We start from the raw sequence: 237722 nt of genomic DNA, 5'->3' as shown, positions 1-237722 counted from the left end.
GCACCTAGTTGGTCCCCACAGCACAAGCCTCTGGCAGGATCCAGGTGCCTCCAGCTCCCTGGAGAGTTTGTCCAGCTGGGGAGGGATCTGCCTGATTCAGTTCTGGAAAACTTAACTCGAGAGACCCAAACTCCAGGAGCCTGGGGACGTCCCTGAGATGGGGGAGGAGAACGACCCTCTTTGCCCCCCAGTCTATACACCTTAGTAGGTGGGGTGGAAGCAGCAGGACCAGCTGTGGTACCATCAGGAAGGGACAGGAAGGGACCCTCACCCTGTGGGGCAAGGCTGTTGGCTCAGGGACTCCCAGGGAGTGGAGTGGCTGGGCCGCCACACCTCACTCGTGTTTCTCGAACATAACCTCTGGGCCAGCCCATGCTGTGTGCACCCACTCATCCACTCCGCACCCCACCCCAAGCCGTGTGGGGTTGTTATTCCTGCCTGGGGGGAAACCAAGCTCCAGAGAGGTGACATGGCTTGCCCAGGCCACCCGGGGAAGCAGGACTTGAACCTGGTCTGTCATGTTGTTGTGGTCCTGAGACTTCAGGACCTTAGGATTTCATGACTTGGAAGAATAAACATAGTTAAAATGTCCAGATTACTTAAAGCCGTCTACAGGGGCAATGCAATTCCTGTCAGAGCCCCAAAGACCTTCTTCACGGAAATAGAACAAAGAATCCTAAAATTTATGTGGAAGGACAAAAGACCCTGAATAGCGAATGCAATCCTGAGAAAAAAGAACAAAGCTGGAGGCATCACAATCCAGGACTTCAAAATGGATGACAAAGCCATAGTGATCAAAACAGCATGGTACTGGCACAAAAACAGGCACAGGGATCAATGGAACAGAACTGAAAACCCAGAAATGAAACTGCCCATCTACAGACAGCTAATCTTCGACGAAGGAGCCAAGAGCATACAATGGAGAAAAGATAGTCTCTTCAATAAACGGTGTTGGGAAATCTGGGCAGCCACGTGCAAAAGAGTGAAAGTAGACCATTATCTTAACACCAGATGCGAAAATTAACTCAAACGGATTAAAAACTTGAATGTAAGACCTGAAACCATAAAACTCCTGGAAGAAAATATACACTGTTTGACATTGGTCTTAGCAGGGTCTTTCCAAACGCGGTACCTACTCAGGCAAGGGGAACAAAAGAAAAAAAAGGGTTACCAGCGGAAGGGGGTCTGGGCTGGGTAAAAAGAGTAAAGGGCACATACACATGGTGGAGGATAACAATTAGACTGTCGGTGGGGAGCAAGATGGGGTCTACACAGAAATTGACAAATAATAATGTACACCTGAAATTTCACGATGTTCTACACCATTATGACCTTAATAAATAATTTTAAAAAACCAAGATTTCATGACTTGAAGTTTGTCGGTTATCTATTGCCGAGAAGCAAACAGCCCCCGATGAGGCTCTTCAAAGCCCCCCAGAGTGGGTCTGCTCACGATCCTGAAGTTTGGGTCGGGCTGGCCAGGGACTGCTCAGCTCCGCTGCCGGCGCGGTCGGTGGAGGGGGCTCTACCGGCCTCCCCTGTGTGTCTGGTGCTCCAGCGGGGGTGGCTTGACAGTGGGGGCAGGCTGGGCCTCTCTCCTCCCTCCGTGGGCTCCAGGCCTTCTCCCTCTGGTGGCCTCTCTCTAGCAGGAGAATCCGATTTCCTTACACAGCCGTGGGCTCTCGAGCTGGAGGAAATGGGTGCTGAAGGCCTCTTAAGGCCCACGCCTGGCCTCTCCCAGTCGCTTCCACCTCATCCTGCGGGTCAAAGCAGGTCACACGCAGGCAGCCCAGCTTCCAGGGGAGGGCAGATCGCCGGCCCTTGGAGCGGTCCGTTGCCTGCTGACAGACTCCTGTGTGACCAGGGGTGGGAGGGTCGATGGTGGTCCCTGAGAATGGGGGACCCAGGCACTTCCAGGGCCCGCTGCTGTGGGAGTAGAAGGACGGGCTGGCCCTTGCCAGGCCGCGGGACGAAAGGCCTCAGAGCCCGCTCTCTTCAGGCCTCGGGTCTTTCCCTCCCTAGGCCCCAGCGGCCCTGCTCCCGCCCCCAGGGGTGTGTTTGCCGAGCCTGCGTGGGGAATGAGGCCAGGCCTGCTCATCCTGTTGGTGACAACTATGGGCCCTGCCTCGGTCTTGCTGGGGGTGCCACGCTGGCAGACAGCAATGCTGTGGCCGCTGCCCTCCACCCGCCCTGCCCTGAGCCTCCCTAATGACAAGAAGCTTCCTCGCAGCAGCTCCACCCCAGCTGGCCCCAACCTCGCAGGATCTGAGGAAATGTCTCCCCAGACAATGATGTTCACGGTCGGCGGGGACGAGACCAGCCGGATCCCTCCCCCGCCTTCACCCCCAAGACCTCAGGAACGTCCACGGGCCGCCCAGCACGGGCTCTGGAGTTCCATCCCGGCTCTGCCGCTTCTCAGCTGTAGGATCTTGGGAAAGGGACTTAACCTCTCTGTGCCTCAGTTTCCTCATCGAAAAATGGGAAGAAGAGAGGCGCGAAGGTGATGACTCTGCACAGGGCCTGCTCTGGTGCTTTACCTCTAGCAGTTCATTTGTTCCTCCCAACAACCCGATGGAGGAGGGTTGTGTTATGTCTCACTTTACAGATCAGGAGAGGAAGGCACAGAGAGGTCACCAACTTGCCTGAGGTCACACAGTTAGTCGGTGAATTGGGATTCGGGCCCAGGCAGCTGAGTCTGCCCTGTGAGCGGCTCTGCCCACTGCACTGGCTGGTGTGTGGATCCGTGGAAACGGCTGGAAGGTGGCGCCCGGGGTCAGCGGGGTGTGTTGGCCGCCATCATTACTGTTGTTGCCATCATAATCCCGGAGCCCTTGTTCCGTCCTCACCCCCCCCCCCCGTGCCTGCCGTCATCACCTAATTCCTTCTTTTCTCTGTTACAGTAAAACACACACAACACAAAATTCACCACGCGCAGTTCTGTGGCACTGGGCACATGCACGTCGTCGGGCCAGCACCACCACCGTCGTCTCCAGAACTTTCCTCATCTTCCCCAACTGAAACTGTACCCCCTAACAGCCCCCTGTCCCCTCCCCCGCCCCAAGCACTGCCGTCCTACTTTCCGGCTCTCTGAATTCCGCTCCTCTGGGTGCCTCACGCAAGTGGAACCGTCCAGTACTTGGGCGTTTGTGACTGGCTTGTCTCACTTGGTATGTCCTCAAGGTTCATCTCTGTTGTACCATGTGTCCTAGTTTCCTTCCTTTTTCAGGCTGAATAATATTCCACTGTGTGTATAGACCACATTTTGCTTCTCCCTCATTCGTGGATGGACACTGGGTTGCTTCCACCTTTGGCTGCTGTGCGTAACACTGCTGCGAACATGGGTACAAATCTCTGTTCAAGCCTCTGCTTTCCCTTCTTTGGGGTATAAATCCAGAAGTGGGATTGCTGGATAGACGGTCGTTCTGCTTAATTTTTGGGGGAAACGCTCTACTGTTTTCCGCGCTGGCTGTACCATTCCACATCCCACCAGCAGGGCCCAGGGGTCCCGACTCCAGCCCCAGGGAATGCTGGGTGCCGGCGGGGGGGCCGGGTCAGGAGCTGGCCGAGGTGGTCCAACAGCTCCGGAGTGAGGGGCATGTGGGGTGGGGCAGCGGTGCGGGCAATCCTGGCAGGCGCCAGAGAGCCTGGCCCACCAGCGTCCCCACCCATGGACACTGTGTCCTGGACTCTGTCCCCTGGCTCTGACTTTTCCCAACTCTGCTCTAGCCCTGCCACCAGGCCAGGCTGCCCCAGGGCAGGCAGAGTGAGAGGAACCAGTGCGGGGGACACTGGCTGGCTTAAGGGCATGGGAGGGACCCCAGTGGAGGAGGGTCCCTGCTCTGCCATCCCCTCATCCTGCCACCCTCTTCCCCAGCCTCAGTTACCTCCTCCCCTGCCAGGGGTGACACCCCTTGTGGGAACAAGTCCTGAAAATTGACCTTGTGACCCGGGAGAGGCCATGCTCCTTTGAGGAATTCTCAAGGCCAAGCCCGTCACTGTGCAGGCGACTCTTAGTGAGTCAAGGGGTGTGGGCCGTTCTAGAACCCTGCCCCCCAGCTCCCTCTCTGGCCCTCTCCACACCCTGCCCGAGCTGCCAGCCTCCTCCCAGGAGGTGTGGGGCCAGCAGGCCCCAAAAGTCTAGGCTCTCCCAGGCTGAAGGTGGGTGCTCTGCCCTCCAAGAAAAGGTGCCAGAAGCAGGACATCTCTTCTGCACAGGCCGCAGTGCTGCCGGGGCCTCCTCGAGTCCCAGGCCCCAACCTCTGAGCCTCGGTCCTGGCCGGCCCCAGGAGTCAAACGTTCTGAAGGTGGCAGTGCAGAGCCCGGGCAGGTGGTCTGGGTGTCAGGGCCTCAGGGCCACACGGTGCCATGGGCTGAAAGCAGTGGCTACAGGGTCTTATCCTAGCAGCTTCCTACAGCCCTGGGCCGGCCCGGCCTCTGTCTGAGCCATTTCCTCACTGGTGTAAGGGTGGCAGGCTGGAACTCAATGGCCTTCAAAGACCCTCCCAGCTAGCAGACTCCACGACCCTAAACCCCCAGTAGGGGAGAAGTCACTAAGGGTGACTCTGAGTGGCAGTAGACACAATTCTTATTCTCATTTTGCAAATGAGGAAACTGAGGCACAGAGAGGTTAAATGGCCCAAATCCTGAACAATAGCAGAATTCAAACCCTGCCTTCTTCATCTGTCTTCTTACCCACCATCTTGTACCATGAACTTGTTTTAAACCAGAACTTTTTTGAGCACCCAAGCCTTTCCAAGGCCAGATGCCCGGACTTTATGTAGCAGCTCGCAGGAAGCACACGGCAGCGGCCAGAGACCTCACCGCAAAGCCGGCTGGTTGGGGTGTGTCTGTGCTGGTCAGGCCGTGTCTGGAGGAGGGCAGGGGCATGGGACAGTGGCTGGGATGGAAAGGCCTGGAAACCCTGTCATAGGAGGAGCCGCTGAAGAAACTGGGAGGAGAAGCAGTGGAGGGACACTCAACACGTTTCTGAAGGACCATGGTGCTGATGAAGAAACGGATGTGCTCTGACAGGTTTCAGGCAGTGAGATCTAGGATTTCTTTCCTTCTTTTTTTTTTTGAGGAAGGTTAGCCCTGACCTAACATCTGCCGCCAATCCTCCTCTTTTTGCTGAGGAAGACTGGCCCTGAGCTAACATCCGTGCCCATCTTCCTCACTTTATATGCGGGACGCCTACCATAGCATGGCTTATCAAGCAGTGCCGTGTCTGCACCAGGGATCTGAACCAGGGAACCCGGGGCCGCTGAAGCGGAATGTGTGCACTTAACGGTTGTGCCACTGGGCCAGCCCCAGATCTAGGATTTCTAACAGCCAGAGCTGTCCCACAATAAAAAGAGTTGCCGTGGGAGAGAGTGAGTGCCGCGTCAAAAGAGGCATGTAAGCAGAGCTGCATGGACCGGAGGGCTGGAGGAGATGACTGTGAGGCCCTGCCCAGTTTGCAGGTGTGAGATTCAGTGGAGCCCCACTTGGGCAATCCCGACAGCCTCAGCGTGGGTTAAAGGTCAACGGCTGAGCCTTCTGCTGCCAGCTCAGCCCCCAGGCGGAGAGCTGGTCCTGTGGCCTTTCTCTGTGGCTGACCCCATATTTCGTGGGTGAATTTCTCTCCTCTGCCAGTTCCACCCATCAGCCTGGCTCCAGCTGGACCCCACTGATGGGCCCATGGGCTGAAGCTGCTGGAGGATGGGCAGGCCATGAGCCAACATCTCTGGGCTTGTGCCCTCAGCTCCATCGATGGCATTTCGAGGCACCTTTGCCAAAGCAGCTGCTGGCAGTATGGACAAGAGCAGGGGGCTGGAGCCAGGAGATGGGACTCTGGGTGGCCATGCCCAGCCACGCCCTCCCTGTGGTGGCCCTGTGGAATGTTGTCATCTGAGTTTGTGGGGAGTGCCCAACAGGGCTTTGTGGAGGCAAGAGGTGTGTCCTGTGTGTGTGCGTATGGGGTGTATCTGTATGTTTGTGGGTGCAAGGCTTGCTGTGCATGTGTGAGTGTGCGCGCGTGTGTGAGACACTAGGGTTGTAGTCCCCCAGTGAGTGAGTGTGCGGCAGATGGGGGCGCCCTGCATGTGCCAGGTGTGCATGCAGCACCCGGATGTAGGGTGCCTATTATTTCTAGCAAGTGACCACGGTGTGACTCAGCCGTGGCCCTCCGGGCTCCAGCCCCAGCCTCACTCCAGCAGGCTACCCTCCTGGGCTGGCCGTGGGCTGCCGCTGGTGCCTCTTCCTCAGCCTCCACCTGGTGACTCGGTCCACCTCTTGGCATCTGTGGCATCCTTGGAGCTTATGGCGGTCCTCAGGCTGAATGACTCCCTCCGGGTCCCCCACATGCTTTCTGGCTGTGACTGGTCCTTTCCTCCCGCATTCTCAGCTTTTTCCCTCTCGTGCTCTTTCTTCAATCTGCCTCAACCTTCAAGGCCTGCCTGAGATGCTGCCTCCACTTTCCCAGCCCCCCAGGTGGACGGTGCAGCTGCCTCCCTGTGTCTTCTGTCTCGTCCCCTGCCCCCACTGTCCTGAGGTCTCCTGGAGGCAAGGACAAATCTAATTCACCTCTCTCTTCACTGCTGCCTGGAGCCCAGGGCCTGGCACACAGTAGGTGCTCAATCAATGAATAGATACGACCTGGCCTCACCACGTGCTCGCCCTCCTCACTCTCTGTGGGGTCAGCCTCGGGGGGTCAGAGGTCTGGGAGGGGACCTGGCCCCTGGTGGCTGGAGCACTGGCCCTGGAGTCCAAGTTCTGGCTCTGCCTCTCAGCCATCCAGGGGGCTCGGTCAGTCTCTTCTTGCTGTGCCTCAGTTTCCCCAGCTGGGGGTCGGGCATGGGAGGCTTGTAGGGGCTGCGTGGGGAAGGCAGAGGTGGAGAGGAAGAGCAGGCTCCTGAGTTCCTGGGAGCGGTTGCCAGGGCCCAGCTAAGTGTGCAGTTCACGGTGCGAAAGGCAGTTTGCATCCTGGTCACGTCCATTTACAACCACACAGCAGCCCTGGCCCTTGTGGGAGGGCTTTTCCCATCCAGAGGCCTTCCCCTGCCCGAAGCCTGGCGCTTCTCTCTCTAGGGTCCCACCAGCCCTCACTGCCCCCTACAGAAGACACTTACGGATAAGCGGTATCCCCCAGGCACACACACAGAGGCCAACACACGGGGTTTCCTTCCTATGCAACAGCATGTACTGGGCAGCCACTATGTGCCCAGCTGGGCCAGGTGCTGGGGGCCTGGCAGTGCGAGCAGACGCGGAGGCCTGCCCTGGCAGCCTTATGTTTGGTCAGGAAACAGGCAAAAGAACAAGAGACACGGGAAACTACCTCCCCTGCTAGAAGGTGACAAGTACCACGGGGAAAGAGGAGGCAAAGGGATCTGGGGGGCTATGCCTAAATGGGTGCTGGGGGGCCTGCTTTTGTGCTGAGCCTGGGAGGAGGAGGAGCCGTGTGGGTCCCCCTGGGGGAAGAGGGCTCCAGACAGAGGCAACAGCCAGCGTGAAGGGGGCAGATGAGCATGGCCATGGAGCGTGGAGGGAGGGGGCCAGCCCAGGAGGGACCCTGTGGCTCCAGAAAGCCTCTGGCCTCACTCTGGGGGAAATGGGAGCCATAGCAAGATTTGAGCAGAGGAGGGAGGTGATCTGACTTGTGTTTTCCAGAATCACACCGACTGCTCTATGGGGCAGGAGTGGAAGCAGGAACACTAGTGGGGACGCTACGTCTGGTCCTGAACCCTTTGAGAATCCAATAACGGCATGGACCCCCTTGCAGAGAAATGCACACGTGTACACGCGCACATCCACACACAGAGGGGCAATCGCACACGTTAGCACACATATGCACATACATATATCACACCCCCGTTTACACACGTGTGTGCTCACTAATGCATGCTCACAAACACACACACCATGCTGTAGGGAATTCTAGGAGACTCCTGGACCCCCAACCCCCCCAGGTAATGGACCCCTGTCTATTCCATCCTACCTACTCGAGTGTAGACACCGAGGCTTGCAGAGAGAAAGGGACTTGTCCAAGGTCACCCAGGCAGAGAGGGCCTGACCCCAGGACTCGGCCCAGACAGCCGGCCTGGAGCAGCAGGAACCCCCTGCCTGCCGGGCCTCTGTCTCCCAGCACTGGGCCAGGCGCCCGGGAAACCCCTCTCATCCTTGTCCCCAAAGAGCCCACGGGGAAGCCAGCAGGGAGGCCAGGCTACCAGACAGGAAGTGCTCCGTGTCCTCAGGGGACCATGAAGGCGAATTCAGAAGGAGGAAGTCAGAGGAGACTCCGGGAGAGACACTATCTGAGCTGTTCCCTGGAGGCGGGGACTCCGGAGGGAGTCCTTGGAGGACAGAGGCCAGGAGCAGCAAAGGCCTTGAGGTGGGAGCTCTCCAAAGGGGGCGTGAGCAAGGCCTCCGGGGACCAGAAGTCAGGGTGGCCTTCTGGGGGAGGGGACGCCTGGGTTGGGTCTTGAAGGACGAGTAGGAGATTTTCCAGAAAGTCTCTCTGGGTAGGTCTACCTTGGGTACTACTCTACCCACGTGCAGAGATGAGAAAAGTTAGAGAAACTGCAGGCCTTTCAGAGGGCTGCCTGCCGCGTGCTTTCGGAGGGGCTCAGTGTTGAATGGATGTGAATGAATGAATGGACAGATGAATGAATGAGTCCATGTGGGGAGGGTGGGAGAGGATGCCTCGTCCAGCAGGCAAGGAGGAAGGAAGGGGACTGAACATTTGCAGAACGTGTCTGCTCCGGCCCCCAGGCTGCCAGGCGGCCCCCTCACATCCATGCTATAGATGCAGAAGCCACGGCTTTGAGCCAGCTCCCTCTGCCCACGCCCAGCCATGCTCCCTGCCCCCCGGGAGCCTTGGCAGGGCTGGTACTTGGCCTTCTGCCTAGGTCAGGGGACTCCTCACCTGGAGACCCTGGGCCCAGCGTGAGATGACCCAGGGAGGGTGGAATGTGGCTCCCACAGGCCAGGCAGCAGCTGCCGAAAGGGATAACAGACCCAGCAATTGTTCCCGGAGCCCAATCGGCCCAGGTGAAAGGAGGCGGCAGAGCTGTAAGGTGACACCATGTTGGGCTGGCTAATCTTGTATCTGGGCTTCTTTCAGCTCCAGGCTCCCCCAGCCTCCTCTCAGGCAGCAGGGCCCCAGAGGAGGGGCTGGAGAGGGAAGACCGCCTGCCAAGCCCTACCCTCCCCCACATCAGGGCTGATGGCGTGGAGATAGGACACGAAGTGAGCAGAGGATGCAGAGATGCAGACGCCACTGATATCCATGGGACGGCAGGGCAGAGAGTAGACCCATTTGACAGATGAGGAAAGCGAGGTTCAGGGCACTGAAATGACAGGGACACGCAGACGAGCTGGACTAGGATCCACACTAGATGAGACGGGTCATGCGAGTCTTCAGCTTCTCCACCTGCTGGGGACCTACCGTGTGCCAGACCTCCACAAATGTGGGAGGGGAAGAGATTGGGAGGGCAGCCTGTGGGCGGAAGGAGCTGGGGACGGTTTCCCCTTCCGGCCAGCTCTCTCAGACATGGGCTCCTGGGCTTGGGGGCCTGAGCTGGGAGGGTGGAGAGGTGGGGCCTGGTGTGCCCACCTCTGCCAGGGGCCAATTGTGTGTGACTGAGCGAGTCACTTGCCATCTCCATCGGGCTGGGAGGGCAGGTACCTGCCACACACAGCCCCCAGCCCACTGCAGGAGCGCATCGGGCAGACAGAGGCCGCTTTGGTATGGCCCAACCAAGGCTGACACCCCTGAGGCCTCGCAAGAAGCTTGGGAGGACAAAGATCTGAGCAGGGGAGCATGAGTGAGCAGGCCCCCCAGAGCCCTCCTGACCCAGCCAGCTCTGGGCACGGCGGGTGAGCTCACTCCTGTCCCTCCACATAATTGCCCCAGGGGCACCTGCCTCCAGGTCCCTCTGCCTGCATGGGCCGCAGGTGGGTGGGGTGCCTAGTGACATGCAGGTCCAGCCTCCTACAGTGGAGCCTTTGGGACACAGCTTTCCCGGAGTGGCCATCTTCCGACAGGTCCAAGTCAGCAACCACTGGTTTTTAACGCCAGGTAATATGCACACAGACGGCACTAATTCATTCATCTGTTTTCCCGGCAGACATTTATTGAGTGTCTCCTGTGTGCCCAGCCCTGTACCCAGTGCTCAGGAGACAGTGGCCCTGCAATCATGGCGCCAGCTAAGTCAGAGTGGATGGCAGGCCCCGAGGAGGGCACCTTATGGGCAGTGACCCATTTCACCCTGCAGCAGCCTTTGGAGGGATGGACGCTTCCTTATTCCCATTTCACAGACGAGAAAACAGAAAGTTAAGCTGCTTGCACAGAAACCCAGACTGAAGCCAGACCTCTCTGGTTCCTGCCCCCAGGCACCAGCGCACTGCGGCACCCTCCCCACAAGCCCTTACCTCTCACTAGCCCGTCCCTCCCGTGCGCGGGGCCTAGGGGCTCCAGGACAGGAGCAAGGCCACTTTGTACCTTATTAACAAAACCAAACGGAGTCAAGCCATAGGGGTGATGAACTGGTGTTTAGGTCAGAGCAAAATGGCTTCACATGAAAGGAGCTGCATCAAAAAAAATGCCGTGAGGGTAAAATCCTTACTTTTAGAGGAAAACTGGGAGGCCGGGGCTGAAGTCCACCTTCCACTGGACATCCTTGAGTGATTTTCAAATTTGCACTGTCTAGGGCTATTATCTATTCCCCCAAGTCAACTAAAAAGTTCAAAGGACAAAAAGGCCTATTTGTGGCTCAGGCCTTGATCGGGACCTGGTAGGCTCGTGGTCTCGGGGGGAGCCAGAGCTGGTCAGGGGTACAGAGCGCACACCAAGTGACAGGGGGCTATGGCCTGCCCACTATGTGCACGCTGGCGGGGAGAGTGGAGAGGAAGAAAGCCCAGGTCTGAGTCCCGGCTGCAGGGCTTCCCAGGCCTGTGTCCCTGGGCCCCTTTGCTGGGAGCAGTGAAAACTGAAGGGCGTGATATTCTGTGCCCAGCCTGGTGCGCGGGGGCCGGGCGATGCCCAGAACAAGGCCACTGGGGAAGCCGGACCTGAAACAGTGCATCTCTCCGGGGCCGAGGGATGCCCGCGCTGCTGCAGGAGGCGGGGCGAGGAAGAGCCGACTCTCCTGGGGCAGTCAGGGGCAAGGAAAGCGTCTCTGAGGTGGCCCTTTCCAGATGGCAGGAGTCCCCAGGCGGAGGCACAGGGAGAGGCACGGAGAGGTGGAGGTGACCCTGCGTGGCCGGATTCAAGGAGAATGACAGAAAACCTGGAGCCGGTGCGTCCCGGGGATGGAACGGGGGTGCAGGGACGTGCTTCACATTCTATGAAATTCACATTGTAGTGTCTGTAAATAAAGCTTTATTGTACAGTCATGCTCACTCCTTCACATAGCGTCTATGGTTGATTTCATGCTACCATGGCGGAGTTGAGCAGCTGAGACAGAGCCTAAAATATTGACTCTCTGGCCCTCACAGAAAATCGTTTGCCCTCCCTTGGTTTAGAGGGAACTTAGGAGAGCAGTGGAGGGGTGAGGCTGGAGAAGGGGACAGGCCAGGTCACCAGGACCTCCTTCTACCTGATGCGGGATCGGTGAGCCAAGGAGTCGAAAGAAAGATTTCTTAGACTCTCAAGATCTGGCAGTAGTGCTCTTTTATTTAGAGAATAGTGTGGAATAGCATGGGGACAGGACCCATGGGCAGGCAGAGCTTCTGCTGCTGCCCCCGCTGGCATGGGGACAGGACCCATGGGCAGGCAGAGCTCCTGCTGCTGCCCCCGCTGGCATGGGGACAGGACCCATGGGCAGGCAGAGCTGGTGTGTGGGGACAAGACCCACGGGCAGTCAGAGCTCCTGCTGCTGCCGCATGGGGACAGGACCCGTGGGCAGTCAGAGCTGGTGCGTGGGGACAGGACCCACGGGCAGTCAGAGCTCCTGCTGCTGCCGCATGGGGACAGGACCCATGGGCAGTCAGAGCTGGTGCGTGGGGACAGGACCCACGGGCAGTCAGAGCTCCTGCTGCTGCCGCATGGGGACAGGACCCATGGGCAGTCAGAGCTGGTGCGTGGGGACAGGACCCACGGGCAGTCAGAGCTCCTGCTGCTGCCCCGAGTTGAGGGTTAGGGCTAATTTTATAAGGCAAGAGTACGTGACTTATTTTTACTGGAGAAAAGAAAAGATGATGTAAAAAGTCATTAAATGATTTCAGTGCAGATGGGGTCTGGTTATTGTGCGGTCATATAACTTTAGATACGAATCTGGCCATATAGATCGGCATGCAGGTGAGGATGTCCTGGGCTTCTCTCCCTGGGGCGGTCCTAATTCATACCATAAAAAAAGTCCACTGGGTCGTATAGTTTGGCATGTAGGCCAGGTCACCTTGGGCTTCTCTAGCTGGGGCAGCCTTAATCCACATCATAACCCCCCCCGAACGCATTTGGCCCCGAAATCTTTTGGGGATAAGGACAACGGTCAGTCTTCTGTAACTACTTCCGGCTGTACAAGGTTGTAGAGCTGTCCCTAAATGGGGCCATAGGTATAGGTAGGAAGTTCAGTGGACCGGAAGGCTGCACCCGTGGAGTCCAAGCCTGACAAGGTGTACAGATCCTCTGGAGACGAGAGAATCATTTGACGAGAGGTGGTCCAGGAGGTGAAATTTTGTTGACATGCGGAAGACAAACAATGAAACAGACAACAAATTATAATAAGAAATACAAGCAGTATGACTAACCCAATGAATAAGGTTTTGATAGCAGTCCAGAAACCTGGTCCTGACCAGGAGTTCAACCAGTCATTTAGAGATAAGGGAGGGTCAGACATGGACTTAATTTGGTGGCTCATATCAGACAGGAAGCCGGAGATATTTTGATGGTAGTCAGGAATATAGACACAACATTCAGTTTTTATAATGGCACAGGTGCCCCCCTGTGCTGCTGTCAAGACATCCAGGGCCATTCGGTTTTGGAGGACTGCCTTACGCATTTGGGATACTTCTAAATTGAGCAGCGAAAGGCTATGTTGTGTATCATTTAATGCCTTCATAGTAAATTTGTTTAGGACTTCCATGGGCCAGATGACACTTTCGATTCCTAACTGGGGAAGGAAAATTGAGGCAACATGGTCATACCAGTGGAAGACAGAGCGGGTCCAGCGCTGTTGCAGGTTGGGTAGGTTAGCAGGAGGAGATATAGTAAATGCAGTTCTACCTTGCATCCAGACAAAGCCTAGGGTGCATCGTCCAATCCATCCAGGTGGCAGCCAAGGCCATAAGTTGGAGCCACATAGCCACTGAGTGCCATTAGGGGCTAACCAACGTGTGCTTGGTCGTCTATCCCAGTCAGTCCCAAACCAATCAGTATTTTTTTAAGCTTATGATATGAGAACACATATGACGGGGAATCTGTCCCATAGGTCGGGTGCTATTAGGCCACGTATCACAGGTGTGATTGGTTTGTTCCCAACATTTAGTGGCCTTTTGACTGAGTTGACCACTAGTAGGAGTGAGCCAAATATATTCGTCCCAAATTTGATATAGTCCATCCTGTGTGTATCGATAAGCTGGGGACTTTACCTTTGGAACTTGTTGTTCATGATCCACTTGTGACAAGGCAAATCTAGTTAGTATTTGGGCAGTAGTGTTGAAGGAAAAGGTTTGCTTGTGGCCAGGGAGCTCCCAGGTATCAGAGATGGATGGCCACAAGGAAACATTATGATTCGTAACAGATGAATCTTGCAGAAGAGAAGAGCTAGAATCTAATATCCATGAATGTGTACTATACCTTCTACTGAAACATAATTTTTTTCTCTAAAATCACCCTCATTTTTATAAAAGATAGCCAAATTAAGATTAACTGGTCTGCCAATTATTTACATAAGTGCAGCAAGAATACCAATTGATTATACAGGATTTTTAAATCTGCTTTGCTGGAATTTTTATGAGGAATCTCAGATTGAACTGTAAAGGCCTCTCGAGGCCAGAAAAGCCAAGCCAAGGACTTGCCATCAGATTTTGCCTGCAGTACCTACAGGTTTGGGTGGACTCCTCTCTTCTCGAGGTCCCCCAAAATATTCTGAGGTTCCTTGCACCCGCCAGATAAGCAAGCTTCCTTACTTACCGGGTAAGATTGCCAGAATCTCTGTAAACAAGGTACCAGGCCCATATTTCCAAGTGGCTTCAGTTCCAGAAAGTCCAATCTTTGTTCTTGAAAAGCTGTGTTGTCATATCTGAGCCTGTATATTTCTCTCAAATATGACATTCCAGTCAAAGCCTTGGTAAGATAACCGATGTGTCCTGTTATAAGGAGACCAAATTCTTATTGAACTTATGCAAATAACTATATTGCCACGAAATAACCGTACTCACAAAGAGTTTCCAAATTCTGGAGGGATCAGGTTGGGAGAAAAAGACAAATGTTTCAGTTTTGCTCATAAAGATGTATTTCACTAAATTGCTGTAAGTCATAGTTAGCATAAGAGAAAAGATTTCCTTAAATCTGAGAAAACAAAACAAAACATTAAAACTCAACAATATTTCAAACAGAAGTCATAAAAAATTATAATCATCCTCACCAGTTCACACAGTCCTGTATAATCAGTTCTTGAGCTTAATCTTCTGTTAGCAGATCTATGAGCTTAGTTTCTGTTAGAATTCTGTAATTTCTTACCCAATTCAGTTTTACACTCTGAAAGTTTATCAGAAACCTATAGTTTAGAACCTTTGTCATAATCCTTTCCAGGAATTTCTCTGAAGATGAAACATTTGCAAAAGCAAAAAGCATCACAGTAAAACAACAACTATCTGCAAATGGACAAAGGACTCAAAAGGGCAATTGACAAAGAAACTTGGCTATTTCTGTGACATATAACACTTTAAGATAATAACTGGAATTATGACTGATAACCAGAACAGATTAGAATTTTAGGAATGCTATATAATGTTAAGACATGTATATTAATAATGTTCACCCACGTAATACCACATAAGAAAGTTTATCATCGCTTATTTGACAATGCTTCCCATGTAATTTAATAAACCAAATAAACCTAATTAATTTAGTATTTTTCCTCTTTATAGGAAGAGAGCAAATTTCTTTGAGAAGTCTCAGGGGCCCTCTGAAAATCCTCAGAGAAATTCTTCTTCCATCTACCAGGTCAAAAGAAAGCCTTCATTCAGGATTTGAATATTTTTTGAGGGAGAAGCTTGTCAAAAATATCAAAAGTTTTTAAAATACTTGTTCAAATAGGAAACAACGCTCACTGTTAAACAATGCTCAGGCATCCATTCAAAGTGACAACAGAGACAGTCAAGAGCAAACAACATCGTCAAAAAATTTTAGAAGAGACCTCTTTCTTTCTGAATATAGGAAATTATTTTAACAAAACATAGATTTTCTGTCTTTTAGGTAGAGTTAGAGCAGGCCAAAAGTTCAAGAAAATTATGCTTTGAGAGAAAACCAAATTTTAATTTCTGTACCAGCTTATTTTTAACATTAAAACTCATTCACTTAATTGGATTTACTCTAATCTTAGTCTACTTGACCAGGCATAAAACTCCTTTCAGAATTTCTCCTTCACAAACCTTCTACAACTTTCTTTTTGCCTTCAGAATTTGTCCCAAAGTCTGTCTTTTTTCCTTTCTAGTACTTTAGGACAAACTTATCTTTCTTAACCCATCAAACAAAAATACTTCCATTCTTTATACCCTCTTTACTGAAAACATACATTTTAACTTTCCTTAGATACAGAGCTGTTTTCCTTATTAATTTCCAGTAGCTTTAATTATATAGGTTAATAAGAACTTTTAACCCTTAACAGACCATAGTAAACACTAAAAAGGTAAGCAATTATGAATTGTTTTTTATACCAGCATTCTAAACACTTCATAATTTCTAGAAACACGCTGCTTTACAATAACAGACCCAAAGACTTTTAGCCTCTCTGCAATAAGAAGCCAAAAGTAGATAACTTAGATAAGTTTAGCTGTAATGCTTGTGTGCTATCCAATCCCAAAATGACCCAGATGCTCAGATTTTTATCATAAAACTTAACTTGGCAAAACTCAAGATTGTTATCAAAACAATTTGGAAGCTGTTTTTTTTTTTTTTTCAAGTATACAGACCATAAAACAGTTATTGTACCCACAAAAACTTCATGAGACATTAGACAAAACTGGTCATCATTTAAAGCTATTATTTTGCTGACGAATTTAACAGACAATGTGAACTTATTTGACTAGTAAACCCAGGCTGCATGCCTGCATCATAGGCAAATACTGACAACTCTGACAAGAAGACTATTTTCAATCAAACCAACAAACTTAAACAAGCTTTCATTTACCAAAGGTTAATTCACATCAAGTTAACTTGAAAGACATTGGATTAATTTCTACTACATTTAGAATTTATGTAAGCGCTTACTTGAAGCCAATTAAGCAGAGCTCTTAATTTTGGTAACACCATCCGGAGGTAAAATATCACACATATAACGTACACATAGACCCACGTACACAGAGACTGCACAGCTATTGTTACAGCTATTGTTTTTTACCAATATTTGTGGAGAAGATACTCAAGATGCTAGATTTTTTGCAAGGGCACGCTTATGGCTGTTTTGCCTCTCCCCTCCTCTTTTTTTTTCCTTCAGTCTTAGGAATTAGTGATGGGCTAGATAGTAGTTCATGGAGAGGGGAGATGATAATCCTTTTCGTGATAAAGGAACTAGGTGGAATCTGAACTGCCTCTAGAGCTGTATTTCCAGTCTTGCAAGGATTTTCTAAGGACAGTTGCTCTTGATTTCCCAGAAACTGGATTGTAACTCAGATTACATTCCAGGTTGATCTACCTGTCCAACTGCATCACAAAGGCACAGAGAAACCCCTCAAATTTTCTCCCAGATGGAGTTAGAACGCATCCACAGGGTGGGTCTCTGGGGATGCTTAGGAGCCTTCCCCGTGGCGGTAAAGCCAGTGTCTGACTGACAGCAGCTGGAGAAAGCGTGCAGAGGCTGATTGCGGGTGTGCAGAGGCTGATTGCGGGTGTTGACATAGTTATAAGATTTATTCAAGTCCCACTCAGCCTGGGCACTTTGTCTCTGAGCCAGCAAAGTTGAGGTAGGGAAGCAGGAGGCAAAGGCCTGGAACTGGCTGGAGGCTGGGGCTCCCAGAGACAGGTTTGAGAGTTAAATCCCTGGCAAAAGGCTTATTTTTCCAATTTTACAGAAGGCCAAGGTTCTGCTCAGGTCTAGCCTGAACTTAACCTCGACTTGGTGACAACAGAAGAGATGATGAGCAAAACAGACAAAGAAAGGAAAAGAAGAGATCAGACCTCACCCTCATGGCCTCTTCCAGAGGGTTATCAAGATAAGAGTCACACAACAGTTCCCGTGCTGGGGCACACTACGCTAGCACGACAGTTCACAGAATAAATCACAGGTCTCCTACCCTCATAACCGACTCAGTAGGCGACTAAAATACTCAATGAGTCAACTGTCAAGAGAGGGCACCCCCACTTAGGGTTGCTGGGGTGATCAGGCCCAGAAACCCAAAGTTGGGGCTCCCAGGGGTGGAGCCTTTTACTCTTTAAAGATTTCTTTGTTTCCCAGTCACAAAGCTCAAAAGGAGATGAAAATCGCCATTGTAACTCCAAGAGAGACAAAAGAAACGGGTCCATTACCATGAAAAATCCCCCCTGAACCTAGGGCAGCGTCCTACCCGTTGTTCCTACTGTGGGGTTCCTATAGCAAGGGGTGATGGGGGCGTCCCCCGGCATTGCATCCCTTGTATACCTTCCCTGTTATGCCTGGCAGTAACAGGTGCCTGGTGCCTATTCTGCCTGACAGCATAGGCCTGGTGAATGGTCCCCAAGAGAAAAGGAGAAAGAAAAGGAGCCATTACCTTGAAAATCCCCCCATTGGGGTTCCTGTAGCAAGGGATGATGGGGGCATCCCTTGAACATCTTCCCTATTCTGCCTGACAGTAATAGGTGCCTGGCGTATGGTCCCCGAGAGAAAAGGAGAAAGAAAAGGAGCCATTACCTTGAAAATCCCCCCATTGGGGTTCCTGTAGCAAGGGATGATGGGGGCATCCCTTGAACATCTTCCCTATTCTGCCTGGCAGGAATAGGTGCCTGGCGTATGGTCCCCAGGAGAGAAAAGGACAAAGACAGTGAGAAAGAGAAAGACAGTGAGGAATTTTCCGCCAGTCTGGGGGACATTCTACCCAATTGCATCCTGGAGCCATTCTCCCAAGAAGGGGTTCCCATACTCCACCAAAGGTTAGAGTTTGGTACTTCCCTTGAACTGGAGTCCCGAGTGGGACTTTCCTCGCAGTTCAGAGCGTGGTCAGGTGCCAGAGGGAGGGATTCCAATCCAGCCTTAGGAAAAGAAACCTTCCACGGGAGTCTTGGAGATTGGCGGCCGTCCTAATGACTTAAGTGGCCGACCCGCGCCCACGTAAAATTTGTCTATTAGAGATAGAATCAGGAAGGAATGGAATAATTCATTCTCCATCACCCTGAGGCTTAAGGTACTGATTCTCTTCAAGCTGAATGCCACAATTTGCCCCATAGAGTAGCCATGGGCAGCAAACGTGGATTCATACAGCCATCCAAGAAAGTTCCCGATGGAGCAGTGAATCTAGATCCATCCTTGAAAAAGAGCAGGAAGGAATGGATTAATTCATTCTCCATCACCCTGAGGCTTAAGGTACTGAATCTCTTCAAGCTGAATGCCACAATTTGCCCCATAGAGTAGCCATGGGCAGCAAACGTGGATTCATACAGCTGTCCGAGAAAGTTCCCGATGGAGCAGTGAATCTAGATCCATCCTTGAAAAAGAGCAAGGCACAAGGAAGAAAAGGGCACTTACCAGAACTCGAGCTCACAAGCCGATGAAGCAATCCCCGTACGGAAGATCCCCTGAAGCAAGTTCCCCGTACGGGCCACCAGAAATGATGCGGGGTCGGTGAGCCAAGGAGTCGAAAGAAAGATTTCTTAGACTCTCAAGATCTGGCAGTAGTGCTCTTTTATTTAGAGAATAGTGTGGAATAGCATGGGGACAGGACCCATGGGCAGGCAGAGCTTCTGCTGCTGCCCCCGCTGGCATGGGGACAGGACCCATGGGCAGGCAGAGCTCCTGCTGCTGCCCCCGCTGGCATGGGGACAGGACCCATGGGCAGGCAGAGCTGGTGTGTGGGGACAAGACCCACGGGCAGTCAGAGCTCCTGCTGCTGCCGCATGGGGACAGGACCCGTGGGCAGTCAGAGCTGGTGCGTGGGGACAGGACCCACGGGCAGTCAGAGCTCCTGCTGCTGCCGCATGGGGACAGGACCCATGGGCAGTCAGAGCTGGTGCGTGGGGACAGGACCCACGGGCAGTCAGAGCTCCTGCTGCTGCCCCGAGTTGAGTAGGGCTAATTTTATAAGGCAAGAGTACGTGACTTATTTTTACTGGAGAAAAGAAAAGATGATGTAAAAAGTCATTAAATGATTTCAGTGCAGATGGGGTCTGGTTATTGTGCGGTCATATAACTTTAGATACGAATCTGGCCATATAGATCGGCATGTAGGTGAGGATGCCCCGGGCTTCTCTCCCTGGGGCAGTCCTAATTCATACCATAAAAAAAGTCCACTGGGTCGTATAGTTTGGCATGTAGGCCAGGTCACCTTGGGCTTCTCTAGCTGGGGCAGCCTTAATTCACATCACTACCCTGCCCAGGCACTGAGATTAAGCTGAGGGCAAGTGGGAGCCACTGAGGGTTCAGGGAGGAAATCAACCCACTCAGAGGAATGTTGGAGAAGGGTCGCTCTGGCTGCTTGGCAAGGATGGATGAAGGTGGGCAGGGGGCACCTGGAGCAGGAAGAGCAGCGCGAGGCGGCTCCAAAGGCCCAGGGGACTGCCCTCGAGGCCATTTGCTGGGACCTGGCCATGCGGCGGGTCGCCTGCCCTCTCCCGCGCACCTTTGCGGCGGGCCCAGAATGGCGCTGACTGCATACCCAGGGGGCGCTGCACACGGAACAGAAGTGACGGCTCCACGGAGGCCCAGGAGCGGAAGGAATCGCGGAAGGAAACGCGGAAGGGCGGGAAGCGCGCCGAGGCCGCCTCGGAGCCCCCGGAACAGCATGAGGAGCCAGGACTGGAAGCGGTGGCCGCTCCGACAACCGTTGGCGCCCAAATGGCGGGAGAGGAGGCTCAAGAGGTGGGCAGAACCGGGGGCTTCGAGTGCCGCCAAGGGGCTGGGGGAGCGGAGGTTTACGGCCGAGTCACCGGGCCAGGCCTGCGAGAGCGACCGCGCAGAGGCCTTGGGGGCACGCGTGGACCGAGGGGGTCGGAGGGGTCCGGCCGGGCGAAGGCCTGGGAGGCCCAGGCCCATATAGCCCGGCCCCCGCACAGACGCTCAGACCCGTGTAGACACGGTCACGGGCCCGGCGCTGTGCACGCATCGCCATGGAAGACCAGGCCTCTGCACACGGTCACAGATGCGTTCACATAGTCACAGCCGCCCGGAGCCAGGCACGCACACAATATGAGACCCAGAGTCCTCTCTGCACACGGTCACAGATGCGTGCACACAATCACGGGCCAGGAACCCGCAGGCACAGCCGCCGGGATCCACGCACACACCATAACACAGATGTGCACGCCCCTGCACACACAGGAACAGACCCGGGTACCCACTGTAGGTCACAGAGACCCACGCACACTGCACAACACGGACGCACACATCCACGCACACACACAGGCGGACACGCAGACCCATGCACACGCCAGACACACACACTCTCTGACCCGCCCCGCCTCCATCGCACACACACCACCGCACAGGACGCACTGGGCCGTGGGCCGGCGCACGCACGGGCACAGGCAGGGGCGCGCACACACACTCACACACATTTGATCGCACACGCGGGAGGCGCGGAGCGGCGGCGGCCCGAGCCTGCGGTTCGAGGCGCCCCCGGCCCGGCGCGGCGAGCGGAGCCCGGCGGGCGGCGGAGGGGAGGGGGCGCCGGTGGGGGCGGGGCGGGGCGGGGGCCGGAGCCGCCCGAGCCGCCGGGAGCGGGCACCTCTGCGCGCCGCGCTCGGGCCTCGCCTCCGCACCCTGCGCGCCGCCCGGGGCCCTCCCCCGCGCCCGTCCGCTCGCCGGGCCCCCGCCGCGGCCCGGGGTGCAGCCAGGCGGCCGCGCCGGGCCCGCGGGACGGGTGGAGGTGGGGGCGGGGGGCGGGGATCGGGGCCGGGCCGGGGCCGCGCCGCCTGCGATGCCGGGCGCCCGCCGCAGCAGCCGCCGCCGGAGCCCGGGATGGGGCGAGAGGCTGCGGCGGACGCCAGCATCTCCCCGCCGGGGGCCCCGGGGGCCGCGGAGTCGCCGCCGCCGCTGCTGCCGCCGCTGCTGAGACCCAGCGGGCGATGGGTGAGTTGACCCTGGCGTCCCGGGGCCCGCGCCGCAGCCCCTCCATCCCCGCACTCCCAGCCCTCTGCCTCCATCGCCGCGCCGCCTCCTCGGCGCTCGCGGCGCCCCCGGTCACGGCTCCCACAGCCCCCTCCCTGAGCGTGACCTTTGGGGCGGGGGCGGGAGCACCAGGCTGGGGGGCTGGGGGGCCGAGATGGGGCGCGGGATGCAGGGGAGGCTGCTGCGCTCTGGCGCCCCCTCCCCCAACCCGGCTGCTCAGCGGAGCTTCCCTGGCCCCGGAGGGCAAAGCCTCGTCCCTTCGACCCCCTCCCCCGGCCTGGGCGGGGGGCGTCCCGGCGCGGGGCTCGAGCTGTGCTTTGTGCGCTGCGCCCCCCACAAAGCTCGGCGCGGCGCGGGGCTGGGGGTGGGAGGCCTCAGCGCCCGCCTTCCCCACCCCCGACCCCGGGCTGCGGCGGCGGCGGCGAGGCCCAGGCGCGGTCGGGTGCTGGGCCGGTGCGGGCGCCGGACTGTGGCCGCCTGTGGGGACCAGGCAGAAGGAAGCTGGGGAGAGAACCCCCAACCCTTTGGGGGGGCTCCCGCTCTTGCCACTGCACTGCCCAGGGCGGGGGAGGGAACCTGGCTGGGGGAGGGCGCTATAAATATCTGCAAATAGTGAGTTCTGGAACCCGGGGTGGGGAGGGGAGCGGGCCTGGGGGTATGGGGGGGGGGGGCGGTGCCTGAGCTGGGGTGCCACGGGAAGCAGAGATGGGTCTCAGCCAGCCCTGGTGGCCTGAGGTCGGGTGACTCTCCTGGCTCTGGAAGACGCTCCAGAAGGGGCGTGGGCAGGAACACTACCCCAGCGAGCTCCCTCCGTGGTCCCCCAGAACTGGCGCTCCCCCAGCCCCAAAGCACTCCTCTGCACTCCTGGGACACTAGTCCAGATCTGCCTCGATGGGGGCGTTGTGGGCACTGGTGTGTCACCTCCGGGGCAGTTACTAAAGATCCAGGCATGGGGCCAAGTGTGGAGATGGAGGGAAGAGCAAGACGAGCCCCCTCACACACCTGGAGGAGCTGGCAGTTCTCTGGGGATGTTAATGCTTCGGAGTGCTAAGGAGATAGGCACAGGGCCTACGAAAGTTTGGAAGAGGGCCTGCCAGCACAAGGGGGAGAGAGACCTTGCTAGAAGATCCGATAAGAAGCTGGAAGAGTTTTCTGGGTAGAGAAAGTGGGAAGGGCATTTTGGGCGGAGGGAATGGCATGAGCATATGCTCAGAGACGTGTGCCTGGGATGTGTTGAGAGATGGAGTGGGGCATGGTCAAGCGCTGCAAGTGACCTGAACACGAGAAGCTGGGTGAAGGGAAGGGAGCCGAGGCTGAAGGGACGGGGGCCCAGGTGGGGGCGAGGTGGCGGACCACACCAGGGAGAGGCACTGGTTCCTGAGGACAGGGCTGGGAGTGATGGTCTGGCCCAGCTGCCTCCGCTTCTGAGGGTCGGCTCGGTGCCCCTGATGTGGTCAGGGCTGCTTGACCCACTTTGGTGACCCCTTTTGCTGTGGTGGCTGGACCCCCTCAGGCAAGTCAGCTTTCTACGCCTCAGTTTCCATATCTGTCAAATGGGGAGAATTCTCCGCAGTCTTGATGAGGACTGCACAAGGTGATGCATGCGGGGTGCCCAGCACCTGAGGGGGCCTCGGAGACATCGATGTCGGTGGGCGAGCCAGGCCCATTCATCCTGTGGCGGTGAGGATCATGTGAGGGCTGGATGTCACTGGGAGGGGCCCAAGGGCTGTGGGCGGTGCGTGTCCCCGCCACCTCCTGGGAGGAGGAAAGAGACTCAGTGAGGAGTGGCTGGGGCTGGGTGGTCTACACATATGGCCTCCTCTTGTCCCCGTGGGCACCCGCCACCTTCTGGCCCCCAGCATGGCATTTGGGGGACCCTGCTCTGCTCCCCAAGGCCAAAGCCTCTTTATTCCCCATCCTGCATGGCGCACTCCCGGCCAGCTCTAGTCCCACATGGGGACTAAGGCTCCCTTCCTGAAGTGTCCTCAGACATTGAGGCCAACACACACAGCGTCCTCCTGTGAGGGGCCCTGTGCTGGGCAGCCAGGCGGCGAGGACACAGGCCTCGCCCTCAAGAGAGTAGAATCTCGTTGGGCAGTGGCTACCACTGGGCCCCCGTGGTCTGCCTAGTCCCATGCTGGCTGCTCGGGGGCAGGGCGAGAGAATAATTATGCTGAGAGGCGGTCAAGGGTAGAAGTTAAGAAGCAAGGATTCCGGATTCAGTGGCCCAGGTTCAAATCCCGACCCTGCTACTTTTTACTGTGTGACTGCAGACGACCGACTCTGCCTCTCTGTGCCTCAGTTTTCTCGTCTTTACAATGGGGGTGGTGTGCAGTATTGCTGTTTGAACAGCTTGGTTCTGTTTCCGGTGGGCATTCGCTGCCCTCCTTCCAGAAAGAGTCTTCCTGTTCACCTGCCTCCTCAGAGACCACACAGCTCGCCTCAGTGGGGGTGTCGTCCACATCCCTGTTGTCTGTGCTTCCCTGTGGGCAAGGGCCTGCCTTTCCGTCTCCGTTGCTTGGGCAGGGGCAGTGGTGTGCTGGCAGCGGGCTCTCGGGTGAGCAGCGTCGGCCGAGCTCTGTGTGTAAATCTCCCCACAGGGCCGGTTTCTTAACAGTCTCGCAGAGGGGGCTGGTCCACGCTGGCTTCAGCCCCCAGGCATTCGGCAGGTGCTCCGTAAGTGATGGTTGAACAAGGAGGAAAGGCCCTGGGGACTGCCGGTCACATAGACTTGGGGAGCTGCCAGGTGCTCTGTGGCTGAGGGGGGCTCGCAGGGGGGTGCGTTGGACAGGCTGAGGGTGGGGCCAGAGACCACCAGGCTTAAGTACCCACAGGGGCTGGAGGGCTGGTATCCTCCTTTCCCAGGGCCCTCCACACCTGCGACCCTGCCTCACTCCAGGGCAGTGGTCTGGCCTTGGGGTTCTGCACAGAATGGCCCAGGTGGACGCCAGACTTTAGCCTAACAGAGCTCTGAGATGTGGCCCAAACAGGTCCCAAACCCCAAATTCTATTCCTTTGCTTATGCTGTTCCCTCTACCTGAATGTCTGTTCCTCCTCCCTCTGTCCCCTGAAACTCTGTCACCCATCGAAAGCCTCCTCATGTGTGTCCTGCTCCATGATCCCAGCCCTCTATCCCAATTCACGCAGACCCTTTCCCCCTTCTGCTGTCACCCCAGGCTTACAGCCCCTCACAGGTGCATGCTGCCTGCCCACAAAAGTATTACTAGCCGACATTTATTGTGTCTGTAAGTAACCCACAACAGAGGTGCCATGTGAATCCCCTTTGCAGATGGGGAAGTTGAGGCACAGTGTCTCGTTAGCGCCGAGCCATCCTTTACATCTTAGCTGGAGCAGGGAAGCCCCAGTGAGTCCTGGCCGCCTTGCCATGGGCCCGCAGAGCAGCACAGCTGTTTCTTTAGCGTGTTTGTTGTCACACGTCCCTGCCAGACTGCGAGCTCCACAACCACGGGAGCGCAAGTGAACGAACAAATGGATGACAGAGTGAGTGGTTCTCAGCCCAGGGGGTTCCTCCCCCTCCTCCATCCCTGGTGGATGAGATTACCCTCCGGAGGGCAGCCTCGATCCGGCAGGATGTCACAGGGACCCTGCTTGTCCCCATCTCCCAGAAGGGGAAAGCGAGGCTTCAGCAGCTGGAAGCCGGCCTGGTGAAGGGTGGTGGTCCGTCCTCCCGTGGCCTAGAACGGGGCCAGCAGTGGGCCCAAGGCCTTGCCCGTGATCCGGGAAGTTAGCAGGGTCCCAGATACGTTTCCATGTACTGCCTGAGTGGAAATTCCCCCGTTGGCTCACTTATTTCCATCTTTTCTATAAAAATAAAATTGGAACAATAGAAATCATTCACACACCTAATTACTCCCTTGTTTGAGAAAATTTCTGGCTTATTTGGCTCAAGACTTTGGTTCCCACTGGAGTGGGAATCCCTGGGGAGGGGGCAGGGTGAGGGCCGGGACAGGAGGTCAGGGCCTGTGCTGACACGGGGCCCTCCTGACGTCGTGGCCTCCGGCTGCCCTCTCCAGGCAGGCTGGGAACTTCCCAGAAGGAGCAGCCCAGACAGGGGTCCATCTGAGTGCGGGGGACGGCCAGAGGCGGTCTCCCGGGTTCTGGTTGACAGAAACCTGGGGTGGATGACTTTCTGGGTTGTTCCTCCCACCTCAGCCTCCCCGACCTCCACCTCTAGCGCCTGTCATAATAATTTGCAGCTCTTTAACCAGCACTTACTATGTGCTGGGAGCTCGGCCAAGCACTTGGTCTGTGTTGTCTCAGTACCGCCACCTGACCTCCCTCCAGGTAGGTACCAGTGTCCCCATTTGGCAGTTTGAGGGTGCCTGGGCCCCGGGGCTCAGGGCTGGGTTGTGTCCAGCCTGTAGGACCCCAGAACCTGACAGGCTGCCTGTCTGGGCCCCCTTGGCCACCCAGAGGGGACCGACTGTTCTCTGAGACTTGGACACCCGAGACAGCAGCCTCACCCTTGTCCGACGCCCAGGCCACCGTCCTGGTGCTCACCCTTCCTTCCTGCAGCCCTGGGCCCCGCCTCTGCAAGCCCCGCACAGCCTCACCTGGCGGCTGGGGGACAGTACATGTTTCCGGGCCCGCCCCACCCTGCTGAGTCAGAATCCCCCACCCGGGGAGGGAGGGCTGGAAACCCTGTTTTAAAAATGCTGCCCAGCCCGTGGAGTCTGGGCTGCCTTATGAGACTGCTGCCCCCGGGCCCCGGATCCCTGGCCCCCAGCCCCACCTGTGTCCTTGGCCTCTGCTCCCTGCTCGCCAGCTTTGCCACACCATGCTGCCCCCACTGGCACCCCACTGTTTTTATCCTGTACCCGCTGCTGCTGCTGCCGCCTCAGAGGACAGGTCCTGGCTGGCCATGGACAGATCCCTCATGGCTGCCCTCCTCTTGTTGCCGGGGGCCTGGCACACAGTCTGGGTGAATGATGGTGGCTGGAGAAGGGGGACAGGGATTGCTACCGGTGACAGGAGGGGCTGGGTTCCCTGGCTGGGCACATGGGCACACGCTGCGGGCTGGCCCCGTGCCTGACATGGAGAAGGCATTTGGAAAGTATTCCTTAAATATTTGTTGAATGGTGATTGTGAGAGTGGAGGGTGAAGGCCACTTCCAGAAACATCGCAGACTGCTGGTGTGGGTGAAAGATTGAGAAGGCGCCTTTCCGACCGTCGCCCAGGCTGTTGGACTCGTTTATGGCATGAATGGGAGCGAGATGCTGCTGTTTTCTCGCGTGCTTTCATTTCAGCATCCCGGGTGCTCCGGGCAGTGGTGCCAAAGTCATCCTCTTTCACTGTATGGAAACTGAGTGGCGGGCAGGGGAGGTGACTCTCTGAGGTCACACAGCCCGGAGGTGGTTCCGTGGTACAGAGCCTGCCCTGTGGGTGGCATCTGCAGTTTACAAAGGCTTCCACACACATGGTTTCATTTGGTTCTCACAGTGATGGGGATTTGGCTCGACTTTCTCACCTGTGCCGGCATCCTGGGGTCCGAGAACCTGCCACCCCGTGCTCTGCGTCTGTGAGGGGCGGGCGGTGGAGGAGGGCCCTCTGCCCGGGCTGATGGGAGAGAGGAAAGAGGCGGTGGGGGGAGGTGCGCTGGCGCACAGGGGGTGTCTGGAGCCTGCTTGGTCAGGGCGGCAGAGCCGGGCGTGACTGCGGCTCCGGGGCCAGGCGGGCACACGGTTTGGCCCTGTCTAGTCCTGGGAAGAGCCCAGGACGGTCTTGGTTCTTTGGGCGAAGCCGCACAGAGCGTGGGTGACTGGTCCAAGGTCACGCTCGGCACGCCCAAGGTGAGGAGCTGTGAGCGAGGCTCCGCCATGCCCGGATGGTCGAGGGAGCCCGGCGGTGGGTTTCGGCTGTGCAGAACAACCGCTGTCAGAGTCCCTGAACTGTTGGGGGACCCAGGCAAACCTCCTCCCGGGGGTGTCCAGGGATCGGGTCTCCTCAGGCTGGTCTGGGGCCTGACATGTCACTGCTGTCAGAGATGTTTGGGGCCACAGGTGAGCAAGTGTGGTGGCCCTGCCCTTGCCCCTGAGGGGAATGTGACAGAAACCGTGGTCCCTGCCTCCAGGCACTGGCCCCGTGAGGAGGGGACAATGCTCCAGCACCCCCACCCAGACTAGGAATCCAGTTGCTGGCTTCCCCGCAGGCCTTTGCAGGTGCTGTCCCTCTGTCCGGAATGCCCTTCCCCGCCCTTCCTGCCTCATCCTTTGAGATGCCTCCAGGAGGCCATGGCTGACCCCTATCCCGAGGGCAAGGCTGATCCTCATCCCAGTAGATCTCTGTCTCTCCGCCCCGGGGGCAGTGGGAGCCTTGCAGGCAGGGCAGGTCTGTCCAGGCCCTGATTAGAAGGCAGGGCCTGAAGGCCTGGTGAGGCGTGCCACAGGAGTGAACAGATGGCTAGATTAGGCTAGGTTAGGAGGACTCCGGTGGAGGTCACTGGGGCGGTGGTGGCACTTGCTCTGCCGTCCCTCATGTCTAGATGGCAAAGAGAGGGGATTATGGGAAAGACCAAGGGACCTCCTGGTGTGGCTCTGGGAAGCAACTGTAAGGTGCAGCCCAGCCCAGGTGACTGTCCCCCAGCCCAGAGAGGGGCCAGGCTGGGAGCCTTGACACCATGTGGCCAGCTGAACCTGCCCATTTCACAGAGAGAACATTGAGGCCTGGAGCACTTGGGATTGACCCAGAGCACCACGGAGAGCGGCCGAGGGTCCCCTTTGTGGTGTGCAGGAGGAGAGCCCAGGGCTGTGGGGCCACACCGCCCCACTCCTGTCCTGAGCTGGAGCATTTCTCTCTGGGATGCGGTCAGGTCTGGGGTGGCTGGGAAGGAGCCGAGGAGCGCAGTCCTCAGGGCTCAGGTCTACGCTTTGGAACATAGGTGTTGCCCAAAAGCTGGCGGAAAATTCGTGTCATTGGCCCATTCCAGCAAAAATGTGCGCAGGAAAATGTCTGTGAGAACTTAGGCTAAAGAGTTCAACCCTGGGGGGCCGGCCTGGTGGCACAGTAGTTAAGTTCATGCACCCTGTGTCAGCAGCCCGGGGTTTGCCGGTTTGGATCCTGGATGCGGACCTACGCACTGCTTGGCAAGCCATGCTGTGGCAGGCGTCCCACATATGAAGTAGAGCAAGATCGGCACAGATGTTAGCTTAGGGCTAGTCTTCCTCAGCAAAAAAAAAAAAAAAAAAAAAGAGGAGGATTGGCGGCAGATGTTAGCTCAGAGCTAATCTTCCAAAAAAAAAAAGTTCACTCCGGGTGGGGGGTGGCAGGATGGTGGAGGGTATGGGGGATGTTGTCCTGTTTCTTTTGCTGTGATTTCCAGATTTTCTAGAATGTGTGAGAAATCTTTATAACCAGAAAAATTAAGTTATATTCTAAAGGAGAGAGGTCGAAGGTGCCCTGAGAACAGCTAGCTCTCCATTTGTTCAATTCTGGGGGCCCCGCTGGGGGTGGCTTCCAGAGGGACCGGCTGTGGGGTCTCCCCCGTGGGAGTTGCCGAGTACCGAGCACATCCCCCAGAGCAGGGGCACTTGTGGCAGACAGCTTGTTTCTCTCATTCTCGGAAACTGGGTCAGTGAACATCCAGGCCTTGAGAATTCCATGCAAACCTCTGACCGCTTTTCTCTGGCACCTGCCCGGCCTTCGCTCCTCTTCCCCCACGCACCGCATGTTCCAGCCTCAGGGCCCTTGCTGTTCTCTGTACACGGCCCTTGCCTTCCCACCTCCGGCCTTTGCTGAGCCGAGCTCTCCACCTGGAAAGTTAACCCGGTCCACCCCGGGTGCTGCCATCTGCCTGGGAAGCCATTTCCGCCCCTCCTAACGAGAGGTGGCCCCAGGGCTGTTGGCTTCGCCTCCATCCCCGGTGCCCAGTGGATGGGCATCACTGTCCACCGCCTTCCTCATTGGTTCCCACCCCGAAGCCCTTTCTGGCGGTCTCCTGACAACGCGGGTCAAGTTCTGCCTCGTGGCCATGGTATTTGTAAGCACAGCTCAGCCCTGATCTTGGGTGGGGCCCATTCTGTGTCTCTCCACAGCCCCTGACTCTGTACCTGGTACAGAGCACTCATTCATTCATTCATTTGTTCAGCAGTTATTCACCAAGAGCCTACTGTGTGCCAGGGGCCGTGCTAGATGCCAGGGGCACAGAGCTGCTGACGTCAGGGTGTGACCGTGTCTGTGTTTTCCTGTGTACATGTTGTGCGCACCACTTGCGTGTGCACACAGCATGAACTTCTCCGCCATATATGAATGTGTGTCCCTCAGTCTGTGCCCGAGTGTAGTCTGGCCGATACCTCAGGTATGCCTGGGTAATTCATTCAGCAAGCATGTACAGAGCGCCCACCAACGTGCCAGGCCTTGACCCTGAAGATAAGTGACCCAAGGTTTCTGACCCGGGGAAGTGCTGGTCTCGTGGAGCCATTGCAGTGCAGACTGGTGAGGGCAGGGCCAGCAGGGGTGGGGTGGTCAGAGCAGCATCCAGGAGAGACGCAGGGACGGGGTGCCCTGCGGCCCTGGAGCCCGGCCTGGGAACGCCGGCCAGCCCTCCCTGCTGGCTTCGCTGCTCTGAAGCACCCGAAGGCTGATGCAGCTGGAGCTGGAGTGGCTGCTGCGAGCCCCGCGCTGGGGGCCGGGAGGAGTCCAGTGCCTGAGGGGAGGCGCGGTGGCCGGAGAACATAGCACTCGGAGCCCGTGGGCAGGCGGGAGAACCGGGGCTGCAGACCCTCTGTGAGAGGAGAACTTGGGACCACATGCCAGAACCCCGCACCTCGAAAGTAGAACCCCTCCTTTAGATCAGAGAAGCTGGAATGTGAGACTCAGAGGAAGGGCACAGAGCAGCAGACCTAGAAGTTGGGCCTTCTGGAATGTGCGACATTGATGTCCGCCAAGCTGGAAGGTCAAGTCTGTGCCCCCATGGTCAGTGGGGAAACTGAGGCCCAGGGGTGGGGAGGTCTTGAGGCTTGGTGAGCAGCAGTGGGCGTGCACGTGGTCCCTGCTGAGCCAGGCCCTCCCCACAGCCTGCTGGGGCCGGTCGTGTCCCTTCTCCGAGCCTGGGTTTCCTCATCTGAAGTGGGTTGTGAGCGTAGGTGAGATGGAGCACCTCACTTGGGAAGGGGGCGCTGATCTTGGTGCAGCCTCCTCGCCTCCCCAGGTCCCTCCGAGGACCCTGTGGGTGGGTGTTAGCAGCCTGCCCTTTTGTGCCTCTGCACACAGGCCTGCAGAGGGTAGGGCTCTGGCCTGGGGTCCCAGGGCTGTGGGTGGCCAGAGTTCAAGCCCAGTCCTTCACTCAGCAGCGTCTTGTGGAGCACCTGCTGCATGCCAGGCGTGGTGCTGGGCACTGAGCACACAGCGACGAGCTGCGGGGGAGGACCCTGGTCCTTTTCTCCTGCCCGTATCTCCTCCCAGCCAGCGGCCCCATGTTGCTCAGAGTCCTCACTTCCTGTGTCTCTGTCCCCACCACTGCCATCCCAGTGGAAAGGAGCTTTAGAGTTCCTGTAGACAGGTACCTCGCTGGGGTATGCGGAGCCTGGGTGGTACAGCAGGCAGGACTAGGCAAGCCCAGGCAAGCCTGAGAGCCTGGTAGCCTTGCCTGAAGGGTGCAGGTGTGTGCATTTGGGGGAAGGCCCTTTATTCATTCAACAAACAGTTAACACCTCCTTTGTGTCAGCCTCTGTGCTGGGGCCGGGGACCCAGAGGAGTAGGGCAGCAGAGCGCTGTGCGGATGAGGGCACTGGGAGCAGGCCAGGGTGGAGGCAGCTGGGTCTTTCCACAGCCTGGGGTCAGGGAAGCTGGAGGAAGACGTGCCTTTCAGCTGAGGCCTCTGGGGACGGGCCTGGGCCTGGCGAGTAAGATGACACGGAAACTTCCAGGCTCCTGGAGGATTTGGACTTTATCCTGAGGGCAGTGGTTCCATGCTGGGAGGGGCAGCGTCAGATGTGGCTTTTGCTTGGCTCCTTGGGACCAGGCTGGGAGCCCCTCGGGGAGGCCTCTGCTGGTGTCCAGGTGAGCGCCAATGGTGGAGCAGCGGGCACGGGACAGGCACAGCGAGAGGGGTGGGACGAGAAGTATCCGGGCACAGATGGGTGTGGTCACAGGTGCGCGTGCTCCGCGAGAGGGAGCATTTAGGGTGGCTTCAGCTTCCTGGTCATATCCCTGACGGGGCCCAGAAGGAGGAGCGTTGGGAGTGCCCAGGGTTGTCCGAGCGTCCCTGGGTGCCAGGCTCAGGTCACAGGTATCCACTCAGGTTGTCGCTACAACTGTTTGAGCAGGTTCTCTGCACCATGTTTTGCAGCGGGGGGTCCCAGGCTGGGTGGGCACCACTCCCTGCAGCCTGGCCCGATCCCGCTGGATCCGCTCCTCTCCCTCCCTTACCCCAGCTGGCACTCCAGCCGCTCAGGTGCACAGGGGTACCCCCACCTGCCGCCCTTTCAGAGGGGGAGATGCCGTAGGATCGCCTCCACTCCTACTGCCGAGGTGCATGAGGACTGACTACCCCTGCCCTGTGCCTAGATGCACCCCTTCACCCTGTGCACAGGTGTGCCCCCCACCTTGTGTGTGGGTGTGCCCCCCACACATGGGCACCTCGCCCCCCAGGTGCAATGCATGGAACCAAGCCTCTCCAGCCATAGCTTGCTGCTGTTGCCCGCCGAGCCCTGTGCTAGAGAAGGCCCCAAGAGGACGGGGAGGGGTGGGGCGCCCTCCCCGCCCTTCCCCCCACCCTCAGGCCTTCTGGGCTGGAGATGTAGCTGAGGCTCGGCACTGAAGTGGCCCTTTGTACATTGTCCCTGGAGGATGGACGAGCCTGGCAGGAGGGGCTGGCACGGCTGGGGCTGCCTGGGCAGCACGGCGCTGCTCTCAGCAGGGCTGTGGCAGCGGGCAGCTTTCTCTGAGCCACCGCCGGAGCAGGGAGAACATCCTGCTAGGTGTGGCTGTGCACTGGCCAGCCCTGCTGCCCCCGCCTGCCAAGCCAGATGATCCTTGTCACTCAGAGTCCGTCATCACTTCTCCTAAGTGTTCCGTCACCATGTCACAGCTGTTTATGGAGCGCCTGCTCCCAGCCTGGCTTTGTCCTGGGGGGTGGGGAGCAGCTGTGACCCGTGACCAAGGCCCACGGCACCCCTGCTCTCCTACTGTTGACATTCCGAGCGAGCAGAGTGTGGGTGGGGGAGACAGACCACTAACACACAAACAAGCAGACAGACAACTTCCGCCGCGAGGAGGGCTATGGAGCAGAAGACCTGGGAGGGGTTGGCCGTGTCAGCTGGCTGGTCAGGAAGGCCCCTCTGAGCAGGCAGTGGCGTGTGGAGGTCTGAGGGAAGGGCATACCCGGCAGAGGGAACAGCCAGTGCGAGGGCCCTGAGACAGGCAAGCCTGGGGTGTGGGACAGATGGAAAGGCTGGGACTGTGGGTGGAGCCAAGTGGACGAGGGAGGTGAGGTCAGCGAAGACGCAGGGACCCGCTTGGCAGTCCGTGTGGGCGGGGAGGAGTTTGGGTCTCATCCTGGGTGTGACAGGGCCAGAGGGTCCTGTAGGGAGTTGAGCAGGGGGATGGGGCCTGATGGGACTTTACAGTGACAGAATTTGTGAGGCCCAGTGCCCAGTGAAAACTCAGGGGCCATGGTTCAAAAATGTAAAATTTCAAGACAGATTTTTTTTTTTTTTGAGGAAGATTAGCCCTGAGCTAACATCTGCCACCAATCCTCCTCTTTTTGCTGAGGAAGACTGGCTCTGAGCTAACATCCATGCCCATCTTCCTCTACTTTATATGTGGGATGCCCACCACAGCATGGTGTGCCAAGCGGTGCCATGTCTGCACCCGGGATCCGAACTGGCGAACCCCTGGCCACCGAAGCAGAACGTGCGAACTTAACCGCTGTACCACTGGGCCGGCCCCAAGACAGAATTTTTTAAAAAAGAGACGGGAAGGGAGGCCAGTGGGGATGAAGAGTGGGGTCGGGTCCTGGGAGGGTTTTGGAGGAAGGCACCCCAGCAGTCATGTGGCCAGGCTGTGGGGCACGTGCACCTCAGCGCGGAGCTCTGAGGGGCTGGGATGGTCCCATGTGGCAGATGTGGACTCTGAGGCCCAGGATCACACGGTGGGTCGAGGAGGGGCAGGACAGGATTTGAATCCGGCTCCCTTTGAGTCAAGATTCCACGGAGCTGCCGCCCCACCGCAGCGCTGGTCGCCCTCCTTCCCGAGACGGAGCTGGGGGCATCAGGCACAGAAGTGAGCTTCCTCTCGTAGAGGCAGAGGGCACTCAGCCTCGGCCTCACTGGCCTTGCCTTTCCTCACAAGGAGCCCAGGAGGTGTGGGTGTTCTCATTGCCCTTCCGCAGATGTGGAAACTGAGGCAGGGCAGAGCTGATCTGGGCCCTGGCCCCCTGGACTTGTCTGCTCTCACTGCCTTCTCTTCTCCGAAGGGAGCAGGGCAAGTGATTTGGGTCTGGGAGGGCCACTGGGTGGGGGCGGGCAGGAAGCTGCAAGCCCAGGGCACAGGGGTCTCTGGGGGATTTATTCCCCGTGGGCCTTGGTGGGTTCCGTAGGGACATGAGCGAGAAGCCTGCCTGGGGCTGGCTCGGTCAACACGTGTCCAGGGACTGGCAGCGCGTTCCTGTCTGTGAATGGGAAGAAGCTGAGTTCTCCTCCTTCCTCTCATCGGAACTCTGTTAATAATTAATAATCTATCCAATTAGTCATTACAGGCTTCGCCGCCCTCCCGCTGCCTTGCCCCACCCTGGCTGGACCCTGGCCTCTCCTCTCTTCTTCCTTCTCCCTCCTGGCACCTGCACCTGCCCTGCCCCTCCCCGCCTGCCTCTCCCTGCAGAGGACGGCCTTGTGCCCTGGGAAGTCCTGCCACCGGGCATCCTCTCAACTGTCCTCTCACTCGCACCTTTGGCAGCCCTACCAGGTGGGGGTTACCCCGTCTGACAGATGGGGACACTGAGGCACACAGTGCGGTGGGACCTGCCCCGGGGTGTGCCGCTCATGTGCTCACTGGATGTTTGCTGCAGTGATGTTCAGGGCGTGTCTGAGCAGGACTGGCGCTCGCAGCCCACAGGGCAAGCAGACAGGCTGACAGGACATCTCTCTCCAGCTGCTGGGGGCTCCTAAGCAGGCTGGGGTGAGGGCCGCCCCCAGGGGAGGGAAGGGCCAAGGTGGGGTGTGAAGGAGGGGGAAGGATTCCCTGGGGTGGGACAGCACGTTTACAGGCCCTTAGGGGGCCGGCCGGGTCGCGTAGTAAGTTCGTGAGCTCAGCTTTGGTGGCCCCGGGTTTGCAGGCTCGGGTGCTGGGGGGCAGACCCAGCACCGCTCATTAACCGCGCTGTGGTAACATCCCATATGCAAAATAGAGGAAGATGAGCACAGACATTAGCTCAGGGCCAATCTTCCTCACAAAAAAAATAAAAGATAAAGGCCCCTAATGCATTCTGTCCGTCCCTCGTCACCCATTGTCGTCACCCCCCCCCTGCCCGCAGCGTGAAAGCTCCGGCTCCCACCCCCGTCCTCTCCCGGGGTCTTCACCTCCTAGGAGGAGCCTGGAGAGGCTCTGTGTCCGCACAGGGAATGGACGCCTTGCCAATGGTGGCCTTGGGCATGGAGCCAGGCAGTAGAATAGCTGTTTGAGGGTCTCCTCTGGGTCCCCCAGCTTCTCATCCATGGCCGGCTACTCAGAGTCCAGCCCCTGTTCCCACTCCCAGAGAGACCTTCACCTCACCTGCTCCCCCCTCCAGGGCTGCTGAGCGCTGGGCAGACTTATGGGTGGATGGCACTGGTTCTCTGAGTTCAGGCCTGGGCTCCCCGGCCCCCGCCCCCCTTTGAGACCCTGGGTCCCACTGACAGAGAGAGTGTACATAGGGCCCTTCCTTGTGTACCGTGCTCCTCCGTTTCCCGTCCCTGTCCCACTGCACATGTCCAGCAGCCCCTTGGGGGTCAGGGCAGAGTTCACAGTGACCTTCTGTCCAGAGAGGGAGCAGGGCGAGGCCCCAGGGGAAGCTGGGCACGTGGTTTACGGAGCATGGGCACTGACGGCCCCTGGCCTGTGAGATGGAAGTCGTAGGTGCTCCCACCTCCAGGCACCTGGCACCGAGGGTGGCTCCAGCAGGATGGGGCCACCCTACCGCTGCCTGGTTACCCATCTGTACCTTGCGCAAACGAGGAGACTGAGGCCAGAAAGACAGGTGACCCAACTGGGAAGAGGTGGAGCCGGGAAGGCAGCCCAGGTGAAGGGCAGAGCTGGCACCAGGCCAGGCCCAGGTCGGCTTCCCACATAGCCACCTAACTGCCACCTGGCTTGGCCAGGGGGCGGGGACAGCCTTCGGGGGGAAACAGCTGCCTTCAAGCCATAAAGGCCAGGCACGTCAGGGAGCACGTCGCAGGAGCTGGGCGGGACACTGTGGCTCACCTGTGGCCAGCCAGCTTGGGGCCCAAGGCAGGTACTGGGGCAGGTGAGGGGACGGTGGGCCTGGAGGGGCCCAGGCGGAGACGGAGGCCCCCACACTGCTGCCACTTCCAGGGCGAGCGGGGCTGGTCACTCGGGCCCCTGCACCTGTTCCCTCGTCTGTACTAGCGATGGGGGCCGTGTGAGGATAGAATTAGAGAAGGAGGCTAGAGCACGTCGAGCCCCCTCCGGGCGGGCGACCTGGGACAGGCCTCAGACGCGCCCCCTGTGTGGTCACAGGCCAACGAGGGGCAGCTGTGGGCGCAGGGGCTTGGGCGTCCCCAGGCCACCTGGCCAGAGTCAGGCAAACAGAAACCCCTAGGGTGGTGAATGCAGGCCGTGTGGGACCTCCCCTCCCTCGGCTCTGATTCCAGGCCTGCAGGCCTGGGGGGCAAATAATGGGAGGAGGGGGTGGACATGGAGGAGGAGGAGGGGGTGGCTGAGGACGGCAGTGCACAGGGGCAGGGGTGCAGCCCTGGGCAAGAGCCAGGTTCCCTGAGGGCCTTTGGGCCCCCGGAGCCTCCAGAGGCTTCCCGACATTTCAGAGCACCAGACCCCTTTCCGGCTCCTAGCGATCCGACATGGGGCCCTGTCCCGGGTGATCTGTGCCTGTGGGAGTCAGATGTGGGCGTGGCAAGGGGCTGGGCCCCCTGGGCTTTGTGAAACAGGGTTGTAAATCGCTGCAGCCCTTCCTTGCAGACACCACCGTGGGGGGCTCACCTGGTACAGGTGGAGGGGCCTCGGGGGTTGGGTGGAGGGGAGCAGGTACGGGTGCAGCTCTGCTGGGCACTGGCGCTCGGTCCCCTGCCAGAGCCTAGGAGGTCCATGACTCCTGCTGGGGGCCAGGGCCAAGGTGACAGGGGCCCTTGCCCTGGGCAAGGCTGAAGGCAGCAGCCTAGACTTTTCCCCCGAAATCCCGAGTGAGGCCCCCACAGGTGGGACGTGAGTGCTGCTGCCAGCTGAGCCTCAGGCAGCCCCTCAGCCCATCCCCTCACCGTGCAGTTGCTAAGAGGAGAGGTGGAGTGAGGCCAGTGCACAGCCTGGCCCCTGGGCACTCGGTCAGTGCCCGCTGCCTGAAGAAGGCGACGATGGAGGCGCCATCTCCTGGGAGGAATGTCCTGGGCCCCTTGCTCCCCAGACCTGCCCAGCCCTGCCCAGCTAGAGGATTTAGCTGCATCAGGCTTGTGACCTAAGAGCGTGGTGAGCGAGATGGGGTGCCCAGGCTTCTGCCTCAGCACCCCTGAGGCACAGGGAGCGGCCTCACCACCTCCGAGAGGCCCCTTGTGCCCTTGGCCTGGGATGCTGGCCCCGTCCTGCACCGCGGCTCCTTCTCGACCTTGGGTCTCAGCTGCAATGTCCTCAGGAGGCCCTTCCTGACACCTGGCATCCTCTGTTGGCCAGTTTTCTCATTTGTCCTCGTGCCCTGCTGGACTGGGCTCTGTGAGGATCTCGTCTACCCATTTGCTCCCAGCTGCCCCCAGCTCCAAGGCCTGTGCCCATCTCCCCTCGCCACTCACCCCAGGGCAGGGCAGAAGCACCAGCCACCCGACCACAGGCCTCCTGTCCCCCCAGGACCCTCTCATGGCCCCCAGTGCCTTCTCTCCACCCTGGCCCAGCCCCACGGCCCCATGGTGGGTAGTCACACCTCTCAACTCTGCGCTGGGCGTCCACGACTTGTGTCCTGGAAGGGGACAGGCCATACCTCGGTGCCTGAAGTGCCCCCATAGAGCTCCTCCCCCTGGGTCGTCCCAGATGTTTGCTGAATGTGTGGGCTCTGGGCTCTGGGAGCTCAGGGCCACCCTGACCTGGAGAATCCTAGTGTGGGGGATGGACAAGGCAGGGGACAAGGCCAGTCACCGTGAGTTTTGCTGTGACAGGGCAGAAGCTGGGGTTGGGGAAGATGTGACCCCTGGCTTGGTGGCCCCCAGTCAGGCTTGGGTGGGGGGATTAGAAGAAATGTCGAAGGCCCAGAGGCCAGCAGCCGCCTGCTCCTCCCACCTGCTGCCCCTGCTGCCCTTGCACCCCACTGGGCCATCTTCACATCCCCTCTCTGGGCCACTAAGGGGACTCAGGCAAGAGCCCCACTCCTGCCATGGCTGTCCCCTCAGGACCAGTCTGCGCCTCTCCATTCCAGGCTGTGTGTGCGAGGCAGTCAGAGCCCTCAGGGCCCTTCTGAACAGACATTCTGCCACTGCCCTGGGTGGAGTACCCATTGTCCTGTCATCTGCCCTTCGAGGATCACTCGATTCCTTCCCTGCGTGGCCGGGCCTGGGGGTGGAGACTTGAGATGGAGGAGACCCATCCCAGTGCCCCAGGCACCTCTGACCTGGGAGTCAGAGCCCTGGGTTCTGCCTGCTGTGTGACCGTGGCCAAGTCGCTGCCCTTTTCTGGGCCTCAGTGCTCTCTTCCGTGGAGTGAGGGCTGGATTCACACAGGGCTTTCAGACTTTCTTAGTATGGAAGTTTTTTTGCAAACAAAATCTTACAAGGAACTCCAATGTGTAAAGTTGAAAAGCTGAGAGAGCATCTTAGCATCTTCTTGACTGTTTTTTAGGGGGAATGGTCCTGGGCTTTGTCTGTTTCTTCTCCTCCCGACTCCGCCTTGTCCTCTGGTCCCAGGGGCGCCAGGGGGTTCCAAGGAACCTGGTTTGGGAACACCTTTGCCTTGGCCTCATGGTGCCCTTTTTGTGGGACGTTTGTGCGTCTCTGCGTTTAACCTCCTCCCCAAAGGCAGCCCCCAGGAGTCCCCGCTCCCCCCTCAGATGCCTCCGCCTCCCTCCTCCTGTGCCAGACGTTTACCACACGTTATTTCACACCACCCACCTGGTGCTCACTGCCAGGCGCTCTTCCGGGCCCTTACGTACATGACCCCCACAGCCCTGTGACGTGGTCCCACCGCATCCCCACTTACTGATGAGGAACCTGAGGCCCAGGGAAGCGGAGACCCCTGGCGGTTTGGCTGCAGGCTCTGAATACTGCCCCAGGCTGCTGCTGTGCAGAGGGAGGCCAGCCCGACGGCTCCAGGCTTGCCTCTCCTCTGGGGCCTGGTCCCTGGCATCTCCCGGCCTGGCTGCTGACCACCTGCCCCTGCTTCTCCTCCACCGCTCAGCTTGGCCCCCTCCTCGCCCAGGTCCCGCCCTCAGCCTCCCCTCCCATGGGACTGCCCGCGACCACGCTCCAGCCTGCCCTCTTGCCGGCCTCCTGCAGCAAACCGCGTGGGACACGGGCTGCCTCTCTCTCCCAGCACTGCCGCTGGGCCCCCATGATGAGTGGCCCCGGTCAGCTCGGCCCTCTGCCTCCTTCCGCATCCAGCCCTACCACTCCCGCAGTAGAAGTTGGCTCTCTGCCTCCTTTCTCCCTTGTCCGGTCTATACCTGCGCCGTCCAGGTCCTTAGCCACCAGCACATGTGGCTATTAAACCTAAAATTAAAATGAAATTAAGTTACAAATTAGTTCCTCAGTCTCCCCAGTCAATCTCGAGTGCTCAAGAGCCACGTATGCGGGCTGGTGGTTCGGACCGTGCAGGCCTAGAGGGCTCCACCGGCACAGAGCGTGCTGTTGGATGGCTCTGGAAGCTAACAGTTGGGTCACCCCCAGGCACAGGCTACTGGGGTCTCCACTCAGCGCCTTCAGTGGCCGGAGGCTCAGGCCAGCCTCCCCTGTGCCCTGCCCCACCCTCTTTAAGTGGAGGCCGAGTGGGTCTCAGGCCCTGGAGATCAGTAGGTTGCACAGGTGAGCAGAGGAATGTTCTCCAAGTTGCTTCACTCTCTGAGCCTCAGTTTCCTCATCTATAAAATGGGGATAATAATTTCCACCTCCGAGGGTGGTTCTGAGGGTCAAGTCTGCATAAACCCCCAGCCGACAGCTGGCACATGTTTACGCATGTGACAACAGTCATGTGAACGTGAATAAGGCAAGGTGGGGCAGGTCTCCGGAGGCTGGGGTCACAACGGCCCTGAGTGCTGGACAGTGGGAACCACTGCAGGCTATGAGCTCAGCCACCCCATTAGCTGGTACCCGAGGGTGACTCATCTGTTTAGCCTGCAGTGATGTCCAATAGAACATTCTGGGATGGTGGAAATGTTCTATGTCTTCACTGCCCATGGGCCTCTGGGGACCGGAAGCTGACATTCTGGGTGGGCCAATGACCAGTGCGGAAAGGGGAAGAGGCCCCAGGAAGCTGAGGGTGGGTCCCAATCTTGGGAACCAACTTTCCCAGACACGTGCCAGCTGCTCTGTGGGGAAGTTCTCAGGCGGCTGGCAGGGGCCTGGGATCAGGTGGAGTGAGGGGGCCAGGTTTGGAGGAAGGGGAGAGGGCCAGGCCACAGGGGCTGGTTGTGGAGTGGGGAGGGACAGGGTTCTCCATGGAAAGGGCTTCTGGGCATGGGTCTTGGCCTGAGCCTTTAGCCAGGTCCCCACCCCAGAGCTGAGCCAGCAGAGAGAGTGGGGGGCAGACCCTCATGCCCAGGGAAGGTGGGTATTCCGGTGGCGTTGGTGCCCCATCTGGCTGGTCCAAGAACTGGCTCCACTGGAGCCCTGCCTCTCCCCTCTGGGCCTTGGTGTCCTTATCTGGGGATGAGAGCAGTAGCCACTGTCCCACCTGCTCCCTCATGAACGGGGTCTGCCAGGACTCTGGTCACCTGGGACAGATGGGGTCCTTGGCCAGGGCTGGCCCCTCAAGCCGACTCCTTCCCTCTGGGGAGTGCTAGGGGAGCAGAATTCCTGGGGCCTGGGGGTCATGGGACACAAGACCCTCTTTGGCTGGGCTGTTCATGGAGCAGGACCCCCAAATCTGAAGCCCCTCTGGGCCCCCGGTCCACCTCTCAGCAGGTGCAGGGCGCCCGGGGAGTCTCGGTTTCCATCTGTTTCACTCCCACAAGGCCTGTGTGGCTGAGCAAGTAGCTTAACCTCTTGCAGCCTCCATTTTCTCACCTACAAAACGGAGACACACATACCTGCCTCCAGGCTTCCCCGTGAATCAACCCCTAATGTCTGCTCAGCCCTCGCAGAGACCGTGCCTGGCCCACAGCGTCTTGGTAAATGTTCACCCACAGCCTAGATGATGCGTTGGCTGTAGAGTGAGGCGTGCGTGTAGGCTTGACCCTTGTGGAGCCCTGCCTGATGGATACAAACGGAAGGAACGAATAAAATGAGGAGAGGTGAAGAAATAAACACAGTATGAGTTGTTCCCCGCATCTTGCCGGAACTCTGGAATCGGTCATGTTCTGTAGCCACCTCCTCTGCCCGTCTCTCCACGTGGGATTGTGGAACCTTACATTGGAAGGACCCTTATTTAGTGCCAGAGTCAGCGGGAGGTGGTTGCTGACTTCTAATCCTTGAGATGCTGACTTGCTCTGCTTAACCCAAAGGAAGGATGCGGAAACTCAGGGAGGCTGATTAGGGCCAACAGAAGGAAGAATTCCTAGCAGCCCAAAGGGCTTGGAATCGGTGCCACTAAGAAGTGGACAAGCAGAGCCAGATGGGCACTTGGCAGGGGCACTGGTCTGGGGTGAAGTCACCCTCCAGGGGGCTCCAGATTCTTTGGGTTCTGGCCTCGGGTCCTGAAATCTCAATGAGTCACAGAAATGCCCTGTAGGGTGGTGGGTGCCAGTGGTAAGCAGCCCCCCGTTGGCCCAGGCCTTTAACGAAGCCGGTCAGGAGCAAAGCCTGGCATGTTCAGTGGGGTCATCTGTGTTTGGTCGTCTGGAAGGAAACCCAGTGGGAGGAAGGAAACAGGCGTTTTCAGATCATCTACCACGTGCCAGGCTCCAGGCAGGATTCTTTGACACCACAGCTCGTCCAGGTCTCCCACAGAACTGCAAGGGAGAGGATGACATCTTCCTCCCACATCTGAGAAGACTGAGGCCCAGAGAGGCCAAGTAACTTGCCTGAGGGCACACAGCTAGTAAGTCACAGGACTGGGATTCACACCAAATCCTCCCAACTTCCAGTGACAATGGAGGCCAGTACTACTGAGCATCTGCTGTGTGCTTGGGCACGGCCACTAGTCCCTTCCATGGAGTAACTCGTTTGAGTCTCACAACAGCCTCATGAGATAGAGACTGTTATCCCTCCATTTTACAGAGAGGGGAACTGAGGCACGGAGAGGTAGAGTCTCTTGCCAAGGTCAGAAGCAGTGTTCAGATCCAACATCATAACCACTGGCCTGCCCTGGGTCTCAGGAGCTTCATGCAAACTCCATGCAGAGTTTGCTGCACAGATGCATCTCCTGCCTTCCTGAGGGAGGCGGGCAGAGCCCTGGGGTTGGGTGGGGCAGGCCTGGACTGGGGTGGAGCACAGGGAGGAGGGCTTCGGCTCACGGTCAAGATGCCCTTTCAAGCAGATGCGCTAACTCCTCGAGAGGTGGTAGGGTCCATCCCCAGAGGTGCTCCGGACGAGGGGTTGAGGATGGGTGGATTCCTGCCCAGGAGTGGAGACTGAGGGTGGGCTCCAAGGTGTCCCCCCGTGGATGTCTCAAAAGTGCCCTAGGCACCTACTTTGTGTCGGACACAGACCACAGCTGGCCCCTTCTCCCAGTTAGAGGAGTTGCGTGTCCCATGGCTGTCCCAGAGCTGAGACGTCAGGAATCAGGAGTCATGAGGCAGGTGGGGAAGGGAGGCCAGAGGGTGTCAGATGAGGGAAGTGGCAGTTAGGATATGAGTCACTGAACCACAGAGGAGGCTGGCAAGGGCCAGGGTGAGGCCGGCTGTGGGCACCCCCAGGCCAAGCTAGGACCCTGGTCAGCGCAGGGGAGCTCAGGACCACGGAGAGCTCCACGGGAGGCTCCTGTCAGGCTGGTGACAGCTGTCAGGGTGTGTCTGCACCCAGGAGGCTGCTGCCCGCCTGGCCCACCCCGAGGTCACAGCCTGCCATCTCCAGGAAGCACCTGTCTTCTCTCTGGCCAGGAGCCCCCACTGGACTCAGCCTGAGCCCGCCCCTGAGCTCGTGGCTGGGCCATGGGGTTTGGGCTCATCTGCTTCCTTCTCTCACCCCATCAGCCTTCCAAGGAGAGCCTAAGGAAAAAGGGCAAGAGCAGGAGCAGAGAGAAGTGGGAAGAGGGAGGGAAGGAGGAAAATCTGCCCAGCCGGGACCTTCTGGGGCATGGCCACGGCTGCAAGTCAGCACAGGGAGGAGGCTCTGGGTGGGCTTGTGCTGCCACCATCCTGGGTCAGGGGCAGCCTCAGCCTCCTGCAGCCATGATTATCTGGCTCCCAGGAAGCACTCAGCCCATCCGCTACTGACTTCATGCAGGAGACCCCGGCCCCGGGGGCTGGTGGCAATTCACGGAGCATGGGGGGCGGGGGTCCTTCTAGAGAGGCTTCCTGAGGGCCTTGCCATTCTTCCCTCCTCCCCTGGAGCCCCAGGAAGCGGGGTGCTGTTTCCCAGCCCACGCCCCGGGAGGCTCAGGGTCTGCCCGGGCTCACTTGCTGAGCCCCTACTCTGCTCCTTGCTGCTCTGAGACAGGACAGCACCCACCGGGGCCCAGGCCCTGCCAGGGGCTCCCCTCCGAGCCTTTGCTCATGCTGTGCCCCCGCCTGAAGGCTCTCTCTCCTCTCTGCCAGGCTGGGGAAGAGTAATAGCCATAAGAAGAGCGAAAGCTTATTGGGCGCTGACTATGTGCTGGAAACTTTAGGTGGGTTATTATTGGATCCTCAGTTTGTAGATGAGAAAAAAGAGGAAGGTGGTTAATCTGCCGAAGGCCGTGCAGGCAGGAAACAGCAGAGCCAGGATTTGAACTGGGCAGTCTGGTGCTGCAGTCATGCACATGGAAGCGATGGTGAGCATGGTCAGCAGGCCCAGGGCTGTGCAGGGCACTCTTGTTGAGCACCTGCTGTGTACAGCTCCCTGCCCCTGGGGGCTCGTGGTCCAGCTAGGGAGACAGATGTTGGGGGAGAAGAGCCCAGCATGGCGAGCCTTGGGAAAGGGACAGGGCTGTGGGTTGGCCTCTCTGATTGTGTGTCCCTTTTGAACTGGGCAGGACAGGAATGGTTATGTCCATTTTCTAGATGGAGGAGTTGAGGCTTGGAGAGGCCAAGTGAGCATGAGGCTCAGGTTCACAGTGGCCATATGAACCCAGATGACGGTTCAGTGCTCCCTGTGGGGAGTCAGGAAGAGGGTTGGGAGGGCGCAGTCCAGGTTCAGGCCTGGGGCAGAAGGAGGCCAGCTCTGGCGCAAAGCAGGCACCCAAGACATACTCCGTGAATTTTATTGACCTGAGTGAAGGCCTTCGTGTGGCCTCTGAGCTGCCGGAGAATCAGCCTCAGCAGGAGAGAGACGGGACGGGTCTGTCCTCAGAGGGCAACGGCCCAGCCCCTGGGAGACCCCCAGTCCTTCCTCAGCTAAGCTTGCTTCTCTAGGCAGGTCCTGACCACCATGCCCCGCCCCGGGTCCCGAGTTGCTGGAGGAGCTCTAGCTGATGTTTCCTGGGAAGCATGGGGTGGGGGTGGGCAGTGGTGGACTGGACAGTGCCCACCCCCAGCTCCCACTCCCAGAGCCTGGGGGGACCTCACATCTGAAGCATTGCTCGCCTTGCCCCCATCCATTCTGTGAAGCTTCTAGATGGAGCATACTGTGGAAGGGACCTGACATTCTGATCCAGAGACCAAGGTTACAGCCAGGCTCTGCTGTTAGCCAGCTGTGTGACCGTGGCCACGCCCTTCACTCAGCCTCAGTGTCTGCTGGGCTCTGCCATTCACTCCCTCCATTCACGAAGGCTGTTGGGTGGGGAGGGGTGGCCTCCGCCCTAGTCAGGGGCTACTCCATCCTTCTGGGTCCTGGAGCCACCGTATTGGACTCCTCGCTCACACTTTGAACTTAAGGCCACCCCAGTCTCCCCTGGACATCACAGCAGCCTCCTCTCGCTCTCCCTGCCCCGCCCTTAAGGCGACAGTCTGTTCAACAGAGCAGCCCGAGTCAGCCTGTTCAGACCAAAGTCAGGTCATGTCCTTGCTCCGCTCAGCGTCCCCCATGGGAGCCACGGTCCCCGCTGTGGCCCCAGGCTCTGCGTGGTCTGGGCCCGCCATCTCCCTCCCGTCTACCCTCCTCCTGACTCCGGCTGTTCCTTCTGCCTGGAACCTTCATCCCCTGCACCCTCCCTTTCTTCAAGTCCCGCTCTTCCCTGTGCGGCCTGCCCTGACCACCCTGCTGGTTACTGAGCCACCCCTCCTGTCCTTTGCATGGCTTCATTTTTCTCCAGAGCATGACTCTGTCTAATGCATGATGTTACCTGACTCACTTATTCTCCGTTTGTTCCGTCTCCTTGCCCTGCTCAGCCCCGTGTGTGCTCCACGAGGGCGGGGGTTCTTGTCCACCTTGTCCCCTGTGCTCCCAGGCCTGGCGCAGTGCCGGCCACATGGCGGGCTCTCAACAGGTGGCTGCTGTGTGAACGGATGACGGGCTGTGGGAGCAGCCTGCGGGGTGTTGTGTGGTCCAAGGCGATCGTGGCTGTTCCACCCCCTGGATGTCTTCACTGGTCACTGGGGACTCTTTGTGGGGCCCCTGTCACCCCGCTTGGGTTGAGCTTGGCAGATGGAAGGGGCCCAACAGCTTTACCATGGGATGAATTTCCACTATTGACCCCACAGAATTGAGCCTGATCCTTGCTAATTGTGTGACACTGAGCATGTTCCATCAGCTCCCTGGCCTCAGTCTCTTCTCCTGTAAAATGGGGCGACAGTGGTACCTGCTTTGTGTTGGAAGAACCCAGTGAGGTTGCTTGTGCAGTGTGCTCAGGACAGTGGCTGGCTTAGAAGCTTCATGGTTACACCTGAGGGTCTCTCAATGAAATATAACGGAGGGAGAAATGCTGCCAGCTGGGCCTAATGTGGTTTCGCAGCTTTAGCCCACAGCCGGCCCACTAGGCAGGGACACGGTCTCAGCTGTAAGGAGGGAGAGAAGCTCTGGCTCAGAAACAGAACAGCTCAAGTCCTGACTCGGCCACCTTCTTACTGTCCTTTGGGGAAAGTCTTGTCACCTTGCTGAGTCTCAATTTCCCCATCTGTAAAAACAGAGCAGTTACATGACCTCCCAGGGTGATTGAGACCCTGGATGCGAATGCTTATTTATTTATTCAGTTTCCTATTTATATGCCTCTCAGTCAAAAGGGTGTATTTGAAGCACTAGTTAAAACACATGAAGATAAGAGAAAAAGGAATTAGGCCAGAAGAATAAGAGTTAAAAAAAAAAAATACAGGCAGCCATGAGCAATGGTGTCCCAGAAAATGTGGTCTGAGAGGTACTGACTTGCTCTGGGCTGACCACCGTGCATTTTTGAGCTTCCTAGCAGCCTGAGTGACAAGGGAAACATGCTCAGTTCCATGATTCTCAGCAGCAAGCCAGGCTGGGGCCTCATCAAGGGGCCTCTGCCTAAAGGCCCCTGTGAGTCAAAGGGAGATTCCAGGCTTTGGTGAGTCTGTGCTCCCAAGGGCACAGCCCGCCAATTGTTACCAGATCCTGAAAGCCAGCCTGGCTGGAGAGCCGTGGGGCAGCTGGGTCAAGGTGACCACGGCAGAGCCACAGGGACCCCATTGCACCAGGCAGGGCGTTCGCTTGCCTCCCTGAGCTGCTCTTACCTGCTAAGGCCTGTGTTCGTTGCTGCCAGAGGATTTGGTCTGAGACGCAGCCGGGCCCTGCCCTGCCCAGCTCATGGGTCAGTCGTCCAACGAGGGCTGGGATTGGGGTGTGCCCCACAGAAGCAGAAGTGGGAGGAAAACAGTCTGCCAGAAGGATCGGGGCTGCCTTGCCAGGTCCTGAAGCCCCTTGTGTGGGTCCCTCTCGAGGCTTCTGCCGTGCTGATCTCAGTCGGCAGTGCTGCCTTCTGCCTGGTCCTAGCCATGGCAAGAACGCCTGTCCACCTGCCTGGATCAGGCCCCACCCCTCGGCCTGTCCACACCCTGCCGGCTGGGTCTCCCTGCCTCGCTTTGTCAGAGCAGGGCTGGAGTCCACTGTGGAGAGAGGAGCCCAGGAGACCCACTTCAGAATGTTGCTGAGGAGCAGCCCTGCCTCCCGCCTTCCCAAAAGCCAGTGGGGACCAGCCCCAGCCCTGCCCTGGGACGGTTGTCATTTAGCAGAGGTCAGGCCCCCACCCCCGATTGTCCTGCCTGCAGTCAGCTGTGCCAGCCACCGCGGGCAGGCTCCAGGAGGGCCAGGTACTTCACCTGGAGGAGGGGAACATCTTGGACCGAGAGCAGTCCCACCCTGGCCAGCGGGATTGGTGACTGACTGTTCCTCGCTCGTGTGCTCAGGACTCCTCACAAAGGTGAGGCTGGGGAGGGCGTGTAGCACAGAAGTCGAGCCGCCTGGAGTCGTGGCCCTGCTTTGTGACTGCCTGCCTGCCCCGCCTGGGTCGAGCACACATTGAGCTGCTGGCTCCAGCCAGAAGTGCTCCCTGGCTGCACAGATTCATCAGATAAACAGCGCGTCAGAATAAAGGGTGGAGATTTAGTTAATAGTCACACGTCCGTTTCAGTTTCCCAGTTGTGACAAATGTGCTGTGGTCGTGTAAGATGTCAAACTAGGGGAGACTGGGTGAGGGGTGGAAGGGGACCCTCTGCTCTATCTTGGTACCTTTTCTGATAAGCTACAAATACTCTAAAATAGTCTACTTAAATTGTGAAAACCGTGTCCCCAGTCCACAGCCATAAACTATCTGATAAGTTAAACCACGCAAGTGAGGGGAGCATGGTTCCATTCCTGACTCACTCAGGAGCAGACAGCGATTCATTCGACACAACCCTGGAATTGTATGTGACCTCTGAAAGGAAGTGGCACATTTATTTCTACTGATGTGAAAATCTCTACCATTGATGGAGGAAAAACTGATTGCACCTAGTGTCCGATAGATAATATTTGTGAAAGCTATTAAACCAAGAACATAAGAGTTGCATATAAACCAGTGATACATCTCAAACGGATCAAATTGTTTCTGCCTGGCCGTCAGTCCAGCACAGGGCGGGGGGAAGGAAGGGGAACTTTTACTTGGTTTTATTCTTCAAATATGTTAGAATTAAGTGTCATCCCTTGAAGCCTGTGAATTTTTTCAGTGAAAAGGTATGAAAAAGATTTGTCAATATGTCTGGAAGGAAGGAAGGACGGACAGACAAGGACAGCACCTGGGCAGGGCAGGGCAGGGGCCCGGTGTCCACAGCCGGCTCCCCGCCTCTCGGGGGCCTGTGAGCCCTCTGGGGCAGCTTCTGCACTGCAGGGTCGAGCTTTTCCCAGGATGCACTTTGTTCCTGGAGCAAAGCCTAGCAATGCAGCTGGTCCGCTCAGGGAGGGCGGGCCAGGTGGGGGAGCAGGCTGCAGAGGGGGATGTGCGGTGGCCTGGTGGTCTCGGGGGAAGGGCTGTGGGAGCAGGGGGGTCCTGAGCCAGGAGGAGAGTTTCCAGGGGTGCTCGGTACAGCAGGCTTGACCGCTGAGGGCTGGAGGTGACTTGATGCAGTGGCATCGGGCGCTGGCCAGGACATTCAAACAGGGTGCCAGCAAAGGCATCCTCAGGCCCCTTCCTAGGAGAAGAGCCCCCGGCTCCGCCCGCCAGGTCTGCAGACCCCTGACCCGTCCACTGTCTCCCTCTTCCCTGCAGGATGAAGATGAGACGCTATAAGCTGTTCCTCATGTTCTGTATGGCCGGCCTGTGCCTCATCTCCTTCCTGCACTTCTTTAAGACCCTGTCCTATGTCACCTTCCCCCGAGAACTGGCCTCCCTCAGCCCGAACCTCGTGTCCAGCTTCTTCTGGAACAATGCCCCCGTCACGCCCCAGGCCAGCCCGGAGCCGGGTAGCCCGGACCTGCTGCGGACCCCACTCTATTCCCACTCGCCCCTGCTCCAGCCGCTGCCGCCAAGCAAGGCCACGGAGGAGCTCCACCGCATGTACTTCGTGCTGCCCGAGGACACCACCGAGTATTTCGTCCGCACCAAAGCCGGGGGCGTCTGCTTCAAACCAGGTACCAAGATGCTGGAGAAGCCCCCCCTGGGGCGGCCAGAGGAGAAGGCGGAGGGGGGCGACGGGGGCTCCTCGGCCCGGGGCCCGGCCCGGCACCTGCTGAGCGCCCGGGAGCGCGCGGGCGGCCGCGGGGGCGCGCGGCGCAAGTGGGTGGAGTGCGTGTGCCTGCCGGGCTGGCACGGGCCGAGCTGCGGCGTGCCCACCGTGGTGCAGCACTCCAACCTGCCCACCAAGGAGCGCCTGGTGCCCCGGGAGGTGCCGCGGCGCGTCATCAACGCCATCAACATCAACCACGAGTTCGACCTGCTGGACGTGCGCTTCCACGAGCTGGGCGACGTGGTGGACGCCTTCGTGGTGTGCGAGTCCAACTTCACGGCCTACGGGGAGCCGCGGCCGCTCAAGTTCCGGGAGATGCTGACCAACGGCACCTTCGAGTACATCCGGCACAAGGTGCTGTACGTCTTCCTGGACCACTTCCCGCTGGGCGGGCGGCAGGACGGCTGGATCGCCGACGACTACCTGCGCACCTTCCTGACGCAGGACGGCGTGTCCCGGCTGCGCAACCTGCGGCCCGACGACGTCTTCATCATCGACGACGCCGACGAGATCCCCGCGCGCGACGGCGTGCTCTTCCTCAAGCTCTACGACGGCTGGACCGAGCCCTTCGCCTTCCACATGCGCAAGTCGCTGTACGGCTTCTTCTGGAAGCAGCCGGGCACCCTGGAGGTGGTGTCGGGCTGCACGGTGGACATGCTGCAGACGGTGTACGGGCTGGACGGCATCCGCCTGCGCCGCCGCCAGTACTACACCATGCCCAACTTCCGGCAGTACGAGAACCGCACCGGCCACATCCTGGTGCAGTGGTCGCTCGGCAGCCCCCTGCACTTCGCCGGCTGGCACTGCTCCTGGTGCTTCACGCCCGAGGGCATCTACTTCAAGCTCGTGTCCGCCCAGAACGGCGACTTCCCCCGCTGGGGAGACTATGAGGACAAGCGGGACCTCAACTACATCCGGGGTCTGATCCGCACCGGGGGCTGGTTTGACGGCACGCAGCAGGAGTACCCCCCCGCCGACCCCAGCGAGCACATGTACGCCCCTAAGTACCTGCTCAAGAACTACGACCAGTTCCGCTACCTGCTGGACAACCCCTACCAGAAGCCCAAGAGCGCGGAGGAGGCTGGGCAGCGCAACAAGGGTCCCGAGGGAAGGCCATCTGCTAGGGGCAAATTGGACACGGTCGAAGGCTAAGGCTGCATGATCTTACACGGCCAGCGGCACGGCGAGGGTGGCGGTGGGCGGCGGCCCCTCCTGTCGTCTTCCTGCCTCCCTCTGTCATCTGGCTGGTTCTTGGGAGGACCAGGAGTGGATGGGTGGGGGCGTCCTCCCTGGTAAGGCCTTATGATTCAGGATCAGGCCTGTGAGCTCACAAAACATCCTTCCTGTCAGGAGAGGGGAGTGTGGTCCTTCGGCCAGCGAGAGTGCTGTGGCTGGAGGTGCCAGCGAGAGTGCATGATGGTTACAGGGTAGCAGGGGAGGGCGGGCGGGGGGAGGGAGCCTGCAGGAGCTCCCCAGGGCAGCCGGGTCAGAGCTGCCGCCCCCACCCGGGAGAAGCCCACCTGTTTGACCTCCTGGGGCTTCAGAACTGCACTGGGCAAGGGGGACTCCAGGAAGTCCTGGGCCTCTGTAGATAGAGGCGTTTGGGTCCAGGAGGAAGAGGGGACCTCAAGGTGGTGGTGGGTGTGTGTGTGGAGAACGGCACTGAGCTGGGAGGAAGCGCTGATGGAGGCTCTGCGGGGTCCTCAGGAGTGTTGGGCCGGAGGGAGCTGAGACCCCCCCCCATTGCCCCACAGGACACCACTGCCCCCATGGCACCTCCCCGGCCCCTCCTGAGCTGACGGGTGTGGGGCTTGGGGAAGCCCAGGAGTCTTCCTTTGGGTTCCAAACCTGGCCTTGACGTTCCTTCTCCCTTTCTCTGTTGCTGTCTTGTGGGCTGCCCACTCAGTCCTTGCCAGGCCTGGAGTCCAGGTCTCGGGGTGGGCTGGGAGCCAGCAGGTCGGACCTAAGGTCAGGGGTGAGGAGTCGGGGGAGACTCTCCACCATCTCAGGGGGAGTCACCCTCGTGCCCTTCCTTGGGGCTGGCGGGGAACCAGAAAGGGGTCACGAGGCTGGCCTAAGAGGGATGTTAAAGCCAGTTATATGTCATCTCATTGCCCTTAGTGTGCCTCCTGGAGGCGGGGGGTGTATTCGTTGAGTAGATTCTAAGCTGCTGTAATTAAGAGACCCCGGAACACAGTGGTTTAAGCAAGATGAGCTTGTTTCCAAGAACTGTCCAGAGGGAGAGGTCCAGGGCTGGTGGGACACACTGCTTCCCTTCATACACACCATCCAATTTGGGATGGAGGGGTTGCTCCAGCTCCCACCATCACATGTGCATCCAAGCCCGGGGAGGCAGAGAAAGGCAAGGGAAGTGCACACCGTTTCCTGTTAAGAGATGGCACAGTCACTTCTGATCGCATCTCACTGGCCAGGACTTAGTCACGTGGCCACAGTAGCTGCAAGGGAAGCTGGGAAAGGTAGTCTTCAGCTGGGCGGCCGTGTACCCAGCCTCAGCCTGGGAGTTCTCTCGTTAAAGGAGGAGGAGAGGAGGGGTGGGGGGTGAGGAGCGTCCCTGGCACAGGGGGAGGGGCGAGAGGGTCGGAATGACTGTTGAAGTCAAAGGATCCTGCTCTTGTGTTCAGAGCTCTCAGAACAACCTGCGCCTGACCCTGCTGCCAGCCCAGGGCTGGGTGCAGGGAGAGCCTGCAGCTGTGGGAAGAGGAGGTGCCCCCCTCCTTGAGGTCCCCTCGGATGTCTGCCCAGAGGTGCCCAGATACAGAGCCTGCCTGTGGAACCGTATGTGTCTGTGCGCGTGTGTGTGTATTTATGGGCATGGGTGCATGCTTGGTGTGTCCTTGTGATGTTTCTGTGTTGGGGTGTCCCTGTACATATAGGCTTGTGTGTGGATTTGGGAGCAGGGCCCAGGCTACCCTTCCTCAGGACCTAGAGCCTGTGGCCACACCTCCTGCAGCTCCCCAAAATGACTGAGGCAGAAAGCCCTTAGGGAGCCTGGAAAGCAAGGCTGATGGGGGGGTCTGTCTGTCTGTCTGTCTGTCTTTCAGTCCAAGGAATGCTGAGAGCTCACTACCTCCCCAGCCCCTCCTGGCCCCAACCACATTCTTTCCACCTTGTCCCCCCAGCTTCCAGCTGGGACTTTCCCTGGGTGTCTTATTGGGGGTTTCCTGAGGAGAGGAGGGTGTCTTCTGTGCCACGGCTCTGTCTGGGGAAGTGCCAGGGGCTGGCATGGTCTGGGGAGCTGGCACCGGAGCAGCCTCTGGTGGGTAGGCATGAAGCAGACTGAGGGGGCTCTACTGCCCCCCCCCTCCTGGGAACCCCTCCCTTGGAGTTACAGCAGCCCCCCTCTCTGGTCCCTCTTGGGGCTGAGAAGTGGCTCAAGAGGTCAGGGTGTCCCTGTGGCTGTGGGTCAGCCCAGGCCAAGGCCTGCTGTTCCCAGCCACGGCTGCTGGCCCTCTGGATGGGCAGTCTTTGGGGACTGAATCGTGCCTGAGCCCCAGCTGGGGCCTCCCTCCTTGACGGCTTCCTCGCCCCCTGCCCCTGGCAACCCCAGCTGTGGTGGGAATGCCCCCTCCCACCTCGGCCTCCGTTTCACCAGCTTAGGGGCCGGGGAAGGAGAGGGGAGGAGCCCAGACCTGCCAGGCCCCGCCTACCCTCCAACCCAGGGCCATGGTGTGGAGAAGACAGCTGTCAGAGGGTGGGGGGCCAGGCATGGGGTTGGGGAGTTTCAAAATGATCACATCATACACTGGGAATTTTGGGGGGTGGGGGAGCCGTGGGCCACTCCCCCAGTATGGAGGGGAGCCAAACAATGTGAACGTCAGCATACCGCTGGCCCTATCGCCATATCCAGATTTCTTTCCTGGGAACCACTGGCCCTGTGACCTCTAGACTCAAGGACCCCCCCCACAGGTCACATTGGTTCCTGGGGCAGGCGTTGGGAGAGCTTTAGGGGCAAAGGTGACAGTTGGGGTGGGGAGATAGGACTTGCCCAAGCAGAATGCAGGGCCCTGGGAAATGTATAATTTAAAGACACGAATAATAATAATAGTATTATTTTTTTTGTAAGGGAAAATCAATATGTACATTCTGAAATCATTTTCTCTGTAAATGGTTGGATTTCATTTCACCCTTAAAGGGATGCCTAAAGGAGAAGATAATATTAATAATAAAAACAGCTACAAAGTCTGGAGGGTGTGCGTGTGGCTGGTTTGGGGGTGCTCCGGGCAGGCAGGGATGCCAAGGCGTGGCTCTGGTCTTGCTAAGACACCTCGCTGCCAACTGTTGGATCAGCGGGGCTTGAGCCTTCCCTAGGACTGGACAGCCAGTGGGAAGGGGGTGTGCAGAGCGCCTGCATCGAGGGAGGCAGTTACCCTGCACACCAAGGGAGCATCCTTCCCTCCCAGGGGGACGGGGGCGCCGGACCGAGGTCCACAGAAGGAAGAAGAGAGCCTGGAGCCAGCGGCACCCACCCTCCCGAGGTGGGCGGGGACCCCTTTGGGGATCTAGGTGAACGCTTTGGTGCCTCTGCAGAGAGGAGAGGGATTCTCCCACAATTGTGCTCTCGGAGCATCGAGACATTGTCAGGGGTCCCAAGGTCACACAGCCGCTTGGTGGCAGGACAAGCCAGACCTGGATTCCCAGCGTGGGTCCTGTTGCCACCCTCTGGGGAGGTGCGGATGGCCTCCAGGATCAGTCATCTCTCTCCCGTGGAGCTGACCTTGCACTTGTGCTGTGATGGTTCCTGGGGCCGTGGGATGTGGGGGCTTCCTGGAGGCTCCCTCTGGGCCCTGTGGATACTGGCATTGTCCTCGGGAGGGGGCCCTCTGGGTATTTTCTAAGCAGAGTCTCCAAGACGGTGGGAGTGGACACACTTTGAACTCTGCCTTGGTCCCCTGTGGGGTGGCTGTGCGGCCTCCATGTTAGAAGGGGAGACCGAGGCTGGAGTTGGGGAGGAGTGGCACAGCGTTGGTGGCCAGAGCACGGCCACTGTCTCCTCAGCACCCGAAAGGTTCTAAGCACTTTACCTGCGTAGCTGTGGCCTGGCCTCGGCCACACTCCCAGAGCCCAGGGAGGCGCCCCTGCGGGTGCAGGACTGAGTGGAGGAGATGCAGGTGCCCCGCTCAGCCACAAGAGGGCGATGGGGAGCCACCGGCCGTTTGTGATCCGGCTCACAACCTTCCAGTCACGGCCAAGTGAATCATCACCAGCCTGAACATTTACAGACATTATTAAAGTGCTTATTTTGTGCCAAACTCTAAGCAAAAAGATTTCCCTCCCCGCCGTTCCTGTTTTACAGATTGGGCACATTAAATAATTAGGCCGTGAATGGCCGAGTCAGGGTTTGCCTAATACCGGAAGCTGAGCTCGTAGCCGCCAACCTGCACGCCCTCTGTCAGCATCCACAGGGAGGAGGAGGAAGATGGAGGGAGAGGCAAGGAAGGGGGAGGAGGAGGGGCTGGTGGTGATGCCTGGGCTAACGGCCAAACACCATCCAAGCTCCTAGCCCAACCAGGTGCGGGGGCGGGGGGGCGGTCAGTGGACCCTGAGAGAGGACGTCCCTATGCTCAGGAGGACCACGGTAAGTGGGGGAGGTGAGGGCTGGTGCCAAGTCATCAGAGCCCGGGGATGGGCATTGTGCTCTGGGAGCAACAGGCACAGCTGTCACCCTCAGCTCGATGTTCAGGGAGGTGTGAGAGGCTCACAGAGTCAGAGGATAACGGAAATGTGTGGCAAGCTGAAAAGCCCATGAGGATGGGAGAGACACGGGCAGTACTGATGACCGTGGTCAACTCAATCATTAAAGCGCCGGAGGGTCACTTCCCAGGTTAGGGCTTGAGCTGTGGGCAGTCAAAACCCCCAAATCCTGAAGGACCGTCATCCCGGAGCCCACCAGGAGTCCACACCCATGCACCCCAAATCATGGGACATCCACAAACCTCTGCGTAAAGGTCAAAGGAATGACAGGTCTTGCCCAGGGCAGCCATCTGGCCAGCATCCTTGGCCCCTCACCTGCCATTCTAGTAAATTCCCTGAGACTCAGTTATACCAGGAAACTAACTCCTTTAAATTAAAGTATTGTTTTATTTTTAGTTTACTCTAGATTATTTATTGCTGCAACCAAACCACCCTGAAATTTAGTAGACTAAACAACAGTTTACTTGCGCACAGTTCTAGAATTGGGGCTAGGCTCGGCTGAACGGTTCTTCTGCCCAGCAGTGGGTGGGCAGCTGGCACAGGGATGCGCCCACCTTCTCAGACCTGACCTGGGTTGTTGCTGACAAAGGAAGGGATAATGCACAAAAGAATGAGCCACAAAAGAATGACTGGATTGCACACCAGATAAGAGGGAGTGACATCGCCACAGAATGGTGGGACCCCCCCCCCCCACCTCACGGACCCACAGAGACGAGTGGACTGTGTGGGAAGCTGTGAGAAGCACCCCACGTGACCTGTGAGGTCTGCTGCCGAAAAAGCATTGCCTGAATGTAAAACCCCAAGGGAACATCTTACAAACCGAGATTGAGGGACAATCTGCAAAAAAACTGCCCTCTCTTAGGCTCCCCTAATTTCCTGCAACCCAGTTCTGCAGATTTGCGGGAAAAGCCTGACCTTGCGTCAGGATCAGACCACCTGTCCAGCACCCATCCCAGACTGCTGAAAGTCCTAGAGACAAAACATCCACAGGGACACAAGTCATCGCCACCACAGCCTGGATGTGTGGCCTGTTGTCACCATCATCTCAGTGGGCCACCATGTGTGTGAGCTCAGCCGAGACCAGAAGAACTTCCCAGCTGAGTGCAGCCGAAGCGCCCACCCAGTCTCACGAGCTTGACTGCTTTAGCCCCTGAGCTATGGGGCGGTTTGTTACACGGCCTGACTGTGGCCCTAGATAACTGATACAGTTTGCTTTTACTTAACGACGGGAAAGCCAACCCAAATTAGTGAAGAAGAGAAGAAATTTACTGGCTTGCTAACTATCAAGTTCAGGGGTAATATTGGTTTCAGGTCCAGCTTGAGGCAGAGGTTGTGGTCACACTGTTGTCCAGCTCTCTCTGGCTTGTTCAGCTCCGCTTCCCAACTTGTGTTGTCCCTATTCTCAGATAGGCTTAACCCTCATGCTTGCAAGGTGGCTGCAGCAGCTCCAGGCCTCACATCAACTCATCTTATGTACTCAGCACAGAAGAAATAGAGCTCCTCTCCCTAAAAGTCCTGGGCTTGGATCTCACCAATTTGGATGAGGTCATGTGATCATCCTTGAACCAATCAGTGAGATTAGAAGGAGGATGGGCAAAATACACTGATCAGCTCCATCAACCGGAGCCCATTCTATATTGGCTAAAAAGGAGGGAAGATGCCCAAAAGAAATTGGGCCACAGATGTCACTATTGGCACAAGCTCAGCTGCCTCCATCAGGCCTCTCTCCTGGACCCTCATCTGTGAAACGAGCGTCTCCACAGCACAGACCTCTGGAGTGGTTGTGAGGATGGTCAGAACTTGGGACAGAGCCCGGAGCACTGTGGGAGCGTCCTAAATGTGAGTTATCGTCATCCTGACATGTCCTCACCCTCCGTTTCCTCACGCGGTGCATTTGACGCTTGGCTCCTGCGTCCCTTCCCGGCACTCCTTCCCCTCACCTCGCGCCTCTTCCTCCTCCCTCGCTGACACTCCTTCCACGCTGCCTTCCTGGGCTCCTTTCACCCCGTGCACCCCTTCAGTGAGGGGGCTCCCCAGGGCTTCGTCCTGCTCTGCCTGCACTCTCACCACGGTGGGGCTGCCTCAGTCTCTCCAGCGAGTCCTCTCTCCTAAGGATCCAGTTGCCTGTGGGATGAGCCCCCGAGGTGCCAAGGTCACCTGAGACACCAAGGACCACATGGAACTGCGCTCCCCTCAGGGCTGTTCTCCCTGTTCTGCACTCTCCATCCCACTGATGACACCTCACCTGCCCTGTCCCAAACACTGGAAATCTAGGAGTCATGCTCGAATTCTCCCCAATAGTAACTACCATTTATTGAGCGCCTGCTGTGTGCCAGGGACTGTCTTATGATACAACCACCCAGGGTCCAAGTCCCAGATTCCCACTTGCTCATCATGTGACCCATCAGAGCGCTGGTTGTCGTGGCTATTAAATGGCGCATGTAAAGCAGCTAGCGCAGAGCTGCGTACACAGCAGGCACTCACTAAGTGCTAGCTGCAGTGGGCATTTGCTGTTGCCCTTCCCAGCATCTCTTCCTCCCAGAATTTCTTAATCTTGCATTTTGGTGGGATCGACACACACGCACATGCACACATGTGCACACGCACACACCCAACTCCCCAGGTCACCCCAAACAGCTAAGCTAGTCAGTATGTCACTGCCTGGTCAGGGTGATTGCTTCAGGGATGGACAAGTGGCCCAATTCAGGCTAGTGATAAAGAAGAAATTGCTGGAAACTCTTAGAAAAGAAGTTCTTCTCTTTTCTTCAAGAATGATGAAAAAGAATCCCTCACCACCAGAATAAAAACAGGGGTGTGGGGGGTGGTGTGTGGAGCACACAGCTTATGACATTGGCTGCTGGATGGAGCCTCACCTGAAGCCCACACTGTTAGGATTCCTCAATGACATGAGCCCATAAATTCTCTTTTGTTAAACCCACTTCGAGCTGGATTTTCTGCTACTTAGAACCAAAAGCATTCTAACTCATCTGATGAAAACTTTCCTCTGCGAGTCTGGACATACTATCCTCTCAGCCCAGAACCTTCCACTGCCCTTTTGCACCTAACTTGCTTACTCTCCCAGGCCCTACTCGGGTGTCAGGTCCTCTACACCCTGCCCTTGCCTCCCCACACCCGGGTTATGTCCGAACCACTCCAGCCTCACCCTTTCCCCAGGGTCTTAGAATTGTCCGCTTTTGGGTTCCTCTCTCATAAACATTTCTGGGTACAGCTCAGTAGCTCTTTGGGGGAATGACTGACTGAGCAGATGAACCTCACTATTAAGTGGGGGCACTGGGATTTGAACCCAGGAACAACTCCAGTGCCATCCAGTACCCCTGATTCCCTGACACCCTGCTCCTTGAACGCCCCACTCTGCCAGCCCGAGGGCTGGGGTTCCATCGCATACATCTGCCTGCCCACCTGAGGGCGGGGGTAATACAATGGCCAAGCTTCCTCCTCCGAGGGCCTTGCCCACTCGATTGGCTGCCCTCTGCAATCGGCCCAGCTGGGCCCAGACTCGCCACTTCTGTCGAATTTCATGCCGGATCAGCCTCCGTGACTTAATCAGAACCTCCGGCCTGTCCCGCCGGGCCAAAGACCCAGCACGCCTCATCCAGGCCCCGTGAGGGCACTCTGCCGTCTAGAGGGTCACGCGGGACCAGGCCAGGCCCTCATCTACATGACTGTCCATCGAGTCATCGAAAATAATCGTCTCCATTCCCCGATCTGCTCTGCCAGTCGGCCCGTGGTCCTTCCAGGAATGGGACTTCTAGACTTTTCACCATTTGGGTCTACAACACGGGCCGAGGCCTGGGGCACAGGTTGGGGGCGGGAGGAAGAAGATACACATTCTGGAGGTTTGTAGGAGGCAGAGGATGTGCTGATTCAGCCATTCTGGGTCATGTGACCTCTTCCTGGGGCAGAAGGCTCTGAAGCGGGGCACTCAATTCTCTAAGGCTTTTAAAGAGCCCCCTTGATCTTTAGCATTTAAGGCAATCTGACTAGGATGCTCCCGAGGCTGCCTTGCTTTTGCAAATCTCGTTCAGCTCTCAGGAAGCCCCACTGCTAATGCAGCGAGGCAGGCGACCCCGCTCCAGGACGATTAGTCCTTCTGGTCCGACACCCACTGGTCCCATGCACCACATCCGTGCCGCTGCTCGCCCTTCAACTCAATCCCGCACGCAATCCCTGACTGTCCACGGCGTGTCGGGCCCTGAGGAAGATGCAGAGATGGACGAGACACATTTTCCGTCCTCTAGCAGCTCAAAATTGATTGGGAGCAGGCCAGGTTTCTCGACCCTAGCACTACTGACATTCTGGGCCGGACATTTCCTTGTTGGGGGCTGTCCTGTGCCATGTAGGGTGTCAGCAGCGTCCCTGGCTTCTACAGTTAGATGCCAGTAGAACCCACTCCCCTGAGAGTGACCACCAAAGGTGTCTCCAGACACAGTTACATGTCCCCCTGGGGTGCAAAATCACCCAGGTTAACGACTATGGAGTAGGAGAATGCAACTATTGAGCATCTACTGTATACGTGCCAGCCACTTTGCATACATTAGCTCACGTAATCTGAATGGTATCTGGGGGGTTCCTGCGAGATCGGAGGTGGGGAGCCTGGGATTCAGGGACCTTGAGGGTATAAATTGCTTGAGGCACACAGCTCCCTGACGGGTTGCAGGGGCAGGGTGGCCGCCGCCTTCCCACGGTGCTGTGCTGCCTCCTAGCGGGCGAGCGGGGCATGTCCGTCACCGGCGGCCCGGCTTCCCTGGCTCCTTTCCTTCCTCTCTCTTTTCACTGGACGCCACATGGGATTTGAGGACACTTACGCAAATGCGTGCCACAAAACGGAACAGCAAACATCAAAATTAGAGTCATGGAAAATTTTAAAGATAAAGAAAACCAAGCCTGGGAAATAACGATGAAGGCGGGGCCAGGGCAATGTCGAGTGTTGGGGGCGTGCGGAGGAAGGCAGTACGTCCTCCTCTCCCCTTTTACTGATGAGGAGCAGAAGGTTCCGGAACTTGCACAGGAGGTGGCAGAGCTTTGAGGATGAACAGTAATGGAGACCCCTCCGGAGCACCTGTCTTGTCTCCATGGCGGGGCTGGGCACGGCGTCCTCACCTGTGTGTCCCGGGCCCCCTGCCCCACCGCGGCCTCACTAAACCCTCGCTGAATTGCCCTGGGCATCAGTGGGCGGCCCTGCAGGGCAACATTGTCAGCACCCTTAGCAGTTACTGAGCACACTCCAGGGGCAGGTCCCGGGTTGGCCTCGTTGATCCGACAGGAGGGGCTCCGGCCTGCCTCCTGCGGTGTAGCCGCTCCTCCTCCGGCCATCTGATGAGAGAAGGTCATGAGAACGGCTTTCCCATTGCGAGCCGGATCCGGAGAGGGTGCCTCCCGTTCTCCGGGCTGCGCCAGGCCTGCGGGATTGCCAAGACAACCCGGAAGGAAAGGCTGCTCTGCCAGCACGGGGGCATCGGTGGGTCAAGTTCTCAGACTCAAAGGACCAAGAACAAGCATCACAACTCACCATCTACACCACCCTCAGGTCTTCCCCAGCTCTGTCCATCCTCTGGAACACAGCTTGTCTTAATTCTGGTGTTGCGTACACCCCAGACCCTGACCTGGAAATGCGGAACTCATCCCTCGCTCTTTCTTCTCCCTCTGCCAGTCTCCCCCAACCAATCCATTCTCCAGGCAGGGCCACTGCCAGCCCAGGCAGGCTACCATGCCAATTGGGAAGGGCATCACTCCCTCAAGATATGTTATTTCCATCTATGGGAAAATTGTCGTAATGTGCTGATATCATTAGAACGAGACAATCCACTGCTTTCTGCCAAAGAAATGTCTTAAGAAACACACAACTCCACAAGGTCTATGACGTGAAAGGTGTCCCTTGGATGTGGTGTCCTTGTGCAGTGTGTAACATGAACAACCACACTCAGCAGCCCTGCCTCTATGTAGATCTGATCCTGTCACCACCCCCTCCCAACTTAAAATAGTCTATGGCTCCCCGTCACCTACAGGCCCAAGTCCAGGTTCCCGATGTAGCTCCAGGGAGTCTTGTCCCATCCCCTTGGACTGGAGTAGACACTTGTCTCAAAGGCAGCTGATCCCCCTGCAGGCTGGGCAGCACTGCCCAGGACACGGCCTGGTCTGAAGAGGTGAGCTGGGCCGTCGGAGGAAGCTGGTTGGAAAGGGGGTGAACGGAGCAGGCGCAGAGAAAAGCCCCGAAAGATCAGCCTCCCGGGCCTGGTTCCCGCGGATCCTGAGGACAAAGCCCACCTGCGCTGGCCTGAGGGCGCCTGGCCGTGCACTCAAAGAGGCCCTCTCAGAGCTGTGACCTGGGGGGGCCACACTGACCCAGGAGTCAGCCAATCTGACGCACTCACTACACTCTGAAAACCTGAAGATGGGGTCCTCAAATACACAGAGGAATTCACACGGCAAAGGGGGCATCTTACGGCGTGGGCGGGAGAAGGACCGTTTCATAAATATCGGACAGCCATTTAGAAAAAAGACCAATCACAGTCCCTCCCTCACTCCTTACACCAAAGTGAATGCCTGTTGAATACACCAAAGATATAAAATTTTTACATTAATTATTATTTTTTTTTTTTTTGAGGAAGATTAGCCCTGAGCTAACTGCTGCCAATCCTCCTCTTTTTGCTGAGGAAGACTGGCCCTGAGCTAACATCCATGCTCATCTTCCTCTACTTTGTATGTGGGACGCCTGCCACAGCATGGCTTGATAAGCAGTACGTAGGTCCACACCTGGGATCTGAACCGGCGAACCCTGGGCAGTCAAAGTGGAACATGCAAACTTAACCCCTGTGCCACTGAGCCAGCCCTTAAATTTTTGGAAGGTACAATCTAGCCAGTCTTTTCTCTCTCTGGGTGGCTGTACAGTTGAGTGAGTGTGTGTGTGTGGGTTGGGGTCTGCCTTGGGGGTTGAGCTGGAAGCTGGATACACTCTAGGGTCTCCGACAGTGGGACAGCTGCCGTTCCTTTCGCCCCCACCCTAAGCCCGGCCACCCTAAGCCCACCACACCCACCTCCTCCTGGAAGGCTTCCTCATTGACTGGAATATTCTCAGCTCTCGGCTCTTCATCTCCAGCTGCTTCGCCACCCTCTGCTCTCTTCTGGGACTGCCAGCCAGTGGGTGTGGGGTCCTCCAGGGCCCAGGACCCCCCAGGCGTCCAGCCCCAGGGCACCAAGGGCTCCTGCTTCAGTTGCTTCCTGGGCTGTGGAGGCATTTACCGTGGACTCGAGCGCAGCTATGCTCGCTCTCTTTCTATATTTTGGCTTCTCTTTCTATATGTCAAGGTTCAGTGCTTTGTGACTGGAGCTGGGAACATATGTCAACTTTCTCTCTGGCTCCATTTCCTCCCCATGTAGGATGAGAAACACTCACCAGGCCTTGGCAGACTCAGCAGACGACAGGAGCCCAACAGGTAATGTAAGTGAGTGGACACTCATGGATGAGACAATAGGGAGTGGTGGGGATTGGGGTGAGCTGGGGAGCTCGGACTCTGTCCAAAGGTGGTGGCTGCTCCTCTGTCCATGGGGAGCCCAGTGCTGCCAGATCTTCTAAATATTGAAGCAAACCTGGGAAGCTGTCCTTTAGAATTGTCTGGGTCTTACAAAGCTCTTTGTGGAGCAAGGAGAACACTTCCTGGTCCAGTCTAACCTGTGGGCCTCCAGTTTGCCCTCGAGCAGGTGGAAGCTATAATCAGCCTGCGTGGTGCTGCCTCGTCTGTAAAATGGACACACTGATACCAGCCTGCACAGGACTGTAGTGGGGATCAACAGCGACAAAGGACGTGAAGGGAGACCAGCGAATGTTCACTGAGCCACTGCCCTGGCCCGGGTACCTACTCAGTCTTCCCACCCTTCTCCTAAGTCAGCTGGGAAGTGGAGGAGCTGGGATCTGGGGTCGAGGCCCTGCATCTGCCAGCCCCCAGCCCCCCAACTCCTGCTGCCTGGCAAAGGGAGGGTGTTCGGTGAATGAGCTCGCGCGCCCTTCGCCCTTTCCACACCACCTGGCACGATGTGGGCGGCAAACATTTCACAGGTGATGGGACCCTCACTCCTGCCCAGGGATATCAGGTTTCACCCTGGGGAGCACAGGATCCACACATCTGATGGCAGCAAACCCCATTAGGCAGGGCGGCTCTCTCTGGGAGCGATTTCCTGGCTCCTGGCCGCTCACAACCCCGGAGCTTCGCTGATCCGGTTACAGCGGCCGTCCTCCACCAGCCCTGGTACTAGGAGTGTTACACCTTCACTCCAGTGGGGAGGTGGGGCAGGAGGGGCTGGGCTGGGCTGGACAGAGCATTCTGCCTCGTCATCCCGGAGCAATTTCCCTTCAACTAGGGTGACAAGCATTTATGGAGGGCTCCAATTTCATAAGGCACCCTGCTGGGTAAAGTAGAGGGGATAAGACTAGTAAGACCCCCGCCTCAAGGTCCGCGCCCTCTCTGCCTTCTGTGCCGCCGCCCTGCCCCGCCCCGCAGGTAAAGGGGCACCTGCCTGCTTCCTCCTTCCCCTCCTCTCAGTAGTGACATCTCTCCATTGAGGGCTCCCTTCCTCTGGCCTTTTCACTTCTCTCCCTCTACTGGGTCCTTCCCTCCACCTTCGAGGGAGAACAAGTGCGAGCCAACCCCTAACCCAGCCCAATCCCGTCTCCCTCCCAACTGTCCTCTCCTCTTGCCCTTTCCCTTCCCAGCAAAACCACTGGGTCCCTTTCCATCTCCTCTTTACTCTTCAGCCCCTGGCCACTGTCCCACCTCCCTGAACCAGTCAGCCAGAGACCAGCTCCTAATTGGGGAAGGAAGGCATTTGGCCTTTGTGACCACGCTCTCCTCTCCCCAAGCCTCCGAGACACCCCTGTCTTCTGACCAGTCCTCTCCAGTGTCCTTTGCTTCCTTGGCCTTAGATGTCAGTGTCCCCAGGGCCCCCTCCTTGTCCTCTTCCTCCACCCTCGTTCGAGTGACTTCATCTCTCCCATGGATGGTTCAGAGCTCCAGACCTGAGTTCAGATCCCAGTCCTGCTTCTTGTGGCTCTTCCAGACCCCAGCTCCTTGGGTGTAACTGGCACGGTGAGGGTCCTTGTCCTCTCCAGTCCGTGAGGAGTACTGGGGATGATGCGTGCAGGTGCTGGCACGCGGGAAGAGCTCAGTCAGCGCTCACTCCTCCTGTCCCCTGATGACCCTCTTGGATACTGTGGTGGCCTGGGGACTGATCTCCTGCGGGTCTCAGCCCACCAGTTTAGTCCCCAGAAAGTGGCCAGGCTGCTCTTTCCAAGGTGCTAGTCTGATCAGGGCACGGACTGCCCACTGCTGCTGGCTCAGGGCCAAATTCCCCGCTGCGGCCCGCTGGGCCTGCCTTCCTCTCCAGTCTTGTCTGGGGTGTCTCTTTCCTGAATTCTCTGGCTCTGGTCCTTTGAGCTCTCCAGTGGGCCACGGCCCCCTCCTCTGCCTGGACCACTCCTGCTCCTGTTCCATCACCTGCTGAACTCCCTAAGGCCTCGGCCATATTTCTAATTCTCCTGGCGGAAATCCACTTGACCTGCTTCTCTCTCCCTCCCTCTTAGTTCCCATGAGTCAGTTTCAGGGTCTGATTGCTTAGGTACTTTAATTAATCCCCATTTGTGAGTATAGAAACTATGGCCCAGAGAGGCTGAGAACCTTGTTGAAGGTTGCCCAGCCATCAGGAGGCAGAGCTGAAATTCAAACCCACGACTGACTCCAGACTACTGGTGCTGGTGCAGCAGCCCAAAGTACACATTGCAGGCCATCACTTCCTCCCTGGGCACCCGCAGGATGCTCACCTGTCCAGCCTCGTGTCTCACCCCCTCGCCTCCCGACCCGTGCTCCGGCTGGGTGGTGCCCACCCCCTGCTTCTGCATTGGGTCACAGGCTCTTCTGGTCCCCACAGCACCTGCGAAGGCTTCTCTCCTTGCACCTGTCTGTGTCCTTGTCTGTCTCCTCCCTCGACCCTGGCCTTTCTAGGACGTGTCTTATTTCTGCATTCCCGCCTCTAGTCCTGGCACATACTAGATGCTCACTAAATGGTGAGCAAGTAACTAACTTGGCTAATACATTAGGAACAACAGTGCTGGTTCTCATGGGCCATTCAGCAAAAATGTTTTGTTCATTTTTGCCCCAGCATCCTGCCTTAGCCCTCTGGGGCCCAGACCCTTGACCACTGAGTTTTCCAGGGCTAGGAGACCACAGCCTGAGACTCCCCTGAGCTCCTGCCGTGGAACTGGTGTCCTGGGCTTCCAAAGTCTGTTTGTGAGCTAACATTCCCATGTACCCACCCATGCACGAGAGAGAACGACATCTCATAATAATACAAGTCACGGCTTACTGTGTGCTCGCCGTATGGCAGGCTCCCTGACAACGCCAGTAGCCCCTTACATGCCCCCTCCCATTTGACCCTCAACAGCCCAGTGAGGTAGTTCTTTCCTCTCCTTCTTCGGTTCACAGATGAGGAAACCAAGGCATGCAAGGCTTAAGTCACTTCCCAAGTGCTTCCCACCCGCCTACATGCCCCTTTCAAATAAGACTGGACGTGACCGGCCTGACTCAGAGGAAATTGTCCATCTCTCCCAGGCCTTCCATGTTTCTGGAAAGTGTTCATTCATTCATTCATTCCACAATTAAATGCCTAGCTATGTGTGAGTCACTGTTCTGGGGAACAAGCGCTTCCCTCTCGCTCTCCAGCCATGGTCCCAGAAGAGGCGTTGCCATCATTCAGAGGTGAGACCAGCAATTATTCAAAACTGCAGTATCAATCAGAGAGATCCCAGAGGGCCCCTTGTCCCGTCAAGCCAGGCAGAGTCCTGAGAGTTGGGTCAGTGCCCCTTGCCAGGGGTCTCCAGCCCACAAAGTCACCATGGATACATGGGGGCCAGATGACTGCCTCACACCCCTCCCACCCCAGCCATTGCCTTGGAAGCTGCGGGAGCGAGGAGGAGCCCTGTGAGTCTGGAAGTACAGAGAAGACCCTGAAGAGCCAGAGATCTGGGGAGCCGATCTGAAGGACAGACCCCCGAGGGCCCTCCCTTCCTTCCTCCCAAAAATAACATCCTAGGGAACAGCAGGGTCAGCAGGGATAGGAAAGGTCACCTCGTCTTCCAGCTGGAAATGTCACCAATTAGATTTATTTGGGTCACAAAATTACTCTTTAAAGAGCAAAGTAGGACAGCCTGGAAGAGAGGAAAGAACACACATTCCAGAGGAAGACACGTGGGCGAGTTTCTCCGCTGTCTGGCTCAGTGTCTTGGAGAAATTAGCCAATGTCTCTTGGTCTTGGTTTTCTCATCTGCAAAATCGGGATCATGAAGCCTATCACACAGGGGCATTGGGATTAGACATAACATGATGTTTGCAAAGTACTCAGTCCAATGTTGGGCACACAATAGGTGCTTAATAAAGGCAGCTCTAGGTGCTGGTGCTGCCTCAGTATGAGTGTGAGAGGGAGAGAGCTGACGAACTTCCTCCTTGTTTCCCTGGCGCCAAGCCAGGCCCGGCGAATGGTCCTAAGATCCCAGACTCCACACCTAGTGCTGCTCTTGAGTCTTTAGCCTCCTTCCTCCAGGCCCCCAGCTGGGGCCCCCCCCCTTTCAGAGGCCCACTGGCTCCCCAGTGCTGCTGGGGCTCCTCCCTATGCCAAGGGGAAGTCTTCCCTTAACTGAGCGGAGACCTTAGGGCCCTGGAAAGCTGCCTTCTTTTAGCAGCTTGGAAAACCTGGAACACGCGCCTAACCAGGCTGGAGCAGGGAGGCAGCAGGACAATTGCTGGGGCCGAGGCCCGAAGCCAAAGCTGTGGCTGACCCTCCCTCTCACCCCCACATCAGCTAATCCTGTGGCCATCCTCCCAACACTTCCAGGATCTGACTCCCCGGCCCCGCTCACTGCCGCCTCCTGGGTCTGAGCCCTCATCTCTCTCCCCCCTGGGGTTTTGCAACGGCCTCTTGACTAGTCGCCCTGCTTTAGCCCTTGTTCCCTTCAGTTATGCTCAAGCCAGACTGGTCCTGTGAAAATGGAAGTCATTTCACAAAGATGGCGCCAAAAGCGGCGAAGGAAGCCGCTGCCTCTCCCAAAGCTGAAGCCAAAGCAAAGACTTTGAAGGCCAAGAAGGTGGCGCTGAAAGGCGTCCACGGCCACACACAAAAAAGATCTACACGTCACCCACCTTCCCGAGGACCAAGACACTGTGGCTCTGAAGGCGGCCCAATCCTCCTTGGAAGAGCGCCCCCAGGAGAAGCAAGCTTGACCACTCTGCCATCATTCAAGTTCCCCGTCCACCAAGTCCGCCACGAAGGAGACAGAGGACAGCAACACACTCGCGTTCATTGTGGATGTCAAGGCCATCCACACCAGACCAGACAGGCTGGGAAGACGCTCTAGGACGTCTCGTGGCCAAGGCCAACACCCTGATGGGGTCTGATGAGAGAAGGAGGCATCTGTTTGACTGGCTTCTAACTATGATGCTTTGGATGCTGCCAACAAAATTGGATTCACCATAAAGAAAGAAACAAACAAATGGAAGTCAGGTCCCATCACTTCTTTGCTCCAAACCCTCCAGGGGCTCCTGTGCCACACAAGGTCTCCCGTCCCCTTCCCCCGATAAGGACCTCGTCTCCTGCCTCGTCCCCAGCTCCTGCTCACCGGCCTCTTCCCTGCTGCTCCTGGAACACTCCCAGCCGAAGGGCCACCGGAGGACCAACGCCTGGAACGCTCTTCCCACAGGTTCCATGCCACATCCCTTATCAGACACCACTCCACGTAAAAAAGTAACCCCCTTCACTCCATCCTGTCACCCAGCATCTTCCTCCCAGCTCTTATCACCTCCTCTATCAGCCCCACTAGAAGACAGGACTTGGTCTCTCTGTTCTTGCAATGCCTGTGGTGTGCTTGGCACATTCAAGACCCTCGGCCAGGATTTGTTGCATGAATGAGTGAATGAATGAATGGATGGACAACTACTTCGTAAGGGCCGGCCTCTCCTGCTAGACACCTTCTAATCCTCGCAAGAGCCCCAGGCTGAGGGAGGTTAGGATCCTGCCAGAGAGCAGCTGTCCTTCTGTGGTGGAGCAGAACTGCGAGCCAGCTGGGCCTGACTCCAAAGCCTGTGGGCTCGCTTCCGGAGGGACTAACCTTCCTGGCTTCCCTCTGAGCTGGGCGCGTGGGAGGCACCGGGGGAGGGGGCTTGGGTCAAACACGGCTCTTGCCCTCAAATCTGGTGAGACAGAGACGCAAATGGATACATTTAAAAACGGGCCTGGCAAAAAGGCACCAATAAATACGTTTTGTTGTCGAACCGGTTAAGAGCCCTTACGGTGTGTGCAGACGTTTCTGTGGGGCCCGAAGAAGGCATCCAAGTTTGTTGGGCCAGGGGCGAGGAACGGGCTGGAAAAGATTTGCGGAGGGGACGTTTGGTTACCCGGTCCACCGACCCCATAAGACATTAGCCACAACCCTGCTCAGAACTAGCCTAACTGTCGTCTATGGCTCACAGTAAACCAGGAAGAGAGGAAGGAGGAGATGGCTGAGATAAAGTTAAACCCAGTTGAAGGCAACCTGCAGGCTGACGACCTGACGAGACCGCAGCTCGTTGCACGCTCTTTGTAATAGGTTTCCTTAGCCCGGGACACGCCCACAGCCAGGCAGTTCACCACACCCCGCAAGGAGAGAGGCGGCGCCCTCGTCCCCGAAAAGCCCGCCCAGCTCCCTGAGCAAGCGTGAATATTCCTCCCCTTCATTACCCTGAACCCATAGCAGCTGCTTAATCAGAACTGAGGAGCGCATTCGTGGACTTGGCTCCCGCTTCTCCCTTCTTGGCCATTGAATAAAGCTCGCGCCGGTGAACACCCAGCTTCGGTTTCCTTCCAAATCCTCGATACCGAACGGGAAAGAGCCCTTGGCGGAAGGGACGAATTGTGTGTACGGGGCCCCCGGGGGCCCCTCCTCGGAGCTCCTCGGAGTGTGGGTCGGAGCCCCAGGGCAGCGAGGTGAAGTTGCTAACAATTTCAAGTGGACCCTGAAGGGTAGGAGTTTGCTGGGAGCCAAGGCGCCCGGCAGCGGGCTCAGCACGGAGGCATGAAAAGAAGTCGATCTGAGAAAATGGACTTGGAAGAGCTCTGAAAGCCATGGCAGGGAATATTATTAGTGTTAGAACCCCCCAGGGAGGGCCCCGCCCAGCCCGAGATCAGCAGACGGTGCGGGGATGCGGCTCCATCCCTGACACGCCGCGCGCTGGCAGCAGGCTGGCGCCGACCCGACGCAGCGGCCTCGTAGGAGGGCGGCGCCGCGCCCAGCCCGCTCCGGCCCCCTGCCCGCTCCGGCCCCCTGCCCGCTCCGACCCGCTGCCCCCTCCAACCCGCTGCCGGCTCCGGCCCCCAGCCCCCTCGCCCTCCGCACCGCCGCTCGCCGGTGGGCGGGGCCCGAATGGCCTCAGCCGGCCCGGTCCTCAGTGACGTCACCACGAAGGCGGGGCTCAGGTTGGTGGGGCGGGGCCCGCACGAGGGGCGGGGCCCAACGAGGCTCCTGGCTCCGCCCCGAGAGGGGCCGCGGCGGGGAAGACCGGAAGTCCTCCCGCCTCCTCCCGCCTTCGTGCTCCTTTCCGCCCCGCCCCTCGGCCCCGTGGGCAGGTCGTGTCCCGGAAGTGAAGGGGCCATGTTGCTGGGTGACCCCGGGAGAGGTACCGGGCGAGAGGCGAATCTCGAGGAGTGGTAGCGCGCGCGGCCCGCGGGTGAGTGAGGGGAGGAGCGGGGCCGGGGGCCCGCCGAGCCTCCTGTCAGGGCCGCGTCCCTTGCCCCCGATCCGACCCGGGCCCCAGCCTCCGGAGGCCTCCCGGGTCCCGAGCCGGCCTGCCCCAGCCCCGGGGTCACCGCCCGCCCGCCCCCGGCTCGGCCTAGCCCCCCGGTTGGGGAGGAGGTGGGGACCGGCCGGGCTCAGCCGCCCGCTCGCCGGGCGACCTTGTCGTAACAGCCGTCGCGCGGCGGTGGCCTTTCTCCTCCGAAAGCACTTGTCCTGTTGGTGTTCTGGGCTCTTGTCTCCCGCCGCGGGAGGCCCTTGGGCCGAGGGGGGCCCTCCTGCGGTTGAGGAGAAGGGGACAGGGACAGCGGCTCAGGCTGGCGCAGGAAGTTGGCAGGGCCGGAGGCCATGGCTCGCTGACTTTGCCCCCAGAGTCCCGCTCTGTCTCCCGGTCACGTACTTCCCGCATTCGGTCTCTGCTCTTTATTTCTGAAACAGGGGGGTCACTCCCTCCACTTGGGGGCGTCGTGAGGATTCCCTCTTCATTCTGCTTATTTCTTGAGCCCGTGGTGTGCCGGGCGCTGGGCTGGGAAAGTTTGTAGGGCGCCCAGGAGTGCTGTACACGCGGGAAGGCCCCAGCGAACGGTGACTGTCCTCACAGGCCGCAGCCCCGTGACAGCTGTGTGCTGTGGGCCGGTGCTGCCCTCTGGGAGCTTCGGTTTCCTCCACTTAAAATGGGGATAACGACGACACTGGGATTGTTGATAGAATGAGATAGAATGAGATGAGTTGTTCCGTGGCCGCGCCCGGAACGTGCATGGTGGGGTGCACACAGTAGGTGTTCTGATGTTTCTCTTCTGAGCCCCGACCACCTCCTAGGTTCCTTAATTTAAATGTGAAAATGGGTGACACAGCACTTTCCAAGTGATAACCCTCTGTACTTGAGGGAGGGTTTATTGTTACTGAAGGAAGCTGGTGGCAGTTTATGTATAACTAAGTCCAACATTTATTAAGCACTTGCAAACCAAGCTGGGTGCTACTGGTAATGGCTGCGCTTGGTAGAGTGTTTAGTTTGTGCCTAGCGCTGATCTAGACCTGTTTGCATGTATTAACTCATTTAGTCCTCGTACCAACCATATGGGCAGAATACAGTTTTAATCCTCATTTTACTGATGAGGAACTGAGGGAAGCACAGAGAGGTTAAGAAACTTGCCCGAGGAAATCAGCTCATCAGTGGTGGTGCCAGGATTCAGGTATGGCTGAAAGTCCATCTCTTGTGGTGAAGTTCTCTTACAGGTGCTTTACATGTGTCCTCTCGCCCAGTCCTCGAAATAACCCTGTGTGGTGGGTCCTGCTGACATAGTATCGTCATCTCCATTTTACACAGGAGGAAGCTGATGCTCAGAGGGGTGAAGCAGTTTGCCCAGGATCTGGCAAGTTAATTGGCAGAGCCAGGATTCAAGCCCTAGCCCTTCAGCATCTCCTGTACTTGTGCAGGAGAGGGAAGCAAGGGGCTGGGGTCTATCCTAGCCCTGCCACCAAGTCAGAGTGTGACCTTGGGGGTCCCTGAGACCTAGATTAAGAACCTGAACTTTAGAGAGTCTCTCTAGGCCCTTCTCACATTTAATTCTGATTCTAGGCTTCTCTTTTTTCCCCTTCTGTTTATAGCGTGACGCCCAGCCCCTGCCAGTCCCCCATGGCCCCATGGAGCCGCGAGGCGGTGCTGAGCCTCTACCGGGCTCTGCTGCGCCAGGGCCGAGAGCTTCGCTACACTGACCGAGACTTCTACCTGGCGTCCATCCGCCGTGAGTTCAGGAAAAATCAGAAGCTAGAGGATCCTGAGGCCCGGGAGAGGCAGCTGGAAAAAGGCCTGGTCTTCCTCCACAGCAAACTCGGGGGGATTATTTAGGACCTCTCCTTTCCCCTCCCTTCCTGATTCCGAGGGAAAGAGGACAAAGGTGCCTTCCGTAGACACTCCTGCTCTCTCCCCACCCCTCACAGATGCAGTGAGAAGCCTCAGGTAGGTCCACCCTTTTCCCATAGGTTTCATTTTTTCTGCTGCAGGGGACCAGGGGAGGGAGACCCTTTCCTTTTAGTGACCAAAGTCCTTTAGTCACTGGAAATCGATGGGGGGAATGCAGGCGTATTAAGAGAGTATGTTCCCTTATTGAAAAAAATAGGCCCTGAGTTTCAAATCCCACCAGAACAGAATTCTTATCACCATTTTATTTCATAGAACGTTTTACGTATGAAAATGTTAGAAAAGACGTTAGTTAAACCTATTAGCGCTCAATTCCAAGCTGGCTCATTCAGTGGATTCAGTTATCTTGTGGGTCAGATCACATTCCCCAAAACATAACTGCATTCTGTTACCTCAGTCTATAGAGTGTGTCCAGGCTTCAGAGGATGGCCCCCGGGTTCAACTCCTGGCCCTGCTATTAGTAGTGGTGGGATTTGGGGCAAATCACTAACCCTTTCCAGGCCTCTATTTCCTCATTTGTAAAATGGAGATGATAACATCTGCCTCTTCAGGTTCTTATGAGAATTAAATGAGCTCTTGGAATGGTACTTGGCAAGTGGCATATTAGCTCTATTTACTCCTGATACCAGCATTATCAAGAAGTCCCCCTGTAGCCTAGTGACTATATTTAATTCCGCAGCTTTCCCTGAGGGCCTTCTATGGCCCCGGCATTCTGGTAGGCTCTGCGATAGAGGTGAATGACATGGGCCATCACGGGACTCGGTCTGATGCAGAGATCCCTGGGCAGCAATTCCAGTGTGAGCAGCTCGGCACTAGAGGGTCGTGTAAAGAGCTTGGAGACAGGGCTGAGGACATAGCTCTGCCTTGGGTAGGGTGGTGGCAGGGATCGCAGGTGGCTGTAGAAAAGAGGACATTTGAGGTCTGCCTCAAATGAGAAATAGAAGCTTGCTGGGCAGATGGGTAAGAATAAGCAAATGTGGAGGTGGAAACTGCATTTTGTAGTCTGGAAACTTGAGTCTGGCATGGCTAGAATGTCGCACCTGTAAGGCAGGTGGCCGCAGTTGAGGCTGGGCCGGGTCTGGAAGGACATTAAGTCCTCTGTTGAGGAGATTGTGATATTGCACAGTAGGGGACTGTCACAGCTTTGTAAGCAGGGGCATGATGTGGACCGGAGATCGTGGCATGAAGAATAAAGTAGTGAGAGATCCTAGCGGTAGCGAATCTGGCCACAGGAGATGGAAGGACTGACGCGGTGCGGTGGCCACACGTAAATACAGCGTGTGCAACAGTGACTTGGTGACCAGTTGGCTGAGGCAGGAGGACGAGAAAGCAGAATGGAAGATAACTGTGAGGTGCAAGCCCTGCCAGCTGGGTGGGGGGTGCTGAGGGAGTGAAGGCAGGAGGAGGAGCCTTATGTAATGGCTTTTGGTTCTCACAGCCCTTGGGTTGATTGGTAGCCCCCGTTGGGCAGTGCAGGACCAGGGCTGGGCGGATGTTCTGGGAGCCTACCTGCACAGGGAAGGGTAGCCGGGCTGGGAGTGAAGTAGCGAGTCACTGAGCCTCTGTGTCCTAATCTATTTGACTGTGGGTTAGGTTACAGGTTGCCACCACGGCCTCCTCAAAAAAAAAGTTATAAACCACTGTTACTGCAATAAAAAAAAAAGCCATAGGGTTAATAGCTCATTCCTGCAACAAATAGGTGTTGTGTAATTGTGTATCAAACACTGCTGGCCCTGAGGACACAGCAGTGAATGAGCCCAAACGCCCCCAAGAAGCGTATGGTCCAGTGGTTAATAGAGAGCAGATGTGAACAAGGTGGGGTCGCAGGCTAATTGGGACCCCTTTAAACTGCTCCCCAGCAGCATGGGCTCTAGGTTCAAATCTTGGCTGCACAACTTACATGGTGACCTTGGGCCACTTACTTAACCTCTGCCTCAGTTTCTTTATCTGTAAATTAGAAATAATAGTATGACTGACCTCATGGGATTCTTATTGTGGGGATCAAGGGAATTAATATATGTAAGATGCCCAGCACATGGTACATGCTCACTGTCTGTCAGCTAGCCTCATGTGTACTCAAGCCAGAATGTTTAAGTCATACTACTTTTTCAAGTGAAATATGTTGGAATTTTCCTAGCTTTGTGCTGTCATCCTAGGAAGCTACAGGGCCTCCATTGCTCACCATCCACACTATATTGGGGTGATGAGTATTTCTACCTCCATTTCTGTATCTAGGGAGACAAGTGAAATACCTTGACTGAAATGTTGGCAGAGCTCAGATTCTCCATCCCCAGCCCCGCCTACCCGGTCATTATTCCTTCTTCTTTAAAAAATATAGATATATATTAACCATATTTAACTGTATAGTTCAGGGGCATCAAGAATATTCACATTGTTGTGTAACAGATCTCCAGAACTTTTTCATCTTGCAAAATGGAAACTGTGTACCCAGGGCTCCTTGATCGCACTGAGGAGCCCAATGGCTCTCTCCTTGCCAGGTGGAGCTCCTGTCGCCTAGTAGGCTCTAAGCTAGTGCAGCGGAACCTGAGTGGAGGATGGACAGTGGATAAGCAGTTTCAACTGGAACAAGTTAGGTTTTAGAAGAAGTACTTGCATCTTCTTGTTGGAGCTTGTGGATGCTCTCTCCTCTTCCAGGTCACCAGGTCTTTGACATCACCTGGTCCTATGCGCGGGAGCATACTGCACTATAGTAGGAAAGCCTGTTCACAAGTCTGCTCAACTGAATAGTTTGGGTCTCCAGCCCAGGACAGCATCACTGTGAGTGTTAGAGGCCATTCTTAGCTCCATCTCAGAAGGTGAAATGTAACTCAGGACAGTCTGGGTTGCTGGCTGCCTTCTGGAAGTTGACCTTTTGTCCTGTGGGTGGAATCTTAAAAGACTTAATGATAGCCCACATTTGTGGAGTCCTTTTACAGTTTACAAAGTGTTCTCTTCCAGTGTTTGAGTAGCCGTCTTTTCCTCCCTACAACCCTCCGAGTTAGGCCACGCAGGCATCATTCTCCCCTTTGCATAGCTGAGAGCTTGAGTCACCCAGCTAATAAGCCAGGGCTCAAAGGCAAGTACTCAGTGTCAGCATTGCCGACTCTAAAGCCCCGGCTCCTTTCTGCTCTGCCACGTCACCACCTCACTCTTAGCAGGCGTCAGGTGCACCAAGGACTAAATGGCCCAGGGAGCCTCCCTCTGGCTTCTGCTCAGAGAGAGGAGGTGCCCTTCTGGTCCTGCCACAGCACATCCCAGGATCATGGAGAGGGTGCCTGCATCAGTGGTTCTCCTACTGTAAATCCATCAGGAAAGGTTCTTTTGTTTTGTTTTAAAAAACTAAAACAGTGGTCCTTGTCATGTGTGGGGAACCATGTAACATTCTACTGTGTCCTGGTTGGATTAGTCTGCTCAGCTGAGTTGGATGTGTCCCATCCCTGTCTCAGTGGCCACTGAAGGGAGGGTGCCTCGCGGGCTTGCCTGACCCCACCTGTAAATACTGAGTTTAGCTCTTCCCGCTGGCCTTGCTTGCTCTGTGCGTTTGAAGTGGGAGTATATTTCAGTAGCCAAGTAGTCTCATTACGTCCCTAAACCTGAAGCTTCTAGTGACTGTAAAAGGTGAAAGAAAGAAAAGTCCCAAGGTTGTGACTCTAGTTAGGGAAAAAATATTTTTGGACTTGACGGTGACTCTTAGTTAACTCAATGCTGGAACAAGTAGAGTCTGAAATCTTTCTTTCTTTCTCGGTGGGGGCATGAGACGCGAAACTAGCAACACCCAGGTGTAATGGTATGAGAAAGAATGTTCCTTTGCACTGGAAGATGCGCCCAGAGATCCTGTCCCTGTCTCTCCTCCCACTCTGGGTCTTTTGGGACCCGAATGGTATACAGCTGTTTCTCCCTGTGTCTTCCTGGCGTGCAGGAGCGGGGAGGTGGAGGAGAGCAGCAGTGCTAGGAGCGCTGTGCAGGCGAGCGCTTTGCCACCTTCTATCTGGGTCAAGCCCAGGGTTCTAATTCCTTGGGAAACGGGCTTATTTGGGGACTAGGAGAACTTCAGTCAGGATGACTCCATTGTTGCCAGAGAGCAAGTGTGCCTGCCTTGCTGGAGCACTGTATGGGGGGCCAGCCTCTTCTGCATTGTGCCCCTGAGCTCCTTCCAGGTGACCGCATTTTTATTTCACTTTCCAAGTGCATTTGAGCACATGGATTTTTTTTGTTTTCCATTGAACAGCCACGTCTACAGCCGCTGTTGTGTTTATTCTCAGTCTCACAGTGCCAGCCTCACCTGAGCTTCTTGTCGTCCTCCTGCACACTTTCCCCAAGAAACAAAGAATTTGTTTTGTGGGAGTGTCCCCAGAGAGTTAGTTTTGTCTCTGGACCTTTCTCACATACGGACTCGTAGCTGTGGCTCCGTGTGCACAGTGTTTGGTCTCTGTTATTTTGTGGTTGGTTGGTTGGTTGGTTGTTTTGCAGAAAGGAGACAGAATAGGCACAGGTGGATTTGGGCAAGGGTAGACATGATAGAGTAGAGAGAGCATCATACTGGGAGTGGGAGCCCCGAGTTCTGGAGATGGCTCTGCCATTCCCTCTCTGGGGCCTCTGGCAAGTCACCTCATGTGTGAAGTGATGCGATGGGATTAGATGAGCCTCCTTTAATCCACTCTGTTACACAGACTTTCTCAGAGCTAACCTTCCACGAAATGATACCTGAAGGATCAAAACAGGATCTGCATTATAATACTGGGAAGGGGTAGGAAGAGGGGTTATATTGCAGGAAGGACTGACAACCAGCTTAATGCTTTCTGTAGTCTTAATAGTTTGGTGGAGAGGTTTCCCCACAGTTAGCTTGATCAGTTCCTCCCTCTTGCATCCAGATACATCATGGGACAGAATACCTCCCTCTGGACTCGAGGCCATGCAGTGCTACAGGCAGGAGGATTTGGGTTGCTAGAACTCAGAGTACCCCAAACTTGTTGGGGACTGGCCTGTTTGGGGAGGCAGGAGGGATGGATCTTGAGGTCCCAGGTGGTGATGGCCGTGTTCTGCCTTCATCCTCAGGTGAGCAATGGCAGGCTCTGGTGAGCGCAAAGGCAAGAAAGACGACAATGGCATCGGCACGGCCATTGATTTTGTGCTCTCCAACGCCCGGCTGGTGCTGGGGGTGGGTGGCGCGGCCATGCTGGGCATCGCTACACTGGCGGTTAAGCGGGTAAGTGCCTGCAGCCAGGGCCAGGGATGGGCAAGGTGGTGACACTGCCTCTGCAAAGGGGGGCTGACCTGGAAGAAGACTTTGATGCTGCTAATGGGTGTGAAACTTGGTAATGTGGTATTAGTAGACGAGGCCTTAAGAGAATTCAGTAAGTCCACTTCTAGGACCCTGCCCTAAAGAAGTCATTGGAGATAGAAATAAAGACGTTTATCCCAGCGAGGAAAAAATTGCAAATAACCAAAATATCCTTCCTTGCCTACCTTACTTAAAATAGCAGTGCCCTCATCACACATACACTTCCTCGTTCCCTTTCCTACTGTGTTTTTCCTGACATTTCTCTCTGTCTGCAAACTTTCTGTTTAACTTGTTTGTGATGTATTGCCTGTATCCTCCTACTAGTCAGACAACTCCAGCAGGGCAGGGATTGGGTCTCTTTGGTTTACTGCCTTATTCTCGGCACCTAGGACATTGCCTAGCACATAGGAGCCACTCAATAAGTATTTGTTAAAGAAATGAATCAGTGTTCAACATTGTGGTACATTCATAAGGTACAATGTTGTATGGTCAGAAAGCGTACCATAATGTTGACACTGATTTATTTTTAGTATTGTGGGGAAATGATAAAAATGATGCGAAAAAAATCAGGTTTCAAAAGTATGTAGAGAGTAGGATCCTAATTATATAAATATATATTTCCAGAAAGAAATACACCAAAATATTAACAGTTATCTCTGGGTTGTGACATTATGGATACATTGTTTCTTATTTGTATCGTTTAGTATTTCCTGAGATTTTCTGCATGGAGCAAAGTATTCCATAATATAGAATAAAACAAAGTTATTAAAAAATAGTAGTTGAACTCACTAGGGCAAAGCTGCTGGGAAGAGGGAAGCAGAGGAAGGCAGGTGCATGTGCTGGGGCCTCTCTGCCATTTCAGATGTACGACAGGGCGATCAGTGCCCCTACCAGCCCCACCCGCCTGAGCCATTCAGGGAAAAGGAGCTGGGAAGAGCCAAACTGGATGGGCTCCCCCCGGTTGCTGAACAAGGACATGAAGACAGGCCTGAGCCGGTCCCTGCAGACCCTTCCCACAGACTCCTCGGCCTTTGACACAGGTGAGAAGGCTGTTACCCCTTCTGGGACTTAGCTCTGGGCTCTCAGTACTTCTCCTGCATTCAGCAAACATTTCTTGTGCACATTTGTGCCGGGGACTGTGCTAGCATTTGCCTTTTGTGCCAGGCCCTCTTTCTGGTGCTGAGGCAGCCGTGGACTGAGCAAGCATGGGAAGAGCTCACGTGCCTCTCTCTCTTGCCTTGGCAGATACATTCTGCCCACCCCGGCCCAAGCCATTGGCCAGGAGGGGCCAGGTAGACTTGAAGAAGTCACGGCTCCGCATGTCCCTGCAGGAGAAACTTCTTACTTACTACCGGAACCGGGCAGCCATCCCTGCTGGCGAGCAGGCTCGGGCCAAGCAAGCTGCTGTGGACATATGTGCTGAGCTCCGGAGCTTCCTGCGGGCCAAGTTGCCTGACATGCCACTTCGGGACATGTACCTGAGTGGCAGCCTCTATGATGACCTGCAGGTAACAGGGTGGTTCTCATGAAGGGGAAGGTCGGGTACTGACCAAGATGCTTCTTGGTAGTGCTTTTGGTGCGAAGCTCAGTGTCCCAGGCTTGCCGGAAAGATAAGTCTTCCTGCTTCTGGATTCTGCATTGTGGGAGCCTCTGCAGATCGCTGCCTTGAGCCTTCTGTAACCCTCTCGCGTTTTCCAGTCATACTCACAACTTCTGGGAAGCTGGAAGAGGCTTCCTTCCTTTATTCTTGTCCCTGTCTCTCCTTGCTAGTTTTCTCTCTTGAGTCTTCAAGGCATGAGGGATGTCACGTGTTCTTCTGCGTCCAGAGACGATGTGGCATATGGATTGAGCACAGACTCTGGTGTCCGACAGACCTGGGTTTAAATCCTCACATTTTCTGAACTGATAGGGTGACATGAAAGACGTCTTAGTTGCCTTTATTTTGTGGGGAGTACAAGGTGGTGGGACCTGTGTTTGGGGAAACTTGTCTGTTGAGCAAATTAAATCCCTTAAAACCTTTTTAATTCTGCTCTGACAGGTGGTGACAGCCGACCACATCCAACTCATTGTGCCCCTCGTGCTGGAGCAGAACCTGTGGTCGTGTGTCCCTGGCGAGGACACCATCATGAACGTTCCTGGCTTCTTCCTGGTTCGTCGTGAGAACCCAGAGTACTTTCCTCGTGGTAGCAGTTACTGGGACCGTTGTGTAGTAGGGGGCTACCTCTCCCCAAAGACAGTAGCAGACACGTTTGAGAAGGTAGTGGCTGGCTCCATCAATTGGCCGGCCATAGGGTCCCTCCTGGACTATGTGATCCGACCAGCACCACTCCCAGAGGCCCTGACTCTGGAAGTGCAGTATGAGCGTGACAAGCGTCTCGTCATTGACTTCCTGCCATCAGTGACCCTTGGTGACACTGTCTTGGTGGCCAGACCACACCGGCTAGCCCAGTATGACAACTTGTGGCGGCTGAGCCTGCGTCCTGCCGAGACCGCACGCTTGCGGGCTTTGGACCAGGCCGACTCGGGCTGCCGGTCTCTGTGCCTCAAGATCCTCAAGGCCATCTGCAAGTCCATTCCGGCTCTGGGCCACCTCACTGCCAGCCAGCTCACCAATGTCATCCTCCACTTGGCCCAGGAGGAGGCTGACTGGTCTCCAGATATGCTGGCCGACCGATTTCTGCAGGCCTTGAGGGGACTCATCAGCTACTTAGAGGCCGGAGTCCTGCCCAGCGCCCTGAACCCCAAGGTGAACTTATTTGCAGAGCTCACCCCTGAAGAAATAGACGAACTGGGATACACTCTCTATTGCTCATTGTCCGAGCCGGAGGTGCTGCTGCAGACGTAGGGCAGGTGAAGGCCAAAGTGGGTGTCGGGTGGGCAGGCCCTGGATTCTCCGTTAGAAACACTTGGCTACATAGTTGGTGCCTCACAGGGTCCCTGGGTGCCTCCTGTCTCGCTGGTCATTGCCCTGGTCACTTCATGCTGATTAGAATGACATCTCTTGCCTCCTATTTTCTCACCCATCCCTTTCTCTTTTTGTTACCAAACACTGTGCTGCCCCCTCCTCCCCTCCCGCTTGCTCCAGGCTTAATTTTTCTGGTATGAATTGAGAAGGTGGAGCACTGGCCTGAGCTCTTGAGACCACTTGGCGTTTTGCATTTTGGCCTGGGTTTTCTGCTCCTGTCTGCCCGGCCCTGCCCTTTGACCTGTTTTTTTTTTTCAGTGTCTTCTGTCTTTTCCTCTTGTTCGCGCCTTCTGATTTGCTCTTTTCCCCAGAGCACATCTGCCTATTTGAGATGTTGCCTTTTAGTTGAATGTCACTGAAGTTATGATTGCATGTTTCCAAGCTGAACTCTGCAGAGAGTGCTCAGACAGTATTTAGGGTTTCTGGGGGTAAAGCTGGGCGAAGAGCTGGCCTTTGACCCAGGTTCCTGGAAAAGCAGCCCATTCTCCCCACCTCCTGACCAAGTCGTACCCATAAGTACTGAGAAGGTCTCTCATGGGAACACTTATTGACCACATAGGAGTGAGGGCTCAAGACAAACTGGATGCAAAGTCATTTGGAGATCGTCTTTCTTAGTGGCTGTCAGTGCAGAGTGGGGAAACCGGAGGTGGTGAAGACAGCCTGGGAGAGGTCTGGTGCCTGGTGTGCGCCTTATCCGCATCGCTGTGTGCAGGAGTCAGACAAGGACGGAGGGAAGGGGCTGCCAGGCAGCTCCTCTGCACGACTGCTGCCGTTCACCCCGTCCTTGCCTTAGTGCCAATTAGGACAAGGCCTTCAAGGACGCAGCCTTAGTGGTAGAGGTTGAACGTCAGCTGGAAAATCCAGTCTCCAGTTGGGGCTCGGTGACCATGTTCCTCCCCCGTCAGGCCCTGCCTTTCTAGGATGTTGCCTCAGAGCAAGAACAGGCCCACAGCCAGCCCTTCCTTCCCCAGTGTTTGCCGTAGGTGTTCGGGGGGGTGTTTGCCGAACTCTCCAGGCACCTCTGAGGCCAAAGGGCAAGCACATGTGCACACACCTCTGCCCCATCCTGCCTCTCAGCCAGCACCTGGGGAGCCAGGTGCCGCCTAAGAAGAGAGCACATGGCTAGCACACGTGAGAGGGAGGTGGGCACTTCCCGCGTCCTTTGTCTGCCGCTGCTAAGACTGCACTATTTACTGCAATGTAAAAAGTATCCTGCGGGTGGGGAGGAGCATTGAATACACAATGTCAGTGCATCTTCTCGTTTTGTGTCTTTTTTCCTGTTTTTGGCAAGAGCCTGCTGATGATACTGTTTCTCCTCTGCCCATCCAGCATTTTGTTCTCCTCCCATCAAGTCTTACTAGTTTTTCTATTCTTACTACCTCTCCACAGTAAGGTTCTGGTGACGCGCTCTGCAGCTGTCTCATTCCTTCCCAATGACAGCGACATGCAATGACTCTTTAAATAGCATTGAAACCTCAGCTGCCCTTTGAACTTAGGGTAGGGATTCCTGTCCCCTTTTTGTCATGGATGAACAGGTTGAGAACTCGGGTTAACCTTGGCTCTATGTGGAGACTCTTCCTGCCTCCTCTGTCATATACATGCAAGGGTTCCTTAAAGTGGTTCCGTTGTCTCATTTGTGTGAAGGTATTGAGAGAGAATGAAAACAGGAAGCCCAGAACCCTGAGAGAGACGTTCCACCCTGGCTGTTCATCAGAATCCAGCTGGAGTTTAAAAATCCACGTGCCTGCCTGTTGCCCTGGGCGGCTGGTATAGAGGGTAAGGGGCGGAACCTGGCATTGATGGTGCCCATGCCCCCATCTGGTGTCCATTAGAGGGAAGAGAGAGGGGAAGGCTGATGAAGTGTTGCAAAAGCATGGGTTATTCTTTGTTGAGAGAAAGGATTCAGTTTTCCCAAAGTGAGCATTATACAACCTACAGTTTTCCCAAGCGGGCATCTCTGACTACATTCCATATAAAACATGGAAGGAGAGCTCAAAAAAGAAAATATTTTAAAGACCAAGTCCCAGGGGCTGGCCCTGTGGCCGAGCAGTTAAGTTCTCATGCTCCGCTCTGGTGGCCCAGGGCGCAGACCTAGCACCGCTCATCAAGCCATGCTGAGGCAGCGTCCCACAAAGCAGAACCAGAAGGACCTACAACTATGTACTGGGGGGCTTTGGGGAGAAGGAAAAGAAAAAGATTGGCAGCAGATGTTAGCTCAGGGCCAATCTTAAAAAAAAGACCAAGTCTCAAATTATCAAAGTCAAGTGTAACTGTGATTTGAGTTTATCTCCTCTCTTAAAGAGCATCTTTCTAAGGGCATCTCTCTTAACTATGTTTCACAAAACCAAAAACCGTAACTTTGCCATTTCACGAGCAAGAACCTCTTAGAAGTCCTCAGTACTAGAAGCAGTGGGAATCCTCGGCCCTGGTCCCGGTGGGTTTGCTGGCGAGCCTCATCGTAAAACGCGGAAGACAGTCAAGTGCTTTGCGATTGTTGGATGGAAGAGGGCAACGTTTTGTCCCCTCCGCCTCTTTTTTAATCTTTGGGGAAGGATGTAGTGCCTCTCCCTGCCATCTGCCTTTCCACTCAGTAACTCCCACCTTTGCCTGGAGTACTAGCATCTGCTCTGACTTGTCCATCTGGAAGTTTTTTTGCACCATCTAGGTTAGCAAATCACGTAGTTAGCCTAATGCTTAAAAAATGGACTCGTCATCTTGAAGACCTAATCAATTCCAAAGTGTATTCTGGTTTTCCCTGTTCCCCTTCCTAAAACATGAGTTCAGGACAACAGTATTTTCCTGTATACGCTTGGTTGTGACTTTTTTTTCCAAATAAAGAAATAACTGAAGCTCATGTTTGGAAAAGCTGTGTTGAGGCCTAGTCTTTCCTCCTGGGTCTGGCCCTGGCAGTCCACCTGTTCCCACTCCAGCTGAGCTGATCTCACTCCCTGGTACTCCACTCAGGGTGAGAGCGCAAATGGTTTTGACGAGGAATCAGCTTCAGGATCCAAAGGCCCTGGAGAGGCCCCAAGGGGTTCTGTAAGTAGGGATCCCTTCGTGTGGACTCGAGACCATGACCCTGGCTGAGAACCTCTGCTCTCACAGGATCCGTCAGAACTCTGCCCTTCCTGCTGAAGCTCAAGGCCAAGGAGGATGGGGAGAGACAGGCCTAGAGCTGTGAGGCTGCAGCCCTTTCGGACACTGCCGATCCTCAGTGGCCAGAATACCCCAGATGCGGGTTCTGGGGTTGAGGGCATACAGCGCGTCATCCACCTTTTCATTCTGATCACCTCATAGCCTTTAAACTCTTGGTGCCTGAAGCCAAGTCCACCACTTACTTCCAGTCACTTGCCTGCCCGTCAGTAGCAGTCGATGTGTTGCTGGTAGATTTGGAATCCCTCACCAGACTTCTTGTCCTGTCTTGGCTAGTCCAGAGAGAAGCAGCTCAGCCCTGAGACCCAGAGAATTGCTATCCTTTTTCTCCTTGAGAGGAAATAAAGCGGGGAACATGATGTCCTCCCGCAGCACGGGAAGAAGAAGATAAGTCTCCCTTCCAGCAGCTTCGACTTGTGCACGTGGTATGAGATGTATCCACATGTTTCTGGTGGGACTGGTTCCCCATCCTCAGCTAGGAACACCTTTGAAGTGCTTGATCTGGGTCCATGATAGAATGGATGGCACAGGCTGCCACTGGAGTCAGTCCTTCGTGACCTCTGCAGGCTCAAAACTGGGGCAGTGTTACTTCTCAACTATCTGTATGGTCATCCAGTGCCTCCTGACAAGTCTCTCGATACAGCAAAAGGAGGACATGCCCCTGGGTCCTTAGGCCTTTGGAAGATGACTTTAGTGGCTCAGGGATTCTTATTTACTACCTGTGGTCTGAAAGACGAGAGAACTTCTGTATATCTCCACACTTGTGATTCCCCCAAGGGGAAAGAAAAACCACTCTTGTCTCGGCACCCACTGTGCTTTGCATATACCAGTTATTTATAGTTGGTTTCATCTCAGTAAATAATAGGAGTCTTCTGAGGAAGCAGGATGATATAGTGGAGATAGGGAGGTCAGGGTCAGAAGACCTGAGTTTTAATAATAGTAATAATAGCAACCATTTATTGAGCACTCATCAGGTACCAGGCCCTTTTTGCTCAGTGCTTTACATATATGATCTTACCTCTTTTTAAGGATAAGGATACTCATCATCAGCCTCATTTTACAGATGAGGAAACTGAGGCTCAGCGAACATAAGTCACTTAACTAAAATGTCTCAGCTAATAAATGGAAGAGCCAGGATTCTTTTGGGTTTGCTCCTAAAATCTGTCTTCTAACCCCTACCCCATACTCTCTTCACGGGGAGCTATGTGATTTTGGGCAAGACACCTCATCCCATTAGTCCTCGGTTTACCATTATAAAGATATTGCTGGGCTAGACTGAATCAAGCCAAGGAATGGTCTATTGTTACCTAGAATGGTGCCTTCCAAATTTTTCAACATCACAGTCCTCATGGAAATAATATTTGTATGGCCCACTGAAAAGAAGGCAGAAACTCCAGGTTTCTGCCCCTACAGGGCCTGACTGGAGGAGACTGGAGGATGGTGAAGAGCTTTCTCGGTGCTCTGAACAGATCCCCAGCAGGGAGAGCAAGGTGCTGGCCCCGACCCGGAGTCCGGCTCCAAACACGCACCCCTGGGGTTGGGCGCGGGTCCTCGAGCTGCTCACGGGGCGCTGAGGAGGGCGTGCCGGGAAGCGGCTGTGCTGGGTCAGACTCGGACGTTCACGGAAACTACCCTAGAGAGAAACCAGTTGAGAAACTCTCCCCAGGTCCTTAGGGGAACTGAATCTACATAAACCAAAACAATTTCCTGTGACACGTTGCCTACTGATAAAAAACAAAGTTTCACCGAGTAAATTTAAAGATCTGAATGACTATCGAACGACGCATGAACTGGGCAGCATCCCATCTGCCAGACAGAAAGGAGTCACGAGAGCCGAGGGCGGCGGGACAAGCACGGTACCAGCACAGGGTTCTAGTTTCAGAAAGGTCACTTCCTCGGGGGCGGCCGAGGTCTCCCAGGTGGACCATCGCCGAGGGAACTTCCCGACGGGCGGCGGGGGGGTCGGAGGGTCACGTTCCCGGGAGAGGCGGAAAATGCAATTGGGTCAAGCGTCAGCCTCGGCTCGGTGACGCGGGCTGGGCACGGGCGGCGCCATCTTGGGCCGCCGTCTCTTTCTAACGACACTTTAACAGGCCGGCAGGCTCGCACTGGATCAGGAGGGATGTGTACAGATACTGCAGGCCGGGCTGCAGGCTCAGGCGTCTTCCACTCGCCCGAGTCGGGGTGACGAGGCCCGCAGTCCCCGCTTTCAGCGACTGAAGGGCTTGCCGGTGGTGAAAACACACACGAAATGGCCTTTTTTGCCCAGTTTCCCCTTCGGGCCTGAACCTGGTCGCAAGTTCGGAGCTCAACGGGGGCGACGGGAAGGGATCGCAAGGACCGAGGCTTGGCGCCGCTGTTTCGGACGCACTGGGCAAGAAATGCCCGGGGCAAGAGCCGGCGCAATCATGGCTGACTACGGGTGGGGGGGGGGCCGAGCCAAAGAGGCCACTGCAGAAAGGAGTGACCGAGAAGTGCCGGCAGACGACAGACCCTGGCAGCGGGCACCACACCTGCTGCTCCGCCCCTGGCTGCTCAGACCCCGGCCTCTCACCGAGCAGCCCGCCCACCTCGGAGCCTGAGCCAATAGGGGCTCGAGGTATATATGACTCACCACGCCTGACCAATCAGCTCGACGCGCGCTCTCCGCCAGCATCTCGCGCGATAACCAGGAGGCCTCAGACTTCACAATAAAAACCTTCTTTGGGAGGAAAGCCATTTCCCCCTCCGTCCGCCCGCCCCCTGAGCTAAACCGGAAACGAGACGCGTCTGCAGGATCCCTCCGCGCGCCGCGGCGGCAGGGGGAAGGGAGACGCTTTGATCTTAGAAGGCTTGTAAAGTAGTGCGCCTTTTCCTTTCTTGAAAGCTTGAGAAGAGCTCACTTTCTCTTCACAGCCATGCCATGATCATAAAAGTCGAGGGCTGGAAACAGTGGGGGCTTCGGTAGATGAAAAGGAGTGGGTGGGAGGCGAGGTCACGTGATCACGCGGAAGGATACACTCTGCCATGCAAGCTCGCGAAGAGCGAGTCTATAAAGGGCCCGCAGCCGGCCAGCCGCCGCCATTTCTCTTTCTCTAGATGTAAAACTTCCTGCGAGCGCGGCGTTTCCCTCCTCCGCTCCCGCGCGTCCGCGGCCGCCATGGCGTATTAGAGGCAGCAGTGCCTGCGGCAGCATTGGCCTTTGCAACGGCGGCAGCAGCACCAGGCTGCAGCGGCACCCCAACGGCTTCAGCCATGGCGTAAGTCCCCCGGGGCGGAGGGGCCTTCCGGCGGCTTGGGCGCGGCCCGTGGCCGGGCGGCGTCGCGGAGGGCGGCGGTTTTATGAGCGCCCGGGACGCGTGGCCCTGTTGGGGTGGCCCGGCGCCGCTGCGGGAGGCTCTGGGCGGGCGGCCCCGATCCCGCTCGGGTCCCGCCCGCGCCCGGCTAACGTGGCGGGAGCCAAGATGGCGGCGGCGTGAGTCACGGGCGGGCGGGGCCCGGGGGCCACACCCTCCCCTGGCGGCCGGCGGGCAGCGGCCGAGCCTCCGAGGCGTCCATGTTGTGAGGCCGGGCCGGGGGGACGCGATGTGGCCCTGCCGCGTCCCGGGTGGGCGGCCGGGCTGTGACGGGCCCCGGCTCCCGCGCAGGTCCTTCCCGGCCTCCAGCAGCAGCGTTGCTGTAAGCGACAGAGACACCTTCGAGTCCCGCTCGTTCCTCGATTCCTGCGAAGCCCCGAAACATGGCCGACACGAGCTTCCTGAGCAGCGCGGCGTTCGGGGGGGACTGGATGTCCCTCTTCGACCCGTCGGCTTTGGGGGCTGAAGAAGGTTTCGGCCTCCTCGACGACTACCTGGAGGTGGCCAGGCACTCCGAACCTCATGGGTTCCCCGGCGACAAGGCGAAGGCGGGCTCCTCCGAGTGGCTGCTGGTGGACGGGCTGGTGGGCGCGCCCGACGTCGGCCGGGGTGAGTGGGGCCCGCGCGCGGGGCCGGCGGGGGTGGGGCTGCGGCGCCGCGGGGCGCTGACTCGGTGGGGCCGCCCGCGCTTGGTCTTGCAGAGGATGCTTTCTCCGGGACCGACTGGATGGTGGAGAAGGTGGACCTGAAGGAGTTCGACCTGGACGCTCTGCTGGGTTTCGATGACGAGTTCTTGGCCACGCTGGACGGCACGTGCGATCCTTTCGACTCTCTCGTCCAGGAGTCGGATCAGGACCCCCCTCCGGCCGCGAGCCCGATTGGCCCCCTCCCGGAGAGCGTCCCTGGGGTCGAGCCGGTGGCCCCCCTGACCTTCCTGCAGCCCCTCGCTCTCTCCCCGGGGGCCGTGCCCTTCGCCCAGGAGCATTCCTTCAGCCTGGAGCTGGGCAGCGAAGTGGACATCGAGGGGGACCGGAGGGCGGAGCCGGCGGCCTGCCCCTCCGCGAGCGTGAAGGAGGAGGACGACTCCTCGGACAGCGACAGCGGCGTCTGCATGAGCCCCGGCTCCTCCCCGGGCTCCCCCCAGCGCAGCACCTCCGCCTCGGGCTCCCCGGGCGCCGGCCGCGCCTCCGCCCGCCCCAAGCCCTACGACCCCCCCGCGGAGAAGGCGGTGGCCGCGAAGGTCAAGGGCGAGAAGCTGGATAAGAAGCTGAAGAAAATGGAGCAGAACAAGACGGCCGCCACCAGGTACCGGCAGAAGAAGAGGGCGGAGCAGGAGGCGCTCACCGGCGAGTGCAAGGAGCTGGAGCAGAAGAACGAGGCGCTGAAGGAGCGCGCGGACGCGCTGGCCAAGGAGATCCAGTACCTGAAGGATCTGATCGAGGAGGTCCGCCGGGCGCGGGGCCGCCGGAGGGCCCCATAGGGGCCGCGGGCGCTGGCGGGGAATAAATTATTTTGTAGGGAGCGTGGTGTGGTTGGCTGTGTGTGCGCTCGGCGGGGCTGGGGACGCAGGGGGCGCTCGACAAGTAATCAGAGCGCAGGGTGGGGTTTCTTAGCTCTCGGGGCGGCGGTCGGGACCAGCGGGGACGAGATTAGAGCCCGGGGCGGGGTGGGGGGCGGCGCTCCCCTCGTGGCGCCGTGCCCGCGCGCCGGGCTCCTCAGATAAGGCCGCGCAGCCCCGAGCCCCGCGCGCAGATTAGCTCCCCGGGTGTGGACCGTGCTGTGGGGCCTTTGCCGAGACGGGGGCTCCACCTCCCGCTCCGACACCGCGAGGCTCGGGCAGCGCAAGGTCCCGGCTCCCTGCCGCCTGACTCGGCTTCTCTGCGGGCTGAGACCGCCTTCTTTTCCGGGTGTCAACGAAGCGAGCGGAGCCAGAGCAGGTCCCCGGTTCCCGCCCGTCTGCTGTCCAGTCGTTGCGGAACGGAGAGGTGGCCGCCCCAGCCACGCTGGGACGACGGGCTCTGACGCGCCGGGCCGTGTGCTCAGCTCGTCTTCCAGAAGGGCACGCGGGGGGCCGCTGTGAACCCAAGGCTATGCCTCCAGAGTCTGGGTGCTGGTCCGCTTCGCCCCCGGAGATCCTGGGAAACAGGCGGGCTGCGAGGGCTGCAAGGTGGGCCGCGTGTTCCTGACTTGCTCCCCGATGCCCGGCGTGGAATGACGCTGCAGAGCCAGCCCTGTCGGGACAGCCAGCGGGGACCCCCGGGAGCACTGCCCCGAGGCGCCGGAGGGGACCTGGTGTCCGGGGCTCTTTCCTGCCTTGAGACTAGGATTCCCCACAGGGCCGTGGGCCTCTCTCCGCACCTTCTCTGAGGGAAGGCGGGCGCTCACCCTGGCCCCCATCTGAGCGGCTTGACTGCGGTCAGCTAAGTACGGGGTGAAAAAACAGCATCACCTTAGCCACGTGCGTTGATAGCATGAAGAGTAAGTTCTAGTCTAAACGTTCTTACAGGGATCGTCTCCCTGCTTTACGGAGGAGGCGGGCTCGGAGGCCTGGAGTGACTTGTCCGGCTGGCAGGTGGCAGATTGGAGCCCCGCCCGGCTGACTCGGACGCACGCTGAGTGCGTGTGGCCCCGGAATTCACGGGCGCGGCTGGAGGGGGTCCAGAGGAGGCAGCGCGGGTGCTCGGCTGGTGTGTGGCAGGTCACTAGAGTGTGGACGTTTCCTCGAGAGAATATCCGTGCTCACGGATCAGGACTGGTGGGTGTGGTGAGGGGCTGGAGGAGGGCGGGGAGTCAGGCCACGGCCAAAGGCCCCCTCGTGAGCACAGCCGCCATCTGTGATCCCTGCTCTGTGCCCCACTTGCGTTTGTGACTAGATCTGTTTTCGAGATACGAAGTAAAAACGACCAGACATGCTGCTTCCGTCTGTCCCCCAGCCAGTGTCATCTGCTTTGCTCAATGCGGCAGCTGCCTGAGCCTGGGGCATGTGCAGTAGCGGCAAGAGGGGGACTCTGCTGAAAAGCGAGAGACAGCAGCCCTGGCAGTGACCCATCACCTTGATGAGGTCCCCAGCAGTCATCAGCACCCGTGTGGGCGGCCCTTAGAGACAGTGGCCCACTCCTCCATTTGGCAGATGGAAAACCTCTTCTCTGGGTGCCTAGGGGGCAGTGCAGGCCCGGGGCCTGAAGCCAGGATACTGGGCTGTGCCCCTTTGCAGGCCCTGCAGCTAAGGCCTCCCCAGATGAAAAGGCAGGGAGGGGACATGGGGCACAGGTCCCAGCAGAGCCTGTAGGCTCAGACCACAGACCACATTTGGCTTCCGCTCTCCTCCCACTGTGCTCCAGCCATAATGGCCTTCCTGCACTTCTCTGCCAACCTCATTCCTGCCTCAGGGCCTTTGCACTTGCTGTTCCCTCTGCCTGTGAGATTTCCCACAGCTGCCTCCCTCTCTTCACACAGGTCTCACCCCGGAGGCCTTCCAAGATGACTCTGCTAATATCCCAGCCCCTCTGCTTTACCCTGTTTTATTTTTTCCCATAACTTTTTCTCTAGTTGACTGAGTTGTACACATTTATCCATTTCCCCTTCCCCAACTACAATGAAGCAAGCCCTGTGATGGCTTGTTCCTTCCCACATTGCCAGGACCTGCAGCAGTGCCTGACAAATGATAGTACTTCTAGCTCCCATTTACTGAGGTCTGAGGCACAGCTCTGAGTGCGTACCAGGTGTCGCTCAGAGCCTCAGAGGAGCTGTGAGGAGCCGAGGAGTCTCCTCTTCACTGATGCAAGTCTGGGGGTGAGTGCTGGCTCAGGGCGGCTGGTAGAGCAATGACAGCAGCCTCGACACAGGCCATGCCCAGCACAGAGTGAGTGGTGATGGGCGGGGAGGGAGGCCGAGGGCCAGCCCCTCTGCACGTGGCCGTTGGTGGCTTCTGCAAGGCCTCAACCAGCCCCAGCCCCAGCCGATGAACGCAGAGGCAGGACTGGGCTCCACTCCAGCTGGGGTGGGGGGCTCCCGTTCAGAGCCAAGCCCTCCGCTGCCTGCACCTGGAGGCTGGGGCTGCCCAGCTCCTGGCATTTCCCGCCTGTTTTGTCTCTAGGATGAGGCTGCAGGTCCTGGAGCTGAGGAAATGGCCTTCCCGTTCCTCTACAACTATTCATGGGCACCCACTGTGTGCTAGACACTCTTCTGGGGGCTGGGGATTCAGCGGTGAGCAAAACACAGGAGTCTCTGCCCTCAATCTGGCAAGGGAGACTGGCAAGAAAAAGACGACATCCGACGTGAGGGAGCAGCGGGAACGGCATGCAGAGGGCTGGGATGGAGGATTTCCTCCTTAAGGTGGGGATTTAGGGAGCCCCCCTCCCCCAGATAAGGGGGGCAGGAAGTGAGGGAAGGAGCCCAGCCAGGGGGAGGAGAGTTAGGGGCAAGGAACGAGCACCCAGGGCCTTGCAGCCCTGATAAGGCTTGAGTCTCCTCCCAGAGCCGGGGAGCCCCTGGAGCAAGAGCGACACTGGTTTCCATTTGAGGAGGATCCCTCTGGCAGCCTGTGAATGGCAGGGGCCTCCGCAGTCCTCCAGGCGTGGACTGGGCTGGGGTCGGTGCGGGCAGGGAGGGGAGCTGGGCAAGGCCTGGATGTATTCCAAGGTCAAGCAAGTCAGGCCCAGATGAGAGGCGACAGAAATGATGCCCTAGCGAGTGGCAGGACGTAGTTTCTGTTTCCTGAGGTGGGAAACCAGGGGAGGAGCAGGGTTTTATTTAAGTGTTTTGATGCTGGCAGAGGGTGGGCTCAGTCATCACGGGGGGGTTGGAGGTGTCTCTTAGACACGCAGGGGGGATGGCGAGAAGGCAGTGGACACAGAGACCGGGAACCAGGAGAGGGTCCAGCTGAAAGTCCCTGCAGAGGCACCCGAGTGCCAGCACCCGTGTCAGGGACCACATGGGGCGAGGAGGGCGCTCACAGTCCACTGGAGGCACAGCAGGTAGAGCTCAGACCAAGGGGAAAGCGAGAGCTCCAGGAGTCAGGACTGTCCGAGGCTAGGCATCCACCGTGGAGGGGGTCACAGCAGGCTGCTGGAGGAAAGGGCACCTGAGCTGAGCTTTGGAGGGTGGGGAAAGTTGTGGACATGGAGAGGATGGGGAGAGCAGCCCAAGCCAGCCAGCCCAGGCACACTGGGAGGTGGGAGTGGATGGGCACACGCCGTGACGGCTCCGACCCCAGCTCTGCTGGAGACTGGGGACCTGCCCGCCCACCCAGCTCCTGTGGACACTTGAGCTCTGGGCGGGCCTGGTGGGGGCCTGTAGCTGGGCCCAGTGAGGTCCCATGTGGCAGTCCTGGCACACTCCTGCCCAGCTCCTTGTCCAACCCTTCCAGTCAGAGGACAGGGAGTGGGGATGGCTCGACAGCCCGTCACTGTGGAGCCACAGGAAGCTGAGACCGGGGCCCTCCTGTGGTCACCGTGTGGGTTCCTCTGACATACTCAGCCTGCCTGCCCCCAACCTGTCAGCCACCCAAAACCACCGAGACAACCGCTTCCAGGCGCTTTACACCCACTCCTGTCTCAGCCGTGGACAGCCGCCTCCTTCCGCGTCTTTAGCCACGGTGTGATTCTGGCAACTCAGTGTCCTCACATTTGGGCCCTGTCCCTTTCCCAGAACATCTGTCAGTCACAGATCCTGGGGCTCATGGTCATCATGGTGAGCACCCCCCACCCCCAACTTCTGCATGTCCGCCCATGGTCACACAGCTCCCTCCTGCAGGGCCTGCAGCAGCCTCCCCTGGGCCCTGCCGCCCTCTAACCACCCGCACCGGAACCGTCCAGGGTGACTGTTCATACAGAGCCTGAGCCCCACCCCAGCCTCCTGGCCCAGACTCTCAGGGGTGAACACAAACGTGAGTCACACCAAGGTGCCATGGACGTGCCCCACTAGTGCTCCGTGGCATGAATGTAACCTAAGATTGACTTTAAAACTCACAAGCAGAGAAGCAGCAGAGGCCCTGCTCTCATCCTCCTTGGGAGGCCACCTTGTCACTCGACACCTGGGAGGAGGCAGGGAACATGAAGGTGACTGTGGAACTTGCTGGAAAGGGGCTCTGGAGCTCAGTGGCTGGTCAGGCTGTTCTCAGAAGCAAACTCCGAGGGAGCGGCTGAGCCAGCTGCTTGCTAAGCTGCTGAAAGAAGGGCGTGAGTCTCCAAGGATATCGAGTCCTCCCCACTGGGGTCGTTAAAGCGTGGTAGGTGAGGAGGAGTGTGGAGACTCTGAGGAGGACCAGCCTCCACCGTTCCCGCCCTTGAGGAAGGCGGGTCAGGACCGTTTGGAGCCACAGCCCCTCCTCTCCGCCCAAGCCTGACCACCTGGACGGACGGGCTGCTTCCTGCGGCTCAGGTGGAGGCCACCTGCAGACAGCCGCCTCCAGCTCGGCCTCAGTCCCCACGTGGGGAGGAAAGCTGTTAATAACCGGCAGCAGACCCCTGGGCAGCTGGGGCTGCAGGCGAACCCATCGTGGGTCTGGCAGATTCTCACTCCCCAGCTGCCCAGCCACAGGGGACCCTCAAGAAGTCCTCCACCAGAAAATGCCACCACCTAAGGAGCCCCTCAGATGGGGGGAGGGAAAGCGAGGGGCTCAGGAGACACATGGAGCTGCCTGAAGGTGTCCAGGGCCTTTTCCCCGTGATGCCCGCCCCCAGCCCCGCCCCACAGAAGGCACTCCGGAGCCTCTAGATTCTCTAGGACTCCTGGTCTCCTCCACACCGAAGGCTGGGCTGGTCTAAAGCATCACCCGCTCGTGCCTTCCACCGTGGCCCTGGCACTGCGCTGCTGGAGGTGGCCCTGGCCCCAGCCCCACCCTGCTCCTCCAGCACAGACCTGAGTGTGAAATCCTGTTCTTGAGATCACTTCCTCTACTTCCCCACCTCACGTGACAGAGATAAAAGAAAAAGAAAGGTGGCCTTGACCGCTGGCTTTGAGGCCAAAGCCGTCCCCCTCCCCAGACCCTGGTGCCGCCTTCCCAGGACGAAGCCCCCAGCAGCTATTTTTGCCTCAAGGGCTACTTCCTCAGCAGTGGCTGCCCCCTCCAGGGCAGGAGGCCCGTCCGGAGTACGTTGGCAGATGCTGTGTGAACTGCTCTTCGGGCCACCTGCACTGGGGCTGGACTGGAGGATGTCTGACCAGGAGCCACAGGGAGACGGGGGAAAGGAGGGCGGGCTCCTGGTGCCAGAGGAGATGGGAGACACCCCATACGTCACATTAGCCTCTCTCTCTGGTGCATTTATTAGAACCTGTTGGCCTATCCAGGACCCTCCTCCTACTCCTGGAGCGCCCAGTAACTGGCCTTTCCATAGCACACAGCCTGGAGGCCTTACCTGGGCCAAAGCAGAGTCAGAAATGTTCCTTTCTGGCAGGGCCTCCTCCCCAGCCTGCAGATGTGAGCTCCAGTCTGAATGTAAACCCTCCCCAGGCTTCCAGCTCCACTGCAGCCCCGCCTGGCTCCAGCTCTGGGGCTTCCTTGAGCTGGGCTGGCCGTGGGTTGCTGTCTGCTGGCTGCACCGTCCACAGTGGGGGCCTGGGGCCAGCAGAGGCTGTGAGGTCAGAGGCGGCGGCTGGGCATGAGCGCCTCGCCCACTGCGCCGCCCCCCAGGAGCCTAGCTGCCGAAGTACTCCTGCTGGAACTTCTGGAAGTCTTCCTCGGTGAACACGGGGCCCTCGGCCTTCTTCTTCTTCTTCGTCTTGGCCACAGGCCGGTCACAGGCTTTTCGGCCCCGGTTCTGACGCACAATCTGGGGGTGTAGCAGAGTCAGGATCCCGGGTGGTAACTCCAGGCAGATGAGGGACTTCCTCTTGGAGCCGCACAGCCTGGCACAGCTGACCCAGTGCTGCCCTCCCACCTGGCCCTCACACCCTCCTGGGGGCAGGGCACATTGTCTCCATGTACAGAGGGGCAACATGAGGCCCACGAGGGTCACAGGGGACCAGGCCAGGTCCAGCCTCCCACCTTCCCTGCTCGGCTCTCAGCCCTCCCAGCACAGCAATGTGGTCCAGCTCTGAGAAGCCTGGTGGTGGCTCAACCTCCACGCTAAGTCTCAGGGCTCGGACCCTCATGGATCCCAGGAGCAGCCCCAGTTCCCAGCGCCGACAAACCTGCTGGGTGACGGACTCCGCCACGGCACTTCTGGCACTGGTCATAAACTTCAGGTTCACCCCCAGGTAGCCTCGACGCTCTCGCTTCTGGAACTCGGCTGTGGACAACAGGCAGGGTGGCATCATTTCGCTCCCTCCCTGGAAGGCTGCTGGGTCCCCTCCTCCACCTCCCTACTCCACCCGCACCCCGCGGCCCCGCCAAAGGCCCGTCATCCCGTCTCTGGATTACTGTGACAGCAGGGCTCCTGTCTGTCAAATCCACCCTCCACACAGATCCCGCTGAAAGCCCCCTCGGCTCCCAGGTGCTCAAGCGCCTTACTGGACAAATCCTTCTGAGTGCTGCCTGTGTGTCAGGCCCTGTGCTGGGTGTGGAGCACACAGCAGGAAATAGGCAGGCAAAGACAGGGAGCTTGGATTCCAGGGGGAGAGAGATGGTAGACAAGGTTAACCGTATGTTAGAGGGCAATACATTCTATGGAGAAAAACAGAACAGTACACAGAAATGGGGAACGCCGGCAGTAGACGGTTGCAATTCTAAGTAGGAGGGTCAGAGAAGTCCTCAGTAAAACGATGTTTGAGCAGACTCGAGGGAGAACACGGAGATCTGGGGGAAGAGCACTCTAGGTAGAGGAAATAGCCAGTGCAAAGGTCCTGAAGCAGAAGTGTGACTAACAAGTTTGAAGAACAGAAAGTGAGTGGGGAGGGGAGAGCAGTCGGGATTGAAGCTGACAGGGGCAGACCACCAGGCACTGTAGGAACTGGGGTTTCACTGACTCCGATGGGAGGCACTGGAGATCGCAGGGCAGAGGAGAGCCGGGGCCAACTTATGATTTTACAAGATTGCTTCGCCTGCTGTAGTGGGGGCGAGATTACTGGGTGGGGGGAGTGGGAGACGGGAGGCCAGGTAGGACGCTTTGCAATAATCCAGGCAAGAGATGATGTAGCTCAGACCAAGGTGGCATCCAGAGGTGTCGTCTAGACTGGCCACTCAGACTCAAGTTCCCTCACTCATTAGTTACGTAGCATCACAGGGCGGTGGGGCAAGGGCTGGGATGGATGGGGGCGACGTCTGGCATCCTATGCTCCTGCCTCACACCAACATCACTGATGCTCACGTGTGTCTCCCTTTCCTGCCTCCACGCTTTCGTTCAGGCTGTGTTTCCTTCTCAGAATTCACAGTTCTTTTAACAGATACTGGAACGCATTTTATGCCCCTGGCCCTGGGGACTCAAAGACATACTGGGAGCTCACCAACTCCTACCACATGTCAAAACACCCCACCATCCTGTCCACACCTGCCCCCCTCCTTAAGTGGCACCTCACCCCCAAGATGCTCTACTAGAAAAGGGGCTCCATTCTGGTATTTCCCTCCTCCTCCATCCTCACAGTCAACTCTCCCTCTCACTGCATCTTCCCCGGCACATTCTCTTGCTAACTCTGCACCGTGGCCTCTGCCCAGGCCACCACACCTCCCACCTGCACGGAGCAGGTAAGAGCAGGGTTCTGAGACACACTGCCTGGCTTCTACCTGCACCGGCGGGGCAGGTGCCTGTTTCTACATCTGTAAAATGGGGGTGATGACAGTACCGCCCTCGCGGGCATACTCTGAAGAGTTAAATGAGCGAACATTTGTACAGGGCCTGGAACAGCCCCGGGCACGCAGAGTGTCAACTGTCTGTTAAATGCTCCATCTCTGACCCTTGTTCGCTATGTCACCTGTACCGGCTTCTCTTTCAAATTTCCAAAGGCCACAACTTCTTTCCGACTCTGCATGGGTCGTCTCTCTGGAGTACCTGCCCCTGGCTCGCCCCTACAGGTCCTGCGGTCTGGGCTTCAACGTGGCGCCCTCAGAGAAGTCCGATGGGGCCCTTCACTCTCAGCCGTCTCAGAGCACCGGTCTACCTTCCCGGCCCCGTCGCGCTCAGCAACCACACGCTCATGTGGAAACTCCGACGCTCCTCCCCACTCCAGGAGGGCAGATGAGGATCAGGGTCGGCGTGTCTCCGCCACTCCCGTTCTCCCAGGCCCCACTCCGCGCCCGGCGCACGGAGGCGTTCCAGAAATGCCCGGGGCCGCTTCAGCCCGGCCTCCCGCGCCCCCTCCTCCAGGATGCCCACCACCCCGGGGCCGCACGCCCAGCTCCTCCCCGGGCTCACCCAGCGCGGACTTGGGCACCTTTCCCTTGGCTGAGTTCCGCAGTTTCTGGGCCTGGGTCGCCTTCGCCTTCCGGGACCGCTTGCCCGGAGGCCCAGTGGGCTTGGTCTGGCCGGGCGCGGCGCCGGGGGCTGCGGGGGAAGAGAGAGGACCGGGCCGGGGTCGGAGGGCGCTCGGGGCTCCCATCCCACCCGGGCTGAGGCCGGCCGCGATCGTCCCGCACCCTTGGGGCCCCGGCCCCCATCCCCGCCGCCCTCCCGGCTGCGCTGGGCGTCCCGGGCAGGCCTCCTCACCCTCGGGCGCCCCCAGAAGCTCCAGGCCCCGCCGCAGCAGGGCCGCCGACATGGCTGCGCTTAGCTCCGCCCACACGCCCAAGCTACTTCCGCCTTGGCCTCCCGCGTCGTCTCCGCGGAAACACTAGCCGGAACAGAAGGTTCCGGAGTGGGCGGGCGGAAGTGCCCACCTTCTTCAAGACGCATGCGTTAGGCTTTTCGGTCGGCTAATGTGAGGAAAAAGGGGCTGGATCTGGAGGCGGGGCAAACGCACAGAAGGACGCACTTGTTGTCCAATCCCAACCGCTAGCGGGCAAGGCCACGCCTTCTCCCGGAAGCCGTCCACTGCTGGCCCAGCCTGGTTGGTCCAGCCTCTCGGGACTGGCCGCTCCGTAGTGGGCGGGGCCGGGGGCGGGGCCGGGGGAGGGGCCGAGTGTTACCTTCCTCGCTTTTTACGAGCGAGGAAAATGTAGAGTCTGATCTCTTTTCGTATACTTCAACCAAAGCAACAGATCGAGTGCGGCAGGAGATCCAGCTGTTTTCCATTAAGCCAGACGTTAAAGACATTTGCAAAAATACAAAACAATGTCAATGGTTTCCCACTATTTTGTTTTTTCTTTTGGAAGATACAACTATTTTCATAAAAATGTGTTGTTTATGTTAACATGCAATGGGTTTGTTATTATTTTAAATGCATTAATAAATATTTTAAAAATTTCTCAGTTTTAGTTTCTAATGTAAATATCAATTAAATATTTACATGTACAAAACCCTTTGGGCTCCGGAATTTTTTAAAGAGTGTAAAGAGGTTCTTAGACCAAAAAGTTTGAGAGCTTCCGGCCCAGAAATGACCCTTCTTGTAGCGGGAGGAACACTGCCCTGTACACTGCCCCATCTGCAGCTCCTGGCCGCGTCCGTGGCACAGAGATGCTCAATAAATGAGCAGTGGGTGAGGAGGAAGCCCTGAGTCACCGAGCAAACAGGTTCTGGGGGCCTTTTCTATACCTGACTCTGTGAGTGTGACACGGAGATGACTCAGCTGGTCATTCCTGGAGGAACCTCACTGTCTCGCCTCAATCGGCTGCTCCAGGAGGGAGAGAAACACTTAAATAGATGCTAATAATAACAGACACTGTGTGAAGGCACTGTTGTAGATGTTTTGCATTTGTTAACTACTCTCCCCTCCCACCCCCCACACTCTGAGGCAGGAACCACTGTTTTCCCCATTTTACAGATGAGGAAACAGGCACAGAGAGGCCGAGGAACCTGCCCAGGTCACACAGGTGGTGTCAGAGCCGGGAATCAAGGCGGACAGCCTGCCCTGAGCGTTGGTGGGCTGCACTCCTGCACCATCCACCCAGGAGAGCAGTGCTGTGGCACTGAGTGGGGCCTGTCCAGCTGTGGGAGTCAGGAGGCTTCTGGAGGAGAAGAGGAGCTGACCACGTGGGAGGGGAGAGTCCTAGGCAGGAGGACCCCATAGTGAGGGCATGTCCCCTGGGACAGGAGTTACCCAGAGGATCCCTGAGGGCAGGATGGTCTAGTTGATGTCAGACTCCTCCAGCTTACCCCAAGAGCTGTGGGGGCCCCGGAGAGTTGTCAGACATGCTCTTTTTTCCTGCTTCTAAAATAGCCAGATTGTTTTCTTATTTCTTATGTTTATTGTTTATTGTCTGTCCCCGCACGTCCCACTGTAAGCTCCACAAGGGCGGAGATCTTTGTTTTGTTCATTGTTACATCTGTAGCACCTGGAACAGTGAGGGCTCGGCATATAGTAAGGGCTCCATAAATGCACGAATTAGATGGATGAACGGTTGAGTTTGGGACGCCTGTGAAGAGTGGGGCAGAGATGTCCAGGAGGTCGCCAGATGTGTGAGTCTGCCCCTCAGGAGGGCACAGGACCAAGCTCTACCGCCCCCCTCATTCCTCCCGAGCTGGGGTGGTCAGCACTGGGGCCCGGGAGTGGAGAACTCATCGTTTTCCGGTGTCCCAGCGAACAGGGGCTCCTGGGGCCGGTGGCTTCCTGCCGTGCCCCCAGCTCAGCCCTGCACTCAGCCGGACTCTGCAAGGGCCGGGCGGCCTCTTTGGCCACGAGGTGGCACCGCAGGACAGGGTTCTCGCGCCGCCGTCCAGGGTGGCTTGTCTCGGCAGGAGTGTGGGGTCGGGCTGCCCCTCGACCTCAGCTGGCCCTTTCCAGCCAGCACTGCGGGCCGGGCCGGCCACAGCTTCCTGCTGTCCCTGCCCTGCGACTTTCGAAGACCGGGCTAGACACCCCTCGTGGGCCTGGCCTGGAGGAGTGGGTGGGGAAACTGAGGCAGAGGCACCAGGCAGGGCTGCCCCCTGGGAGATGAGGTCTCCTTCCGGAAGGGTGTGCAAATGACAGCTGGACACTCACTGCTGGGGAGGCTGCAGGTGGCTGTATGACCTTAGCCAATGCCTTAACAGAGAGTGCCTCAGTTTCCTCATCTGTTAAATGGGGCTTTGTAGTAACGTCCTGATAAGGTGGCTGTGAGGCGGCAGGAGCTTGATCCAGAGAAGCACCCAGCACAAGGGCTGGGTGGGTCAGCGTCCACGACTGTTCAGGGCCCGTGGTACAGACACGGCCACTGCCACTCTGGGTGAACGAGGTGCCAGGCCTGTCCTGGAGCCCCGATGGCTCAGGCCCGGGAGGCAGCGCCCTCCTGCTCTGCCCCTCTCCCTAGGGAAGGGCGGTCAGCAAGCCTCACAGGTGGGTTCCTGTCCTGGTTGTAAGACGTGGGAAGAGCTGCCTTCCTGCTCTGAGCTGTTTCCTCGTGTGGATGTGCAGCCTGGGGCCCTGCCTGCCTGCAGCCCTTCCTGGGGGCCCTCGGTGCCTGCTAGCTGGGGCCCTGGGCCATACAGGAGCCACACCACAGTGAGGGTTCTGCCGTCCTAGTCCTGGTCGCCCGCATGCCTCATCCCTGTCTCCTTCCTGGCCTTCCTGGCCCCAGCTCAACCTCACTAGGCCTCAGGGGCACCCAGGGCTCAGAGGGAGGCAGGGTCTTCTGCAAGGTCCCACAGCATTTCAAGAGCAGAGTCAGGACTAGAACCCAGGTCTTGGAGTCCTGAGCAAGAATGCGCACGAGTATGTGCAAGTGTGGGTGTGAGTGTGCCTGGGGGGGTGTGTGTGGCCTTTTTGACTCGTGCGTTTGGGGAACACCTGGGATCTTGTCATTTTTGCTTTTCTCCACCTTTCTTTCTGGGTCTCTTTATCTCCTTATCCCCACCTCTGACTCTTGTCTTCCTGTGTTTCTGTCCTCTCTCTTTCCATCTCTTCCTCAGTCAGCCCCTGCCCCCTAAGCTCCTGGCCTCTCTCCACCTTCAAAGTGAAAACCCAAATGGAATTTCCAGTTGCCTTTTCCGACTGTGGGTTGCGAGTCTGCGTGTGTCCGCACCTCTCCCTTCTCTGCGCCCTGCTCTGCATTACTGCTCAGTCCTCTCTCCCTCTCTCCTGCTCACCTCTGACTCCGCCATCAGTGGCTTTGAAGTGCATTTATATGAAAGCTCAAGAGAAAATCCGTTTCTGCACCATCCGGTTCTAAATTGACTATTGATGGGGGAGTGGGCTCCTCTCACCCTCTCATCTCCTCTCCTCCAACCTGCTCAGGGTCTCTAGAGCTTTCTGTTCTAAAAGGTGATGCTGTGTTTCGTGTCTGTTTCCTTCTGACCACACTGTCACCAGGCAATCACTCCTCAGTTTCCTGGGCCAGCATCCTCCTGCATGGAGGAGGGGATTGTAAGGCGGTGGGAGATGGGAGATGGGAGATGGGCAGGCTGGGGGCATCCCCAGGGGTCTGGGGCTCACACAGAGGCTCTGGGTTCGACAGACTGGGCTTGCACAGCTGTGTGCCCAAAAGCAAGCCGCCTTCCTTCTCTGGGCCTGTTTCCTCCTCTGTGAACTGGGCTTTGAGAAATATTGTCCAGCCCTCCTCCCAAGGCTGGGGGGGGAGGGGTGCCCAGAGCCCCTGGCTCCTGGGTCCCAACGTCTAGAGGGAGCATGGGTTCTGTGCAGGTTCAAATTCTGGCTTTTTCATTCACTAGCTGTGTGACCTTGGGTAAGTCACGTAACCTCTCTTGCCTGATTTCCTCATCTGTGAGTTGATTATAATAATAGTCCCCACCTCCTAGGGTTGCCGTGAGGATTGACTGCAAAGCACTTGGAAAAGCACACTGTGCACAGAGTAAGCACTGAATGTTCGTAAATAAATGATTGCCATGTGGCCCAGCTGTGTGCCCGTGGGACCTGTGCCCACATCTGTGTGCGTGACCTGCCATGTATGTAGCCGCTGGAGCTCCATGCTCTTGTGATCAGCACACGGGGAGTTTGAGGCCACAGAGAATGATGCTCAAGAGCCTGGAGTCAGCAGGTGTACATTTAAATGAAGCCTTTGCCACTTACCAGCTGTGTGACCTGAGGAGGTTATATCACCTCTCTGAGCTTCGTGGAGGGTTTAGTGGGGGCTGGCAGTGTCTCCCTCACAGGTCTGTTGGAAGGTGCAATGAGAGGTTGCATGGAATGTGCTGAGCACTTGGCCTGGCCCTTAATCATATATTCACTCAACAGACATCTGCTGGGCACACACTAGGAGACAGGCTGCATGCAGGAAAGCAGATTTGAGTGAACGAGGGCCTCTGTCTGGGCCTGGTGGTGCTTACACATTTGTGTTACACTCTCAGCAAGTGTGAGCCTCTGCTGCCCCCTGACGGCCTGTGTTTGTGACCCCAGGGTTTGCGGGGTTAAGGGTGGTCCCCACAAATAGGCCTCAGGAAGGACCATCTGGGAGGGCCAGGCAGAGAAGGGTGGCTTCTTTTCAACAGTTTGAAAAGATAAAATTGTTGGCAGGACTGATTTAAGAACTTAGTAAAGACACAGGAAGAAGCTGCTGGAAATTCTTCCTGGGGATCTGGGGTCGGACGATGACTCTGGGTGGGCGTCAAAGGTGGAGTCCTTTTAATGACTCAACCCTGACCAGCCAAAGACCCAGCTCTGCCACTGAGTCGCTGTGTGCACATCCCTTCCTTCTAGGGCCTCAGTTCCCTCTGGGGCAGGACGGGAGGGGTCCCCCGGCTCCGCCAGGCCCCCAAGGCCACTGAGATGTCCAGAGGTTACAGGGAGAAAGAGGGGAGCTTGGAAGACTCGGGGAGGACTTGGGCGCCCTCAGCAAGCCAACGCCCCTCCCCACTGCCACCCTGTACGGAGACCTCCTGGTAGGAAGGGCGTTAGGGGGTCCTTAGGCAGAGTGGATGGAGCCCAGACTCTGGGCACTTGGCCTCACTGTGAGACCTTGAACGAGTCCCTTCTTTGCTCAGGGCCTCAGAGTCCCCATCTTGGCAGTGGGGACAGACACTAGGAGTTTGGTGGTAGAGAAAGTGTCACAGGAGGGCTCTGGGAGGGGAGGGGGCTTCTGGCTCCCAGGGGGCGGGGGAGGGTTCTGTCCCTTCCAACCTCAGCTTTTTAATTCTAATTACATCTCCATTAAAATGCAAATTTCCAACAAATGCCTGGAATAGAGGCCCTGTTGTCAAGGCAACTGGAGTCTGGGGGTGGGGAGGGGGAGCCTGTCTGCATCTCCTGATCCTCCCAGACCAAGCTGGGGCCTGCCTGGAAGCTCCCCTCCTCCCCCTCTCAGAGCTCTGGGCATCTCACCCACAGCTTGGGGGTCTCCTGCCCCAACGCTGGGTCTTCAGGGGAAGGGAGCTGCGTAACCTTGTGGAAGTCATTTCCCCTTCTTGGCCTCAGTTTCCCCATCTTTGAAACAGGGATAATGTCATAGGCCTCTCTTGCAGGGTCGTCCTGGGGATCCAGTGAATTAATATATAGGACATCAGGGAATGGGGTCTGCACTCCAGATGCATTTCCGGGATGCCTAATGAAGCCATGTCTTGAACCCCTCCCTGTATGGGGTCAACACGTCTCTAGCCCCACCAAGTTCTAACCTCTGCTCTGACTCTGGACAAGGAGCCAAAAGACGGCGCGGGAGGGACCTTCAAGTCTTGTGCAGGCTCAATTCTTCAGGCTGAAGGTTCCCTTACACTAATCCTGAAGCCATTTGACTTTATGCTGTTCTTCCTTGCAAGGGGGATATGGATGTCTAAAAAGTGGAGGCAGGATGATCTTTCTGCCCCCAGTGGATCTGAAAACAAGGGAGGATAAAGAGAAGAAACTTTACGAAGGGAAAAGAGCTGGCAAAAGAAGCAGGAAGGGATGAATATATAGAGGAAGATGTTTCCCTTTTTATCTCTGCTGCTAGGAAGCTCAGATTGACTAGTATTACTATATTACAGTAATAAATGTAATTTGTTACGTTATTGTATTTCATTACTATGTTATTCAACTATAATAAATGTTCATTTCAACTTTCTAGAACATCCACCTCACTCCTGTTCCCTAAATGATTTCTGATCTTTTATTTTACTTTTTAAGAAATCCTTTTTAGAAACAGCTGAGAGTATAAATTATAAATTAACAATTATGACAGAGAGAGGAAGAATGAGCATAGGCTGCTCTGTGCAAACCTTTCAGCCCCTAAACTTCTGAACGACTGTGGCCTGAGGCTAAGTGCTGAGAGGGAGGGCTGGGGTTGGTGGGGTGACTGATGATTGAGTTTGAGTTCTTAATGCTAAGCTGGTGAGAGTGCATCTCAGCAGGAACAAGGGTGGGGCTTTCTGGGCTGCTCTTGAACGCGCTGGTTATAGAACCAGAGGGGGGCTCAGTTCCCAGAAGAGGCCTGGGAATGTGCATTCGCCCCGTGACGACCCGCGACAGGACAGTGCGTGGCGCTCACACCACCTCCCCACCTCTGCTGCAGCTTCCTTTGCAGGAGCCACGTTCTGGCCGTGGGATGTGGTGGAGGGGATGACGCCACCCTGGGCCCAGCCTGGAAAGCATCTTGAAAGCATCCCCCGCAATCTCCAGCCCGTTTTCCTTGCTACTGTGACCTTGGTACAGTGTGTCGTGGACCACAGGGGGCTGTCCAGTTGGATGTGACACATACAAGCAATAAACTATTGTGTTAAAACTCTGAGATTTCGGGGTGTGTTACCGCAGCAGCACAGCCAGTCATATCCTGACTAATACACCTCTCATTTTCCCTCCTGACAGTCCCCCAGGAGCCCCCAGGGGGTCAGGCTGCGGCTCTGGGATGACCTGTGTCACGCAAGGAGCATGCGCAGAGGCAGAACAAGGAGGAGTGCAGAGGACCAAGAAGCCTGGGCCTCGGCCCCTCTGCCTCCCTGGCCAGGAGCTGGGGCTTGAGGCCTGTGGGTGTGCTGAGCCTTCGGCCATGCCCCTGGAGCTTCCTCAGCCACAGAGGAGGAAACCTCAGGGTCCTGAGATGGCTCAGAGGCGGCACTTAGAGAGGAACAAGGGTCAGAGGCTGTCGCTTTCATCCGGCCCTGCAGGCCCTTGCTGGCAGCCCAGGAGAGCCAGCCCCCTTTGGGCCTCCTTTGCCAACCCGGGCAAAGAGAAGGCGTGAAATGTCTGAATCTCTCAGAGCACAGTGGTGGCGCTGAGGGTGCAGAGGACAGGGCTGGGTGGGTGGTGGAGATGTCCCTGGACCCGAGAGCTCCTAACTGGGTACACCCTGGGAGGCTGCATCCGCGTGAGGAGCCCTGGACCACGAGTCAGATGCAGCCAGAGGGGAATGCCAGATCTCCGAGGGCAAAGCAGAGTTAGGAACTGTACCACCAGCTCCACCAAAGACCCAAGAGGGGCCGGTTCACTCCCTCCCCCGCAGCTGGCCCAGCCCAGCCAGTGCTCCTGGAGTCTCTGCTCCGTGCTGCCCCGTGCTTTGGAGACAGAGAAGAATTGCTCTGTCCCCAACACTCTCGAGAGTCTGGGGTGGGGGAGATAGGCGACAGGCCCTTGACTTGGGGTGATGAGGGCGGGCAGGCAGGAGGCAGAGAGGAGGGGAGGGAGGAGGGCCCCTGCTGGAGGCCTCGCTACCCTGAGGGCAGGACAGACTACGCGTGTGCAGAGCCCAGCACAAAGGAAAGATGTGCCGCCTCTCGCTCCAAAATCTTTAAGCTGGTCAGAGCAGAGCATTAAACCAAGCAGGAGGCCCTTCTGAGCCCGGAGGGGTGGAGGGTGGGGGCCCTGGGTGACCGCACATGTCAATCCCCAGCCACCTCTCCCTGCCTGAGGGCATGGGGGGCCGGGAAGGGTTTTCAGCTTGAGCATTTTCTGAGCCATCCCCATCGCACCCAGTCTACACGGTGGCCTCCAGCACAGAAGACAGGCGGCCTGGTGCAGATCCCGCCTGAGACCAGGGGCCGAGACCTACCTGCCTGTGCCTCAGTTTCCTCATCTGCAAAATGAAAAGAATAACACTTCACATTTTCTGACTACCATATATTTCCTTCTTCTTTTTCGTTGTCTTTCTTTTCAATCACAATGTAAGGACCACAGGGCTTCTTGTATCTTGTTCTTGCCTGTAGCCCCAGAACCTTGAATGGTGCCTGGCACATAGTGGGTGGATGACTGATGTTTGTTGAATGAACAAATGAGTGCGAAGCCATTTTTTAGGTAAAAAATATGTATTGAGCACCTACTATGTGCCAGGGACCATTTGGGAATTCAGAGTGAGTGAGGTTTGAGGCAGGAGGAGAGGAGTAGAGTGACAGTGAGGATGAGAGATGGCAAAACTGGGAGCGGTGGGTGGGGTGCAGATCGTGTCCACAGATGCAAGGACAGGGAGATGGACTGGCGGGAAGGGTCGGCTGGGAGGAGGCAGCCTTCATTCGTGTGTGGCTGTAACCTGTCACGGGGAGCTCACTCCCTAGCGGGCTGCCTGTTCCCTGGAAGGCTGGCCTGCAGACTTGGGAAGTTCTCCCTGGAGCTGGGGTCAAGTCAGCCCCGGCCACCCAGTGTCTGCGACCTCCTGCACTTGAGGTTATGGCCCTGCAATTGCCCAGAGGGGAGGCAAAGCCTGGTCTGTGAACAGTGCACCTTGCAGCCTCACTCCAGCAGGCAGTCCTGGGGCGGCCTCCCCTTGCTGGGGTCCTGACATGGTGGATACCGGCAGGAGATGTCCCCAGAGGGTCCCCTGAGACTCCTCTCTTGAGAAACGGGTACAAGGAGGGCTGGTGAGCCCAGCGGCCCTTGGCTAAGCCGCCCGAGCCTGCATGGCTTCTGTGAGTGCTCAGCCCTCTCCCTGGGCCCCCACGGTCACATCTCCACAGCCTCCTGGGTGTGTCCGTCTGCTCCCACGTGTCCCACAGACCTCTCAGCCTCAACTTGTCCCAAATGGGACTTGCTCTCCTCCCCCAAATCTGCTCTTCCTCCCCTCCCCCCCCCAGTCTCACCCCAACCAGAAACCGAGGTGCCACTCTCCCTTTCTCGTTGACCCCACAAGAGAGGAGTTACCTGTCGTGACCATTCAATCTTCCAAATCACCCTCAGACTCTCCCCACCCCTCCACCCCCAGCCCAAGTCGTCAGCCCCTCCGGACCTGCCTCCTGCCTCCGGACTGCACCCAGGCTTGCTCACTTCAGATGCCTCCCCGGGGCAGGGGTAGCTGGGAGGCCCCGTTGGGGTGGGCAGCTTTTGCCTGTCCAGCGGCAGCCCATGTGGCCTTCGGGGCTTCTGCTGTATCATCTGCCTGCCTCTGGGTTGGCAACACCCTCCTCCCTCCATACAAACCATTTGTACCCGGGGCCCCATGCTTCAGCTTTAGCACAGACCAGCTCACAAGACCCCTGGGTCCTGGGGGCAGGAGGCTGGTCTGTGTCCCTCCCCCAGGTCTGGCCCCAGAATTGCCCCCTCTCCTGCCTCTGCCTTCCCTTTTGTCTGCCAGATGACCTCCTCCTGTGTCCCCTCAGGCCTGGTTGCCAGCTCTATCCCCTCCCCACCTTCCCTGTTACTCCCTGGGGGGAGGGAGCAGAGCAAGTGGTGAAAGGCAAGACTCTGTGAGGTTCAAATCCTGGCTCCACCATTTGTGGGCTGTGTGACCTCAGGCAAATTACTTAAACTCTCTGTGCCTTAGTTTCCTTAACATAAATTGTGCTTAACAATAACATCAGCCCTGTAGTTTGTTGTGGGAACTAAATGACCACGCTCTAAGTGCTTTATGAATGTAGCTCTCACGTTTTTGGTGCCCCACCATTTATGGAGTACTTGCCCACTTCACGTCTGGTTCTCACACTTAATCTGTGACACAGGTGTCAGACCCATTTGACAAAGGTGGAAACTGAGGTCCTCATCTACTGAATGCAATAGAGAGGCTGGGATTTGGGGGTCAGACCCGGGAGTGTGTTCAAGCTCGGTCATTTCCTGTACATCCTTGAGGGAGGCCCTACCCTTTCGGAGCCTGCTTCCTGATCTTTCGAATCAGGATGATAAGCTTTACTTTGCAGGATCCTGAGAACCCACCACTTCCTCGCTGTGTGGCCTGTAGCTAGGCTACTTACCACCCAGTGCTTCAGTCTCCTCATCTATAAAACGGGGCTGATAATGCCAGCACCCCTCTCATAGGGCTGTGGTGAAGGTTGAGTTAATATGTGAAAGTGCTTAGGATAGTGTCTTCACAAATGAAAACTGTATAAGTGTTTGCTATTGTTAGATTATTAATATTATTATTTGTTGATGAAATTTACACATATGCACAAGATTTCCCAAACACCTGCAGGGGGCTCATCCCTGGAGGGTCAGCATCCTTGGAGAAGACATCCCCTGGGATTCCTTGTCAGAGATGGGGTGTGTGTGTTCCGAGACCCCTGGGGAGGTGGGGCTTGTGGGCAGGGCTTCAAGGTGGAAAGAGCACCTTCAAGTCCTGGTTATGCCTCTTACCTGCCATGTGGCCTTGGGCAAGTCACTTTCTCTCCTTTGAGCCTCACTTTCCTCTTTTGCGAAACGCAGATGGTAACTCTGTGAGGTTAAAGTTGAGTCGGAGTTAGATAAAGTGCCTTATAAGACCAGACCCTTGAGAACTGATCACAATGCTTATGATGCTCCAGGACACGGAATCCACAACCGATTCCTTGCTGCACCCATGAGCACTGTGTCTTTGAAAATGCCAGGCGGGGGGCTTTGCCCTCTGCCCCTTGCTTCCTTTCCCAGCTGCCTTCCCGACCCTCTACCCAGCACCCTGCTTGTCCCACAGCCCAAGTCCGATGGAGGGATTCCCTGTGGAGAAAGTAGGGGGCACACGAAGTCCCAGAGGAAAATGGGACCCTGGCCTCTCCGTCTCCCTTCTCTGAACCAGGAAAGGAAACCCTCCCACCCTCTGGGAACGAATGAGCATTTCCTCAGACTCCAGCTCAAAGCTCCTGGGAGACCTAAATGAATTAAAGATGGAATTAAATTAGGAATCGCTCATTATTCAAAGGCTGGGATCCTTGGGCAGGTGGGGTGGTGGAGGAGTGGGGAGGGGCCATCTTTCTGCCAGGGCCCACAGATTCTCTCCTGAGGAGGGTGTGTGTGGCCAAATCCGGACCCAGGGGCCCAGGAAAAAGAGCAGACCCCCTCCCCACCTGCCCTCACTCAGAAGGACTCCCCTCACAGTCCCGGGCAGCTTCGGGATGCCCAGGATCTCGCTGGACAATCTTGCACAAGGCCCTTCTTTTCTCAGCCTCGGTTTTCTCATCTGTAGATGAGATGAAGCTGGAGGCAAGAGTCTATTAAACTGTCTTTAAGATTTATCTAAGAACCTGGAGACTCCTCCCTTTGAACATTTGCAATGCCCTCCTTGCTCAAGGAGTAAATTTTCACCTCTCCCCTTCAATCCTAGGATATTTAGCCAAGCATTTCTTTGGCTCAGCTCACTCACATAGAAGGAAAAGAAACTAAGTGAAAGGGTATGACAGGCCCTGTGCTAGCTGCTGGGGATACTGAGATGAGTGTGGTACCCGCTGCCCTGCAGTGTCCAGTGGGGGAGACAGAGGAGCTGGGCCTAGAAGGAGAAAGAGGGGGAAGGAAGGCACTCCAGGTAAGGGAACTGGCATGTGCAAAAGCCTGGAGGCAGGAGACAGTGCAGGGATGGGGCAGTGTAACTGGAGCATTGGGGGGCAGGTGTGCGCAGGGAATGAGGCCCCTGAGCCTGGGATGTGACGGGAAAGGGAGGGTTAGCACCCTTCTACGTTCCCAGAGGAAAACAAAATTTTCCAAAGTGTCAGAAATGTGATGGAGCTGTCAGGAGTACATGAAACAGCCACGGACCCTGGGAAACGGAAGTCACGGCTCTGTTTGTTCTGTGACAGTGTGAAAACTCACAACCTCTCATCAGGATGGGTAATAAAAACACAGGAAAACTAGAAGTGCTTTGGCTCATCTCTGCTGAGGACGTTACGCCCAGCCTGCCCCGTGTCCGCGCTCCAGCCTGGCTTCGTTTGTGCGTGTCAACACTCACTCAGCTCTCAGACATCTGGATCTGCCTCGGTTCCTCCATTCGTCAGCCATCTTTGCTTGTGGCGGTCTTCTTGGTCACTGTGGTTATTTGAAAACCATGCCAAAGAAGAAATTGCGCTGTCTCCCTGAAAATCTCTGGCTGGGCCACCTCCCTCACACTCCCTGTCCTTTGTCTTCTTTTTCGCCTTCCTTCCTCTTGCCACCTCTTCCCTCAGCCCTACTGACCTGCTGGGAGAGGTCTGGGTGGGAATGGACGCTGTCCAGGCCGGGGAGAGGCGCTGAGCAGGTTCAGCACCACGGACAGCGACACGTCCCAGGCGAGACGGGAGGCGGCCCCGCGGGCGGCTTGGGTGGTCGACCCAGGAGGTCGGCATGCAGGGTAGGTCGGGGGGGCTGATGATGTAGAAGGAGCTCCCTGTGGGTCCAGAGATGATTTTGCCAATGGAATTCTTTCTCTCCTTTGTTCCCAAGATCACACACACAAATTCCATTTCTTCCTTGCTCTGCAGGTCTTGGCTAGTGCTCTCTCTGACCCGGGGCTCTACTGTCCCTTCTCCAGCCCCAGCCTGCCTACCCTGGGCACTTAGTCCCACTGCCCCAGGCCCTCACCTCCGTCTCCTGGGGGCCTTTCTGGCCTGGCAGTCACGGGAGGCTCTGGTGTGGCTCATCTACTTGCATGCTGTGTGACCTTGGGCAAGCATCACCTTCCCCGCGCCCCACCCAACCACCTGGCATCAGGAAGGGGTGGTTGGACCATGTTATTTCTGAGCTTGGAGCCAACTCCCATGGTCAGCTCCTGGCAGCCAATACCCTAGTGGGGAGAGCTGCAGGCAAGGGCAGACGTGTGCTGTCGGCTGCGGGAGGGCGCAGGCATGGCCCTGTGGGCTTGGGAGAGGGAGAGGCAGGCAGGGGCATCGTGTGTGTTTGTGTGTGTGTTGGGGAGGGGAGGCGAGGGTGGGGGGAAGAACGCAGAGGAGCTGCTGGACCAGAACAGAAGAACCCCTTCGCCGTATATTTAGCTCATCGAGGTATATAAACAGAAACCTGGAGCAGACTCAGCGCTCCCCCCGACGCGTGAGTCATCAGTGCTTCTGCAGCTAAAGTTAGGCTCCAGTCACAGGCTGCCCCTCCCCTCTTCCCTTCCTCAGTCTCTGTCCCCTCACTACCTCCTTATCTCCTTATCTTTTTCTCCCCATCTTTCCCCTCTCCTCTCCTATCTTTCTCCCTAAATCTCTCTCCTCTTAGATGCTCTAAACTCACTCCCTCCCTGACCTGACCAGCCCCTCCCTCTCCCCTTTGATTTTTTCTGCCTTCCTTCTCTTTCCTTTCCCGCCTTCTCTTTCCTTTCCCTCCGTCTCCCTAACTCTCAATACGTCTTCCTCCCTCCCTGAGTGCATTTGGGAAAGCGTATATTTGCACTTGCACCTGTATTTGTGTGAACTTAATAATAATATCGTGCGTGTGTCTGTGTGTACTTGAGACGGAGTGTGAATGTATCCGTGAATGTGTGTCTTGGTGTGAGGGTGTATTTAATAGAAATGATCTCTGTTTGGATGTATGTGTGAGGGTGTCTGTGGTGTTTGTGGGTCTGTGTGTGTACACACACGACTGCGAGGGGTGTGTGTCAGTATCTCTGTGTTTCTTCTCCTTTGTGGGGAGGGCAACTCTGTGCCCCGGAAGTAAATGCTCTGGGTTAAGCAGTGAAGAACCCCTCTTCCAGGTTTTTCTGGAGGTTTGCGGTGCAGAGGGATCCCCAGGCCTCTGCAGATTGGGAGCAGGGTGGCCGCAGGCTCCAGGCTATTTAGAGAGTGGACCCAGACTTGGCTTTTGAGTCCTGCCACTTTCTGCTGTGTGACCTTGGGCCAGTCTCTTGGCCTCTCTGATCCTTGCTTCTGCATCTGCCAGAGGAATGAAGATGATCCTGCTCATCTGGCCAAGTCGAGGGCACTGGGCGAGGGAATTCCTGGATGTGGAGGTACAGGTGGACAGTGGTGAGGCCTTGCTGGTAACTGGGACACCCGAGGTCTGTCACGTGTGTGCTTTTCTGCCTCAGTGGCTTGGCTCATGCTGCTTCCCCATCTGTGTATTTATAATTTATACCAACATTCAAACAGCATTGGAGGCCAGACCCCCCAAGTGGAAGTGTTCCCCCACCTTAATCCGTGGATGGCCACCCCACCTTCAAGGCACATCTTGAAAGCTGCTCTCTGCAGGAAGCCCCCCCAAATCTCTGTTGAGGGTGTGCACCTGCCTTCTCCCTCCCTGTGGGCTTCTCTAACACCCCCACCGCAGTCTGTGTCTCTGCCCTCCATGAAGGGATTCCTGGAAAGGTTTTACGAAAGGGAACCTGTGTCTGTGTGTGAACATGTGTCCGCCCTGGGGATGGCGGCGTAAGAGAGTGCAAGATGAGAGACGGGGCGGGAGGGGCTGAGATAGGGGCTGAGAGGCTGGTGGGGCAGTCGGAGCCCCAGGCTCTGCCCACCCAGAAGGAGAGGTGTCTGGGCCCTCAGGGGGTAGGTGGGCCCAGCTGTCAGGGCCATTTGCATCACGGCTCAAGGAGCCTGCAGAGCAAGCCTCAGTCCTCTGGCTCTAGAGTGGGCGGAGACTGAGGAACAGCACCCCTCCCAGCCACTTCTCTACACAGCGGCCAGGGTGATCTGTAGGATCTGAATCAGACCACATCCCTGACCACTGAAAATGACCCCGCCACCCTCACTCTCCACCGCCTCCCCTGCTTAGTTTTTCTCTACATGCTGATCATCAGCTGATGTACTATATATTTTACTCATTTATCCTACATATTTTCTGACTCACCCACTACAATATAAGCTCCATGAAGACAAGGACCCCATTTTGTTCACTGCTGGAACCCCAGGGCCTAGAACTGTGCCTGGCACACAGTCAGGGCTCAGGGAGGAGCTGCGAAGAGACAAAGCTGTCCCATCATGCTCTTCTGTGTGATAATCATTCACTCACTCATGCGTTCACTCAGCAAACCTCTGGCCCCTGCTCAATATCCAGCGCTGCTCTCCTCTGCAGGGCTCCCAGTGTGGCAGGGGCAGGACAGACAGGTGGACCATCAAGACAGGGAAGGAGTGGAGTGAGGGACCCCTGACTCAGCCTGGAGGGATCCTGGAGCTCGGCTTGAGGCTGCAAGGTACTCTCCAGGAGAAGACGTCTGATTACGGCCTTTTCTCCCCCCAATCCGCCTCCCCAAGACCACGGCCAAACAGAGGGCAAGGCTGGCGGTTGTTCTCCAAAACCCGGAGTCGGCACAGGCAGGGAGCTGGCCCCAGGGCTGGGGCACTGGGCTCCATGATCCACTCTGGGAAGTTGAGGAGCTGCCCACCTTGCCTCTGGGCAAAGCCAGCCTGCTCCCTAAAATGCCCATCCTGAGTCACCAGGGGTCAGAAGGCCACACAGCAGGGGCCCGGGCCAGCCTGTCCAGTGTCCCCCCACCCCCCTCCCCAACCATCTCTCCTTGATGGCGACATTGACGGAGGCTTCCTGGAGGCCTGGCTGCCGGGGCGCCAGCCTCTGTCCAGCCGAGGATAAAAGGAAGAGGGCCGCTCTATTATTCTTTCTCTGAGCAGCGGGAGCGGCAGAGAGAAGAAAGGAGTGAGGCTAGAGTGCACGTGCGTGCGTGAGAGACTCACACACCGGAGCGGGAAGACAGGAGAGCGAGCCGCACACACCAAGCTGGGAGCTACGGGGACGCAGAGAGGTAGAGGTGGAGAGAGACAGAGGGGGATGCAGGAAGAAAGATGGAGAAAGTCAGAGAAAGGAGAAGACACAGAAACCACCAAGGAGGAAGGGAGATGGGCACAAGGAACAGGAAAAAGGACAAAGACACCCAGAGATGGAGAGACAGAGGCAGAGAGAAGAAAGCAGAGGGCAGAGGGTGCCCCCCAACTGTGTTGGTTTCTCTCCCTTCCTCCCTTCCCTCTCCCCTCTGACTCCATCACGCCTGAGCTGGTCTCTCCTCATCTCTGCCGCCACCTCTCTCTTCCCATGTCCTTCTTTATCTCATACTTTCCCCTCTCTCTGATCCGACGTCTCTCCCTCACTGTGCCTGTCTCTCCCCCATCACACAGCTTCTGCCTTCCCAGGCTGGGGAGGTTCTGGGAGCCAGGCTGGGAGGGGCCCTGGGGGCTCTGCTGGGGGAGACATCAGGTACTACCACCCTCCCCCACCCATGCCCGGGGAAGGACCAGAAACCCAGGCCCTCCCTGCTCTTCCCCTCCCCCCCTCCCTCCTTAAGTTTCCAAGTCCTGTTTCTCTGACTCTTCAACATCCCTGGAGTCTGCCTCCATCTGTCCCGCCAGCAATACAGCCTAGGCTGGTCCAGGCCGCCCGCCTCATCTCGCCCTCCCACTGGCCCTCACACGGCAGACAGACAGGTCCTCTACAACAAACCTGACCTTCGCTCCCCACCTCCGCCTCCGTGGCCTGGCGTTCAAAGCCGTGGTCCAGCTGCACGGGACTTCCACTGTTCCCACAACAAGCTTTGCTCTTTCACACTCTCAGGCCTTTGCTTCTGCTGTCACCCGACCCGGGATGCCGTTCCTCCAATGCCCTGCCGGGAAAGCTCCCACCGGTCCCCGGCCCACCTTCCCTCCAAGTTTTCACACGGTCAGTGTGTGTGTGAAGGCTTCTTTGTCTGTCCCCCGCCAGAAAAGACGGTTTCCTCTTGGGCGCCCCCACTTGTCTTCCTCTGCGCTTAACCCGGGTTGTCTAAACATGCCTGTCTCCCCGCTGGGCTGGGTTTCATTCATCTCTGTATATCCGACACATGGCACATAGTAGGTGGTCAATAAAGGTCACCCCCTGGAGTGAGCATTGGCAAGTCACATCACCTCTCCTGACCTCAACTTCCTCATCAGTAAAATGGAGCTGGAAGTGACTGCTCAGAGGGCTGGCATTCAAGAAACACACTGAGCAAATATCTAGCACTTACTGCATGCCGGGTCGTGCGTGCTGGATGTTGTGAGGTGCAAAGGGCATGAGGCACCAATGGTCAAGCACCCATCAGATGTGAGAGGGGCTGGGGGGTGGTGTGGGCAGTGCCCCTGGAGGTTCTCTTCCCTGACATTCACGCTGGGAAGACCCACTGCCGCCCCCTCTCCCCCTTGCCAGTTGCAGACTGTTGGGGCATCAAGTGGCCTTTTCAGCTGCGCTCAGACTGGATTCTTCAAGCCCCGTCTGGGAAGCTTCTAGGGCATCCACAGCCTCTTTCAGCTGAGAGTCAGGAGCCTCCCCCCGGCAGGAACTTGGGGCTCCTGAGCTCTGTCTCTGTCTCCCTCTGCCATCTCCAGCCTCCTTCCTGGGCCGTGGGAGAGGCTCTCTCTGGCTCTCTGGCTCACTCACTCTAGCATGGAATCCTGTTTCTGCCACTCATTAGCTGTGTGACCCTGGGCAATTTCCTTAATTTCTCTGGGTTCTGCTTCTCCCATCTGTAACACGAGCTTCGTGATACGGCTCACCTAGGACTGTTGCCGGGTTAAGTGGACTAATGGAGCAAAGGGCTACCTGTCCGCCGGGAGGGGCTCCCTGCTCCCTAGCAGGTGAGACGTCGCGCCCCCACCCTTCCTGTCTGGGTGGGTTCCTGTGGCCACAGCCACCCTGGTGGGATGCCAGTGTCCTCCTGGGTCCCTCTAGCTCTGACCTTTGCTTCCGCCAGCTTAGTCCAGTTGGGGGATGGACTGGCTGGCCTGCCAGGGCTGGTCTCATCCATGTCAGCTCTGAGGGGGAGTTCATTTCCTTTTGTGACAAGCCCACACGGAAAAACTCACTCGCACGGGTCTCTGTGTGTCTCGCTGACTTTCCTGGGTGCTTGGTGGGGGGGAAGTTGGCACGGCAGCCATGCAAAGACTCCCACGGAGTCCCCCACCCTCTCTGGCGGTCTCTCCCCAGGGAGCCCCTCCCCGTGACCCCGACTCCTCCATCTCGCAGTCTTTCTCTCCTCTCCCTTCATTCTCCACTCTTTTCTCTCTGAAACTTCTGCTTCTTCTCCCACGACCCTCCAGCCTGGGCTCTGGGCCACCCTGGCCTCTCTGAACCCATCGAGGGCCTGCCCCATTGCAGGGAGGGCGCCCACGCTCCCTCTGCGTCTGACTCCAAATCCCCCGCCTGCTTCACCCATCACCATTTCTGGACTTTTCCATTTCAGAATGTTCTCCAGCCCTGGCACAGGCCTGGTACCCAGTAGATGCTTAATAAAATCTTTGGGGATGTTGAAGCTCATGCTCTGTCATTGGCTTCTCCTGCCCCTAGCTCCTATCACGGTGGCCGTGCTCAGGGCTCGGTTCTGAGGTGTTCAGTGTGCTTCTTGGGGCTGAGGGTGGCTCTCCATGCCCCATGGGAATGTGCTCCTATGGGATACAGGCCTGTGAGAGGGTGTCTCAGGCCAGGCCCCTTCCCACTCTAGTAGGGGGGTCACTCTGCCAGTTTGCAATCCTGGAAAACTTGACTCAGTGTTTTTGAATCTTAGAGTCCAGAATCTTAGTTAAGAGCACAAACTCTGGAACCAGGTCCCCAGAATTCAAACACCAGCTCTGCCATTAATTAGCTGTGTGACTTTGAGTATGTTACTTAACTTCTCTGTGCCAATGGCTTCTCATCTGTAAAACGGTAGCAATGATTTACACGATTGTGCAAAGGATTAAATGCATTAATATTTATCAAGGGCTGAGACCAGGGCCTGGCGCAGATAAGTGCTCTGTAAGTGCTGGAGAAATAAATCAGCGTGGATTTTGAGGATGCTGGAAGCTTTGTCTCCGCTCTTAGGACCTTCGGGTCTGTAAGGGACCTCCTCTCATGTCTGGGGCAGGAATCCGACCCCAGCTTCCTTCAGTCCCAGCTTGCTTATCCCCATTGATAGATGCTCCCCAGCCTTCCAGGTACTACAATTGCTAGCAAGTTCTCCTGGGAGATGGCGGGGTGAGCCTGGGCTGCTCTGCCCAGCAGCTGCTGGGTAGAGAGTGGGCGCCTGGTTGGGCCTTGTCCCTGGGGGAGGGCACAGGGATCCTGGCCTAGCTGCCAGGTGGATGGACTAGGGGACTCCAGGCCGGGGTCCAGCTCACCTACCTCCTGGCAGAGGCCTGCTCCTGGGGCATGGCGGGGCCTAATGAGTGTGTGCGGCTGCTCCAGCCTTCTGCAAATACCAGGCACAATATAAATAGCAATAATGAATAAATGAAGCTCCCGCAGCCAGCAAGGGCCTCTGGGAGGGACGCTGCAGCCTGGCTTCTTGCCGAGACCTGGAGTTGCAATCCCATCCCCCAGCAGGTTGAGGGTCGTCCCTCATCCCCACTTCTTCAGTGACCTTTAGTCTATCTGCACCCTCCACGTCCGCAGAGCCCACCCCTAGGCTGACGGGTGGGGTGGGGTGGGCAGAAGAGTGAAGGATTGGACAAATAAGGCTTCAGTTGAAGCAGAAAGCATTTAGGTTGGACATAAAGCAGGACTTCCTGCCACTCTGGATGCTTGAAGGAGGCTGGAGAGGGCGTGTTAGTCCTGCCAGGACATGGGAGGAACTGGGATTGTGGGGGGGGGGGCAAATTTCTCCTTAAACATAAAAAAGAACTTTGAATGAGCAGAGATGCCTGGAGAGCAAAGGGGCTGCCCCAAGAGGTGATGAGATCTCCGTCACGCCAGGTATGCAAGCAGGGTCTGGGCAGTTACTTCTGGAAGCTGGAACTGAAAGGACCTAGTCCTGAGAACTCACCATCTGGTGGCTTCTCAAGGTCTTGCCCAGCCTTTTGAACTTATGAAAATGTTGCCAGAGGAGAATGAAAAGGAAGAGAGCCATGGCTGGCATCTTCTCCCTGCCCTGCTGCCTAATTTCTCTCACTCTCCCAGGCCTGGGGCTGTCCAGCTGGGCACTCAGCCGGCCAGGGCGTGGAGCGCCTGCCCGCGCCAGCTTATTCTACTTCCATGCCTTTGCATATGTCCTTTCCGCCTCCTCGATGCCATTTCTCCACCCACCCCCTCTCCTCTTATCTCAATCCTGTGGGAGCCTTGGAGGCCCAGAGCAGGCCTCTGGCCTTTGAGGAAGTCTTCCCCGAGACTCCTGATCTGAGGCCCCTCTGCTCTGAATAAACCCATCCCACCCGTGGACGCCTTCTGGCCTGCTTAAGCCACACCTGTGAGTCACCTCCTGGCCTCATGTGCTTCCCCGACCTTGCACTGCGGTCTGGTGAGGGAGGTTTGCCGTGTCTCCCTGCACAGACTCAAAGGGGGAAGGGATGAATGTTGGTTGAACACCTACTATGTGCCAGGGATGGTGCTAGGCTCTTTTTAGACTGTTCTCTGCAAAGCAAAGCCTGAACTTTTATCCCATTTCCCAGATGAGGAACCTGAGGCTCAGAAGCTTTCAGGGGCTTGCCAAGGCCCTTGGAACACGCAGAGCTGGGATCCAACCCAAGGGCACTTCCTCCAAGGTGGTTATCCCCAGACCAAGTGGCCCCAGGGCAGGCCTCCTCATTCCTCCGCCCCCACAGCCAGCCCAGCCCCGTGCCCTGTCCCCCCAGCCCACATTCCTCAAGGAGGTGAGGTGGGAGTGAGGAGGGCTGAGCTAGAGTCCCTGATTTCTCAGACTCCTGTGGCCCCGGCTGCCCAGGGCAAGGGGAGAGGCTGGGACATTTACAGCTGGAGAAAGGGGCATCTGTTCCACTTGGGAACGCTCCCAGAAGCCTTCCTGGAGGAGGTGGCCTTTCAGCCAAACCTTGAAGGTTGGGAAGAAGGCCTGGTGTAAGTGAGAAGCAGGGAGGGAGGCTGCCTGGGGTGTAGTGTGGCCTTTGGAGTGGAGTTGTAGCCCAGCTCCACCATTTAACAGCTGGTGGCCTTAGACGGGCAGCCCCCGGCTGGGGCAGCGGGGGAAACATCCCCTCCCCATCTTGAATCTCACAGCGTCTTGGTGAGAATCCAGAGCGTAATGTGGCCAACCAGGCACCTGGGACTTGGGGTGGTCAGTAATGGGGTCCCTCCCTTTTTAACGCATGACGCAGCCCCCGTGTTGAGGAGGTAGGACCCTCCCCCAGGCACGACCCTGAATCTTAAGGTGGTGGCCGCCAGGCTGGGGGCTTCCTGCCCTCTGGGGAGGGTTGGGGGCTCACCAGCCGCCGCCGTCAGTCTGTCTGTCGCCTCCACGCCTCCCCCCTCCAGCGTCCCGCGCCTGCAGCTTTCCCCGAAGACATTTGGTGTCAGTATAAGGACAGCTTTGCCTCGCACGCGGCGCGGCTCGGTCTCGCCGCCGCCGCACGTCCCCGCACGCCCGGTGCTCCGGCTCCTCCGCAGCCCCCGCCGCGCGCAGACCCCGCGCCTCGAGCCCGGGGCCGGAGGCGCGAGCCGAGCCGAGCCGGCGAGGGGGGCGGCCGACCCCGCGCCCCCGCCCCGGGCGCCCCCGCCGCGCGGGCCCCCGGGCACTTGCCCGCCGCGCGGTCCCCGCAGCGCCCCCGGCCCCGGCCCCGGCCCGGAGCGCCGCCCGCCCGCCCGCCGCGCGCTCCAACTCCGGCTCGGTCCGCGGCGCGTCCGCGCTGCCGGCTCCTCGCCGCCCGCCGGAGCCTCGGCGCCCCTCCGCAGCCAGCGGCTCCGCCCGCTATGGCCCGGGCCCCGGGGCCCGCCGCCCCCCGCCCGCCGCCCCTCGCGCCCCAGGGGCTCAGCTGATCCTGAATTGGCGGGGGGCGGCTGGCGGGGCTGGAGGTCCCCTGCGATCTCCGGCTTCGGGGGGACGCGTCGCCCCCGCGTCTCTAACCTGGACCACCCCCCGCTGCCCGGCCAAGTCCATGCCAAGGTAGGTGGGGGTGAGGATGGGGGTGGGGGGGAAGGGGGAAGGAGGGGAGGGCACAGCTCCGAGGCCAATTTCTCGGCGCGTCGGGTTCTTTCTTTATCCGGGCGTTTATTTATTTATTTCTGGGGACCTGTCCCCCAACCCGCGCGTGCCCCTCAGGTCGGCCCCCCATCCCGTGCCTTCGGGGCGGGTGCCTTGGGAGGAAGGACGGGAAACTTTGACCGGTCCCTTCTCCAAGGCCACGAAAGTTCTCTCGGTGCCAATGCTGAAGCCGGCTGAGCCAGCGCTGCAGAAATTTATTCAACAAGTCAGGCTGCCGGCCGGGGGCCCAGGCCGTCTGTCTGTCTGCCCCTCCGCTGCTGCGGCGCTGCGGCCAGCTGGACCGGAGCTGGTGCCAGTGGCCGGGGGCTGCGCTGGGCGTGTTGGCGGAGGGAGAAGGGCGGCAGGGGGATTGAACGGGGAATCCCAGGCAACCGGTAACTTTCCTCGAGGCGAGGCCGGGCCGGTGGCGGCCCCCTCCCTGGTCGGCACCTCCCTGCCTGCAGCCAGGCCGGGTGGGAGCTGGGACTCCGGGGGGTAAAGGGAATCCTCAGCAGGTTGGGGCGGTTATATAATGAGTGTTTTTGATGGTTGGGTTTTAATTGTCTGCTGGGTGGTGTGTGTGGGATGTTGGCGGGGCTAGAGGCTTTTTGTCAGGGGATGGGAAGGCCCCTTGGGGGCAGGTCATGATGCCTGGCGGAGGGGGCTCTTGGACGGGCCCAGGCTGAGACATCCGTTGGCTGTTCTGCTCGTGTCCTTCCCCCCTTTCAGGGTCCTGGGGGCTCCTGAGCCGTCAGTGAGATAGGCATCTGGGGAGATCCCTGGGCTGTATTGTGGTCCTGAGAGTCTGTGTTCTGGGGCCAAAGGTGTGTGTGTGTGTGAGAGAGACAGAGAGAGACAGAGGGAAAGAGAGAGACAGAAAGCTTGCTTGCGTCTGTGCCTGTGTGGTGTGACGGGGTCTGACACGCCATGTGAGGAGTGTCCTGTGGGCTGGAGTGCTCAGGTCAGCGTGTGCAGGGAGCCAGTCTGTCCTTCTGTCTTTCACCGCCTGGGGGATTCACCCAGCAGATCCTGGCACCGCCTGGGCTAGGATGCTGAGCAGAGAGGGGTGTGGGTCCTCGGGCTGGACTCACCCAGCAGATCCTGGTGCCACCTGGGCTAGGATGCTGAGCAGAGAGGGGTGTGGGTCCATGGTCTGGTCTGGGCCCTGGGGAAAGGGTTTGGCTGAGGAGCCCCGGCCTGCTTCCTCCGGCCTCCATCCTTAGGGCCTGCCCATCACCCCTGGGTCAGGGTCTCCCCTCAGCTCCAAGGACTGGCCTCCGAAACTCTGGTCTACCCTTCAGGACAAACTTTCTGTTCAGGCTCTAGGACCTGGGGCAGGGGTGGGACTGGGCGGGGAGTCTAGAGACCTCCCTGTCCCCTTCTCGCCTCCACCATCCATGCGGAGCAAGAGGGAGGGGGTGCCACTGGGCCACAGGGCAGAGTGGCCGTGAGTGGGGTCCGGTTCTGGGACTGCAGTCGAGGAGGAAGAGGAAGAGAGAGGAGCACATCCTGGGGCTGCTGGGCTGGTCTGGCACCAAACTCACGAACCCCCACTCACACGCACCTGGAGGCCCGGACCACACGGCGTCCTCACGCGCCCTTCCTGGCTGCTCAGAGCTGCCCAGGCCTGTCTCTGGGACTGAAGGTCCCTCCCAGTTCCTTTGACCAAGGTTCTCTGTGCCCGTCCCCCCACCCCCAGCCCCCCATTCCAGGTACTCTGAGAGGGCATCTTCTAGGCTAACCGGCAGCACCAAGCAGCAGTTCCCATGTCCCTGTCCCTGACTCCCCTTGACCTTGGATGGGGAGGTGGGGTGGAGCTTGCTGCCAGAACCCCTCCTCTCCCACCGCTATCTCTGGCTGGGACAGCTTGCTCCCTCTGAGCCCACAGCCAGGCTGGGAGCCATTTTGGGGACTTCCCTGAAGGTGGCCTCTCTGTGGTCCTGGATCCACATTCACACACTGATCCCGCGGGGGTCACCACCTCCGACTCCCCGCCCCCAATCCCCCTCCACTGCCGTCTCTACCACCCTCACCCTGCAGCCCAGTGGGGATCCCCTGGGCCTCAGCCCTCCCAGGAAAGGGTGTTTCTGGGTGCCACTCTGTCCCTCCCCCACCCTCGAGGGGCTCGCGTTTTCCAAGGTAACGAAGAGATTCTCAGAGCAGCTCCAGTGCCTCCTTGAGTCTGTCCATCTCCTCTCAGCTGCCTTGTTCTCTGGGCGTCCAGCCACCCGCTCAGGGGGCTCAGAAACTATGCCTGGAAAGAGGGGATGCGGGCTGGGCCCAGGGGTCCGGGAGACCCCACTGGGCTGCAGGGCCCTCCTTCCCCTGCCTCCCTTCTCCTCTTCCTTTCTTGTCCTCCCTTCCCCATCCTGTCTGACCCCTTCCCTCCCTCCTGTTCTTTTCTGCGGGACCTTTTCTTCCCACCTGGTCCCGGGAAGTGCTCCTGCCTTGTGTCTTCAACCCTTGGGTCCCCAGTAGTCCTGGGACTGGGCTGGGGGCTCAAAGACAGCCCAGGGAGCTGTGGGTGCGTGTGAATGTTTGAGAGTGTGGGTAGGTGGGTCTGTGGGTCCAGAGATCTCTGGGTGTACGTGTCTGTGAGCCTGTGTGTGGGGGGGTTCATGGATCCGGGGGAGTGTAGCTCTGTGGGCCTGTGGATCCCGATATCCAGGAAGATGTGGGCTGTCTTTTTCCCCTCCTGGCTGCTAGTCTAAGGAGGGAAGAAAACAAATCTGATTTCTTCTCTCTCTTGTGTTTATGAAGCACCTACTGTGTGCCAAGCCCTCTTCTGGCCACTGGGGGACACAGCAGTGAACAGAGGGGAACAGACAAAATCTGCCACATCGGAGCTTCCGTGCCCCTGGGAGGGGCCGGGGCCTCCCCTGTGCCAGGTGCGGTGCGGGCACATGGCCCCTGGGCTCGGTTTCCTCTCGTAGTCTCGAGGGGAGAACGAGTGCTGTGTTTGCTCTGTGGGGGGCTTCGAAAGCACAGGGCCCGATGAACAGTGAGGGCCGCATTCCACTTCCACTCCCCGGCGGTCCAGGGCCTTGGGCCTCCTCCCTGGACCACTCACCTCTTGGTCCGGGCTGGAGGAGACGGAGGCAAGTCCACGATCGCGCACACGGCCTGGAGGGACAGGACACTTAGTGTCCCGGGAACGTCAGCTTCTTGTAAACTTAGGGTGGCACCTTCCGCCTTGAAGGATTTCTGCGAGGCTTTCTAAGCCGGCGTGGGGCCAGACCGCGAGGCGGGCTTTCTCTCGCTGAGTCCTTGCCGAAGCTCTTGTCCGGTTTGCTTCCCTTTTGTGTGATAGAGGAGGAATTGTGCTCTGCATTTTATACAAGAGGAAATGAAGCTTGATGAGACTGTGTGGTGCAGGGACTCGAACCTGGGCCCGGGGACTCCCGATCCAGTGCTCTCTCTGCTAGAACACCCCCCTTGCGCTGGGGACCAGGGTCACCTGATTTGTTAGCTGAAGTAAGTCCCAAGGCCCTAATCACTGCAGAGGGAGTGAAACATGATCAGCAGAGTCGCCTGCTGGGAGGTGTTCAAATACTGATGGAGACTAGAACGCGGCCTTGCTTTCTGGCACTAGCCGTAAGGCCAGAAGCTGACGAATGACGATGTCTAGTGACAGACACATGGACAGGTATGGGGGGATGGTTCCAACCTCTTGTCCACAACCTGGCCTGGAGAGGTTTAACTGGTGACCTGGATTGGGCCTCCCAGACCCAAACCCTTGCTCTTTCACTGAGAAGCTCTTCACCTTGGGAAAATCGCATAACCTCTCTGTTTCCTCGCCTCTCAAGTGGAGAGAGCAGACGCTCACTTCACTGGGTTGTGCCGAGGTCTCGGGCGCATGGTAAGTGCTTAGCAAATAGTGTTGGCTCTGACCTTGTTAGCCATCATGGGAAGGGTGTCTGATCCAGTTCATCCAAAACTGCAAAGCTGAGAGGGCTAGCTGGTGATTTTGGTGATGGGACCAAGATGACAGCAATCTGTAGGCAGGCTCAGCTGGCAGGACCGGAGCAAGTTTTGTGTCAGATCATGCACTTGGGGGCCAAACTTCAGCCAGTCATCTTTAGGCTAGAGGAGACTTGGCTTGGCTGCAGCTTCTCTGAAGAAGATCTGAAGGGACCAGTGGACCACATGTCCCATAGATATGGCAGTCTGACTGGGTTGCCAGCCAGGCTCTGGGGCCCCTAGGCTGCATCAAGAGGGGCCCCCCTGCAGAATCAGGCAGGTGACCTGTCTGTTCTACTCTGGGTGACTTGGTGCAAGTCTGGTCTTATCCTTGTGGGGTAAATAGGCAAATTTGAGTGTGACTGGGGAGGGGTCCCAGGGAACAGATGATCTGGAAATTGTTGCCCGAGGAATGGCTGAGGAATGAGCTGGTGACAGAGGCCTGGGGCAGATAAGGCTTGGGGGTGGGCAGGCTGTTGTCATGCACCTGCAGGGCTGTCATGCGGAAGAGGGAGCAGACAGAGGGTTCCAGGGGCATTGGGCGCCGGCTGGAAGGTTCTGGGAGTAGGTTTCCCGCAGCCTCTCAAAGGCTTTTCTACAAGTGACCAGGTACAGGCTCCACATGGGGGGAGGGGGGGATGTGAGAGAGTGTGTGATTGTGTGCCTGTGAGCGTGAGAATGAGTGTGTGAAGTGTGTCAGGTGTGTGAGCATCTGTGTGAGTACTATGTTTGTGTCTGTGTGTGTGAGGTGTGTGTCTGTGTGAGTAGGCATTGTGTGATTGTGTGTCTCTGTGTGTGATTGTGTATGTGTGAGAGTGTGTGTGTGACTGTGGGTCATCTTTGTGCTGGTGAGTGCGTGTGGTGACGGACGAGGCCACTTTGGGGGTCCCATTCCTTTCAGAGGTCTCCTGTGTGAAGATCTGGAGCCCATAAGAGCCTAAAAGCAGACCCTGCATTTCCGGGACCCCCAAGCTCCCAGATTCTGGAATTTGGTGGCTCATGGTGCTAACAAGTGAGGGAGGCCGTCGCGGGGCTTCCTGTGCGCTAACCCAGCGTCTGGCGGCTTGGTCAGGCGCTCAGGTGTGTCCCCAGTCCATCCTCCCAGCAGCCCGGCCACAGAACAGTCATCACCCTTGTGTTCTAGACGGTGGCCGGGGGCCTGCCAGGCTGAGCCGTGTGCCGAGGCGGTTGGTGTCAGAGCCGGGACTACGACAGCGCTCTCGGCTTCCCGCGTCCGTGCTCCGAAACACTGCACGACAGAGCCTGAGGTGGTTGTCGTTAGTATCTGGGGCTTCTAAGGTTCTGGGTGAGTCTAAGCTGTTCTGATTCTGAGGTTCCTGGATTTTAGTATTCTCGGAATGAATTTGTTGTTTGTTCTTCTAGTTGTAACAAGAGCTGGTGTGTGGTTGTTGACAAAGGGATAAACAGGTTTTCTGCCTGTGAAAACACACACACACACACACACACGTGCACACATGCGCACACACACACACGCAGAGGGCCTGGGCGACCAGAACGGGCCTCAGGTCTGTCTTCACCGGGACTCTGAGCTCTGCATACACAGGGCCTCCCCACACCATGCTCCACGGGCTCTGGAGTGCCAGCTGGAAGATTCTGGAATGCAGGTTTCCCCGTGGACTTGGGAGGACTTGGGGAGGTCTTTGCCCACACTGGGGGTCTTGCCTGGACCAACAGCCATCTCGGTGACTCGACTGGGACGGCAGGCCTGGTTCCCTGCCCCGGGGTGGTGCCTGTAATGGTTATGCTTGGGCTCAGGAGGAGCAGACCTGGACTGGGACCCCAACTCTGCCCTATACCAGCTGGGTGACCTTGGGCACTGCTGGACTTTCCTGGGCCCCAGTTTCTTTCCCCATAAAGTAGGAATAAGCATGATCTGTACATCGTGGGAATCGACATAGGCAATGTACAGAAAGCTGTTTGCCTATTGCCTGGCACAGAGCCAGAGTCAGTCAGAGCCTCTGTGATGCTGTGGGGATAGTGGTGATGGTGGTGATGGAGGTGAAGGTGGTGATGGAGGTGAAGGTGGTGATGGAGGTGATGGTGATGGTGGTTATGGTGATGTGCTGATGGTGGTGGTGATGTTGAAGGTGGTGATGGAGGTGATGGTGATGATGGTGATGGTGGTGATGATGGTGGTGGTGGTGGTGATGGGGGTGGTGGTGGTGGTGGTGATGGTTATGGCAGTGGTCGTGGTGGTGGTGGTGGTGGTGGTAGTGTAATGGTGACGGTGGTGATGATGGTGGTGGTGGTGATGGTGGTGATGATGGTGGTGGTGGTGGTGATGGTGGTAATGGTGATGGTGATGGTGTGATGATGGTGATGGTGGTGGTGATGGTGGTGATGATGGTGGTGGTGATGGTGGTGGTGATGGTTATGGTGGTGGTGGTGGTGGTGATGGTGGTAATGGTGATGGTGATGGTGGTGATGCTGGTGGTGATGGTTATGGTGGTGGTGGTGGTGGTGATGGTGGTAATGGTGATGGTGACAGTGTGATGATGGTGATGGTGGTGGTGATGGTGGCAGTGGTGTGATGGTGGTGGTGTAGTGATGATAGTGATGGTGGTGATGGTGGTGTGATGCTGACAGTGGTGATGATAGTGATGGTGAACGGTGGTGATGACAGAGAGAGGGCTGGGGTGGCAGCCCCTGGGGAAGGCACAGCTGGCCCCATGAATGCTTGGACATCCACCTTCCTGGGTCCTAGAGAGCTTTCCCATCCACCTCACGTTGCCTCTTCACAAGGGCCTGCTGAGGCAGGAGGAGGGCTGAGCTTTACAGAGAGGGAAACTGAGGCTCCAGGAGGCTGGTGGAGTCAGGAGTGGGGGAGTGTGTTCCAGACAGTGATGTCCTGCTTCCACTCATGCCCCTGCTCATGGAGGCCAGTCCAGCTACCACACCACTGCCTGGTGGGCCCATGCTCAGAGTGCCTGAGAGAGGAGGCAGCTCAGACTCTGGGGTCAGGTGGACCTGAGTTTGGATCCACCAAGGCTGCCACCTAAAGCAAGTCCTCTCGTCTCTGCGAGGCTCCATCTGCAGACAGGCTGGAGCCCAGGGGGGCCCAGCTGCCACTCCCAGGAGCTTCCAGCCATTGGCACATAGGGAACTGAGGACAGGAGCTGGGCTACAGACGCAGGACAGAGGGAAGTGAGAAGGGGGAGCAGGTCAGAGGGTGGAGGCTGTGTGGGCTCTGGGGAGGGGGTTGGGGGCGGTTGCCTTGGCCATCGTGGTCTCTAGGAGCCCCACAGTGAGCGGGGAGAGGTGTGAGGACAAAAGACAACCACAGAGTGTGACAGCTTTAAACAGGGCTGAGTGAGGCACAAAGTGAATGGGTACCAAGTGGACAGAGCCAAGAGTGAGGGGCTGAGTGGTCCTGTGCATTCCAGCCATGGCCACTCTTTCCACCTGCGTGGCTGTAGGGGGTTGGGGCTGGGTGGGGCGGGTGGCATGGAGCAGACGCAAGGCCAGGCTTTCCTGCCTCTAAAATATATCTCAACCCTCCACTTCTTTCCTCTTCCACCGGCATCCTGGGCCAGGCCAACCCATCCTTCCGGCCTCCTTCTGGCCTCCCTGCTCCACCCCTGCCTCTCCACCTGCTCTCCCTTCAGCCTCAGAGGGATGGCTTACAAACACAGACCGGAGCACACCATCCCTGCATTAAACCCTCTCGTGGCTTCCTCTTGCACTTGGAGTAAAATGCAGGCTCCTCCCGCGGGCTCACAACGGACCCTGCCAAAGCCTCTCCCTTCCTCCCGCTCCCCGCCCCAGGCTCAGTCACACTGCTCGCTTCTGTTCCTTAAACGCACCCAGCTCCTTCCAGCCTCCCAGTCTCTGCACATGCTGTTCCTTCTACGTGGCATGCCCTTCCCACAGATCCTCCATGGCAGATGCCTCCTGATTCTGATTGTTTTTATCTTAAATGTCTCTTTCATTAGAGGGGGAAGGGTGGCTTCTCCCCATTCCCACCTTTCTCCCTTGTTTATTTACTTCCCAGCTCTTTTTATTCCACAGACATTTATTGGGCACTTAGTCCGTTCCAGGCGCTGTTCCAGGCGCTGGGGGATAGAACAGGGAACGACACAGACCACAGTCCCTGCTCTCTTCCAGCCTTCAGGTCAGGAAGACAGATGCTAAATCATAAAAGATAGAAATACATAAATTATACAGTATGTTTGGTGACGATAAGGGCTGTGGAAACGCAGAGAGAGAAATTAATGGACTCGTGTATCTCCCCCTTGCTGGAGTGTTGGTTGAATAGGGCTGGCGCCCAGCCTGGCTGGTCCACCAACAGAGCCCCAGAGCTGGCCCAGTGCCTGTGCATAGTAGGTACTCGGGAAATATGCGTTGGATGAATTAATGAACTGTCAGGGCCTGGACGCACAGGGCCTGGGCGATGGGTGAGAGAGTGTTCCAGGAGAGGGGATGGAGTGAGCAGAAGCCTGGAGCAGGCCGCTGGTGCTCTTGGCTCCGAGGGGGTCCTGTTTGGCGGGAGCGAGGGGCCAGTGGAGAGAGTGGTGGGCTCTGAGGCTGGCACTGCGGTGGACAGACCTGGAGCCCCCTCGGCGAGGGCGTGTTTCAGCCCAGCGGTTGACACGTGGCGCGCCGAGGTGCCTGGGAGCTTATGTAAGGCCCACGGCTGTTTTTCCGGAACCAAGAGCAAAGGCCCGAGCTCAGGAGAAACTGCCTCCCTGACCAGCCGGGCGGAGTGGCGGGAGGTGCCAACTCCCGCCTGTTGCCCCCGGAAGCCAGAGAAATGTCCAAACGCATCAGCTCTGGGCGGCTCAGCTGACAGCTCAGCAGCTGCGTGGCAGCAGGGCGAGTGCCAGGGACTCAGGCCTCGTCCCCAGCTCCCACTGCCCAGCCTGGCCCCGCAGGGTTCCAGGGCCCGGGAGACCCCAGGAGATGAGGATTCAGGGCTGGGTGGCCTCTTGGATGCACTGGGAAGGCGGCCAGCCTTGAGGAGGGGCTGTTATCCTGCCCTACCATTGGCCGGCCGTAGGAGGGGCTAGCGAGGCCACAGGCAGTCTGCACTGAGTCTGGACGGCCGGGCTGGGATCCCGGCTTCTCAGCACGCCCTAGTTCTATACTTGGCACGCTGCTCCCTTCTCTGGGCCTCAGTTTCTCCATCTGCTAAATGTGTATAATACCCCTCCTGGGGTTGTCGTGAGCACCAGACAAGACCAGGATGTGGAAGTCAGGACCGGCTACAGGACTTGCGGGGCCCAGAGCAAAATGAAAACGTGGGGCCCCGGATCAAAAATTATTAAGAATTTCAAGTTGGTGACAGCAGAGCATTAAACCAAGTGTAGGGCCCTTCTGAGCCTGGGGCTCTTGGTGGGTGCACAGGTCACATGCCCAGGAAGCCGGTCCTGATGGAGTTCTGTCTCTGCAGTTACCTGGCTGTTTGTCCTGTTGCTTCTGGGCCTCCGTTTCTCCATCAGGGCCCAGGTCCTTGGGTTCTCAGATTTATGAAGCAGTGGGTTGGGGGTCCCTGGGCTCAACTACGGGTCTTAGCTCAGGCATCACTTCCTCAGGGAAGCCTGCCCTGATTTCCTCCTGGCTTGCCCAGGTCCCCTGGTATCTGGTCCCATAGTACCCCAATCCCCCCAACCTCTCCTGTGTAACACGCGCATCATCCTGGCAATAATGTGTCTTTACAGTAACTTTCCCTTTTTTCTTGCATGTTTTCTTTACCTTTGATGAAGCAATAAATACACAACTCTAGTCTCATAAAAAAACTAATAACAACTACTTTCAAAGGAGGTTTTATTCTCCCCGCTTTTCATCGCCTCAAACTCCACAAGGTTGACCAGACGTGCCCCAGGACCACCCACTTAGAAGTGGATTCTGAACGGGTGCAGCTGGGCCCTCAGCTCTTTCCTAATCCTCGTGGCCAGAGTCAGAGTGAGGGGCCTGCCGGGCCTGAGGCTGGGCTGTCCCCTTGTGGGGGGAAGTGGGTTGGGGAGCAGGTGCCCGGCCTGCTGCCATGCGCCCCCTTTCTTTCTCCCCCAGGGCTCCCCGCTCAGCGCCGGCGACATGGCTGAGAGCTCCTCGCCGCCCTCCTCCTCTGCCGCAGCGGCAGCCCCGGCTGAGGCTGAGCCGGGAGTCACGGAGCAGCCAGGGCCCCAGAGCCCGCCTCCCTCCCCTCCAGGCCTGGAGGAGCCTCTGGATGGAGCTGACCCGGATGTCCCTCACCCGGATCTGGCACCCGTGGCCTTCTTCTGCCTGCGACAGACCACCAGCCCCCGGAACTGGTGCATCAAGATGGTGTGTAACCCATATCCTTTGTGCCGCCTGGGCTGTCGGGCACGTGCCCGGGGCCACACTGTGCCCAAGGGAGCCTGCCTGCCCCCCTGCCTCTGAGGCCTGGGCTGAGTGGTGGTGAGTGAGCTCCGGGGGTGGGTCTGGGGAGATGTCGGGGCATGGAGGTCGAGGTGTCCTGCTGATGCAGATGTTCTGGAAGTCGCTGATGCCTGTGGGGGTCAGTCCAGTGGCCAGCTGGCTCAGAAGGCCCTCAGGTGTGAGCCCCAGGTCTGAGCGAGGACTGGGGATGCGGAGTTAAGCCCGTGGCCCAGCTCCTGGTGACTGAGCCATTTGATGGACGGTGACCACAGGGGCCATGAGAGCCTGACGGGAGCCTGAGGGTGTGGACCCGAAGGTGGCTGGTCCCCACATGCGAGGCGAGGCTGCCTGCTCCTCCTTCTCTCTGTCATGCCCCCGTCTGGGGCCAAAGGCAGCAGCAAGCAGCTTCCACCTGCCATTTCTAGTCTGCTCACGTCACCCCTGCTTAAGATGCTTTGTTTCCCATTGCCCGGGAAGAGCGGAGCGAAGTCCTAACCCAGCCCCCCAGGCCCTGCCTCGCTTCCCAGTACTCTGCTGCCTCTGCCTTTCCAAGCCTCAGGGCCTTCTCACGTGCTCTTCCCTTTGAAATGCTTTTCCCTTCCCTCTTCACGTTGTAGCCTTCAAATCACTGCTTAAGCGTCACCTCCTCAGGGCAGCCTCCGAGATTCCCCCTCAGCCTCTCCGTTAGTTGTCACTATCTAGTTGTGGGGTTCTGAATCTAACATTTGCCACCTCCAGGGGTGCTGTCAGGTGACCCGGACACAGATGGAACCTGTCTTGTTCACTGCTGGACGCCAGCAGCCAGCGCAGTGCCTGGCACACAGCAGACGCCCCTTCAGTGTCTGCTGGGTGCACGGAGGCGATGTCTGAGCCGTGTCTGTGGCGATGAGGGGTGTTGGGTGGAGAGGGCAGCGGGCAGAGGAGCAGGGGCTGCAGGAGGGAGGACTGGAGGGCAGTTGGGTGTGGTTGGGGTGGGAGAGGGAGGGGCGAGGCTGGAGGGACTGGGGGGATCTCGCAGGGCCTTGTAGGCGGGTGAGGAGCTGGCCTGTGTTCCCAGGGCAGCGGGGACCTGGTGAGGTTGACCCGGGGGCGTGTTGTGGAGAGATCTGTGTTTCAGAAGGACCCCTGAGCTGTGACGTGGGAAGGGATCGCTGGGGTGAGCCGGTGGCCGGGGGCTGGTGAAGAGGCGGCTTTGGGACCCTGCTGGGGTGGCCTCTGGATTTTGGGGCCCACTAAGCAGAATAGCATCCCTGCCAGTGCCCAAGGCCCTACAGCATAGGGCCTAAGCCCGGCCATGGACACCTGGGATGGCCAGAGCAGGCTGGGGTGGCGAGGCTGGCCCCCGGAGAGGCTGGGGCTGCAGTCCTGCTGGCATCCCCACTGTGCAGGGGGCTGAAATGACGATGGCCCCGGATCCCCATGACCCGGGGAAACTAGGTGGTCTCTGCTGAGGCGGGTGGCGTGCAGAGCCGGGGCCCTAGCTGGGTGGGGACCGAAAACCCTGACGCTCCGTCTGTGGGATGGCTCAGGCATGGCGAGAGGGTCTGCTGAGTCAGTCAGTTCACCCAGCGCTCACTGACATCTGCCCTAGCATCACGGAGGACAGAGGAGCAGAGCTGGTCTGCCCTGAGGAGCTCCGGGGGGTGCGGCACACAGGCACCACCCATGGGTGCAGTTTTAGTACAAAATGCTGGGGAAACCTTAGGGGCCTTCAGTGTGGGAACTGGGGGGCGGCCAGGCCAGAGAAGGGGGCACTGCGGAAGCTTGGGCTTTTGAAAGTGAGAAAGGCTAGCTAGGGGACTAGGGAGACCATGGAACCATGTCGCAGAGACCTTGCCTGGGTGGGACAAGGGTTGATTCTGGCTTTGCCACTTGGGTGCTGTGTGACCTTGGGAAAGTCACTTCACCTCTCTGAGCCTCATGTGGTCTAGATAGTCAGTACTGCTCTGGGCTGGAGACAGAGGTCACCTCACCCTCTGACAGGCTCTGGCAGGGCTGGCTGGGCTGGAGCAGCGCAAAGCCAGCCCTCATGTCACGGAGAAGCCTGAGTGGTGCGCCGGTCTGAGCCCTGTCTGCCGTCAACTAGGTGTGTGGCTTTGGGCAATCCCCTCTCTGGGCCTCAGTGCCTCACCTGTGAAGGAGGAGCGGAGGAGATGCTCCCTTCCAGCCCTTCCACACTTGCCCACACCCTGACCTCAGGCACACTGGGCCTGATGACTGAGCAGCCCACAGACGCCCTTCCATGCTGCCACATTTCTGGCCTCTTGGGCGAACAGAGTCCCTGGGGTCCTCTGCCCTTTGTCCCCATCACCCCTCTGGCCTCCACCTTCATGGCGTGTGAGAGCCTGGGGTTGGGGGCAACTGTGGGGCTGGCTCAGGATGGGAGGAAGAGGTCTGGATCCTGGGCAGAGCTGGGCCTGGTCCTCGCCTGTCTGGGGAGAGCCCTTGGCTGGAGTGTGCAGAAGCCACTTACGGGAGGGGGTGGGGCTAAATTCAGCCGCCTCTCTCAGGAGGGACTGCCCAACGCTGGGAGCGGCTCAGAGCAATCGTGCTCCCCAGGCCCCATGGCCAGAGGCTGCCGAGGCTGGGCTGAGGGCTGGAGGTGACTCAGGCCTCAGCCCGAGCTGGCTGCCTGACTGCTGGGCTGCCTTCTAGAACCGAGATCTGATGACTGTAGCGTGAGCAGCTTCAAAGGCATCAGCTTCTGGGGCTTTCAGATTCCAAACTTCTGTGATTGAGTCTAAGGGTTCAAAGTTCAGATTCACAGCTCAGAGACACGAAAATTCCAAGCTTCTGTGATTCATAGACTGTCAAGTTCTGTGTTTCAAAGAGGACATGGTCTGAGTTTGGTGGCTGTGCTGTGTGTTTGGGAGGTGGAGGACCCGGGATGCTGGGTCCTGGGATGCTGCGCTGGGATGCTGGGTCCCGGGATGCTGGGTCCCGGGATGCTGGGTCCCGGGATGCTGGGTCCCGGGATGCTGGGTCCTGGGATGGTGTGGTGCTAAGATGACATAGCCTGAGTCGGGTCAGCAGGAGGGGCCAAGGCAGGTTGCTGCCAACACGACTCTGGTGTCTCCAGGGGCCCCTGGAGCAGAGGCTTGACTGTGGGGCACTCGGGCTGGGCTTTAAGGGCTTGGGGAGTGTGTGTGGGTGTCTTTGAGCAGGTGCTGAGGGTGCTACGATTCTTCCCTGGCCAGAAACTGCCCTCGCTCCCATCCTCTCTGGGGGGCAGCCCAGGGAGCGGGCAGCGCTCACCCAGTGCTCCTCAGCGGGAGCCTGTTGGCGTGTTGGATGTGACAGTATTCTGTGGTCCAGGCTGTCGTGTACATTACAGGGTGTTTGGTGTCCCTGGTCATTAAATATGGGTAGTTAGTGTCCCTCAAACAGTGTGACGACCATAAATGACCCTTTACGTTTCCAGACTCTGCAGGATTCTTCTCCTCTTCAAGAACCCAAAGGAATGGCGGCCGTGTGTGCATCACGGTGGGCTCGTGGGAGCAGCTGTGGTGCCCCACGGCCCCAGAGGGGGCAGGGCCGGGCCATGGGGGAGGGTCTGGTTTGGAGGGGCCCTGGCTCGGAGCCAGCTACCCTTTGAGGTCGGTGCTTCCTGACTCAGCTCCTCTCCTAGCCCAGATCTAGGCCCTGAGTCACTGCCTGAGTCACTGAAGAGGCTGCTGGGACCCTCCCTGAGCCCAGAACCGGGGCGGGAAAGGTCCGCTCCCCCAAATGTCAGACCACTCTCTGTCTCTCCTGGGCCTTGAGCCTGCGCTGTCAGCGGGGTGTCAGCCGGGAGGTCTCTGGGTCTGAAATATCAGGGGATCGGTTGTGCTGTTTGACTCACGTGGTGTGTGGCATGTGGAAAGGGCTGGGGAAATGAGTCAGACAGGCCCAGGGGCTGGTTCTGCCTCTTGTTTGCTGTGTGATCATGGGCCAGTTTCTTAAGCATACTGAGCCCCGGTTTCCCCGCCTGTCAGGTGGGGGTGGCAATTCTCCCTCCCCAGGCTTGCGCTGGAGCCCAAAGCAGTGCAGAAGGCACATGTGAGAAGGGAGCTCTGTAGGCTAGAAAAACCGCCTCCCAGGCGGTCATCACTCTCATTACCTGTGCCCAGAAGGTGCAGGCGGCCCTCATGTGGGGCCGAGTAAACACTCTGCTCGTGATAGATTCAATAAGATGTTGGGCATCACGTCTTCAGATAGAGCCTAATGCCTTCAGAGGACATTGGTTCCAAGGAAAATCAGATTCAATCTCTGTTATTTAGATAAATTTGTGCCAGTTATGCTGCGGGTGGCCATGCCCTCACCTGTGCAGACATTACTAATCAATCATGGCATCCTCCAGCAGGGCACCCCTGGCAGCATGACAGATCAGCTGGAAAGCTGTTTTCCACCCAGATTGGACATGGAGAGCCTTTCTCAGCAGCATAACTGGCTCATGTGGGAGAGGGGCCAGTGGTGGGCTGTGCTCACTCTGGCTCCGCTCCCTGAGCCTGAGCTTTCTCATCTCTATAATGGGACTATTCAAGATGATTAGAGATGATTCCAGTAAAGCACCTGTGAGGTGCTCAGGGATGATAATAATGAGCCAGCACTTACTGTGCTGATGGCTTTGCCTGCATTATCACTAAGTGCTTGTCGGAAGTTAGGTGCTGTCATAGCCCCATTTTACACGTGAGGAAGGTAAAGCTCAGAGAGGTTGAGTAACTTTTATCTGGTTGCACAGCCAGGATGTGGTAAAGCTGGGATGCAAACCTCGATTTCTCTGAATCGCCAGCCTCAGCTTTTATCCAGGACATGGCTGCCGCCCGCGGAGCCTGGAGAAGCACCTGGTTCTCCGCGTTCCCCCCGCTCCCGGGGGCAGGGAGGTTTGCTTCGCAGTTCCCAGTGGCCGGCCAGTCTCCCTGAGTTCCAGCATCTGCATTTGGCAGCCACCTGGCTGTGGCCCACCTGGGACCATCCCCTGGAGGAGTTTGCAGCCCCCTCCCCTCCCGGCTTGCTCCTGGCTGCTGCCTCCCCGGCGCCAGCCAGCGCTTCTGCTGCGGTGCCAGCCAGCCATGCGTGGTGGGAGCCAGTGGGCTGTGAAGGCTGCCTCTCTGCTGGGCAGTGGGGAGGGCGCCAGCCTGGGCTGGGAGGCAGGAGCCGCCAGCCGCCAGTGACCTTGGACGAGTCACTCTCCCGCTCTCCCGCTCTCTCGCCCTCGGCCTCCCTGTCTGCAGGATGTGGAGAGTCGGGCACGAGGGCAGGAAGGGCTGCTTGGGGCACCCTCTTGCCTGCCCTCCTGCCCAGGAAGCCACTCAGTGGCGTCTGCGGGATGCCTGGGCTCGGGTTCCTTCTGGGTGGGCTCGTGCGCCCTGTGCCTTTGCGGCTGGGGTCCTGGTCTCTCCTACCCCCCTCCCCCACTTCTGTCTGCTTCTTGTCCCCTGCCTGGCTCGGGGACGCTGCTTACTCTCGCTTTGAAGTCCAGCTGGCCGAGACCCCAGCCTCGCAGGTCCTCTGCCGTAGCCTTGTGGTGCCAAGACTGGGCTCCTTGTCGTGGAGCTCCGTGTGTTTGTCGAGGGGGCAAATGGGCTCTCGTTCAGCCGTCGTTCACTCGCCCATCAGTGAGATGGTCTAGTGAGCCTTTGCTGAGTGTGTGCCGCGTGCCAGGCAGGGCAGAGGACGACTGTGGCCATTTTGTGCAGGGGAGGTCGCCCTGGCTCCCCTGGAGGGACGTCAGCCGGGAGACCATCATGAGTGAGCACCTGTCAGTTGGGGTGAGGAACAGGGGTGGCAGGGTGCTGCGGGGCTGGAGGGGAGGGTCCTCATGGAGGCGTGGCTGCCCTGCGGTTGGTGTTGGCGCGAGAGGACTCAGAGGTGACCCCGGGGACTGTGGCTTGGTTGGCGTGAATGAAGACCTGCTCCAGGTTTCTTGGCTGAGGGGCCTCGGCCTTCGCTGAGCCTCCATTTGCTCATCTGTGAAATGGGGGCCATGGCGACCTCCCGTTGGGAATGTCAGGGGGTCCAGTGAGAATTCCCGGGCAAACTGTTAAGTGCCAAGTGGCACACGGGGGCCGATGGTGGAGCAGCTGGGGCTGTGCCTCAGAGGGGCCTTGGCTCTGACAAGCGTCCTGAAGGCAGACGGGCAACTGGGCCCCGTGTCTGTTGATGGTCTGAGAGGCCTGTGGGCTGGGCAGTGGGCCAGGGAGAGAGGCTGAAGGTGGCCGGCAAGGGTGGGCACGTGCTGGCCCCTGGGGGTGGGAGGGTGAGAAGGCGGGGAGTGAGAGGAGGACCCCTGCAGAGCCCCAGACGTGGTGGGGAGAAATGGGACCTTCGCCTGCAGGAGGACCCCTCTCATCCCCTGGCTGTCCTGCTCCGTTTGGTCCACTGCCCACCTCTGGGCATGCTGCCGCTCCATCCCGCTGCACCAGACGGGGCCTTGGGCCACCGGATAAAGGCCTCTGGGACCCTTCTGAGAGCTCCTGGCTCTCAGGAAGTCCTCCCTTCCTCTAACCTCCATCCCTCCTGTCCTGAGCCTTTCCCTCTGGCTGGGCCACTGGGGACATGGGGGTGGAGTTCTTCCATCTCTTCCTGTCTAAACAGGACCTCACCCCTGCCACCCACCTGCCACTGGGGTTGCCCTGCCTCCCCTCCCCTGCACAGTGGAGAGAGCACCCGGCCAGGAGTCCACAGCTGTGGGTCCCTGTGGTCCCCTCTCCTCTGGATCCACTCTCTCCTCCCGCTCGCCTTCCTCCTCAGGGGTTCCTGGGCGCCCCCCCTCCCCCGCATGGGAGCAGTTTGTCTTCTGTCTTGAGTGCTGCGTGCCCAGGAGGAGCCGTTGTCCCCTCCCTTCCCCGCCTGCCTTCTCTCATTTGTTCGCTTATTCTTCCCTCACTCAAACCCTTGAGTGGTGCTCTGTCCCTCCCAGAAGAGTCACTCCTCCAGGGTTCAGGCCTCTGCCACCCACCCTGGCTGTCTTCTGCCACCCTCCTGCCCTGTCCCTTCGTGCACTCTCGTCTGAAGCCCAAGCAGGCTGCTGCTGTCTCCTGATGCCCCCCCACCTCCTCCCAGCCTTTGCCACCCCCGTGATGCCCTCTCCCCGTGGCGTGGCTGTGGCTCCACCTCCCGCCAGCCCCCCAGGCCCCACCTCTCGGCCATCACCTGCAGGAGGTTTTCCTGGATCCCAGCGTTTTCCTCTCTGCACCCCTCAGCCCTGCATCAGTCCTCCCCAGCCTACAAGCTTCCTCGGGCCTCAGGGGCTTGTTGGCTGCTCCCTTTATCTCCTGCACCAGCCTGAGGCCCCGGGCGGGCGCTGTGGCTCTCCCTGCACCCTCGGTCTCCGCCCCCAGCACAGGCCTGGCTCGAGGGGCTTGTTCCTCCCTGTCCGGTTCTGAAAGTACTTCCGCCCCCGTGCCGTGACCTCTGGGGGCCTCTCAGCACTCCATGAGGTGGCAGAGCTGGGACTGTGCTAACTCCTTGTTGCACAGCTGGGGAGACCGGGCCCAGGACTCCAGCTCTCAGACCCATGCTACGCCCACCGGCCTGCTCTCGGATGGGAAGGTGTCCCCTCCCCCTCCAACCCTGGCCTAATGGGAAGGGCCAGACGAGCAGTGGGTATTGCTGGGAGAAGCAACATATGTCTGGGAAATTGTCCGTTTCCCTCCATCTGCTGTAGAGAAGGTTGTTTTTCTCAGAAGTAAAAGTCAGCATCAGCCTGGGCCCTGGGGATGCTCATGGCGGCCAGAGTGGATGCTGCTGCACTCTCATTGGTCAACAGGGCGGGCCAGGGAGAGCCTGACCCCTAGGGCAACCTCAGGTACTGTCACACGGAGATTTCTGTGTAAAGAGAGCTGCAGGTGCAGAAGCTGCTCCTGACCCAGGCTGGGGCATTGGTGAAGCCTTCTTGGAGGAGGGGGCATTTGGTCTGGGTCTTGATGCATGAGTAGGAGTTTTCCAGGAGGACAGTTGAGGGATGATGTTCCAGGCAGAGGGAATAGTGCAGAGAACAGTAAAGAGTTTAGTGTGGCTGGAACACTGTGAGGCAGGGGCTGGACAGCCCGCAGTGGAATGCCAGGTTAGAGCCTGCTCTTGATCTTGCGGGCCGCAGGGAGTCGCTGATGGGTGTCTAGCAGGCCTGGGATGTGGGTAAATTCAGAGGAGTCCCCAGCCTGATAGGGGAGGCAGATGCACACCTGAATCCTACTCCTGTGAAGCAAAATGGGGTAAAGGCTGGGCAGAGGGGCCCTCGGGGGCGCAGAGGATGGAGTAGGCAGCCTGCTCTGACTGGGGATGCCACAGGAGCCTCTGATGAAGGTGGGGGCCCCGGAGCCAAGGCAGGAGAGACTTTGAAGGGGGGGTGGGGGAGGAGGATGGCCTGGTCAAGGGCCCGGGTCAAGCCGGGGTCACTGGGATGCTCTAACAGCCTGGAGTGGGGGCTGGGAGAGGAAAGGAGTCGGGGCCGAGGATGGAAGGACATTGGGGTCTAGATTCTGGAAGGCAAAGGAGAAGACTGAGGTGGGGAGGGCGCTTGCTAAGGACCTACTATGTGCTGGGTGGGTTTCATCTTCCTGGCAGCTCTGCCAGCTCTAGAGATTGCCCAGTGGGCAGGCAAGGCCCAGAGAAGCAGGGTGCCTGTCCAGACCGCCCAGCCTGGCAGTGGCCCAGTGGGGCTTGGGCGAGCCCAGGGCCTGTGAGCCTGTGAGCCCTGCCCGGAAGTCTCGTTGTGGTTGATATACAGCAGGAGAATTAGAAAGAGGGCCGCTGGCTAATGAAGAGTCAGCCCCCTCCTGGGGCATTTAAAACATGATTGGATTTTCACCCATCCATCCTGCCTGGGCTTCGGCTTCTGTGTCAGAAGCCAACTTTGACCTGCTGCCTCCCTCAGACCACCTCACGATCCCGTTGGGAGACAAACGGCCCCATTTGTTTCCCTCCGAGAGAAATCGATATATCCTTTTAATCAGCCAGAATGTCTTCCTGCTAATCTCTCTCCAGCTCTCCTGTGGGGCTGCATTGCGCATTTCCATCCCTTCCACCCTGTGGAGCCGTGCTCTGCTCCTCTGGTCTCCCTCTTCTCTCCCCCAGTTTGAATCCTGACACTGGTGCTCATTGCTGTGGGATGCTGAGCAAACAACTTGGCCTCTCTGGGCGACGGTGTCTATCTCTATGAGAAAGCAGGAGGAGAAGGCTTGGCTGGCTCTGAGGTGCTGTACAAACACGAGGGCTTGCGGTGTTGGGCTGCGGGAGAGAGCCAGGCTGGAGGTGGAGAGAGCAGGTGACCAAGGGCTGCACCTGGCTCCTCCCAGAGAGTGGGGTGCGAGGCTCCCAGTCCCTCCCCCATGTCGAGTGAGGAGATGATTGTGGACTCAGTGTTCCCCAAGGTCCGGTCTGAGCTCTGCCCAGTGCAAGCTTGGTGACTTCAGGCAGGTCCCTCCTCCTTTCTGGGTCTCAGTTTCCTCAAACATGAAATTGTGGGGGAGGTTGGGCTAGCTCAGTGATTTTCAGTTGGGGGTGTTTTTGCCCCGAGGGGACCTTTGGCAACATCTGGAGACAGTTTTGGTTGTCACAGCTTGGGGAAGGTGTGCTACTGGTTTCTAGTGGATAGAAGCTGAATATTCCATGATGCACAGGACAGCTTCCACAACAGAAAAACTCTCCGGCCCTATGTCAGTAGTGACGGGGCTGAGCAAGCCTGGCCTAGGCTGTCCCTGAGAGCTCTTGAAGCTCTGAAAGTGCGGGAACAGTGTGGCCTGGCCTTGCCAGGAGGAGGCCTGAGACTGAGAGTGGGGATCTCTGAAGGAGGAGAGAGGACGGTGCCAAGTTCCAATCTGAAGCATTTCTTGTGGTCACATAGAATTGAGTTTAAATCCTGGAGCTGCCATCTACTAATGTGTCACATTCCCAACCACCTTCCCATACAGCCACCCAACCAGCTGTCCCCCATCCATCCATCCATCTACCCATCCATCCACCCATCCATCCACCACCCATCCATCTGTCCACCACTCATCCATCCATCCATCCATCCATCCACCCATCCATCCATCCACCACCCATCCATCCATCCACCACCCTTCTATCCCTCCACCACCCATCCATCTGTCCACCACCCATCCATCCATCCATCCATCCACCCACCCATCCATCCATCTACCCATCCATCCATCCACTCATCCATCCATCCATCCGCCACCCATCCATCCGTCCATCTACCCATCCATCCATCCATCCACTCATCCATCCATCCATCCACCACTCATCCACTCATCCATCCACTCATCCATCAATCCATCCATCCACCACCCATCCATCTGTCCACCACCCATCCATCCGTCCATCTACCCATCCATCCATCCATCCATCCACTCATCCATCCATCCATCCACTCATCCATCCATCCATCCAACACTCATCCACTCATCCATCCACTCATCCATCAATCCATCCATCCACCACCCATCCATCTGTCCACCACCCATCCATCCATCCATTTACCCATCCGTCCATCCATCCATCCATCTATCCATTTACCCATCCATCCATCCATTTACCTATCCACTCATCCATCCATCCTCTCACCCATCCATCCATCCATTTGTCTGTATTTCCATCTCGTCATCCATTCACCTGCCCACCCACCTATCCATCTACCTAACCCTTACATTCATGCATTCATCCACCCACCTTCCCAACCATCTACCCATTCAATTATCCATTACCCAGATGCCCTACCCCCACCCTCCTATCTACCCATCTGTAACCCATTTACTCATCCATCCATTCGCTTGTTTGGCGGATGCTTGTTAATTACCACACCTCCCCCAACCTCTCATCCACCTTGCATCTGCTGAATGCCCAGCCCAGCCCTGTGTTGGGGCCATCACTGTCTCCTTGTACTGCTTACAAGGCCCTTTTGAACCTGACTGGTTCTCTTCACCTTCTGCGGGACTGTGAGCTCCCCGAGGACAGGCTCCATGTTCCATTAGTGCCTGTCTCTTCTTTAGGCCTTGGCCCTGCACATGGTGCACGTGCAGCAAAGCTTTCAATGAAGTGCATCCTAGTGAGGATGGAGGTGGACAGAGATAAGGCAGACCTGGAAACTTACACAAAGGGCCTTGAACGCCAAGCCAAGGAGTTTGGAAAGTCTGGAAGGCAGTAGGGAGCCATGGAAGGCTTTTGGTATTTCAGGAGCCCTCTGGCTCTGCGTGGAGGATTTATCAGAGGAGGCAAGCCTGGAGGAGGAGGGTGTTCAGAGACTCTGGACTGAGAGTGCGGGCTGCCTGGGGCAGGGTGGGTGCAGAGGAGAGGATGGAGAGGAGAGATGTGGGCGGTGCAACGGGCAGGTCTCTGAGGTGGACATGGAGATGAGGGAAGGGAGGCTGCTGAGGGTCCTCGTCCTGAGGGAGAGCTTCCAGGGTGCAGGTGACTGGAGGCATCGCTCGTGGGGGTGGGACGTGCAGAGAATTCGGTGGTCTGGGGAGAACGTTTCCTATCCCATTTTGGACATGATGAATTTGAGGTGCCCAGAGACATCCTGGGGCAGTGTCTTGGGGCCTGTTGCTCAGCAGTGGGTGAGCCTGGGGCTGGGACGGACTCGGGACCTGGTCAGCCCCTGGACCACAGGAGTCGAGGCTGTGGGAGTGGATGTGGGGTCAGGGAGAGAAGAGGGGAGGCCAGAGGGCTGGGGAGCCTGAGAAGACCCAGCATTTAAGGGACAGAAGACCTGCCCAGTGGCTGTGGTGTCCCTGGGGCCCAAGGTGGAGAGAGATTCTAGAACAAGGGTCTTGGGGTTTGTGGACCCAGATGGGGACAACATGCATATTTGTTTCCACTGACCTTAGACTGAAATTTAGCATTTCTTTCTGTTACAAATGGAGGTAACAAACCACGGTGGGGTCATTGGTGGTTCCTGTGACTGTCACCGTAGCAATCAGCGCTATTTCCATGTCACGGCACGGTCGTTGGAGAGCCCTCAGGACATCCCCGACGCCCGTCACTGCTTCACAGTCACGCAGTGTCAGACCCACGCTGGCTCCGGTTATTCATTGTGTTGATAACGAAGCACCGTAGTTCTCTATCACAAATTTGTTTTTTTAAAAAATATTTTGACATCTATCTTGACATAACTGGCTTCCTTCCTTTCTAATCCCAAGCGTTTTTTTTAAAAGAAATTTATGCATTTAAAAACATGATTGTGAGAAGGGGCCGCTGAGCTTCCCGGGGGCACAGGAAAGCCTAAGAATGGCCGCTGCTGCAGGAGAGCGGTCGGCCATGCCCGGTGCCGCTGGCCCGGCGGGCGAGGAGGAGGGCTCCACGTGTGGAGTGTGTGTAGGGGCGTGAAGGGCTGTGGGGCTCCATGGGAACGCACCCGTGAGCGTGCACACGTGTGTGGTCAGGGGCAGGCAGGGGAGATGTGTGTCCCCCAGGAGACCGAGGGAGAATGTCATCGCCCTGCGTCTAGCCCTCACCCTCTCTGTCCACGTCTCCACCAAGTGTCCACTCGTGGTTTCTGGAGGGCAGGGGCCACATCTTCTTCGTTCAGGGTTCCCAGAGCCACTGTGGGCCAGACAGAGGGAGGCCTCAGTGAGGGGGTGCTGAATAAATGAATAGTGAATGATGGACATTAAAAAGGAGAGGAGAGGAAATTCAAGGTGGGAAGGGAGGCTGCAAATTCCTCCAGTGCAGAAATCCCTCCTTAGCCTCCTTGATACCTCCCAGTGATGGGGACCTCACTCTGTCCTGAGGCTGCAGTGCCCCCGAGCACAGAAAGGGATGAATGTGCTCTGCCCTTGGAGAGCACAGCCTGTTTGGGGCTGAGAGACCAGGACAGACCACACTCGGTTCGACAGCTGCTATAAGAGCTGTGAGGGCCCAGGGGCGGTGTCTACACCACCTGCCTAGGAGTCCAGGAGGCTTTCCTGCAGGCACACCTTCTCTGTGGGTGGGCTCCTGAGGTGGGGTCAGCCCACAGGCGTGGGACCCTGGCCCCCCAGGGGCCTGCCTCACCCTTCTCTTCAGCAGTGGCTGAAGCAGTGGCATCTGGAGAGTCTCCTTGGCTGGAGCATTCCTCCCGTGGACCACGTGCCCCAGGTTTTCTGCCAAGCTGGCAGCCCCTGTTCCCTTTCCATCACCTCCCCCACTCCGGCTGTCTGCGCCGGACACCACAGCCTGCTGGGCATCTGGGAATCAGAGACTTTGGCCAAATTCAATGAGTTCTCAGATTATCAGGGTTCTAAGAAGTGGGTTGGGGGCAGAGACGGCCCTCCAAGGAAGGAAGGGAGGGCGCACTCCCTCGTCCCTCCCCCTAAGGGATCTCAGCTCACTGAGGCTCCATAGCTTATAAGTAGACCAATCAGCCTGGGTAGGACTGTGTGTCATGGGGGGAGCTCCCCGTCACTGGAGGCATGTAAGCGGAGGCCTAGGACCATCTGCCCAGCAGGTCTGTTCACTTTATGGAGCAACTTTCTGTCCCAGCTCAACCACTGTGTCAGCTTGGGCAAGTCCTGCTGTCTCTGGACTTTCATTCGCCTCTCTGTAAAGTGGGTGCCGCCGTGCCTGTCTCCCAACACTGCTGTGGGCACAGGCGGAACAAATCCTTAAACAAACAGAGGATGGGATGGTGTGAGCTTCCAATCCTGGCTCTGTCCTTTGCTAACAGTGGCTTTGGGGAAGTCTGTGAGACGGGGTGACACCCCTCCCTTGCAGGCTCGTGGTGAAGGTTACGGGGGTCCGTGACAGCAGGCGGCCCCCGAGATGCTTGTGTTTTCTTAATTGTTGCGTTTTGATTTTTCCTCCTGCGGGTGCTCTTCATCATGTTACACTTTTTTTTTTTTTTAAAGATTTTATTTTTTCCTTTTTCTCCCCAAAGCCCCCCAGTACATAGTTGTATATTCTTCGTTGTGGGTCCTTCTAGTTGTGGCATGTGGGACGCTGCCTCAGCGTGGTCTGATGAGCAGTGCCATGTCCGCGCCCAGGATTCGAACCAACGAAACACTGGGCCGCCTGCAGCGGAGCGCGCGAACTTAACCACTCGGCTACGGGGCCAGCTCCATCATCATGTTACACTTTTGATCAAGGTAAAACACACATGCAGTAGAGCTCACAAATTGTAGTGTCCAGCTCCAGGCAGTTTTCCTTGTAAACACCCTCCCATGAGCCCACTCAGGCCAAGAAGAACACCTCCAGAAGATGGAGGGATCCCCAGAAGCTCCCTCATCCCAGCCCCGATGGATTCTGCCCCCCAGTTCCCACTGCTCTGACCTCCTTCCCTGTGGGTTAACGCTGCCTGATTTTTTCACTTCACATACGTGGATTCAGAGGCTCTTTGCTCCTTGGTGTCCGGCTTCCGTTACCCGACGTTCCGTCGTTGAGCTCCATCCATGCTGTTGCGTGTACTGCGGTTTGTTCTTTTTCATCACTGGGCAGGATTCCATCGAATGGATGTACCACAGGGGTTCTCAGCCTTGGCACTGTTGACATTTGGGCCGGATAATTCTTTGCGGAGGGGCTGTCATGTGCGTTGTAGGATGTTTAGCAGCATCTGGTCTCTACCTACTGGCGGCCAGCGCCCTGCCTCCCCAAGTTGTCACAACCAAAAATGTCTTCAGACATGGCCACATGTCCCCTGGGGTTAGAGTCATCCCCGGTTAAAACCTGCTGCCCCACTCACTCTCCTGTCGAGGGGCACTCGAGTTGATCCCAGGTTGGGGCTGTTAGGAGTAATACGTGCCTTTCGCAGGCTTCTGTCGGCATTTCTCTGGGGTTTGGACCCAGGAGCAGCATTGCTGGGCTTATGTTTTGCTTTAATAGATGCCGCCAAACAGCTTTCAGAGTGGTTGTTGCTCATAAAAATAAGTCGAATGAAGGAATGAATTAGTGAATGGATAGCGTCTTTAAAGTTCAGGGCCCGGAGCATGGCTGACATTCAGAATGGTAGCCACTGTCACTATAGTGCGTGCTATGCAGCTTCACGTCACGCCAGGTCCTGGAACAGGGACGCACTCTGGACACCTCCGGGGCAGGAGTGAGTCCGGTTCATCTCAGTACACTGATGCACAGGCCAGGTATACAGCCGGTGCTTCACAGATGCTTGTGGCCCTAGCCTCAGGGGAGCACAGAGCTGGCCCGAGAACCTGGGTCTGGAACCTCAGGCCTCAGCCTGGGAAGGCCCAAGGCCTCAGCTCCCATCCTTGGAGCCACTGGGGACCAATCGGGGAGGGACTCCGGAGCAGGTCCTGGCCCACCTTCCCTGCCTCCGTGGTCCAGGAGGATGCAGCCCCCAGCCGCTCCCTCCACTTGATTTATTTAGACAACTGAGGTGCACCCAGGAAATAGATAGGATTTCAGATTTGACAAAAATAAAAACAAACTTGGCCGTCCCAGCCAAACCCAGCACTCCCACCCACCCTCCCAGATCCCCCCAATTATAGAAACTGTGACTGTCAGCAGGGCCTACAGGATGGAGGGTGGTGGTTGCCATGGTAACCGTGCAGGCCTCTGGCTCTAGCTCCTGGAGAGGAGGCTGCCCCAAGGGGCCTGCCCGGACACCAGGCACTGTCCCTTCATTCAGTCACTCTTCTCTCTAGGAAGTGGCAGGTCTGAGGGGGCCCCTGGCATGGTGGCCTCCCTGGGGACCGTGTTCCCCCAGTTTGCACCCCAGCCTTCTCAAGACTCAGCAGCAAGGACGTGGGGTGGAGTTATGGTTCTGATCAAGCTCGGCCTCTTACTGGGGCCCTTGAGGCCAGCATCCTCCCCTTGCTGGCTTCCCCTGCCACTGTCTCCCAAAGGTGGGTCCTTCCTCCCCAGCCCCTGGTGGAACATCCCCCTTCCAGACTCCACAAGGCACAGCCAGATGGGCTGATGGCTGGGCTCACCGCTGCCCCAGGACCCGTAGGGAGGAGACCTTTGGGTGAGAAGGAAAAGCACATATTCCATTGACCACATGCTGGTCCGTCGTACTCCAGGCTCTGTGCCAGGTGCCGCCGAGCATGTGGCTGAGCACATGGGATCTGGAGCCAGCAGAGGCGGGTTCAAATCCTGCTCCTGCCGCTTACCAGCTACAGGAACCCCAGGCCTGGAGCCCACTCTCGGTGACTCAGTTTCCTCATCTGTAAAACGGGGTAGCAGTAGTACCTGACAGTTTGGGGGAGCTCTGCTGAAATTCTGGGGTGACTCTCTGCCGTGTCAGGCCTGAATGGACTGATTCTCTTTGAAAGGCTGTGAGTGAAGAGTCAGCATTTCTTATTTTCTTCTTGTGGTCGTATTAAGTAATCGGCACAAATGCCAGCGTGGGGTTCTCAGTCCTCTGCTGGTGAGGTGGCTTTTTTCCCCCAAAGCCAAAGACCAGGAGGCCCCGAGCCGTGTTGTGACAAAGGGCGGGCTTTCTCTGCTGCACAGCACGTGACCAGCCTGGGCCCCAGACCACGGCTGGAATGCTCTGTGTTCTGGGACCTCACGTGCCTGCTGTCAGGTTTAAATGAGATAATACGTGCTGTTTGATTACAAAGCTCCGTGGCAAACAAACACTGCAGAACACTTGAGAAACGTTCGCCCCTGTTGCCATTATTGCTGTTGTCACCCGGTGCCTGGCACACAGCAGGCACTCGATGCATGCTCATTCATTCACTGCTGGGCTCTGAGGCCCCAGTTTGGACCAAGGAAGGCGTGGGCAGAGCAGGTAGGGGTGAGACATGGACGGGGTGGGGGTGAGGTTAGGGCCTGGGCTGCAGGTGGGGGCTGGCTGGAGGTGGGGCTGAGAGGGGCTGGGGGCTCTGCAGCCCCCTGAGGACCCTGCGGTGGTTTTTCTCCCCGAGCTGAGCAGGTGTTGGGAAAGCTCTGCCTGCCGAGGAGACCGTTGATTGGATCACCGTCGAGGCCTTTCCCCATCTGAGTTTCTCAAAGGTGCCCATGGCTGCCCGTCAGGGATCTAACCAGCTTCCAGTGACCGCGTGTGGCCGTGCCGAGCGGGCGGGACACATGCGGAGCCTGGACGTTTGGGGATGTGGGGTTTCGCTGTGGGTTTGTGGTTCAGCAGTGGCTCAGGGACCCCTGCAGGTGGGGAGCCTGTGGTCTGCCGGTCACTTCGCTTTGGGCTCGCTGTGGCTCGTGGACAGCTCTCTGCCCCTCTGTTTCCCATCTGAGCAACGGGCGATGGGAGTAGTTGCTCTCTGGGGACCTCGGTGAGGTTGTTCTGTGACAGTCACTGCAAGAGGAGTGACAGTCTGAGCGAGGAAGCAGACAAGGTGTCATGGCCTCAGATGCCAGGCAGGGGCTTTGAGCCTTGCCGTGAGAGGCAACCGGGAGCCACTGAAGATCCCCTGCGCTCTCGTAGCCAGCGCTCAGGTCCAGGAATCCCATACTGCCCTTCTGGGGCCTCTGTCTGCCCTCAAATGGCCCCAGAACGCCAGAGCTTTGCCCAGCTGTGCCTGAGCATCCTCAAGGCTTGTGACTCATGGTGGAAACCTTAGGCGTTTGGCCAGGCTGTGGAGTCGCTCAGCCCGGAGACCTCGACTCCCTCTGACAGCCTCCTGCCCCACGCTACGGGGTCTGGTTCGACTTCAAGAGGGCTGGTGCCTTTGTTCCCCGAGCCAGCGGGGCGCTTGTCAGGAACCGCGGGCAGCGCTGCCAGCTCTGGCCTGACTTCTGAGCCTCATGGGCTCTTGGAAGGGGCCCAGGCTCTGCCATCTGGGATTTCCCCGAGCGCCTCCGGGCAGGGCTGAGACTGTCCATCTCGGAATGTCTGAAGCTGAGCAGTCTAGAGGTGAAAGCCACTCCATCTGCCCTCTCGAGGGACTCAGTGCAGCGGGCAAGCTGGACAAGCAACAGAGGCAGCCCTGGCAGTGGCTGCAGACACCACCGAGGCAGACCGTTTGGGCTCCGCGCTGACTGTGTGACCTTGGGCAAGTCCCTCCACTCTCTGGGTCTGTGTCCTAGGTCTGTGATGAGAAGGGGGGCCATGTCCCTAGGAGCCTGGCACGCAGTTGTCGTGGTTACTGCCAAGTTCATTACTGTGATACCAGCTAGACCAGGTGGGTAGGGAGCAATTCTGGAGAGGAGGCTGGACCACCACCTTGGGAGCAGGGAAAGGTGCTTCAGGGGAAGCTTTGAGAAGAGGTGAGAAACGAACTGGGTTCTGAAGGATGAGTAGGAGTTTGCCTGGTAGAGTCCATAGAGGGAAGGGAAAGTACGTGCAGAATATGCTTGGGGACAGCAAGAAGTTCAGTGCATGTCAAGGCCCGTGGGAGGAGCAAGGCCAGAGGAGTTCACTGAGGTCAGATTCTAGGCGGTCTTGGGTATCAGGTAAGGAGGGTAATGGGGAGCCATGGAAAGTTTTTGAACAGGGGAGAGGCATGGTCAGAGTTGTGGTTAATCTGGCAGGGGCAGAATAGCTTGGGGACAAGAAAAGCAGGCTGTGGCTTTGTGTGCCATCTCTGCCTTTTTCCAGCTGGTGACCTTGGGCAAATCTTGTTCCCTTCGTGTCTCAGTTTCCTCATTTGTAAGTGGGGCCTATAATAGCGCTGTGAGGATGAAACGAGGTAACACTTGTCAAGGGCTCGGAGAGGGCTGGGCATGTGGCAGGTGCCTGGTTATTGTGTGGAGCAGATTGGAGGGGCAGAGACCAGAGCTGGAGGTGAGCGGGGAGGCCGTGCAGGGTCCAGGCAAGAGAGGCTGAGGACAGGCTGAGGCCTCAGGGGAGGGAGGGGGAAGTCACAGGCAGAGACAGGCCATGCGTCACAGAGGAGAGCACTGGCCTTGGAGTCCAGCAGGCCGGGTGTGAATCTAAGCTCTGGCACTTCCCAGCTGTGTGACCCAGGAGAGGCCCCTGGTTTCTCTGTGCCTCGGTTTTCCTCATCTGTAAAATAGGCCTGCTGAACTCTACTGCTCAGATCCCTGGCGAGGGAGAAGTGGGGGTGCCAGGCCTGTGGGAGACACCTGCTAAGTGCACTTTGAACTTGAAACTGGCAGGAAGGACAGGGGGAGCAGAGGAGGTGGCTGGAAGGCAAGCGAGCACGACGGGCTGGGGGGAAAGACAAGGGGGATGGGGGATGTTCGCTGGTAATTAGAACGTTTGAACTTCAAAAAAGTTAATTAACGATGAAGCTGCTGCTGGAGCGATGCTCAGGCTAGAAGGGGGCCCTGGCAGCCACTGAAATTAATTACAGGCTGTGGTGGGAGAATGGCAGTGGGGTGGGGGTGGGGGGCAGGAAGGAGCAGGGCTGGGGCAAGGAGGGTCTGAGAGGGAGGTGGGAGGGAGGGTTGTCATCTCAAGGTGAGCAAGGGCCAGGGACGGGAGGGAGGCTGTTGCCGGGGAAACCAGGTCCGGCTCCCATCAGGCAGGAGGTGCTTAGCCCTGCTGGGTGGGGTCTGGCTGAGGGTCTGGCTCGTATGGCGACATCCAAGCTTAGAACAAGGGCTTTGAAGTTGAGGGGTGAGGGTTTTCATTTGGGAATGCTTAAGAATCACTGGATGTCAGAGTGAGTGAGGCCCGTAGAGATTTATTCCTTCATTCAACAGACGTTTATTGACCTCCTACTAGATGCCTGCCACTCACAGCTCTGAATGCAAAACCCCTGTCCCCTTGGAGTGAGGTTCTAGCTGTGGACAGACAAGGAGCATGTCAACAAGACAGCTTCAGGGCATAAGTGCTCAGGAGGCCATAAAGCTGGGAGAGGGTGGCAGTCGGGTGGGAGAGGGTGACTGCTGCGGGAGTGGGTCAGAGAGGTTGGGTGGGGACTTCTCAGAGGAGGTAACAATGAAGCCAAAGGGTCAGAAAGCAGCCCTTGAAGGTCTTGGGAAGAGTTTTCCAGGTAGAGCGCATGGCATGTGCAAAGGCCCTGAGGTGGAGAGTGCCTGTGGTGCCTGAGGAGTGGCAGGAGGACAGTGAGGCTGGAGGGGAGTGAGCAGGGCAGAGATAGAAGGAGATGAGGTAGTGGGGAGTGGTAGGTGGGGCCTTGCAGACCACAGCGAGGGCTTCAAAGTTTATACTGAGAGAGACAGGGAGCCATGGCAGGGTTTTGAGCCGGGGAGGAGGTGATCTCTCTGATGTTTTCAGCAGCTCACTGCTGCTGCAGGGAGAGTGGACCAGAGGGGCCCGAGCAGACCCGGGGGCCCAGTGAGGAGGCTCCTTGACTGCCGGTGGGGAACCTGCAGAGATTCAGAGACCTCAGAGCGGGTCCGTGCAGGGCCTGGAGCTCAAACACAGGCCCCCTGGTTTACACTTTTACAGCGCAGGAGCTTCCCTCCCTGCTTCCTGGGGCTCAGTTTCTGGGGGCAGGAAGGGGGTGTGTAGGCAGTGTACCCCTCCACTGACAGAAGGAGGACCCGTGTAAGTCCAGTTTCCCTGGGGCCACCCTCTTTTCAATGAGGCACAGGTTTTTGGGGGCCCCGTGGAGCTCCGACCCCTGGTCCTCTGACTCTAGGAGGATGGGAGGGGCGGGTGGTGGGACTGGGCTTTGTCGCTGTGTTCTAAGACTTGGCAGGATTTCACCAGGAAGGAAGGGAAGGGAGAGCGTGTGGATGAGGAGAGCAGCCTGGCCGGGGGAGTGAGGGGGAGCCCATGCATCGGGTTCCACGCATGGGCCCCAGAGCCCTGCCCAAGGCTGGGGAAAGAGATGGTCTCTAGCCCCCCTGGTTGCAGGAGACGTTCTGCCTGGGCAGGCCTGAGGAAGCCGAGCCCACCCTACTTGGTGCAGGGCTGGGGGGGGCCTAGGTGCAGACATTCTGGAGTCTGGAGAGGAGCTCTGACCTGGCCATAGGGGAGGAGAGGAGGACAGGGGCGTCCAGCTAATCTCAGCCACGCTGGACAGGCCCGCTGCAGGCTCCACATCCAGGCCTCCGGCAGAGAGGGAGCGGGCATGGGGCAGGGGAGGGGAGAGGTGGTCAGAGAAGGGAGGCAGTGACAGTCAGAGGGAGGGGTCAGAGGCACAGAGGCAGGAAACTCCAGAGATGGCCTGCCAGCCAGGCCTCTGGGGACCTTGCCCTTCTGGGCCTGAAGGGGACTCTCAGGCTGGGGCCAGGAGGTGGGGCCGGGGGTCCTGGCAGGCTGTAGCTTGGGGTTTGGGTTCTCTGGTGGGTTTGGCGCGTGTGGCCTCACACTGTCTGTTGTGAGGTGGGTAGGCTGGCTCCACGGTCTTTGAAAACAGGCATCGACCCATTCAGGGAAGGCACAGTAGGAGGGAAGAGCCGGGAGTGGGGTGTCCACCTGTGTTTGTGGTGGGTGGGGTATTACATTCCAGGGTGCACTCTGCCCACTGTGGCAGCGGCGGCCCCACTGTTTTGTCCTTAACTCTGTGTGCACGTGGTTCGAATGTGTCAGCATGCTGGTGATCCTGCTGAACTGCGTGACACTTGGCATGTACCAGCCCTGCGATGACATGGACTGCCTGTCGGAGCGCTGCAAGATCCTGCAGGTGAGGCTGGCCCGCCCCACCCCGCGCACCAGCCGTGCCTGCCGGCCCCACAATGCCCCGCCCACCCACAATGCCCGCCCTCCGGCCCTGCCCATCCGCCCCGCCCCTTCCCCGCTGTGCCGTCCGCCCTGCCTTGCCCGCCACGCCGCATCCCCGCTCCTTGGCCTGCCCTGCTCAGCTGGCTGTCTTCTTCCTCACTCCCTTACTGGTCTTACCCATTCTCCTTCGTGGTCCTCTCTCCCTTCCATCCCCTCCTCTCCATCTCCGGGCTTCTGCTCTTGTGCAGGCCGGCATCTTCTCCCACTAGGCACCACCCCCAGCCTCCTCCTGGTCTCCCCAACTTTAGACTCCCCCCGCCACCTCGCCCATGCCGGTAGAGCACCAGTGACCTCTGCCGAAAGCCTGCCCTTGGCCCCCGAGTGCTTTTGGAATAAAGGTCAAGCTCCATAACTGGCTCTTGATACCCTAAAGGAGTGGGCCTCTGCTTGCTCTCCTGTTTTCACGTCCCGAGGTCCCAGGTGGGGGCCTGGCCTTTGTACCTGCCACCATCCCGGGTGGCACACGTGTGCCGTAGGCTGGGTGTTGGGCTCACCCCCATTTTACAGCGTGGAAACACTCTGGGCTGTCTCCCTGGGAAAGCCGGATTCCTCCCTGGGGGAGCTGCCCTCTGCCTCCCATGTTTCCACAGGACTCAGCAGTTCCCAAGCAGCCCAGGGCCTCTGGATCCCCTGGGGCTCTTGTTGGAGACCCCTGGCTGGTCCCGAACCTGCAGAGTCAGAATCTCTGGGGGCGGGGGTCTGGGGTCCCAGTGGGTCCCAAGCTCCTCAGCCAGCCCCAGGTCCCCGGGTGGAGTCAGAACTGGTTAGCCTCAGTGGGTACTAGGCTGGCTGCCCTGCTGGGTGGTGAGCTCACCGAGGCCTCCTCTCTGGGTCCCCGACCCCTAGCCTACGTCCTGCTGTCAGTAGGAGCTCAGCCCCTTTTGCTGAGTTGAACTGACTGCAGCCCTCATTGATCCCGGAAAGAGCAATTCCACCCAGGTCCTGTCCTCAGGAGATATATACTCGCCTGAGCCCTAGTTAGGGACACGTTTGGGCCTCCTTTCTGAGCAGAGAAGGCAGCGCTGAGACCTGTGCCCGTGGGGGAAGGGTCAGGCCTGCTTGGAGAAAGCTCCTCCCATGGGGGCTTTGGAGTCAGGTAGACCTGAGTGTCAGTTCTGGTTCTGCCACTCACCTGCTGTGTGACCTGAGGCAAGTTGCTGAGCCTTTCTGAGTCTCAGTTTCCTCATCTGTAAAATGGGACTGTTCATGGGGGTCATTGTAAGAATTAGAAGAGAGAGTGCAGGTCAAGTGTCCAGTGCCTGACAATTATTAGGGAGAGCCTCTTTGCCCCACTCCCATAAGGAACAAATAAAATGGGCTGTGTGACCTCGGGCAAGTTCATTCCCCTCTCTGGGCCTCAGTCTTCTCATCTGTGAAATGATTGCATTGGACCAGGATCTCTGAGCTTCTCTTCCTGCCTCTTCCAGGAGAAGACGTTTCCAGGTCTTTCCCAGGCCCCTCGTGTCCATGCCCACGTCCCCACCTCACACTGTAGCTCTGACCCCTGGGTCCTGCTCCGAACCTCACACTGTCCCTGCTTCTTGCCTTCCTCCTGCCCCTGCAGGTGTTTGACGACTTTATCTTCGTCTTCTTTGCCATGGAGATGGTGCTCAAGATGGTGGCCCTGGGCATTTTTGGCAAGAAGTGCTACCTTGGGGACACATGGAACCGACTGGACTTCTTCATTGTCATGGCAGGGTAGGTGGTGCCCATTGGACGGGACTGGGCCTCTGTAATTTAACGAACCCACGGGGCTTTGGTGATAGTGAGGAAGCTGCGTGGTCATGTCTGGGGCCCTCCTGGACCCCCGAGGGGGAGGACTGATGCCCCTTCACTGAGTGGCCTGGACAGACAGACAGTCTGTCCTCCTCTCTGTGGTCACCTTGTGTCCTCCTGCACCATCAGCTGATACTGGGTCTGTTTCCACTGACTAACTGTATGACCCTGAGAAAGCCACTTGACCTCTCTAAGCCTCAGTTTCCTCAGCTGTAAAACAGGGATAATAGTAGTCGTGTCAAAGTGAGCACCCGGGGAAAGTTAGCTCTGATTACTGTTATTGTTATTGTTATCATTATTGACATGGAGCATAGACTCGAGCACCGACTGCAGCCTGTGGTTATTCTTATTTCTACCAAGACACAAGCTGCCGTCGGAGGGGCCCGGGGACAGCAGAGCCTATCTGCAGCATCTGTGCCTTATTCTTGCTTTTCTGGATCCACCAGGCTGGCGGCCCATTCACACCTTCATCCAACAACCGGGGGTGGGATGCGCTCCTGCCAAGTGTCAGTGCTGTCCTAGAGGAGGGGTCCGCAGCACAGCAAGCCCAGACGTGGGCTTTGTCCTTCCCGACTACTGTCTGGGAGAGGCAGGCCACAGCGACCGGGGTGAAGGTGTCACACACAGAGAGGAGGGCTCTGGGCAAAGCGTTGTGTTTTCTGAGAGCATCTCTGAGCCAGGCTGGGGACTTGGGGGCTTGGGGACTTTCCTGAGGGTGACACACAAGAGCTGAAGGTAGGTGTTAACTGTGCCCAGTATTGGGTCAATATGGCAGAGGTGAGGAGGGAGAGAAAAAGGCTGGAGGCCCGTGAGTGTGTGTACCTGTGAGTGTGTTCGTGTGTCATTGTATGAGTGTGCGTGTATTCACGTATGTGAGTGTGTCAGCATGTGTGTGCTGCCGTGGAGAAGGGGCAGGGAGGGTAGTCAGGCACATGGCCGAGATGGGGGTCAGCACCACCAAGTATACGCTAAATACCGCGGATGTGTTCTGAAGCGAAATGACTTGTCGGCTAGTGTTTTAAAAATGTTACACCTCTTCTAAGCATCCTTTCTACAAACGGTGTTCAGCTTCACAACCACACTGTCAGCAGCTCTTCAGACCTAACTAGCAGTCACGCTGGGTTCCTTTGGTTTCTCGTGAACCATGTCACCCCTCTGTCAAGGTCTTATTCTCATTCTCGTTCTGGTTTGGCTGGAGGATATCCTGAAGTAGTCTTTATAAAGAAAAGCTGTTTGGATAGTGTCATTTTTCAGTCTTGCCTGTGCAAACATAGATTCCTCTGATCTTCATGTGTGAAGGACAGTTTTCATCTGCACTGTTCCAGAACCATCATGTTGATCCCTTGGAACCTGGCACGTGGTACCGTTCAAATCTACGACACGGCACTGCGGGTCGTAGTGGAGGTCTGAATCTTATTTCTTGGGAACAACCTGCTTTTTCCTTGCTGGAAGCTTGTAGGGTATTCTCCTTACTTTCAGACTTTAGACCCTTCACTAGGGCCAGACTGGGTGTAGGATCGCTCCCTGTGGGGCCTTTTGGAACTCAAGATGCGACACGTATGTTCCTTCAGGTCAGAAAGAAATTCTTTTATTTCTTCTTTGATCGTTGCCCATCCTTCTCTGCTCTCTCCTGCGATTCCCATTAAATGGATACTTCTCTCCTCTCTCTGTTCTGTACATCTTTCCTCTTTCCCCTCACAGACTTCATCTACAGCAGGAGAGATGTCCTTGACTGGGTCTTCTGAGTCACTAACGACACCCCTTCCTCTGTTTACAGCCCCTGTCGGAAGCCTTCATCTCCTCTGCGTCTCGTTTATTCTCAAGATAGCTTCTCATTTATTTATTTATTTATTTAGAGGAAGATTAGCCCTGAGCTAACACCTGTGGCTAATCCTCCTCTTTTTTTGCTGAGGAAGACTGGCCCTGAGCTCACATCCGTGCCCAAGTTCCTCTACTTTATATGTGGGATGCCTGCTACAAGTGTGGCTTGACAAGCGGTGCATAGGTCCACGCCTGGGATCCAAACCAGCGAACCCCGGACCGTGAAAGCAGAACATGCAAACTTAACTGCTGCGCCACCAGGCCGGCCCCCCCAGGATCACTTCTTGTTCTTGAGTTTTCAGAAAAGCTTGTGCCTCTTTTTGTTTTATAGATGCAGTATTCACTCGAATCTCCTTATGGACACTCAGTGGGCTTCTTAAAAGTCCTTTCCTGATCCTGAAGTCAAAGTATAAATTCCAAAAAGCTAAAAAACAAATGACCCCCACACCAATCTTAGGAGGAAAGTGTATCACAGATTTATTCCACTTGTGAGGGAGGAACCAGCAGAGTTAGGACAATGGGTGCTGGAGGAAGAATGCTTAGCGTCAGAGCTGCTGGATGACCCACAGGGTCAGAAAGCCATGACCTTGGGGGTTATCTTTTCTGTCGGACAGAAATCACTTACGGAAATCGACAAGTTAACATGTAATTTCACAGCAGCCAGACCTTTAATTAACAGTAAATAGTGACTCAAACAGAGGAACATTCCTCTGGATAATAATCCTTAGATGGGTCTGTTAACCCCACGATGACGTTGTGAGAAATACCGCCTTCTCTTTGCCCGTTTCCAGGTTTTAGGATAATTTTTCTTAATTCCTGTCTTGGGGAAGTCATTTGTTTTGCTGGCTCCGTCACTGCCCCCCGTGAGCGTGCCGCCTGCCCTTTGGACTTGCAGAGTCTCCTCTGTTGCTTAGTGACTCCCCTCTGTCTCCTCAAACTTACAGATTCAGACAGTGAAGATCTGAGCTGAGCAGAGTGAGGAGCTGGCCTGTGAGGTCTCCATTCGAAACTGTCTTTTGGTCCTTGGGGTGGGGGCGGGATGAGGTGGGGTCCGCAGGGCAGCTCCTCCTGGCGGGAGGGAGGGCTGGCCACGTGTGCAGTGGCACAGGGCCCCATGCTTGGTTTAATGCTCTGCGGTCACCATTTAAAAATTCTTAAGTTTTGAACAAGGGGCCCTGCGTTTTCTTTTAGCACTGGGCCCCCTAAATTATGTAGCTGGTCCTGGCTAGGGAGGAGACTCAGTGGAGACCCACGTGCCCAGCTCTGTGCGGGATGCTGGGGACGCAGGTGACCCCGACCTGTCCCTCTCTTGAAGGTCCTCCCATCCTTTACGCCTAGGGATGGCATGGCTGCGGAGGGCCAGATGGGAAGCCACAACCCGGGGCTCCCCAGGTCTGCTCCCACTCCAGACCCGTCCCCAGAGCTGCCTGCCCAGCCCCCGCGGTCCCACCCAGGCTTGGTGCTATAAATGTTCTGTTTCCCAAGTAACAGGCCTGACATCCCAAGGATGTCTTCTTCCTTCCTGCTCCTCCCCTTCCCAAAATTACTGGCTCCTTCTTCAAGCGACAGAACCTCTGCGCTGGAAGGTTCCTTAGAGGTCAGAGCCTTCTTCTCCACTCTAGTCAGCCCTTGCTTGCATGCTGCCACTGCGGGGAACTCACCATCTCACAAGGCAGCCAGTCCCCAGCTGGGACAGCCTAATGTGCTAGAAAGTTCTTTCTTTCACTGAGCTGACATTTGTCTTCCTGGAGCTCCTGCCTGATGGGCCCATTCACTCACAAATCAGCATTTATTGAGCACCTACTATGTGCCAGGCCTTGTGCTGGGCAGGGGGACACGAGATGAGACAGATGCTGCTGTGATCTCAGGGGCCTCACAGTTTAGAAGTAGATATAAAACATACAATTCTAAATAAATCCTAAATTGGGATCAGTGCTGTCACAAAGAAGCAGAGGGACCTGATTTAGACAGAGGGGTCAGTGTCCGGCTCCCCAAGGAAGAGGCTCCAGGTAGAGAGGACAGCATGCAGAGGGCCTGAGGGGCCATCTGAGGAAGTGAGGGGGAGCGGAGGGGGGTGTTGGAGCTCAGGGACCCCCGGGGTAGGAGTGGGTGCAGAGAGATGAAGCCAGAGATGGGGGCAGGGGCCTGACTGCACGGGGGTCCCGAGCCTGCAGACTCAGGACAGTCCTTCCGAACTCAGGAGGCGTCTCCCCTTCTTCACATGAAATGTCCCCAGTGCCTCCCACCATTTGTCAAAGGACAGGTGAGGAGGCCTCACCTGCTGGACTCCGCTCAAGTGACCAAGGCCGTCTTGGTCCCTGGCTGGGAAGCAGGAGCCTGCCTCCCAGTGGGGACTTATGGGGCGGAGAGGACGGGCTGTCCTTGTCCCAGGGCCGTGTAGGATTGTGGTGACCTGCTGAGAGGCTGTGCTCCCTGCCACCCCAGGTGGTATTCACCCTCGAAGCCAGGGTCTCTCCCACCTCACTTTTTTTTTTAACCCAAATACCAAACCTGGCATTTCTTGCTATCAGTTTCATCTTACAGGGCTCTCCTGGAGTCCTGATCCAGTCACTCATTACATTTACTCCCTGTGCTCCATCAGACCAGGACAGCGAGCCCTGAGGCACTTCACTAGAGACTCTCTTCCAGCGTGTGACAACGCCCCAGTAATCATCGGGTAATAGCTGAACCCACCTCACCGTCTTATTGAAGCCACGTGTTTCTGCCCTTGTCCATTAGGAGGTCATGAAATATGCAATGACGTTCTTGTTGAGCTTGAGGTCTTCTTTATCCGTATCTCTCCCTTGGTGCATCGTGCTGGTAATGCAACCTCCTCCCCGAAACCAAAAACATGAAATGGCCATTGCCGGCTGCATGGCTGGGTGGGGGTGGGGGGGTGCTCGGCCCCGCTATTAACAGTTTCCCCAAGAATTCCAATGCCAGGTCTCTGCAGGGACTGCTCCAGAAGGAGGCCGAGCCGAGCCTTGCCAAGAGAGTGGCCGGCTTGGGCCCCGCCTGAGATGAATGCAGGGAACAGGAGCCGCCTTAAGTCTGGAAGCTCTTGAAAGCTTCCGGCTGGGTCTGAGGGCACCCGGAGAGGGGCTGGGTGGGGAAAGTGGAGCAGCTGAGGGCTGAGGGGGAGCAGACAGGGGAAGGGCGACCTCCCCAGTCCTCAAACACGTGCACAGCCTTGCACCCCTTCTCGGTGCTCCTCAAAATTCAGGGAGCAACAGGATCACAGGGCACATGTTAAAACACAGATTCCTGGGCCTCAGCCAGGAACCAGCAGGGATGGCAGGGCCTCGGAGTCTGCATTGTAACCAAACGCGCAGGCGGCCCAATGCAGGTGATCTAGTTCATCTGACCTTCATGGAGCCCCTCCTTGGGAGGGCTTCAAGTGGAAATCACCATTCCCAGTTTGGAGAGCCACAGGAAGGGGAAGAGGCATGGGGAGGGCGCCATCGCTGATCTGTGTCCAGGATCTGAGTTAACTCTCATGACAAGTAGAAGTGCTTTGCAAACAGAACAGTGGGGGCTCCTCGCAAGAATTTCTATCGTCATTAATAATATCAACAGAAATAGCAGTAACGTCAGGCACTCAGCACCTTGGCCAGAGCGTGGGAAGGAGAGGCTGGGCCAGGATTATCACACCCTGGAAACATCTCCTGAGTACACGCGGGGAACAGCTCCCCCACCCTGACTGTTACAGGCGCTTGGGAAACGAAACGTCAATAAGAATTGTTCCTCAGCCCCGGAGGAGAGCTTTCTAAAAAGATGAGGCAGGCACGTCCCCTCTGCGGTTGCTGGCTGAGAGCTGCTTTTGTCCAAAGCGCCCCATCGCGGGACTTTAGAAAGCAAAGGGAATTGAGTCCTCTTAGGCATCACCCAGGGCTGTGTGAAAGTATGAGCATCTCCTGTTTGCTGAGTACTCACTGTGATCCAGGTGCCGTGCAGGATCTGGCTTAATCTTCAGCCAAGCTCTGGGAGGGAGGGACTGTGGTCAGTTCCATTTTACAGATGAGGCCTGGGGCCAGGGAGCCATTTGCCCAAGGTCACAGGCTGGTAAGGGGCAGAGTCAGGAATGGAACCCAGGGAGCTTGGCTGGGAGCAAGTCCTGGTTCTGTGTCACTTGTGGGTGTATCTGTCAGGGATGTCTTTGGCTGCAAGTAACAGAACATCTCACCAACAGTGGCTTGAGCAAATCCTGGGGTGTTTTTTCTGACGTAACAGTAAGTTGCGAGGCTGGTGGTCACTGGGTGACGGCTCTGTGATAGGGAGGGTGACGTCCTTATGATTTTCCAGGCCTTTCTTTCATGGTCACAAGGTGGCTGCTGAAGCTGTGGGCGTTGTGTCTGCATTGAAGGCTGGAGGGTGAAGGGAGCCAGGGCCATGTTGGCAGTGCCCATCCACTTGGATCAGGAAAACACTTTCTTTGCTAGCTCCTTCCCCTGTCCCAGCATGCTTGGCCAGAACTGGGTCTCGTGGCCATCCTTAGCTGCAAGGGAAGCCAGGGAAATAGAAAATATCATTGAATTTGGCTGGATCAACCAAGAATTGTTGCCGGGGCCAGGCAAGATTAGAAGAGAGAACGCTCATTGGGTGGGCGACTCTCAGAGTCTGCCACATTCCTCTCCTTGGGCCTGAGTTTCTTCATCTGCTCTGGACCAAGGCTGTGGCCCTGCCATGTCTCCAAGCCCTGGCTGGAGCCCTCGGAGCTCTGCCTTGGCTGACCGGGCAGGGCGTGTGATCTTTTGAGAAACCTAAAGTCAAATACTAACCCTGTGCAAGCTTCGCAGAGGCCTGTCCCTGCCAGCAGACCCGGCTGTGGTTATGCTCATCAGAGTGTCATCACTGGGGCTGTTTCCAGAAGCCTTGGAGCTGGGCTTCCTCCTGCAAGGCCCCATGCACAGTATCTGTGGGTCAGGGAAGCACACCCTCCTGGCCCTGTCACTGACTCTACACCCTGATATATCCCGGCTCTACAGCTCTGTCTGCTCCAAGGACTAGGTGCGCTGAGGGCAGGACCAAGGCTGAGTCATCACCCTGGAGTCCCTGGAGCCTGGCCGTGGGCCAGCATGGTGGGGGCGGCTCTGTGACTTGTTTGTTTCCTATCTGTTGTGCCCAGGCACCGCAGAGCTGGGGGAGAGCGTTTCTGGGACCATTTTCTTTAAGCTGAACTGGCCGTTGGGTGGGCGTGGATCTGGGAAAGTTCTAGTGGGAACCTTGGAGTGGATGATTTCTCATCTGCATATGGAGTAGAGTGGGGGAGAGAGCGATGATCTGCTCAGGTCCGTTTCCATGGAAACAGGATGCTAGATGCCAAGGGGAGGGGTGTAAGTCACCAGAGATTCTCGGGCCACAGGTTAACAAGCCAGACCCCAGTTGTCATGAATCAGGCAGGACGCTCTCAGTTACACGGGACAGGAACCCGCGGATTTATCGTCTTAAGGGATTTATCATCTCCTTCCCTGGCTTCAGGGCCAGCTGGATCCAGAATCCTGACCGTGCGTCCTCCCGTCCCACAGCTCGCTGGCTCCTCTGGGCTGACCTCCATCCCTGGGAACTTTCCTCTCGGGTGCGGGCGCCGGCGGGCAGCCCCGCGGGCTCACGGTTCACTGGCTCCCTCTGGTTCAACAGAAAGTCTCCTTCCCTTTCCCAGCCGCTCCAACGGGTGTTCAACGGAACCTCCTTGGCTGGGATTGGCTGGCGCGGGTCATGTGCTCACCCCTGAACCAATCCCTGTGGCCGAAGTGAGGCAGCGCTCTGATTGGCCAGGCCTAGGTCAAGGCCCACCCCCGACACCCGGCGTGATGCTGGCTGCCCACGTGCCACGTGGCCTGAGAGCCGGGAGGACAGACCTGGAAACCCAGGGACTGTTATCCTGAGAGCAGAGAGGGGAGCTCAGGGCAGGGGAACCAGCCGCCGCTCGGGTGGTCTCCCAGAAGTGATGTTTACTGACTGGGCTGGGCTCCCTTACGTCCTCACAATCCTGAGATCTTGGGGTTTTAAACCCATTTTGCAGATGAGGAAATGGAGGCTCAGAGAGATGAGCAGGCTGGCTCGGGTCACACAGCCTGTATGGGCCCGATCCGGGATGTGCTGGGGTAAGAGGGGTTTACCTTTACAGAGGCCACAATATCCCAGTTGGCCCGCCCCGGAGGACTTGGGCAGCCTCACCAGCCCTCGGAAGGATGTGGGGCGAGTCCTGGGTGAGAGGCATTTCCCCCATTTCAATGTGGTAGAGCCGAAAGTGTCTCCATCTGGTTCCCAACAGCCGTGCCCACCTGCGTGATGCCAAGACTGCGCTGGATTAACGGAGCTAAATTTCACGGGAGGCAGACATCATGAGGCATATTTGGGACATATACTAAAAAATTGCATATTGTTATCTGAAGTTCAAATTTAACCGTGCATCCTGTATTTGCCTGGCAACTTACCCAGAGATAAAGTCCCGGGAGTATTGTCGTGAGCAGAGGTCCAGGGTCTCCTGCTGCTGAGGTCCCATGAGCTGCCCCAGTTCCTGCCTGTGCAGCCCTTCCTTCCGCTTTGTGGCCCCAAATTCCCCCTTTTCTCTGAACTTGGCCTGAGCTGGTTTCAGAGCATCAGTTGCCTCATCAGGTGAGTGAGCTATAGGATTTGTGTGAGGATGTATGGGTGAAAATGACCCATAAATCGGAAAGTGCTGGCTGAAGTCGAGGATTAATGTTATTACTCCCTCATTCTCTCCATTATTCCTTTCCTCCCTCCGTCCCTCCACTGACACCTACTATGTGCAGGGAGCTGGCAGATCGGCTTAGGCTGGTGGTCTGGTGATCAACCAACACAAGCCTGAGTCATCACAGAGCTGCCTCCTGACAGATGATCTGCCATTTCCAGCATCGCGGCTTCCTTTCCATTAGCTACATCTTAAATTACATTTTAAGGAAGCCCCCGTGGGCCCCTTGCAAAGATTGAGGAAACACCCTATTTTTATCAGCAACACACAGAAATCATCTCCTGGGAGGGGTGGTTCCTGGAAAGATGTTAAATCTCAGTCATTTTATGTTGCTTCTTGTCAGCTCCACTAGTTTCCAGATCTCATCCCTTAAGTTATCTGTTTGACAAGCTGGCATGGGGAGCCCGCCTCCAAGCCAGAGTCTGGGCGGGGCGCTGGGGACCCAGCTGGGACTCTGAGCCAGCCCCTGGCCTGAGGAACAGGGACGTGACAGAGCACGCCTCAGAGCCAGAGGTGCCCTAAGAGAGGCACGGTGGGACACAAGGCAGGAGAGCTCAGTTCTGCCCGGGGTGGGATCTGGAAAGCCAGGAAGGGCAACTCCATCCAGGTGGAAAGACTGGTAAATGCAGAGATAGGTGGGCTGGAAACAGCATGTGCCCTCTGGGAACTGGAGATGTTCGGCGTCCCTGGATGCAGGACACGTGGCGGGCAGTGCTGGGGTCATGGTCAGAGAGCTTCCGCAGGGCCTTACTGCCTGGGCTTTCTCCGGCAGGAGGTGGGAATCCAGGGAGGGGTTTCAGCTGGCCTCCTGTGATTTGTGGGCAAATGTGAACTGAGGCAGCGGATGAGGCTGTGATATAATAATAGCTGACACTTCCTTGGCTCTTACTTGTGTCAGGCCCTGTTCTAAGCACTGAAACCATGAATGAACACATTTCATCCTCCCCACACCCCCATGAGGCCGGTTCTGTGAGTCGCCCGAGGTCACACGGTGCAGTAGCCGCAGAGCTGGGACTGGAACCCAGGCTCTGTGCTCTAACCACTTTGCAACACTGCCTCCAGGGATGCTAGTCGTGTTCCATGTGCTGCCGTGTGTGTTGTGCTTGCTGGGAACCTGGCCAGCTGAGAGGGGTGCTCGTGAGCCAGAAGGAGCCTGGCCTGATGACTGAGGTGGGGGGCGGGGCAGGTTATGCAGAGCTCCTGGGTCCCCCACTACCTGGCTGGGTGACCTGGGCTCTTCCTGAGCCTCAACTTCCTCATCTGCAGTGGGCGCCATAATCCCACCGTGGGAAGGTGCGTACAGTGCTCAGCACCCAGTGGGTGCTCAGGAAACCCTTCTGTGTCAACCAGGACTCTGGGTTGCCAGGGACAGTAGTGCAGTGTAGACGGGGCCCAAGCCCCAAATGGAATGCATTGGCTCCTGTAACCTTGAAGAACAGAGGGCAGATCTGGGATTTGGGTGCAGCTGGAGGGAGCGCTCGAACCATATGGTCAGGATCCTGCCTCTCCCCAGCTCTGGCCTCAGCCTTCCTTTGTGTTGGCAAAATTCTCAGACCACCACGGAGGCAAGATGGCCCTTAGCGCCTCCGGCCTTCCAGGCGGTGGCTTAGCCGGGAGAGCACCTCTTCCCTGCAGTCCCAGCTCGTGGGCTCAGCTGCCCCTCATGGCCCACCTGGTGCCCACCCTGAGCCAGTCATGGTGGCCTGGGGGCTGGAGTCCACGGGTTGACCAGGCCTGCATCTTTGAGCCTCTCGGGGGAGCCCGGGGAACTGGGAGTGGGGAAGGGAGGCTCCTCATCGGGAATAAGTGGGGGTGTGCCCTGAGGAGCGGACGTCTGCCCTCCCTACCCACCCCTGGCATGGCCCCCCCATCCCCACCCCGGCATGGGCACACCCCAGGCCCTCTTTCCAGGGGACACCTGGAACCAGGTTCAGCTGCCTTCCTCCTGGGGTGATCCCAGGACGAAAGAAGTGCTCGCGTTAAAGCAAAATTACTTACCTAATTAGGTGCTTGGGAGCGGCAGGAGGTGGTGGGGGTTTTTGTTGATTTTTTTTCTTAGACTTTTAGCGCTAGAGCCGCGCGATAAAGTAACTGTGTAATTAGGAATTAATTTCTCGCTCCCGCAAGTGATGTCTTACTTGGGGCCCGAGGGAAGGCAGCCCGGTGGTTATTCACCCACAGAGCCGCCTCCCCTCACCTCCTCTCTTTGGAGGGGGCCCTCCTGCAGCTGTGGTCCAGGGTGGGAGGGGAGGAAGCGGGTAGAAGGTAGTTTCTGTAAGTGGATCCCCTGAGGGCCTACTGTGTGCGTGTGGGGCTGGTGCAGGGGTCCGGGGGAGGGGGGATCTGAGGAGGAGAGAGGTGCACAGCCAGCATCCACCCAGCCCGTGGATAATGCTGCAGCCCCCGGCCTTGCTGCCCCAATTCCGAGGAGCGCTCCAGAGCCTCTGAGGGGGTCCCCGCTGGGATGGCGCTCCAGTCGCCCACCCGCAGTGGTAATCTGCTCCCAACAGCCCCTCCTCGGCTTTTCTCCCTTCCCACTCCTGCACTGCGCTTCCTGGGCTCACCTCGAAAAGAAGCTGTTCCTCCCAGGTCCTTGGCTCAGGCTCTGTGTGGGGGAACCCCAACGAGACAGGACAGGAGGTGTGAACAATGTGGAAGGAGCCAGAGGGGAGAGGGGTGAAGTCAGCCTGCGGTGCAGGGAGGGCGTGAGCAGGGGCTGCTGGAGGAGGCGGTCCTGAAGGAAGGATGAGAGTGAGGAGAAAGGTCAGGGGTGAAGGGAGGGGCCCGCGGTGTGCTGCTGCCTCAGTCCCCCTCGGAGATGGGCGCCAGGGTCTGATCAGCCTGCTGTGGGAGGGCTGGGGTCTGAGAGGTATTCGGACCCTAAAGCTATTAACTGTGGGTAATTGTGGGCCTCAGTGACCTCCAGTCACAACTTGTATCTCACTCAGGACCCGGGGCCAGTCACTCCCCCCATCCCCCTTTGCTTTAGAGAAACATGAAAGGAAAGCTTGATTTCTCACTGCGGGTCCTGAATACGTGGGCATCTGTAAAAGTTTCCCATTCTCCTCCCCAGCTTATCCTGGGGCAGGGACAGTGGTGGGCGTCCCTTGCTTAATTAACTGCCAAGAGCCCCAGGCTGTGGGCTTTGTGTGGGGATGCAGCCCCCGGTGGCAGTGGGTCGGGGGAGGCAGGCACCAGGCAGGGTTGTCCTGAGGCTCCCGTAGCGGGCGGGCGAGCCCTGGCTGCTTGTAGCCGGGTCTGCCCTGGTCCAGGGGAGCATGGAGAGGGTGAGGCTGATCCGAGTAATGTACGGGGCTCGAACCGGTGAAGGCACGTGGAGGGTGAGCACAGTGCCTGGCAGGCAGTGGGCCCCCCCAAAGCATTTGCTCTTCTCTGTCTGCCATCCATCTGGGGAGCATCTAGTTATTTTTGTTGTGAGACTTCACGAGGATGGCAGCAAACCCTGGGCTGGCACCTGCGGGAGCTCGGCAGGTGCGCCCGGGGCTCCTGAAACAGTACGTGGGTGGGTCCAGTGTGGCGTGGGCGGGGGCCCCCACCCCCAGCACACCCAGCAAAGAAAGCATAAGGGAGCCTCAGGGGGTCCAGCCCTCCCCAGGGCCTGCTGCTGCCCCACTGTCAGGATGGACGGAGCCAGGGCCCAAGGGAGAGGGTCTGTGTTCATGGGGGTGGGCTGGCTGCCTGCGGTGGGGGGGAGAGGGTGTGTGCATGTGCGCCCGCCAGTGTGAACGCCTGTTTGTGTGCCCATGTGCCACCCCCGCAGTGCCTCCGTCACACACATCTCTCTGGCTGCCTGGAGAGCTCTTTCTACAAAGTATGACAATGACAGCTGGGCTCACCCACACGCGGAATCCTCCTGCAGCTCCGCTCCCTCGAGCTCCCCCCTGCCTCGCCCACGGTCCCTGGGCACCCCAGCTCCCCCTCTCTGCCTGGCCGCTGCCCTGCGCCCCTCCCTCCCTCCCTCTAGCACTTTTTTGTCATACCCCCTCATCTGAATTTGGGCTGTGGTAGGAGTGTGCATGTATGAGGGTATCCAAGGAGTGAGTGTGTGCGTGGCAGATGGTTGTGTGCAGGTGTGTAGCTGTGTGTGCACACACGCGTGTGAGGGGGAGAGAGAGAGCGCGAGAGCACGGGCATCAGAGCCTGCACCCCAGGATCCGGGCGGCGGGGGTGGGGGTAGGGGGGGCGCGGGGGAGGGTTGTGGATAGAGGCATTTCAGGCAACCGAAGCCTTCGCTCAATTACTCCTCAAGCGGTGGGAGGGGTAGTGACTGCACAACAGTCGGACAGGTTTGTGGGGCGTGTCGGGAAAGCCTTCATTTCCCGCTGGCTGACTAGGGGTGACAGGTGGAGCCACAGCGGTGCTGGGGCTGGGAGGGAGGGAGGGTCTGGCGTTGCAGGCCCTGAACCTGTCCTTTGTTGGGGGCGCAGGAGGGTAGCGACCGAGTAGGTGGGATCTGGTGGAAGCACAGGGAGCCACAGAGTGGACCCCCGAGATCTGCCTCCTGTGGGGGTCTGGGAGGACTTCCTGGAGGAGGCAGACTGCCTCCAAGGAGCTGCAGGGCTGGTTGCGCTTGGAGGGGAGGGTGGGCCTGTTTGGTGAGGCCCCGGGAAGAGAACCAGGGCCGCGGGGAGGGCTCCACTGTTGCCTTTGCCTCTCCAGGTGGGCACTCCTGAGGGGAGGGCAGGGTCTGGGTCATTTTTGGGTCCCTAGCACCTGGACCGGCCCAGTTCCTCTTGAACTCCGGTGTGGAAAAGCTTTTGGGACTCCAGGGGCATCTGTGGGGAACCCTACAGCACAGTCAGGTTTCAGTGGTTGCGGAAGAGGGAGGGGCAGTGGGACAGGCAGAGGGACAGCGGGAGCAAAGGCCTAGACCAGGGACATGCGGGGGCCGTGGGGCTGGAGCCCGGGTGCCTGGCAGGGGCTGGCCGGGCTGGGCGTGGCCAGCGAGGAGAGTGGACTATTCCTGTAGGCCAGATATGGCGCACAGGCCCATCCCGGAGAGGTGGCCCATGAAGGCTGGCGGGTGGAGCTCGGAGCACAGCAGAGCAGGGAGGGGCCCGACCTGGTGTGGCTCCTGCCTCGAGCCTCTACCTGTTCTGGGTGAGCTGGGCACGCGAGGTCACGTCTCCTACAGCCTCATCTCCTCTGTAAGTCTGGGTGTCTGACCCTGGCTGGGTGGGCCCCCGAGGACTCCGGGAGACGTAAGGACGGGGGCCTCCACTCGGGCCTCTGTCTGCACACGGGCTTCACGGACGCTGTGCGGCTGTGACTGTGACGCCCAGTCCCCAGCCGGGGTCAGCCCGGGGTCTGTCACCCCTCTGTTCTCCCCTCTGGGGAGCGGGGCTAATGTGCCCTCTTTCAGAGGCTGCTCCCAATGTGGGGCAGGAGCCACCTGGCTCAGCCCTGGGCACGCAGTCTCTGTTCCCTTCACCCCCCTGCCCCCGACCCCATCTACTGGGATCCTGGGCACAGTCAGGCAGGTGGTGTCACCAGCCCCGTTCACAGAGGAGGAGGCAGGCGGCGGGGACAGGCCAAGGTCACACGGCCAACCGGGGCAGAGCCGGGATTTGGACCCTGGTCTTACTGACGCCTTCCGGGCAGGTATGGGCGTGCGAGGGTGGGCATGGGTGGCCAGAGACCAGCCCTGCCTGGCCACGGCTCCGGCTGTCGCTCCTGCCCCGTCCCTCACTCTCCTCCCCTCTCTCCGCAGGATGGTCGAGTACTCCCTGGACCTTCAGAACATCAACCTGTCGGCCATCCGCACCGTGCGCGTCCTCAGGCCCCTCAAAGCCATCAATCGTGTGCCCAGTGAGTTGGCCCCTGCCCCGGCCTGCCCGCCACCCGTTCACTCAGAAAACACTGACCAACGCTTTCCAGCGCCAGGCCTGTGCTGGGCGTGGGGACCCTTCAGAGGCCTGGGCCCTGCTCCCACGGGGCTTGGGGGCCGGTGTCTGGGCCTGAAGACCCCGGAGGGTGGCCCTGACGCCTCTCAGTCCAGAAGAGCTTGGGCTGCAGCCTGCTGGGGGGTCCGGCGTTTCAGGGACAAGGCTCCTTGGGGGCTGGCTGTCAAGGTGGCACGTAGTGAAGGAAGCCGCCTAGATGGAGGGAGGGCGTTGTGCAGCGTTTCTCTGGGGAGGGGGTCCCCGGGGCTCTCACTGGAGCTCCATTACCTCCCGATCCCCTCCAGCTGTGTCCACCCCCTCCGCTCATCCATCCGTCTGCCCATCCGTCTGTCCACCGCCTAGTATCGAGGTGTCACCTTGTAACAACAAGCCCCAACGTGTCCAGACTCAGACAGTTGTCAGAGCTTTTCATCTCCGCGATGTCTTTTGAGCCTTACAGGCCCCTGTTAGGGAGGTGGGCTGTTCTCATGAAAAACTGAGACGACAAACCGAGACTTGGAGACTTGAGGTCACCTGCCCAAGCGTCCTCCTGACTCCTCACACAGTGCTCTTCCCACTGCCCTGTGTTAGGAATGGGGTGGGAGTCCAGGGGAGGATGTGGGGACGGCTTTGCCTGCCTAGGGTTCCAGTCCTCTTGGGCAAGGACCGGAATTTCTATGAGCATCTACCCACCTCCTGTGTGCTGGGCACTTGACATACTGATGGCTGATTTCATCCTCTCAACAAGCTGTGTGAGGCTCAGAGAGGTTAAGTAGCTTGCACAAGGTCACACGGCAATTCAGTGGCAGGGCAGGGATCTGAGGGGAGTTCTGTCTCTCCTAAGCTCAGCTCTTTCCCTGGCTCTGACTGAGTCCTTGTTGCTTTTCCCTGCCTGAACCTCAGTTTCCCCATCTGCAAAAGAGGGGAGATCTCCTGGTACCTCTTCCTCCTCCATGGTCCGTGCTGTCTCCACTCCCTTAATTCCCAGCTCTGGGGCCTTGGGGGCCCTGTCACCTTCCCCATCCAGCCAGCCTCTCTGCAGCCCGGTTGCTATGAGTGACCTGTGGGGCCAGCCTGACTCTGTGCTCGCTCGCAGGGTGTCGGTCAGCCTGGGCAGGCCTGGTGGGGTCGTGGAGGCCACACTCTGGGATATCTGTGGAGCAAGTGAGCAGGAGGGTGGCCAGCACTGGCTGAGCCTGGAGGTGGCCTGATTCCTACTTCATTCCCGGAGGGGCAGGCTGGCTCAGGTTGGGCAAGGTGTGGAGGGGTGCTGGGGGTCCTGGGTTCCAGGTCACACGTACAGGGTCACCTCCCCACACATGAACGTTGACGTGATGGGAAACTCAGGGGGCCCTGAGCTGCTGTCAGGGTCCTGAGGGAGGGGGCTGGAGGTGGGGAGTGGTGAGGACCTAAACTGTGGGGAAGGGGGAGGAGCAGCTCAGCTGTACCCCCCACACACCCACCCCCCACTGCCCCGGGGAGACTCCCTTGAGAGAAAGGAAGGGACATCCTAGGTGCCAGCTTCTCCCTATTCTTCCCACCCCCCACCCATCCTGGAAGACCCCTTTAACATCACCTAGTTCAAAACCATCTCTACCCTGTTTAGCAAATGAGGACAATGAGGCTCAGAGAGGGCCACGACTAGCCCAAGGTCACACAGCAGGTCGATGGCAGGACTAAACCGGAGCCTGAGTTTCTAACCAGCACGTGTTCCCCAGCAGTGTGTGTTCTTCTCCCCTATGCCCCGACCCTTCCCTGGGAACCTGGCCACACGGTGGGCTGCATTCACTCAGCACCCAGGACTGTGCCTGGTATGTTGAAGGTGCTTGATAAACGTGTTAAGTGGATACACTGGGCAAGTGTATAGAGCGGCTGTCCTGTGCCAGGGCCACAGGGCTGTGGGTGCTCAGACAGAGAGGTGCCCAGGCAGAGGGGGGTGCGTGGGGCTGGGGGAGGGCCTGGTGGTGGGAGGCGATGTCTGAGTCGAGACCCAGCAGGGCATGGCATTAACCAGATGAGGGAGTATGTTGGAAACGCCTGGCAGGAGCGAGGAGACGGTGGGGCAATCTGGACAGGACTGCTGTGGTGACGTCAGCGAGTGATGGCCAGCTGGGCAGGCCGATGAGGGGCAGATGGACAGAATGCCCAGTCCCTGCCTAGAGGGTCACAGAGGAAGCACCCTCACGGGGAGGGGCACAGGCGGGGCCACCTCTCCCTGGGCCCACTCTCGCTGCTCCCCGGTTCTGTCCCAGGGGAAGGCAAGGGCTGCCCTCAGGAGGCAGCCACCGTGTGGCTACTGTCATATCCCTGGCCGTGGAGCCCACAGGCCGGGTCCCCTTTCTAGGGGCATGTGTGTGCGTGCCCGGGTCCCCCCTGGGCATTCGTACTCGATCCTGCTTTCTGAACCTCCATAAGGTCTTGGGATCTGATGAGTGTGGGAACAGCCATGTGACGGGATATTTGAGAAGGTTTAGAAAGGAAGGGGGACAGGGCAGCCACACAGAATGTGGCCTCTCTCGGGGTGGGGGTGGGGGTTCTGTAAATCCGTGTGTTGGTACCTATGGGTTCGAGGGTCTCTGTGCCCTCAGGAGAGCATGTGCATGTACATGTGTTTGCACGCATGGGGGTGTGTGTGCACGTGTGGGGTGTTTGCACGCATGGGGGTGTGTGTGCGTGTGGGGTGTGTGCACGCATGGGGGTGTGTGTACGCATGGGGTGTTTGCACGCATGGGGGTGTGTGTGCGTGTGGGGTGTTTGCACGCATGGGGGTGTGTGTGCACATGTGGGGTGTTTGCACGCATGGGGGTGTGTGTGCACGTGTGGGGTGTTTGCACGCATGGGGGTGTGTGTACGCGTGGGGTGTTTGCACGCATGGGGGTGTGTGTGCGTGTGGGGTGTTTGCACGCATGGGGGTGTGTGTGCGTGTGGGGTGTTTGCACGCATGGGGGTGTGTGTGTATGCGTGGGGTGTTTGCACGCATGGGGGTGTGTGTACGTGTGGGGTGTTTGCACGCATGGGGGTGTGTGTGTGCGTGTGGGGTGTTTGCACGCATGGGGGTGTGTGTGTACGCGTGGGGTGTTTGCACGCATGGGGGTGTGTGTGCGTGTGGGGTGTTTGCACGCATGGGGGTGTGTGTGTATGCGTGGGGTGTTTGCATGCATGGGGGTGTGTGTGCGTGTGGGGTGTTTGCACGCATGGGGGTGTGTGTGTACGCATGGGGTGTTTGCACGCATGGGGGTGTGTGCACGTGTGGGGTGTTTGCATGCATGGGGGTGTGTGTACGTGTGGGGTGTTTGCACGCATGTGGGGTGTGTGTGCGTGTGGGGTGTTTGCACGCATGGGGGTGTGTGTGTGCGTGTGGGGTGTTTGCACGCATGGGGGTGTGTGTGTACGCATGGGGTGTTTGCACGCATGGGGGTGTGTGTGCGTGTGGGGTGTTTGCACGCATGGGGGTGTGTGTGTATGCGTGGGGTGTTTGCATGCATGGGGGTGTGTGTACGTGTGGGGTGTTTGCACGCATGTGGGGTGTGTGTGCGTGTGGGGTGTTTGCACGCATGGGGGTGTGTGTGTGCGTGTGGGGTGTTTGCACGCATGGGGGTGTGTGTGTGCGTGTGGGGTGTTTGCACGCATGGGGGTGTGTGTGCACATGTGGGGTGTTTGCACGCATGGGGGTGTGTGTGCGTGTGGGGTGTTTGCACGCATGGGGGTGTGTGTGCACGCGTGAAGGGTATGTGCCCGTGTCCCCCACCCCCTCTCTCCTGGACCCGCTGCGCTGCGCGAGGAGCTCAGTAGGCAGCTGCTGGCTCGGGAGGGCCCCGCGCAGCCCTGGGCGCCTGGCCGCCCTCTGGAGAGGGCCAGGGATGCGCCTGTGCTCGTGGAGGCTCCAGTGTGGGAGGCTGGGTGCCCCGAGAGGAGTCGGGGTCTTTCCTTGGGGGGGCCTCCTTCCTGCCAATGGGCGCCGGCAGGAGGCCTGGGCTTGGGTTCGGGAGTGCCCATTTCCCGATTCCCGCTCAGCGCTCTGGGCCTGGGCCAGAGGAGCTGTCCCCTTGGGCCTTGGGATCCGAAATATAACCAGTGCCCCGGTCCTCCAACTCAGAAACCGCCCAGTGGCCCCTGGAAAGGGACCTGGAGACACATTCATTTTCACGAGCAACTCAGTTAACAGGAGCCTCACCTGCTGGAGCAGGTCCGTGGGTCCAGCGGCTCATTTCCAGGAGGGACAGCCCTGTTCCCAGGGGCCACAGCCTCTACCGGGAGTCACCAGGGAAGAAGGGGCATGGAGGGGAGCACAGGCTCTCGGAAGTGCCTCCTAGAGAGGTTTGCTTAGTTGCCTCCTTTTTTGGTAGATGTTTTCCTGAAAGAGGCCAAATCCTCCCATTTATCTTTCCAGCGTTTTCTGGCCTGGGACTCATTCAACAATAGCCCGCAACTTTCAATGTGACCACTAGGCGGCAGGCTAGAGAGCTGGGAACAGGCAAAGTCAAATCCTGGTTATTAATTGCAAAGCTGGAGAGAGCCGGGTGGCTGCCTACGGTTTAAAAAGCACAGGATCAGCTGCGTCGCCTCCACCCTACCAACCAGGACGACTCAGTTGGGTTGTGCAAGTTCATGGAATGCAAGTTCTGGCTGTCAGCTCTGTGAGGAGCCTGCTGTGCGACCTGGGAAGTCCCTTGGTGTCTCTGGGCCTCAGTTTCCCTACTTGCACAAAGCAGCAGGAGGGACTGGATTAGATGGTTCTTGACTTTGTCCACATGGATGGGGCGCCTGGGAGTCATAGTGCTCTTACAGAATCCCATAATATGTATCCCTCCACCTCTGAGGTATCAGGGGAGGGGACCGCGTGGAGGGGAAAGGTGGGGAGGGAGGGAGGAAGCACCAGACTGCGAGTCAGGAGGGTGGGTTCTGCTTCCTTGCTGTGTGAGCTTTCATAAGTCACTATCCCTTTCTGGGCCTTGGCAAGAAGAGGCTGGATGATCTCTAAAAGGGCCCTATCCTGGCACCAGCCAACTCCAAGCCTCACTCGGCCTACACACCCCCTGAAGCCGCTCCAGTGCCTCCCTAAGCCCATTGGCCAAGCCATTTAAATATGAAAAGTGCTTTTTTCCCCCAATAAGAAACTAGGGCAGTCACCGCTAAAGCTTGAGCTGGCTGAGGCTGAGCTGCGGGCCCACACCTGCCCCGGCCACACATCCCATGGCCCAGGCTGTGGAGGGGGTGGGAGGGAGATCCAGGGAGCTCAGGGGCAGCTGCTGGGGATGCTGAGCCTGGCCCAGCACCCCATCCAGCTCACAATCCCTGGGTTAGCCAGAGCCCACCTCCGTGCAGGGCCTTGGGGCGGAGGCAGCGCACGTGCTCCTAGGCAGGGCTGCGCCCGGGAGGCCAAGCTGGCAGGGCTGTGGGAGGCCGCGGTCAGGCCCCAGCTGCAGGCCCAGCAACTGGAGGCTTGTTCCGTACCGATGGGCACTGGTTCTAGTCCCAGGGCCTCTACCAGCCCGTCATGGGACCCAGGCAGGCCACGCTCCTCCCTGGGCCTTCATTTCTCCAACAATAAGATGGCATTAATAATACCAATTTCCATACGGTTTCCTAAGGATGCAGTGCCACAATGTGTGTGAAGAGCTTAGCCGGGAGCCCCGTGTGCAGTGACTGGTCCACAGGGGCTGTTGTTGTGAAGGAGGGTGGGGATGGATGGTGGGGCGTCAGGACTTCTTCGCAGAGGCTGCTTTGGGGAGACCACGCTTCCCACATGCACAGAGGGTGGGGAGGGCGTTCGGCGCAGACGGCCCTGCACGTGCAGCGGTGGGGAGGAGCAGCCATCCTGGGAGCAGTGTGGTGGGCAGAGGACTGTGTGTAGGGGGGTGGACGGGAGGGGGTTTCCACAGCTTCTGGGGACTTGTAATGATAAATGGCTGAAATGTATCAGGAGCTGAGGACGAGCTGTCACGGTGCTTTACGTGGGCTGTGTCATCCCATCTTCCTAACAGCCCTGGGATGTTGGTACCATTGTGATGCCCACTTTACAGATGGGGAAACTGAGGCAGGGAGAGGTTGATAACCTGCCCAAGGCCACACAGCTGGCTGAGGGCAGAGCTGGGAACCTGGACTTTCACTACGCCAGAGCTTTTTGCTCCTTTTCATGACCTCTTCCTTTCCTTTTAGTGTGTAGGGACCCCTCACCCGCCCTGCCTGCAGGAGAGGCCCCTGTCCACATCCAAGGTCCAAGCAGAAAGGCCCCACGGGCTGAAGGGGTGCCCTCAAAACCCCTTCTCCTCCCACCCAACAGCCTTTTCAGCTTGGTGTGCTCCAGACCTCTGAACGCCTTCACTGTCGGGGCACGCAGTTCTCATGGTGCTGGGCCCTGTGCAGCCTGACAGGGAGGAGTCAGGGCAGGAGGCAGGATGTTGCAGTGGTTAGCGTAGAGCATGGCCTCTGAGCCGTCCTGCCAGAGTTCACAGCTTGGTTCTGTGTTAATTAGCTGCAGGACCTGGGGGAAGATGCTTCTCTTGCTTCGGTCCCTTGTGTGCACCATGGAGATGGCACACATGGGTTAGTCGGCAGCACCAGGTGTGGGACAGGTGCCAGCAAGCTGCCCCATCCCCGCTTTCCCCAGAGAGGGAGGGTCCCGGTGTCAGGATTCCGGACGGCAGCCTCCAGCGTGGTTGGACCTCTGTTTCCGCCGGGCATCTTGGCCAGTGGCTCCACCTTTCGGGCCTCAGTTTCCCCATCTATAAAGTGGGGTCCCAGCCCTCCTTTGCTAGACTGTGGGGCAGTGAAATGTCCACCTGACACCTGCTCCTGGGAGGTGCCCAGTGGAGGTGCTGATGTCACGTTGATTGCGTGGGAATCTCATGCTCTTGGGATCTTGGAATTGGCTTTGCTGAGAGTCACGGAGAATCTTAGAACCATCGGGACTCAGAACCCCAGCTCCCGGTTTCAAAGGTGCTCAGGGCCTTGGTTTCAGAATGAGAAATCTTAGAACGATCTGGTCTTGGAGACACGGCATCCGCTTCTTGCACCCCAGGCCTCTCTGGCCCTTTCTGCCCAGGTCCGCGCCCAGCCGGGTCGTGGTCAGGCCTTCCGTGCTGAGGACGGACGAGGGAGGCCCCAGGATTCCTTCTTGGAAGGACCTCAGGGGCACGTGTTGGCCGTGGGGGTTGGCAAACTCACCCTGAACAGGGCTTGCGTGAAATCTCAGGGTTTTCACTTAGAGTGGGGGTTTTCCTGGGGCTTGGGATGCAGCTGGAAGAGGCTGTGACCCCAGGCCACACTTTAGACTTCAGGCTGTCTGTCCTTGTCACCCACAAGGGGCCCCCAAGCTGCCCTGGAGAGAAAGGCCTGGCAGCCCCCATGAGGAAGGGCAGGGAGGAGGGCCTGGGGAGAGAGGAGGAGGGTGGAGTGGAGGCCCGATTTCCCCAGGCTGCTGCCCTTTCGGAAGAGATGGGAGTGGGATGGGAGAACATCTGGCCGAACATCTGGTGAGAACCTGACTTGGGGACAGGAAACAGCAGCCAGGAATGTGGATGGGGAAGTGCTCAGGGGGTGGGGCAGAATGAAGGCAGCCCCTTCACCCCCCCAACCGGGGTCAAGTTCTACTCTGCAAATTAGGAAGGAGCGATTCCTGGACCGGACACCAGATCAAGGGAGTAGGCCACTCTGCATTCATTCATTCATTCATGTATCCAATGAAACATCCACTGAGAGGCCGCTGGGCCAGAGCTTGGGTCAGATGTGGGGTCACGGAGAAGATTCAGACACAGCCGCTTCTCTGCAGGCGGACACTGGAGCCAGGAGCTATGGGCCAGGGGGACACGTGCTCTGATGGAGTCAGTGGGGCCGAGGGGATGCCCTTCAGAGAGGAGGGGACAGGATGTTTGAAGAATGAGTAGGAGTTCTTTGGGCCACAGCGGTTGCAGGGACCTTTGCTGAGACAGGGGCCAGGCCCACCCTCTGGGGCACAGGCACCGACAGCTGTGGGGAGGAACCCAAGGCCTCTCCTGGCCTGGAGGGTGCAGGGGCACAAACTCTTGGGCTAGGGTTTGTTTCCTATGTCAGGAGTGGGCACTGAAGCCCCTCAGCAGCCCACAGACCCCTCCCCGGCTGGGCCAGGGCCAGCAGCTGTGTCCTCGGCAGCCCGGCCATATGCTGCCTGGCCCGGCCGCCCAGCGCCTGCTGGGCCCCTCATTAGTTGGTGCTGGCAGTGGCAGGAGCAGCAGACGGCCTCTCCTGGTTGCTCAGCGCCCTCCGCTGACCTGGCCAGACCAGAGAGAGAGAGGTGAGCCCCGTGGCCAGCCACAACCTCAGCCCCCTTTGCCCTCGGCCCGGCTCTCCCTGTTCTGGTTGCAGGCTGTGCCTGGGGCAGAGGCTGGCATGAGTCGGGCTGTTTCTACTTGAGCTGGCCTGGCCGTGTGGCTGCACTAATCCAGGCCGACAGCTCCTGTCTGCAGGGAGCGGGACCTCCTGGGGAGACGCCTGTCAGGAAGTGCACCCCATCTCCTCCCAGGTCCCCTACTGCCACCAAGGGCCCACTGCCAGAATGCTGTCTAGCTCCCCTCAGAACAGAGGATCTGGTCCGGGTGACCCCAGTGAAAAGTGCTGAAGAGGTCGTGGGGCTCCATCAGTTTGCCCACTGTCCTCTGACTTTAAATGCCACCTAGAGACTGCCTCTGCCCTGAGGCCACATGATAGTCCAGGTCACATTCCTCTCTCCTAAACCCAGACCCCGAGTTCTCAGGAAACGACTTCACACGCATGTACACCAGGCACCCCAAACACCACACGATCAAACGGAGCCCCGTCTCTGTTGATGGCGTCTCCACGACCAGGCCTCCGGCCCCGAATCCCGGAGAGGCCTGGCTCCTCTCTTCCTCCCACACCCCACATTCCATCTGTGGGCTCTACCTTCCAAGCATCTCCGGAATCCAGCTGCGTCCCCCACCTCCACGACCGTCATCATCTGGACCTGGCCAGATGTGCATTATCGTGATGGCAGGTGAGCGATGGCCGGCTGGGCGGGCTGGAGAGGGGCAGAAGGACGGAAGGCCCAGTCCCCGCCTGGAGGGTCAGAGGAAGCCCCGCATCTGGCCTGGGCAACCTCAACAGGGAGGGCACAGGTGGGGCCACATCTCCCCTGGGCCCCACTCTCGGCGCTGCCCACTTCTGTCCCAGGGGAAGGCAGGGGCTGCCCTCAGGAGGCAGCCACCATGTGGCCACTGTCACGCTCCTGGCCATGGAGCCCGTAGGCCAGGTCCCCTTTCCAGAGGTGCATGTGCACGTCCCACCCGGGCCTTTGTACACCATGGCGCAGGCTGGGTCTCCCATGGGGTCTCCTCTTGTGCCCTGGCCCACCGCAGTCCCTCCCCTCCAGCGCCGGGGCCATCCCCTCAAGCCTTCCTCAGACCACGCTCCTTCTGCCTGTGATACTTGGTGCAGTAGAACCCAGAGTCCCCACACTGACCTGACCCCTCGCTCGCTCCCCTCCAGCCACGCCGGCCTCCTGCCTGTTCCTGCCTGTGCCCAGCTCGCCCCCACCTCAGTCGTGCCCTGCTCTTCCCTCTGCCTGGGGAGCTCGTCCCCGGAGGTGCACCCAGCTGGCTCCCTCACCCCCTCTGAGTCTCTGCTCTATGTCGTCTTGCCAGGGAGCCTTTCCCAGCCCCCATTTTGTACCCACCTGACCCCGGCCCAGCCTGGTGCCCTGCCCGCCCCCCTCCCGCCCCGTTCTACTTTTTGTTTTCAAGCACTTACCCAACAAACGGGGAAATGTGCTTATTTATTACGTTTGCTGTTCTCTGTCTGTTTCTCCCTACCCCGACCTAGGAGGTCCACTTTTTTTCAACTGAGCTATATCCCCAGAGCCTAGAATGGTGCCCCGCACATAGAAGGTCTCACTACATATTTGTCAAGTGGATCCATCCAGCCATCCAGCCATCACTCTTTCACTCGTTCAAGCTGCTGACCTCTGAGGGGCCGCTCGGGGCCAGGCCCTGGGCTGCGTTGCAGGATGCAGAGCACCCCGCCTGGGCCTTGCCCTCGGGCCACTCCCGGTTCCCGGGGGCAGAGCCATGAACTGATGAAGGCCGACTGGGTAATGAGTCCCGTGACAGAGGGAGGATGGGCTGTGGCAGCTCACTGCAGGGGCATCAGCCCTGTTCGGCCCAAAAGAGTGACCGCTCAGCTGAGAGCTAAAAAAAGAGGAGCGATGGCCTTCTGAGCGTGTGTGAGGGCTGGGAGGTGACCCAGAGGCTAGGCTTTCCAGGAACTGGGAGTGGGTGGATCTGGCTGGGTCACAAAAGTGTGGACCTCTCCTGCCTTGGGAAGTGGACCCGGCATTGCCCCGGTGGCACAGGAGCAAGGACAGGAATCCCATGGCACAGGGCGGGGGAGGGCACTGTCAGGGGGGCAGAGTGGGTGCAAGGGTGGGGAGAGGGGATGCTGTGGGCATCTGCCAGTCTGGCTGGAGCAGCAGGTTCAGGCATGCATGGCAGACAGAGGGAGGTGAGGCTGGGGAGATAGGCTGGGGCCGGACTGTGGGGGCGTGTCAGTGGGGGTGGGGGAGATAGGGATGTGCACGTGCCCTGTGCCAGTGGATGGGTTGCTAGTGGCTTCTGACTTCGGGGGCTGCCCCTCTGCAGTGTCCTGGGTCTGTGGTATTCCTGAGAGGCTGGCTGGCCAGGAACCACTGTCCTCTTCTGTAAATGAGGCCACTGGGGTCCAGAGAGGGCAAGCTCTGCCTCCAGGCTGCCCAGCCAGGACTGGGACCCAGATTCCCTATCCAGGGTTGGTGCTCTGGGTGCTCACCAGGGTAGGGGCTGCATTGGCGTCCTGGGGTCCTCTCCCTTCTGGGCTGGGAAAGCAGGGCTCTCAGCCACGCTCATGGGTCGCCTGCAGCCTGTCCCCATCAAGGCCTGCCTGGCCCATCCCAGGCCGAAGGCCAGGAAAGTCACACCAAGAGAGGAGAACTAGGCAAGCTCGTCCTGAGAGAGGGCGAGGGAGAGCCATGGAGGAATCAGAGGCGGGAGGGCTTCATGACTAACTGGGGGCGAGAATCAGAGAAGACTGCCTGGAGGAGGAGAGTTTGTCTGGGGGAAGGTGTGGAGAGAGACGAGCAGCAAGGATGGTCGGAGGCAGATGGTGGCAGGTCTTGAAGTCAGTCTCTCTCTCTGTCTCTCTCTCTCTGTCTCTGTCTCTCTCTCTGTCTCTGTCTCTCTGTCTCTCTCTCTGTCTCTGTCTCTCTGTCTCTCTCTCTGTCTCTGTCTTTCTGTCTACATTTTTCTCTGTCTCTCTCTCTTTTACTTTCTTTCTCTCTCTGTCTTTCGGTTTCTCTCTTGTGCCCTGGGCCAGGGGAACTGAGGGCAGAGTGGAAGCGTCTGACTTGCTTTGGCTAATTTCTTGACCGTGGGCATAACAGGAGGATTAGCCGGGGTCTCGCGGGGTCCTCCCTGGCTCCCTAACCCCACGGCCCCTTTTCCCTGGCACAGAAGCAATGAACTTGTTCTGAGTCCCTAATTAGCTAATTATGCCTCGGCTCTGGGGCCCTGGGACTGCCTGGGCCCGAGGGAGGGCTGAGACGTGAGCTGGGCCCCAGCGGGGGAGGGAGGGAGGCGGGAGAGGAAGAGGGAGCAGCCGGCAGGTTTTCAGGAGCCTTTCAGAATCTCAATATCCTGGCGAACATGGGAATGTAATTAATTGAGCAACAAAGGCTGGGCCCCGGGGAGCAGCCACGGAGCAGCCAGGCTGGGGTTGTGCTGACTGTCTCCTCCAGACCTTTCTGATCCACCCCGTTCTCGCAGCTGCTGCCCAGCCCTCTGTGCTTGCCTCTCGCCCCTGTCCCGGCCTCCAGGATTGCCCAGAGCCCATCAAAGGCTGACCCTCCCTGACCAGTCACCTAGCACAGAGCCCCACACCCTTTAGACGCCACCCCCACCCCCCAGCACAGCCTCGATGCCCTCTCTGCGTGGTCCCACCTGTGTGCCTTTGCCACAAGCTCCTGTCATCCTGCGGGACCCAGCTCAAGTCAGCCCCTCCAGGAATGTGCCGGAAGCTGCCCCCACTCCCCAGGCATGGTCCTTTTTCCTAATGCAGTGGTTGCCTGTCCCCCTCTGCTAGACTGCAAGCTCTGAGGGGTGAAAAATGGTACTTGTTCATCTTTGGATTTCCCACGTGCCCAGCACTGTACCTGGCGCGCAGCAGTATTTTAAGTTTTGATGAATGAATGAATGATGGGGCCCCAGAAAGGTCTGCAGCTGACTTGCTGAACATTCGGATGGCTTCGAGGTTGCTCTATCTTCTTGCGTCCCTCCTCTGCACGCCCCCTGGCTCCCTGCTGGGGAGCTGGCGTGGGGAGGTGGAGTATGGAGCCCTCACTCAGCCTGGCCTCTTGCTCTGAAGTGGAGGCAGCAGCCTGCAAGGAGCCCCACTCCTTCCCTGAGAGGAGGCTGACCTAGTTTTGTGGGGTGGGAGGATGGGGTGGGCATTAATTATTGGTTGGAAATCACTCCACACAGGGCCCGTGATGCAAATCCCAAATAATTACCTTTGTTAATAACCACCTCAGCATGACCTTTGGAATAAATAAAAATCTGGACAGAGCCACTGATCTCCTTGTCACCATCGTTCTATCCTCCCCTCTCCAGTCTTCCACTCTTTCTCCATGACTTATCACATCATTCATTCATGAGCGGTTATTCAACAAATGTTGGCTGAGCCTCTGTTCTGCGCCAGGACCTGCTGGGTTCTGGGAATGCTGATTCAGACAAGCCGTGCCCCCAGGAGCTTACAGCCCAGTGGAAGTGACAGGAGGGGAAGGAGATAAGTATACACTAAGGCTAGAAGAAGACTAGATGTTGATGTGAATGCGGCCTCCAAGGTTGTACAGTATGCAACCTGCGCAACTGTTTATGCAGCCTATGCTAGGTCAGAGGTGCTGAGATTGCCCAGAGCAGAAGAGAGAGGGAGGAGCTCTACCTGGGATGGAGTGAGAAAGGATATGGGAAGGCTGCACAGAGAAAGTAGAGCTTCGGCTGGACTGTGGTGGCTGAATAAGGGTTTGCCAGGCACAAGAGAGATGGAAGAATGTTCCAGAAAGAGAACAGCATGAGTAAAGGCATGGAGGGGTGAAACCCATGGTATGTTTACAGAACCTCAAGCAGTCTGGTGTTGTTAGGCATAGGGCGCAAATGGTGAGAGAGGGAGAGAGAGATAGAGAAATATGGCTGAAGCTAGATAGGCAGGCAGGGTTGGCCCTCTCTGGATCTTGTGGGGCATGCACCCAAATGACCTACCAGCTCTTGACCCTCTTTGGGGCCACAGACACTTGTGTGGACCTTCTCCCCAGAAAAATTCATGGCCTCATACCTGCATATTTTACAGCAATTTCATAAGGTTTGGGGACCTCCCTCCCTACCGGGGGTACACAAACCCCGGCTTCCGTAGGTGATGGGACCCCAGAGATTTCCACGTGCAATAATGGTGTGCCCAGATTTGTATTCTAGAGAGTGGCGTTGTCAGGAATCCCCCTTTCTGTCCTGGGATCTGTTGTCCCTGGGCTGGCTTCAGCCTCAGGCTGCCCTCCCTGGCGAGATGGCCCCAGCAGCTCCAGACTCACTCCTCCTGGCTCACAGCCTCTGCAGAAAGAGAGCATTTTTTCCCTTTAGTTCCAGCAAAAGTCTCAGGGCTGACTCTCATTGGTCCTGGCTGGGGTCACATGCCCATCCTGGACCAATCGCTGGGGCTAGGGGAACAGAATATGCTGATTGACCAGGCCTCAGTCATGTGATCTCCATATCACCCCACTCAAAGGTCGGGACTGGAGTGGGGAGTGGTGCTGTCTTCCTAAGACTGGGAAAGGTGTCTAGGCAAAACCACAGAGGTGAGTGACCCACCTGCCTGGGGCTTGTACTCCTGTGGCTTCTCCAGTGATGGGGGCAGGATCTCCATGTGTGGAGTCAGGAGGGAGCGGGTGACCTACAGACAGTCACTGAAGCCGTGATGGTGGGTGACATCCCCCAGACTTGGGAGAGCGGGTCAGTTTCACAGGTGGGGCAGGGGGTGGGGGACTGAGCCTGTGGACAGAGAGAGGGCATGGAGGGTGTGGATGGCCAGCCCAGGGCAGGAGGGCCGAGGGGAAGAATGGGGAGACAGATGTGAAGGATGGAAGTGTGTAGGGTGGGGCTGGAAGCTGAGCCCATTCTCCGTTTTCTCTCTGGGGTGGGAGCCCCAGGGTTTGCTCAGAGTTGGGTGTGGCCCTTGAGCCGGGAAACCATCGCTGGGTGGCTGCTGTCTTCTTGGGTCCTTTGCTGAAGGTCTTCATCCTCCAAGAGGGGAAGGAACTGGCTCAAGGTCCCCCAGGCCGGCAGGGCAGGATTTGAACCCGGATCTCTCTAAATCACAGGCTTTGTCTCCCTACTGCCTGGTTTGAGGATGCCACCCCTCCAGGTTGTGGCTAACCCTTTCTGCGTCCCTTCTGATGCCTGCCTGAGGCCTCCCAAGTCCCCTGGCACCCTCCCTGGGGACTCTTGTTTCCATCCCCTTTGCCTATTTTCTCCTCTTTTCCCTTCTGGTGAAAAGCTGGTTCATTGCAGCTATTTCTCAGGAAGGAAAAAGCCCTGACATGGGGCCAGATCTGAGTCCCTCGCTGGCCATGGCTCTTCTGCAGGTGGCTCTGAGAGCTCTGCGTGGTTTCATCATGCAGTGGGATGGGTCAGCAGGGTGGTTCTGGGTGGTCCTGGTGTGTCCTGGCGTGCTCAGGGGACCGGTGACTGCCCCGGAGATGAAGGGCATCAGGACACATTCATTAGGCACCTACTGTGCCCATCCTGGGTGGATGCTGGGCATAGTGAGATACGCCAGCCTTGGTCCCAGGCCTGTGGGTACTTGGGGGTTGTGGAAGCGGTTCTAGACTTGGTGTCAGGACACCTGGTTTAAATCCAGACTGTGCTGCTTCCTGGCTGTGTGACCTTGGGCAAGTAGCTTTGGTTCTCTGAACCTCCAGTTGCCTCTTCAATAAAATAAGGATGATATTACCAACCTCACAGAGTCGTCATGAGGACTGAAGGAGATCATGTTGGTGGATTACCCAGAAGAACACTTGGCTCCATAAAGACCTGCTTATTCATCCACAGTCTAGCGGAAGTGTGGTGGGGCCCAGCGCCGTTTCCATGGCCTCTGGGTGGAGGGGCAGATGTCACGGAGTAGGTCTATCTGGTGGCCACTGAGCAGGCTGGGAGCAGTAGGGAGCCCCTGCCTGCTTGCCCCCACCTTTCCCCCCCACCCCCGCTCTGTTTCTCTGACCCCGCTCTCCCTCTGTCCTCTCTGAGAGTCCTTCCGCCCTTCCCCGCTCCCAGGTATGCGGATCCTGGTGAACCTGCTCCTGGACACGCTGCCCATGCTGGGGAACGTCCTCCTCCTCTGCTTCTTTGTCTTCTTCATCTTTGGCATCATCGGCGTGCAGCTCTGGGCCGGCTTACTGCGCAACCGCTGCTTCCTGGAGGAGAACTTCACCATGTGAGTGCAGCCCCGCCAGCCGGGTGGCCGCCGCCCGCTTTCCCTGGGGCAGCAGCGCTGCTGAATACTTTAGGACTGGGTTCAGCACCTGGTCACAGTCCTTATTCCCAGGGGTACAGAGAGATCAAGGGATGGGTGTGCTCCGGGAAGCTGGCAGTGGGTTTACCATGAGTGGCTGGACGGTAAAACGAGCGCAAGGGCCTCTGAGCTCTCAACGTTGGTGTCACCAAGCCCCAGTCTGAACTAGGGCCTTAGATGCTAACTGAGCTCCTGGTGACTCTTCGTTAACACGCCAGTTTAACTTACTTGGTAACTTCGAGTCGGGGGCAACAGAGTGGAAGCAGCGAGCTAGAAGGTCAGATGGGAGGGGAAAGGGCAGTGAAGACTCAAGCAGGAGTGATGCCAACAGGGAAAAAGAGGGCAGAAAACCTCAAAAGCAGACCCAGCCTGGCTCTCTAATTACAGCACAGACGTTCCTCTTAGTGACTCTGAGTCATCAAGGACGCGCATTCGGCCCACTTGTGTCTGAAGGCAGGGGGTTGGGCTCCTTCCCAGAGAGATGACTGTCAAAAGGTGTCTGAGCAGAAGTCAAGCTTTGGCTCTTGGAGGAGCTGGGTCGAGTCGTCTGAGAAATTTGACTTCTGTGGAATCTCAGCAGTGGGGGACAGGTGGCGTCCCTGAGTGTGCACACAGACACCTGTGTGTTTGGATGTGAGGGTACTTCCAGTTTAATTTGCATTAGTGCACTCCCACGCCGTGCCAGGTGTGGGGGACAGACACAGGAAAGCGTGCCACTCGTCCTCTCACTGGACAAACGCCCCCAGTGGCGGCTCTTGCCGAGCTGGTGCTCAGGGCTGAGGACGCAGCGGAAGATGGAATTCCTGCACCTGGGGAGCACCCAGGCCGGGAGCTGGTCACAGATGCCTCCACTGAGTGACTTTCATGGACCGAGGGCGACTGCAGGCAGTGTGAGGACACTGGCCAGGGGTGGGCTGACCTTCCTCCCTCACAGCCTCACTGTCAGTTGTGGAGATGAAGCTAACCCAGAGAGCCGGGTGAAGGTTGGGGAGGGGACTGGCTCACGTGCCCATCGCTGTGGGGGCACAGGGGGTACCTGGGAGACCAGAGAAGGGGCACCCTTGTGGGTAAGGACCCTGTCGGGGGAGGGGGCCCTGCTCTTGTGTCAATCATTCAGAAGAGTGGGGCCCTGAGGCAGGGCCTGGGACAGCAGGAGGCGGGGCACTGACTTCTCCTGGTCTGGCCTTCAAGATGGAGATGTGCAGGTCTGAGCTCTCAGCTTTGAGGGTTCAGGACACACCCAGGCCGCTCTGTCCCACACAGATCTTACCCTAGGCCATACCGTGGCTGCCCCCTTCTCATCCCAGCTCAGCCCCAACGTCACCTCCTCCTGGAGGCCTGCCTTCACCACCCCTCTCTCCTAGATACTCTCTTGCATTATCCTGCCTCATTTTCTTCTCGGCGCTATCTCTGTCTGAAATCACCCCCCTTGTGAGTTTATTTACTCGGTTGTTGCGTGTCTCTAGGCCAGTGTATTTACGTGGTTGGCGATGATGGAGCACTCCTGCGTGACAGATGTGGAGGTGATGCTTAACTTTTGACCGCATGTGGAGACCAGGAAACTGAGGCTAAGAGAGGAGAATCTTGCTCCAGGGCAATTCTGGCAAAGTCAGAGCTAGAATTAAAACTGCATTCCCTAGCTCCAGAGCCTGCTGCGGCTGCCCCCAGGGAGTGTGCTCAGAGCATCCCTTGGGGCGCATAAGCCCCTGGGGACACACAAAGTGATGGGTTTGAGGGTCCTTGATGAGCACAGAATCAGGACAGTTTTGCCTAGCTAGGAGGTGGCAGGCCCAGGCACCTGAGCCCAGGTCTGGTGTCCTCTGCAGAGTGTCTGGTCGCTTCCTCCAGATTCTGTCTAAGCATAAATTACATGCACACGCACAACCGTTTACACCCCAGGCAGGTTTATTTTATTTATTTTATTTTTCTTTTTGCTGAGGAAGATTTGCGCTGAGCTAACATCTGCTGCCAGTCTTCTTCTTTGTGTATGTGAGCCCCCACCACAGCATGGCCACTGACAGACGAGTGGTGTAGGTCCATGCCTGGGAACTGAATCTGGGCCACGGAGGTGGAGCGTGTTGAACTTAACCACTAGGCCACGGGGGCTGACCTCGAGACAGGTTTTGAAAATGCAAATTACTTTGGCAATGTGTCTTGAGCGTGTTTTCACACCACTGTTTCTTATTCCACAGGTGAACCACAGTTCATCTAGCCAGCCCCTGCTGATGGACCTTGCATGGTTTCCAAGGTTTTGCTCTTACATACAGGGCTGCAGGGCACATCGTGTATGTGTGTGATCTTTGTATACACGTGTGATCAATGGCTAGACTCACAATTACTAGTCAAAGTGTATGTACTTTTTTTTAAGATATAAATTACATTCAGTAGCGGGCACAGCTGTTAAGTGCACAGCATAAGGAAGTTTTAACTGGGTGTCCACCGATGTAAGCCTGCCCAGAGAAACTTACAGTGCCCAGGAGGGGTCCCTCCTGCCCCTTCCCAGATGCTATCCCCCTCATCCCAAAGTAGCCACTATTCTGACCTCTATCCCCATAGGTCTATTTTGCCTATTTTTGAGGTTTCTTTGAATGGAATCCTATAGGGTGTTACCTTTTGTGTCTGCTTCTTGGGCCGTGTTCGCAGTTCCTTCTTTTTCCTCGCTGTGAGCATTCCATTGAGCAAATACGCACTTCTGATTTTTCCGTTCTCCTGTTGATTTGGCCTGTTTCTGGTTTTTTGGCTCTTATGACTCACGAGGATTCTTGTCCGTCCCTTTGGGTGGATGTAACCATCCCTCCTTCTGGGTGAATACCCCGGAGTGGAACTGCTGGGTTGGGGGTGTGCCTATGTTTAACTTGAGTAGATTTTGCCAAACCGTTTTCCAAAATGGGTGCATTCAAGGTGGACTAGCAAAGTCTGAGAGTTCCAGTGGCCCCACTTCCCTGGCGACCTTTGGTATTGCTAGTCCTTTCCATTGTAACTGTTCTGGTCAGAGTGTAGTGGTATCTTACTGTGGCTTTGGTTTGTATTTCCCTGATGGCTACTGGTGATAAACACCTTTTCATGTGTTTATCAGCCATTTGTAGGTCCTCTTATAAAGGGTCTGTTATGGTCTTTTACTTTTAAATTGGGTTGTCTTTTTTTTCTTATCGGTTTATAGTAGTTCTTTGTATTCTGGGTTCGAGTCCTTTGGTGGATAGATATTTATGTTCCAGACATTTTATTCCAGTCTGAGTTTTCCATTTTTGCTCTCTTAATGGTGTCATTTGATGCACAGAAGCTGTTAGTTGTAATGAAGTCCGGATTATCCATCATTTTTCCAGTATTGCTCTTTGTGTCCAGTTTAAGAACTCTTTTCCTAACCCAAGGTCATGACAATATTCTCCAGTGTTTTCTCTTAGAAGCTTTTTTGTTTCATCTTTCACGTGTGGGTCTACATTCCATCTCCAGTGATTTTGTGTATGGTATGTGGTTGGGGTCAAGGTTCACTTTTTATGTGGCTGTTCAGTTGTCACAGCACCATCGACTGAGAAGTCCCGCCTGTCCCCTGTGAATTTCAGCGGTGCCTTTGTACGTCAGGGGACCGGATGTTTTTGCCTTGGATGTATACTTGTTAATTGTTGACAGGTGTTGCCAAATTGCCCTCTGGAAAGGTTGTACCAATTACACTCCCACCAACAGCATATGAGCGTGTCTGTTTGCACACCCTTTTCCACACTCAGTATTATTAACCCTGAAGTGTTTGCCATGTGGATGGATGTAAAATGATCTCGTTCTTATTTTTGTTTGCATTTTCCTGTTACTAGTGAGGTGAGCGTCTCTTCTGATATATTGGCCATTTTAATTTCTTCTGTGAATTTTCTGTTCTTATCTTTTGTCCTTTTTTTCCTAGTTGGTTCTTTTCCTTACTGAGTTATAGAAGGTTTTATTATGATTTAGACAGTTATCTTTTATCTGCCTGATGTATTGCAAATACTTTATCCTGGGGATGGCAAACTCTGGTCTGTTTTTGTAAATAAAGATTCATGGGAACATCGTCCTGCCCACTTGTTGACCTGTTTCTTTTGACTATTTTCAGGTGACAATGGCGGAGTTGAGTAATTGGCAGAGACCATGTGGTCTGCAAAAAAAATATTTTTCTATCTGGCCCTTTACAGAAAAAGTTTGCCTACATTTTGCTTTACCCCAATTTGTTGCTTGTCTTTTTACTTTGTGTGCTATCTTTTGTCTCACAGAAATTTTACATTTGTACATAGTCAATCTTGTCGACCTTTTCCTTTAAGAATTTGGATTTTGTGTGTCTTATCCAGGAAGGCCTTACCTATCCTGAGTTAACAAAAATATTCCATATTTTCTTATAATATTTTTGTGGTTATGTTTGTTGCATTTATGCTTTTTAATCCACCAGAAGTTTGTTATTTTTAATTTTATAATATATTTTGCTTGACCTAATGTAGCCAAAATATTACTTTCAATGTACAGTTGATATAAGCAATAATGAGAAATTTACATTTTTTTGGTAAAGACTTTTGATACCAAGTCTGCAAGTTTACTTTTGTATATGGTGTGAGGTAGGGATCTATCTTTATTATTTTCCAAATGGATAGCAGTTGTCCCAACACCACTTATTGTCTGGTCCTTCCATTCCCCATGGTTCTGAAAAGGCATCTCTATTATATGCTAATATAATTCTCTTTTATACCTGGGTTTGTGCTCCGTGATGTCCCACGGGTCTTTCTGTTCCTGTTACGATACCACACTGTGTTAATAATGGTAGCTGTAGAATATTTTGCTCTCTTCTAGGGCTGGGTTCCACTCATTGGTCTTCTTTTAAAAAATTGTCTCGACTATCCTCTCATCCAGATCATCCTAGAACCATCTGGCCAGGTTCCATTGTGGGCAGGGCAGGGATTGTCATCTCCCTGTTACAGATGAGGAAATCAAGGTCCAGAGAAGGGGAGTGACCAGCCCCAGATCACAGAGATTGGAAGGGGTGGGGCAGGCAGAGGATCTCACCCTTGTCTGTCGGGTCAGTAAATGCAGCATTTGTGTATCGAGCAGCTGCCCTGCACCAGCAAACAGCGTGCAGGGAGTAGAGATGTGGAGACCCAGTTCTTGCCCTGAAAGAGCTCCCACCTCCAGGGGCATTGGTTCCACATGCGCCGGGAGTGGTAATGGGGTGTGTGCAGCGCACAGTCTGGCCACAGGAGCCCAGGACTGGCCCTGCTTGATCCTGGAGAGGCTCCCTCAGGGAAGGCTCCCCAGAGGGGGGTACCCTGGAACTGACCACAGTGGGTCAGTGGGAGTTTTTATGACCATGGCGGAGGTCAGGAAAGGTGTCCCAGGCAGGGGAAACAGCATGTGCAAAGGTCCGGAGGCAGTGACAGGGCCTCTTGGGCCAACTCATCATGCTGCATTGGCTTCTCCCCTCCCTGCTCCTCCTGGCGGTGACTGTCCCTTTCTCCTCCTTTGCACACCATCACCCGTGGACAGACAAGGGGATGTGGCCCTGCCCCCCTACTACCAGCCAGAGGAGGATGATGAGATGCCCTTCATCTGCTCGCTGTCTGGGGACAATGGCATCATGGGCTGCCACGAGATTCCCCCGCTCAAGGAGCAGGGCCGCGAGTGCTGCCTGTCCAAGGACGACGTCTACGACTTTGGGGCGGGGCGGCAGGACCTCAATGCCAGCGGGCTCTGCGTCAACTGGAACCGCTACTACAACGTGTGCCGCACGGGCAGCGCCAACCCCCACAAGGGCGCCATCAACTTTGACAACATCGGCTATGCCTGGATCGTCATCTTCCAGGTGAGGCCCCGCAGGCTGGCCCCGGCCCCTGCAGGCGCAGGGAGGGTGGGCATGGGGTAAGGTGGAAGCGTGAGGGCGGAGCAAGCCGCTTCCCCTGGCAGGCGGCGCCCTGTGCTGGGTGTTTATCGCCTGTCCTCTCATTGGAATCTGCTCACATGCTGGCCCGTAGGCGTGACCATGCTTGTGTTACAGACGGAGCAACTGAGGGTCAAAAAAAGGAAATGAGGACCATGTGACCATGAAATGGCAGATCAGGATTCTCACCCAGTCTGGGTGACCCCCAAACCTGTGCCCTCTGTGGAGTCCCTGGTTCCCTGGGGCAGATGGGTCCCCACAGGGAGGTCTGTTCCTAGAGAGGAGAGGTGGGACTCAAGCCCTGGGAGGGGGCTGAGCAGGCAAGGCAGGGCCCCAGAGCAGGGACATGAGGGGAAGGGCACGGAAGCCACGGGGGTGTGCAGGGAGCACCGAGGATCTGATGACTGGAGTGGAGGACAGGGTCTCTCAGATGCTTTTTTTTTGAGAGTAAAACTCAGTAAGAAATACCTTTTACCTGGGGGCCCAGCGCATAGGTGTCCACACATCCCTAGAGCCGCGAGGACCACCCTGGGCAGAGCACTGGATTGCATTGTGTGGCCCCACTGCACTGCGGGGCACGGGGTGGGGTATGTTTAGGGAACCTGGCCTGTGGGGCCTGGGTGTGTTGCTTGATGTCTCTGGCCTCAGTTTTCCCATCTCTGAAATGGGGTAATAGCAGCACCCCCCCCCTCCTTGAATGGCTGAGAATAAACCAGATGGTGTGAGCAGAGTGGTCAGCCCAGCGTGCGGTGCGTACTTGGTAAAGGTCGCTTTCATCAGTCTTCAGAGGGAAGAGCGGGGCAGGAGCAGAGGGTGGTGGGCGAGGGGAAGCCCCTGAGGAGGTGGGGGGCCTGGCCGAGGCGGCTGCTGTGAGGAACGCAGGGTCACGGAGTTAAGGGCTACAGGGCGTGCTGTGACCATGGCCCTGCGGCTGCGTTCTGGGACCCTCCAGCCCCGATAGGGTGGGTGGGCTGCTCAGGGCTCCTGCTCAGCAGTGCTGGGGTAACCCAGCATTGGTCTTGCCCAAAGCTGCTCCATCTGCCTCTCTGGAAAGGAGTGTGTAGGGGACCGATTCGCACCAGCCTCATCACAGCCACATTCCCCAGCTCCGCTGAGCTGCACCCCACCCCTGCCAGGCGGCCATTGTTATTGCCATGTACTGAAGAAGCAGCTGAGGTTCCGAGAGTGGCCCAGCTGGTGGGCTGGAGCCAGAGTGCAGGGCCCACTGCTTCCAGCCGTACCTCCTTGCTGTGGTGGACTGGGAAGGGGGTGGGCTCTGGAGTGAAAAGGACCAGGCTTAAGTCTGGCTGCACTCCTTCCTGCTGTGTGACATTGGGCAAATGCCCTAACCTCTCTGAACCTCAGTTTCCTCACCTGGATAATGAGGATGAGAGTGGCTGCCCTGCCAAGCCCTTGTGAGAAGTATGAGAAAGCATGTGTGTAAAGCGTCCCGGCACACAGTAGGACCTCTGTCTAGGATGCTGTCTCTGCTGCCTGCCTTTCCTGAGGTCGGCCTGTCTCAGGCTGTCTCTCCTCTCTGCTCTGTCCTGGCTGCAGGTGATCACTCTGGAGGGCTGGGTGGAGATCATGTACTACGTGATGGATGCTCACTCCTTCTACAACTTCATCTATTTTATCCTGCTCATCATAGTAAGTGTCAGGGAAGCTGGGCTCTCCGGGCAAGCTCCAAGGACTTGTGGACCAGGGGACGGGGCAGGGGGGTCCTTTGGATGTCCCCAGGGAGCCCCTCAGAGCAGGACAGCTGGGTGGGAGAGTGCGAGGGGCAGTTTTAAATGCAGCCGAGCAGTGGGTGATTGAAGGGGCTCGTCTGGGACGGCTTCTGGAAGCGTCCATCGCTTGCGATTGCCTTCATGTCTCATTTCCGGGCATTTAGTCCACCGTGTCACTCCCGCTTGCGTTTCTCTGCCTCGTAATCTCTGGGAATACATTCTTTTCATGACCTTAGCCAGGGCGCAGCCCCAGGATGGAAACTTCTCAAGAGCTCCAGCCTATCCCTGTTTGCCTGGGGCGGGAAGATGAGATGCTCTGAGACAGGGCTGCTTCCAGAGCAGTGTGTAGAGAGAAGACCAACCCTGGTGGTGACCTGGTGGAGTCCTTGAAATCCTCCGAGGGCCTCCCAGGGTGACCTGGAGATGGAGGCGGGGCTCTGTCTGCCCCCACAGAACAGGCTCCCTTCCCGGCCGGCCCTCTTGCCTTCTCCCACACGATCTCCCCAGAGCGAGCTCGTGCACCTTGTCATGCCTGGCTGCAGCTTCAGCCACAGCACAGTCCCCCAAATGTCAAGGTGATTCGCTCCTGGAGAGTTGCTGCTGGCTCCCTGCTGCCACCAGGCTGGGTTCTCCGGTGGTGGGAGAAGACGTGCTTGGCCCTCTGGGGCAGCCCCCCTTCCTGGGCTGGTAGGACCCTGACCTGGGGGTTCAGGACAAGCTGGCAGGTGACCTGAGACATACCTGCTGCTGGCTTAGCTCCGACACTTTCTGGGGAGGCTGGGGCCTTGAACCCATAAGGAGACACCCCAGATCAAAGGAGAGGGACCCAGGTTTGGTTCAGCATCGCCATTCGTCTACTGGTTATTTCATTCCCCGGCACATTCAGGGATCCCTGCTCTGCACCAGGCCCTGAGCCGAGCGCCGGGAACTGAGCAGAGAGTCAGGCCTGGCCCTGCCCTCCGGGGGAAGATGGGCTCCAGACAGCAGCTTAGGAGCCAAGACAGAAGGAAGCTCAGGGGCTGAGGGAGCCCCAGGAGGCCTCTAGTCCAGCTGGGAGGATGGTGGGGAGTGGGAGGTTTCCTGGAGGAGGTGATACCAGAATTGAGCCTTCAAGGCTCAAGGGGGCAGGGGCAGCCAGAGGAAGAGCCCTCTGGGCAGGGGGCGGCTGGCACAGACCCTGCAGTGGACAGAATCCTCTAGCAGCGGGGAGCATGTCCACTGGGATTGCTGGAGAAGCCTCGAATTCCAGAGAGGGGCTGGAGAAAGCTCCCTCTGCTCCTTCTGATGGAGTCAGGGGTGGGAGTCTGGGGTCGGCTGTTTCCCACGTGACCCCAGGCAGGACCCATAGCTCTCTGAGCTCCTAGTGAAAGGGGGAACAGTGAGGGTCCAGAGTGGAGCCTGAGCAACTATGCTGTCATTTACCTTCTCCTCCCTGGCCACGCAGGGTCACCTGCCCGCCTCAGGTGAGCACCCTGAGCCCCAGAGAGGTGCGGGGCCCAGCCTGGGCTGCACAGCCGAGGCAGGGCCCTCAGACCCAGATCCTCAGGGCTCCCTCTGATTGGAAAAGTCCTAAGTGCGTTTTGCCCGAGCCTCCCATTTTACAGATGGGGAAATGGAGGTCCAGCGGGGATGGAGGCCTGTGTCACCCGGGGAGGCAGCTGCAGAGGCAGGCTGGGTAGGAGGCTGACAGGTGAGTCCCCGAGGAGAGGACCCGGGCCCGCTCCTTCTCGGTGCCCCTCACACGGGCCTGGTACGGAGCAGGTCTCCAAGAGACGCTGGTGGAAGAAATGACTGAGAGGGTGAATGAGCGGGGCGTCTTCTTACCTGGGAATTTTCCCAGAGTCCTCTGGGCCAGGAAGCTCCCAACCCCAGAACCCCAGCTCCCCGGCCTTGCTGCTGGGGAGAGGAGGGAAAGTGAATCAGTAACTGGGGCTGTGGCCTGCAGGAGCCTCCTGGAGGGCAGCCTGGAGGAGGAGGAAAAGCCTCTCCCTCTCACTGGCAGGCCGCTGAGCCTGTTCAGAGGCTTAGCAAACGCCAGGGGAGGGACCTGCCCTCTGGAAACAAGGCAGGAAGGGCTGTTCTGCCTGTGGAGGCCCCGAGATAGGCGAGGCCGGGTACTCCTCACGGCCTGGGTAGCCTGAGAGGGGCTGGGCCTCCTTCCCTGGCCTCGGCGATTGTGTCCCAGACAGGAGAACGGCTGCGGCCAGGGCCTAGGGGCCTGAGAGGAGTGGGCTCGGAAGCAGACCCCAGTGGGGCCTGGGGAGCTGCCGGGGCCCCTGCCTTCCTGGGGCCTGGCCTCCTCCCGGAGCAAGGCCTCAGCGATCTTTTCCTGTCCCCACCTGTGCCTGTGCCTCTCCGTCTCTCTGGGCCCTCCCCCGCCACCTCCTCTCTCTCCCTGTCTCCATCTGCGTCTCCCACACCCTCTGCTTCTGTCCCCTCTGAGCCTGTCTCACTCTCTCTCGCTGTCTCTCCTTGTCCTCGTCTCTCTGTGCCCTGGCTGTCTGGCCGTCTGCCTCCCTGCTCTGTCCTTTCCCTGACTGTCTTGGATCTGCCCTGGCCCCTCCTCCTGTCTTCCCTTCTGCCTCTGTATCCCTCTGCTTCCCACCCTGCCTCTGTCCCTCCATCTCCATCTCTCCCTCTCCCACTCCCCTACCCCCCTCTGTCCCCGCCATCCCCGTCCCTGTCCTCTCCTCCCGTTGGTCACAGGTGGGCTCCTTCTTCATGATCAACCTGTGCCTCGTTGTCATAGCGACCCAGTTCTCGGAGACCAAGCAGCGGGAGCACCGGCTGATGCTGGAGCAGCGGCAGCGCTACCTGTCCTCCAGCACGGTGGCCAGCTATGCCGAGCCCGGCGACTGCTACGAGGAGATCTTCCAGTACGTCTGCCACATCCTGCGGAAGGCCAAGCGCCGCGCCCTGGGCCTCTACCAGGCCCTGCAGAGCCGGCGTCAGGCCCCGGGCCTGGGGGCACCCACCTCCGCCAAGCTGGGGCCCCACGCCAAGGAGCCCAGGCACCACAGTAAGTGGCCCTGCCTCCCACAGCCTCCAGGGCCCCCCCCCAGGCCTTGTGCGCCTCCAACTGGCACTCAGAACCAGCACCGTTTGCAGACACGTGTCCCCATGTCCCCGGCAAAAGCAGAGACGCCCAGCCCCCCATCCAGTCCACACCCCTCGGTTCCTTCCACCTGTTCCCCACCACCTGCCAGTGCCTGGCCTGGGCTGGCCCTGGGCGCAAGGGACTCAGCCCCCACCCTGGGGGACTTCCCTCCACCCTGGAAAGAAATGAGCAATTGCCTGCCCTCGGTCTTGTAGAGCTCCACAATTCCACCCCACCCCACGGCAGCCTGCATGGGCTCCTGCAGCCATGCCTGCTTGCTAGCACACCTGAGCAGGGACATCAAGAGGCCGGGGCCGCCCTGCAAAGGCGTGGCGTGCTGGGGACACGTGCCACCCTGTGAGCTTGCTCGACTGTCACCGGTCCTTTCTGAGAGTTAGCACTTTCGGCTTGGAAAGGGCTGTCCATTGGTTTTCTCGTCTTCTCTAGAAAACAGTCCTGAGGAGGGGGCAGACTGAGTAATGTGATCCCCAGTTCTCAGATGAAAAACGAAGGCCCAGAGAGATGAAGGGAATCACTTAGGTCACACAGTGTGTCACCAACAAAAGCAGCATCAGGGATGTCAGTTTCCAGCTGTGCTGAGCCCACCCGTAGAAGGAGGCAAACCAGCCACGGGAGGAGGGCCCCACCCCAGGCCAGTCCTGCCCACAGTGGGTGCCAAGAAGGAGGTCAGCAGGCATCGCGGGGCTGTACCCCGGAGCAGAGGCAAAGTGTGTGACCTTGGACAGCCCCGGCCCCTCTGCATGCCTCAGTCTCCCTCTCTGTGAGGCGAGGAGGAGGCCCACGCACAGAGGGAGTCAGCCACCCTGGGCCCTGTTCTGCGGTCCTGGGAATCAGAGATTCTTGGGAGGCGCACTGGAGAATTCATGCTCAGAGCTGCCGCCCACCCGCCTCTGGGCGACAGCCGTCCAGGCCTGGTCTCGGAGGAGGCTCCAGGTGGCCGTGGGCTGGCCCAGCACGCGGACGGGGGAGCTGGGGCCTGGGCACGGCTGGCACCCGGAGTTCCTGGATGACGTGGGGAGGGGTGTTTACTGCGGGAGGGGGTGCTTCCTGCTGCCGCCCACCACGCTCTCCAGGGAACCTGTGTGGAGAGAAGTCCCAGGGGGCATCTAGAGGGGCCTGGGCCAAACTTCGTGCCTCCCCCTTCCTGGGAAATAAGTGTCAGGGGTCCAGCCTCCGGTACAGGTGGGCTGGGAGGGGCTTTGCCCTGTCCTCCGGCCCTGAGGTGGGACTGACCCCTGGGCTTCAGGCTGCCCTGCTCCGGCTCCCGGGGGTGAAGGAGTCGAAGGCCGTGTCCAGGGTGCTGGGAGGTAGGTGGAGGCGAGTGTGGAACCGAAGGGCAACCAGTACATGTTTCCATTCCCTTGAATGTTGTTTTTTTTTGCTTACGCAAGCAAAACCTGCTCGTTCTAGGAAAATAGACAAATACAAAGAAGAAGCTTAACCACCTGGAGAGCGCTCTGTGCCACCTCTTTGAAAGGGTTCGCGGATTACAGAGCTCGGGTCCCAGACTGGCCCTGGCCTCTCACACTCCCCTGGGCAGCCGAGGGGCCACAGCTGCTGCCCCACCCCCTGTTGGCCCCTCCTGCCTGCACCCTGGGGCCAGCCCTGAAGCTCAGCTCGTGCAGGGCAATTCCAGGGCGACACCTCCTGCCTCCTTCCCTTCCTGGGATGCCATGCCCCCCACACGCAGGCGGGAGAGCTGAGGAAGGCCGAGGCTACCCTGGCTTCCCCTGAGGGGCGTCCGCCCTCCACACGGGCTGTCAGAAGCTCCCCCCAGCCATTTCCCAGACTGCCTGATGTCACAGAGCAGGACGGTGGGAGGGGCTGGGGTTCCAGGGGGGTCTGCTCGGTGACTAACCCAGGGCCGCGGGCCGGGAAGTGATGGGGCAAGGGGAGCCAGCGTGTCTGTGTGCCCAGGCCCCGCTGCAGGCCCGGCACGCGAGTGGCCCAGTAGAATCCTCCCCAGGCCTCGAGGCGAGTGCCCCTGGTCCCTGCTTCGATGTGGAGGCAAACAAACCCAGAAGGGGAAGTGTTTCCCCAGGAACCACTGGCCTCTTGGCCCCCGCGGGTGGGGCTGGCACGGTCCGGGCAGACCTGTGGGCCTGAAGCGCACGTGGGGTTGTGTCCCAGTGTTAACCCGGGGCCTGGTGTGGGCGCTGCCCCCAGGGCTCTCCAGGGTGACCCGAGGCACTGATCCTGCCCTCTGCTTGCTTTTCAGAGCTGTGCCCAGGCCACAGCCCCCAGGACCTGACCCCCCACGCGCTGGTGCAGCCCATCTCCGCCATGCTGGCCTCCGACCCTGCCAGCTGCCCCCGCTGCCAGTGCGAGGCAGGCCAGCGTCCCTCGGGCCAGGAGGGCTCGGGCTCCGGGGACTCGGAGGGTGGCGAGGCCGAGGCGGATGGTGACGGGGCCCAGAGCAGCGAGGACGGAGCCTCCTCGGGGCTGGGGAAGGAGGACGAGGAGGAGCCGGCAGATGGGGCCGCCCGGCTGTGTGGGGATGTGTGGCGGGAGATGCGAGCCAAGCTGCGAGGCATCGTGGACAGCAAGTACTTCAGCCGGGGCATCATGATGGCCATCCTGGTCAACACCGTCAGCATGGGCATCGAGCACCACGAGCAGGCCAGTGGGGCTGGGCGCGGGGGGGGGTCCGGGCGGGGTGCAGAGGGAGGGCTGGGCGCCCCGGCCCAAGCCAGCACAGTCAGCCCTGTGTGCTGAATACTCACTGAGGCTCTGTGTCCCGCGTGGCTGGGACTGGGGCCGACGCTCCCCTGTGGCCTTGGTAGGCACCCCAGGGTCCCGCCCAGAGGAGGGAGGAGCTCTGGGTGTCTGCTGAGTGGGTGCAGGAATGAACGAGTGAGGCCGCGCTGGGACTGGCGTTGCTGGGGTGGAACCCAGGCCAGTTTCTTTCCTCCTGAGCCGTTCAGCCTGCACCCCAAGGCTCCACAGCCCACCCCTGGCCAGTCCCTTCCAAGCTAACTTGCATTTGTCGCCTCTCCATGTGAGCCCTCCTGTGTATTCTCCCCAAAACAGCTGGAGTGATGTTTCCAGAGGCCAGGCTCTCCCCTGCCCCCAAACCTCCACAGCTCCCCATTGCCCCAGCACAAAACACAGACCTTTTCACTAACATTCAAGGCTCCTCATGCTGAACATACCTTCAGCAGGCGGGGCGTCCTCCTGTCCCTGAGGCCCCCACTTACTCCACCCTCCCCACAGCCCCATGGCACTGAGGGTGGCCCTGCAGTTGTCCAGCAACGGCCATCCCCATCTCCCTCCTCGGCCAGCCCTGTGGTTTCTTCCATCCTCAGCTCCGGGTGCATGGGGTGCAGGGGGTGTGGGCTGAGTTGAATGGTGTGTCCCAGGCCCCTTGGGCCAAGGCGGGTCCTACTGGGAGTTCAGGGGTGAGAGGAGTTCCGAGAAAGGGTCCCTAAGTGGGGATAGCACATGGGGAAGGGGATGGCTTCCGGGAGGTGGTGGGAGCTCTTGGAGGATGTGTACGTGAGGAGAGGGGGCTATTTGTGGGGACACAGGATAGAGGACTGTGGGGGTCAGCATAGATGTCCCCAGTCCACAGGTCACACCAGGGTGACAGCCTGGATGAAAAGTCCAGCCCTGGTTCCATTTGGAGAAACACCATTTTCTGGCTTCTGCTGCCCCCCAGCCCCTGGGTAGTTTCGCTCCCTTAATCTGCATCCCAGTCCTGTGAGGACACCCCACTTAGCAGCTGACGGCCCTGAGGCCCAGGGAGGGGATGCCACTGGCCCAGGTCCCACAGCCAGTCAGGGGCCAGATTTGAACCCACATCTTTCTGTGGCCAGGCTGACACCCCGCAGGGTTGGGATTTCCCAGGCCCCTCTGCTTCCCTGCTGCCCTCTTTCTGCGGGGCCTCCACCCTTGCCGCACCACGCTCTCATTTCCCTCTTCATTAGTTCACCAAGCGCAGGCTCCATTCAATTTACTTAAACACAGCCCCTGGGGCTGCCGACACTGGTAGGAGCTGCCGGTGTGCCAGCCATTCCGGCTTAATTAAAAGGATCTCTGGGGAGGGCTGGGGGAGGCTCTGTGTAGAGCAAAGCTGAGGAGACAGGCTGCCCAGAACCCCCTCGCCTGGGGTCCAGCCTTCTGGCCTAGCGCTCCTGGGGGAGGCCCTGCAGGGAGCAGATGCCGTTGGGCTGCTGGCTCTGGTTCCTGAGTGGGGCAGCTCCAAGGGACCTGTCATGTTGTGGTCCTGCTGCACAGAGCCGGAGCGCGGTCCCTGCAGGGGACCAGCCTCCGAGAGCCAATTGCCTAACCCTCAGGGATTTGCACGCCCGCTGCTGAAAACGGTTGCTAGCTTGGAAGTGGCCATGGTGGGAGTATTGACACCGTGGAAATTGGCATGCGCTACAAAGCAGGGCTGTTTTCAGGGGCCTGTCTGCCAGCGTCCAACTGGTCCCTGCCTTCTGAGCTGGCCCCTCCAAGGCAACATGCAGGCCAGGGCAGCTGTGTCCTCTGGGTCCAGCCTCTCCTTGAACCCCTGCCCCAGCCTCAGGCCAGGCCATGGCTCTCCCCAAGCCTCCTCAGGGTCTCCCTGCCTGGCCTGTCGCCCTCTCTCCTGCTGCTGCATCCTGTCCGAGCAGCCTTCCAGCCTCGAATATGGTGGAGGCTCTTCTGTCTGGCACGGCAGGCACCCCCTGGTGCCCCCATCAGCTGGGAGAGGCTGTTTACGGAGCACCTACTAAGTGCCAGGCCCAGAGGCTGTGCGGTGTGTTGAGTCCTCACAACCACCCTCAAAGCAGCTATTGTCACCTGCCCCCTCCCCGCATGTTGAAGGCCCCTGCCCAGAGAGGTGAGGTCCGTCACTCAAGGTCTGGGTTCCGTCCCCGGTTGTGCTGTTGACCGGTGAGGTGGACTTGGGCAAGTCACTTGGCCTCCTTTAGCCAGTGTCCCCATCTGTAAATGGGCGCACGGTCCCCTCCTCACAGAGTGGCTGGGAGGGTTCCATGCATTAGGAAGCCTGGCACACAGTAGGTGTGCTCAATGTTAGGAATTATTTCTGAATCTTGTGCTGGAGCTTTACGCCTCCACCCTTGGAGTGAGTTTACCATCCACTCTCTGGAGCCTCAAAAAATTAATTAATTAAAGAAAAAGTGAGGGGGAGGGAGAATTTTTTAAAATGTTCTTTTTAAAGTCACTCGGAGCGGCAGCCATTGTGTGATGCAGCGAGCCCCGCGTGGGGCCTGCTTGGGAGTTGCCACTGTTTTTGCTCCACTCCCCTCGGCTGGCAGACTGTGCTCGGCGGGAAGTGGCCCGCCCCCCATGTTTATTCTGAGCAGCCCCACCTGAGGGGGCGCCTGCAGAGAGAGGTGGCCCCTCTCCCTCAGGGGTGGTGGCCGCAGAGGGGAGGCATCCTGGGGCCCCCTGCCACGCCCCGGCTGCCCACCCTACTGGCAGGGAGCTTGGTGTGGCCACAGGGGGGTGGCAGGTGGTGACAGTGGGACTAGCCTGGGCATTGCTTTCCTTCTCCATCGGTAAAGTGAGGCTGGCCACCCCTGCCTCTCTGGTCACGGTGGCTCGAATGAATGAGAGGTGGGATTTCAGGTGCCTGTTGCCTTTGGATGGTCACTGCTGCCACAATCACAAGGGAGTGTCCCCAGGTTCCTCGTGGCCACAGATGCTATTCCTTGCAGGGACAGGCCTGGGAGGAGGTGACAGGTGACCAGAGGGGTCGGCCAGGCAGGGGCCTGTGTGACCCATGAGGCGGTCAGATACTGCAGTCTGGCCCCTGGACAGCCCTGGGAGGAGGGCGGGCCCAGAATGGCCGTGACTGAGGCTGTGTGACAGGCGGGGGCCGGGGTCAGTGTGGGCGGCCAGATTCCCCCATCACCACCTGCTGTCACGTGTCATCACGTCCCTTCCCCATGTGATCCTCACCGCAGCCCTCTGGGGCAGGCAGGGGGAGTGTCTTAGCACCACTGGGCAGATGGGGAAACCGAGGCTTGAGTGGTGGAATGGCTTGTTCATGGTGACCGGTGTCAGAACTGGGCTCTGAGATGCTGAGGTGGAATTGGAGTTTCCACAAAGCCGACAGGAGGCAGGTAGGGAGTCGCTGCTCCTGGGAGCAGCCTCCGCCTCAGCTCCCCCCTCCCAGCCTCCACCCGTCCAGGTGCATGACTCCTCCGGGCTGGGCAAGGATGCTCACCAAGCTGGACAACTGAAAGGAGGGCCAGGCTGCACGGGCAGCAGGGCAGCGGTGCAGGGAGCCCCCCTGGTGCAGGGCTAACCCAGGCTGCAGCATGGCCACTGGCTCCAGCTCCCAGGGGACTGCATTCAAGGCCTCCAGATCAATGTATGGGTCAATACAGGCTGTATTTTCTCTTCAGCAGCCCTGTAAAGTCACTGCCTACCCAGGTCTGGAGTGACTCTGGGAAGAAGGAGATAGGGTGGCTTAGTGCCTGACATTCCAGCTCTGGGAGGGCTTAGGGGAGAGAGACACCAGCATGGGCTGCAGTCAGGGAAGGCTTCCTGGAGACAGTGGCACTGGAGATGGATCCTGAAGGATGACTAGGATTTCATCAGCAAGACAGAGGAGGGACAGATGCAGGTACCAGGAGCATGAGCATCCCCACAAAGGACCCTGAGCCCTCAAGGAGGATGTGCATGTGGGGCAAGGCAGACAGCCCAGGAGGCTCGGTGGGGGGCTGTCCATCCACGATGGGTCTTGAAGCTGGCTTTATTCTTACGGCAGTGGGGAGCCATGGAAGGCTCGTAAGCAGGGCAGTGACATGTCTGTGCTGACCTGGAGCCTCAGTCAGAAAAGTGGGGCAGGTGAAGGCACCTGGGCCCTGGTGAGGGGGGCAGGCCAGGGAGAGAAGACCTGGGCTTGAGGTCTCTTCCACCACCACCTGGTGGTGGCCCTGGGCTGTTACTTCTCCTCTCTTAGCCTCAGGTTCCCATCTGTAAAATGGGGACACTGTAGGGTGACGTTTGCGGCTTAGATGAGATAATTCATGGAAAGTGCTTAGCACTGCCTGGCCCATGGGAGACGCTCCACACCAGCTGCCATTGTCATGGGGATGGTGCTGGGCTAGATGGGCTCCTTGGGGCAGCATAGAGCCCCCTGCCCAGCCAGGCGCTTACCTACCCCTGCGGAAATGGCTGGAGGCTGGGTAGCCGGCAGCCTCCCAAGCCTGGCCTCGGGCAGGGAGGGGCTGGCCCTGCCCCTGCCCCGCTCCCTCCACCTCTGGCCTTCCCTGCAGGGTGCAGCCCCTCTCACCTGTCCTCTGACTTAACCTGGTTTGCTGCCCTTCAGCGCCTCCTCTTCCTCTGAGGGGGTCATTGCTGCCTCCCTGCAGTCTCTCCTGTCTGTCTGTCTGCCTGCTCTTTCTCTCACTTCCTGGCTCTGTCTCTGACTCCCACGGTGTCATGATCCTGGTCCTTCATTCTGTTTTTGTCTGTGTTTTTCTCTCTGTGTCTCATATCTCCACACCTGTCTTTGCCTCTCACTCCCCGCGTCTATATTTGTCTGTTTGTCTGTCTGTCTGTCTCTCTTCACGTACCTCCCTCCTTAGTCTCTCACTCATGGTGTCTGTCTGTCTGTCTGTCTCTCTCCCGCTCACTGTCTGTCTCCCAAAAAACTGCTCGCGGGAGTGATGGATGGTCCATTAGGAAAAGATTAACAGGTGTGTGCTTGACTAGAGAAACAGCTGTTGTGGAGGAGGAGGGAAGCGAGCGGGTGACCTTTCAGGGAGAGCAGAGTGGCGGGCTCTGCACATCACTCGCGGGCGGGAGTGTGTTGTGTGGCGTGTGTGGCCCAGAGCGGGGCGATCGCCATTATGGACTGTCAGCGTCCACATTTTTCATCTCGGTTTTGGCGGGCTGGGAAATTGGTGGCTCTGAGCTGCATCTGGGGCCTGGCTCAGCCGGGGATGCTGGGCCCCAGCCCCTCCCCACTGAGGGGCCCCTCTCAGGGTCCCACTCTTTTTTCAGGACCATTTTGTGAGTCAAATATAATTACACATGGAAATGGGGCCTTCTCCTTTTATCTGGGCTTGAGAGGAGCTGGCAGTTTTATTAGATTTCTCAGGCACCGGGCAGGAAGTGGGTGGTTCGGTTTTTTTTTTTCCTCGTCTCCTTTTGACCCCAAATCGCAGCAGGCCCCTGAAGTGCCCTGTCACGCAGGGTGGGCTGTGCTGGTGGCTCGGAGCTCTCCCACGTCCTCGTGCTTGCTCTGACTGGTCCCTCTGCTTGGACACCTTCCTTTCTTCTCTGTTGCCTGCCTCTTTCTCTCAGCTTTGAGGTCTCTGCTGAGATGTCACTGCTCCTGACTCCACTCATTGTTACCCCCAGCCACCCTCAGCTTCCCTCTGTTTTGACACCTACCGACTGGCTTGTTGACTTGTGCGTCGGGCTTCACCACCAGAGCCCGCACTTCTCGAGGGCAGGGAGGACGTCCTGGCTCGTTCGCCACTGGCCACCCTGGGTGGCACAAGTCCAGCACGCACTGGACGCTCAGAAGACCTGTGGAATGTGTGCGGGAATGAAGGGGTGAATGAATGAATGGATGTGTTCAGGTGGGGTTTCAGTCTGTGTGACCGGAGGGCAGTTGGAGGCTGACTTGCTTGGGTGCCTGGCTCTGCCACATCCTTGCTGGTGGCTCTGAGTGAGTCAGTTCACTTCCCCGAGCCGCGGTTTCCTCATCTGTAAAACGGAGATGCCCACGGTGACCACACAGGCTGTCTGAGGCATCAGTAACTCTGTTGGGGGTCAGCTCAGCTTGGGGCTTATGGTCGGGGCTGGACGAATGGCCGTTCCCAACGTGGCTCCGGGGTGAGTAGACACCAGCCACTTCCCCAGTCTCAGAGGGGCCGTGGGGGAAGAGGGCCCTTAGCAGAGAGGTTTGGGATGAGTATCGTCTCACTCCCCGCCCCTTGCTTTATGGATGAGGAAACTGAGGCCGGGGCGGGGGTGGACCTGGAACCCTGCCTGTCATGGCCCTTGGTATGGCCTGTTTTATATACTGTGGTTGCTCAGATGGTCCCGTTTGTGGGGATGTCACCTGCTGCTAAAAACCAGGAGCTGAACAGCTCTGGGAGCAGAGGGTGGCTCTGTGGCCAGTGGGGGCTCGTCTCCTTCTGACCAACTGGTGACTTTAACCCTTCACCTCCCTGGGCCTCAGTGTCCTCCTCTGAGAAGTGGGTGAAGTAGGCCCCGCCGACAGGGCAGTCAGGTGGATTAAGAGCCATCGCGGCACACAGTTGGTCTCCGTCCTCTTTTCACAGGGCACGGGGGTCTCCAGCCACCGGCCGTTGCTGGGGAAGGGCTGGGTAGGGCGGTCTGCACAGGCAAGGGTTAAGGGCAGGAGCCTCGGAGCCAGGCTGCCTGGATTCGAGTCCTGGCTCTGCCCTGTGGTAGCTCAGCAGACTGAGGCAGCGTCTGCCTTCTCTGAGCCGCTTCCTCGCTTGCAAAGTGGGCTCTCGTGAGGGGCTGAGTGACATGACGCCTGTGAAGTGCACGGAGCAGGTCCTGCACACACTCACTAAACGGGCTGGGGCGGGGCGCCGGGGAGTCTCCACCATCACCGGCCTGCCGCTGTCTTGCTCTGTGTCTAGCCGTGTGACCTCAGGCTGGTTTCTGTGCCTCAGTTTCCTCACCTGTGAAGTGGGTATCATGATACCTCCTTTAGCGCATGGCATCAGCATCATTTCCAAATCTGCAGAAGGTCAGTGGACCTCTCAGGACAGCAGAGTCGCAAAGCTCTCAAGGCCATTGTGTAGGGGGCAAGGTGGAGCTCCAGCAAGGACACTGGCCTCCCAGGACAGGCAGCCAGGTGGCAGGGCCTGGCCTCCCGCCTCTCTGGGGGTCCTAGAGCCAGTGGGCATCCAGAAGGGATCCATGGCTGCCCTGGGGCCTGACCAGGTCCCTATCTCCTGCCCCACCGGCCCCGCAGCCCGAGGAGCTGACCAACATCCTGGAGATCTGCAACGTGGTCTTCACCAGCATGTTCGCCCTGGAGATGCTCCTGAAGCTGGCCGCCTTCGGGCTCTTCGACTACCTGCGCAACCCCTACAACATCTTTGACAGCATCATTGTCATCATCAGGTGCTGTGCCCGCCCCCCGCAGGCTGTGGGCCCAGAAGCAGAGGGGGGGAGGTGGGAGACCTAATGCACTGACTCCAGCCAGTAAACAAACCACGTAAGACCAAAGGAAACCAATTACACTGAAAAATACTTATCGATACAGTTAAGACTTTGTGATTTAGCGGTATACGTGCCTCTGGATTAACGCATGAAATAGCAAGATCTAGCAGCAGGGATGAGCAGAAATAATATTCGGAAATACCTGCAGCAACCGGCACGTGATATAAAAATATCAGTGATTTTGATTGGCCCCAAAGTCATAGGAACTACTAATTCTGTGTGGTTTGTTGTTTACGTTCATAATCAAAAGAATGTTAAATCTCAAAAAAGAGGTTGTGACCTTCATGGACCTCCTGAATTCTAGACATAAACTTCTTGGGGGGTGTCCGTGGACTCTGCTCAGGAGCCCCTGATTTATTATTTATTATGATTTATGATTTATTATTATTATTTGTGCCATGGAACGCCAACGACTGTGAAATAATCTTGGTTGAATGAATGAATGAATGAATGGAAACTCCGTCTCTCCATCCTCCTGGCCTCTCCTTCTTCCTCTGCCCTCCTCTCCTCCCGTCCTCCTGGGATCCCTCCTGCCTCTCTCCCCTCCCACCCCCGCCTGCCCCTCGGGCTGCAGCATCTGGGAGATCGTGGGGCAGGCGGACGGCGGCCTGTCGGTGCTGAGGACCTTCCGGCTGCTGCGGGTGCTGAAGCTGGTGCGCTTCATGCCCGCGCTGCGCCGCCAGCTCGTGGTGCTCATGAAGACCATGGACAACGTGGCCACGTTCTGCATGCTGCTCATGCTCTTCATCTTCATCTTCAGGTGAGCCCTGCCCACACTGGGGATCACACCTGTGGAGCCTGCGAGGGCCGTGGGCAGGGGCCCCGGGGGAGAGTGGCTGGTTGAACTTCTCTGGGCAACACCCTGGACCTGAGTGTGACTCCTGGCACCATCCTTTAATCCCCTATGGCTCTGGGCGGCAACCTCCTCTCTGAGCCTCAGTGTTCACGTCTGTAAAATGGGACCAGGGCTGCCCCCTCCCATCTTACTCTGAGAATGAAACAAGGTGGGTGGGCAGAGAGCTTGATGTGTGTGTGTCCCTTGAGCCACCTCCATCCCTCCCCCAGCATCCTCGGGATGCACATCTTTGGCTGCAAATTCAGTCTGCGCACAGACACGGGCGACACGGTCCCCGACAGGAAGAACTTCGACTCCCTGCTGTGGGCCATCGTCACTGTGTTCCAGGTGAGCAGCAGCCTGTGTCCGTGTGCTTCAGGGGAGGGGCTTCTCCCAGGCCCGCCACCCAGGATCACTCTTCAGAGGTGTCACCAGCCTTGGAGGATCTGGAGAAGAGGGGCAACCTGGCAGGGAGGCCCCTCAGCTCCAGCCTCCAGGGGGCAGGCCCTGGGTGCGAGGCCAGGCTGGTGCAGCACTGACTCGGGGGCTGGACTGACTGTGGGGCACCCATCCCTGCCCCTCCACTCCTGCCCCTCTGCTTGGGCATGTTAGGATTCTTCTCTGAAACTAATTCCTTCCGTGTAATGTGGGCTGGTTCAATGAGTATCCATATACAGGTGCAGTGGGTGCAGAAGGAGCAATGCGAGGAGGAAGGGTGGGCCCGTGTCCGGCAGCTGGGGCATGAGCAGTAGAGTGTGCTGAGAGGCTGGGTTGTGGGAGCAGCCAGGAGGGAGCACCGGTCAGTGGGGCATGAGTGTCAGGGCAGGAGTGTGCAATGGAAACCCAAGAGTGTGGGCAAACTGGGGGCAGCGGGCAGAGCAGCGCGTGTGTGAGGAGGGCGGGCACGCCCCGGCTAGGGCCATGACGTATGAGGACTGTGAGCCCGGGTGAGAGGATGCTGCAGTTGTGCATGGGCTGCAGCGTTCCTGTAGCTGTGCCAGCCGCTGGGCTGCTCGGCCCTTGGGCTGGGCTGGGGCCTGGGGGCACTCTGGGGCTCAGCCGTGTCCCCTCCCCCACAGATCCTCACCCAGGAGGACTGGAACGTCGTCCTCTACAACGGCATGGCCTCCACCTCCCCCTGGGCCTCCCTCTACTTTGTTGCCCTCATGACCTTCGGCAATTACGTGCTCTTCAACCTGCTGGTGGCCATCCTGGTGGAGGGCTTCCAGGCAGAGGTGACTGTGGCCCTGGTGGAGGAAGCACCCCCACGGGGCCTGCACAAGACTGGATGGGGGGCAGGGGTCCTGGGTGGGGGAGGACTGCAATTCAAACATCTAGCAGGCAACAGGTCCCCAAAGGATGGGGTGCCAATGAGGAGATGAGCTTCCCATCATGGGGAGCATGCAAGTGGAGGCTGCATCTGGGATCCCTGCCTCTCCCCTAGTGGTGTAGGATGAGGCCTCTCCATCTCTGAGACTCTGAAGCCCCCAGGATCTGGGATTCTGGATCCTGCCGCCTGCATTCTCTGAGGCAGTGGGGACACGTAGTCTGGCAGATGTGGGTTTGTGGTCTAGATCCTCGTTAACTTCTTACCCCCCTTTTCTGAGCCTCAGTTCCCCATCCGTAAAATGGAGGTGAAACACCCTTGAAAAATTCGGGAGGGAGGGAAGGGCTGAGCTGACTTGCATTCCAACGTGAGGGACGGTCTCCCAGGGCGACGCCAATCGCTCCTACTCAGACGAGGACCGGAGCTCATCCAACATGGAGGAGTTTGACAAGCTCCAGGAGGGCCTGGACAGCGGTGGAGGTAAACAGACCTCTACTTGTCAGCTAGGGGGCCAGGACCCTGCCCCAGAGATCCAGGTGGGCAGAGGGCACAGGGTCCAGCTTCCCCTCCAGCTCAGGATCTGGGGCTGCTAATTCTCTGGTTGTTGTTTACATTCACAACTGAAAGAAATGCTAAATCCAAAAAGAGGTCAGTGACGTTTGGGCCCTCCTGAATTCTAGCCACTGGAGTGGCTGCAGCCCACTCACACCCTCCACATGGTGTGGCCTGTTGGGAAGAGCCTCGGGCCTCGGGACACCTGGCTTCTGGTCCTGTCTGTCACCACTGGGCAGCATAGAACCTCCCCCACCCAGGCTGTGTCCTTCTCAGTAACCGGGCTGGACAGTCTCTGCCTTGCTTCCTGCAGTGGGCGCGGGAGTGAGGTTCCCGTGCTGGGCGAAGCTCAGGGCTGTCCCTGAGCACAGAAGGCAGGGGAGCCACTAGTCCAAAAATTAAGCTGAGAGCCCTGCAGGCGGGGCAGAGGGGAGGCATATGTGCTGGAGTCCAACCAGGAAGACTTCCTGGTAGAGGAGGTCTCCCCAGAAAAACTCTCCATTTTTGTTACCCTCCATGTCTCTTTCTTTGTCTCATGGCTTCTTCTGCTCTTATTCTGTCTGTCTGCCCCTCCCTCTGTCTCCATCTCGCCCCTCCAGATCCCAAGCTCTGTCCAATCCCCATGACCCCCAATGGGCACCTGGACCCCAACCTCCCTCTGGGTGGACACCTGGGCCCCGCTGGGACTGTGGCACCTGCCCCCCGCCTCTCACTGCAGCCGGACCCCATGCTGGTGGCCCTGGGCTCCCGCAAGAGCAGTGTCATGTCACTGGGGAGGGTGAGCTACGACCAGCGCTCCCTGGTGAGTCCTTGTGGGGCGCTCTGCATGGCTACCCCCTGCTGGGGGGGTGTTGAGGGACCTTGGGCGCTAGTGCCTGCCTGTCCAGCCTCGGACTGGTACCTAAGCTAAGGACACCAGACCGTCCAGCCAGAAGCAGCCAGGGACCATGTCTGTCGCATTCCTGGGTGCCTAGGGCAGGGCTGGCAACAAGGAATGAATGAATGAATGAATGAATGAATGATGCCAGTAGATCTGGTGTAGAGAACTGGATCTTCATCTTAGCTGTAACGTGTAGGGTGAGGAGCTGGGCTTTGGCATCAGGCAGACCTGAGCTCGAATCCAGCCTCTGCCACTTGTGACAACGAGCAAGTTACAGCCTTTCTCTGAGCCTCAGTTTCCTTACCTGTAAAATGGGAAGCTGCCCCAGCTTGCTGTACCTTTCTCAGGGGAAGTGAGGTGGCAGGAAGGGATGTACCCACACTGTGGACATGCCCACACGTCCACACATGTAGATGGAGTGAGAGGCAGGGCAGAGAGAGGACCCCTGGGCCTGGTCAGTTCTGTCGCCCACGGGCCAGGCGGTGGCCCTCTCAGGGCCTCAGCGGCCGTGCAGGCTGCCTTCAGGCACAGCTGTGGGCTGTGGCGGCGCTGACCGGAGCCCCCCGCTTCCTCCCAGTCCAGCTCCCGGAGCTCCTACTACGGGCCGTGGGGCCGCAGCGGGGCCTGGGCCAGCCGCCGCTCCAGCTGGAACAGCCTCAAGCACAGGCCGCCGTCGGCCGAGCACGAGTCCCTGCTCTCGGGGGAGCGCGGCGGCGGGGCCCGGGCCTGCGAGGGCGCCCGGGAGGAGGGGCCGCCGCGGGCTGCGCCCCCGCACGCCCACCACGCGCTTCACAGCGCCCACCCGGCGCACCGTCACCGCCACCACCGCCGGACGCTGTCCCTCGACACCAGAGACTCGGTGGACCTGGCCGAGCAGGTGCCGTCTGTGGGCGCCCACCCCCGGACCGCCTGGAGGGCGGCGGGCGCGGTCACCGGGCACGAGGACTGCAATGGCAGAATGCCCAACATCGCCAAGGACGTCTTCACGAAGATGGACGACCGCCGGGAGCGCGGCGAGGACGAGGAGGAGATCGACTACGTGAGCGCGGCGGGATCCCAGGGGCGGTCCTGGGGCAGGGGGAGGATCCGCGAGGTCCGAAGAGGGGGCTGAGGGCGGGGCTCGAGGGGGCGGGCTCGGCAGGGGCGGGGCCAAGCAGGGAGGGCTCCAGGTGGGTGAGCCCGGGGCAGGCCGGCACTGCCTACGCCTGAGCTGGGCCCGCCACTGGGAGAGCAGCCCTCCCTGCCTGCCCCGCGTGGAGCGAGGGTTCTGGTTTTGCTGGGACAGTTCGGAGGTCATCCGGTGGCCTCAGTTTGCCAGATGGCCCAGGTGGGCGCAGATGGGCAGTTCTGCGCGGCGCTGACCCGCCTGCACCCCATCCTCCGCTTGCCAGACTCTGTGCTTCCGCGTCCGCAAGATGATCGACGTCTACAAACCTGACTGGTGCGAAGTCCGCGAGGCCTGGTCCGTCTACCTCTTCTCCCCCGAGAACAGGTGGGCGGGGCCAGGCTGGGGCAAGGTGGGAGCAGGGGCTTGACATGTCAGGGAGGGGGAGAGTTCCGCCAAGCCAGGCAAGGCCATTGGTGGAGGGACCCCCAAACCCCAGTGGGGAAGGGTCTGCAGGGGAGGGGAGTGTTCATGTGGGGGCTTTCCTGGGCATCTCTTCCAGCCCAGGCCATCCCTGTGCTGGGTGCCAAGTTGAACAAAGCCTCAAGTAACCTGGGTGCTCCTGTCGGGTGGGGTGCATCAGAAGCTTCCTGGGGGAGGAGGCCTTCGTGATGGGCTGTGGAAGCAGACTTGGGGAGGTGAAGAGATGGAGGCTGGCAGTTGAGGGAGCAGTCTGAGGGGAGGCCTGGGGGCAGAAGCTGAGGGCATCAGGCAACGTGTGGCAAGTGGCTGGAGGACAGGGCTCAGGTATTTGGGACAGTGTTTGGAAAGTTTTGAGTGCCAGGGCCAGCTGGGTGCCCTTCATCCTGTGGTGCCAGGAGCTGCTGCGGTGTGTGGTCAGGGGAGGCGGCCCCAGATGGGCACCCTGAGCAGGAGTGAAGTTACCACCTGTTGTGTGGCCAGAGGAGAAGAGCAGGGTCAGCTTCCTCTAGGCCATCCTGGTCCCCATGTGTCCTGGGCTCTCTGCCTTCCTCCTGGCCGGGGTGAGGGGCAAACCCATACTCATGTGGCCCCCTGCCCACCCCTGCCCAGGTTCCGGGTCCTGTGTCAGACCATCATCGCCCACAAGCTCTTTGACTATGTTGTCCTGGCCTTTATCTTCCTCAACTGCATCACCATCGCCCTGGAGCGGCCGCAGATCGAGGCCGGCAGCACCGTGAGTGGCTGCAGCCTTCAGGCGGGGCAAGGGACGAGGCAGAGAGGCAGGCCACCAGGGCCTGCTATGGGACAGTGTGCCAGAGCCAAGAGCTCAGCAAGGCCCAACACCATGGAAGGAGGTGTGGCAGGGAGCTTGCCTCTGGGGTGGGGAACGCCCCCTTGGACTGTGAAGTGGCCGCCTCTCCTGGATGGCTGACCAGGTGGCCTGGCAGTTCCGGGAGCCCCTGGGCCCATGGAATCTCCTGGCTCTTTCAGGAACGCATCTTCCTCACCGTGTCCAACTACATCTTCACAGCCATCTTCGTGGGCGAGATGACGCTGAAGGTAGCTCCCGGCTTCACCTGGGACCTCTTCCAGCGCCACCTGGGGGGGTGGGGTGTCTGGCCCTGGCCCGCCCCTCCCGCGGCTTGTCACTTACTTGCCCAGCAGCAACGTTCCACAGGAAGCCTCCCAGGCCCACCCCTGCTCGGTGCCATTCCTTGGGCTCCCGGGACACGGGGGGAACCACGTCCCTGCTCTCTAGGAGCTCACACCGGCCAGAAAGGCGAATGCGGGGAGAGGTTTACAGTGTAGCGGAGGTGCCTGCTGGAGGAGGGGCACAGGGAAGGGATTCCGTCCGGGACGCCTCCCAGAGCGCGTGGCTTTGAATGAGGTTTGCCAGATGTGCCGGGAGAACGCAACAGGACGGCCTGCGGGGCCCCGAGCCTGCCTCCCTTATCGCCGGCCCTCGGGGTGGGGGGATGCTAGGCACGAGTGACCTCGCCGCCCGCTCGCTGAGGCCGGCCTGTCTTCACCCACGCTGCCCGCCCCTCCCGCGGAGTCCGGCTGACCCCGCCCATCGCCCCGCCCCAGGTGGTCTCGCTGGGCCTGTACTTCGGCGAGGAGGCGTACCTGCGCAGCAGCTGGAACGTGCTGGACGGCTTCCTCGTCTTCGTGTCCATCATCGACATCGTGGTGTCCGTGGCCTCGGCCGGGGGAGCCAAGATCCTGGGGGTCCTTCGGGTCTTGCGGCTCCTGCGCACCCTACGCCCCCTCCGGTGAGGACGCCTCCCCTGCAGACGGGGGAATCCTGCACCGTCCAGGGTCTCACTCCGGCTCCCGACCCACTCAGTCCTTTGATAGCAGGTGTCAGGCGCCAGCTGAGTGGGGCCAGGGAGTGGGCTGTGGCTGCTGCTCCTGGGGGAGGAGCCTGGAGCCTCTGTGTTTGTGTGTATGTGTGTGTGTGTGTGTGTGTGCTGGAAGGGTGGGGCTGAAGGTGGCCCCCAGGACTGCTGCCCACTTTCTGTGTGTGCCTGGGTGGCTCACTGCAGTGTCTGGGCTTCGGGCCCCAGACGAGGGTGTAGTGTGGACCCCAAGTGGTCTGGGTGAGGGCACAGTGCCTGCTGTGCCTATAGATCTGGGGCCTGGATGGTGCTCACCACCTGTTCTGCCAAAATCTGGGTTGCCTGGCCCCCTTCTCTGCATCACCTGCCCCTGTTCTCACACCCTGGGGGCCTGGCTATGGGCTCACTACGTCCCTGGTCCCTCCCTGCCAGTGTCATTAGCAGGGCACCTGGCTTGAAGCTGGTGGTGGAGACACTCATCTCGTCCCTGAAGCCCATCGGCAACATCGTCCTCATCTGCTGTGCCTTCTTCATCATCTTCGGCATCCTGGGGGTGCAGGTGAGGGGCTCCTGGGCTGGGCAGGCAGTGGGGCGGGCCTGCGCTTGGAGAAGAGACTCTAAACTCCTGTCCAGTCTCTGGACCCTGTGCCAGCTGACCTGGGGGCTCAGGCGGCCCTGGTGGAACAGCCGTGGTCCCTGCCAGCAGTGAGCTCACAGTCCAGGGAGGGAGACAGATGCAGGCTCAAATGTCTGAGCGCCAGGCAGTCTGGGTAAATGGGATCACAGGGGCCCCAGCTCCACAGGAACACGGGGCTGGGCTGGGGGCAGGGGGTGAGCCCCCTGAAGGAGGTGACCTTCGCACTGGGACTTCCACAGGTCATGATGGGTGAAGGCGTTTCAGAGGAGGATGGGCACATGTGTAGAGATGGGACCAAGCAGTGCATGTCTGGGAAAAGAGCCTGAGAGCTGTGGCGGGTGTAGAGAGACGAGGTGGGCCAACTGGGGAAAGATCTGGAATGGCAGCTAAGGAGCTGAGACTCGGCTCCTCCAGGCTAGGGACCGTGGAGAGTCTGACCCGGGCAGGGCCTGGAGCTGACTTGGATTTTGGTTTGGAGCCCAGCTCAGGAATAGGATGGGGCCTCAGGGCTGGACAGGGAGGAGTGGGCACATCATAAACTGTGTGACGGGGGCAGGGGGGTGGCTAGAAGGACCTGGGCCCTCTGGGGGTCTGAGCTGCTGTTGAGTGCCTTCGTCTGTCTTGAGTGTCAGCCCCGCACTGAGGCCCCCGGGCTCCTTGCCTGGGCCTGTGTTTGGGGCTGTAGCTGGGAGGGGCCCTGGGCACAGGTGTCCTTTGGGGTTGCTGAGAGGTCCACGGAGGAGCCATCAGGGCAGGAGGGCCTTGATGTGGACCCCGTGAGGACAGTGGCCCTGCCCCGTCCAGGCAGTTGACATGAGGAGGGCTTGGGTTCCTGGAGAGCGTCCCTTTACTTCTCTCTCCCTTGGGGATATGCAGGCAACTTGTGCCCGTGGAGTGCCTGCCCACATCCCCAGTGCAGGTCTGGGCTCTGATCTCGGGGTCTGTGGAAGACCCAGGAGTCAGACAGACCGGGCTGTGAGCCTTGGCCCTGCCACTTCCTAACTCTCAGAGGATTTGGGAAGATGCCTCGCACCCCTGGGGCTGTTTCATCTGGGAGGTACAATGAGAGCAGCCCCACCTCGTGCTGGGGATGTGGTGAGATGATGTGGTCCAGCGCTGGGCCCAGGCTGCGCACAGAGCAGGTGCCCCTGAGGGGCAGGTCCCTCTTCTGATTTGCACCCCGCCCACACCTCGGGAGCTTTGGTAGGACGATCCCCAGCCCCTCCCCTTCTCCCAGCTCTTCAAGGGCAAATTCTACCACTGTCTGGGCGTGGACACCCGCAACATCACCAACCGCTCGGACTGCGTGGCCGCCAACTACCGCTGGGTCCATCACAAGTACAACTTCGACAACCTGGGCCAGGTGAGTGTCTCCACCACCCTCACCTGACCCGTCCCCGTGTGGGGTGACAGCTCGTAGGTGCCGGCGGCCCTGGGATTACAGACCAGCCTCCAGTCCTGCCCTGCTGGGACTTTCCCAGCCTCAGTTTCCTCTTCTGCAGGATGGGAAGGGTAGCGTTGCCCTCACAGGTGGGTGAGGCCCAGCAATCCTGAGCGCAGAGCGTCCAGTGGGCCCCTGGCGCTTAGCAGGCGCTTCAGTGGACAGTGGTTCCTGGCCCTGACCCCGACCCCGGGGCACTGACAGGAGTTTTAGAGTCAGCCAGACCTGATGTGAGTCCGGCTCTGCCACTCACAGGTAGTGTGGCCTCTCTGAGCCTCAGTTTCCTCGTCTGTCCCATGGGAATGTTACTGCCCACCAGGCAGGCCGTGGCAGAGATGAAAGTGGTCAGGCCTGGCGCGGGGTGGGTTTCCCATCTACTCCGCTCTGCACGCCAGTTGCAGGCAGGACCCTGCTTGTTCCTGCCTCTCCCCTGATCCTCTCTCCTGGGGACCTGCCAGGTTTGACCCATCTGGGCAGTGCCCCAGATGCCCCCCAGCTGGCTGCCTCCAAAGAGCCTTGCCCCCCTCCTCAGAACTGCTCCTGTTTCTTGAGGGCTCACCCAGATGGCTCAGTACGACTAGAGAGGAAGCGCCTTCCCCGGGTCACACAGGAGGGAGCAGATCTAGGTCCGTGTGGCCCAGGGCCCGGCCCTGCCCCCTCTGCGGGGGGCCCTCCAGCTGGATCCCACTGAAGCTCCCACCCCACGTGACTAGAGATCCCGCTCCCCATACCCCTGGGAGAGGAGCTATGGGGTCGTAGAGGGGCAGCGAGTGGCCAGGAAAAGGGGGTCAGGAACTAGGACACAGCCGCTCCCCCGTCCCCTCCAGGTTCTCCAGAAGCAGTGGCTTTTCATCTTGTTAACAGCTCAATGGTTGGTAAAGCAGACCTTTAAAAAAGCCGTTCCAGGAAGCTGAGCGAAAGCCAGTGGAGGCCTTTTAGGAGCTTACTCTTGACCCCTGACCTCAGTGCCAGGCCCAGACCCTGGCCCTGTCCCCCATGGAGCGTCCCCAGCTGTCTCCCATTCTGGGCACGCTTGCTGCCAGGCTGATGCCCCGGACCCGTAAGCAGGGTCTTCTCAGCAGGCAGCAATGTGAGGGGTTACAGCACAGCCCAGGGCCTTTATTCCTTCCTGGCCCACTTACCAGCTGTGCACCCTCAGGGAAGTTCTAGTCCCCCTCTGTGCTTCAGTGTGCTCATCTGTCCGTGGGGACCTGACAGCAGGTCTGTGATTCCCAGTCCTGGGCTCTCTGTACTTCAGGGCTCTATGATCTGAGGGCTCACAGGGACACTGCCCCATGGCATGTGAGGGTCTCATGTGCTGGCCTGGCAGGGAGGGCTCCCTCTGTGTCCTCTGCCCTGCCCAGCTCCTGGGCCTGAGCCCTTTCTGGGCAGCCCTCAGCACCATTCCTGTGCTGGCTGGATAGGAAGGAGAGGCCAGTGAGGGCGGGAGAGCCATCCCAGAGCCCCACTGCCTGGTCCAGGGCCCTGGGTTACGAGTGAAGAGGTGTGGGGGAGCACACAGGATGGGGCGGGGCTTCTGGCTTAGGGCCTGTGAGCTCCAGTCAGCCTCTGGTGGTCTTGGACCCTTTGTGAACCCACTAATTACCAGCACGCTCGGGCTCTGCAAGGATGGCACAGGTTCAGTCCACCTTAGAAATGTTATTGAGCACCTGCTGTGTGCGAGGCTCTGTGCTCGGTGCTCTAGGACCAGCGTGTAGCCCCACTGAAGGGACACGGGGCTGCTTTGGCAGTCTGTGTAGGAACCTTGGCTGGCTGTCTCCTGGGGGTCACCTCCATTTCAAAATCTCACATTGGTGAGGGGAATTATTGCCCTTTCCAGACAAGGAAGCTGGAGCCCAGAGGCACTGAGGCGCTTGCCCCAAGTCACACAGCCAGCGAGTGGCAGAGCTTGGGCTGTGACCCAGGGCTCCTGATGTCTCTCACGAGCTCCTGTTTTCAGGTGCTGGAAACAAGCTTGGGGTGACAGTGGCAGGGCCCCTTATGTTTGTCAGGAACCTTCCAGTTTAAAGTCTCAGCCGACCCTCCCAGCAAACCTGGCAGGCAGGCCCTTAAGTATTGGCTCCATTCTGTGGGTGAGAGGACAAGAGTTCATGAATTTTCTTGCCCAGTTAATTTCAGAGCTGAGACTGGAACCCAGGACTCCTGGTCCAGTGCTCATTCTCCTGCAGCAATGCCTACAGGATATATGGCAGGTTTGTCGGTTGAGGGCACAGCTCTGCCTTCAGTTTGGAGTGGGCCTCTTTGTCCTTTTGCCTCCCAGAGACGGAAAGATGGAGAGCTGAGGAGGGAGCAGATGCAGCCTGAGCTGTACCCCTGTACCCTCCCCTTCCCGTGTCTTCCAGGCCCTGATGTCCCTCTTTGTCCTGGCCTCAAAGGACGGCTGGGTGAATATCATGTACAATGGACTGGACGCTGTTGCTGTGGACCAGCAGGTGAGTGTGGCTGGGGCCTGGTCAGGCCCAGGCAGCGGGGGAGCAACACTGTGTCTTTGGGGCCCAGTGGTCTGCAACTGGTGTCAGCAAGACCCACAGCCCACCCCTCACCCTCCTGGCCTGAATCCTCCACCATCAGGGCGGCTCCTTGAGTAGCGTGAGTCATTGTTCCATTTGCTTCACCGAATCCCCTGCTCTGCAGGGAGAACACCCGAGCCGGCTCCCGCCTGGAGGGGTGCAGAACCTTGTGGGGGGAGAACCTCATGGAGGAGGAGAGGGGCTGAGCCAGCTGGCAGGGGGACAGCAGGTGCATGCCTGAGGCATGAGAGTGACGTGCTCAGGGAGTCATGAGTCGAGGGCTGGGAGTAGAAAGTAAAAGGAGAGTGGCAGGAGGTGAGTGGAGAAGGTGAAGCAGGGCTGGAAGGTCAGGAGGACCTCGGTGTCCCATGGCAAGGCTGGAGTTTATCTGAGGGCAGTGGGAGCCAGTGAAGGCCTTATAGCAAGAGAGTGTCACCATTGAGTTTGCTTGTGGGAGCTTCCTGTGGGCTGTTGGATGAGGATGGATTTGGGGTGGGCCTGGGTGGAAGGGATCAGAAAGGAGGCTTGGCCTGAGAGGAGGCCTGAGCCCTCACTCCCAGGATCCCCCTGAGAGCAGGGGGCCCCTCTGGGGCAAGGCAGGGCCTTGAGGCAAGACACAGGGCTGACCAGGGTTGGCTGTGTCCAGGCTGAGGGCGTCCTTGGGAGAAGGAATAGAAGATGCTCTAGGTCAGGACAGGGCGCACTCAGTAATGGAGTCAGGGCTGTGGGCAACCCCGAGGCCTATAAGTGACCTCTGGCTCTTAGCCTCATGGGCCCCATATGACTCTGGAGCTGGAGGTGGGGGATGGGGACGTGGGAGGAATGAGAACACTTAGAGGCATCTTCTACCACTTCTTCGTCTGTTCACCCCTCCTTCCCACCCCCCTCCCCCCACACACACATGCACGCACACACACAGACTCCACAAAGCTGGCTGTTTTGTTTCCTGCCTTGCTTCTGGATGGCTGAACAAGTGGATGGATGGATAGATGGATAGGTGGGTGGATGGAGGGGTGGATAGGTGGATGGGTGGATGGGTGGATGGATGGGTGTATGGGCGTGAGGATGGGTGGGTGGATGGATGAATAAGTGGGTGGATGGGTGGATGGATGGATGGATGGATGGATGGGTGGGTGGATGGATGAATAAGTGGGTGGATGGGTGGATGGATGAATGGATGAATAAGTGGGTGGATTGATGAATAAGTAGATGGATGGATGGGTGGAGGGAGGGAGGGATGGATGGATAGATGGATGGGTGGATGGATGAATAAGTGGATGAATGGATGGATGGATGAATAAATGGGTGGATGGATGGATGAATAAATGAATGGATGGATGGGTGGGTGGATGAATAAGTGGGTGGATGGATGGATGGGTGGAGAGATGGATGAATAAGTGGATGGATGGATGGATGGATGGACGGACGGATGGATGGGTAGATGGATGAATAAGTGGATGGATGGATGGATGGATGAATAGATGGATGAATAAGTGGGTGGATGCATAGATGGACGGATGGATGGATGAATAGATGGATGAATAAGTGGGTGGATGGCTGGATGGGTGGACTGGTGGGTGAGAAGAAGAAGACAGGTGGATATGTCCAGGAGGCAGCAACTAGAGCAGGGAAGGGGAGGGGTTCTCTGCTGAGCACCTTACATGTGCCAGGCCAGGGTGGGCACTTCCTACTGCTACTTCCTTCAAGCCTTGCAGCCACCTAGAAGGCAGGCTCTGTCAGTACCTCCACTGCACTGGAGCTCAGCGCGGTGGGGTGCCCACACACGGGGGGCGCTGCAGCGCGCAGTCAGCGTGCCTCAGCCCCCATCTGGCTCCCTGCAGCCCGTGCCCAACCACAACCCCTGGATGCTGCTCTACTTCATCTCCTTCCTGCTCATCGTCAGCTTCTTTGTGCTCAACATGTTTGTGGGCGTCGTGGTGGAGAACTTCCACAAGTGCCGCCAGCACCAGGAGGCCGAGGAGGCGCGGCGGCGTGAGGAGAAGCGGCTGCGGCGCCTGGAGAAGAAGCGCCGGAGTGAGTGGGTGACTGTGGAGGGGGCTGCCCCGGCCCTTGGCCCAGAGCCCCTGCCATGTGCACATTGGGGTAGATGGAGGATCAGTGTCTTCCCTCTTTGCCACCCTCCCCCACGTCGTGCCCCTTTCCCTGTGGCTGCCTGTCTGGGTGGAGGAGACCTGGTTTGGATTCCCAGGGCCTGGGGTGGACCGACATCTCTCTCCCTCCCCTCTGCCTCTCCCTTCTTGTGTTCTGTTCCCCTCCTCGGTCCCACCCCGCTGTGGTCTGTGCCACTCCCCCTACACTCCTTGTAGAGGCCCAGCGGCTGCCCTACTATGCCACTTACTGTCCCACCCGGCTGCTCATCCACTCCATGTGCACCAGCCACTACCTGGACATCTTCATCACTTTCATCATTTGCCTCAACGTGGTCACCATGTCTCTGGAGCACTACAACCAGCCCACGGTGAGCCTGGCCCTGGCCCCAGCCTCAGCCTGAGGCCACTTGGTAGGGTTGGGGCCCCAGCAGGACCCCACCCCAGGGACAGGGTGGGCCAGGATCCGAGCAGCCCCCCATGCAGGGCCTTGTGCCCAGGAAACTCAGGGTCTGGTAGGACAGATGAGTGGGAGGGAAAGGTCACTCGTTCCTGGTGCGTGGGCCTGGCCTTGAACATGGGTGACGGGGCTGTGGTGTGTTCAGTATGACGCTTTACAAGGTGTGCTACAGATATTGACTCTCTGATCCTCACAGCAGCCCTAAGGTGGGGAGGGGGAGCTTCTCCAGATTTTGTAGATGAAGAAACTGAGGCTCAGAGAGGTAGAATGTGCTGCCCAAATTACATAGCCAGTGAGTGGCGGAGGCAGGACTGGGACTTCGATTTGCATTCAACGTCTGCCACGTGGGCTCCAGTGGCACCTGGGCACGTGGAGCCTGGGGGACGGCGCCCCAGGCGGCAGGACCATTGGGCGCAAACACTGGGTCAGGAGAGGGTGGCACTTCCCGGCTAGTTGCAGGCCGTGCGTGTGAGGGGCATGTAGCGGCACGGAGGGGCAAGTTCATTCTCAAAGCCTCTGCTTACTAGGTGAGGAGTTTCGCATTTTAAATGATAGGAGGGGAATATTATGGGTGCAGGGGAGAGGAAGGCAACCGTTGGCAGTATAGAAAAGTAGTTGTAGATCTTCCAGATTAAACGTGCAGAAATGGAATAACAGTAGCTCACATTTACCAAGTGTTTATTCTGTGTCCGGCCCTGGACTGTTAGCCCATTTAATTTTCACAGCAACCTTCTGAGGTAGGGACTGTTATCATCTCCAGTTTACAAATTGGAAAACTGAGTCCCAGAGAAGTCAAATGACTTGCCCAAGGTCACACAGTGAAGAAAGAGTAAGTGCTGAGCCAGGATTCAAATCTAAGCAGTCTGGTTCTTGACCACTACCATTAACCACTCCCCCAGACTGCCTCCAAAGAGGGGCACCTGGACCAAACCAGCAGAAAGAAGGAAGAGGAAACAGCAATGTAAAATAAATAGGGCACATTAAGTAAGACGGAAGGAATAAAAGCAGATACAAAAATATTGCGCTAAATGTGAATGAACTAAATTCTCTCCTTAAAAGGTAGAGACTTTCTGACTGCAGGAAGGTGGGAAGCAGGTCATGGGCCCAAATCATGTTTCTCTTTGCCCCCCTAGTCCCTGGAGACAGCCCTCAAGTACTGCAACTACATGTTCACCACCGTCTTTGTGCTGGAGGCTGTGCTGAAGCTGGTGGCGTTTGGTCTGAGGCGCTTCTTCAAGGACCGGTGAGGGGCTGGGCCAGGCTGGGGCAGCATGGCATAGCTGCAGGATGGGAAGGCAGCCCTGACCCCAGGGAAGCCTGGAACAGCCAGAGCAGGGGAACCAGTAAGTGGGCACTGATGGCCAGGGGCCCCCAGGGGCTGCCTACAGCCCTGAACAGGGAGGGATTATGGTCCCATCTGATGGGTGCAGGACTTTCTCCCAGGTCTCCTCAGCTCATTGCTCATGCATCCTCCATACCCCACGGGCAGAGCAGGGCACACCTCATGCTAGTCCTTTTCAGAGGGAACAAGTGAGGCTCAGAGAAGCTGATGGACTAGCCCAAGGCCACACAGAGGGAGCAGCTGGCTCCAAATTCAGACCTAGAAGTCAGAGCCCATTCTTCCTCCTCTGCAGGAGGCCAGAGCTATTTATTTAGCCTGGTCAACCCCTTGCTTGAGGGATCAGAGGCTGTTGTTGGGGGGAAGAGAGGGAGCCTGACCCAGTGGGGTCTGGAGGGGCTAGTAGGGAGGGTGGCCTCACATCCCTGTGGGCCACATCAGGACGGTGGAGAGCTGGGAACCTCCCCTAGCCGAGGGGTGTCTAAACCAGAGGGCCCCTCACCCCCTTCCCACTCTCGCCCTCTGCCCGGCCGAGCAGGTGGAACCAGCTGGACCTAGCCATCGTGCTGCTGTCCGTGATGGGCATCACGCTGGAGGAGATCGAGATCAATGCGGCCCTGCCCATCAACCCCACCATCATCCGCATCATGCGTGTGCTGCGCATTGCCCGCGGTGAGGGCTGGGACAGGCGGGGGCAGGATAGGACTCCCTGTCGCGGGAGAGCACAGGAGTGGGGTGAGGACATGCAGGGGGCGCGCTGCTTGGGCACACGGGGTGCCCTGCTGAGCAGGGAGAACAGGAGCCAGGAGGAGCACACACCCGGCACATGCTCACCTCCTGTGTGTGCGCTCACGTGCCCCCCGTCCACCGACAGCTCTGTGCCGCACCCCGCGCCCCTGCCTCCTTATAACACCGTGCCCCGTGTGGTCCTGCCTGATTGGGATGAAAGGAACCCAGCGCGGCTGGGGAGACACCGGTGTTTCTCCAACACTGGCTGGGACACACGTCCTCAACGCTTCTTAAAAGCCCCTTTCTTCTCCCAGACGCCTCCCTCTCACCCCAGGCTGTCCCCACACTTCTTTCAAAACCTCCTGCCTCAGCGTCTCTTCCTCTTCACCCTGCACACGGCCTGCTTCCAGATCCCCAGGTGGGGATGTGGGGAGACCCAGCAGTGACGCCAGAGCCCTCTTTAGCCAGAGGGCGAGGGAGAGACGTGGACACTCCCGTGTCGGTCATTTTTGCCTCCTCGCGGTGAATTACACACTTACACACTTTATATCCCTCTGGCCCGCTGTGCGTGTCCTCCTTCTCTTGGACCGTTTTACACCGACATCCACACCTGTACACGCATGTTTCTGTGCGCATCCTCATTCACCCTGTAGCTGCACCCACGTTCTTGTAGTGGTGGCATCACAGAGCCGCCCCCTTGGCTTACATGCTCCTCCACCTTCTCACTCTCCTTCCCCATTTAACATGTGCTCACACGTGCACACGCCTGTCCCCGCTGGCCTGGGCTGAGCGGGCTGGGCCGGGTCTCGCCCACAGTGCTGAAGCTGTTGAAGATGGCTACAGGAATGCGGGCCCTGCTGGACACGGTGGTGCAAGCTCTGCCCCAGGTGAGAGCCGCTCCTTCCAGCAGCCCCGCCTGGCTGTCATTGGTGTCACACTGGGCCCTGGGGGCCTCAGTCCCCGACTTCCCTTCTCCCCAGACCTGCCCAGAGCCTGGGCAGAATGTCGTCTCCAGAGAAGCAGCTTGAGCAGGGGCTGTGAGCGGTAGAGAGGGTCCCCTCTGCCCCCTCCTTCCTGACTCCACCACGTGCTTGCCAGCCTGCTCTGTAGCTGGCCTGGAACTGGGCTCCGAGGACACACATTCTGCTCTCAGACAGGCTGATGGGGAAGACAGATGCTTCAAGGCAGCAGGGGGAGGGGCCTCCAACATGCTGGAGGAGGGCCTGACCCTCCCTGGGGAAATCAGGGAAGGTATCAAGGACTTTGAGCTTGACCTTGTAGGGTGGCTTGGCAGAGGAGATGGTGATGTGGACAGAGAGGTTCAGATATGACATTCTAGGAGGGGACGGCATGAGACCCTGACCTGGGTGCAACCCTGAGAAGTCAGGAAGCCCCCTCACATCCCGTGGGCCAGAGGAAGGGAGATAGAGTCCTGGCCACAGCGGGCGCATCTTTCTTCCTCCTGGGAATTCCGCCATCCCAGTCTCGCCCGCCCCCGCTGTCCTGACTGCTTAAGGCTCCCTTTTCCCTCCCCTCTGGGGGGCCTCTGCTGTGAGGTGAGCGTCAGGCACATTCATTTATTCATTATGACTCATCTAGTCTTAAGGAACTTTAGGCATCTTAAAATAAAAAGCACAGATACAGCACGCTGCAAATGAGGATACAAGATGAACAGTCCAGGGAGGTGAAAGCAAAGTTGATTCTCTCAGGGATCTGGGCTAAGGGTGTTAGTGAGTTCCGTTCTTGAGTTTGGTGTGAGTTTCCCAGCAGCCTAGATGCAAAGGGAAAGCGACATGGCTCTCGCCAGGTCTGGGTGGGAAGCGAGGGCATTCACTCAGGGTGATGTGGCTTTCCTAACACTAAATCCCTTCAGAGGAATTTGTCACGTGGGAGACGGGGTGAGCGCTGGTCTGGGGGGTGTGCAGACAGGAAGTGAGTTGGTGTCTAGACTCAAGCCCCTGGGCGTGTGGCTTAACTTCTCATGCCTCAGTTTCCTTGCTGTGAAGTGGGGGATGCTAACAGTGCTTATCACAAAGGCTGTTGTGAGGTTTAGAACAGTTCCAGCTTATAAAGTACTGAACAGGACTTAGGTGAGAGAAGTCTGCTAAGGGTGGGGATGGGGGTGGCGAGCGTGTGCCCCCAGCCTCCCTGGCCTCCTTGCTCCCTCCCCCTCCTCCCTACCCCTCACTCTGACTCCTTGGCAACCTTGAGCTGGCACAGGAGACATGGTGATGCTCAGGACGACCCAGTCTCAAGCAGGAGACATATGGTAGTAATTACAATGACGTCAGCCCTTTAAGAGAAGCATGTGCCAAGTACGACGTGGAGTGGGGACACTTAGCCCTCAAAACTCTATGAGCCCACCTTGCACGTTTCCTCAGTTCTATGTAAAGCGCTATGAAAATGAAACTTCAGTGCCTTCCCTCCAGGCTCTGCCTGGAGCAGAGGGAGCAGGCATCAGGGAAGGCTTCTCAGAGGAGGTGACCTAAGACCTGGGCTTTGATGGGTGGGGAGGAGGCATTTACCAGGCAAAGACAGAGAGAGGGTCTTCCCTCCAGAAGGAACAGAATATGCAAATGGGCTCTGTGTCCCGCGTGGCTGGAGTCTGGGGTTGGAAGATCAGGCTGGGAGCGGGGCCACAGGGCTGGGTCAGGCAGGCCTTCGAGGCCAGGACAGCACCCTTGGGCTTTGTTCTGGGGGCAGTAGGTGCCACGGGAGGTTCTGGACAAGGGGGGCCTCAAGCAGAGCTGCCTTTGAGAAGGGGGATCCGGGGACCTCGAGGAGAAGAGATTGGAGGCAAGGAGGCAGGCAGAGGCTGCAGGCTCTGGGAGACGCTGAGGGTGGAGGGGGTACCGACGGGAAAGGCCGATCCCTCTCAGCCATCGGCTCGCGGCTGCTCAGTAAGCGCTCGTTTCATTAAGGAACACAGTGTCGTTTAATTAGACACCATCAGGGTGGCTGTGGACCCGCTCGGAAGGAAGCCCTCCTCCGGAGCAGAGAGACGCGGGCAGCCTGTGCTCCAGGCGGTTTGCTTTGCAGCAGCCGGTGGGAACGTCCCCTGATCCCATCCTGCGTGTCTGCTGGGGGTTCGAGGAGAGACTGCATTTCTAGGGCGAGAGTGTGTTTGAGCCGTATCTTGTGCGTGATGCGAGTTCAAGGCGTTCCCAGTGAGTGGGGAGACATGAAATAGGTTTGGAATCTGGGACGCCTTTCTCCCACGGGAGCTGTGGGACGGGGGTGGCTGGGTTTGCAGGAACCTTCTGGGGCCCACAGTTCTGCATGATTCCTGTATTCACTCCTCTCCATGCCCAGTCCCCGTGCTGGCCCAGAGAAGCAGATCTGACTTAATCTAGCCATGTCCCTGCTCTCAAGGACTTCCAAGACCACAAAGACAGTGACAGGGACACACAGGTTACACTCACACTGTCAGACTGCATTCCAGTCTGCCTGGAGGAATCCAGGCAGGCTTCGTGGAGGAGGTGGCATTATTGCTGAGACTGACTTCCCTCCCTCTCCCCATTCATCCATGGATGGTACTAACCCCACACAGGTGTATGGCATACGACTGTGTGCATGGCCCCTGGGGAGGGCCTGCTGGATTTGAATCCCAGTCCTACCACTTATGAGCTGTGTGGCCCTGGGCAAGTTACTTCCTCTCTCAGTAGACCTCTTCATCTGGAGAGTAGGGGTAAAAGACAGTTCGTGGATCACGTGTACAGTGAGTGAGCTAGTGAATGCAGAGTGCCTGGCACCGCGCTGCTCCCCGGGGGTCTTCAAAGTGCTTTATGCTTATCTTGTGCCCTGTGCCGGACCCAGCGGGCCCGCCAGGAGGCCACGCAGGAGGTGGCTGACACGGACACAGAGCTGGGGGGAGGTTGCAGCCCGCAGGCCCCCACGCCCCGTCCCCAGGCCCCGCCCAGCCCTGCCCGCTGTCCCCACAGGTGGGCAACCTGGGCCTCCTCTTCATGCTGCTCTTCTTCATCTATGCCGCGCTGGGTGTGGAGCTCTTCGGGAAGCTGGGTGAGTGGCTCCCGAAGCAGGTGGCGTGGGGGTGGGGCAGAAGGGGTCTGGGCGAGGCCTCAGCAGGGTGGGGAGGCCTGAGACCCAGCAGACTGTCCCGTCAGGGTCTCTGTACTGGGGAGACACCCCACAGCAGGCGACCCTCAGCCATCTGCACCTCCTCCTGGGATGGGAGCAGCATTGGAGAGATGCTCGCCTGGGTCCACATGTGTACCCTAAGCATGTGGGGTGGCCCCCCAACTTGGAACACCCCAGCTGTCCGACCTCCCAGGGACACCCTTTGGCACCATGTGCCAGTGCCCGTCCTGATCCACTGCTGCCCCAGCGAGCACAGCGGCCAGGGCTCAGGCCAAGGACAGCCGAGCCCAGCCCTGCCCAGAAAGCGGGGCTCCCTTGCGGCCAGCCCTCACCCCCTACCCTCTCTCTCAGGCACTGATACTGGGTGACACCTGAGTCTGAGCCCCAGCTTGTGTGCCACCTCCCTGAGCCTCAGTTTCTCCCTCTGTGGGCTGGGCACAGTTCCCACACCTCTGAGGGTTGTAGTGGGGATTCCGAGATGAGGCCAGGGCACAGCGCAGGGCGGCCGTGCAGGAGGCTCTGCCGTGGGCTGGGCCGACCTCCTCTCTCTCTCAGTCTGCAATGACGAGAACCCATGCGAGGGCATGAGCCGGCACGCCACCTTCGAGAACTTCGGCATGGCCTTCCTCACACTCTTCCAGGTCTCCACCGGCGACAACTGGAACGGGATCATGAAGGTACCCCGCCCGGGCGGACTGGGGAGGGGAGGTCAGGCTGGATCCTGGCAGTCAGGGCTCCCGGGCCGTCTGTCCGCCGGCGCTCCATGGCCCACTGGATGAGGGTGCAGGGTGCAGAGAAGCAGAGGGCCCTGCCGGGACCCTCCAGCACAGAGAGGGGGAGGGGAGGCCAGACCCGCTTCTCTGTTCGCCCCTAAATGCTGCTCTGGGATCAGCTCTCCCATTGCAGGGAACACGACTCCGCCCAGGGCCAGGGCTCCTCCTGGGGCCCCGCGGAGGCAGAGCCCTGCCTGGGCTGGGCTGGGAGGGGCTCACGGAGGACAGCGGGGAGGCCGGGCTTGGAGACCCTGGGGGCCTCACCCCCCGCCCCGGTGCAGGACACGCTGCGGGACTGCACGCAGGACGAGCGCGGCTGCCTGAGCAGCCTGCAGTTCGTGTCGCCGCTGTACTTCGTCAGCTTCGTGCTCACGGCCCAGTTCGTGCTCATCAACGTGGTGGTGGCCGTGCTCATGAAGCACCTGGATGACAGCAACAAGGAGGCCCAGGAGGATGCCGAGATGGACGCCGAGCTGGAGCTGGAGATGGCCCACAGCCTGGGGCCCAGCCCGCGGCCGGCCACCAGCTCCCCGGGGGCACCAGGCCAGGGGCCCGCAGGGGTGGCCGGCGGGGCCGAGGCCGAGGGGCACCGGTGCCCGCGCTGCTACTCGCCAGCCCAGGTGCGCGGGGCCGAGGGGGCCGAGGGGCGCCGGGGGCCGCGGGCTGGCAGAGCAGCTGGGTGGGGGCCGTGGGCAGAGACCTCTGTCATTTGGGCCCCCAACCCTACTCAGCGCCGTTGAAGGGGTGACCCTGTGACGAGGGAGTCGGGCCCGGGCCACGGGCGCAGAGAGCCGGGGGGGGGGCACTGTGCCCTGCCCACCCCGCTGGCCGCGACCTGGCCCATAATCCCGCCTGTCCCCACCCCGTCCCCGTCCGCCTAGGAGAACCTGTGGCTGGACAGCGTCTCTTTAATCATCAAGGACTCCTTGGAGGGGGAGCTGACCATCATCGACAACCTGTCTGGCTCCATCTTCCATCACTACGCCTCGCCGCCTGGCTGCGACAAGTGTCACCATGACAAGCAGGAGGTAACTATGGTCCCAGGGCACTGGCACTTGGTGGTGGGGGCGGCTAGCCAAGGAAAGAGCCCAGCGGCAGGCAGAGACCTGACTGGGCCGGCTAGGCCCACACCGGCCAGCCTGGATGGTGACTGGTCTGGGGGCGAGCAACCGGCTTTGGGGTTCACAGCCCACGACAGCTTGCCTGCCCTCTGGCCCAGCCCGGGCCGGGGCCTCGGCTGGCTGTGACACTGCTGTGTCGTCTCCCGCCCCTGCCCAGCTCGCTGGATCCCTGGGCCTCTGCAGCCAGCACCCTGCATCTTTCTGGAACAGCTGGCCTGCCCCAGCCCAGCCCTGGGGCCTGAGGCTCCACCTCTCCCTGCAGGTGCAGCTGGCCGAGACGGAGGCCTTCTCCCTGAACTCGGACAGGTCCTCGTCCATCCTGCTAGGTGATGACCTGAGTCTCGAGGACCCCACAGCCTGCCCGCCTGGCATCAAAGACAACAAGGTGAGTGGCCCCAGGGGGCTCCTGGGCCAGTGGGTCTGTGCAGGCTGCCCCCGCCCGCCCAGCCAGGACACTGCTTCTTCCCAGCATACCACTGAAGTGCACCCGCTGTGTGCTGGTCCCTCATCTCTTGTTGGTCAGATGAGGGCACTGGGGCTCAGAGACGTGGCATGATTTACCTGAAGTCACACAGCAGCGAGCCCAGCCAGGGCCCCCGTCATGGCATCCAGTGGCCTTGGCCACTCCTTGTTGCTTTGGATATTGTTTATCCATTTGATGGAGATTGACTCTGGCAGGCCAACCTCATGGGGGCTGTGAGGTTGAAGAGAATGGGGGGGGGGGCGTCGCATCAGGCACAAGCACCTACTGTGTGCCACACACTTTACCTGCACGCAGTCTGTCTGTCCCCCAGCTCTCGGCAGTAGGGTGCTTCACCCCCGTCTCACACTTGAGTACGTGGGGCTCCGAGAAATGAGGCGGCTTGCGCCTTTCGCACAGCTGGGAGTGGCAGAGCTGGGCAGCCTGCCCTGAGGCTGGTTCCCACCCTCTTCCCCCGAGGTGGCCAGTCTGAGAGGCCTGGAGGACTGCAAGGGCCACTGTGCGGGTCCTGCAGGCTCTGCTGCCAGCTTGTGACCTGAAGGCCTGGAGGCGGGAGGAGCCGGGAGGGGGAGGGGCAGGCCCTGGCCTCAGGTGGGGATTCAGTGGCCCTGCTGTGTGAGAGCCTCTGGCCCCCCGACCCCCAGGGCAGCCTGGGTTTGGCACCACTGCCTCAGGGCCGTCCCCCATCAGCCAGGGAAGGCTGGGGACGGGGGGAGGGTCCTCTCTGACACTTCTCCCACCACGCCCCCTCCCCAGCCCCTTCCTGTCCCCTGCGCTGCTCTCCCACTCAGGGTGTCGGGGTGTCGGGGCGCATGGCTTCTGGGGCCTGGTTGGCCTCAGGCGAGCACAGTCTGGTTTTACTCAGGACTCTAGAGCCAGTCTCGGGGTCCCTCTGCCTTGGAGGGGGCACGAGGCAGCTCTGGAGGAGCTTGCTGGGGGCCTGGGAAGGGGGTTCCTCTCTCATTCATGGAGTGAAAACGGAGGCTTGGCAAAGGGAGGGGGCCCTCCCGAGGGCGCGCTCACAGGGAGGCCCCGCCACGGCGGCCATCTTCTCACGCCCTCACAGCCTGGATGTGGCCCCTGCACCGGGCCAGGGTCTGTACCAGGCACTTGGCTGAGAGACAAGAAGACCTTCCTCTGCCCTGAGGATCTCAGAGTCAAGAGAGGAGTGACTGGGAAACTGCCCCCTGCCTGGGACGTCAGGGAGGGCTTCCTGGAGGTGGGGCCCTTTCACATGGGTTTCGGAAGATGACGAGATTGTGGGCCAGGTGAATGAGGCGAGGAGAAGGCCATCCCAGGCCATGAGAGTGCCCGGGCGAGGGCTGTGGGGCAGGCACAGGAAAGCAGCTGTGGTGGGCTTGGCCATTGTCCCCCTCTCCACCTCCTACCCTGTCTACCTCCCTTTTCCTGCAGGGTGAGCCGGACCCGCCTGCACCCGTGCATGTGGGGGACCTGGGTGAATGCTTCTGCCCCCTGTCCAACACAGCCGTCTCATCGGGTCCAGAGAATTTTCTGTCTGAGATGGAAGCAATCCCGTTCAACCCCATCAGGTCCTGGCTGAAACATGAGAGCAGCCAAGGTGAGGGGTAGAGCCCTGCCAGCCCCCCGCAGCCCCGATCTCGGGCGTCTGCTTCAGAGGGAGCTGGTTGAGTTTTCTCCTTAGTATTTTTACTCACACTATTATATTGAGTCCAGAAAGAACCAGATGGATAACTGACAATGAAAGATAGGAATCTCTGGCCTGATATAACAAGGATAAAAAATCAAGAGCCAAATAACACAGAGGGACGAGATTATACCAGAAACCTGGGCTAGTGGAAGATTCATGCTGAGCTTCCTAGGAGCTGTGGTGAAAATGGAAACAGGTTGGCACACATAGCTCTCATCAAGCAGAAGGAAAGCTGCCAAATTATTGAGATGTTTTTCTAGAGCTGAATTTGAGAGGTATTTATCCCACAGATCTTCACACACGGTGATGTTGAACAATAGAAATCTGTTGTCTTCAATAGCTCTTGTGTAAAATGTCTTGATGTTTATCCTTTGGTCCTATCCTTGGCATCCTGTGTTTGTGCTTTGGGCTCTTGGCTACACTATGGACACGAGGACAGAGGACTGAGTTGATCTGTTCATCACTCGGGCTCACCTTCATCTCCAGTCCTTTTGGCAGGCGACAGGAGTCTGGTTTCACAGCACTGGCTGGGGGACGGGGCAGAGAGATGAGCTCAGCAGAAGAGGGGCCCCCAAGATGCTGAGCCCACCTCCAGTAATCCTCTGGGGGGCCTCACATGGAGCACCTTCCAGCTGCTGGGGGTGAAGTAACTTTTCCAGGGACTTTCCCTAAGCCCACGGCCTTTGGACTGGCCATGATGGCTGAGGTGCCAAGACCCCAGACTTCCTGAACCAAAACGGCACAGGGCGTATGAGCCCTTATGATGGAATGGAATCCCATCCCCTTTCGTTAACCATCCGCTTGCGTTTTCCTTAAATAAGAAGAAGAGGTAGGATAGGAACCCCCCCACCTGGGGACATTCAAGCTGTCCAGCCACTTTGTGCACATATTTACATATTCCTGAATTCCTTCATCCCATCTTTGCCGTGGCAGGCGCTGAGGGGCCCATGGGCAGAGGCTGCTGGCCACCGGTAGACCAGCCCAGCCCAGCCCTTGTGATCCCCTCCCCCTGTCCTTACCCCTCGCCACCCGCAGTGGAGCAGTCCAGACACTGCGTCTGCCTACAGGGCCCCAGGCCTGGCTGGACCCTGGGGGTGTCAGGACCGGGTGACCAAACACAGGGAGCGAGTGCCGTGTGCCGGGTACCAGGCTGCCTCTTGTTCTCGCCAGGGTCTCTCCACCCCTGAGGCAGGCATCTGGGCCCCGTCCTTGAGCCTGGTCCGCTTAGCTCCAAAAGCTGTGGCTTTGCCAGTGCCCGCCCTCCCAGGAGCCACAGGGGCTGGCTCCGTCTCTTGCTTTCACAGTGGGGAGGTGGCTCGGAGATGGAGACCTGACCCGGTCTCACAGCCGCCTTGTTAGGTCGCCCCTCCCCCGCCGGCCCAGTGGGAGCTCACTCTCCGAGCCGCCCTCAGGGGCCTGCCAGCCCAGCTGCTCCCCAGCTCCCTCTGCTTCCTCCCAGCAGCGCCCCCGAGCCCCTTCTCCCCGGATGCCTCCAGCCCCCTCCTGCCTATGCCGGCTGAGTTCTTCCACCCTGCTGTGTCTGCCAGCCAGAAAGCACAGGAGAAGGGCACTGGTGCCGGGAGCCTCCCCAAGATCGCGCTGCAGGGCTCCTGGGCATCTCTGCGGTCGCCGAGTGTCAACTGCACTCTCCTGCGGCAGGTAGGGCCCCTCCCTGGCTCTGAGAGCGCCCCTTCGGGGGACAGCTGAGTGGGGCCTTGGACTCCCGGGTGAAGGAGGATGGGCAGATCTGGGGGGTGGGAGCTCTTGGCCTGCAGGGCCACCTCTGGGCACACAGAAGGGCTGGGGCATGGAGCAGAAGGACTCTGCAGAGCCCCCAGCCCTGTCGTGGATGGGCAACCAGGGCTCAGGGAGAGGCCCGAGCTGCTCTGGGTTCTTCCAAGCATTGTTCCTTTAGTACCCGCAGGCCCCAGCCGCGTGCCAGGCTGGGTGCGAGGCGAGGCTCGGAGGTGACCGCGGGCAGCAGAATACGAAGTCCCTGCGGGGGCGTGGGGGTGGCGGCTCACAGTTCGGTGGGGGGCTCACACTTCAGTGGTGGGGAGCTCACAGCTCAGTGGGGAGCTCACAGCTCAGCGTTGCAGTGTGTGAGAAACGAGGAGCCACAATAAACGCATGGAGAGTGTAGTCTATGTGATAGCGATCCACACCGGGAAGGACATCCACAGGGAAGGGGCTGTGCGGGGACCAGCGGTGCGACGGGGCAGGTCGAGGGGCTGGGAAGGCCGGAGGGGTGGAGCAGGTGGGCGTCGGGAAGAGCTTTCCCTGGGGCAGGCAGAGCAGGTAGGGGGAGGGGGAGGGCCTACCGGGAGGGTGGCGGGAGCGAGGTCCCAGAGGGGCCCTGAGGCCGGGGTCTGAGTGCGTTTGAGTGCACGACCCTGCCGCCCCCTGAGGAGCGCGGGGCGGCGTGGGGCCGGGAGCCCAGAGGGAGGCCACTGCGGTGGTGCCCTGGGAGCCACCAGCAGCTGGGACGGGGGCGGGGGAGCGGCCGGGGGTCCCGGGGCGGGGGGCGGTGGGAGGGCGGAGCGCGCGCCGCGCCATCGCCTGTTGTCGCCCCGCAGGCCCCGGGCAGCGACGCGTCGCCGGAGGGCAGCCGCAGCAGCTCGGCGGGCAGCCTGCAGACCACGCTGGAGGACAGCCTGACGCTGAGCGACAGCCCGCGGCGCGGCCCGCGCGCGCCCGCCCCGGGCCCCCGCGCCGGCCCGGGCCCCGCGCGCCGCAGCCTGCGCGCGCACCAGCGCAGCCACAGCAGCGGCGGCTCCACCAGCCCGGGCGGCGTGGAGCCCTCGGACGAGGAGGGCGCGCGGCTCGGCGCCGAGCCCGCAGAGCCGCTCAGCAGCCTCTCGCTCACCTCGCTTTTCGCGCCGCCCCCGCCGCCCGCCGGCCTCCCGCCCGCGCGCAGGGTCAGCAGCGCCAGCAGCCTGGCCGCGGGGCCCCGGCCGCCCCGCGCCCCCTGGGCCGCCGCCCGCCGCAAGGACCCCCCGGGCCCGGCCGAGCCGCCGCCGCCCCCCGGGGAGCGGCCGCCCGGAGACGCGGCGAGCAAGAGGAAGAGATGAGGGCGCGGGGCGCGCCGACGCCGCCCGCCGCCCCGTCTCGCCTTCTCTTACCTCAGGAGCCAGGGCAGACAGCAATACCTTGTCCACAACCTGGGCACCCGTGCGGGGCCGGCCGGCGCCAGGCCGCCGAGAGGGCGGGAGAGCAGGGTCTCAGAGGCTCCGCCGGGCCGGCCGCGGTCCTTCCCGTGCATAGACATATATTTATGCATATAGAGAGAGAGACAGACATATCTATTTATTTTTTTTACTGAGAGCTTATGACTTCCAGAAAGTGCTAAAGCTGGCAAGTGCAGGCCGGGGCCCAGACGGGGCATTTGCCTGATGCGGAGGACCCAGGCCAGGCCCACCCCGGGGCGGATGGTCCTGCTGGGCGTGGGCAGCTGTGCTTTGTGGGGTCTCTCTCTGGGTTGAGAGTCACTTGGAGAGGGCGCTCAGGCCTCCGAGGGTCCCTGGCTTGGGAGGCAGGCCCAGAAAAAGAGGTGAAATTCAGGGTGCATTTTTTTCCTTTAAAGAGAAAACGCTGCTAAGATCCCCCCCAACGTGTTGGGGTGTCTGTCTTGTTCCTGACCGTCTAGTTGTTGTGAAGTCTTTTGTAGACGCCCCAGAGCGCACACACTTTTAGTCAACCAGTTAGGTGTCTTTCTTTAGCAAAACCAGGGGCAAGTAGTGGTATTTTCTTAGGGCAGGGGTGGGGGTGGAGGGAGGGCAGCTCCAAGGCTGGGCAGGGGGCTCTGCCCCAGGCGAGGTCCCGGACCCAGTGGGCACTTCTGTGGGCAGGGTCTGCTGTGGCTTTGCGCCCAGGAAGGCTGAGGGTAGACATCCCGGGGGGGAGGGGTGGTTGGGGGGGGTGCGGTGAAGGGGATGGACCAGGCCCAGAGATGCTTGGAAGGTCAAGGGCACCCACCTGGTCTGTGCTGGTCGGGGCTGCCCTGCCGGCATCTCCGAGCTCAGGCAGTCAGTGGGGTGGGTCCCTGCTGCCTCTGACCTCCGAGGCGGGCCCTGAGCTGTGGCCGTTGCAGGAGGCTGTGCTCCCCTCACCCCCCTGAGCCACTCTGCGCCCACCCCAGTGGGGCTCAGGGTAAAGCAGATCAGACGGGATGCTAAGCGGGGGGTGCGGGGGGCACCTGCCTGGCCCTGGGCTGAGCACCCCAAGTCACCTGGAGACCCATGCGCCTCCCCCACCCCCGCACCTGTCTCTGGGCCTCTGTCCCCCTCCCCTGCAAGCTGCAGATCAGGTTTCACGACAGCAGTGCTTCCGGAATGGGTTTGCAGACGGGTATTTTTTATTGGAATAGTTATGCATTTATTTCAATATTTATTAAGAAAAACCAGTGCTTTGAAGCATGATTTCACAGACGCGTTGCCTAAGTCAAGGTTAAGTTTTTAAAAGCGAGTGGATTTAAGGTCAGTTTAAAGAAGAAGGTCGGTCGAGATGGTGGGGGTCCGCAGACGGGCAGAGCCGTGGGGCGGGACATGCGGCCGCTTGGGACACACTGTGCTTCAGCAATAACCAGGCTCTTTGCCCGTGTGGGCTCCTCAGACGGCTTCGGCTGGGCCCCGCCAAGGGAGCCTTGTTCTCCTTCCCAAGCCCTGACCTGCAAGAGCTTGGCCTCCAGCCGGGCTGGCAGGTGGTGTGGGGCGGGCTGCTTGACGGGCTCTGGGTGTCTGCGACCACACAGGGACCCCTGGGGCCTGGGCATGGAGCAAAAGGCACAGGTACCAAGTGACTTAAGCTTTGTGGCCTGCAGAGCCCTTCCCCCAGGAGCTGGGGGGTGAGGGGAAGGGTGGCCAGGTCCCCTTTACACGTGAGGAAACCGAGGCCTGGAGAGGTGAAGGGCCCCCAGCATCCCTCAGGGGCCTGGTAGCAGCGAGGCTGAGGACCTGGAATGTGAAAAAGTGCCCCATGTTTCCAAGGGGCTGGACTCCAGAGGCACAGCCCGGCTGCTGGCCTCTGCTGGCACCATGGACTGGGCTGGCACGGTGGTCAGACCTGCAAGTGCCCCTGCGCCTCTGGAGCCTCAGCAGTGCGGGTGGCGGGCCACTGTGAGGATTCCGAGGTGATGCCCAAGCCCTGGGCTCCCTCCCAGGACAGTAGCCTCCAGGGCGAGGGGGCGCCGGGCCTTCCCCCTCGGGGAGCAGGTGACCTCATAGGGTCTTGTCCCCCCTGCTCTGGGCGGCCCTGTGGCTGGTGGGGGAGGCTGGGTGCACATCCGATGCTGCCCACTCCAGAGAGCCATGTGCGGGCCTCCCTGCCCTGCTGAGCATCACTATGGGGGTGCTAATTATGGGGGTGCTCGTCTGGGGAAGGAAAGGACGCAGGTGGGCCTGTCTGCCCCAAGCAGTCATAGTTGGAGGGGAGGCGCCCCCACATTAGTTGTGCCCGTCAGCACGTTCCTGAAGGGACACGTGTGCCGTGTGCTGGAGCTGGGAAGAGGGGCTGCGGGACCTGGGAAGACCGCGTGGAGGACGGGCTGGGGCTCGAGGGGATGGCATCTGACGCTGGTCAGCAGCTTCTGTTTTCTGGCCCCAGGTGTCACCCTGTTTCATCAGCGCAGTGGCCCTGAGCCCTGTGCACTGTTGCTCTGTGCACCCGCCAGGGATGTGACTCTCCTGGTGTCACCTGGTGTTATAAGTGATGGGGCAGGGAATACATCCTGGGTGTGTCTGACATGACACCATCCCTTTACCCTGAACTCTAGGACCCCAGAACAAGCAGACACGTGGGGAGGGCAGTTGAGGCAAGGGGACGGGCCTGAGAGAGGGTGCATCTGGGTGGCTGATGGGGCATGTCTAGAGGGAGGAGCAGCTGAGCCTAAAGGAGAAGCCTGGCCGGGGACCTCCTGAGACTTGGGGATGTTCCCAGAGGGTCACACATACTGTTCCCAGCCACTTGGCCTTGTTTCTGTGAGCTGTGGGGGCTGGGGACCCAGGAAGCTGTGATTGGCTGGCCAGGACAAGCCCCGGTGGAGAAGGGCTGGGTGAGTGGCCCCTCCGCTCTGCCTGATCCCGTGGCCTGTCCATCACAAAAGCACAAACTTACCTTAACGCACACGGCCTGGCCCTGGGGAGAGTGGGGACCCTGGTGCCGGACACCCCAAGCTGTGTGTTTGCAGGGCTCCGCACAGTGGTGGCTGGCAGGCACCTCAGCATCTGCACAGATGGACCTGAGACCAGACAATGGACCCGAGACCAGACGGGCCCGTGGCCTACCCTGGCCAAACCCTCTTCCTGTCCCCTGCTCGGTCTTCTGCACCAGGCAGCCCCCTAAAGGATGAAGTGTGCACAGTATCAGCCCCGCAGATCCTCCCCCTGGAGCCCTCTGTGTCCAGGGCCACCTTCGGCCCCCTTTGCTGCGCCGTGTAAGGGCTTGGGGTCTTAGAAGCCGCTGTTTAGCCCAGATACACGTACTCTTTTTGTCTTTGTGCAATAATCAGTGTTCCTGGCAGAGCCGGGTCCGAGCTGGGGCCCAGGGAGGAGGCAGAGACAGCCTCTTCCAGGAAGCCCTGGGCCTGGTCCTGCCGCTGTAACTATCGCACCCCCAGTCGCTGTACAGTTTCTATGGTGTGAATGAACTTCCCTCCTAGTTGCTGATGGCACTGGTCCCTGCTGGCCCAGATGGCCCAGGCATAGAGAAACCAAGTGGCAGCCGCCACTAGTGTTGTTTTGAATAAAAACCCAGAAGCCTATTTCAGAATTTCTCCATGTGTCTGTGTTGTTCTTTCCCCAGCGGGGTGGGGTCCTGATATGTCCCCATCATGCCCAGGCTGGGGGGTTCGGGGGATCTGGGATCCAGAAAAATGCTCCATGGAAGGGTCCTCTCATGGCTGGGGTGTCGTTCAGGGTCTGCTGGGCCTGGCTCTCTCATGCTTTGGTTTGGTAGCTGAGATGCTGGACCTAGGCGAGAGGGTCACAGGGGAATAATATACTCACCTTTGGCACCGTCTCCCGAATTCATATTACGGGTATTATCAGAACTCTTTTGGCTGCAAAGGACAAAAACCCAACCCAAATAAGCTAAAGAATAAAAGAAAGAGTAAGCCAGAGAGAGAGAAAAGGAAGGGAGGGAGGAAAGAAAGAAACAAGAAGGAAATAACTTAGTGGCTCAAGTAACAAAAAGCCCAGAGCTGGGGTTAGCTTCAGGTGCAGTTGGATCAAGGGCTCCAACTATGTCACTAAGACACAGTGTGTCTCCATCTCTTGGCTCTGCTTCCTTCTCTGTTTCCCTCCTCTCCTAGTGGCCACCAGCAGCCCAGGCTTCAGGCTTGTCTGCCCATCCCCACGTGAACCAGAGCTGCTCTCCCCGACAGTCTGGCAGAGTCCATGGAATCTCATCAGTTGACTTGGGTATGTGCCATGGAGGTGCCATGCCCCCTCTCTGAGGCCCCATCCACTCTGGAGACGGGGGCACTGAGGTCACCCCCGGTAGGAAGGCCTGTCCCCTGCCTCCCCCCCTCCCCCCCTCCCCCCCCCCCCCCGGCGCATGACCTTGTCCCATCGTCACCATTGGTCTGCTCGCTGCTGTGCTCCCTGTTTCTGCTTCATGATCTCTTTCTGGTGGCCACTGCAGCTCTTGGAGATAATAGAGAAGCTGCTGTGCCGTCCAGGCCCCTCGGCCGGCGTGGACACGGTGCCCTGAGTCCACTGCAGGACGACCCGGAGCTCCAGGCTCTCCCCCTGGGAGTCTCATGGGGACCCTTCAAGGCCTTTCTACCCGGGCGCCTGCCTTACTGTAGACAAAGCGGTGGGAGCAGGGAGAGTGGCCAAAGCCTGGGGCGGGGGGTGGGGGGCGCGGTGCACATAAGGATGCATGTGTGTGCAAGCACCGCGCCTGCCCCAGCCTATGAGAGCAGGCCTGCCCCCGCCCTGGGCTGCGGACCCCATCCCGAGAGGCAGCTCACCCATTTTCAGATGAGGAAGCTGAGGCGGGGCACGCCCTCGACAGAGCGGGCAGGGGCCCTGAGTCCCAGCACAGGTCCAGGCCCCTCTGGACGGTGTGACCAGGTCCCAGCCTGAGCCTCATTCCTCATCTGTGAGACCTGGTCGAGCCGCCCAGCCCTGGGTCTCATGGCCTGGAGAGGTCCCCAGAGAACGTGGCTCCAGCCCCTCCTCTCCCAGCCCCTCGAAGCTGACCTGCTGGACTCCTCCCCTGGGCACCACGGACTCCACGTGTCCAAAACCCCACAATCGCCTTCCCCCAGCACGCGTCCCCTCCTGGAAACCTGTGCCCCAGCCTCCACTCCGCCCTCCTCCGCCACCAAGCCACCCTTCCACCCCGGAGCCTCCTTTGCTCTCCTCCCCACACGGCTGCCTGCTTGGGTCTCATCGCCCTGGATGGCCCTGGATTGTCACAGGCCCAGGGCCAGCCCCTCCCATCCACAGCCGCAGCACCAGTGCGATGATCCCACAGGCCCATTGGTCGCCTCACCTCTCTGGGGCTCCGGGCTGCCCTTGAGATAAAGTCCTGAGCCCTCAGCTGGCGCACTCGCCCTTCCAGCTGTCCTTCCAGCCATCGTTCCCCCGGCAAGGCTCTCCAGCCCCCTCTTCACCCCCTCTGCCCCTTGCCCTGCTGAGTGCCCCCCGGCTTCACGGAGGCCTCTGAGAGTGAACGTGGATCTCTCTGAATCCTGAGGGTTCACTTCCAAGCCTGTCCCCCACGAAACCGGAGCTCCCCCAGAGCAGGGACACATCTGGGCTGGGCCAGGGCCGGAGCTCCACCAATAGTTGTTGGGTGGATGGAGGGAGGAGGGAAGGAATCATGGAGGACAGACAGGGGCAGAGCAGCCGTGGCCCCGTGGGCTGGGGGTGGGGCTGCAGCCTCCGCCGGCAAAATGGCCACAACAGCATCCCCCACACAAACCCCAGCTTTGGGGTTCAGTGCTCCCCCCCAGCTTCTGCTGAACAAGGCTTGGGGCCTGCTCTGTCCTCTCTCCTCCTCCTGCTGCTGGATCCAGGCTCCCCGCCAGGGTAGTGGCTGGAAGTACACAAGTGACTCTTTACTCCCCCAGAGCCTGCACAGGCCACCCACCCACCACAGTCACCGCCACCCAGGATTCTGGGGCCGCCTCGCGCTGGCTCCCCTCCTGCTCCCGTCCATCAAACTCCTCTCCATCCCTTCCGCCTGCTGACCCCCAGGGCCGCACCCTACAGCTCATCCTGCTGGGCCCTTTGAAGGCCACATTCCTCCTTCTGGAGCTCTCTCCTCCCTCCCAGCCCCCATGCTGTCACCGCCTCCTTTCTCACTGGACCCTTGGGGCCAGGCCCCTCCTCAGCTGTCCTGTCTCAGCCTCTCACTCTGAGGGCTGCTCGTGTGCTGCCGACCCCACGTCTCTGCCTCCAGCCCGGACCTCTCTCTGCCCATCGCTTGGTCCTGCTGCCTGCCGGAGGGAGGGCCCGGGGCTGCGGCAGCGGAGGCAGTGAGCAGGGCTTCGTTCCCCGGCTGATGGTCGTGAGGGTGACTACGTGACTGATAGCTCCTGAGCTGAGTCCTGAGCTGGTCGGACTCTGGGGCCTCAGAGGAGATCTGGTGTGGTGCTGCCTCGGGGTGCTGCCACTCCAGTGGGAGATGGACAAGTGTGCGCGGCTCTCACCCACTGTGCCCAGACTCGGCTGCAGGTGTGACCAGCGCTGGGGATGCAGGCCTCAAGGCCACCGCCCTTTCACTGAGTGTCTGAGCACCTGTTTCACTCTCTCTGTCCCAAGCCTGCCTAAACACCTCCTTGGCCCTGAAGGCTGAGCCTGCCCCCAGTGTCCTGTGGGATGGCGCCCAGCCTCTAGCCTCCTCCATTCCCTTTCTCCCCCTCCTAGCTAACTCTTACTTATGCCTTCAGGTCTAGCTTGAATGTCACTT

At 58.4% G+C, this 237722-nt stretch overlaps 6 protein-coding genes, 1 long non-coding RNA gene and 1 pseudogene across 13 annotated transcripts; 6 read left to right on the top strand and 2 right to left on the bottom strand.

Annotated features, from left to right (window-relative positions):
• The first annotated feature begins 19426 nt into the window (after nucleotides 1-19426).
• Nucleotides 19427-53142, top strand: MGAT3 (beta-1,4-mannosyl-glycoprotein 4-beta-N-acetylglucosaminyltransferase). Of its 5 annotated transcripts, none has more exons than XM_070506848.1 (2): nucleotides 19427-20183; nucleotides 48462-53142. In XM_070506848.1, exons 1-2 carry the CDS (start codon nucleotides 19774-19776, stop codon nucleotides 50068-50070), a joined length of 2019 nt encoding a protein of 672 aa, XP_070362949.1. In that variant the 5' UTR covers nucleotides 19427-19773; the 3' UTR covers nucleotides 50071-53142. The 5 variants fall into 5 exon arrangements, with proteins under 5 accessions (XP_070362949.1, XP_044635472.1, XP_070362952.1 ...); XM_044779537.2 differs by lacking the exon at nucleotides 19427-20183 and adding an exon at nucleotides 21220-21392; XM_070506851.1 differs by lacking the exon at nucleotides 19427-20183 and adding an exon at nucleotides 25614-25736.
• Nucleotides 53143-66551: 13409 nt separating this feature from the next.
• On the top strand, nucleotides 66552-67391 carry LOC123289492 (large ribosomal subunit protein uL23 pseudogene; annotated as a pseudogene).
• A 407-nt stretch (nucleotides 67392-67798) lies between these two features.
• On the bottom strand, nucleotides 67799-68515 carry LOC139045030 (uncharacterized). The gene is made up of 3 exons (XR_011502582.1): nucleotides 68407-68515; nucleotides 67980-68050; nucleotides 67799-67880 (listed from the first exon to the last, which is right to left on the bottom strand). It is a non-coding gene; the product is annotated as an uncharacterized lncRNA (long non-coding RNA).
• A 2578-nt stretch (nucleotides 68516-71093) lies between these two features.
• MIURF (mitochondrial elongation factor 1 upstream open reading frame) lies at nucleotides 71094-71306 on the top strand. The gene has a single exon (XM_044779528.1). It carries the CDS (start codon nucleotides 71094-71096, stop codon nucleotides 71304-71306), a length of 213 nt encoding a protein of 70 aa, XP_044635463.1.
• A 5134-nt stretch (nucleotides 71307-76440) lies between these two features.
• MIEF1 (mitochondrial elongation factor 1) lies at nucleotides 76441-82489 on the top strand. Its single transcript, XM_014858936.3, has 4 exons — nucleotides 76441-76584; nucleotides 77522-77699; nucleotides 77905-78167; nucleotides 78698-82489. Exons 1-4 carry the CDS (start codon nucleotides 76441-76443, stop codon nucleotides 79502-79504), a joined length of 1392 nt encoding a protein of 463 aa, XP_014714422.1. The 3' UTR covers nucleotides 79505-82489.
• A 2975-nt stretch (nucleotides 82490-85464) lies between these two features.
• On the top strand, nucleotides 85465-87633 carry ATF4 (activating transcription factor 4). Its single transcript, XM_044779510.2, has 3 exons — nucleotides 85465-86016; nucleotides 86404-86721; nucleotides 86814-87633. Exons 2-3 carry the CDS (start codon nucleotides 86496-86498, stop codon nucleotides 87590-87592), a joined length of 1005 nt encoding a protein of 334 aa, XP_044635445.1. The 5' UTR covers nucleotides 85465-86016; nucleotides 86404-86495; the 3' UTR covers nucleotides 87593-87633.
• A 5716-nt stretch (nucleotides 87634-93349) lies between these two features.
• On the bottom strand, nucleotides 93350-96966 carry RPS19BP1 (ribosomal protein S19 binding protein 1). Its single transcript, XM_014858940.3, has 4 exons — nucleotides 96693-96966; nucleotides 96402-96530; nucleotides 94246-94343; nucleotides 93350-93884 (listed from the first exon to the last, which is right to left on the bottom strand). The coding sequence occupies exons 1-4, from the start codon at nucleotides 96742-96744 to the stop codon at nucleotides 93750-93752; spliced, it is 414 nt and encodes a 137-aa protein (XP_014714426.1). The 5' UTR covers nucleotides 96745-96966; the 3' UTR covers nucleotides 93350-93749.
• Nucleotides 96967-118261: 21295 nt separating this feature from the next.
• On the top strand, nucleotides 118262-231586 carry CACNA1I (calcium voltage-gated channel subunit alpha1 I). Of its 3 annotated transcripts, none has more exons than XM_070506847.1 (37): nucleotides 118262-118822; nucleotides 128891-129156; nucleotides 150489-150600; nucleotides 152263-152396; nucleotides 166742-166839; nucleotides 182252-182411; nucleotides 187983-188298; nucleotides 189931-190023; nucleotides 192810-193122; nucleotides 195440-195840; nucleotides 203147-203298; nucleotides 203972-204157; nucleotides 204463-204580; nucleotides 205312-205467; nucleotides 205946-206039; nucleotides 206711-206913; nucleotides 207569-208030; nucleotides 208383-208483; nucleotides 209189-209312; nucleotides 209570-209638; nucleotides 210167-210351; nucleotides 210850-210976; nucleotides 212292-212417; nucleotides 214859-214948; nucleotides 216868-217060; nucleotides 217354-217505; nucleotides 218728-218837; nucleotides 219472-219605; nucleotides 220479-220549; nucleotides 223604-223682; nucleotides 224316-224437; nucleotides 224815-225153; nucleotides 225454-225561; nucleotides 225917-226039; nucleotides 227549-227714; nucleotides 229264-229463; nucleotides 230381-231586. In XM_070506847.1, the coding sequence occupies exons 2-37, from the start codon at nucleotides 128915-128917 to the stop codon at nucleotides 230873-230875; spliced, it is 6354 nt and encodes a 2117-aa protein (XP_070362948.1). In that variant the 5' UTR covers nucleotides 118262-118822; nucleotides 128891-128914; the 3' UTR covers nucleotides 230876-231586. The 3 variants fall into 3 exon arrangements, with proteins under 3 accessions (XP_070362948.1, XP_044635430.2, XP_070362947.1); XM_044779495.2 differs by having other exon boundaries at nucleotides 118263-118822; nucleotides 225415-225561; nucleotides 229267-229463; XM_070506846.1 differs by having other exon boundaries at nucleotides 118263-118822; nucleotides 225415-225561.
• The last annotated feature ends 6136 nt before the right edge of the window (nucleotides 231587-237722 follow it).

The sequence above is a fragment of the Equus asinus genome, chromosome 4 (assembly GCF_041296235.1).
Source record: "Equus asinus isolate D_3611 breed Donkey chromosome 4, EquAss-T2T_v2, whole genome shotgun sequence".
Lineage (NCBI taxonomy): Eukaryota > Metazoa > Chordata > Mammalia > Perissodactyla > Equidae > Equus > Equus asinus.
The sequence above is the reverse complement of the archived record's forward strand: the minus strand, read 5'-3'. Positions and strand labels throughout refer to the sequence as shown.

What these genes read in the sequence shown, in the direction of transcription:
- MGAT3 (XM_070506848.1), top strand. Translation starts at nt 19,774, where the DNA reads ATGTTGGAGAAGGGTCGCTCTGGCTGCTTGGCAAGGATGGATGAAGGT. An exon ending in CGGGAGAGGAGGCTCAAGAG is followed by an intron (nt 20,184 to 48,461) that starts GTGGGCAGAACC and finishes TCTTCCCTGCAG; the next exon opens with GATGAAGATGAGACGCTATA.
- MIURF (XM_044779528.1), top strand. Translation starts at nt 71,094, where the DNA reads ATGGCCCCATGGAGCCGCGAGGCGGTGCTGAGCCTCTACCGGGCTCTG.
- MIEF1 (XM_014858936.3), top strand. Translation starts at nt 76,441, where the DNA reads ATGGCAGGCTCTGGTGAGCGCAAAGGCAAGAAAGACGACAATGGCATC. An exon ending in CTCCTCGGCCTTTGACACAG is followed by an intron (nt 77,700 to 77,904) that starts GTGAGAAGGCTG and finishes TTGCCTTGGCAG; the next exon opens with ATACATTCTGCCCACCCCGG. An exon ending in GCCTCTATGATGACCTGCAG is followed by an intron (nt 78,168 to 78,697) that starts GTAACAGGGTGG and finishes CTGCTCTGACAG; the next exon opens with GTGGTGACAGCCGACCACAT.
- ATF4 (XM_044779510.2), top strand. Translation starts at nt 86,496, where the DNA reads ATGGCCGACACGAGCTTCCTGAGCAGCGCGGCGTTCGGGGGGGACTGG. An exon ending in CGCGCCCGACGTCGGCCGGG is followed by an intron (nt 86,722 to 86,813) that starts GTGAGTGGGGCC and finishes TTGGTCTTGCAG; the next exon opens with AGGATGCTTTCTCCGGGACC.
- RPS19BP1 (XM_014858940.3), bottom strand. Translation starts at nt 96,744, where the DNA reads ATGTCGGCGGCCCTGCTGCGGCGGGGCCTGGAGCTTCTGGGGGCGCCC. An exon ending in GGTGCCCAAGTCCGCGCTGG is followed by an intron (nt 94,344 to 96,401) that starts GTGAGCCCGGGG and finishes TGTTGTCCACAG; the next exon opens with CCGAGTTCCAGAAGCGAGAG. An exon ending in CGGAGTCCGTCACCCAGCAG is followed by an intron (nt 93,885 to 94,245) that starts GTTTGTCGGCGC and finishes CTACACCCCCAG; the next exon opens with ATTGTGCGTCAGAACCGGGG.
- CACNA1I (XM_070506846.1), top strand. Translation starts at nt 128,915, where the DNA reads ATGGCTGAGAGCTCCTCGCCGCCCTCCTCCTCTGCCGCAGCGGCAGCC. An exon ending in TCGGCATCCTGGGGGTGCAG is followed by an intron (nt 210,977 to 212,291) that starts GTGAGGGGCTCC and finishes CCCTTCTCCCAG; the next exon opens with CTCTTCAAGGGCAAATTCTA. An exon ending in CCTGGAGAAGAAGCGCCGGA is followed by an intron (nt 217,061 to 217,353) that starts GTGAGTGGGTGA and finishes CACTCCTTGTAG; the next exon opens with AGGCCCAGCGGCTGCCCTAC.